This window comes from Cydia strobilella, chromosome 13 (genome assembly GCF_947568885.1).
Source record: "Cydia strobilella chromosome 13, ilCydStro3.1, whole genome shotgun sequence".
Lineage (NCBI taxonomy): Eukaryota > Metazoa > Arthropoda > Insecta > Lepidoptera > Tortricidae > Cydia > Cydia strobilella.
In genome coordinates this window covers 3813393-4101750 of record NC_086053.1, presented here as the reverse complement: position 1 = coordinate 4101750, position 288358 = coordinate 3813393, and the positions used below count along the sequence as shown (strand labels likewise).

The window sequence follows — 288358 nt, the reverse complement described above, 5'->3', positions numbered from 1 at the left end:
AAAATTGCTCATGTTAACAGTCGATCTTACTGCACTTTTTTAAACTATCGTATCTTAATTCTAAGCATCCTTACAGCCATTTTTGTCATTAGGTTTAAAATATAGACAGGGTGTTCTTACTACTTAAGCTCTAGGCTTTGACAACTTTAACACTATACAATTAAAAGTGGCAATGGCGACACAGCACTTACAAATAGTGATCCATTCGACCCCACTCTCCTCTACTTTAAATGTTACTTTTAAGTTTTAATGCCCACAATATAATATGTAAGCGACTCAAAAGCTACCTTCTATAGGATAGGAATTCACAGTTGTAAAGGTTTAAGGCAAGTCCGTCTACTATTAATACGAAATTCCAACATCACACTACGCTAATAAGGCTGATTTTAGTGTTACGCGGACCGTCCGTGCAGATCTTTCCGCACCGCCAAATTGTATGAGAAAACAGTCCGCGCGGATCACTCTAAAGGATGACTCACGTTAGACCGGGCCGTGTCCGGGCCGGAGCTTCCGGCGCTTACTTTTCTATGACATGACAGGTGATCACGTGATGCTTTCCATAGAAAACGAAGCGCCGGAAGCTCCGGCCCGGACACGGCCCGGTCTAACGTGAGTCATCCTTAAAACGCTCCCTGAACTTAATACATATTCGTCCGGTGCGGAGCAATCCGCACGGACGGTCCGCGTGATACTCTGATTTGTAATTAAATTCCAAAAAACTAACCTCACTCAGATCCTTTTTCTTTCGTAATAATGGAAAATATGTAAAGAAGTAAACTCAAAATTTCCCTTTTGCATACTCTAGCATTTAAAATAAATATAGATGTATCCTTTTGGCTTTGTTTAGTTTCTTAAAACATAAGGAAAAGAGAAAAAGTGAGGTTAGATTATTGGAATTTAATTATAAAACAGTTTTTTTTTTAATCAGCCAACGTAACAAACCATTTTATGCCAAAAATCAATCAATCAATCAATAATAATGTATTTCGAACAAAAGTCCATAACATCCTTTACATCATTTTGGAAAAGAGCTGATACTCTTCAAATTGTTGGATCGATTTTTATTAAACATAGCTAAGAACCCAATGAATAGCTAAGAAATCTAAGAATTGTGCGTATCGGCAAACGTAGCGTAGGACGCCCTCAAACTAGATGGAGCGATGACCTTCGCACGGCGGCTGGCAAGAGCTGGATCAGTTGCCACAAATCGTGCTCAATGGCGTGCAATATGAGAGGCCTATGTCCAGCAGTGGACGAGAGTAGTAGGCTGATGATGATAGCTAAGAGCCACCGCAAGGAAACTCGCTTTCACGTAAAAAAAAAAACGCATCGAAATCCGTTTGAGAGCGACGATGCAACAGACAGACACACAGTCGTCACAGACAGACATTGGTGTCAAACGTATATCTAACACCGCTCTTTTTGTGTCGGGGGTTAATAAACACATATTAATGACTGTAAAAACAATTATAGTACTTATCACAAATCCTACGTTTTTAAACCGCACTGTAGAATGTAACGTTGTGAGTAATATTAATTATGGTTGTACGTGCAATTTTTGCCGATTTAATTTTATTAAAATAAAAAACAGGCCAAGTACGAGTCGGACTCGCGCACTAAGGGTTCCATACCATTACGCAAAAAAGCTGCAAAAAATCACGTTTGTTGTATGGGCCCCACATATATTTTTTTTATTCTGTTTTTAGTATTTGTTGTTATAGCGGCATCATCCATCATCATCATAATATATCATCTGTGAAAATTTCAACTCTCTATCTATCACGGTTCATGAGATACAGCCTGGTGACAGACAAACGGACAGACGGACAGACAGACAGACAGACAGACGGACGGACAGACGGACAGTGGAGTCTTAGTAAAGGGTCCCGTGTTTACCCTTTGGGTACGGAATCCTAAAAAGTATTTAGACCTTATCTAATTTATTCGCTATTTGGTTATCGGCAAAGATAAAACGCATCGACTACCACGTATTGACTGTATAAGTGTAAGCGAGAAGGCTATAAATGTAGAGATAAAAAACACGATCATAGGCAAACAAACACGTAAGTAGTAAGTACAGACATTTAATTTTATAAGAACTCTTTATGTCGGGATGCAAAGATGGCCGATGCTAATATTTATCTTAATGCGCGGGCGCAATAAAACAACACGTTGGTTAGTGATGGGACATTCAGCGCGTGGGAATATTGCCAGGAACATTAGGTAATGTTGCTGGCAATAAAAAAAGTTTTTATTTATGTACGTTGTATTTTTATCAATTGTAGCTTTTTAATTAACGCTCATAACATGCTGTTGACGAAGCAATTGTACCGAAAGGCGACAAATAAAATTCAGTAGATACCTCTAAATTGTCAATAAAATGTCCATGCATCTTAGTGGCAAAGTATGAATAGAGCTGTGTAAAAATAGCTACTTTTATTCATTAATATAAAATATTCTAAAATAGCCTTACTACTTAACTACTATAACTTCGCCACCCCCTCAACTTCGGACAAAGGTTTTTTACTATAAAACTTATACTAAAACTTGTTCCTCAATGTTGAATTACTAAACGAGCATGATACAAGTTTATACAAGTTATGGTGTAATTATAATAATAGAGTGCTTGTTAAGCCTAAGTTATACACGGTGGCTTAAATGCATTCACGTTGCCATTGAGGTTTTGGGTTATACTGAGCAACTTTTACTCCTCCTTGCTTTTTTTTGTATTTTTTTTTATTTGACTGTTTCATACATTTTGGCTGGTCCATTTTCTATGGGAGGATTAATTTTTTTCGCGATTTCGTGTTTGGTCCCATAGTAAAAGTTGCTCAGTATAATCCCAAAACCTCCCTGGCAACGGGGATGCACTTATTTTTCAGCCACCGTATACTAGACGAATTCAGGGTACGTATTTTTCCCAACCCTTATTTTCAATGAACTGAAACATTGATAACGGGGTTTAATTATATGTAGGTATAGGTTTATTAAGCTAGAACAGAGCGCATGCAAATGTAATGAACATATTTCAAAATTTTTACCTGTAAATGCCTACCACATCTGTAATTTTTTCGTGCTCCTGTTTCTAAAGCTTTCACCGAAAAATGCGACCCTGTTTTCACCGAAAAAATGAAGAAAACTCGGAAGGTATTTTATCAATTTTTTTAAATGAATCTTTGACTTTCAATCATTTCAGCCCCTCGTACAAGATATGGTGAATTGAATTGTAATCATTTATGTACCAAATGATTCTTGTTTACTGCAAAATTGGCAACCGAAACGACACTTCTCACTGCAAATTTTGAAAAATACTCCCAGGAAAACTCATTTATTTTAGGTTTAAAAAAAGAAAATGAAAACTTTAACTATTTCAGCCGCTAGTTTAGGAAATGATTATTTAAGAACGTTAACAGTTTTTGAATAAATACTAATAGTTACGTCGTAATGTTGAATGAAAAAGGAAGCATTTTGAAAAATACGCTCGTTTGTAGGAATAAGGCCTCTTAATAATATCCTGTTACCCTAAAGTTGTCTGGAAGAGATCGCTTACAACGATAAGACTGCCAGTTGCTACCTCTAACATTGTAAAACTATTGTTGAATTTTTTTTTTTTTGTGAATAAAGTATATTTTACTTTTTACATACATTAAAAGTAAATTAATTTGTAAAGCTTATTATAGTACCAAAGACAAAATTAATGACAAAACTGTCTGGGACTAAATTTACCTCATGATATTTGAGTTTCTTTTAATTCTTGTGCTGACATTTTATTTTCCCTTGTTTGTATGTAATTTTCATATTGATTTTCTATGAATTTATTAATTGTTACCAATTGTATTATTACTTGTTTAAAATTTAATTCATTTAATGTTTATTAAGTAAATATTCTTTATTGTGCACCATTAGTTAAAAAAATACACAGAAAGCGAAATACAAGCTTAAGACTAGGTAACAACAGGCGGTCTTATCGCTAAAAAGCGATCTCTTCCAGACAACCTTTGGGTAGCAGGAAAGTTAAGTACTTACAATTATTATTAGTTATTATTTGTAAGCTATGTATGACTTGTCAAAAGTGCTTGTTTTTGGGCCTATTGGAAATAAATAATTTTTGAGTTTTGAGTTTGAGTTTCCTTTTCTTTACCACATCGGCAATATTGCCGCTGGCATTGCTGGCAATGGGTAACACAGGCGACCCAGCACTAGCGTTGCGTGAGACGATTTAATGGTATTTCGAATGGCTATCAGATGTCGGAGGCTATAGCCAATATTAAATAAATTCCGGAGCAGATAATAGCGCAGGCATCTTAGGTAAATGTGCGTTTTTGTCCAGATTTCAGTGCGTTCACTTTGTTTTTCTACTCGACTGTAATGGTTGAATTAAGATTTCGTATATCAAACTAAAATCGGCTAATTTTCATAATATGGGCTCCCAACTCAACTATAATATCCATTTCGATACGCTGTAGTCAACTTTTAATAATTTGACCAATCACGCGCCGCCGCGCTCCCATAGAAAAGACATAAACGCGCGACTATTTGTCTACTGTGATACTTTCCAATTTTCATTAATTATTTAGGTTTTAATCTTTTTCTATGAGATTTGGCTTAAAGAGCTGGCATCCAGGGCATTAAAGAAACAAAAATTTAACACAATTCTAGGGATTGACAGGGCAAGCTATGCTGGCGCCATCTGCTAATTATTTCGACCGGCCAACCCCATTGGAATGCACTGTGGCTCTCTCTCGTCTGGCAATAGGTATAAATAAGAACCAAAGCGTGTAAACTGTTCTCTGAGGCCACGCCGTACACATCAAATAGAGTTTTGCTTTGTAATTAGTGTCCGTTTCAAAACAGCTGTTCAAACTGAACCTACGCTGCGGTCACCGGTGACCCCCATGGCCTAGACAGATAGTATTAGTGCCGGCCACCGGTCACCGGTGACCAACGCGGCTCCAACGAAAGTATTCGAAATTTCATTGGCGTTTAACGTAGCTAACTTTGCGGTATCACTCACGTATTTTTAGTCACTCGCGCGACATGTTTCGGAGAGCCTAGGTCTCCATTTTCAAGCACTAACAGTGCCTGAGTGAGTAGCGGTCTCGACGGGCGGGCGGCACGTTCTGCAGCGCGCCGCGTCGCGCATGAGATAACCGCGTCTAACGTGTTAATTTTAGTTGTTAATTGCTATAATTATAACATAATTTTAGTATAAAATAGCTAGTGTCATAGACAAGTGATGACGTCACAAATAAAACTTTAAACAGAAGCAATTTTTCATAGTAATACATTGTGTGTAACTCCGGGGGTAAAAATATTGCTAACTCGATTCTTTAAGTAACTCCAACCTGCGGCTATCGTGAATATATAGACCTCGTTAGCAAAATTGAACTTTCCCCCTCTTTGCACAATGTACTATTTTATTATGCGCGATATCTCTATCTCCCGTCGCAAGTTTTGCGCGGCGCGCCGTGTCTTTTGTTTCCTTCTAATAACCGTTTTAGGGATCTGTGGTCAACTAGGGACCCTAATAGTTTAGCCATGTCCGTCTGTCTGTCTGACCGTCCGAGGCCATGCTCCGTGATCGTTAGTGCTAGAAAACTGCAATTTGGTATGGTTAGGATAAATCAATCAATCCGACAGAGGTAAAAAAAAACCGTCCAAGTGCAAGTCGTACTCGCGCACGAAGGGTTCCGTACCATTACGGAAAAAACAGCAAAAAATCACGTTTGTTGTATGGGAGCCCCATTTAAATATTTATATTATTCTGTTTTTAGTATTTGTTGTTATAGCGGCAACAGAAATACATCATCTGTGAAAATTTCAACTGTCTAGCTATCATGGTTCATCAGATACAGCCTGGTGACAGACAGACAGACAGACGGACTAACGGACAGACGGACAGACGGACAGACGGACAGACGGACAGACGGACAGACGGACAGACGGACAGACGGACAGACGGACAGACGGACAGACGGACAGACGGACAGACGGACAGACGGACAGATGGACAGACGGACAGACGGACAGACGGACAGACGGACAGACGGACAGACGTACAGACGGACAGACGGACAGCGGAGTCTTAGTAATAGGGTCCCGTTTTTACCCTTTGGGTACGGAACCCTAAAAACAAATGGGGTACCTCCTCTACACGTAATTTTTTTTTCTCTTCGACCCTTTTCTAGCTTTACACCCCTTCTTAATCTTTGTATTGTGTTTATTTTCATTCAGTAAAAAATCAACATACAAAACGTAAACTTCTGGACCCTAATCGAGTTAGAGACCCCACGCCCTAAGCGTCCCAGGCTCGTAAAACTTAATGACACGCCGATCGCTCGCGACGAGAGCGAAACGCAATTTTTGCGATCCGCGCCTTCGACGCTATATAAGTTTTAGGGGGGGTTTCCGATGGGGCGATTTTCGTGCGGCTATTTAGTCGCCAAAAATCGGTCATCTGGGTGCCGAGCCAAGATGCTAATCGTTTGCGCTATGACAAAGAAATGACAAAAAAATCTGTCACTCTATCGCAATAATATCTAAAGTGATAGAGAGACAGAAAACGTTACGTTGTCATAACGCAAACGATTCGTAGTTTGGATAGGCACCCTGGACGGCTACTATTAAATTTTAAGAAAGTCTATGGCCATCATGTGCTCTTGCTAAATCTGCCGACAGGGACGCCGATAAATAATATGTCGTTTGAAAGGGCTTACTCACAGCATTATTTTTTTGTAAGACACCAACTTCGGATAACGTGCAGGGTAACTCTCCTTTCAATATTTAAATTTCATTTCTAAGTTAGCGGGTTAAGCTAAGTAAGGGGTATATATAATCAATAATACCTACACCAAATATATTATCAAGCAGTCAAGATTATTGCAATTTGAATGCTGCAGGTACATTTTTAAGCGCGCCAGTTTTTTCTTCAGTCTTCGCCTTTTAGCGTATTTATCTTATTTGGTAAACGGCATTACCTTATTGGAAAGAATTTATTTGACATCAAATTAAAAAAATATCGTTTCATAAGAAATCGACCGATGCTTTAAAGAAAATAAACGCGGCAGCAGTTTCACTTTGCAATGTTACAAAGAGAATTTTCGTAAATAGCAAAATTCCCATGAAACGTTCACGGTATTTTTTCTGCACGTAAATGCCAAATTTTCTTAGCGCCACTTGCACCATCCCACTAACCCGGGGTTAACCGGTTAAACCGTTAACCCAGTGTCAAATTGTACTGGTAAGTTACCAGTACAAATTGAACCGTAAACCGTAACCGTCCGTAAAATTTGTACTGGTTAATGGTTAATTGCATTTACGTTTCGGCCAACACTGCTGGTAACCATGGTAACTAGTTTAACCGATTACTTCGGTTACCGCGATAGTTACTCATGAAATAAAACTATGAAAACGGATTATATCGCGTATATTGAATTTATAATACATCCCGACGTTTCGAACTCTTTACAGCGTTCGTGGTCAACGGGTGACTGAGGAAAAATTACAAAGTGCAAAAATACCCACATACTAAAATAATGAACAATCATAGATTACAAACTTTAAGGCTGGTTGTACATGCAAAATCGGTTCATAAGGCTAGTTATACACTATAATTATTTTTCAAGTAAAGATATCTATATATACGCGATAAAAACTATGCCGGCTCCAACCCTACACCACGGACCCGAGAAGATTTAATTCCCTCCTAAATTGTAGGAGGGTATTCCAATATGGGACCAGCAACAAACTCGGCGGGACACATCTTTTCAAAACATCAGAATGTCCAGCATCATCCAACACTAAGGTCTCACAGTCTATGTCTCGCTTGCTCCTTTATCAGATGGACTACAGGATCCCAAGCTGGTGGTAGAGAAAAGCCATCTTCCCTATTAAAGTTTGGATATTTCTTAATCTCAATGGCCTCGCGCAGCATTCTAACGTCGGGATGTATTATAAATTCAATATACGCGATATAATCCGTTTTCATAGTTTTATTTCACGATTACTTCGGGTTAGTGATTTTTGGTGCAAGTGGCCCTTAGTTTTGATTTCTATCACACTTGAAATAGACGACAATGAGTAACCTAAATATTAAATAAAACCGCCGTCAGCATTTAAGAGTCCCCGGCAAGCTCGGTTCTCCATACAAACGTAGTTACGCTCTCATTTTAAGACGACTATCTAGATTACAGTTTTGAATGATTCACGGTTAGTTTCACTAGACTTATATTGACCGGGATATAGACCGTGATTACCTTTTGTATTATTTGTGAGCTCCCACCCCCACTTTGACACCCACCCGCTATCTTCAGTCACCCGTGAACATGATGCATGTAACTGCGTCGAAATATCGGGAGCTCACAAATAATACAAAAGGTAATCACGGTCTATATCCCGGTCAATATAAGACTATCTAGATTGCTCTGAAACTTTGTACTTACAATAAGATAAGGTATATCTAGGTCTGTAATTATTTAGTTTATGTAGCTTCAGATACCATAGTAAAACAAATACATCGAATTCGTTTTTCATACAAAACTTATTTTTGCTCTATTTCATTTGTTTTATAAACTGGAGCTATATAAAATGATTACAGACCTATATATATACCTCATGTCATTGTATGTGCAAAGTTTCGTTACAATCCAACACGTAGTTTTAAAATAAGAACGAAGCTCCGTTTGTATGGGAAGGTGAAATTCGGCCGAACCTGCCGGGGACTCTTAAGGACATTGAGTAAACTTTCTAAGAAGTGAACTTTCTAAGTGGAAACTTGCAAGAGAATTTTCTCATGAATTTTGAGAATGTTCTTTAAGTTCTGTAACTTGAACATTGCTAGTTTCACTGAAGTCGAGGCAACGGAACCGTACGCTAACTAAATTATCCTGTAATTATTTTAAACGTTTTAACTTAATATTTAAGGCGAAACAGCGGATGTATATTTTTATCGTTATTGCAACTTGTATTATAATATAATAGACCTTAAGTTACGGAAGGTGTAAGATTTAACGGTAATATGATTATAATTAATGGACCAATTTGCTTTTCAGCTGCCTGGCTTGATTGGGTTGCCATATAATAAGCGAAAAAAGGTACTTTATAACATATTAATCAGCGTCGTTTTTATTAAAATTGGCCGTCGTCGAGTCTGGGCTTTCCTTTTTTTTATATTAAGTATACGGTTGGCTTTATTATTCAATTTTGCTCCATAGTTGATATTGTAACCGTATCTCAGTTTTCACATTTTGATACGGTCAAGGAATTGTATAGGTAGGCAAAACTTTAATATAGGATTTTAGGATTAATATAGGAATTTAATAGGGAATATAAAGCAAAACTCTGCATAGAGGGCGTCACTAGCACAATCACAGTTCGGTTTCTGCCTCTCTATAACTCTTGCATATTCGATCGATGGATCGATTCGATCATTATTTTCGCGCTTCGCGGTAGGCCACCTGTAAACAAACCGCCTTAAATGTTGCATCAATGTCATAGCAGAGCTCTGTCATAGTGAAAACTTGTCATAAAAATATTAAAGGTACAGTATGTATAAGTTACTCAATGGTTTTAGATGTGCACAAAAAAAGCACTGTTGCTGCACTCTCGCGGCAGAACATGGCAGTAATATTCCCTATTTCAGAACCATTTCGTATCTTGTCACAGTCAGTGCCTAGTATATAGTACTATGAGGTCCCTAGCGAATTTCATATTGATTGTCACTATGACAAGGTACGAAATGGTACGAAAATTACATTCTTTGTCCACCTACATTTAAAAATTGGCTCTAGTAATAGGGGATATTACTGCAATGTTCTGCCACCAGAGTGCAGCACTGGCTTTTTTAGTAAACCATAGAGTAACTTATGCAGACTATACCTCTAACAGGTTTTAGACAAGTTTTCAGAGAAAATAAAATATGACTTTGATGCTGCAAGGCGGTTTGTTTACAGAGGACCTACCGGGAAACGCGAATCCGAAATTTCGCTATCTGCCTCTTTATCGCACGCATACCCAAAAGTGACAGAGATGTTAGATAACGAAATTTTGATCTTCTTGTTTCGCTATAGACCCTCAGATTGTGGTAGTGGCGCCACCTTCGCAGTTTCGCGTAATATTCCACAGAAATAAATATACCATAGAAGACGCAAATGCATGTACTTCGTGTGTCCGAACCCCGACCAAGCGTCGAAGTTAACCGTCGCTCTTTACAGTCCACGCCGCCGGTTGTTGCAGCCGGACGTCCGTGAAAACTTAAAAAATGCTTCTTTGCATGATAATTAACTGCAACAGCCCAATAATTGCGAGCACCCAAAGGCAAGAACATATTTCCTACCACAGAAGTAATTTTAGAATTATATATTGCGTAAATTTTGTATGAAAAAGTCGGCACGCTTGGTTTCAATTTCAATATTACAAATCGTGGTATTTGCGTCATCTAGCGTATATATTAAACCTGTGTAATATTACCTATTTGAGTATGACAACCTGGTACCTAGCATGTCCAACATATCAGATTATCTAGAATAAGCTTGTCTATTTTAAATCAAAACCAGATTCATAAAGTTCGAAGTTCGAATGCAGGCGCCTTCAATTTGCTGCCTTTTGCGCGCACCGTCAGTTATTACTCACCAAATTAACCAAAACCTATTACATACAACTTTCAGCTTTATCCCTTTGACATACAGTCGACGTGGGCTGCTTTATAACTTGGCAAATTATAACGAGGTGGTTGTAAAGTTGAAATGACTACTTGTGCCGATCTACGTGTGTTTTATCGCTTAGTTGAAATTGTATGGGTGTAGAAATTAAATAGTTAAGGCCCACTTGCACCATCCCACTAACCCGGGGTTAAGCAGTTAAACCGTTAACGTGTCAAATTGTACTGGTAACTATGGTAACCCCAGGTTTAACCGGTTAACCGCTGGTTAGTGAATGGTGCAACTGGCCCTAAAAGTTTAAAAATGCTGTATACTGGATCGTGTTTTTCTTCTGCAAAATTTCCTATGCTTTATCCAGGGTAAATGCTAACATAATAATGTGACCGGTAACGAGAAACAAGAGCTCCATGGGTGTCATGGTCGCCACTTATCGGGATCAGCGGGGCTAAGATGGACGGCTGTCTATCATTTGTCACGCTCTAACAAGTTCGTAAGTGCGAAAGTGACGCGTGATATGACAAGTGACAAAAACGCGACCTGTGCAGGGCATTATAGGTCGCGTGGAATATAAGCCATAACAGACATCTTTTCCTGACAAAAAGAGTGATTAACAGAATGAAATATCGACATCGATCTGTTATCGATGTTACATTAACGTTGTACTTAAATATTTTTAACGTTGTTGAAAAAGATGGCTACCGCGAAATAAAGAACGCGTCCGATATCTTCTTTGACATATTGGTAGTTTATTATTCACAACGACGGGACTTAATCGCGTAAAATAAGTTGTCGTTGGGAATAATAATGAGTAAAATTCTAAAAAATTTAAATCAGTATATTGATAGTTTCTTATTATTTTGGCACTGTTTATTATAGTTTTAATTTTTATATTGTAATCATGTAATCTAATTATTCTAAATTTAACCTACATATATATATATATCTGTAAAAATAATATCCCGCGCACATCAGTGTGGTTCAGTAAGGGGGCGGACTGAAAATCAGCGCTGTGCGGTCAATTCCTGGTGAAGTGGCTGGTGCAGCATATGCTGAGCCCGCTCCTTTTGTCGCGCATGCCAATTTTTTATCATCATCATCATCATGTCAGCCGATAGACGTCCACTGCTGGACATAGGCCTCCCCCAAGGCTCGCCACTCCGACAGATCCTGTGCCGCTCGCATCCATCGAATTCCCGCGACCTTCACCAGGTCGTCGCTCCATCTCGTTGGAGGCCTACCGGCAGTTCGTCTTCCGGTACGCGGACGCCACTCCAAAACCTTCCGGCCCCACCGGCCATCAGTTCTGCGAGCAATGTGCCCCGCCCACTGCCACTTAAGGTTTGCAATTCTGCGAGATATGTCGGTGACCCTAGTTCTACTGCGGATATCATCATTTCTGACTCTATCACGCAGAGAAACCCCGAGCATAGCTCTCTCCATTGCCCTTTGCGTGACCAATTTTGTATATTCCTGTAATTTATCTTTTGTTGTGTGGCAATAAATGTTTTCTTATTCTTATATTCAGGTACTAAATGTATGTTAGCAAGAAGAAGTTACATCTTTTATTTAAGTTTTATTTATTAATCATTGACTGACTTATCTATAGCAAATTTATCGATGTTTCTTTTTCTCACTCGTTTTTGCCACGAAAAGTTCGGTCTGATCATAACAAAAGCGCGCATGCGCCGACGAACGATTAAAAAGGGTTCGGTCGGCGCTAATAAAATAATTTCACATATAATTTAACACTGTTTAAGACGTCAAATTTTAAATTGGATGCGTGAAATGGGTCGCTCTTAAAAATAATTGATCATTTAGTTACACAGTTAAACTTGGAGGAGTACAGTAACTACCTACAACTTAGGAAACAAGTCAAATTATTTTTACCACTCCAGCTGGTAAAGGCTCTCTTGATTGCTCAAAAACGAATAAGAAAGTTACATTTTATCCACATGTGGGACAAAGTAATCAAATGCAAATTTTGAGTTGTATATATTTGTTTTTTTTTTTAACACCACTGCTAAAACTGCCTCTGCTGCGGCTTGGTTACTTTTTCTTTAGGCAGGGTAGGGCATGTATTGTTGATAAGTTGTAATTATTGTTGGTAAGTTGGGCAATCAAAATATGTCCAAAACTAAACATACGACGCGGGAACTCAATATGGCGAAAAGTGAGGTTCTAGGGGAGAGGAACACAATCCGCCATTACCTGTTGCCACGCGGTGCAGTAAGATTTTATGTCAAGAATAAACCGTAGGTATCGGTTGCTAGCTTGTACCAATTATATTGCAATAAAACAGATAGTGATTCAAGAGGAAGGTTTATATGTATACTTTGTTAAGGTTTTGTGTAAATTAGTTGAACTACCTGTGCGAAGCCGGGGCGGGTCGCTAGTATATAATGTAATTGTTAAAAGCTTAAGTACCTGGGCCATTTTTATTTAAAGTTTACACTAGGTACTTACACTTTTTAGGGTTCCGTACCTTAAAAGGAAAAAACGGAACCCTTATAGGATCACTCGTGCGTCTGTCTGTCTGTCTGTCCGTCTGTCACAGCCTATTTTCTCCTAAACTACTGGACCAATTAAGTTGAAATTTGATATACATATATATGTTTGTGACCCAAAGACGGACATGTAACGTAAAAAAATGAATTTTAAATACGGGGGGCGTTTTTGGGGGGTAAATAAGAAAATTAAAAAATAAAGTTTTTCAAACTATATGCTGTTACATATCAAATGAAAGAGCCCATTGTGAGAATCTCAAATGTATATATTTTATAATTTTAAGATAAACAGTTTAGAAGTTATTCAAGAAAATAGGCAAAAAATGAGAATTCCCCCCCCCCCCTTTATCTCCGAAACTACTAGGTCAAAAATTTTGAAAAAAATACACAAAATAGATCTTTACCTATAGATTACAGGAAACCTACTAGAAATGTACAGTCAAGCGTGAGTCGGACTTAATTACTTAGTTTTTGATCCGACCCCTACGGGTTTTTTAAAGACATTTCACATCAAAAATACATTGTTTAAATTGTGTAAAGTACGGAACCCTTGGAATGCGAGTCCGACTCGCACTTGGCCGGTTTTTTTTTTCCAGAATTGAGAATTCTGACAGGAGAAAATAATGACCCAAGATTTTACTAGTTTTAATGGTAACAGAACGGAAACAACGAAAAATATATGGTAACTTTGGGAAACTTTTTTCTCATGATTCTGAGTAGAAATAACATAAAATTCCCAAATAAAAAAGTGTACCTACTGTACCTACTAATAACTAAAAATAAAATGGCCCAGATATGCTATGAAATGGTTATATAAATTTAAGTAATGCATATTACATAGAAGTTACAATACTGAATGCTATATTCCTGTCGTGGTTTCCTTGAAGGTGTCTTCGCGTGCCAATCGATTACTCAATTCTTAAAACTCGCATTTTACTCGTCATTCAACCATAAAAGCAACTCTATAATAAACGAAATAAGGTCTACATTCCAAAACATTAGTTAACCTGCCTGTAATAAGCGATCGAAATCGACTCCTTTTGAAAATCGCATTTCGTTCTTTCGCATTCGCATCGTTTAAATTGGAATATGAACTTAAATGTGATTATATTAAGGTTAATTTATCAATATTTATTAATATCGATATAAGAGTAATTGGTATAAGTGTAAAAGTGCCTATTGTTAAACCGTTCTGAGCTCCTTGTTTTCGGTTATAACTTAAAGGTTTGAAGTTGTTAATGAAATATGACTCTTTTGTTTTGATCTTAGGAAGTTCATTAAACGTGTTGTAATGTTTATTTAAGTTTACTGAAAATGCGTTTTTTGGTCACTAATGTCACTATTATACCTATTTCAAAAGAAGCACGACGTACCTAGTGCTTGTGTTACAACTACACAGAATGATTATGTTAGAAAATACTGACATGATTGGCCGAAAATAGTTATTTACGATACAAGTGCGGAAAAGAGGAAATTCGAAACGAGTGGCGATAAACACGACCGCAGGGAGTGTTTTAAATCGACACGAGTTGCGAATTACCTTTTCGCACGTGTATCGTACAACGTTTTACAGTACATAAACTTTCGACATATGCACGAAAAGTGCTCATCCCCGCACTAGTGCGAAAAAGTAGCACCATATGTACTGTAATAGTTATTTGTGCAACAAGAGAGGAAAGTTGGTTTTTCTTGCGAGTGTTTATTTTGAGTCCCGAGAAAGCGAAAGATTCCATAATTGAATCACGAGCGCAGCGAGTGATTCTTAGGTAGAATCTTGAGCGTAGCGAGGGACTCAAAAACACGAGATGTAAAATAACTTTGCTCTCGTGTTGCACACATAATTTTTCACCTCAGTAGTGAGAACATATTAAAGGTTAAAATGTATTTAGAATTACACAGAATAAACAGAAAAAAAAAGTATTATAATATGTACGCTACGATAAGATACGATACGATATAAGACGAGACGAGACCGGACCGGACCGGACCGGACCGGACCGGACCGTACCGTACCGTACCGTACCGTACCGTACCGTACCGTACCGTACCATACCATAAAAAAATGTAATAAAAGTATGAAGTTCATGGCCTTCACTAAATTAAAAAGCTACATTGTTTCACTCCCTGGAGTGAGGAAAGTCGCACTTTCCTCACTCCAGGGCGTGACGAAAGTAGGCTTGTTCGAGCTGCTGAGGTGAAAAAAATTTTGCGCTTTCGTTTCGGGGTGGCCCCATAATAAAACTTGTCACGGTCAGACAGACATAACAAAAATCACCTTCTTTCATTTTGAAAGTTATGTTTCCCAGCTGAACAGAACTCGAGGGACCTACTGCTTTGATAAATATAATTTAATCAAATTCATATTTAATATATCTTTATAGGAATTCGATTTAGTGATAATAAAGCAACTTTTAAACAGTGAACATATTTTTACACGTTTTTCCCTAGTCATAAATTTGCATGATTCGATGCTACCACAGTAAAAGAATAAAGCCAGTAAACTATCACCGACTTTTTTGAATATCGCGGATGCTTCTTCTTTCTTTCCGTTATTTGGGGTCGGCCCCCCTCGTTCTCAAGCGCCAGGTCGGTCGATCCTGGGTTGTCTTTTTGTACAATTGGGACCGTTTCAAATCCATTGATATTATGGTGTATGGCGGACTACGACGCTGCAGGCCGGCGGCCTCTGCCTCTCTTATTATTCGGTAGTAGAAGGGCCTTCCTCACGACATTCCTCAAGCGGGATTCTTGAATCTTATCGGTGATGTGTTCGTTACGTACTTTATCGAGTCTCGTCAACCTTAACAGCTTCAACTCATTGACATGGAGTTTTTGTTTATGCGCTTGTTTGATCGTCCAGCATTCTGCACCATACACCATAGCAGGTCTCAGCTGTTTTGTAGACCTTGCCTTTGGTCTTTATCGGCACATGGCGGTCGCAGAGCACCCCCTACATTTACCCTATGTGACGTGTGACTGCTCTTCACTACTCCAGCTCTTCCAGGGTAGTTCAAGGTTTTTCGAGGGGTACGTGATATCCAGGGGGGCAGCTGAAGCCCATGCGACGCCCATGAAGGTGCTCTAGCTCTATGCACGACTGTGGCCGTCGGACGGTTGTCGTGGGACACATTAGTTGTCTGTCAGTTGACAGCTGTCAAATATGTATTATGTTCTCGCCTGAAACACAGGGTACCCTAGTTCAGGCACATGTAAAACGTCACTATTTTGTAAGTCTTTTTTTTGTATGAATATAAGCATGCCACGTGTTTTTTTAAATAAATTATGTTTATGTTTTTATGTTTATGAAGATAACCCTCTCATTTTATTAAAAAAAAACCCTCGAAAATACACATTTTTCCAGGCCGTCCGTTTTTGTCGCTTTAATTTCCACTAGTCACTTCGGATTTAGTCAATAAGCGGTTATGTCATCTACCTGTTCGCAGGGCACTTTCTTCAGAGAAGGATGAAGAAAGGTGTATATTATGTATATGTAATAGTGATAAGATTAATGTACCTAATAACCACTATGGCTCAAGTAACACAGAAAGTGCTGCATAAAGGTTTAGTCATAACTGTTCGCCAAACGTTTAGTAAATACTGAAAAAGTCTGAGTTTATTCAGCTGTTATTTAAACAGTTTGGGGCACATTTTTAAACGTTGTATTGTAATGTGAATAATATAAATATAATGTCCTAAGTAGGTATATCGAACCTGTTGTTTTTTTATTCAGTTGTTTTTATTTGCGGCCTGTGATTGTGCATATAACTTTTTTGAAGATAAACTACTGTATATATGTACTCTGATATTACGAAGAAAAATGCACAGATTAAGGATTAGATCTATAAATCAATAATTTATTATTTTATTAACTGTCTCCTGTCTCCAATTGCCGGTATTTATATATAAGCATAATTTTCAACATTGATGCAAATTTATAGTGTAATTTTTATCCTGAAATAAATAAATCTAAATCTAAAAAAAAAACATGAACAAAGATTCGTGTAAAAAAAAAGTAAAAAGTACTTTTTTTTAAACCTACTAAATATTCAGCTCACTTCTCTTGTATTGCTTACTTTTTGTGGATTTTAAATAAGTGTGTATGTGTTCTCTCTTTCTCTCTCTATCTCATCGGTATTACTACAAGCGCCCGAGTATAAGAGCTAGATTTTTGCTCTCTACTCTCTAGAGCCACATATGGGTTGTTTTACCACACTACACGTAACAGCCGTAAAAATCATGGAAAAAACCAGTTTGAATTCGGAGTATGGCTTGCGAGAATGCAATTAGTAGAATGAAGTGGTCCGACTGGTAGATAATGCCTTGCGGCATTAAGTCCGCCTTTTGTCACTGTAATTTTTTTACTGTGCAATAAAGTTTAAATTATAGATTTATTTTATAAGACTACCTTAGAAATAAGTAGATATAATATGTTGCTACGCCCTAGTAGGGTCCATGATTGTACTCACTTTATTTTAAGAACATTTGTAAAATAAATAAATAAATAAATATTATAGGGACATTCTTACACAAATTGGCTAAGTCCCACGGTAAGCTCAAGAAGGCTTGTGTTGTGGGTACTCAGACAACGATATATATAATACCTATACAAATACTTAAATACATAGAAAACATCCATGACTCAGGAACAAATATCTGTGTTCATCACACAAATAAATGCAAATCAAAGATATAAGATCCACAGACGGTCAATTGGGAGTATTATTAGTTAGGTGGTTAATTCATTGGTATGTTGCCGATGAATTAGCAACATTGTAAGAGGCACCTCGTTGGTACAAAAAGGCGATTGATATCATGCTTAAATGGTTCCGTATGACCTAAAAATGCCTCTTTGCTAAGTATAATTTTCTGTTTTTATAAGGTATTTTTTTACAATACAGTACAATACAATACAATACAATACAATACAATACAATACGATACAATACAATACAATACGATACAATACAATAAAATACAATACAATACAATACAAAACAATACAATACAATGCAATACAATACAAATCCTCTTTATTACACACCTCAATAAAAGATATTTGGCATTTTCAAAATTACCCCGCTTTTGTGGGTAACTTACTGTAAGTAGCGTATATTTTTTTTTTATAAAATAGGAGGCAAACGAGCAGACGGATCACCTGATGGTAAGCGATTACCGCCGCCCATGGACACCCGCAACACCAGAGGGGTTGTAAGTGCGTTGCCGGCCTTTAAGATGGGAATACGCTCTTTTCTTGAAGGTTTGAAGGTCATATCGGTCCGGAAATACCGCAGGCGACAGTTCATTCCACAGTTTAACAATTGACTTTGATTGATATAATGTATACATTCCTAAAGTTTCACAAATATGTGTACGCTCTTACACCTTAGACAATAAAGTCGTGTACACATATTTTTGAGCCATATGTCTGGATCGATATTATTGCCTTCGACTGTTACCTATGAATTTATTTATCTCACATTTTACAAAAACGGTAAGCAGGTAAAATTGTACACGGAACCCTAGAGAACGAGTCACGGACGTCTTCGATTGGAACTATTAAAAAGGTATTGATGTCTTACAGCACTTTTATGACACAGTCGGCATGTATGTTGTTGTTTTTATACAGAAGGTAATTAATTTTACAGTTATACGGATGAATGTGGGATAGTACGGGCATGTGATGCGGAGGGATGAAAGTCATGTGACGAGAAAGGTATTAAGAATGGATGTGGAGGGAGGTACGAGGAGAGGAAAACCGAGGAAAAGGTGGATGAACTGTGTGAGAACGCAAATGAATGATGAGATGACGGGTGAAAGAGAGGTATCGAAGAAAAAGACATGCTGCGCCGACCCCAAGTGAATGGGACAAGGGCAACCGAATGATGATGAGTAAAGACATACTTTTAAGGTTCTGTAGGGTGATTATGGATAGCCCATGCCGATCCGTGTATCTGTCAGAAAATTAAATTTTTATTTAGTCACGTGGCATATTAAGGCATGAGGCAAATATACTCATGGACTTTATAAGAACGCAAAAAAAAGGTTTAGTTACTGGATTATAGCACCTAAAGTAGTAGTAGTAATCACTTTATTGTACACAACACAGGTTTACAAAAAAAAAGAAAAAAAAAGTAATCGCAATTTGGATGTACAGAATGTATTTTAACAACTACACACCCTCAGTTTTCATACAAAGCTTTTCTTCGGTAACTGCCCGCCGTTTGTGGGAATTGTGGCTGATTTTGCCCACCTTTGTTGTTTTACTTTTTCAGTTACTTTTGTAAGAAAACAAAACCTTAAAAATATGAACTCACAGTTTAATTATTCATTTTTTTTAAACTCCATTATGTACACGAGGTTAAGGCATATAAAAAAACTTTCTTTATCTTTATCTTATTTCTTCTTTTCTGAAATTAGACAAAGTATGGTAGCATAAAGTAGGTACCTAGCTAAAATGTTTTGAAAGTAGATTCGCCAAAAATATCAACCATGCAAATAAGCACTACTTTAAAGCACTAGTTTAATAACCAATCAGTCGGCGGGAGTGGGTTTTCTTTAATATATTTTTTTAAGATAAAGATAAGATAAAAAATGTTTTTATTGCACAGAACGAATACAATTGTAGTACATAGTAGGTACATATCACAAATTACAGAAAAGAGTTGGTGCATAACTGAATTGACATTCGGAGGTTCCAGGAGTCCCCGCACTAGGCTAGGCCTGTATCGCGGGAGACCAGATGTACATTTTTATGTCATGCGAGTTAACTAGAATAATATTTTTACAATAGAGGACAAAAATGAGATTCAGGTTTATATACCTGGATTAAGAATTTTTACAATTGAGGACAAAAATGAGATTCAGGTTTATATACCTGGAATAAGATAAATACAATTTCTGTTATTAGTTATTACATTATTGCTATTAAATTTGTTTCTAGGTACAACTTTAGTTTAGTTCAGTTATATTCGAATGATATTTAGTCTAATCTAGCTAGTTTTATATCTATTACAGTTATGTGTTACACAGTATTATAAAGTTACGGTATTTTAGTCTAATTTAGTTAGTTTTATATCTATTGCAGTTTTGTGTTAAACAATTTTATACAGTTACAATATTTTAGTCTAATTTAGTTAGTTTTATATCTATTACGGCTTTGTATTAAACAATTTTATAAAGTTACAATATTTTAGTCTAACTTAGTTAGTTTTGTATTTATTACAGTTTGTGTTAAACAATTTTCAAAAGTAATGTCTCAGTCTCATCATAATCAAGTGTTGATAACCAGCTAAAAAGTAACTTCTTAGCCACCTGCACAGTGCAACCGATTAATTCGCTCTGGCGCTTTACGGCCGTATTATAAATCGAAGAGCAGAGGACGTCGCCAAATCGTCTCCCAAAAGCCGTGTTAACCCACGGGATAGGTAACTTAAACACGCGTTTAGCAAGTAATTTCTCATAATTTTCAGACTTAACGGCTTTTTTGTGAATGGAAAGACAGACTTTATGTATGTAGAGCTGGCGGACTGTAAGTACTTCAGCATCTTGGTAAAGGCTGTTTGTCGGATATCGAAAGGGCTTTTTGAGCATTACCTTCAAGACCGAACGTTGAGCTCTTTCAGCCATTATGATAAACGTCTTGGCGGCAGTACCCCATACTGAGATGGCGTATGTGATTAGAGACTGACATATAGATATATATATATTCTTTAAAAGTTTCAAGTCTGCGGAATGTCTAAGTTTCTTAAATATATACATCGTTTTCCTAATTCTGTTGGAGAGGCACTTTATATGGGCTTTGAAATTTAAATTTTCGTCTAAAAGTAAGCCGAGATATTTTATAGAGTCGGTACGACATATTACTTCACAGGTACATGATAAGTTACTGACATTATTGCAATTATGAATTTTGATTGAGTCTCTAGCATTAGAGGGGCTGGAAGCGGCAGATTTATGAAAACACAGGAATTTAGTCTTTTTACTATTTAAGGTTAGAAGGTTATCTCGGAGCCAGCAGGCGACGTTACTCATACCCTTTTCTGCTGCAGTAAAAACACTCTCCCAAGTGTCGCCTTTAAAAAGGATCACTGTATCATCGGCATAGCAGATTGTTTCCGCTTGGGAAAGGGGAATGTTGTGAATGTCATTAATGTAGATTAAAAATAATGTGGGGCCAAGCACGCTCCCCTGCGGAACCCCAAAATCCACCCTGTCCAGCTCGCTCTTGTGGCAGTCCGCTTTAACTAGTTGCATTCTGCCAGATAGATAACTATCGAACCAGGCCAGTGACACGCCCCGTATCCCCAATTTTTCAAGCTTATGAAGGAGTATTGGTCTAGACACCGTGTCAAAGGCCTTGGCCAAGTCCAAGAAGACGCCGATGCAGTTTATGTTATTGTCCAAGTTGGCAGATATTAGATTGACCAAGAGCGAGATGGCATCCTCAGTGGACTTGCGAGACCTAAAGCCAAATTGTCTCTCAGAGAGTACTCCGCTCCTTTCTAAGAACCTGACGAGTCTTTTATTGACTAGTTTCTCTAAAATCTTCGAAAGGACACTAAGTAGGGATATAGGTCTATAGTTGCAAGGTTCATTTTTAGGTCCGTCCTTATATATGGGGGTGATAGATGCTATTTTCCACAGTTCTGGAAAGTGACCCGTACTTAAACTTAGGTTATAAATATGTGCTAGTGGTTGCAATATTAGGTGGCCAACAGACTTGATCAGGTCGCCGCTGACCCCATCCAGGCCAGGTGCACTATTCTTTTTAAGCTGTGAAATAATACTTTTGATTTCATTGACATTTGTAGGGTGCATGAAGAAGGACTCGGAAGGACTTTCTCTTATATTTACTTTGGCGGCTAAAGTCTTCTCAGCGACCCCAGTTTGAGCAAAAATTCTATCTGCAAGCTTTTTACCCGCCGACGAGAAGAAGTTATTGCACCTATTCAGAGACTGCTTGGGGTCATTGGGATCAATCAAGTCAGCGTGTTGAGTCGGTTTCTTTGGGATGTTGCATATATTTCTTATCGCACTCGCATATAACATCTATTACAGTTTAAAAAACACAAATCAAAATATTTAATGAAATGACCAACAAGTGTGAATGCGACCGTTGGTAACGTTGAAAGTGAACGCAGCCGACGCGCAAGAATGAGGGTAGACAGAGTGCTGTCTACACAACTTTGACACCCACCCGCTATCTTCAGTCACCCGTGAACATGATGCATGTAACTGCGTCGAAATATCGGGAGCTCACAAATAATACAAAAGGTAATCACGGTCTATATCCCGGTCAATATAAGTTTAATGAAATGGTTTGATTTGTTCTCAAACTTGTTAATAACCAATATTTTTTTTTTTTTTTATAACGAGTCCTTTACCTATTGCTAGAATAGTGTTACAAGTCGCTATACAACTAAATGGTCGTATAAGAGTTATCCTTGATTGAGCCAGGTGATGGACTATCCATTATCAACAGATATATTTAAAACGGAACGCGTTCCTAAAAAATCCGTTCAGTAGTTTTCACTGAAATTATTACGATTTACTTATTTCTAGTTTAATAGCCTAATTATTGAGCTTACTGTGTAATAATGTCCTATATTTATTTATTTATTTACAGTTGTGACAAAATACGGGCCTATACTTGCAACCGCTGTGTGGCGCTGTCGTCGTGCACGGTCCCAATATGTATTTAAAACCGAACGCATTCCTTTTTTAAATGTCCATAGGCTGAGGTTAATACTCACCAGCGGGTTTTAAAAAACTTGTCCTCTAACTATTTAGTGTAATAAGCCGCTATACAACTAAATGGTCCTATAAGAGCTATCCTTGATTTAGCCCGGTGACGGACTGTCCATTGTCACCGGCTATATATAAAACTGAACGCATTCCGTGCATTCTGCGCCTGCGCACAACGTTTTAACCGTCGTATTCCATCTACAAACTCAATTTTACTTGACCAAATGTCTACGAACTTTGATAATTTAATTTATGTCGAAACAAGACCAAATAAAAAAATAAGTTATAATTTTAATATCAAACTATTCTTCAAAATAAACCCGATTACTGTATACCTATACAAAAAACAAAAAAAATATTGGTCAGCTGTCAAAAACCGGTGAATACTTAGTGCCAGGTGCCAGTTGCACCATCCGCGCTTGAGAGACTGATTAACGTCACCCGGCGCGCCGCGGCGGTTTACTATGAAACTTTCCATATAATAAAATTTAGCGAACTCTTTAACGATGACAAACAGTTTGGTGCAACCGACCGTGTCTGTTTTTTTTAAACTATACGTCATACATTTTATATGCAAGAAACAAATGAGCGTTCCATATTATTTTCGATAGGCTTTATAGTTTAAACAAAACAGACGCTAAGTGTCTAAGTTGCAAAAGTTTCGTGCAAATATTTAATATTTACATTTTAGTTACAAAACAAAAAATAGGTAGGTACAATCGGGGATATTCCCGGTGAACCACCTTAAGGGCAAAAACCGTTTAAACGTTTTGCAGACGGTCAGGCGGTATCATAAATGACCAATAGCATCGCACTTAAAAATGTGGGTATTAAAAGAAACAGGTTTAGCTTAGGTAAAGTTTATTGCCGTTCATTGTCTTTGTGATGGCCGGCATTTGCAAACTAAGATAAGGAATCCAAAATGCATCCTAATTGGTTATCTTTATGGGAAGGCGAAGCTTAGCCTAAACAACAACAACTAATAAACTTTCCTTATACCTATTGTTTGTCTCATTACCTGTTTTTACCCTTTTCATTGTTAACATAAATAACCCTAAATGCATCGTAATTTGTTATTTCTATGGGAGGCGGAGTTTAGCTCGCTCGTAAGGATCGAGATTTTTTTTCTGAAGTGGTTCACCGGGAATGTGCCCGACTGTACATGTTTGCTACATTTTCTCTCTTTTGCCTACAAACAGAATGAGTTTATGCATAATGCTACTGAATATGCTACTGAAGGCACACAAGTTATATTTTTTATTATTTACACTTTTGTTTGAAATAACGCTTTAACACATGCGTGATATCTCTTTCAAAATCATAAAATAAGTTGAAGTAGGCAGGTAATAACATCCTTAACTTACCTATTTCAAATAAAACACAACATTAAACTAATAAATGGCTACATTGCTTACCATGCGAAAGCAATTAAAATTGCAATTGCAATAAAACAGCTATAAAATTCTCGAAATCGCAATAATATTATCTACTGGTAAATTAAACATCCCTACAAAAATAACATAAAAATACTGCACTGTATAATATATAAGTCTCAATAGCTCGCATCTTTAAACTAATAAGCATATTACAGTTACAGAAACAATTAAAATCGCAATCGCAAAAACGCAATAAAAATCGGCTATCAGTTTCGTGAAATCGCAATAAAGTGCAGGCGAGTTGAGCACCCCTTTGCAGTTTTTGTTTATTTGATAGTCGATGCATCGCTAGCTTAGCACGCATTGATCCAGTCGCTCGGCGCGTGCGACACGCACTCGACTGCACCGACATCGAACGGGTGTGAAATCGCCTTAACGACGAAAAGTTCCAAATTTGAAAGTGTCATAGTTTGATTCAAATGTGTAACGTTAAAAAAAATTGTGGTTTGGATTTGTGTGTTTTGGAATAGCATTAAAACAATGCAATGATTCAACGGTGTTCAATTTAAACTTTTTTTACGTTTTTGTGAGTTCAATCAAACCAAGCCTTAAAAATTGAAATTATAACGTTTTTTTAAATCGGTATATTTTTTTAGGGTTCGGGTTTGATTTGGTCAAATAATTTAAATAGTCATTGTCAAAGCTTTATAAACTTTTTAACTGGATGACGTTCGAAGACCGATTGTTTTTTTTTAAGCTGAACGGTTATATTTTTTGTTTGAAGTTGTTGAAAGTGATTTGAATAAAGATCCATCAAATGCACAATGGTTCCTAGAGGAATATAAAATGTGTTTTTCAATTTGAAAAAGGCCTTGTATCCACTTGCGGTGCATAATTTTGTTCTACACGTGTCTACTTGATTCGGTTACAAATACGGACTATTTTTCACTATCACATTGAATTTCAAATATGTCTTTATAAGCGGGGGTTATGCTGTTTTGTTGACTATTTTGAAACGAATGCCTGTGGAAGTGGTTTAGTGCTTTAAAGGAACCTGGAGCCGAAAAATGAGGTAAATTTATTAATATAGTTTGTCAAGGGACTGTCTCATTTCAAACATAGACAGAGAGAATCATACTACCTTTGTCTTACACTAGTACTAGCACCCAAAAGAAAAGGATGAGTATAGTTTTCTTTGTTCCTATTTACTGACAAGATTTGCTTGACCAACTATATTATCCTTATTTTAAAGATAACTAATAACTGTAAGATACTTTTTTTTAAATTATTAAAAAAAAGGTTTATGAAGATATCACTAGGGTTATTTTTTTGGATTCCGGACCCAAAGGGTAAAAACGGGACCCTATTACTAAGACTCCGCTGTCCGTCTGTCTGTCCGTTTGTCTTTCAGCAGGCTGTATCTCATGAACCGTGATAGCTAGACAGTTGAAATTTTCACAGATGATGTATTTCTGTTGCCGCTATAACTACAAATACTAAAAAGTACGGAACCCTCGGTGGGCAAGTCCGACTCGCCGTTAGTCGGTTTTTTTTTACCCTATTTATTGTGTATGTCCCACTGCTGGACAAAGGTCTCACCTATCCCTTTCCAATTCAGGATTAGCGGGATCTTGCTCAGCACAGGGTCAATTTATAACTAAAACAAACAGATACAAACTTTGTCACACAATATTTTACTAAAAAAAATTCTGCTAAAAATATACGCTCAAATATTGCAAGAAATCTTCATACCGTCGGCGCGTTTTACGAAAAATGTTGCTAATTTGACCAGCAAGTTCGATCCTTTATCTATAACACAATAACTTATAATCCATACTTAATATTATAAATGCGAAAGTCTGTCTGTCTGTCTTTGTGTTACCTCTTCACGCTTGAACCGATGAACCAATTTAGTTAAAATTTGGCATAGAGATATGATAGTTTTTATCGAATTTAAACTGTTGTGAGACATACTAATATTACACGCCATGCCATGCCATGCGCCATGTCGCGCGAGTGACTAAAAAAAGTGAGTCTAAACCGTAAAATGATTTAATGATAGTTTTTATGTCGGAAATCATCCCTAAAGAGAGTGAAAAGAGGGGTGAAATTGAGAGATTTAATGAATTGCCTGATAATTGATGACACGCAATTAAGCCTATGCTTAAATTGAGTGACTGCTGTTACACTTTATCCAGGCGCTAAACTTACTCTAGCTGCTGTTACTGATTCCACGCAGACGAAGTCGCGGGCAAGCTAGTAATAAATATATTAATTTTAACTTGGATCATTTTGTGTTTGTAACAGTGTTGATCTTAGGACTTTTTACTGTTAGTTCATACGATATTTACTCTACCTACTAGCTAACTATAATTTTATTATTACCAAAAACTGTAGTCTGTTGTCTATAATAAATAAACAATGTTTTTTTTGTCTTCGGTTACCGCGATAGTTACTCATGAAATAAAACTATGAAAACGGATTATATCGCGTATATTGAATTTATAATACATCCCGACGTTTCGAACTCTTTACAGCGTTCGTGGTCAACGGGTGACTGAGGAAAAATTACAAAGTGCAAAAATACCCACATACTAAAATAATGAACAATCATAGACTACAAACTTTAAGGCTGGTTGTACATGCAAAATCGGTTCATAAGGCTAGTTATACACTATAATTATTTTTCAAGTAAAGATATATATATATACGCGATAAAAACTATGCCGGCTCCAACCCTGTAAATTAGTATATTCAATAATATACACAGTGTTCCCTATTCTGTAATATATTATAAGCGCAATTTTACTTTATGCCCTACAAAATCATCCCCTAAGTTACGAAAACGTAGGTATGGTATTTCCGTAACACATACATACATTTTTTGTCACAAATTGGGATTTGGTATTTATTTGGTTCTTCAAAACGTACTAAATTTTAAACTATAGTATAATTATGTACGGCGGACTTACACATCCGCTAATAAAAACAAAATCTAATATCTTTATTTAAATAGCCTAAGATGCCATAAACAAAATTAAAAAGCAATTTTATTTACCTATATTATTAGTTTTGAAAGAGCTATCTAACGACACCCAACACCATAGGGTTGAAGCGAGACAAAGTATTTTACCACTTTGTTGGCATGATCGATTTATATATCCATGTTAACTCGCTGTATTCTAGCACTGACGGTCACGCGGAAAAGCCTGATGGAAAGGCGGACAGACAGACTGACTGACAGTCAGACAGACATACAGACGGAGATGGCGAAACTATGTGGGTTCCTAGTTGACTACGGAATCCTATATAAAAATGTATGATCCATAAGCATTTTCACCGTGTACTCAGGCATAAATGTCAATTTTTATCCTCGACTATATTGGTCCGAGCGCAGCGAGGATTGACTAGGATGTTATTATATCGCGGATTAGAAAAGCAATATATGATTCTTTTAATTTATATTTATGTCCAATTTATGTCCAACCAATTAATGCCTGACATGCACATTTTTGCACAAATATCGGACAAAATAAATATAAAAACTCGATAAGGGCGGGCAAAGTTATCAGTTATTAAGGCATAACCTGAGTATGGTGTTTTCCTGAAATTAAAATTAAAACTAATTTGTGGCGAAATAATTTATTGATATAGAATTGTAGATGTAGTGTAGGGACGCCCGGCCGGAAACAGGCGAGCTGTGCTGAATAGAGTTGAAGCTGCATGCTACTGTCTCGGCGGCATTCCCACACTATCTTCTCGAATCTTCTTATTTCCTGCAGACCAGAAGGACATCTTTAAGTTCGACGTCCTTTAGTTTGCTCTCTATTAGTATACCGCATACATAATATATTCTGCTGATAAGTGTCAGCTTGTCTCCTCCTTACCACAGTTTGGGAAGGAGGCATCTCTTCATAGTATAGGTAAATGTATTACAATTAACTTATCAAAGGGCGAACATGAAAAGCATACCATTGAAATTCTCTAAGTTCCTAATTATAATTAGTTCTAGTAACTACATCCGCTTAACTGATCATTGGTAGTTCTTATGTCGGTACAATAAGGCTTATGATTGTTTAGTTAATTGTGTCCACGGTTACTGTCAATCGTCACCGTTCTACTAGCGGGTGATGATTTACGGATTGAAGGAAGTTTATTTATTTTTAGCTACATCATCTGACATATATTTAATAAAAATATATTTAGAAACAAGCCCATCAATGTTTCGTGATTAGCAACGAAGGTTTCGTCAAGTGGACATATAAACAAATCAGTTACAGGTTTCGTTACCTCTAGGTACTGACAAATCTTAACCACTAATTTAAACTAGACTAAGGGGTCACCCCGGGCCGTAGCTGATCCAAACGTCCCTATGATATTGCCCCGTTGAGTTGTCAAGGAGATCTGTTGGACCAGAGGTATGACCCGTAGCGGGGATCGCAACTCATAGTCGCCGACCCAATTCCCATGCAAACTCCTTAGCCTGTGCACCCCACGATCCTGCATTCTTCACCGCAACTGGTGAAATCATACATTGGTGGTATATTTATTGTAGAAAATATAATTATAAATGTACAAATGGTGGTCTTAATGTCAATGGCATTAGGTATTTACTAGTCAACTATGCCGCTAAGCAATTACCAATAAATAAAGTGTGTCGGACACGCCCAACGTGTGTTCCGTACAAATTTAATTTTTAGTATTTGTTGTTATATCGGTAACAGAAAGACATCAACTGTGAAAATTTCAACTGTTTAGCTATCACGGTTCTTGAGATACAGCCTGGTGACAGACAGACAGATGGACAGTGCAGTCTTAGTAATAGGGTCCCGTTTTTCGAATTTCATGATTTTTCATTTTTTGTCTGCGAAGTTTACCAATGAAAAATCATGAATTTTTTACATAACATTAACATTATCATAAATATAACAGGAAAAATATAATCACGCCTCTACCTTTAAACACTTTTTTTTAGTTATCAAAAAACTCTTCCGAATTTAATTTTTGCCACCTTTGCGAGTGTTTATTATTATTATACTTGAAATTTCTATTAGATTTCAACTAAAACACCTTCATATAAATAAAATACAATTGTTGAAATCGGTTCACATGATAAAGAATTATCCCTGAAAAACCAAAATACATACTACCGATCTCGCAAATTAGTTAGCCCATTTGCCGATAGATGGTGCTGTACATAAAATTATGCTTAGTATACTTCTGGTCAAAAGTATTTTGTGTTTATAGGAGATAATTGAAAGTTTGCTCAGAACCCTCGGTGCGCGACCTAAACGAACTCGATTTTAATAGCACACGCGGAGCAAATGTTATTTATACTTCATAATTTCATAGAAGTTTGACGTTTAAAATAACACTTGCACTGCGTGTTCTGTCAAAATCGTTGCAGACTTGTTTATGTCTAACTCTATCAACATGTATTGACTCAGTTCGATGACTCATCCTTGTTTTGTTTACATCGACCGTTCATAAGATTCATCTTTCAGCTCATTGATTGATGTATAATCTTGTTCTGCCTTTCATTGTTTATATTCATCATCGTTACTTAATACATTGCATCATAATGTATATTATACGTGTATTAGCTGACTCGGTGCTGGATAAAACCTTACTACAAAAAACATGCCCACGAATATGTATATGTACTGACTTATTGACCGTATTCAAAAGTCTTCATGAATGGAATAGATCATTGATACACCTTAAAGGTGTTTTACTGAATTTATCCATTGAACATCACCAATCTTCCAACGTATTTTACCTTTGTACGTTGCTTCTTCGCTTATTCATTTATACTTCTCATCAGCATCATCGTCGTTTCACCCTTTTATCACCCACTTCTGAGCATTGGCCACTTTTCGAGTACGCCACTTGTCCCGGTCTTAAGCTAGAACTGAAGTGACCCCAATCCTTCGAATGTCGTCCACGCAACCAGCTAACGAATGCTAAAAGCCACCATTCCGTTTACATTTCGGTCCACCTCCCATCACTGCCTGATATTATAACACCCAAATTCTTTTTTAAGTATAATAATGACGTATTTTACATCTTTATTGCACCTTAGTGCTTCTAAACTAGGTGTTATTTCAAGTAAAACATTACTATACATATATGTACGCGATTAAGTCCCGTGCTAGTATTAAATTTATTACTATATAAATTAGTATTTATAGCATATACTCGAGAAAGTTCGAGCTATACTGCCGCGACTCCGGTGGCCGAGTGGCTGAGACATCAGACGCGAATCCGGAGGACGCTGGTTTGATATCTTGGCACTAGAGGCCGTGGTCACTTTCTCTTTCGGTTTCGGTTTAAATAATTTATTCTCATAAGAACAAAACATACATGTTCACTTAAATCAGAACTTTATAAGTAATCAAGTAACATGCAGTAGCTTTATAAAAAAAATGCTATACAAACGCAAATAGGTACAGATTATTATTATCAGATATTGAGTAAAATACTAAAATATAACCATAATGTTAGATTGTACCAATTGTCTCATATATATATTTTTTCATGTCTCATGCTCTGAAAGTGGGTCGTTGTTGTTCTAAAAAGTGCGCAGAAAGTGATACGTTTCTGCTCTAGTGCAGAAAAGTGTTGTACTCCTCTTCGTCCCCGTCCCACGAGCATCACGAGAAACAAAATTGAAAAATAGTGTCTTTATTTCCCCGCCTGGAACAATTGGAAATTGTTCTAATTTTACTAATCCCGCATTGAATCGTTTTTTATCAAAAATGATGTAAGTAAATTGTTGAAATAAATTATTCTTGATTTCTTTTATTGAATTGTATTTACTCGATATCATAAGGCGGGAACCAAAAGGAATACACCAAAAATATTTTTTTAAACCATACACTTGCGTAAATGAGCAAAGGCAGTATCTTATACAGCCACAGTTAAACGTTTGTACGATATTAAATGGGTTTTTAAAGTCTTTTATCACTATATTCGTGAAAATAAAATTAAATATAAGATAAAATTTGCTTATTTTATTCATTAAATTGTTATTTAATATTGAAATTTCATTATATACTTTTATTATGTTGGCTAAATGACTGGGATGCCATTAACTATTGGGAGTTTTACAACGAAAAAGTAAAAAATTAAAAAGTAAGAGGCAATCCCGCTGATTTTGATACTAAATTAACCAAATCATTTTAAAATTACTGCAGTTTGTTAAGATATGTGTGTTTCCGTAAATATTGCAATCTAAATATTTTTCGCTAGGGGTTATTTATCTTCACACGTGAAAAGTCTCCGATTGCAAGTAAGTCCTTAGGAAAAAAATAATGGCCGCAGGTCTATTAGGTACTTTAGTTACTGATTTTGCAAAATTGCCTTGTCTTGTTTTGTTTCCTCGCATTCGATATGAAAAGTAGAGTGTTTAACTCGAGTGAAAGGCACTATTTCCATCTCGGACTATTGGCGCTCTCACTGCGTTCGAGCGCCAAACAACCTCGACGGAAATGGGTGCCTTTCAACTCTTGGTTAACAATCTACTATTTAAGTCGTTTCTTGAACATATTCATAGAATTTGTGGTTCTAATACCTATTGACAGTTTATTTGTTATGAAGAATATAAAGGTTCACTACCATGCGCCACTTCTGTTCGAGATTTAGACATTTGTAAATAAATGTTGAAGGTATTTTTTGCTTTTGCTATATTTGTTTATTAAATTTTTGGTTTAAATGTGATTTGTGTATGTTGTACTTTTTTACGATTTTATGTATTAACAGGCAAGTTTTAAATGTATATAATTGTGAAGTTGCTGAGGTGTGAAATGGGTAATTAAACAATGTTTTGATTAGTTTGTTTTGTACTATTTGTAATCTGTAAATATTTATGAGATAGATATCATATACTCTTTCGTATATGATATCTGTTTCAGTTTATACTTCAAAGTTTTCTGAACCGCTAAGCTGTTTTAAGTTGGATCAAGCTAAAGGATGACTCACGTTAGACCGGGCCGTGTCCGGGCCGGAGCTTCCGGCGCTTACTTTTGTATGACATGACAGGTGATCACGTGATACTTTCCCTATATACGAAGGTATCACGTGACGAAAAAGAAGCGCCGGAAGCTCCGGCCCGGACACGGCCCGGTATAACGTGAGTCATCCTTAACTCTGCATGGCATTTGCAAAGTGTGCATATGTCATCATTCAAATCAAATTACTGTGTTCTGTTTCTGTTCAAATCAGTGCTAAGTAAGCTTAGACGGACTATAGGTAGGTACTTGTGTAGGTATCAGTAGGTTAGTCCCCTTTTACAAAGCGTTTTGCACTTGGCCCTCGGTAACTTGATGAGTGGAAGCCATCCGTCGCGTGTAATGTAACACGATGGAGTGAACTCGCGGGTTGATGTTACGGAACTTATATTGCAAAAAATACTTTTTTAGGGTTCCGTACCCAAAGGGTAAAAACGGGACCTTATTACTAAGACTCCACTGTCCGTCGCTCCGTCTGTCCGTTTTCACAGATTGTGTATTTCTGTTGCCGCTATAAGAACAAATACTAAAAAGTACGGAACCGTCGGTGGGCGAGTCCGACTCGCACTTGTCCGGTTTTTTAACATTGAGTGGGCTATCAACGTTAAATAACGGAACAGACATCACGTCAAAAGTATAACTACCACTCTTTATTAACTTAATAAAAAAGAGATATGTCACATACCGTGTACCGTGTACCTAATAAGTGACTTGGTACCGTATAAGTGACTTAGTTTTGTACTGTAAACTTATATGTGTGGAATAAACGACATTGAATTTGAAATAATAATATCTATGTAGACCAATAATAAAGATAGATATAACTCCGTAATAGATGGATACAGTCTAAGGAAAAAACGTGCCTCGAAAATCACGAAAATTTGATTATCGATCAGATGGCGCCACTAGTTTTGGCCTACACTCGTATAGAGGGCGTTGACTGTTTCGTTTGTTATTTATAATTTTAACGCATACCAGTGAAAGAACATGGGTCAAAATGAAATAAAAATAATTAATGCAAATAAAAAAATCATTTATCCATATTTAAATACATTTTATCGTATTTTTATAAATCTTCATTTTTAGTTTTAAAGTGTGTCGACAGATGGCAGTGAATTAACTGGGGTTACAAAATTTACTATGACAGTACCGCTCTAGTATAAGTTACTCTATGACCAATAATTAGTCAGTTACAGACACTTTTGAGATATTTGGAAAAGTTAACCAGGATGGCAAATAGTTTTGGCGCGTTGTTCCATACGCTACTACTCGTATTGATTAGAGATATTGATGCTGACTATACCATCGGATCATGATTACCTGATTCTAGAAAATATAAGCACTCAGGACGCGAACTAGACTCGCACTTGACTGATTTTATAACAATTCTCTAATAATGCCAATGTTTTACAACTTACGAAACAATACAAAACAATTCCCTCTAAATTAACTTGCTATCTAAACAATTTCAGAACTAAACTTACTATTATTGGCACGTTTACATCTAGAAAGCTTATCATACCAACACTTTTCATAGCAATATGGACTTTATTTAATACACAGTATAGTTTATTTCAAAGTATCACAGACTAACATGGGAGGCAACGTTTTGTATGGGGTTCAAGCGTACGAGTTAACATGTTTAAAGGATTAGCGGGATAACAACGTCCTGTTTACGAAGCTCGACTAATGTATGAATGTGTAATTATATCCTGAAACAATGTAACGAATGAATAATCCGAAGTTTCTGAAGAGTCCATTCAAACGGATACAGTTGTAGCACAGAATTATAGAACGGCCACGCACCGCCCCGCCCCGATTCGAATTACCTCGCCCCCGGGACAGCAGATTGACGAGCTTTTGCCGAACGCTCAGGTACTGTTTTTAAGAAACTTACTCACTCAATGACGCATGACGCGTGTACAGACGTGCCTCTCACACATAGAAACCCAAATATTTTTTGATGTATGGTGTGTCCGCCCTGTGGTTGTGGTGCATAATTATTTTCCATCATATTTTCACGAAAAGGTACGAACGTGTCTTCCTATTTCATTCGGTGTCGGCACAAAAAGTACTGAGGTTGACCGAAGTAGCATGACAAATACGAACGTTTCCGAGAATGTACGATGGAAAACAATTACGCCCTACATCTGTTGTACTTATTGTTCACAACTTTGGGAACAAATATAAATTATAAACTGAAATTGATGTCGTATATTAAAGAAAAAGTGACGAAGCCCTCCAGTAGTGAAGGCCAGATTCGAACCGGCGTCTTTAGCATTTTGGGCTATCGCGTTGAACCCCTAGGCCACCCCGCTACGGCGGAACCGGTCCCAATTTCTCGATTATATGCCATCTTACTAAGACTAGGCGTCTAGGCGTCCTTAGAGTTGGTCAGACGTGCAATTTTTAGTACGATCGCCAAGATGGTGGCGTCAATAAAAAAATAAAAACATTTATTGTCAGGCAACTCTCTATCTCTCTGTGGTCGCTCCCTAATGACTGGGGATAGTGGTCATCAGTGGATGTGGATGCTCCACACCTGATGGTTCTTGTGATCTGCCTCCATCGGTGCCTGTCCATCGTGTCTCTGACAACCGAGCAAAAGCTGGTTGAGGATGGGGGCCCCTTTTACTTGATCGCTCCATCTAGTTGGAGTGGTTGGTTTAGTAGTCAGGCAACACAGGCCCATATACTAACATATACCTGTACAATAATTATATGTAATTTAAAAACTATAAATAATTTTGGCGACATCAGTTTATTGCTGCGTCACCTGAAGCCTTACCACGACTGCTTTAGCAGTCTCAAACTGACATATATATTCGCTAACGCCTGCGTAACTTACTTTCTATATATCTCACTCGCACTAATATGCGAGTACGAGTGAGATGCATACACAGAACGTAAGTTACGCACACGCTAGTGAATATGTCAGTGTTAAGCTGTGGTGGTAGAATTGGACCAAGATAAGTCTGCAGAGATTTTGACAGCACACGCACTGCCAGTGTTATTTCTACGTCATAATTTCATAGAAGTTTGGCGTTTAAAATAACACCTGCACTGCGTGTGCTGCCAAAATCTCTGCAGACTTTTCTTGGTTTGACTCTAGCCGTATTGTCCTGCGGTGGCAGCATGGTTGCATTTATATCGCCTGTCACTATGCCAGTCACTTTCCCATGTACATACTTGTTAAAACGTGACTGGTGTGGTGACAGGCGATAAAAATGCGATCGTGCTACCGCCTCTAGTGTAGGATTCGGTAGATTCCCACGGAACCACCAAAATATCAAACAATCCTCTACAATTCCTTTAAAATCGTCTGCAGAAAATACATTTTTAAACAATAAATAAAACAAACATGTACCCAAACAGCGCTGTCAAAACATCAAACCGTACAAGTCCACAGCATGGTAACAGTTTAAGAAAACATTTCCCGAGTAAATAAATTAATAATACATGTCCCGGTGAATACAAAGGAGTTTTTAACCCAAAAGTCGTGGAACAACGGTTCGTATAAATACATACAGAAGAAGATTTTGTTTTATTTTTATCGGTTTAAAAGCCATTGTTTCGAACTCGAAAATAGTAATTTGGAAAGTTGTTCTTCATTTTTGGGAGTGTAAAACAAGGCACGCTATTGTCCCGTTATCTTTGCATTAAAAAATATTCATTAGGATTTCGTACCCAAGGGGTAAAAACGGGACCCTATTATTAAGATTCCGCTGTCTGTCTGTCCGTCTGTCACCAGGCTGTATCTCATGAACCTTGATAGCTAGACAGTTGAAATTTTCACAGATGATATATTTCTAAACCGGGTCACTCACATATTATTAAGTCGAATAGCTCGACATGTTTCGGTCCAATTTACGAGGACCGTCTTCACGGAGACACGACACGTCTTCACTGGTCGAGGGCTGGTCTGGTAAATTGGACCGAAACATGTCGAGCTATTCGACTTAATAATACGTGAGTGACCCGGTTTAAAATAATCTAATATGTTTGAGTCTCACGGGAGTTTTATAGTTAAAATTGATATATTTCTGTTGCCGCTATAACAACAAATACTAAAAACAAAATGAAATAAATATTTTGGTGGGGTTCCATACAACAAACGAGTTTTTTTTGCCGTTTTTTGTGTGATGGTACGGAAACCTTAGTGCGCTTGTCCGACTCGCACTTGGCCGGTTTTTTGTTTATAATAATAAAAATCTTTATTGCTTTAAACCTTAGATATTACATTTCACATTATAAAGTTTGTTTGGTTTTCTTGTCGATTTTCAAACTCCTATAAAATATTGCTATTTAAAACGCGAAATTGTGTCTAATGCGAATTTGTGTCTTGTCTTTAATGTGACATTTCAATATATTTGTAAGGAAACTTATTATTGCTCAAATGTGACATTTTCAACCAACATTGTCGCTTGTCAATAAGGTTGATTTCAAACTGAAGCTGTATGGAAATAGCGCCTTATTGACCTTTTGATTGAAAATGGCACAAATGTTAGTAAAAAAGATGTGAAAATAATATTATTATGAATGCAACTATAATACAGATGTAGTGCATAATTGTTTGTCATCGTATTTTCTCGGAAACCCACGAACGTGTTATGCTTTTTCTGTCAGTCTCAGTACAATAAGTACTAAGGTTGACAAATGGTATAATAATATACTCCGCCTGGTACTCTCTTCCGAGACTCGCGAACCACGTGACTGACACAAGCCATCGTGAACCTGTGAACAGCATCATGACGTATAGGCTTGTTTCAGTCACGTGGTTCGCGAGTCTCGGAAGAGAGCGAATTTGTGTCTTATCTTTAATGTGACATTTCAATATATTTGTAAGGAAACTTATTATTGCTCAAATGTGACATTTTCAACCAAAAGGTACCACATTGTCGCTTGTCAATAAGGTTGATTTCAAATTGAAGCTGTATGGAAATAGCGCCTTATTGTCTTTTTGATTGAAAATGGCACAAATGTTAGTAAAAAAGATGTGAAAATAATATTATTATGAATGCAACTATAATACAGATGTAGTGCATAATTGTTTGTCATCGTATTTTCTCGGAAACACACGAACGTGTTATGCTTTTTCAGTCAGTCTCAGTACAATAAGTACTAAGGTTGACACATGGTATATAATATACTCCGCCTGGTACTCTCTTCTGAGACTCGCGAACCACGTGACTGACACCAGCCATCGTGAACCTGTGAACAGCATCATGACGTATAGGCTTGTTTCAGTCACGTGGTTCGCGAGTCTCGGAAGAGAGCGAATTTGTGTCTTATCTTTAATGTGACATTTCAATATATTTGTATTTGTGCCGATTGCAGTGGAGACTGCGGGACCCTGGGGAATGGAGGCTAAAGCGTTCATTAAGGAACTTGGTCGTCGGCTTAGAGAGAGGGGCTGCGATCCACGCTCCGGGTCGTATCTGGTACAGGGGATTTCGTTGGCTATACAACGTGGAAACGCTGCTAGCGTGATGGGAACTTTTGGGCCCGATGCGATTCGGGGCGGTCCTTTAAAATGACTTTGTAATAATTATTATCATAAGGGATATTGACGAAGCCTGTTGCGGATAGCTTTAGTGTTTGTGTGTAATGACGACGCCTGTTGCCGATTTATGGTTGTACCCATGACGAAGCCTACGTTGCGGATGTGAATTTGTCAACCCTGTATTACTTAATTCTAATGTTGTTTTGTGGAATTAATTTAATAAAATATATAGCTGATATATTTGTAAGGAAACTTATTATTGCTCAAATGTGACATTTTCAACCAAAAGGTAGCAAATTGTCGCTTGTCAATAAGGTTGATTTCAAACTGAAGCTGTATGGAAATAGCGCCTTATTGACCTTTTGATTGAAAATGGCACAAATTTTAGTAAAAAAGATGTGAAAATAATATTATTATGAATGCAACTATAATACAGATGTAGTGCATAATTGTTTGTCATCGTATTTTCTCGGATATCGGTATTAACACACGAACGTGTTATGCTTTTTCAGTCAGTCTCAGTACAATAAGTACTAAGGTTGACACATGGTATAATAATATACTCCGCCTGGTACTCTCTTCCGAGACTCGCGAACCACGTGACTGACACAAGCCATCGTGAACCTGTGAACAGCATCATGACGTATAGGCTTGTTTCAGTCACGTGGTTCGCGAGTCTCGGAAGAGAGCGAATTTGTGTCTTATCTTTAATGTGACATTTCAATATATTTGTAAGGAAACTTATTATTGCTCAAATGTGACATTTTCAACCAAAAGGTACCACATTGTCGCTTGTCAATAAGGTTGATTTCAAATTGAAGCTGTATGGAAATAGCGCCTTATTGTCTTTTTGATTGAAAATGGCACAAATGTTAGTAAAAAAGATGTGAAAATAATATTATTATGAATGCAACTATAATACAGATGTAGTGCATAATTGTTTGTCATCGTATTTTCTCGGAAACACACGAACGTGTTATGCTTTTTCAGTCAGTCTCAGTACAATAAGTACTAAGGTTGACACATGGTATATAATATACTCCGCCTGGTACTCTCTTCCGAGACTCGCGAACCACGTGACTGACACCAGCCATCGTGAACCTGTGAACAGCATCATGACGTATAGGCTTGTTTCAGTCACGTGGTTCGCGAGTCTCGGAAGAGAGCGAATTTGTGTCTTATCTTTAATGTGACATTTCAATATATTTGTAAGGAAACTTATTATTGCTCAAATGTGACATTTTCAACCAAAAGGTAGCAAATTGTCGCTTGTCAATAAGGTTGATTTCAAATTGAAGCTGTATGGAAATAGCGCCTTATTGTCTTTTTGATTGAAAATGGCACAAATGTTTTTTTAAAATCATGTGAAAATAATATTATTATGAATGCAACTATAATACAGATGTAGTGCATAATTGTTTGTCATCGTATTTTCTCGGATATCGGTATTAACACACGAACGTGTTATGCTTTTTCAGTCAGTCTCAGTACAATAAGTACTAAGGTTGACACAACATGGTATAATAATATACTCCGCCTGGTACTCTCTTCCGAGACTCGCGAACCACGTGGCTGATACAAGCCATCGTGAAGGCTTGTATCAGCCACGTGGTTCGCGAGTCTCGGAAGAGAGTACCAGGCGGAGTATATTATTATACCATGGGTTGACAGAAGTAGCATGACAAATACGAACGTTTCCGAGAAAATACGATGGCAAACATTTATGCACTACATCTCCTACTACATCAAAACATTATAATTATTATATTTAGAGTCCACTTACCATCACCATGTTTATATACCCTAATGCATATGTACATTTCGGATTTGTCCAATCTAATGGCTAAGGACACCTGTATAGTAAATAGTAATAATGATCGTTAGATCGTTAGTTTGATGTTATGTAAAACCTTATAATTATATTACGAGTCCACTTACCATCACCATGTTTACAAAAATGTCACAAAAATTTGTGTGGCGTACTCAAAAAGAGGCCTGTGCTCAGCAGTGGGCGATAAAAGGCTGATATGACGATGATGACAATTTCTTGTATGTAGGACTGTACTGGAGATTTCTTCATTCACAAATTGCGTCGTAAATCTTTTAAAACAAAGGTGATAGACTGCCAGACATAATAATCCCCTCTAACGGACCTTGGTTTATTAATACACGAATACGCGAACATAAAGTGAAACACGTCAGACGGAAACAAAACATCCAGACAGGCTGGTAGACTTGTTTATTATTAGATTTTTGTCCCGCCTTAAAGACAGTACTCACTGTACGAATTGTACCGATTGTACGATACGCGACGCGATGCTGTCAAATGCAACACCAAAAGTGTTATTGGATTTTAAAAATATTACATTATTGTGCTGGATATTTTATTGTTATTTCAACTCAGGATCACGAGATCTTTTTTTTTCATAATGAACAAGGTTATTTCACCTTGTATGTCGGTAAAAAAAATGCTAAGCCTAGAATGCAAAAGATCAATTTGGATAAAAAAATATAGGGCTACAATACAGTTTTTAGTCTGATTAAGGTACATCGCCTTACGCAGATAAAGGGATAGGAAAGAAGTTTAGTGTGATCACTTTATTACCAGCGGGCTGAGCACGGTAGCATTTTTATCGCCTATCACCATGCCTGTCACTTTCTAACAAGTATGTAAGTGCAATAGTGACAGGCATAGTGACACGTGATAAAAATGTAACCATGCTGACACCGCAGCTCGTATTTTAACATTTCACTTGCATTAATCTCTCCCAATCATATTTTTGACACTAGATGATATTTAGTTACTGAAATTTGAACTCAGTAAAGTATACGTATTTTATTTCTGTTTATTGAATGTATTTTCTTTTGACTTGTTGATTTTTACCTGCCGTGATCGATGCTTTTCACTTGATGGTCTCATGGGAATATCAACGCTGGAAGTCACTATCAACATGCTGAGATACGGCCATTTCGTGGTTCTTTCTTCTTTGTACGTTTATGTATTTGAGTATTTGTATTAACGAATAAAAGTATTTTCACATCACCAATGGCTTTTTCTTCCCGACTAGGAGGGATCAAAAGTGGCACTTTTCTTACCTGCTAAGTGGGATCAAAGTAACACTTTTCTGTTCTAGGACACTATTTTGAAGAAAAAAAATGCACATTATTTTTTTAGCTTAAATAATATTTTTTAACATATTATCATAATTACCTACCTACCATAGGTGATGTGAAAAGCAGTATCATATGTGTCACATGTTAGCAAGATTATTTCCATCTTGGGCATAACACACTTGCTCACTATGCTCAGGATTCTACTTTAGAATCCCTCGGTACTCTCGGGATTCTATTATAGAATCCTTCGCTTCGTGTAGGATTCAATGTACGCCCTCACCGTAAATATGCCATTTTGCTCCCTTGTGACACACTCTACTATTCTATTATATTCTACATACACACCAACAATGTTATATTTTATCAAACCATAAACATGGAAATCAAAGTTTACATATGTAGTGTCAATGACTTGATCAGTTATTCGGTTAGGTATATAATCTAGTTCCTAGGTCATTATCGATGGCACCTGCTTACCATTGACGTCAGAAACTTATTTGCTCTGCTTCACTGTATATTTGTAGCTTATTGACTTGATAATAAAAGCTTTACTTTATACTATTTCTAAAAATACACACATATTTACTTGGGCATTGTTTGTTTTGGCTTATGAATAAAAATGGTAATCTTTTTAAAAAGATAAGTTACGAGAAACCTTAATTTACCTGGTTTTTCAACACAGAAGCGGGTGGGATGGGTGGAAAAAGATTTAATTATATGCAAAAAGGGTTAGGTTAGGAACCGCTTCCAAGCAGCTTTCACTGTTTAACTAACAACGTATACACTTTTTAATTTTACCCAAGCATTATTTTTTTACAATTAAAACAAACAAAAAAATATTCACAACGTCAAACGCACAATGTTTCTTGTGAAGACGTCTCTGTTTAGATGAAGTATTTTATTTTTTCCCTCACAAGCTCGGAAAGCCGTCTTTTATCCTTTAAAACAAGCGGGGAAAAACGGATTTTATCCACTAGTGGGGAAAGTAATTTGACCTTGGATGGAGCGTGTTTAAGTAGCTTAACAAATAACAAAACGTAAAACGCTCATAATAATGGTTCGCTCGATATTAATTATCATTAAATAAATGGTTTGAGAATCTAATAAAAAAGACCAAATTTAGCTTTATTTAATAATTTTAAGTCATAAACCTTAAATTTCCATAAGAAACGTTAGATTTTTTATTTATATAAATATAATTCTGAACGTACAAGTTGAGTCGATGCAATTTCAAAACGCATCGTTGACATTTCATACGTCAGAACAGAAATGTCAACATTTTTTATTTTATTTTTTATTTAAGAGCTTGTCAACAAATTTTTTACTTAAAAACACTTCTCACCGACTCACGTAAAAATCAGAATTTCCAGTGTTTTCTGTTATAATATCGTAAAAAAATTAGTGATTCCAGTAAGATGATCTAACGCCTGTGGATGTTGCACTTTCCTCACTATAGTGAGGGGAAACGTTTTGTGTTACACACGGGTGCAAATGTATTTTACTTCTCGTGTTTCAATTCCACACTCGCGGGTAAAATACAACTTTGCACCCTTGTATAACAAATAACTATTTTATAATAGGCTCGCCTATTAACTTATTCCACTGCTTGGCAAAGCACCACTTCTCGCTACTTGATCCTATTCCTATCAAATGCGCTACCGACTCTTCATAGACTACTATGGCATAATACGCAAGATAATTGCCTCGTTGCTCTGCAGACCCCATCCTGGCTACTGTTGCGGTCCGATACGACTCACCTATAATGCGGCATTTTGAGTGTGTCATAACCGCTATTAGGTGATAGTTGTAAGAATGTTATTGCTGCCTGTTTTTGTTTTGTCGCTTTCTGCTAGACAGTTGAAAGTTTCACAAATAATTTCTGTTGCCGCTATAACAACAAATACTAAAAACAGAATAAAATAAATATTTAAATGGGGCTCCCATACAAAAAAACATTATTTTTTTTGCCGTTTTTTGCGTAATGGTACGGAACCCTTAGTACGCGAGTCCGACTCGCACTTGGCCGGTTTTTTAGTTATTTCTGTGCGATGCACAAGCTAGTTCTATTATAAATGTATACCACCACGAAAATTATAATCGTCCTGCCAACCCTTTTCCCAAGATTAATCAAGTAATTAGTCAAAGGACCAAAGTCAAAGGAAACGGTAACTTCCTGGGATAGTAATTATTATTGAAGATTGTTCAATTATTCAGCCATAGAAATTCTACCTTAATTAGAAGAGCCGTAGTGACAATGTAGGGGGTAGGCGGAGGCGGGCACCTAGTTCTATTGTATCAGGCAACGCCGTTTGGTATGATTGTTTGTAATGTTCCTTGACTTAAGGCGCGGTAGGTTCAGCCAGTAGTTTTTAAAAAATCCACGCTTTTTTAGATCACTATATTACGGTTGCCAAAAAAATAATTAGCAATGAGGCCTTTCTATAGTAACTTCATCGATTCGAAACCCGATTTCTTGACTTTCGCTCGATAGACAAAAACCACGAACATAGGTCTAAAACGCACCTTAAATTTTTTGCTCAAAAGCTAAAATAATGATATTTTTGATTGAGCTTATAGATTGTTCTTTTTTTAAACACAAAAAATAATAATTCAAAACATAATACAGTTAGACCAAGAAAAGCCTGCAGAGATTTTGACAGCACACGTAGTGCCAGTTATTTAAACGTCATAATTTCATTGAAGTTTGACGTTTAAAATAGCACCTGCACTGCGTGTGCTGTCAAAATCTCTGCAGACTTTTCTTGGTTTAACTCTATCCATGATCCAGGGCACGCACAGCCAACTCGCTCACGCTTACGCTTAGTGAGAGTGAGAGAAGAACCCGAACCCACGAGGTCTTAATTTATGTAATTTTAGCTGGCACCACAGATTATAATAATTCCAAGAAAACTACGTGGCTGAAATAACTAAGAACTAAGCTGAAAATTGCAGCTTTTCTTAGTATTCAATTTGACATCTCAAATGATGAGATGTCGCCATCAGATATTCAAAAATATCTGAACACCCACTCTAACACCTTGACAATAGAGCCGTGTTTAGATATTTGTGAGCGCCTTGGCCGCTCCGATATATCTGATGGCGGCTGTACAATGAAGATGTCTAATGATTGCATAATATGCATAATTGCATAAAACAATATACCTATATATATCCTCGTACATCGTTGCTTTGATAATTAGTTTTAAGGTAAATATACGTTAATAACAACCCTTGAATTATAGAGAATCTTCTTACTTAACCATTTTCAGACTAGGAGAGCAGCAGATCAATTTACGTGTCGTATGATGACTCTCATGTAATTACGGTTTAAGATATTATTGCTTGTTATTAAGTTATTATGTCATTATCATCATCATTTTTAGACAAATATGACGTGTGATACATACCAAGGGGCACATAAAAAATAGTCAATAGTAACGAATGAGAGTACGGGTAAAAACTATGTACAGTCGCCATCAGATATATCTGAGCGGTCAAGGCTCTCACAAATATCTGAACACGCCTCTATTGTCAAGACGTTAGAGTGCGTGTTCAGATATTGTGAACACCTCGGGCGCTCCGATATATCTGATGGTGACTGTACCAATCCCACATAAAACGATTAGTGCATAATTATTTGTAAAAAGTATATAGTTTATATAAGTTTTCCGACATCATTCGCATACATCGTCATATTTAAACCAATTTACACAAAATCTTAACATGTAATACACCAGAACCTTCCTCAAGAATCATTTTATTGATTAATAAATACTGCATCAAAATCCGTTTAGTAGTTTTTGAATTTATCGCGAACATACAGACAGACGCGGCGGAGGACTTTGTTTTATAAGGTGTAGTGATTGCACAAGCACGTTATTTTTACAACGAACTACGGAAAATATGTATTTTATAACAATAGATACTGATATACGCTACACATTTTTAACATACTTATTATTACAACTACTTACTTACTTACTCCGTTGGCTCAGCGACCTAAAATGAGACTTGGCCTCCGACACAAGACAGCGCCACTTTTCTCGATCCTGTGCGACTTCTCGCCAATTATTGACTCGATATTTCTGTGGTTGACTCGACTCTTGTCGACTGTTGTCGAATTGTTTTTTTTTATATCTAACAATACATGAAATAATAGGTAGGTACCCCAGGAAAACAATATTTCAAACCACGTTACTTCACACACACAAACACGTTCGAGAGTAAAGTTATGGTAATTATGATTAATTGACAGTTCAATTTGTGTTTTATTTTTAGTATCCTTTGTTCCAGGTTCGAAGGATCAATAAGCTCGCATTATTACTAAATGACCGTATGTTTCGCATAAAGGACGTAAGTAAGGTACCTTGTTAAGGCGGTTCCCTGAGCCAGAAGGTGAAAAATCTCCTTATATGATCCTGTTTTTCTAAGAGGCGTTGATATTCGTAGACGTGGAAAAAATATATGTAGTTCTTGACTATATTATCTTTAATATCATAGCTTCCGATACACGAATTATGACACTTCGCTCGATACAATTAATTCCCAAAGTAACCTCTAACTCGGACTTTTAATCCAACTTTACTCGGTTATTTATTATGTGATACTATAAATAAAAAAAGAAGAAAAAACAATCTTAACTTAAATAATAATTTCATAGCTTTCGAATTTCGATATTGTAGGGTAACGTTTTTAAAATAAATAAAAATCGACAAAATTCGATCAAAATTGACACTTGGCGCGCATGATTTTTCCCGTTCTTTCTTGCGAAATGTGACAGAGACAGTGGCAAACCGACGGAACGGCCTTAAGGCCAAGTTTTCGATTAGGTACGTGAAATTTTTATTCACACGAACCTAGCAGCCGCGCCGCCACGCAAAAGTTATTGGTGGTTTTACGAGGGGGCAAAGTTATTGTTTAACCGCTCGTTATAATATTGATACCAGATAAAGCGAAAGATTCCAAAATTGAACCACGAATTGGTTTCTTTTTCTAGGGGACATTCTCTTGATATGAAACTTGGATGTATAGGAATTCCACCATGACCATACATTTGTACATGATCTACCAATATCAACATTTTACTCGACTGCGACTTAACCAGAAAGTAGGGTAATGGGTTTCAGTACTGATGATTCTGGACGGATACTGGACGGATTTCTTCAAATAACGATTTGAAGATTCCTTTTGACGTTAACAACCTGTTTACACTTGTTTAATTAAAGAAAAAACAATACAGCCGACTTCAGAGGATGCTGAAAGTGAAATCATATTTTTCCGTTTAGCGCCTAAACTATTGAGCAGATTTCAATAAAAAATACATCAATAGGTAACTAATTGGAACAATAGTACTAAGCAATACAAATTTAGTAAAATGGATGAGGGAGAAATTCCTATGGCTAAATAATATGACGGCAAAAACAGATTTTAGGTCTTAAATGGTGCTTAGACAATAGTGACAGTAATACAATTTGACACCTTCAATCCCTTGCATATCTTAAAATTTGAGCTTCGGGGACCCCGGGGATCAAACGCCATCTTGAAAAGTATACGATATTTTTTCCATTTTTTCTCGGAATATCTTGCTTTAGTGTCAATACTGTATATGGCGAAACGAAAGCTTATTAAATTCCACACAAAAAAGTTATACAACACTATGTCCCAAAAACGAAGCCTTCTTCTAGAAAATGTCCGAAGATTTTTATTTCCATTCCAAATACCACTTTGTATAACAGTAACGGAATAGACAGATCGAAAAATACATGGAACTGTTTGGACGCTTTTATTCTCCTATCAGGATATAAAAAGCGTTGAGATTTTGAGAGTAGAAATAACATAAAAAATCCCAAATGAAAAAAAAAAATAGTATACAATTTTAAATAAAATGGCCCTAACATAAACATAACAACATTGAATTGAATTGAAGAGGCACACGAACCTAGTTTTTCTGTCAACAAACTGCAATAAAGTTTGGCAGATAAGTAATTATAGTCTTTCGTGTAATCTTATTTGAATTAAATAATTTAAAAAAAAACTTGCCGCCGCGTGCCGCCGCCATAGGCAAGTATTGTTCTGTCGATTCAATTTTCAGCAACTTGAAAACTTTGAATAAACCTGGCCTTAAATATTGGCGTTTAGCACGAGTTAAACCTAAAGAGTGAACTCAACACGGTCTCGTGTTACCGTGCCCATAATCCCATAAATCTCGTTTTTATGCCACAATAATAATAAATTTTAAAGATTTACTCCTTAGGCCTTTCAAACGTCGGAGAGTTGTTTTCAGTAATTATATTAACAAGTTTGCGTATTTGGTGCGGTATTCAATCTTATAGTTTAATTGCTCGTTATATAAGTAATAAATAAATATTAGGAGACATCTTACACAGATCAACCTAGCCCAAAACTAAGCAAAGCTTGTACTATGGGTGGGGCGACGATATACATACTTATATACATAGGTACTTATATACATAGAAAACACCCATGACTCAGGAACAAATATTTGTGTTCACCACACAAATAAATGCCCTTACCGGGATTAGAACCCGGGACCATCGGCTTCAAAGGCAGGGTCAATACCCATTAGGCCAGACCGGTCATCAATATTGCTAATAATATTGCTGGTGATATTTATGTCGGAAATATTGCAAAGAGGATTTATCCATAAGGGCGAAATTTGCTAGTATCTTTATACAAATAACCTGTCTCAGCGTCCTTATCGTAAGCGACATAGTGGTACCTTGTACATAAAAGTTATTAAATTAAATGAAATTGTCTAAACTAACTTCATTACTTTCCTTATCAAGTCACCATGAACGTCATATCTATGAAAATATGACATTTAGTCACACAGCCACACTTTGTCACTGAAATGTCTGTACAAAGCAAAACGTAGGTGCTCTTTCTTATAAGATAAGATATATTAAGATAAGATAAGATAAGATAATATTTATTAAATAACTGTGTACAGATATGTTGGCAATAATACACAACACTATTAAATGTTTTAATAACGGGTCACTCGTATTTTAAGTCGAAAAACATTCGACGTGTTTCACACCGTACCGAGAAATGTCATCAGGAGCTTGCGTTGACGGTCTGCGCCCGTCCGTCACCGTCATCGGAATTTTGTTATTAAAATTCACACTATTTTAACGGAGTGTAAATATTTACTTATGACTATATTTTTTCTATTTGTAATGCAAATGTGTATATGATGGTTGTATATGAATACACACACGACACACACACCTACCTAAATACGTCTTCTGCTTTTATCCGTAGCTACCCATTAATTATTATTTTTTAATGTCTGAGACATACTTAAATAAAAAGCTCATTACATAGTATCATTATTTTTTACGCTTTTAGTACTTGTAAAATTAGCAATATCGTTTTATAGCTAAACATTAAGTAACCATTTATTAATACCATAAAAATACCGTCAAAGGAACTACTTACTTAAGTGTTTACAATAATCAGACCACCTTACGGGCTTAGTTATAGTCCAGGAGCTGACTAGACGCAGGACGTTATCATCAAATAATGAACGTGCTATGAAAAGGATTTCTGAATAAGGCAAGTTGTTTGGGAAATTATAATAAAAAATAACCCTTTGGAATGAAATTAAACAAAGTATATAAAAAAAGATTACGCGACAGCTTGTTCACAGTGACAAATGGTTGCTGACCAACTTCAGATTGTTATAGATCCGTCTAGAATACTCCTTAGAACTGAAAAATATCATAGAAACCTAAAAATGATTTTCGAATCCATATAAAATAATAGCCCACTCGACATGGTACTTCGATTTTATTTTTTTACTTTGTAAAAATAAATAAATAAGTGTTTTTTGTTATACGCGGACAATTAAGACAAATCGATTACCTTAAGAAACATTAATATGGTCTCTACACCATGTTTTTTGTTTTTTTATTTTATGGGTTACCTGAGCATAAATTAAGTTATTATCTCAAAGACACAGGTATGCTAAAAACTTCCCATTTGAATATAATCAATAATTACGTTTTATCTAATAAGGCATAAATGTTTCGTAAATCTACGAGTGTGAACACTTGCCTTAGATTACTCGTATAGTCTTAGAATAGATAGCGCTACAAATTTGTGGACCTATCAGTTTATTCAATTCTTCAATACATTTGAATTGAAAGTTTTAAATTATTGTTTTACTAGGCAAAATCTAGCAGCAAAAATTAATATTTTTAATGCATATTGTTAGTTAAGCATAAAGGTAAGATCATATGAAAAAGATTACCTTAAGGACCTTGCGTAAGAATTATTAGTATTAGGGAAATTGTGTTAAATAACGAACATGTAATTTACCTGCACGGCTCTCGGACTACATAAACAACGGGGGGCTATGAATATGAATGTTTTTTCTCATTAAGTTTTCATGGTTCTTAACTGTTAAAGCCGTTTTCAGCTTTAACTGTTTAATTGACATATAATTAGTGGAATAATGCTTCTTTTACTGCAGTCTTAGAGGATATAACCAAACGGAGTAGCCATGTATTAACAGGCGTTCCCCCTCAGCCGAAGATAGGCGGCCAATGGTCATATTGGTCATATTGGTCATACACAATGTGACTGACGTTTATCTGACATGGCTATTTTTACGTTACGTATACATTTGACATTCCCCTTCCCCGCAAAAATCGGGCAAATCAGCTGTTTGAATGTACATTTGTACAGAAAATTACAGACAAGGCGTCTTCGTTTAGTTGTATCCTCTGACTGCAGGCTATGAAGTTGAATAAAGGGATGTCGAAAAAAAAGATATCGGAGGTTTCAAAATAATCGATTAGAAGATTATATTATAGAGGTATCAAGTAATTGTAAAAAAGTCGATTTGATTAAGAAAGCGCAAAGAGCATAGACATAGATATACAAGTAGTTATAGACACGCCACCGAGCGACCGGGGGTAAGAGAAAGAATAATCATATTAACGTTCGGCCAACACTGTATAGTGGTATAATTTTAGTATAAAATTGCTAGGCATATAGCGGAAGGATCTGACGAGCATAATTTTAGACACAAGTATATCTTCAGAGTAATTGACATAAACGGCCGCGTTCGAATTACGCGCACTGACATCAAACCGATATATGGTATAGTATTGGAATCATAATTATCAGTTAGCTGTCATTCACTTCGCTCAGACTTGTCCGCACAAGTATTAGCGTGAGCGAGACGCCCGCGCGAATGACAGCTAACTGATATGATTCCAATATAATTCTAATATCGGGGTGATATCAGTTCACGTTAGAATTGTCCCGAAAAGGTAAAAATCCACGCGACGGCCGCCAAAACTTCCGTCGCAAGTTTCGCGCGGCGCGTCATATAGGTACTTGTACCTATCTTTTGTTTTCTTTTACGGCCCCTCTTGATTCCATTGACATTGCGATATAAATAGTTATACAAACTTCACAGACACATCTATCGTGCTAAATATAATCTGAACAAAAGAAGTATTACAGGATAAAGCGATATAAGCAGGCTAACGCTGACGAGGGTCGAATACGACGCGTGGCGAATGACGAACGTCGTACGGCATCATTTGTTGAAGGATTAAAATCGCGTGGGATCATATTATCATTTAAGAGCCAATAGGAGTGGTCATTTCTCCATACAAACGTACTCGACTGTTTCCTCCGTGGTTTTTGAAGCTAGAGGAATGATTTTTTCAACACAGATTAATATTGTCAATATCTGTGTCGGTGTGTTTTGCTTTTTTTGATATTTTTGTTTTTTAAGGCGCTAGAGCCCTTCAAACATGGCCAAAAATGGCCTCACTGACTATGCCGCAATGAGAGGCGTGGTATTCAAAACTGATATCAATTAGCCAAAAAATCAAAACAGTCCGACATAGACAATTTCATAATCATTTAGATTTCCAAATTTGGTTGCGATTGGTTAAGTTTTGGAGGAGGAAACAGTCGAGTACAAAACCTCGATTTTTGAGATTTTTACGCAGGATTTGTCGCCTAAGCTGCAGTTGTCCTTATCGCACTAATTTTAGGGGCGGGGTCAAGTTTCTAAATGTACGTATTTAGAAACTTGAGAGACAGACAGAAAAGTGATGGGAAATAGTCGACATTGAATGTCGATAATCTAGTGATGTGATAAGATCGATAAACCATAACAAAGTCGCGATTTGCCTCTTAGTAGGCGAAGTAAGTAAAGTGAGTATGCACTTAGGCCTCAGGGGATATCGTTTAACACTATTTATTATTCCTTGGTTCATACAAAGCTGAGCTAACGCACTAGCTACGAGATTAAGTCCTGGCTACTCCCCAAAAAGGGAGAGGAAAAGTCGGCTTTCTTTTTTAATTAGGTATGTCACTAATTCATACGAACCTTTGTTATACTAAGTTATAAGTAAAATACTTTGTTTAAAGTCAAGGTATAAGGGAGTTTTACTTTTCAAATACGACTATAATTTAATATTTTTGTTTATATTTAAAAATATTTAATTGGATTAATTTAACAGCCGTTATCTTGTATGTTTTTATACAACAATGTTTTCTTGTATGTCCATGTTATGTTATGTTTTTTTACTCTTCTGTATCTCGAAATGTTAATTAGATTGCAGGTTGTAGAAGGATCAGTATCCTTCTACAACCTGCAATCTAATTAAAATTTAGTTACTTAAAATCAAGGAGTTAATCACAATAACAGGGAATAAGCAAACGCTTAGTGGTGGTAGCGAGCGAACGAGTTATAATCGAAGAATAAATTTGTAAGAAAAGAGCGGAGGCCGGCGAGGAGCGCAAAATGCGTGCGCATCTGTGTGCGTGCACCACATACACTGGGATAGTCCCTCGCTACGCGGTACCGCCCTCGTCAGCGCGACGGCGATATTCAACTTGAAATCTCAAAATTGAAAACGGGCTCACCTCCTGTTGGCTCTTAACAACACGATCTTATACACTAAGGAGGAGTTTTGGCCTGCGGGGTTGCGTAATGCATCGCATCCATAATGTGATTTTAGTGTAGTGTAGTGTTTACTTACTTACTTCGCTGGCTCAGCGACCCGAAGTGGATCTTGGCCTCCGATACAAGATTACGCCATTCGTTCCTATCCTGTGCGATCCGACGCCATTCAGCCGCTTGGATGTCACATAGGTCTTTCTGAACCTCATAGATCCACCGGTACCTAGGCCTTCCGACCGGACGTCTTCCAGTTAGTCGTCCCAGATAAGCTCTCTTGGCCGCACGATCCTCTCCCATCCTCTCCACGTGGCCGAGCCAGCGAAGCCGAGCAGCCTTGCTCTCGCCGATGATGTTGGGCTCGTCCACCAGTTCTTCCACCTCCAAGTTCCTCCTCACTGTCCAAGAGCTAGTGTAGTGTTTAGTTTGAAAATATATTTTCATAATATGTATGCTAGTTTTAAGGTACTGTTTATGGGCCACTAGTTGCCTGAAATAAAGATTTTCATTTCATTATCGATAATAAGACTATGCTGCGCGACCTAGTCTTGGAGACATCCCTCTGGCTTTTCCTTAAATTGTTTGAGTCGTGAAAGCGAATGTGCGGTTGCCTAATGGAGTCCCAAGATGATTAGTACCAACATACCTACTTGGAATTGTGACAACTGAAGTTGGACCAAGTCGTAGTCTCGTTTAAAGTAAATATACCTACGTCTGTTTAAAAATCTTTTTAGGATTCCGTACCCAAAGGGTAAAACGGGACCCTATTACTAGGACTCCGCTGTCCGTCCGTCTGTCAGTCTGTCCGTCTGTCACCAGGCTGTATATCATGAACCGTGATAGTTGAAATTTTCACAGATGATGTATTTCTGTTACCGCTATAACAACAAAAATACTAAAAAAACAGAATAAAATAAATATTTAAGGGAGCCCCATACAACAAACTTGATTTTTTGCCGTTTTTATAGATAATGGTACGGAACCCTTCGTGTGCGAGTCCGACTCGCACTTAGCCGGATTTTCTTTCCATTTTCCTGATTGTTTCAATAAGTAGTTAAATAAAATAGTATGAGTTTAATTTTTGCAATAGTACCCAATGAAATAATTTGAAAAGTTTTTGTATACATTAATAATCGGGCAATTCTGTAGACTAATTCTTCAACATTGATTACAACAAAACTGGAAAGTACCTAATCAAACTTTACAGAATCATTTCACTAAAATATTTATTCAGTGTTAGAAGTTTAGCTGTAGATAATTGCGTAAGTTCACTATACATACGCTAAAGAAGATAATAAAATATTTTTTAACAAAACTACACGGACAAACAAAAATAAAAACTTAAGTAAGTAATCTAAATCGGATTAGGCTGGTCCGTAGAACCTTTTCACAGTAAGTGTCATGATAATTTTACTTTTTAATTACCTAAATCAATGTTATAAATGCCAATGATAAATGTGAAAGCTTTTACAGTGGGTCGGAGATCAAATTGTTCGACGATGTATTAAATAGGTACTGCATAAGGTAAACGCCCTAGTCTTCCATATGCTAGTGCCCAATTAATATGATCCCTGCTGGGCGTTTTCTAAGATAAATATTGAAAAGCTGATTCTTTCAAATCTGGATATTCTTGGGCTCATTCTACTCAGAATCGTCAGCATTTTCTATCCTGCCATTAAACAATTGTAGAAAATTATTGAGGTCGCCACTTCCTACGTAACTGTCACATTTTTGACGTAAAATGCAACAACATGGCAACAATTTAGTATGGATTTTTTTAGTTCCATTTTATTTAATTTACTATATATGTATATAGTGACCGCGAGACTTTGTATACATAATTGAAATTGAAAATATTTATTTCAGGCACAGAACAGAACCCAATTATAATATGCTACCTAGGCAGTTAGTACAAAAATTATAATATTCTACCTATATCTATGTTACCGTGTACAATATGTAAAACAATAAATACCTAAAACTAATTAACACTAATTATTTCGATGATGCGCTGGGCTCATGCACTTGGTTCCAACGCCTCATCAGTGGGCAGTCCACTCTGACGACAAATGCGTCAATGTTAATTAATTAATTAATTTAATTAATCTTCATAATGAGGAGTATGTAACGTAGTCCATGTTTCCATCATATTTTATTCACACATCCCAGAAAAGGCTTTCTAATTTGCAATTAAAGCCGGGACAAAAGAAAACCTTTTGTTCTGTATTTTGCAGGAAATTCGTTAGGTCCCTGTAACACGATCCGGGTCCTTTCTGCCTCACGAAAATGTGGCGAAATTAAATTTCGTTAAAAATTATTTCAATTTTGTATGTAGATTGATTTTGTGTACGGCATTTGTTTTGTTTAAAGCTGGGTACACACCAGCCTCTTCTTAACATGTTTTTCTACAGTACTATCCAGGAAGTCATGCCAAAATATATGTTTTTCACGCAATTGATTTGTTTGGCTTTCTCTTACAAATAACAACATTGTATTCTTATCATGATTAAATCAAAATATTTTTAATCGTTTCAGGAAAGTTTTCGTTGTTTATTGATTATATAATTTACGAAAATGTAGTTACAAGCTTTTACTTACAAATTTTTCATATTTTGGTACTTTCCACATACAAAATTTTTAGTATTTCTTCATAGATTTATAAAAAAAAAAAAAAAAACTTCAGCTTCGTTTATAATATACAATGTTACCTTAGATACGCTCAGTCTTTCGGTCTACTAAAATGTTAAATATTGTGTGTTAGGCATGAAGTGATTTAGTAAAGTTAGAAAAATAAGCTTACGAAGCTACACCTACAGTACATATTATACAGTGTGGAAAAAAATAATGGGCCCTGGAGGGAAAGTGCCTTAGAGTCCCCGGCAAGCTCGGTCCAATTTCACCTTCCCATACAAACGGAGTTTCGTTCTCGTGTTGAAACGTGATTTTAATGAAACTTTGCATATACAATGACATGAGGTATATCTATGTCTGTATTATTTATATAGCACCAGTGTCATTTGTTATTTAAAAAAAATCTTTGAATGCAGTTTTGATTCTTTAAAAAAATAAAAGAATGTCCCCTTGAAGTAAAATGAGCTAACTTAAGGTACTTTCCCTCCAGGGAAAATACATTTTTTCCACACTGTATAATAGCGTTTGTCTTAGATGATGCTCACGCTCAGCTTGGTGACTGCTCCCAGTACTAGTTAGCCCTAGAGAATGGAATAGAATATGTCATGCATATGGGAAAGATCCGTATCAAGCATCGGTTTTGTTAGACAGTGATAATATTTTACATAGAACCGTAATGGCATTAAGTCCGCCTGTTGTACACTTTTTATGTGCAATAAAGTTTAAAATAAATAAAATGGGGTGAGTAGGAGCAAAACTGACATTCAAACCTCGATAACATTTTATTTTTACATATGCAAACTGAATGGTGTATATAATAAGTGTACGTAAAAGGTGATTTTGGAAGATTGTTAAATCGTTTTTTTTAAATTATGAGTATTACTATAGCTCCGATTTAAATTGGAATACATTATTTTTGTAGCAGTAGCCTTAAAAACCCATCTCACCCCCCTTTCAATCCTTCTCTCCCCCTCAACCCAATAACCCAACTCTCCCTGCGAACCCTACTCACCCCATTTTACGGTACTCTAAAAGATGATTCACTAAAACAACTAATTTTTCTATGACTAAAATACCTACACAAATCTTTTATTCCACAGTTTTAGTTTTCTTCCGTACCAATCGTACTCTATTCAATGTTACGTAAAAAACGAGGCAAATCCATCTGCCACTCACATCTACATCATTCCTATCCTTTTGTATGTACTTAGCCTAACGATAACTTTTGCGACAGCAGAATTTTATTTATTATTGTCGTCATCTACCGCTTCGTTGCTTCATAAATAACGTATATAAGATATCGCACTTGTGAAATCAATATGATTGACAGGAGAAAATGTAGACGTCTGAGGGCCTACCGCGAACCATGTTCGACGTGTTGCCTCCCTGTCACACTTACGTACGAATTTACAAGTGCAACAGAGAGGCAACACGTCGAACGTGGTTCGAGGTAGGCCCTCTGGTTTCAATGGCGAAAACTAAGTTAGGAAGCTTTAAAAGCGGTCTGACTTCATTAGGTTGTTACAAGCAATTCTTAGTAGTTACGTACTACTTATTTTATGTGAGAACTTTTACATTATGAATATGAATTTATTCTTCTGAGTGAAACCAGGAATTGGTACATTGGTAGTTCTAAAATTTTAAGGTCAAAATGATGTGATTTAGTAGTAGTAGTAGTAAAACTCTTTATTGTACAAAAAGAAACATAAAACGAGAGAAAAACGCATCATTTGTACAAAGGCGAACTTATCCCTACCGTGATTTAACCAAAGGAATGATTTAATTTAAAAAAAATTGAATAGAAGAAAAATCAGGTGGGATCGTGGTCAAACGCCTTTTTCATAAAAAAAAAAAAAAAATATGCCCTGATTGTCACTATCATATCATATTTGTGACGTTTTCAATCAAAAGGTATCACTTTGTCGCTTACTATTAAGGACGTAATGTGCTTGTATCCCTTTACGAATAACCTGGCAGAGCGTCCTTGTGGCAAGCGACAATTTGGTAACTTTTGCTTAAAAACGACACATTTAGACAATTTAGTTGCACGTGTTTTCTATATTTACTTTATACAGTGTGGAAAAAAGAAATTTTATCCTGAATTATAATACTATCGATTTGTATTATAAAATAGGGAGTGTCTGTTTTTTTAATTTTACTTGGTTCTAGTCCCGGGCGAGGCAAGCGAGTTTTAGAAAATCTTTGAATGCAGTTTTGTTTCTTTAAAAAAATAAAGGAATGTCTCCTTTAAGTAAAATGAGTCAGCTTAAGGATTTAAGGTAGTTTCCCTCCAGGGCCCGACTTATCTTTCCACACTGTATACGTTTTTTATTGTAAAATCAAACGAAACAAGCGCTTCGCTTATGGTTCACTTAAGAGATTATATTTTAATAAATAAGACAAATATATTAGATTCTCATTTTTCAGCACAATCTCAGCTACCAACCGAATTAAAAATTAAATTAATTTGTTTCAGAAACTTCAGTATATTCACAGCACGGTTGGCAACCCTACTCTTATTACACGCGGGAGGTGCAGGGCTGGCATCGCCCACGGTAGTGACTCGGCTTGCAAGTGCACAGTGGCTACCCACAGATAACCAAACTGTCTATACATTACCTCCGGGAGAACTTCAAAGGTAAGAAAGAATAGGGAATATATTACGCGAAACTCTGCGCAGAAGGTGCCACTACCACAATCTGAGGATCTATCGCGAAAAAAGAAAATTGAAATTCCGTTATGTAACATCTCTGTCACTCTTGCATATTTGAGCGATAAAGTGACAGATAGCGAAATTTCGGATTCGCGTTTCCCGGTACCGGTAGATACTCTGTAAACAAACAGCCTTGATGCATCAATGTCATATTTTATTATCTCTGAAAACTTATCAAAAAACTGTTAAAGGCACAGTATGTATAAGTTACTCTATGTGCAGTAATATCCCCTATTTAGTCATTCTCGTATAATGCCCAGGCAAATCCTATTAATATTGCACACGGGAGGTGCGGGGCTGGCCTCACCAGTGACTCAGCCAGCGGGAGAATTACAAAGGTAAGAGAGAAACTGAAGCTGTTAACCATACCCGTAAAAAGTACAGAGAAATCTTACTGGTAGCATACAGAGGTGTAAGAATGGCATCACTTACGGTAGTGACTCAGCCTGCAAGTGCAGAATGGCAACTCTCAGATAACCACTGTTTATACTGTGCCTGCGAGAAAAGTCCAAATTAAAAGATAAAGATAGTTTATTATTCAAGTAGGCGTAATATGCCTACTTGAACAATAAACTAAATAATAGGCATATTACAATGCGCTTATGAACGTCAAATAAAGCTACAACTGCTCTACCCTACACCTCATATTCATATTTATTCATATTCATATTTATTTATTGCATCCATGGTACACAGGTGTTACATATATAATAGTTTCACATGGGCCCTGGTAGGGCAAGGCAATTATCTTAAATCTAAAGATTAATTTATATATGTACAATATATTTGACAGTGTCCTATTTAACTTTTAATAATTTCATAGTTGTATTATATAATATATAGTTATTTCTAAAGTCAATAACTGATTTTATTTTACCAAAATTTATAAAATTAAATATACAATAATAATATACATGCTTAAAACGATTGTAAGTTTATGTCAAAAATATCGATACCTATATAATGTCAATTTCAAGCTTAAATTAAAAATTGTAAAATGAGAATCTCCTCTGCCTCGAGAAGATTAAAATCCCCCCCCCTTAAATTAATACTATAGGGCAGGCACCGAATAAATTTTTTTGGCATCGAGACCTAAGGATAAGGCAGGCCTGTGGAGTCCGACAAGGGCGTAGCAAGCCAGTGAACAGGCAAGTTGATATCACCGGAGGCCTAGGGGCCGGGGGGGGGGGACATATACCGCAGAGGGGCATACATTATATGTAAAGTGTGAGCGCTAGGGCTGCTGCCCCCCCCCCCCCCCCCCCTACCTGTACCTACCTACGCCCATGAGGAGCATCCGAACGTGCTTTCCCCAATTAAGGAATTATCCAAAAAGACCAGACGTCACCAGCGATTGCAAAGCTGACTTATAATCCTTTGACTGAGAATAATTCATTCAAGGGTTGAGTAGAAGTTTTTATATAATTTAGCTGAATATATTTAGAAAAATTACATTTGCACCATGCATTTGCAGAGTCAGAATCATACTGAACTCCTGGTCAATAAAGCAAACAAACCATCGGAATGTCTTAAGCATTACTAATGTTTTTATAAAATTATGCGATAGTATACCTAAAGATTTAATCCCCTAGGCGAGAGCTTAGTATAAAATTAATGTGCACTATAAATTCAGAGTGGGCACAAGTCTGGACCTTTCTGGATTTAAAGGACACACCATCCCAAGTCCGATATCTGTTGTTGTTATCTGCCGACTGAGTACCTATAGTTACTAAATTTTAAATTTCGAACAAAAATTGGGTCGTTACCCAATGATTACAGGAAAACCTGTAAGGATAGTCAACCGAAAATCGTTTTAAGGAAAAAAATGTGTAGGTAATTTAGGAAGCCCTTGACTGGTATTTTTAATAACAATAATATTGTCTTCGGTTACCGCGAGTTACTCGTGAAATAAAACTATGAAAATGGATTATATCGCGTATATTGAATTTATAATACATCCCGACGTTTCGAACCCTTTACAGCATTCCTCGTGTCATCGTCACACGTTGACTACGAACGCTGTAAAGGGTTCGAAACGTCAGATCGTCACAAATCACATTCCTTTCATCAATCATTCATCATCAAATCATTATTTTTCAGGTAGGGATCTAAAGTCAATAGTATGCCTTAGGTATCTACTTACCAAACTAAATGCTCAATTTTGTAAACAAAATACGTATTTTGTTTACAAAATTGAAATTCCCCCTTTTACACGTGTAAAAGGATTTTTAAACAAGTAATAAATATGATACCAAAATGATTATAATGAAACGGTAGTAAATTAATAATTATTTTGCAAAATATGATATTATGCTTAACATTAAATTTAGCCAAATTAATTGGTGTGGCTGCTCAGCTTGAGTTGATCATATAACATTTTCTTAGGCTTAGGTTTGATGAGGCTTATAACCCTGTTCAAATGCTTAAAACTTTAGTACTAAGTCTCTTATAATAAGCTTATATGATAAAAACTTTCCTACCTTGTCATATTTAACACATAAATAAATAAAATAAAATAAATAAATAAATATTATAGGACATTCTTACACAGATTGACCAAGTCCCACGGTAAGCCCAAGGAGGCTTGTGTTATGGGTACTCAGACAACGATATATATAATATATAAATACTTAAATACATAGAAAACACCCATGACTCGGGAACAAATATCTGTGCTCATCACACAAATAAATCCCCTTACCGGGATTCGAACCCAGGACCATCGGCTTCACAGGCAGGGTAACTACCCACTAGGCCAGACCGGTCGTCAAACATAACATCTAGTACCTACCTAAAGCTTAAATTTCACGGGTAGCTTTTGAAGTTGAAGAGGTTGAGAGGTTGTTAGATATATGACCTGTCTGGCCTAGTCGATAGTGACCCTGCCTATGAAGCCGATGGTCCTGGGTTCAAATCCCTGAAAGGAATTTATTTGTGCGATGACCACGGGTATTTGTTTCTGAGTCATGGGTGTTTTCTGTATATTTAAGTAGGTTTAACTATTTATGCATTTTAACTATTAACTAGTATTGCCATTCAGCGAGGGAATGCTGCCAGCATCTTTGGCACAATGCCGCGGGGGCCTTATTTAGATGTTTTTTAATTAAGAGTAGTTTTGTTTTTTAATTTTTTTTATTTTTTTATTTATAAGTTGTTATTCTTAGTTACTTTTAGTTTTACTTTTAATTGAATAATAATAATTGTGAATCCGATAATAAATGTTTATAACACAGATATATAGATTTATGCATTATATTTATGTATCGTTGTCTAGGTACCCACAACACATGGGTGTGATGCTTAATAGTTTTGTGTAATAATGTCTTATTTATTTATACTTAGCTATGGCAATACAAAGCAGTCATATACAAATTAAATTGAAAAAAAACGTTCAATCACGAGGCGGTACGTAAAAATTGAGCCAATTTTAATGTACCGAATTATGAAAAAATACAGCTTAACTATATCATTAAAGGCTGGGTTAGTATTTAAGAAACTTTATTAAGTACTAGCTTCACTAAGTAGCATTGTCAGGAACTATATAAATCACTATATAAAAATTCCCTCTTGTTCTTAAATTATAATCTATTGCTAGAGAGACATGCAATAACACTAGACATATATTTATGGAGCTTAAAGACACAAATACAAGCGTGACAGAGTGGTCAGAAACAAGACAACGTAATTTTCGTTGACATGACATGTAAGGACCGCTCCACTGAAAACGTTTGTTAACAAAAAATTCCATTACATTTTCTATTATTTTGTATTCACATACTTTTTCTTTGAAAAAATCTGTAAAAGGTCTATTAACTTTTTCAATAATACGGAACCTGTCCTATATTGATAAAGGCCGACGTCCAAATATCCAATGAATTGAAGGAAAATCTGTTACTTTTTTTGAGAAGTGAACTGAAATGTTTACTTTAACCTTAATTATGTACATAATAAAAATTCTTCAAAATCTCTTAGCTTCAAAATCGCCCCCATAGTTGAAAAAGTCCAAGAAAAACGTTTACGCTGGTATGGAAACATCCTCAGGCTTCCCGAAGACCACATGGTGCGAGTAGCCCTAGACATACCAACGACGAAGCGTGGGCGCGGAAAGCCCTCCGCCACTTGGCTAACGACGGTCCAAAAAGACCTGAAACAAGCAGACATGAACCCAGATATCGCCCAAAATCGCCCGGAATGGAGAAAACGGACAAGGAGAGCCGACCCCAGATGATGGGAAATGGCGCAGGCAGATGATGATGTACATAATAAAAATCACCCTTCAGTCCCACTCCCAGCATTAAGTAAATTACTATGTTAGATGCCCCCCGCTTTCAAATTTAAATGCTCGCGCGGAGTATTCTGACAGTTTATAGAGTTGTAAATAGTCTGTTCAGGACTGACAGCAAATATTTATTATGTGCAAAAAAATGAACAAGAGGCCTCTAGGACTATGACGTTTAAAAAAAGCTGGGACTTAGGAGGTTAAGTGAATTGTATCTTTATTTGGGAGTAGCAGAGCTTTACCACACCTGCCTTATCAGTGTCAAACTGACATATTCGCTAACGTCTGCGTCACTTAATTTCTATACAACTCGCTCGCACTCATATGCGAGTACGAGCAAGATACATAAAAACCGGCCAAGTGCGAGTCAGACTCGCGTTCCAAGGGTTCCGTATATTACACAATTTAAACAATGTATTTTGTATGTGAAACGTGAGTGAAATATCTTTAAAAAACCCGTAGGGGTCGGATCAAAAACTAAGTACCTAATTAAGTCCGACTCACGCTTGACTGCGATTTCTAATATGTTTTCCTGTAATCTATAGGTTATTATTTTTTTCAAAATTTTAGACCCAGTAGTTTCGGAGATAAAGGGGGGGAAATGGTCATATTTTGCCTATTTTCTTGAATAACTTCTAAATTATTTATCGTAAAATTATAAAAAAAAAAATATTGGAGATTCCCACAATGAGCTCTTTCATTTGATATATAACACGATATAGTCTGAAAAACTTTATTTTTTTATTTATTTACCCCCCAAAAGTGGCCCCCGTGTTAAAAATTCATTTGTTTACGTTACATGTCCGTCTTTGGGTCACAAACTTACATATGTATACCAAATTTCAACTTAATTGGCCCATTAGTTCCGGAGAAAATAGGCTGTGACAGACGGACAGACAGACAGACAGACGCAAGAGTGATCCTATAAAGGTTCCGTTTTTTCCTTTTGAGGTACGGAACCCTAAAAACGGTCTATAATGTAATAATCCACCTCACACCTGAGGATGCCGAAGACCGCGGGCAAAGTGGAGAAAATTGAGTAGGATAACGGACCCTGGCGCTAAGCCGCTACCTACACTTGTAAAATTAGTAAAAACACCTTTACAGTACATATGGTGCTACTTTCTCGCACTAGTGCGTAAAGTGCACTTTTTGTGCATATGTCGAAAGTTTAAAGGGCCATATATGTACTATAAAACGTTGTTCGATACACGTGCGAATAGGTACTCCCTGCGGTCGTGTTTTAATTTATCGCCACTCGTATCGAAAATTTAAAAACCTCTTAAACAACATTAATCAAGTCTGAGTAGGTAGGTATAAGTAAATGCCACACATAAAAAAATAACGGACAGAAGTTAAATGTAATTATTGCAAGGATTGCTGAAAAAAAATAAACAATTACATTTATATACTGATTTAAAATTATGAATTACATTTATAAACTGAAATAAAGTACAACACACACAACATACATGAATAAGTAGTGTGTCTACTGGAAAAAACAAGTTAAAATATTTTCTTAGAAAATAATTTAATTTGTTCTTAGAGAATTACGTTATTATTATGTATTGTCTCAAGTAGTTTACTGAAGGGCCCAATAAATTTTTTCACCCAGTATTTGTTCTATTTTATTTTTAAGTTATGACCACGCATTTTTTGCGGCGATGTTCTTTTGTTCTTGTATAATGGACCGTAAAATCTTCATTTCCTGCTTTTCGCCAATACATCAATAATCCGTATAGGTTGCTTGCTATAAATAAGTTCCCATTGATTTCAAGTTCCAATTCTTATTCCTGCTGTTCCTGATTTGCTTTTGAGCTTTGACATGATTAAATTAAAATGTAGAAATCAGAGAGTAGTAGCAACTAAAATATTCCTTATACTAAATGGCTAAATAAATGTTGGTATTCAATACAAATTAGGTACTTACTATCTTAATAATAATAATTTGATTGAAAAGTAAAAATATAGTAGTATAGATAAAATTTTCTCTACTGAGCTCGTTCACTTACCTGTACTAACAATGGCATTCTGTTAAACAAAAGCCATTATTTCTTTTGTGTGAGCGCGTGGCCTTTGTGCCTGAGGCTCACACACAATGGCCACGCGCTCAGGCACAATGGCCACGCGCTCACATAAAAGAAATAATAATATCTACCTCTAATTTCAATTTACTTCCACACAAGGTTAAACAGCTTGATCGGTGTCGGTAGCGATCAGAGCGGTTTTCCAAAAGGTCGCAAAGTGAATATTATCTTTCAAAATTTATCTTATCGTTTATTTTCCTATTCTAGTTTGGAGTTGAACACCTCATCGATATCAGCCCCAGTGTACGTCACGGTGAGTCCGTGTACGACCGACGTACGCTGGGCCCTTTTTAGGGGCCACATCGGAAATATTGATGGTAAGTCTCTTTTTACAATTTGACCCTAAAACCTGACGGGACCTCTTCAGTTTGCCGTGTAGATTAGTTGTTGTTAGCCCGTAGGGAAACACTAAAATAAAAAGCAACCCGTTTACGACGTGCGTTGGATCCTATAGTCTTCATCTTCGCAAATGACTTCTTCGTCTAAGACGGCGCGTGCCACGATGCGTGCGGCGCTCACACACAATGGCCGACCGCTCCCACAAAAGAGACAATGGCTTTTGTTTAACAGATTACCATCTTAGACGAAAAAGTCATTTGAGAATATAAAGACTACTAAGACCCACAAATTGATGGCGCCTATGTAATTTATTTATGATTTTGATTTGATAGTAAACGTGACCTAAATATTAAGTACGTTTTGCAAAAATCACCAACATATAGCTTGGGTACGGTGACGGCTGTCATCTTCATAAAGTTTTACGAGATTTTGCGTTTTAAGGTTATAAATTGTATGGAGACGGGAAAAAATATAACACTGAGATTGTCCAAGCTAATTTTATTTCAAATAAAACCTAATTTTATTATTTCTAAAGTTAAAGCATGGATTTCATCAGGAAAAAGGCGAGCTCGGTCGTGTTGTTATTTTGTACAAATCAATTGTGATTATAATTGAGGTTGTTACCTACGATGAGTTTTCGGCGAATTCATGTCAGATTTTTCATAACATTTCGCTGAAATCTACGCTATCAAGTTAATCATTATTTCAAGTTAGGTAGTCATTATTTTCCAATTGTCCGGTCAATAGTTGCGCAACAACGCCCCAAAAATATCTTCCTCGACAATAGGGTATTTGACTACTAGTCAAATCAGTTTCTTTTTTCGAGGTGTCAAAATGATATTGCTACTCTTGAATTTATATGAAACACTAGCATGTGACGTCACAATCAAATTACCTACTCTTTATAGTTTTATTCTGGTTTTAAAATTGAAATTGTGTCTAAAAATAACTGCTGTCTACGTTTCTCTATTAATCTTCTGGTGCTTTATTTCATGCATGGTGTAAAATATTTTATTTTAAATACCCTATTCGAGAGTATGTGTACATAGTTCTATATATCTATAGAGACGTATCTCTTTTTGTTAAGCTGTCAGAGAATGTTGCGTAGATACTTAGTCTGATACGCTACTTTTGATGCTAATTCTACCACGTACCATGACAACAGCTTTTTTTTTAGATCAACTGACATTTGTAAGAGAATATATTGGTCGGCAGATGACGACACTATCAATAAGCGTATCGCAGAACGAGAGATACGTATTACAGGTAAGACATTATAACTTTATTTATAAATCACAATTGTAATATTTGCTCTTATACGAATTCTAATATTATCCTTCTGATAGGACTTGTTGGTTTGTGTGTAGAAACTCGTGGAGATATCGAGTTCAGTTTAATATTAAATACTTGAATCTGCAATCAATTGGAGCTATTAAAAATCAGTTTTAAATGAAATCTCGTCTAATGATATCACCGTTTTTACCGAATAAACATAGTAAGTAAGGATATCAAAACCTATAGGTAACTACTTCCTATTAACCTTGAATTATGACATTCGAAAAGAAGTAATCTTTTGTAATGTAGATACAGGGAAAAATACAAAAATCTTAAATTTTTTATTAATTTAAGAAAATATTTGTAATTGATAGGTAAATAAGCGATACAATGATATTATATATAACATTAAATACATGAAAAACATCCATGACTCACAGGAACAAATATCTGTGCTCATCGCACAAATAAATGCCCTTACCGGGATTCGTACCCAGGACCATCGGCTTCATAGTCACTGGGTCACTACCCACTTGGCCAGACGAGTCGTCAATTATAGGTACTTAAAGTAATAGTATAAAGTATGAATCCCAATGATGGAGCCGGAAAGTAGCCGTAACTTGTGAAAAAAGAAACTGACCATTGAGTTTCGGCTTGTTTGAATCAAGAAATTTACAATAACTGCAACTTGCGAACATCACTTTCGGATTTTAAAAATAGGATACAAATTTGTTTTCCAGCTCTATCACAGTTCAATAGCACCAATATATTCTGCCCCACCGCACATAAAACCCGTTATAGCCATTGGAAATGCACAAAAACCAACAGAGATGAAAGTTAGGTCGTTATATAGGCATTTCTATGTACTTCATTTCATTATATGGCCACCAAGTTGAATTCCATTGCAGAACTAAAATATTCAAGTTTACTTACTTACTTAGTACCTAAGTAATAAGGGTGACGACATTTTGACTAAAATACCAATATCTCAGTTCTGCAATGGAATCCCGCTTGGTGTCCATAGAATGAAATGAAGTACATAGAAATACCTAACTATCTAATGACCTAACTCTCATCTCTGTTGGTTTTTGGACCGGGCTCCATACAAAGTTGCCCATGGCAGCTCGATCGTCGCTTTCGCTCGGTCAATAACTAAATGAGTTTTCAAATTTCCGTGTCGGAAGAAGGACGCTCTGACATCGAAATTAAGATCGTATTTTTAATAATCTGAATCCACCTCGTGGCATCGACAAACTTGATATACGTGAAACCTTTGGAACGTTGACAAAAGGGATCGCACGAGATTTACATATTATTGTGAGTGTAGTTTCATGTTTGAATAATTTAAATGGTTTGAGGATCTAACCTCTTACATAAACGTTTAATAAAAACTGAATAGAAAATATTCACAAATGGAATGCATACATGAGTCTTAATTTTAAACCAACAGCAAAGAATTATGATTTGAATTTCATTTTGAGTAGTACAAGAACTAAGAACAATAACAAAGATCAAACTACTATCCTGCGTAGGTAGTAGGTACAACTTATGTCAAGTCCCGTTGCATGCGGTATGGTTCGGTCTTTAAATTGGCATATGGAATACTATATTATTTTTCATTTAAAACTACTTTTATAGATTATATAAATATAAAATATATAATTATCCTCTCTCTTGCGCGGTTTTCAATATTTGACTTTGACACAATGCGCGCAGTACCTACAGTTCAATCGTTCGCGGCATAATTCCCGTGGGGTCCTTTGGTGTAATTTTTGAGCTCTAGTCACACTTCTTTAGTTATTGTAATAGTTCATTGGCTTAGTTTTATGAGTGGGTAAAAAACATGACTATGTTTTCAGCTATCTTCAGAAGCCGGAGGAGCGGCGGCAGTCAGCGTGCGTGGCGAGGCTCCACGCTCCGTGCGCGTGCGACTACGCGTGCGATCCAGACGGAGACTCTCTGCTAACTGGGACCCTAGGTGTGTAGCATTTTTTTGGCTCCTCTACACGATGGCCCAGCGCTGGACCAGCGCGATGGCCATGCGATGGTTATGGCTCCTTTATACGCTGGCCCAGTGAGATGGCCATGCGATGGTTAAGAGCACGCACTATCCAATGGGTCACGTGTAGATGCATACGCATCATCGCTGGCCCACTACCTTTGATGTGCGGACTAAAAACCGAGACCGTGGCCATCCCATCGCCATCCCGCCGCGCCATAAGCCATCTGAAACCACTACCCTTTCTACACGCCGCTGGCCCATCTTAGTGTGCCAGTATGATGGCCCATAGTTTAGAGGAGCCATTTCATTATCATCATTATATCAGCGTTTTAATAGAACAAAAGTTTTTACTCCTGTAGTCAGTGAGTGAACATCTTAGTGTGCATAAATAATTATTTTATCACACAGGTAGGTAGAAAAAAAAACTTACTCATTTATACGGATAATAACTTTAGCAGATATTTAGGCTCCATAGCCCTTAACTGGATTGTCTACAAGAGATACGTAAACCTAATTTATGTGTATGGCCTATGAACATTCAAACAACTTTATGATTGAAGTACGATCTTAAATGCCAATCTCACAAACCGCGAAAGCTTTAAATCATGCGCACAGAAATCAATAAAAACCTTCACCGTTACCCATACCACCCGACAATAAATCTGGTACGTGTGTCCGATTGCCACTTACAAGACTAGGAACTAAACAGCCCTAACTCACAGATCAAGAACCATATTGACTTAACACACTTACAACCTAAGACATAAGAAATAACCTAAGATGTACCTTATCTTGTCAGCATAACGTTTATAATAGAACACTTTATTAGAGCCATAAATTTAAGAAAGACATTCTTTAATAAATTTTCCAATAGATTTTCTTTGAGGCTTATTCAATACAAGTTCTACTTCAAAATGTATTGTAAAATAGCTCATACGTCTATGAAATAAGAGTTCCGAGTTATTATTGAAGTAATTACAGTATGAGTGATGTATTAGATGAATTATTATCTAAGCCATATATGGCGCGTGCGTGATATGACCAGGTTTTCTGGAAAAAGGTTGACCGTTACTGTGAACCGTGGTTTTTAATCTTTATTGAAAAGGTTGATCGTTACTTTGGACCGTGGTTTTTAATCTTTATTGAGGTTCTAGACTTAACTGTAAATACAAGGATCAGTTCAAACGAAAAAAAGATGAAGTGTATGTTGGACTACGCACTAAGGTTTTTGTATCGAAAAGCGTGAAAACAAAATATTTAGGATATTTTCACATCACTTGAGTCCTTTCATAAAAAAGGAGGAAATCATTTGAGCCGGTTCAATACACTTTAAGGCTTAGAACGCACTGAGATTAATTTCTTGCAGTTTCTGTCTAATTTCTTGCGATTTCAGTCTTGCAAGTGCGCGCGCTTATGAAGCACGCCGTACGTTACACTTTTGCGGTTCTGAAACCGCAAAAAATTAATCGCAGTGCTTTCTAAGGCTAAATCTTTTGCCCAAGGCTTCACATTTGACCTTTTATAAGCACCAAACCAACCTTGTTTACCCACTTTAGCTGTATTTTTCTTCCGGAAAAGACCGTAGAATTGTGTGAACACTTGTGTTTTTTCAACCCTTTCCCGACCCTCGGAATGACTTAGAAAAAAATATTTTTTGTCGTTGTATCGTCAAGTGATTTTCCGAGCATTTCACGCAGCTGTAAAATTTGCCTGGGGATTCAGGGATATTAAGAATCACTGGCATTTTTGGACTTTTCAAGCTCATTATTTCTTGTAAATCTCTTTAAAACCCGGACAAGTGCGAGTCGGACTCGCCCACAGAGGGTTCCGTACTTTGTAGTATTTGTTGATATAGCGGCAACGGAAATACGTCATCTGTGAAAATTTCAACTATCTAGCTATCACGGTTCATGAGATACAGCCTGGTGACAGACAGACAGTCGGACAGAGGAGTCCCGTTTTTACCCTTCGGGCACGGAACCTTAAAAACGGTGTCAAAACGACGGCACTGAAGCAGTAATATTAGTACAGATTAATATTTATATACCTACTGTCTGTTGAACAGACAGTAACAGACTCTGTTCACGCTGCGCTGAATTGGTTTACATAGATGAAATTTGGTACGGAGATAGTTTGAGTCCCGGAAAAGGATATAGGATAGTTTTGCCTGTGGGAGCTGCGAAGGAAGAAGAGTAAAATCAACAAAAAATATCATACAAAGCTTACACGTAAATTTAAATTAAATTAAATGCAAATGGAAATGCGACGTCCAGTAAAACTGAATAGAAGGCTATTTTTGAAAGTAACTACATTTAAATTACGTTTCAGTTCAGTGCTTTCAATTTTGTGCTACACTATATTGTAGTAATAATTATACATAAGTATATGTAGAATTGTACCTACAAGTTAACAATTCTTTAAACGTGTGTCCCACCCTCTTGCTAAGTGTACGAATATTGCCGTATATTTTATCATATTTAGCGATTCCAACCCTTTGTACCACGAAATGTTTAGTTCAATTAGCAGTGATAGTGAAGAAGAATTAATTGTAATTCCACTCCAATTTTCCAATTTTGCCACATAGTATCCTTTAAGTATTTCCAATTTTTCTCCATTATACCCAAATAATCTAAATTTTGCGTTATCTCCTTCCATTTGTTTATTTTCACAGTGTGCGTCAATTTTTCACTAAATTTACCAAAAATAATGTTTTTGTTTTCATTTACTAGGTCTTAAATGGTCAGTTTAGCTTGCAAGTCCCTTGTAATGTCAGTTTTTTTTTTTTTTAATTTATTTATTCACTTTAAATATTCATACAACTTTTGCCAGCATGCCACTATTGTAAACCTCTTTGGTTTATGTAATAGTTGGCGAGTTCGCGCGGTCCCATCCGCGTTTGCTTGATACTATTAGGTATATAATTATATTATACTATTATATATATATATATAAAACTAATCTATACATATCAAATCTCTGCATCTATTTTATACATTACTCTAGACTTAGGTAGTATTTTTTTTAGTCTTGGCATACATCTGCCGTGGTTTTCAACAATGTTAGTTAGTTAAATTGGTATGTAGGTACGTAAGGTATATAATGCTCGTAGCTAGATCACTAAATAATTATAATAAATGTAATTCTAGCGTATTGCGTATAAAGTGAAACTACCTTCAACATCAAAGGAGCCAAATAAATTGTTACATATTTGTAGTTGTAACATTACAATTTTTCGCTTGTATATTCACAAATCAACAATCCTACAATTATGTAGCTGTCGTGACATACCTTTATTCTTTGACGCTTTCACAAAAGTGACATATTTGTACACTGCGAACTTGTAACGAATACATATTTGGAATTATTGTGGTACATTTTTTTGTTTACAATTTAACAATTTTGTCAAATTGTACACTTGTAAAGTATTGAGGGATAGGCCACAGATGGCTAACCTAAATTTGTAAAATATAATCTTGTCATTTGGAGTTGAAACTCTAGGTCCATGGGGTCCCAGCGCGCATAAGTTGTTTGCAGAAATCGCGAAGCGTCTGGTTGACGTAACTGGTGACCGAAGAGCTGGCGGCTTTCTCGCACAACGTATCAGCATTGCGATACAGCGGGGAAATGCCGCCAGCATCCTTGGTACAATGCCTCAAGGGCCTATTTTAGATTTAAGCTAGTTATTAATTTCGTTTACGTAGTACCACTATATCTTGTCCTAAAATTACAGATATTGTACAGGCATCATATGAAATATTAAGCTACACGTAGGTATTCTGTTTTCATAAAAGTTTTTGTTAAATCTTTGGTTACGGTTTCAAGAAAAGGTTAGAACAGAAAAATTACGAGATTTGATGAGATTTAAAACTTAACTTACACGATTGGCGTATAGTAACAGGAACATAGTATATGCTCTTTTTTCATAAAAGTTTTTGTTAAATCTTTGGTTACGGTTTCAAGAAAAGGTTAGAACAGAAAAATTACGAGATTTGATGAGATTTAAAACTTACACGATTGGCGTATAGTAACAGGAACATAGTATATGCTCTTTTTTCATAAAAGTTTTTGTTAAATCTTTGGTTGAGGTTTCAAGAAAAGGTTAGAACAGAAAAATTACGAGATTTGATGAGATTTAAAACTTAACTTACACGATTGGCCTATAGTAACAGGAACATAGTATATGCTCTTTTTTATATACCTATGGAATGAAATTCTGAAATAAAATGTATACATACATACATCATGTAAATTGATAAAGGAAAAAATGAGAGTAACATGTATACGTTAATTATGGTATTACCATAGAGTAACTTATACTAGATCGGTACTGTCATAGTAAATTTTGTAACCCCAGTAAATTCACTGACACTTTAAAACTAAAAATAAATATTTATAAAAATACGATAAAATGTATTTAAATATGGATAAATGATTTTTTTTATTTGCATTAATTATTTTTATGATTTTGACCCATGTTCTTTCACTGATATGCGTTAAAATTGTTAAATAACAAACGAAACTGTCAACGCCATCTATACGACAGTAGGCCAAAGCTAGTAGCGCCTTCTGAACGAGAATCAAATTTTCTTGATTTTCGAGGCACGTTTTTTCCTTAGACTGTATCCATCTATTACGGAGTTATATCTATCTTTGGTATTACTGAACATAAATAACAACTATTCCATTGTATTTGGCTGTGTATCCATAGATAAAATTTAAAAAAAACTGTGGATTAATTACCTTTCGATCAACACATGTTTGTACAAGTAACTAACAATAAAAGGCAAGGTTGTTCCAGCCACTTTTTTTTTGTAGACCAAGAGACGAACGTATAATGTAGTCCATGGCATAATGAACAAATATATGTAGTATCAGAGTATAAATTAATCTTTACTGAATTAAAAAAAAAAACATTAAAATAATTATAAACTATATGTTTTTAAAGTAATAAAATAAAATAGAACTTATACCCACCTATGTGCCCTACCAAGTGCCTATAAGGCTGGCTGCATTCCCATGCTGATGGGCGATGCCAAATCTTTGGCCTAGGAATGTCACCAAATTATTTAGACCGCTACAAAACTACAAAAATCACACTGCTATTTTGTCCCACTACGCATAACAGACGTAGAAGTTATTGGGAACTCATTTAATTGTGTAGGTACTGTATTGTGGTTTTCCTGTGTTTTACATAAGTAGTAAATTAAATCCAACAATTACGAGTAGCACTTACTAAACTGAAAGTTAATATTTATTTAATAAAATAATTATATGAATTAACGACGTAAAAATGATGATTCGGGTTTAATGTAGACTAAACCTACATAAAAAACATAACGAGTGCGTTATAAATCATCTGCAATCGTAAATTACGTTCGTTTTGTCAGGGTCAGTTCCGAAATTGCTACCGATATTTACTCAATTTATGACCTAATTATGCATAATGCTGGAGTACAGTCAAGGGCATAAATATTTATACATTCCCAAAGTTTCAAAAATATTTGTATGGTCTTACACCTTAGACAATAAAGTCGTGTTCACATATTTTTGAGCCATCTGTCTGGATCGATATTTTTGCCTTCGACTGTACAATATTGGTTTACGTACAAACTTTCTAGTAATATTAATTTTTGAGTAAGCATTAAAGCTTAAGCAACTGATGATTTTGTGGTCATCTCTCAGCCTACACCGCCTTTCTTGATTACGATAAAATGTATGTTTTTGTCACACAACTATGCATAAAGAATCCTTTTATGTTTACGCGTGTGTAAACGTGTTATGCTTTCTTGTAAGACTCTACGGCATGCAAGACAGTACTGTTGGTGACTTCATTATGTGCAATCATATTCAGAAGCATTTGTTTATTTAAGGCAATTTATATATTTCAATCTGTATGATCCATAACACGATTGTTAAACTTTTCCTTTGCCTAATATTTTTTTTATTTGCACTTTATTGCGATATAAAACTGAAGTACAACATATTTATTGAAAGAAGAAAGAAAGAAAATTTGATTTAACGCCACAACATATTACATATAAAAAAGGAAACATACAAGACATAAAAAAAATATTGGTCTCAAAAATGGTACCCCACTCAGCATAATGCCGCGGCAATCCGTGGCGCTGGTTTAAAAGTATGAGACTATTCCATGTATGAGACGACATATACGCCAACGACACGCAAAAAACAGACATAAATAAAAAAAAAGTAACACAAAAATCTATGCATACTAAACAACAACAAAAGAAAAGAAAAAAACATACTAGTGACGTATAAAATACACAATGAATTATTAAAAAATACATAGAATGAAAATTAATAGTTAGAAAATCGAAATAAATCAAATGAAGGGGCATAGCTGTGCAGGTATAATACATCGAATTGCTTAATAGTTATTTACGATACAAGTGCGGAAAATATGAAATTCATCCCCATACTAAAACACGACCGAAGGGAGTACACCTTCAGTCGTGTTTTAGTTTATCACCACTCCTTGCGAATTTCCTACTTTCCGCACTTGTATCGTAAATAACTATTCTTTAATTAACATTACTTCGTCCAATTACTTCGTCCCCATTCGTCTTAAGTATCAGGTTTAAAAAATCCATAATTAAATATGGATTCCGCATATTATGGCAAAAAAAAAATGTTTAGGGTAATCCCGAAAGAGAGTGCCTATTAGGGTTTAGAATTATCCTCTTCATCGTGTGAGAACTTTAATATTTTTTCTATAATTCACAATACGATACATGATTTGTATTATTTTCCTAGTAGAAAAACGTCGTTGCATCTCTGACTTTGCGTTTAGGTTATTAAACCTAAACCATTTCATAATCGCTTAAGTAATATTTTATATTTATTTTTGGGTTGGAATGCCCAACAACTTAAGGATGAGCAATTTTTTATATTCGACCCAAAAGTACCTGACTTTGTCCAACCGCGACATGTACGGTATCAACCAAACCGTATTAGAAAACAGGGGTTGGAAACTACTATTAGTAGAAATGGGACTGGTATGACCCCTCGGTGTGTGTGTACTAATGACCCTGAGCAGACGGTCGAACAGATTGTTCTGGAATGCCCTTTCATCCAAATCAAGGGACGGATTGAAGACCTCGCTAAGTGAAAGGGCCATTAAGTATTTAAAGAGCGAAAACCTCAATCTCACGATTAATATTTAATCCAGCGCCTAACTGTAATGTCACACGATAAAAATACCTCTATACCATCTCCACTGAAATGACGGCCTCAAAAGCCTATATATGGTAATATTAACGTCAAATAGCATGTAAGAAGCTTAATTAATATCTAGTAAAGTAGTGCCGCTAGCAAAAAGCGTTCTTCGGAGAATAGCATTATTATGCAGACCGTGTCCAAGTAAACAACTTTTTCACGCATCTGAGAAACTATAGGCTATGCTGTACCATACTGCTATTCAATAGGCACTAGGGTTCCATAATAATAAATCGATTTTGTACAATTTTGCAGTAAGGTTTCGAAAGGAAAGCGAGAAAAAATACCGAGTTTAATTATAAGCAGGCGTATGTTTAATATAGCTGAACTATTTCAATACAATTCCTCTCAAAAATATTTTTTGACATGGAACACGGAGTCGACAGGTCATATACAGCCCCATTACTTTTTACTGTCGGCCGGTCAGATCCATACTGCTATTCAATAGGCACTAGGGTTCCATAATAATAAATCGATTTTGTACAATTTTGCAGTAAGGTTTCGAAAGGAAAGCGAGAAAAAATACCGAGTTTAATTATAAGCAGGCGTATGTTTAATCTAGCTGAACTATTTCCATACAATTCCTCTCAAAAATATTTTTTGACATGGAAAAGGGAATCGACGGGTCATATCCAGTCCTATTACTTTTTACCCTGAGACCCTAAAAATATATATTTTTTAACATAGAAATCAGAGTCGGCCGGTCAGACCCGGTCCTATTACTACTCTTTACCCTAAAAACCTAAATTTTTTTTACGATTTTTACGATCTTATAGATTGTACGATGCACAGATGTTCGCGCAATGTAGGATATGTCCCGATCGTCACCGCCATCTACCAGGATATTGGGTAAACAACTCAAACTAGGCGATTAATTCAAAAGAAAAATCTATTGTAATAAATAACCGGGTTTTTATGATTTTGATTCTTATTTACTATAGTTTCGCCGTCTCCTTGCAATATAAGTAGATTTATTAAATCTGCATATCTTCAACATAGCTTTACTTTAATGATTCACGGATTAAACTTTCTCATTGCGACTGTAAAGCGGTAACCACTGCTACAGTCATCATCCGGACGTCAACATAAGTATTAGTATACGAACTATCAAATCGTTTAATATGTTTCCATGATAATGCGCTAACATATTAGTCCAATACCATTAAAGAAAATCTCCACACAGTCTTTAGCAACGCTCGACGGCACTTGTCCATTTCGTCTCATGAATACTTCTTACAAATAAAACTTTTCCTATCAACTTAGCCGTGAATAGAACCCTCCAATACATAAAAACGATCGTATCAACGTAAATCTAAACGTTAGCCCCCGCCAATTCATTTTCCTGTCTAATTGATACCTTATAGGTGTCGGCCATTGCTATTAACATTGCTGGCCGTAGCGTTAAATAGCTGGGTGCTGTCTTTGGCGGTGGAACTGGCTTTTTATGATTTTGATTCTTCTTTATATAAATTACTCGTATATACTGTGATAAGTTGCATTATACGTTCGAACACTAGAATTCCGTTTCAAATTATATTGTATTCACTGCGTAAGTATCGAATGTGTCTTCTTCATTATGGACATATTAAATATCTGACAGCTACTACAGGTTGGCCCAAAAATATGTTGACAAATCTATTTACTGCGGCATATTGTTGATAATTATAACAAACATTTGTGTATCAAAGCTAGAGGAGTCGAATATTTTGAAGAAATTGTAACACAATTTTAATAACAAAACTTCCGTGAGACAGACATATTAAATATATTAAACGTCACCGTCGACGCAAGCTCCTGATAACGCTCCTCGGTACGGAGTGAAACATGTCGAGCGTTTTCGACTTAAAATACGTGAGTGACCCGTTATTAATATATTTAATAAATTGTAACACAAAGCTATTTTCTCTGTATAACATTTTTTAACGACGAAAACTGGTACCAGACATAGATTATATGTTACGTAAATATTCAAGCCAAGTTCATGTACTTGATTTAAGCGTGTTTTTTTTAATGAAAGCGTAACTTCGATTGTAAGGGAGCGCATTTTTGGCTCCGGGTTCGTGTGACTTAGGGCGTCCGCTAGCTAGCGCGGGTGCACAGAGCAGGAGCACGCACGCGGGTGCCATGGTAGGATTTTACCTACAAAATCCGTCGCACGCGTCCGCCCCTGTTAGTGTTGCTCATACTTACTATTTTTCGTTCTGGCTCCGTTGTTTCAGCCCGATAGACCCCAAAACCACGAGCTACTGCATCGTGGCATCACATCGCACGAATTACACCTCGCTCTGCGCAGCGCAGTATGACTCTAAACCTAGCACGGATTGTAGATTGATGAACAAGAGAAACGGAACTGAAGAAAACAGAATTGAAGATGTCTACAATATATATGAAGGAAATTTCAAGAGCGTTTACAGACGACGAAAATTCAGTAAGTACACTTAAACACTCTTGTGCGACATCAAACATTTATTCACAGGCCACAGCCACTTTTACATGTCAATTTTTACAAGCAATAAAATTAACCAAAAATTCCAAAAAACAATTACAAATATGGAATCAATGAAATATTAGATACTTTGTTAGAGATTTATCCAGTCTCTAAATGTCGAATTACACAAATGAATAAATAATAATAAAAAATATACAAACAGACAAGTACTAAAATTGTCTCTAGGTGTCAGAGATAAAATATATATAAGGTACAGTGGGCAATTTCGACTGGTAAGTAAAATCATAAAATAATCAAGAAAACTAGACATCTAAAAGCTGCCTAGTACAACTAACACAAAATAGATTGTAGACTGATGAACAGGTAGGTACAGTATACAATACTTATAAAGGTATCTACAATATTTATAAAGGTAATTTCAAGAGTATTTGTACAAAATAATAAAGGAAAAATAGACATCTGAAAGGTACCCAGTAAGACTAAACCTATCGCGGATTGTAGATTGAACAGGAGGAATAGGACAGAAGAGAACCAAGTTGATATCTACAAAATTTATAAAGGGAATTATTAACGGAAATTTAGTAATAAAATACTGTTTATTTTACGATTTATAGTAGAAAAGTAGGTACCTATCGCTCGCTTTGTGCAGGGTGGCAATCATATGTAGGTAGTGTATGAAAATAGTCACGTGACTTTTCGTAATATCTGTCATCCCGATACATCTTTTCGTTTGGCTTTTGTCTCACGATTGCTATCTTGGCTAGGCCCCCTGCTCAGTACGACTGTACCTAAACCAAAAATCGACTGCAAACAATCAACAAAAGGAATACGAGAAAAGGTCAGAGGCATAGATATAAGAAGTATGATCTAAGGTCAGAGGACAACAAAAACGAGGGCGTCTACAGAATTTATGAAAGGAATTTTAAAAGCTTTCACAGAACAGCGACGTCATAGAAGTAAGTGATATTAAATTTAAATTTTCAGTTATTCCATAGAACATAAATAAGATTACCTAACATCTTTTGTTCTATAGAACTATTATAATAAATTTATACATTCGATTTTAAATCTTCAAATCCAACGTGCTGATGACATATATCACAAAAACTACAGTTCTCGATCATGACATAATCTCATATTATCGTGGTTTAAGGCCGTTTCATCGGTTTGCCGCTGTCTTTGTCACATTTCGCAAGAAAGGACGGGAAAGAACATACGCGCCAAGTGTCAATTTTGATCGAATTTTGTCGGTTTTTATTTATTTTAAAAACGTTACCTTACAATATCGAAATTCTAAAACTATGAAATTACTATTATGTTAAGATTGTTTTTTCTTCTTTTTTTGTTTATAGTATCACATAATAAATAACCGAGTAAAGTAGGATTAAAAGTCCGAGTTAGAGGTTACTTTGGGAATTAATTGTATCGAGCGAAGTGTCATAATTCGTGTATCGGAAGCTATGTTGTTAAAGATAATATAGTCAACAACTACATATATTTTTTCCACGTCTACGAATATCAACGCCTCTTAGAAAAACATGATCATATAAGGAGACTTTTCACCTTCTGGCTCAGGGAAACGCCTTAATTTAAAAAAAAAGCCCCGACCACAAAAATCGTCGTAATGCTCCTTTATTCATGCCTCTGTCCAGCAATAGACATTTTTCGGTTCCTATTATAACGAAACCATATAAATAAAGGCTATTAAAAGCAAAGACGCAGACACATTTCATATTTTATGACGGCAATTCAAAGCATATATAGATGCCGGAAGTAGTGGGCATTAGTTGAAATAAAATGGGTTGTAAAATATATCATCGCGGTTTTGACGCTTGCATTTTACTGCAATTTTATAGACGCACGAGACGCTCAAGTGTCAGAGCGAATTTAATGGTTTTTTCCCGTGTATCCTCCAGATGAAGAGTAATTTTTAGCATTTCTGAGGCAAATCTAACGCTCTTGAGAGTTTTGAGGGTTTGAGTTGTCTCTATATACGGTGGCTAAAAAATAAGTGCATTCCCGTTGCCAGGGAGGTTTTGGGATTATACTGAGCAACTTTTACTATAGGACCAACCCCTAAATCGCGAAAATTTTTTTGTCTGTTTCATACATTTTGGCTGGCCGATTTTGTATGGGAGGGTAAATTTTCTTTGCAAGTTTGCATGCACTTATTTTTTAGCCAACCTGTATACGTTTCTGTCATACCGTCAAATGTGTCTCTTCTTAGAAAAAGAACCGTTGTTTCGTTAGGATCGCAAAGCTAATATTCTTTCCTCTTAAGGGGCCCACCGACTATCAGTCCGCCGGACGATATCGGCCTGTCAGTTAGAACAAAAATTTGAGAGTTCCGAACAACTGACAGGCCGATATCGTCCGGCGGTCTGATAGTCAGGGGCCCCTTTGCCAATAAATTATTCTGTATCCAGGTCGCAGTACAAAGGTGTCGGATGAAGATCCATTGGTGGCCTGCGTTGGAGACAGGACGCATCATTTGATCGAGAACTTGGACCCTAGTACAGTACGTATTTTATTTGCCACATAAGTACATATCAAAGGAAAAAACGTGCCTCGAAAATCAAGAAAATTTGATTCTCGAACAGATGGCGCCACTACCTTTGGCCTACTCTCGTATAGATGGCGTCGACGGTTTCAGACGGATCAGTGAAAGAACATCTGTCAAAATCATATAAAAATAATTAATGCAAATAAAAAAAAATTATCCATGTTTAAATACATTTTATCGTATTTCTATAAATCTTCATTTTTAGTTTTAAAGTATGTCGATAGATGGCAGTGAATTTACTGTGGTTAGAAAATTTACTATGACAGTATTACCGCTCTATCTTATTATATCCTCTTTGGTACATATTAAACCAATTTTTTAACAAGCAGATACGTCTGCGAGCGATAAATGGAAAGCCGGAAGCATATTTTTTCCATTATATTCCATAATATAAAAATGTGCTCATAAGGTTACGCGATATGAAATCAACGCGAGTACGGAATTGAAGTAAAATTAGATGACCTTTTATAATTTTAGAAATTAACCTTTTTATAATTAAGTAGACTTTACATTAGGAGACGAATCTCTATTACAGTCGCCATCAGATATATAGGAGCGGACGAGGTTCTCAAAAATATCTGAACAAGCACTCTAGCGTCTTGACAATAGAGGCGTGAGTACCTTGGCCGCTCCGATGTATCTGATGGCGACTGTACCTACGCTTTCTTATTATTTACATAACATTTTCAAGGCAATTTTCTCAATTTAGTTTGGGCGCGTGGAACGAGCAATTACAGTGCGACATAAAATGGAACTAAAAAAGTTTCATAGTAAATTGTTGCCATTTTTAAGCGTTTTACGTCATAAATGTGACAGTTACGTAAAAAGTGGCGCCCTCATTTAATTTCTACTATTTAACCGCACGTATACGGACATCGGAAGATGTAAATTAAGACTATCTACAGTTTTGTGTTTTCCATGTGACCCACAACCTTAATAAACATGAAATATATTATATAGACGAAGTTTCTAGTACATTTTTGAGCGTTTCGTTTCGTTTTGTTGTAGTAGCGATGGCGATTTGATAATCGCTAATCCTTAGCTATTAGGCCGGCAGGTTTCAGTTGTTTAATCCATTGTACAATAAATAAAATGACCGGACATTATCTGCAATTTCAACGCATTTAATTATTAATTTTGCTTAACTTTTATTCAAAGTATTATATGAAAAATGTTGTGTGTATTCACATTGTAAACTTAAGTCATAAAAACCCTTTGCGGTCCGCGCAAGGTTCCCATTGGTTCTCGTTAAAACTTTTGTCCGTACCTCCCTTATTGCACTATTCTTGAGCAATGTTATTTGTATTCTTATATAATCCAAGCCAAAAACCAATATCGATTTCGTCATTCTAAGCCTTAATTAACTATTTCCCTTTTTAACTTGATAACAATACCTATAATAGATTTTCAATTGCAGACATACTTCGTGAGTGTTTTTGCCGTCGCCCGTGACCGCAGGGCTGGATCCCTGCTCGCTACGGGCAGCGTCCGACCTAGGACGTCTACAGCGAGGAGGTTACGGGAAAATACACCTTACAGAGCAGACATTAGGAGCAAAAGTGTCTTCTATTTTAAGGTTAGCAACGCCTGCGAGATTGATGATAGTTTGCAATTGTTACGACAAGTGAAATTGCTATTTTTTATTATAAGGCGTTCGAATTATAAATTTTTTTTTCGACATTGAATACCAAGATAATGGTGGCTTTGATAAGCGGATACCGGGATTATGGACGTTTTGAATTTTACTTAAGGTACTAGGCGCTAGGTATGTTATTATTATTTAAACTATACTTACTTGTGGTAGGTACGTAAAACTAAGAGCCACTTACACCATCCCCCTAACCCGAGATTAAGCGGTTAAGCCGATAACCCAGTGTCAAATTGTACTGGTAACCATGGTGACTCCAGGTTTAACCGGTTAACCCTGGGTTAGTGAATGGCGCAAGTGGCCCTTAGACAGGTACGTAGTAAAGTTACGTACAAATTACAAGAGGATAATTATAATACGGAAATCTGATATTTCTTTGACATAATTGATCTTTTATGTCTTGGTAACCTTTTGACGCCCTTTTGATACCAATTTACCGATTACCGATTCAGAGCGAGGCTCAATTTAATAATGTCAATATGAAATCAAATCAAATCAAATCTGCATCGGCACTTACTATCAGGTGAGATTGCGGTCAAATGCTTGCCTTTTTGTAAAAAAAAAATTCATGTAAATCTGAATAAAGACTTGAAATCGAGAAATATTCACATGTTACGTGGAATTTTTGAATATAAGGGTCTCCGGCAACCTCGGTTCTCCATACACACGTACTTTCGCTCTTATTTTAAAACGACTAGCTAGATTGCTCTGAAATTTTGTACTTACAATAGGATAAGGTAGGTATATCTATGTCTGTAATTAGTTTATGTAGCTTCAGATATCATAGTTAAAAAAATACAGTGAATTTAAGTTTTTCATACAGAACTTGTTTTTGCTTTATTTCGTTTGTTTTATAAACTTGAGCTATATGAACTAATTTTAGACCTAGATATACCTCATGTCATTGTATATACAAAGTTTCATTACAACCCAACACTTAGTTTTAAAATGAGAGCGGGACTGCGTTTGTACGGGAAGGTGCAATTCGGCCGAGCTTGCCGGGGACTCTTAATTAATATTTGACATTATGTTGGAAATTAAATAGTAGTTCATTAATTTCAGATAAATCAATACAAATATTTTTTTAGTTTTCGTACAGTCAACAGCAGTCAGTTAAATAAGGTATTTAGTTTAAAATACTGGGTAATTTTGGGCCGTGATCCTGACTCTTAATTCACACAAACAAAAGTAGATAAGTGCACTTATTTTTTTACCTATACCCCTGTACCTAATAGTCTGCTTGTAGCAGAGTAGCTCTGAAGCTTTTAGCCACGCTACAGCACCACCATTAGTCATGCTTTATCACTGTCACGTGTCGTACCGGTGCAAGACGGCAATTTGTCGCAGCACGGAACTTATCGGCAGCGATAAAATACAGTTTTTCCTATCCAACCAATTTAGTCTAATCGTGTACTGAATACAGTGTAAGCTACTGTCCGCGCGCCAATTCCTTGCATTCGGAGGTCGAGGAAGTGGGGGGGGGGGGAGCGATCACTCTGTCGTGACGCCAAACATTCCTAACATTCCTCAGCCGTGCACGGAATTCGCGCGCGGACAGTAACTACTGTCACATACTGCTCTCTATAACACTTTTTACATAGCTTGGGTACGATGACAGCTGTCATCTCCAAACGCAAAAATAGAAAACCATAACTCAGAAACAGATATTCATGCCCATCACAGAGATAAAGTGCCGAATTCAAACCAACGAAGCTAAAGTAGCTAATAAAATCAATCTTCATTATTTTTTATCCCCACTATCACTTATTAGTCTTATTACTTCGTGATTGGATATTGAAATATCAAGAAGAATGCTAACAGAGGCTTGTTATAATACGATGACGCTGCTGCTTTAAGGCGGTTCCCTGAGCCAGAAGGCGAAAAATCTCCTTATATGATCATGTTTTTCTAAGAGGCGTTGATATTCGTAGACGTGGAAAAAATATATGTAGTTCTTGACTATATTATCTTTAATATCATAGCTTCCGATACACGGATTATGACACTTCGCTCGATACAATTAATTCCCAAAGTAACTAGAGGTTACTTTGGGAATGGGAACTCGGACTTTTAATCCAACTTTACTCGGTTATTTATTATGTGATACTATAAACAAAAAAAGAAGAAAAAACAATCTTAACTTAAATAGTAATTTCATAGCTTTCGAATTTCGATATTGTAGGGTAACGTTTTTAAAATAAATAAAAATCGACAAAATTCGATCAAAATTGACACTTGGCGCGCATGATCTTTCCCGTTCTTTCTTGCGAAATGTGACAGAGACAGTGGCAAACCGATGGAACGGCCTTAACTTATGCTCCAACTTTTTAGATGCCTAGCTATTATTAAAGTTATAAAGACTTGCTGCGTAAGCGCTTTTTAATACTTACTAGTTTCTTTAATAGTGATAGACAAAGACGATAAAATATCTAGTGTAAAATAATGTAGCTGTAGTTTTAACAGATAATAATAGTGCTGCTTATACTGCAGCTTCTTAAAATAATAATATACTCGTAGTTATGAAAAATGAAAAATTGGATCAAATCAGTTAAGGAAGACTCACGTTAGACCGGGCCGTGTCCGGGCCAGAGCTTCCGGCGCTTCGTTTTCTATGGAAAGCATCACGTGATCACCTGTCATGTCATAGAAAAGTAAGCGCCGGACGCTCCGGCCCGGACAAGGTCATCCGTTACTCTGTATGAGACGTCTAAACGTCACAATATTTTTTAAGAGCCAACAGGAGCCGAGACCAAACTCAATTTTGAGATTTGAAAGAGAATATCGTCGTCGCGCTGACGGGGGCGGTACCGCGTACCGAGGGACTATCCCAGTGTGTGTGGTGCACGCACACCGACGCGCACGTTATTTGCGCTCCTCGCCGGCCTCACGCCGCTCGCGTTTTTAGTAACTAAATTCAATATCCTTCTACAACCTGCAATCTAATTAACATTTCGAGTTACAGAATAGTAAAAAAACATAACATAACATGGACATACAAGAAAACATTGTTGTATAAAAACATACAAGATAACGGCTGTTAAATTAATCTAATTAAATATTTTTAAATATGATAAACAAAAATATTAAATTATAGTCGTGAGTATTTTAAAAGTAAAACTCCCTTATACCTTGATTTTAAACAAAGTATTTTACTTATAACTTACTTGGTTCGTATGAATTAGTGACATACCTAATTAAAAAAGAAAGCTTTAACTCCCGCGGGAACAATATAGGCCTTTTCCCTTCAGTACACCTGCATGAAATAAGATCTTTTCGAGCAAGCGTCTTGAAAAACAAATTTGCCGCTCTCCGGCTCCGTTGAATAGAAAAAAAGAAAGCCTCAGGTTAGATAAAATTATCATAATAAAGAAACATGTGACATGTGATATTTCTTACTTTGATGTAATTATACAGTTTTATTGATGGTCCGTTTTTTTATTTATGTGTCAGATTTTGATAAAAATAGGTATAAATTGAAGAGCTCCTAATTCTGATCGGAATAAATATGAAACCCAATAAATAAATAAATAATAATAAATATTAAATCAATATTATAGGACATTCTTACACAGATTGACTAAGTCCCACGGTAAGCCCAAGGAGGCTTGTGTTATGGGTACTCAGACAACGATATACATAATATATAAATACTTAAATACAAATAGAAAACACCCATGACTCAGGAACAAATATCTGTGCTCATCATATCATATCATCGAACCCAGGACCATCGGCTTCACAGGCAGGGTCACTACCTCCTAGGCCAGACGACCGGTCGTCGCCCAATATTTTGGGACAATAGTCTAGTCTACAAAAGGTTCAAGGTGGTGAAAAAAATAGTGTAAGCTGTTCGCATAAAAAAACCGCAAATCGATGTACAGGTTAGCCGTTTGGTACACGTATATACTAGTCAAAACAAAAATTTTGACCCGCAGTTCCTAAAAAAAATTCCCTTAGGAGGGGAGTGCTGAAACCTTTTTTTGTATAAAAAAAAACTTTTTTTTTATACTTCTCATCTATCATACGAAAGGGCTTTTTGAAGCGATTCTGAAAATATACCACATCATTGCATTTTAGCCATTTTTAGGGTTCCGTAGCCAAATGGCAAAAAACGGAACCCTTATGGATTCGTCATGTCTGTCTGTCTGTCGTCCGTCCGTATGTCACTGCCACTTCTTTCCGAAACTATAAGAACTGTTGAAACTTGGTAAGTAGATGTATTCTGTGAACCGCATTAAGATTTTCACTCAAAAATAGGAAAAAAAAAATTTTAGGGGTTCCCCATACTTAGAACTGAAACCCAAAAATTTTTTTTTTCATCAAACCCATACGTGTGTGGTATCTATGGATAGGTCTTCAAAAATGATATTGAGGTTTCTCATATATTTTTTTTCTAAACTGAATAGTTTGCGCGAGACCGAGAGACACTTCCAAAGTGGTAAAATGTGTAACCCCCCCTCTAACTTCTAAAATAAGAGAATGATAAAACTGAAAAAATATATGATGTACATTACCTTGCCAACTTTTACCGAGAACTGGTTTGAACGAGATCTAGTTAGTAGTTTTTTTTAAATACGTTATAAATCGTAAACCGCAATTTACCTTTCACTCACGTTTCACATAAAAATACATTGTTTAAATTGTGTAATGTACGGAACCCTCGGCGCCCGATTCCGATTCGCACTTGGCCGGTTTTTTCTTAAATTGAAAGAAAAAGAATTTTCAAAACATACCAAGTTTGGGCTCCTCCAGATACGATATGGCTGATTTTTTTTGTACAAATGATACGTGATATCCTCATATGTAACCCCAAAAAAGCAATAAAAAATGTATTTAGTTTTTTTCAATACAAAGTGACACAGTTCTACTTAACCCTTTAACTTAACCCCAAACTAGGTGTGTTTTGAAAATTCTATTTGTTTTAATTTACAAAAAAATGGCTAAAATGTAATGATGTGGTATAATTTTAGAATCGCCTCAAAAAGCCCTTTCGTATGATACCACACACGATAGGTTTTTAGAAAAAAAATTTTTTTTTTTCATACAAAAAAAATGTTTCAGCATACCCCTCCTAAGGGATTTTTTTTAGAAACTGCGGGTCAAAAATTTTGTTTTGACCTCTTAGTAATACGTATGATACCTCATTGGATTCAGAATGATGTCTAGAAAAATGTATTCGAAGCGTTTATTCCCACATAAAAAAAGTTCAAAGCTATTAACAAAAAACGGCCAAGTGCGAGTCGGTTCCGTACCATTACGCAAAAAACGGCAAAAAATCCCGTTTGTTGTTTGGGAGCCCCACTTAAAAAAATATTTTATTCTGTTTTTAGTATTTGTTGTTATAGCGGCAACAGAAATACATCATCCGTAAATATTGCAACTTTTTAGCTATCACGGTTCAAGAGCCTGGTGACAGACGGACAGGCAGATTGACAGACAGACAGACAGATATTATTTTAAAGGTATTAAATATTCTTTTAAAAATTAGGAAATAATATGGTGTATTTAAAACATATCATGGAATATACTACGGTTATAAATTGATATTATGTAAAGTAATTTTTTCAACAAGTTAGGCAATTATTAAGTAACCACATTTTTTTCGAACTTTCGTCTTTGTTGTAAATTAAAAAAAAAAGAAAATAATTGTCGTAAAAAGTATTTCGCCTCGTGGAGCCCCTTTCATGAGATCACGTCACAAAAGTTTTAATAAAATTAATACTTTGTTTAAAATAAATTTTTGAATAATAGCGAAAATTGTAAAATATAAAGCAATATAATAATACGTACTTAGAACTGATACTTTTCTAAATAAAGAATGAATAAACTAAATTGTGTAATTAATTTTTAGTGCAAATCACCACAATTTGCTTCTAAAGAGCAAATCTGTGACCAAAAATTATATATAGTTTTAATTTTTCGTTCGTATATTCAGATTTGTGTATGAAAATGTGAAACTATTATTTCTAAAATAAATTATTCGTCCCTAATTTACACAAAATTTATACCAAATTTGATCTCATATCAAGAGATAGGTAGAAATAGAGGCAAACTGGACCGCAGAAGCCGACTTTTCCCCTCCCTTTTTGGGGGGTAGCCAGGACTTAATCTCGTGGCTAGTGCGTCAGCTCAGCTTTGTATGAACCAAGGAATAATAAATAGTGTTAAACGATATCCCCTGAGGCCAAAGTGCATACTCACTTTACTTACTTCGCCTACTAAGAGGCAAATCGCGACTTTGTTATGGTTTATCGATAACTTATCACATCACTAGATTATCGACTTTCAATGTCGACTATTGCCCATCACTTTTCTGTCCGTGTACGTATTTAGAAACTTGACCCCGCCCCTAAAATTAGTGCGATAAGGACAACTGCAGCTTAGGCAAAAAATCCTGCGTAAAAATCTCAAAAATCGAGGTTTCGTACTCGACTGTTTCCTCCTCCAAAACTTAAGCAATCGTAACCAAATTTGGAAATCTAAATGATTATGAAATTGTCTGTGTCGGACTGTTTTGATTTTTTGGCTAATTGATACCCGTTTTGAATACCACGCCTCTCATTGCGGCATAGTCAGTGAGGCCATTTTTGGCCATGTTTGAAGGGCTCTAGCGCCTTAAAAAACAAAAATATCAAAAAAAGCAAAACACACCGACACAGATATTGACAATATTAATCTGTGTTGAAAAAATCATTCCCCCAGCTTCAAAAACCAGGGAGGAAACAGTCGAGTACGTTTGTATGGAGAAATGACCACTCCTGTTGGCTCTTAAGATTTTAAAATAATTCAACGTACAAAAATTTAGTTTTCCGTCGTCTATCCGTATGTCACAGCCATTTTACTCGATAACTATAGGCTATATTTCAATGAAATTTGAAACATATTGTGTAGTTTTTAGTTTAGAAGGGTGTTTAACTGTTTACTCCATACATGTAACTAGAATAACTCCATACATGTAAAATAATATCGCCGTACAATCATCACTCAATAGTTGATTTCAACTAAGGTTTTTAAAAAGGTTTTTTGATTAAGTGAACATAAATGTAAAAAACGAGTTAAAATATATATAATACGAGTATATCATTATGTGAAGAAGCATTTTTTTACTTCTTTGACTTTTAAGAGACTTGCGTCATAAGCAAGTGGTTCTGTACTTATTTCTCTTAACTTTTAATAATTATTTAATTAATTTTATTTCACAGGCATCTGTGGGCTCTCCTCTATGGCTCTCCGTGGCAACGTGCGGCGGTACAGTGGATGTAGAGGTTCTAGTGAGGGGCAAGCAGTTATACATCGTGAGGAATATAGGTTAGTTCCTATAATTCAGTTATTAATGAGAATATCCTCGAAGAAACAGTGGGCTCTCCTCCCTGCAGCTGTTAAATCGAAAAGAATACAGAATCCCTAGTTTAATTATCATTCGATAGCATGACGCACGTACGCGTTTGCTACTGTAAGTCTCATTTTGTCTGGGATTTTAAACAGCGCGCCAAGCGGGAAGTTTTGGAAACTCAAAATCCCATACAAAATGAGACCCATACGTCACGCTATCGAATGATATTTACACTAGTTTCCATAGTTTTAAAGTGTGGCGGGCCGTGATTTCGGCGCGAGCGCGTAACGATCTCGCCGCGAATACGCAACGAATTCGCTACGTACTGAGATGAAATAGGTACTGGGAATTTTGAGATAATATAAGCAAATTAATTGAAAATTCGTTGCGTGCTAAGAGGCAGGCAGAACGGTATCTTTAGCGATCCAAAGTGGATCTTCGCATGTGCGCTTGCTTAGATATATGATATATATGTGACAGTACATTCAATCACAACGTATATAAAGGATTTGGACTAACTTTTTTTGCCCGTATATACTGCAATCATAGGGTCTCGTGGCTTAGCCTGGTTCACTTTGTAGAATTAGACGGACATTTCTAATTCTATCTGGCCAGATAGCCAAACCCGCTTCAATCAAACGCAAGTCTAGCATGTCTAGATATTCTATATATATTATCTAGTAATAATAATGAGATTAAGTTAGGTATATTCTGATTTTCAGTTACAGAGATACTTACAGGTTGGCCCAAAAATACGTTAAAATTCATTTTTACTAGCATTTTTACTTAATAATTTTAACGAATATTTGCGTTTGTGTATCAAAAGCTAAAGGAGAATTTTTGGAAGATAGTACCTTATATTTTAGTTAAGTAAATGATTGTAGTTTCAAATTTTAATGACATTTTGTAAAAGGCTGATAAATGACCACTCTCATAAGCACACGTGTGTCGGGGCACGAATACTAAAGAGATGTTTATTATTCAAGTTTATTAATGTATATTTATGCATTTACTGCCTAATGCCTAATATGAAGGATACACGGAAAGAACATGTCTAGTCACTTTGACAACATTTTAAGTTATCGCGGTTTGAAAGGAACGATGTGGGTAATTAACCATATTATTTTCGTGTATAGGTGTTTTTAAAGTGAGACAAAACGAGTTATATTTATAATTGCAGCGGTAACAGAAGTTGTAACAAATAGTTCATTAAGGGCTCTACACTTTGAGACTAAAATCTCATTTTCCAAAAAAAGTGACTAGACATGTTCTTTCCGTGTACCCTTCATATATTGTATTGTATTTGTATTTATTTATTCATGAACAATATAATTGTATTTGAATATAATTACATGCTAAGTTCCTCTAGTCTAGCCTCTATAGTAAGCCTTAATAACAAATACATATTAAATTTGTGATCGTGCCCAGAGTAAGCACACGTACGCTGATAAGACAATGAGTTATCTTTGCCACTTCGTTGCCACAGAGTTCAACCATAGTAACTTATTGCTCGATATTAAATTCGAACACGTATCTAACTAGGATTTGGCATACGTCCAACAACGTTTTGGCCGTGCAAAGCTTTATCCGTGACAAATGTCAGTTTAACTAGTATAGTTCCGCAGGGTGAGGTAATTCCAGTCGGGGTAGCGTGTCCGTTCTGTATGATGATATTGATGATACCACAGAATAAGTAATCCGAGGTGTGAATCGGGATATATAATATGTATGTACAGAGAAAAGGATCCCCCTGCATAGAAATTTGTATGCAGGGGGGGTACCTTTTCTCTGCAGCTGACTATACTAAGGTCGTCAACTTGTATTGTACCAATTGTCTACAGAAGTAAGCTTTTTCTAAAGGGGCCCACTGACTATCAGTCCGCCGGACGGTATCGGCCTGTCAGTTAGAAGGTTAAAACATCAATTTGACAGTTCCGAACAACTGACAGGCCGATATCGTTCGGCGGACTGATAGTCAGTGGGCCCCTTAGAATGTGTTTGACCCAACTGTATTTTTTTTACAGATCGTTACCTCAAGTTCTCCGCGGACGCGTCAACTTCGATTCAGGAGACCAGCGATGAAGGTTCCGTACAGTTCGAATCAAGTTCGGAAGAGGCTAATATGCGATATGTAGTCAGGGTACTTCCTAGCCGCTGGGACCAAGAGGCTGTTGGGGTTGAGGTAAACTCTTTCTCTCTCTTAATATCTCTCTACCTCTCGCTTTCTTCCTCTCTATGATAAAAATTAATCAATCATAATCATATTAAATATATTAAACCGGGTAACTCACGTTTATAAAGTCGATGATTGCTCGACATGATTGTTTCGCTCCATAATGAGGAGCATTTTCAAAGAGCGCTCGCGTTGGTGGCCCGACGCAGACTGCGGGCTGCTGCTCTCCGCGACCGATTACTCGGTGCGGGCGACGGCGGCGGCAGGGGAGATGAAAAACTACCCTCGTTTTCCGCATTATTGTTAAATGATGGGTTGCACGCAGCACTCACTACGTCACTCGCTAAAGGAACGTCCACACTGACCAACGGCGTAGTACGTAACATAGTTTTCCAATCATAATCATAATATATTTTTTGTGTTTATTTATGTTTGCTTTTGCTGACACATGGTGTTATTAATCATTACTCATCTGGTAAAGTTTAGGATACCATTATTACACATTATAACTGTAAAGTCCCTCGCTAAAGAAAGCCAACTCAACAAAAATGTGAGCAGTTAAAATGTTTAAATTATCTATTTTGTATTTCTTGTAGCTGACAGCATCAACATCCCGGTGGGGCATCATTGAGCCGGAATTGCCGGACGAAAGTGCGACAGTGCGAGAGCTGAGGCCGAAGCGCACCTGCTCATCCATCGATATCGCCTTCTTGCCAGCAACGCACTACGCCAATGGCGTCATCAGGTATTTATAAACACATGTCCGAAACAAGTTACCTCTTCACGCTGAAACCCCTGAATAGGGAATATTACGCGAAACTCCGCGTAGGGGGCGCCAGGGCGCCACTACCACAGTCTGAGGGTCTATCGCGAAACAATAGAAATTTCGCTATCTCTGTCACTCTTGCATATTCGAGCGATAAAGAGGCAGATAGCGAATTTTCGGATTCGCGCTTCCCGGTAGGTCCTCTGTAAACAAACCGCCTTGATGCATCAATGTCATATTTTATTATCTCTGAAAACTTGTCAAAACCTGTTAAGGGCACAGTATTTATAAGTTACTCTATGGTTTACTAAAAAGGCTAGTCCTGCACTCTGGTGGCAGAACATTGCAGTAATATCCCCTATTGATTTAGTTTCATCTAAATTTGGCATGGTGATAGTATGAGGCTTGGGGTAGGACATAGAGTTTTTATTAATCGTCATCATCGTCATTACACTCAGACGAAGTTTATTTTATATTATTAAAAATGCCAAAGTAAGTGCCTGTTACCTTTTCACGCTTTAATCATAATCACTGAACGATTTAGATGAAATCTAGTACGGACATAGTTTGAGTTCCGTGGATTAACATAGGATAGTTTGATCCTGTAAATTAATCCTCAAGGGGGTAAAAAGGGAGGCGAAGTAGTATTTGGAAAAACTTATTCTGCGCAGACAGTCGCGCGCAGAAGCTAGTGTAATAATATTGCATCAGCCGTCAGGAAATATAAACTCAAGTATCTGTTTATAGTTCGGCGTGGCACGCGCTCAGGCACAATGGCCACGCGCTCAAACACAATGGCCACGCGCTCGCAAAAAAACAAGGGCTTTTGCTTAACAGATTAGGGACTGGCGTAAAGATTATTTGAGAAGATTCAAAATATACACTGTTTACAGGTACTGCATAGTTGCTCGAGAGACAAGCATTGGAGACCTGTACTCTTGCGCATCAAAGCGAGCTTCGAAAACTTGTATCAACCGCGTGCAACGGCCGCCGTAAGTTTTTTTTACGGCGAATATTCGCTTGGCATAAACCGAAATAAGTGTCGTGTATGTATGTATGTTAACACTTTACTGTACATAAGACAGATTAAAAACACAATAGAAACTAAATATATACAATGTACAAAGGCAAACTTACATATTATTATATTTATTTTATTGTATGTAGCAAATTATTAATAAGTGACGATTTCAACCAAAAGGTACCACATTGTCGCTCGTCGATAAGGTTGATTTCGAATTGAAGCTATATGGAAATAGCCGAGCGCCTTATTGACAACCGACAATAAGTACCCTTTTGGTTGAAAATGGTACAATTTATCAAAAAAAAATATCAGGTCAATAAAACAATTCTTCTAATTACACATAACATGAGATCACTAATAAATGTATTAAAATAAATAAATTATTGTACAATATTCATATCATACAATTATTAATATTATATTTTTATGGCTCCTCTACACGATCGGCCATCATACTGGCCCACTAAGATGGGCCAGCGTGTAGAGAGGGTAGTGGTATGGGATGGCTTATGGCGCGGCGGGATGGCGATGGGATGGCCACGGTGTCAATTTTTCATCCGCACATCAAAGGTAGTGGGCCAGCGATGGTGCGTACGCATCTACAAGTGGCCCATTCCATAGTGCGTGCTCTCAACCATCGCATGGCCATCTCGCTGGTCCAGCGCTGGGCCAGCGTGTAGAGGAGGCATAACCATCGCATGGCCATCTCCCTGGTCCAGCGCTGGGCCAGCGTGTAGAGGAGGCATAACCATCGCATGGCCATCTCGCTGGTCGAGCGCTGGGCCATCGTGTAGAGGAGGCATAACCATCGCATGGCCATCTCGCTGGTCCAGCGCTGGGCCAGCGTGTAGAGGAGGCATAACCATCGCATGGCCATCTCGCTGGTCGAGCGCTGGGCCATCGTGTAGAGGAGGCATAACCATCGCATGGCCATCTCGCTGGTTGAGCGCTGAGCCATCGTGTAGAGGAGCCATTAAAGTCTAAGCGGGCGGGGTAAGGTGGCCTTAAACACGGAAATATATTTGGAAAAAACAGACTAAACATAATGATCTTATCATGCTTTATTTCAGATCGCGAGTGATAAAGCAGAAAGTGACCGGACTGAAAACTGGAAGAAAATACGCCATACAAGTGTCAGCGTCAAGCAAAGGAATATCTGTGCCATACAAAACTTTATACATCGACTTCGCTTGCGAATAATAAATTACGCAGTATATAAACTTGAAATTGAACTTAATTTACAAACCCACTCAGTTTTTGAACGCGTTTCGTCATAAATAAAAACGCCAAGTGTGGCTAAGACCAAGAAAACCGTTATTTGAAAGTATGAAGTATGGAAGGTAGAGGTAAGGAAATTAATCTTCATGTATCAAAAAGTGACCGTAAAAAATAGTAAATAGGCGGCGCCACCATACACTGAAGTACCTAGACCATACACCTAGTATTTTATATAAATGTGCACCCGTGCGACCGTGATGGACAGAACATACGCAATGCGACAAAATTAAAAACACATTTTATCATTCCTGACAACATACCAGAAACAACCTACGTAATTTGGTCGGGTTATTTGCTGCCCCTCCCCCATTTCATCTCTACATTATTATACCTCTATGGTTCATGTCATAGAGTCTCCTTTAAATTACAATACTCTTTGGTCTCAGACTAGAGCCTACCAGGGCAACTAGTTACGACTTAGGCGTTCTTGACGTTCAAAAGTTTAAATGTATCGTAGAAGATACAAAAATTTTAAGTTAACGCTGCCACAAACCCGCCAGGCGGGCGCTCGGTCCGCAGTCGCTTTTCGCTACATACGGTTCTTCCTATGTTATCAGCTACGCTCGTAGCTCATAGCACGCGCTGGCGTTGTATGTGTTATAGTTATTTGTGCAACAAGAGAGGAAAGTGGTTTTTCTTGCGAGAGTTGATTTTGAGTCCCGAGAAAGCGAAAGATTCTAAGTTAGAATCTTGAGCGTAATGAGGAACGCAAAACAACGAAATGTAAAATAACTTTGCTCTCGTGTGACACATATAATTTTTCACCTCTGTTAAGTAGTGAGAACATATTAAAGGTTCAAAAAAATTGCTTATTATATTTCTTGCTCTGTTAGAAACAAACGAGGCTTTGACTTTGATAAGAAGTTTTTTTATTTTATTTGGCTGTTACTGAACATCCGTTTATTAATGAAGTACAAACCGATTTTTTATTCTTTAAAATTTAATTAATTTTCCTACCTTAAAGATCAAACCATATACCTATGTTATGTTTATGTATAATATGATTATATGATTTTTATAAAGCATGTAAGAACATACATTTTGATGTAAGTATTTTGTGATTAATTATTAGGTATTGTAAATAATTTCGTCTCTATATTTATTATTGTATAGATCAAAACCATAATAGAACTACAACCCATACATTTTAAGAAAAACTGTGGCATTTATTTCTGTAGGTAATTTAATTTAGATAATAGAATCTAAATAAGTTCCTATTTTTTTTGTAAATAGATTGTAAAAGACCATTTAAAATATATCCGATATTAATAATACATGATTATCTTTCTCTTATTTACCTTTTCTTTTCTTCTATAATTTTGGCTTCACTGAAATGGCTCTATATAATGAATATCACGTAAAAATGTAGAGATGTAAAAGGTCTCCAATGTTAGGGTTATACTAATACTAATAAAATTTGGCGATGTAAAATGTCTCCAATGTCATTTCAGGTTAAAAGGTTAATTCATTGATTCGCGTCAGAAGTGTCAGTAGAACACCTCGTGGTTATATTTTGCGCGTTAAATGATGATTGTACTAATGTGATTTGGAATTTTTTGTTATTTAATTTATTTTTATTTTTATAAATACGTTTACATGACATTACAGCAAATCAATACGTCATAAAACTAACACTACACATAATAACATAAAACAATTAGGTACTTACATTACATTTCACACACGAATAACAAACGTTACGTGACACGAGGGCCTAGCATCCATCACCTCACAGAACCTCAAGCATTCGTTTCTCACAGCCACCCATCGCCATGCAATCAGATCGCATTCCGGTCCTGAGGGCCTACCGCGAAGTTCAACGTGTTGCCTCCTGTCACACTTACGTACAAATTTACAAGTGCAACAGAGAGGCAACCGAACGTGTTTCGCGGTAGGCCCTCTGACGCCAAGAGAGCATTAACTAAAGAGAGAGCGCGAGGCAGTGGCGAGTTCATTCGCAAAACAGTTCACGCAGCCGGCACAGCTAAAAGAACGCGTCTCCGAGGCCTGAGATCTATTCTGGAGACACCTGGAGCAAATGACACCATCCGGTTCCGGACAATCCGACTATCCGCCGAGTGTTCGACCCGCAGTAGCTATATAGTAGGGCTCCCGGTATCCGTGTTACACGCCGAAACGAATACCCGTGTTCTTAAGCCACGTGCTAAGAACACGGTTTGCACGGAAACGCCGGGATCCGGATACGTATCCAAGAACCGTTTCCAAGAATTCCTCAGATACGTATGAGCTGAGCTGGCTGAAAGTACAGTACAGACAACATTTGGCAGAGTTGAAAAGAAGTTAACAAATTTCTTTTCAACTTAGTAGTTTATCATGTATTTGTAAAATCGAAGTGTTAATGTCGACTGAAATAGATATTATACACTAAAGAAAAAGTGACCAAGTCCACCGGTGGCCGAAGCGGGATCGAATCAAACCCTATAAAACGGCCACGAAACCGGCCGGGTGGTCAGGACGTTAGCCGCGTAAGGTGAAGACGCGGGTTCGATTTGATCCCGCCTCGGCCACTTGGTCACTTTTTCTTTAGTGTATGATATCTATTTCAGTTTATAATTTATACACTTAAAAAACAAATAATAAAAAATTGATTTGTTCCCTAGTTGTTAGTGTCAAGTTTTAGTTTCCAAACAACTGTCACGCGAAAATGGCATAGTACCTAGTCATGTCACGTTAACAATAACAATATGAAAGTAACGGTTTATTGCATCACCGTGCGAGACATCATTCATCAGACATGACGTCGCCACCACTCTTATATGTTAGGTGATAGGTGCCCATCAATTGATTAATTGTCAAACCTAATACTTACTATACTATCTGTGAGCTATTATAGACCTGGCAATAAGCTAAAAAAAATTAAAAATAAATAGGTATTTACTTTGTCGAGTCATTATCACAGCGAGCTCACAATGGTCTTAAGCGCCCTCTAGTACTGGCGCAAACGGAGACCTTCTCTAACGTTCGGTCAATTAATAAGTATATTTACAAGTGGACGTAGCTAGGCGGTTGAGTTAGTCAAAATGATCTAAAGTCTATTCGGGTAATTCCGACTACATCAAAATGTCGACTAATTCCGAAAATCACCCATAATTCCATTATACTAAAGCTAATTTTTCGGAATAACCCGACCCGAATACACCTTGCACACGTTCAACTCAATGAACTATAAAGTTCCGTTTCGATTATTTCGAACACATCACCTGCTTAGCACTTTTTTGCTACACGCAACCTTAAAAGAAAGCGCGACGCGCGATCCGACGTCACCCGACATAACAACACGACTTATCGACCGACCTTGTAGCACAACACGGCAACGTCGCAGTCGCGACTCGTTGCCGCCGCAACGTCGCGTCGCTAGTCGCGCCTCGCCTGTCGCTCGTATCAGTCATGACGATGGAAGCAAAAAGTGTCGTCGATTCGCTTATTCTGGAAGTCAAAAATCGGCCAATCCTGTGGGATAAAAAGCATGAGTTGCACAAAAATCGAGCAGTGATCGACAGAGTTTGGGAGGAAGTGTCTGCAGCTATTGGCAAAAACAGTAAGTACGCTTATATTTACATTGTATTAACTGTAATCTTAAGTGCAATGCGGTAAGGTTGAATTTCAAGTGTCTTCGTAAGTCATGTTAACATCGTTTGTTTTTACGTTTACTATTCTGTAAACGTATTGTTTGTTAGTTTATAGAAATGTAGTATGCTGACGGTTAATTTTGATGCGTGTCATCAATGTCATCATCATCATTAGTATCATAACGTAAGAGCTTTGTTCTTGTCGGTGGAGTAATTGCCATGTGTAACGAGTTATTATAATAATTATCATTTGAAGAAATGAAATGAATCAACGTATCAGCGGTTTGATAGCGCCAACGCAAAGTGTGATGAAGCATTCCTTGATTCGGACTTCGGACGTATTGCTAATTTATTTAAGTAGGCGCATTGATGTTTGTTTTGCTTCGCCGAAGTCGTGTTTTTGTTTTGATTTTGTCTTAATTCAGCCTATTTTCTTACGCCAAAAATATTTTAATGATATAGAATGTCTATTATTGATATCAAGGCTGTGTTTACATTTACAAATTTTACTTTCGAGATAGGAAACGTTCTCACTATAGAAGAAACTTGATTTGTATTCATAGACACACTCGCCTATCCATACTGTTATAGTCTCCTAAACAAAGTGTCGACACTTTACGTAATAAAAACAAATGTTAAATAGTTTGTTTTACAGTGGGGCAAAATTGTTGTTTAACTTCTCGTGCTGATATTGATACCCGAGCCAGCGAAAGATTCCAAAATTGAATCGAAAAATAGAATATTGAGCGCTGCGAGGGCTTCGAGGTACGAGGGTTAAACAAATTTTGCTACCTGGTGAAACACATGATTTTTCACCACACCAACACAAGGAAAATACTAACTGTAAAATATCATACAAACACAAAACAAATCGATTCAAAAGAATGTTATTAAGTATTGATAATTCAAAATCATCATTTAAAAGTCAGTTCTACCAACAAACATATGAAAACAAATTAATTTTGAGCGGTTGCTTTTGTAACTATTGTTAGGTAGTGCCATGTTTTTATCCGTGGTTTTATTTCCTATATCTACAAATCCACTAATCCGGCAGTTCCAAAAATCCGGCAAAGGAGAAAAAATCGGGTGCCGGATTACCGAGCGCCTACTGTGCACTGTATTATTTTCTTCAGCCATTTATGCAACTTATTAATTTAACCATAGAGAATAGATGGTATAGAGGGTTATTGTCATAGTAAATGTAGTCACAGTTTTACTGTCATTTATCGACACACGATTAAAACTAAAAATTTAAATTGATAAAAATATCTAAAAATAAATGTTTTTATTTTCATTTTTTTAGAACGCCATATGACTGATTCGTGTTCTTTCACTGATATGTGTTAAAATTGTTAAATATCAAACGGTGTCGTCAGCGCCATCTAGCCGAGTATAGGCCAAAGGTGTGACGCCATCCAATTAATGCGACCACGCGCGACTACATAAACTAATTTTACTTAATTAGAACATTTTTTTTAACTTATAACAGTTATAATAACCATTTCTTATTGTTTCAGAGGACCAAATAAAGATGAAATGGCGAAATCTACGAGACCAATTCTCAAGAGAAGTAAAAAAGAATGCGGTAGGGGAAGACGGAAGCCCAGCAATAGAAAAATACAACGGGAAATGGGGTTACTATGAATTACTTACATTCCTCAAAGATAATGTTTATTGGAATCCTTGCGATGATATCAAACTTGAAGACAGCCAGGACGGATATGTTAATGATTATAAAAGAGAACAAGAAGCTGATATCAGCGTCAATATCAAAAGAGAACCTGATATAGATGAAGATATTGAGAGAGACATTGAAGGGGATCGCTTCTTAGATCCTTTAGAAGCCTTAGAAGTTCAAGAAGACACGTCTGATCCTTTAGTGACGACAGAAACAAATGAAGTTCCAAGGAAAAGATTATGCCAAAGGGAAGTAAGGTCATATTACAAGAGGCAGTTGCCAAGTGAAGGATCACAAGCTGCAAGATCAAGTAGAGAAATAGACGATGACTTGCATTTTGCGTTATCCTTAGTACCATATTTGCGAAGCTTAGATCCATTAAGGAAGTTGATAATTAGGAATGAAATGCAGAATTTGTTGATAGGAGAATTGATGGAAACGACCGCTGGACCGTATACCCCTAAAGGTAATAAATAAGTTTGTGTAAAGTGAGAAAAGTTTGATCTACCTATATTTCAGAATCAGAATCAGAATAGCCATTTATTAAATTGACACATGCTTATCTTATGTACATTGTTTCATTGTTTCTACCTATATTTAGCTGGTGACAAAAAAGCTTTCCAAACAAATCATAAACCCGTGTTTGATGAAAAAACAAGTATTGATTAGCTTTTTATTAGGTATTATTTTGGGTAGTTCTTCATCAATTTAAGTATTTTTGTTTAGTATATTACTAAAATTACTTTCCAAAAGCCAGGTGCAAAAATATGTACCTACCTAGGTTAAAATAATGACTACATAAAACAAAAGAAATTACTTTGCCAGCCGGAAATGTCTTATAGGTTTTTTTTATACATTTTGCTTGTATTACTTAAACACATCTTGTTAAAGATATTGAAAAGGGTTAATTCTAAATGTCTGTTCAAATACATGCCTATTATTATGATGAATATCTTTTATTTGCCTTTGTTCTATCTATTTAAATATATCTTGCTTGACAGTAATTTTAGTCGATATAGTTAAATCAAATTCTAAGCGTTCCTAATTACATGAATAAGAAACTTGACGTTTTTAACACCGTGTAGATACGAGAATAATTTGGTTATTATATACCTACCTTCTTAAACATTCTCATTGATACTTCGTGCGAGCAATTGAATATCAATACCAAAACCTTAACAATTTTTTAAATCAGAGAGCCGCTGCTTGTTAATTAAGGCACGTCTTCCTTCCATCTCCATTAATTAGAATTCTGGATGTTTGTCCAACTGTAATTAAAGCGCTTTGTTAAAAATGGTTCAGAGAACCCTTTTATTTCAGAGAACCCCTTCATGTTTACTAGCTGACGAACATTAAAGGCACTTTGAAAACCTGTAATATGTAATGTAACAGTTTTGAATGATTCACGTTTAATTTCACTAGACTTAAATCTTATCTTATATCGACCGGGAAATGCATATAACTGCGTCGAAATATCGGGAGCTCGAAACAGTACAAAAGGCAATCACGGTAATTAAATACCGCCAATTAAAAAGGGAATTAATTCTGAAAAAGTGACAAAACAGGATTTTCCGGACCAAATCTTGCCTACATCAATCATCCGGTATTAAACGTCCGCATAAAAACAGGCTTTTGGTGTGATTTTTTTAATTTAAAAGAGTTACGGTAGATTGATGAAAAACAGGCTTCTTTTTCGTGGGCGGGCTTAATTAAACTTGATTTATATGGAATACATTCAATACATTGTGCTATTATCAGAATTTTAATCTAGAAATCTCCATTGTTTGATTTCGTCCCTAGAGTTGTAATAGTCTAGTCCGACGTTTCAGTTGACGTGCAGTCGACGTGCAGTTGCCATACAAATTGCAGTCGGGTTGCAGTCCGTCTGTATCGTCCCTATAAGTGAACTTCGTAGACTATTGCAACTAGCGACGTTACACACACAAATAATAGTTATTTGTTATACAAGGGTGTAAAGTTGTATTTTACCCGCGAGTGTTTCAACACACTAGAAGTAAAATACATTTGCACCCGTGTATAACACAAAACTTTTCCCCTCACTATAGCGAGGAAAGTTCAACATCCACAGGCGTTAGATCATCTTCATCACTGGAATCACTAATTTTTTTACGATAATACGATATTATAACAGAAAACTTTGGAAGTTGTGTATTTTTACGTGTCGGAGTCGGTGAGAAAATTTTTGTTGACATTTCTGACCATGCGTTTTGAAATTGCATCGACTCAACTTGTGCGTTCAGAATTACATTCAACATCATTTAAAAAAAAAACAAATGTTTCTTATGGAGTTTAAGGTTTGTGACTTAAAATCATTAAATAAAGCTAAATTTGGTATTTTTTATTAAATTCTCAAACCATTTATTTATGATAATTAATATCGAACGAACCATTATTATGAGCGTTTTACGTTTTGTTATCTGTCAAAAGCTACTTAAACACGCTCCATCCAAGGTCAAATTACTTTCCCCACTAGTGGATAACATGCGTTTTTCCCCGCTTGTTTTTAAAGTATAAAAGACAGCTTTCCAAGCAAGTGAGGGGAAAATGATATTACTTAGATTCAAATCCAGGAATTTCAGCTCCGTAAATAGGTTTAGGCCTTCGGGCTAACTTACGGGTGAATTGAGCCTTTTAAATAGACTAGTTTTTATTCGTATTAGCCTTAAAATAAGGTAACAAAATAAATTCGCGTTAGACCCGATTGAAAATATGATTTAAAATGTATCAATATGTATGCCCTAATATATTTAAAGGCCACATGTACCACTCAATCCCAAAATTGCCTTGAAAATAGATAAATTGCCTACGCAATATAAGGATGATCATCTCGCTAAAAGGCGCAACTGTATGAATAAATAACATGCAAGAATTAGCATTGAAATTGGCTTTTTAGACAGCACATTTCGTATTCTTGGTTACGTTTCATACTGTCTCAGCGGGTTTTTATGTAATTTTTCACGATTTACCTAATTTACCTTCTTGCAGAAGTGTCTTTATTTTTGTGCTGTACTGCGTAGGAACGTTAAGTACATTATATCTGCGAATATTTCATATTTTGAAGGAACATAAACATAAATACACATTTGGGGAACAGCTATCTAAATTATTCCCGATACAATGTGGCTGTGATATAATCCGATAATACATTTAAACACATATTCAGTTAGTAATTTTTTGGTACGGTGCCGCAGTAGGTAGTTATCATTTTTGATAGCTGAATGGGATATATCGATTCATGATGATGACTTGATGAGTATCCCTAGAGATTTTATTACTGTTTCATCTTGGCTTTAATCGATTGTACTCGTAAATAAACCATACTAAAATAATGCTCAACAACTCCCCAAGCCGTTGATTACATTAGATAGGTAGATACTCGTAGATCATTTATTGATTAAAAAACATGTTTTTTTTTTGCTAATTCATTATTCTTTAGGTACTATATTACAACATTGGTAAAGGTTGTGTCCCTCCTGTCTTTTAATAATGGTTTTATCATTAGTAGATTCCTCAATTCTATCTCTAAGTCCATCCTTCTAGTATAACGAAACTGGGTCCTGTAACACAGGGTTTCCTAGCTCAGGACACAGGGCCGTGATTTATTGTATACTCAAATTTGCACAATAAACTTTTTTTTTCATCCTTATCACTCATATTATATTATTCAAGTTACAAAGACGCAGATACACAATTTTCGAATTTGTTATTTTCGGTATGTTTTCGGTATTCTTCAGAGTTCATAACTGTCATTCCCGTGAGTTGCCAACCCTATTCCGTCATCACCAAAAACTTTATATGTTACTCGAAAATATAATTGTGCTCTACAGTAACCTATTCAAATAACGAAACAGAAAGGTAAGCCTGGGGCAAAAAAGTTTTATTTAACTTGACAACTACGCGGGCCAAAACTTTTTAATTTTTTTCATATTCTCAAGCCGCGTTCGGTAAAATGTCAGTTGAACTCGACATTTCTCGAATAAATCACCACGTGCGGTTATTAAGGGTCCCCGGCAAACTCGGTTCTCCATACAAACGTAGTTACGCTCTCATTTTAAAACGAGTAGCTAGCTTGCTCTGAAACTTTGTACTTACAATAGGATAAGGTATATCTATGCCTGTAATTAGTTTATGTAGCTTCAGATACCGTAGTTTAAAAAATACAGCGAGTTTAAGTTTTTCATACAAAACTTGTTTTTGCTCTATTTCGTTTGTTTTATAAACTGGAGCTATACTATATAAACTAAGAACAGACCTAGGCGTACCTCATGTCATTGTATGTGCAAAGTTTCATTACAATCCAACACGTAGTTTTAAAATGAGAACGAAACTCCGTTTGTATGGGAAGGTGAAATTCGGCCGAGTTTGCCGGGGACTCTTAAATTTGCATATTTCAAGTTTTCTTTTGGGTAAATTGGGTTTCTTGGCGCGTACCTTTCTTTGTTTGAGGTTAATTTGTTAGTTGCTTTCAACCATTATTTTAGGGACGTGATGTGAATTTGGCCCTATAATGATTCAAATAGGGTATAAAACTAGTTTTTGTTACCTAGGGGAAATTGTGATTCTGCGGCCATATATTTGGGAAGGCATTTGTAATGGGTTGTATTTACTATGCTCGTCAAAAAAAAAACATTTGTTATGTGGTACCTATTGATACACTACCTGTTTAAAGGTTAAAAAGATAAGTTTGACGTTATAAAGTTTTTAGTTTCGTTAAAACTATTTTTTCACCTCAGCAGCTCGAACAAGCCTACTTTCGTCACTCCCTGGAGTGAGGAAAGTGCGACTTTCCTCACTCCAGGGAGTGAAACAATGTAGCTTTTTAATTTAGTGAAGGCCATGAACTTCATACTTTTATTACATTTTTTTATGGTACGGTACGGTACGGTACGGTCCGGTCCGGTCCGGTCCGGTCCGGACTCGTCTCGTCTCCGGTCCGGTCCGGTCCGGTCCGGTCTCGTCTCGTCTCGTATCGTATCGTATCGTATCGTATCTTATTATCTTTAATATGTTCTCACTACTGAGGTGCAACACGAGAGCAAAGTTATTTTACATCTCGTGTTTTTGAGTCCCTCGCTACGCTCAAGATTCTACCATAGAATCTTTCGCTTTCTCGAGACTCAAAATAAACACTCGCAAGAAAAACCAACTTTCCTCTCTTGTTGCACAAATAACTATTTCGAGATACTTATTATTTTCTCTGATTTTTGTTCCACTCATACGTTAAACTTAGATATGATTAATGATTATTTTGTTATCATAATATTTCCCAAAACAAATTTTTATGTCGAATAAATTGAAGTGCCTCTTTGAAGCCTTTTTACTCTCAACGTAAAAAGGCTTCAAAGAGGCACTGTATACGCGATAAGCTTTATGCGCCTCAAGAATCTATTTTATTTGAAATAAAGCTTAAGTCAACCTTCTTATGGCACGTGTATGTCGTTTGGCATTGAATCAAACATGTTTACTTACAACTAAAAGAAATATAATTTCAGTGAACCTTATTATAGTTCTACCACTGAGACCATTCGCAAAGAAGTTGTAATAAGTAATTATATATCATATTAATACTAATATTGAACTCATCACCTGACGTTTTCTTTGAAACGAAATAGATAATATTGTATTATGTACTTACAGAGCTCTCACTGCCTGACAAAACCGATGTTTTTATCGAAACTATTGCCCGTAAAATGAACTCAAACTCAGTCCATCGACTCAATTTTTCGCAAGTATTCTATTGGTACCTTACACAATCCTTACAAGTGAAAAGGCGCCTCTGTTCCTCCCTAAAATAAGAAATAAGCGGGTTTGACTTATTTACAGTGTTATTGGTTGTAGTTTCTATCTACATCAAGCAAGACCGAAGTGATCCCATAAGTGCTCCGTGAACAAGTTTTTGTACGAAGCACTAATAACAGGAAATAACAATTAGAATATTCATCATATAAATATTTCCTACTATACATATAATAGTACCCACAATAAAACAACTTCAGTATGCACTCCACGTTTTTGAAATGTGTAAAGCACATCATAGACGGAGCGATAATATATCTGCAGATGCCGTAAGATACGGCATCTGCCGATATCCATTACGGACTATTTGACAGAGTCCACACACGCAGCTGTAATATTTATATATGGTTGTATCTTACGATATCTTATCGCAAGGCATCTGCAGATGCCAGATGCCTTGCCATATATCGCTCGATATATTTCTTCTCTCTCACAATATAGGTACTAGACAGAGCGATATATATTTTGGTATCGATAGCGTGTGTGGTACCTATATTATAGGCTGTTGATAGTGTTCATGATATTATTACTATGACGCACTTGACGCTCTGAAATTAATATTTATTGTTATTAAATGCAAAAGTCAATACCTGTGTCATCTAGCTAGAAACAACCAAGGTCCATTTTTAACTATTAATTATTACAATAATTCCCCAACGTTTTACCTACTATAGTATTCTGGCTGCATAAATAAGCTGTACCTACTTGGAATAGAGGAAAAATTCGGGCTGAATGAGCAAATTCCTAGCTCCTAGGGAATTCTTCGGTTGCTCGGTCAAGCCACGAGACATTGCTTCGAAATTGCTTCGTTGTGTGATCTTGCATTATTTTGCATATTATTTGAGTTACTTAACATACGGTACGTCAATGATAAACGCAGAATGGAAGTTCCGGGGCAAACAGCCAAATCCGACACAAGAGCAGCCGTTTCAACGGAGCCACGCCGTTTTGTCGCATAAATGTGGTATTTTCTATAAAAAGGGACCTTATTGTCGATGGCGCTTACGCCATTATAAACGATGCTCCGATATAAATACAATGCCGCGCGACGCTGTGCGGCGCAAGCGCCATCGACAATAAGGTCCCTTTTCATAGAAAATGCCCCAAATAGTGTTCCTTTCTGGTTTTAAGTTTATAAAATACATATGACTGTATGTTAGTATGTATTTGCAATATGAGCCTTGTTGCCTGATTTAAATAAATAAAGAAATAAAACAAATGATGCAATCTTGCAAAGGCCTATTCACACTTGGGAAACAAAACCAAATCAATTTAGATTTAGATCAGCCGTCATGACCCATATACCTAGTAATTTTGCCCATCTTTAAAGGAAGACTTTTTAAATGACGACAATCGGAGCTCTTATTGCTGAACAAATTTTTCACGTACCTACGTGCGAGTCGAAAGGCAAACCTGATTTTAATTAAGAAATTACAAAGAAAATTAATTGATTCGATTGAATTAAGATTGTTAATGCGATTTAAATTGATGAAATAAGGCTGCAAGGGTTTCAGTTGTAAAGTGGATAGGGCTAAGATTGGGTTTTTTGATAAACATGCATTTCGGAAAATTAAATATTTTGGTAAGTAACAGAAATACTAAGTGTTTTATCAGTTTTATTTGTCTGGGAGTCAAGTTTGGTCTGGGAGTATGTGAATTGAAAATAAATTTTCGTCTCAGTTGAGTAGCACAAATTTTTAGTTTTACATTCAAGTGGGTTAGAAGTAAACCACAAACTAAGCATAATCAGTCCCGTTCCCAAGGTTAAACAGGCTAATTCTGGTTTAATATTTGTAGAAGTAGTAGAAGGTTAAAGAGTTGGGTGCTAGAAGTTGCTAGCATCATGCTGAGATGAGACCATTTCGTGGCACTTTTTCCTTCTTACTTTTCTTTTTTACGAACTTTTATTCAACTTGCCCTGTTAGTTAATGTGGGTCAAATCTTGAAAGATAAATTTGACTCACTTTCTGATTTCTGATTAAGCTTAAATTTTATAAAATTTTGTCTTATATTTGTGATTAAATAATTTATTTATATTTCTGTTTTCTTAATACGGTGCTGAGTCAAACACTAATTTAATAAACTTATTTCAGCTACTAGTTCTGGTCTTCCCATTAAACTTTGTAAGGAGTGACGAAGACTATGACTCTGCAATCGATGATGACGCCGATGAAGGAGTCAATGATGACGCAGGGGTCGCAGACGATGCTGACGGAGATTTAGCCGCTGTCAATGATGCTGCGGTAGCAGATGACGACGCAGTAAATGATGATGCGATGACAAATGACGCAGTAAATGCAGATTTAATTGAAGCTGAAGGCATACATTTATATGAAGGTAATAACTGCTAATGGGGTGAATAACGATGGTAATGATAAAGTGAGTAAGGAGAACAAAATTGCCTCTTGAACGGCCTACGGGCTAATTTAAATTCACGTTTTTATACAATAAATCCATTAGTGTTTTATTCAACACAAGAAACAAGAATATAATGGTAACAACATTTTCAATAACAATGTCATTGTCAATACGCTGGCTAAGATTATATACATGACAATTTTTTATGTATTGGCACAGTTATACCTCACAACAGATTTTTAGGGCTTTCAATCTTTCGAGGGGTTTTGAGGAAAAATGTCTTAAAATTCAAGGTAGGTATGTATAATAAGTTAATTTCTCCTTATTAGAACATGATAACGAAAACCCACATTACAAAAGCAATCAATAAATGAATTATGAACGTAATGGAAAAGGTAACACGACAGTAGTTTTTATTATAGTAAGCAAGTAAATAAGTAGGATTAGATCGTGATTTTGAGTATGTAGATTTAACATTGCTTTTAACAAATAGGTAATATATATTATATAAATAAATATTTAAAAAATGGTGGTACCTCTTTAACGAATTCACTGCCAGGGGGCGTGGCCTAGGAACAAACTTGTATGACGGTGAACGCACATGTGCGTTGGGGGCATTAAATGTTAATCCCCCAAAGTGGATCAAATGACTTAATTAAATTGTGCGCTGCCAGGTTCACGATTGGCGCAAACATGTGTAAGTGGAACATATGTCAAGATCGACTGCAACTATTGCTTTTGCTACAAATCAAATATACAAGGCTGTACCCTAGCTCTTTGCGATAAATCACAAAATCGTATGGAGAGATTGTCAAGCAATCCGGCCAAAAGACTAGCATTCAAGAAGTTACGCGGTACGTACCGTTATTTATTATGTCGTAAAAAGTAATTTAAGTGAAAAGCGTTTTCCTAGAAGTGAAAAAAATCGACCCCATTTTAGCCATTAGAACCTCTTAGTCTTCGGAGAGACGTTGGCTCTCTTTGCATGTTCTACCGTCTGTACAATGGGGAATGTTCCGAAGAACTTTTTGATCTGGTGCCATCGTCTCGTTTCTATCACCGCACCTCCCGCCAAAGGAGCAAAGCTCATCCTCACTTCTTAGACACATGGCATACCATGAATAAGCGGGCATCCCGCTCGTTTCTTCCCAGAACGTGCAGAATGTGGAATGAGTTGCCTCCTGAGGTATTTCCTTTGTGCTACGACATGGGATTCTTCAAGAAGCGGGTATTTAGGGTTCTCAAGGGTCGGCAATGCTTAAGTGGCTCCTGTGATGTTGCTTACGTCCATGGGCGACGATGACTGCTTCCCATCAGGCGGCTCGTCTGCTCGTTTGCTGAATATCACATACAAAAAAAAAGCCATTTTAGGCATTTTGTATAGGTAAAAAAATACCCTCAGTTTGAACGAAAACTATTTTTAATACGGGAAAACGCTTTTTCAACAAGGCGTTTTCCCTACATACATACATGTATATGGTACATGATTCCATGGTTAATAGGTCTCGTTCAACGCAGCTTATTATAACAAATAGGTAACTACGGAACCCGATGCCTAACCCTATAAAATACCTACTGTTTTATGTATTTTATAATGTTTACTTCACTACATAGTATAAAACAAAGTCGCTTTCCGCTGTCTTTATGTCCCCAGGTAGCAAAATGACGTCAGCGACGTCATAATGACGGCATTATTACGTCATAATGACGTCGCTGACGTCATAATGACGTATAAATGCTACTGGGGTCTATCCTTATGTATGCTTAGATCTTTAAAACTACGCAACGGATTTTGATGCGGTTTTTTTAATAGATAGTGATTCAAGAGGAAGGTTTATATGTATGACTTGTAAAGGTTTTGTGTAAATTAGTTAAACTACCCATGCGAAGCGGGGACGGGTCGCTAGTACACAAATAAAGTATAGTAAAATGAAAAGAGCTAATATTTTTTAAGTAGCGTTTTTGAGTTTGTTAAGCTGTACTTCATTTTACAGAGCATGCAACTGGTTGCATTCCTGGAGAGACGATAAAACAAGATAATTGTGAGTGCAGTTGCACCATACCCAGCGTGCTGACGTGCCCTAAAAATTGCCTTCGATAGAACTTGAGGATTATACAGCGTGTATTTTTGATACGACCGCAAAAAAAAAGTTTATTTCAGATCATTGATCCATAACGTTGTTAGTATGAAAATCTTAAAGACCATGGTAAATAAAGAAAATAATAAAAAAACAACAAAAAACTAAGAGCTTGGTATTTAAAAACAGTTGGCGTATAGATTAAGTCAGGTCCTCACAGAAAACCAGCGCCACGGTTTGTCGCGGTTGTGGTCGCGGCATTATGCTAAGTGGGGAACCTTTTTAGCGTCCAAATGTTTTTTGTCTGCATGCCTTTTCTTTTTTATGTACTATGTTGTGGCGTCAAATAAATGTATTTTCTTTCTTCTTCTTCTTTCTAAAAACTCAGCGCAGGCAGGTTCGCTCTCCCAATGGCCACCTTCTATCAAAACTTAGTAACCGAGCAGTAGAGGCGCTCGGCCAACACCCTGAGAAGACTGTAGCCGCTGCCGTGCACCCGTCTCAGCATGGAAGCGATTCTTTTCCGCCTGATGGCAAAAAAATTTTAGGGTACTTCGTTTATTCCTTAATGAACACTACTTCGTAGGATTTATAAAAAAAATATTTGTCTTGTTTTTCATTGAAAAAAAAAAATCAGCATACTTTATTTTAACTCAAAATGTCGCATTTACTGACGCGACATTACAACTGACTGTCAAAAGTGATTACAATGTGCAATATACCCAATACTTTGCCACTCGAAAAAAAAACTTACCCATCGGTAGTTAACAGTAATAAATCAAAATCTTTTCATAGCATTTATAGCATACATTTTAGAATCTACGTTTCTTTTAAGTTTGTGGTTATATAAAAAACATACATTGTAAACTCAAGGTCAAACTGTCAATCCACATTTATTGCACATTATTTATGAATAAAATCATTTATTGCACATTATTCATCCGACTTATCATAATCAATTTAAGAGTTTGTTTTTCGAAAAATCTTCCAGCTTTCATTTACATGCGTACTCCTTGAAGTTTTGATACGTGTAGTGATGGGAAATTGCCACAAATATTTCCTAGTGAGAGAATATTCTCGGTAATGTTACGGAAACGTTCCCAAAACTAGATTTTTTCTAATGATGAAATATTTTAGAAATACAAGATTCCTTATCCTTACGTCAAAACCAGGATCATTTCACTTGAAATTTCATGAATTTTCTTGTAAATTTCCATTAGTAATACAAATAAGTAGTATATATTATACTAAATAACATGTTTTGCTATACCCTTCCAGGGTCCATTATGTACCTATGGAACATACTGGTATGCAAATAAAGATCTCTATCTCTCTATCTCTATCTCTCTAAATTACCGTAAAAATCTCATAAATTGCAGGGAAATTTCAGGGAAAAAAAAAGAGATTTTTTTTTATAACTAATATTTAAAAAAAAATATATTAAAAAAAAAAACAGACCATATTTCCATATTTTATTATGGAAATATGGTCTAAAATAACATTTATGTATGTTGTTTCTCGCAAAACCATGCTTAAATGAAATTGAAGTCGGTTAAAAATGCATTTTTGTGATAAGCATATATTTAAGTGCTAGTTTTGTTAAATCTAATTATAACTGCATGTGAACGCATCAAATCACTACAGAGTGGCACAAAAATACATTGACAATTTTTTTCAATGGTTTTCTCACTAAAACATAATTTATAATATTTCATTACAAATTAAAGCTACAATCATTTAACTACCTAAAAACTTCATTGACTTGATATTATTTCCAATACGTCTCGCTTGCAAAAATGCATGAATTAATTTCATCTAAAATGTGTCTAATATCCATGTAATTTTGCAGTTCGCTGTGCCTAGTAGTAACAAAATGAAAGTTATACTAAAAAAAAAAGATCCAACATGAGAGTAATATTTAAAAAAATGCGCTCTTAGACCAATTGCGCAAGTTTTGAGTAGCACTTGGCATTTGGGTAATCGTAATTTTACTATTTTTACCTTACAATAATTGTACAGGCTTGCCCAGAAATACCTACCGACGGTACCGACTTAGTCGGCTACCGTTACAAAGTTTTTTTACCGCGGCATAATGTTGATAATTTTAACAAACGCTTGTGTATCAAAGCTAAAGGATATTACACATCTTCGGTTTTGATTGGTTTAACTTAATCTCCACTCAACCCTCCAACTATCAACTTATCAACCCATTTGAAGATTGAAAATAATAATTTTGTTTTAAAATCAGCATTCGCCACCCATACCCAGAAATTTTGTCCTTCATTACTTATATAAAGACTTTTCAAATGACGATAATCGGAACTACATGCGAGTCGAAAGGCAACCTGATTTTAATTAAGAAACTTAATTGATTCGATTGATTTAAGATTGCTCTTGCGTTTAAAATTGACGAAATAAGGTTGCTAGTGTTTCATTTGTAAAGTTAATCGGGCTTTGATTGAGGTTTCTGGTAAACATGTATTTCGGAAGATTTTATATTTTGGTAAGTAACAGAACTAAATTGTTTAATCATTTTATTTAACCCCTACCTACCTACCTAGAACACCCTAAACCGGCGATGTATGTTATGAATGTGAAGGAAGCGAAAGAGGTATGTCAGGATCGTAGCAAGTGGAAATCCGTGGTCCCTGCCTACCCCTCCGGGAAATAGGCGTGATTATATGTATGTATGTATTTTATTTTATTGTGTATTTATAACGCATAATCAACAAAAATAAATGTTAAGTCACGTCTTTAGAAAGACTTTTGGTAATTAAATGTTTGTTATGCTTTAGCAAACAAAAGTTTGGTCTGGGAGTTTGTGATTTAAAGTTCGTCTCAGTTTGGTAGCAGAACGTTTAGTTTTACCAAAGGTTTTACTTTCAGGTGGGTTACAAGTAAACCAAAAACTAAGCTTAATCATTCCTGTTCCCAAAGTTGAAGTTCTGATTTATGTTTGTATAATATACGACAGAAATGTTAAAATAGTTTGGCGCTAGGCCCCAGCTCCATACTGAGATGACACCATTTCATGGCACTTTCTTCATTCTATGTTTTTATTATTTGTATTATTTTCTTATGCGTTTGTGTTTAAATAATTTATTTCTATCAGTCGCCATGTCAAAAACGAATTTAGTAAACTTATTTCAGCTACTATTTCTGGTCTTCTCATTAGACTTTGTAAGGAGTGAAGAAGACTATGACGCTGCAATCGATGATGACGCTGATGAAGGAGTCGATGATGACGCAGGGGTCGCAGACGATGCTGACGGAGATTTAGCCACTGAAAATGATGATGCGGTGGCAGATGACGACGCAGTAAATGATGATGCCATGACAAATGTTCCCGTAAATGGGGATATAATAGAAGCTGAAAGTGTAGATCCTTATGAAGGTAATGATGCTGCTGATGGGATGAATGACGGTGGTAATGATAAAGTGATTAAGGAGACAAAAACTGCATTTTAAAGCCCTTTTTCTTTGGGCCCAAAATATAACATGGGCTAATTTAAATTTACATTTTTGACAAAATAGATATTTTATTTATTGTTTTGTTTAACACAAGAGACATGGTAACAACATTTTCAATAACAATGTCATGTCAATACGCTAACTAGGTTTTTTACATTAGACATAGATTTATGTATAACAGTTGCCATAATTAAACCTCCAACAAAATGTTTACTTATAATCTGTACCCAGATTTTTAGGGCTTTCGATCTATAGGGGGGGTTTGAGAAAACATGTTTCAAAATTCAATACGTATGTCATAAGTACCTATGTATTATAAGTCATATACGGAAGATGATGACGCAGTGGAAAAAGGCAACTTGAGAAAATCTTTTTTATCTAGAAGTAAACAAGTCAAATACGGTTTCGAGTAGATCTAACACTAAATACCCCAAATAAAAAAAACCGGACAAGTGCGAGTCGGACTCGCTCAACGAGTGTTCCGTACTTTTTAGTAAATGTTGTTATAGCGGCAACAGAAATACATCATCTGTGAAAACGTCAACTCTAGACAGTTGTATCACAGTTCATGAGATACAAGCTTGGTGACAGTCAGACAGTGGAGTCTTGATTGTCACGTTTTTACCCTATGGGTACGGAACCCTATAAATGGGAGTACCGTTAGAAAAAATCTTATAAGTAAGTAAATAAGTAAGAGTTATATAAAGATTTTGAGTAGAAATAACATTAAGTATACCAAGTAAAAAGTGAGAGTATGTCTTTAATCCTTTGTTTGCCTCCAGATCCAAATCCAGCGCACCCATGTGTACCTGGAACACATTTCAAGATCGAATGCAATTATTGCTATTGCCACAAACCAAATGTACAAAGCTGTACCTTTATATACTGCAAAGGATACGATAAAACGAAGAAACTGTCAAGCAATCCGGCCAAAAGACTAGCATTCAAGAGGTTACGCGGTACGTGTACAATTATCGTCGGCCTGATTCAACTTTAAGATACGTCGAAAATCTGCAAAAGATTCGAAATGGATCGGATATGTCAGTATCAAAAGTGACGTATTTGTTTGAAGACATCCATGTCGTATCCTTAGCAAATTTTTGACGTATCTTAAAGTTCGAATCTGGCCGCAAGTCTATCGGAAAAACTTCCCTAGTGAAAACAAGTATTTGACACGGCTAGGTGAAAAGGAACAGTGCCTTCTATAAAAATTTGATCTTTCTCCACGGTGTTTACAACATGGTTACTAACTTCGTAACACATATGACGAAAAATATCGTAATATTATTCAAAGTATGGAGAGAGCTATGCTCGGGGTTTCTCTGCGTGATAGAGTCAGAAATGATGATATCCGCAGTAGAACTAGGGTCACCGACATATCTCGCAGAATTGAAAACCTTAAGTGGCAGTGGGCGGGGCACATTGCTCGCAGAACTGATGGCCGGTGGGGCCGGAAGGTTCTGGAGTGGCGTCCGCGTACCGGAAGACGAACTGCCGGTAGGCCTCCAACGAGATGGAGCGACGATCTGGTGAAGGTCGTGGGAATTCGGTGGATGCGAGCGGCACAGGATCATTCGGAGTGGCGAGCCTTGGGGGAGGCCTATGTCCAGCAGTGGACGTCTATCGGCTGACATGATGATGATGATGATTCAAAGTATAAGGTTTTTCACGCCAAGCCGCCAAAAAAGCAGTTGCACGTTTCTTTCCACTGACCGGCGAACCGTAACTGTATTTGGTATTAATGGCACTGCCGTAGGTCAATTGTCGTGCAACTCACGCACTTCAGCAAATTTCGCCGTGCTGCCCCAAACTTCATCTTGCCCCAGTCTTCCTTTAAATTAAGGAGGATGCTAAGTTGAATGTTTAGTTAGGTATATCAACTAATACTACTGTTAAATTTTGTCTATTTCTAAGAAACCTAAACCACTAATGCCAAAAAGAATACAGAATATTACGGCCTAAATAATCTGGAATTTTCTGGACTCAACGGGCATTAGTAATGCACTTTAAAGGGCCGTCACAATAGATCACTGATTGGTCAAAGTGACTCAAAGGCTATAATAATAATAAGGAAACCTAAATGTCAAAATGACGGATAGGGGCAAATGATAGTCATCGGTTATTGGATTTGAAAGAAGTTTATGTACTGTTTTTTTACAGACCATGCAACTGGTTGCGTTCCTGGAGAGACGATAAAACACGAAAATTGTGAGTGCAGTTGCACCATACCTAGTATCCTGACATGCCCCGAAAACTGCCTACGATAGAACTTGAGGATAATTTCAAGCTCAAACTGCAAATCCACATGAATATTTACGGACCTCGCACATTATTTAAGAATAAAATTATCCGAACCACGTTCTCCTTAGTTGTTTTAGTACCTACCTTATCTTCTAAATTTCTTTTACATATGTTTACACAGTGTGGTGGCAGTCCAATACGGGCAATAAATTAAACCAGATATAGAATTTATCCGTGTTATTAATTAAGAAGTTTTTGTTAAGTTACGCTAGTTATGATCCCGTAATTCTTTTTTGTAAATTTACCGAGCAGCACCTCACTGCAAACATTACGAGACTTAATATGACACGAGCATTTAATATTAATTGCCAATAAATGTTGACAGTTACTTTGAAAAGCTCGTATCTCGCAACTTGTGTGTTGCTTTACATTGCGGGCCGGCCAAAATAACTTGTTTTTCAACACACTTGCTCAAAACGACGTTTTTATTCCACCGATTTTTGGCTCATAATCCTAGATATTAAACACGCGTGCTCTTTCAGTGTATTATTCCACTCGTTGTTTTTCATTATATTATCCGACTGAGTTAAGAAGCTAACTGATTGCTAATAATATGCATGGAAAGGGAGCCTTCTTTAATTGGTCGGACTGGCGGGCACGGGCGCGCCCGACCGCCTGCGCGGCGCGCGGCCCGGCCGGCAGTACTTACGAGTATGACAGATGAAACACACAATACTAACTGTTTTAACTATTAAAATTTGATTAATATGAGTCTTTATTTTTCTCGCAAGTGTGTTGAAAAACGTCGTATGAAACGCGTGTGCATTGGTCATTACACACATCGGCTTTCTTATTGCGCGCTCGCTTACAGCTCGCGCGCACAATATCGCCTCGTGTGTAATGGCCAACTTAGCACACTTGTATCATAATTTACTAAAGATTATCAACAATATACTGCAGTAAAAATCTTTGTCAACGTATTTTTGGGCCAGCCTGTACTTGTATTTACCATTATTTTCTAACATTGTGTCAGGTAAGAAACTACGAAAACTCGCATACATTTTGTGCGTATAAATCATTGTCTAGTCAGAATTTCGTCGAGTGAATGCTAGTGGAAAATTAGACCTCCAGCTGAGCGCGTCTCATCAATAATTCCTACCCTCGAAATCACGTATTTACTGCCCAGTATTTACAGTGGAATACTCCGCTTATACTGAGCAATGGCAAATGTCGGATAAGATGACTTCGCTTATAGTGACAAATCGCTTACTATGACCTATAAATCCTATTTTCGTGAAATTCTGGCCAGTTATACTGACACATTCGCTGGTACCGCGTCTTTCCCTGCAAGGACGTTTGGTGCCGTCGTGGCGTGTAAGTTATAACTTTTAGTTCTCAGTGACAAGTTGATAATTGTTACAAGTTTAATAAAACTCATATCTCACAAAGGAAATATGGAAAACTTAACAAAAATAAGAAATTGTACAACTTTGCCTTATATGACATCCGCTTAGTATGACGTGTTTGTCATTTCCCTTTGATGTCATTATAAGCGGATTCTACTGCGGAGCGGAGCCTGATTTAGATTCAACAAGTTGTTATGGTTTTGAACTGGTTTTGATTCGTATCAAAGTCTTCATCAAGGTCGTCCTTGACGAACGTGGGTGATTCGGGCATCTCACGCACAACTTTCAATTTGCATTTTCCGCACAGTTGAAATTGCCCTGGCTGTTTACATTTATTTCGATTTAAATTAATGATTTTTAGTAGGCACATCACAGCGGATGTTATTCCATATCCAAAGCAGACCCCCAACTGGGGAAGGACCTCCATCTTACAGAATACCGCAGACCGCAGCCAAATAACACTAGACCCTACTCATAGTGTTGTGTTCCTGCCGGTGAGTAAGGTTGCCAGAGCTAAACGAGGGTGCGGGGTGTTAGGGTGGGCAACGCACATGTAACACCTCTGGAGTTGCAGGCGTCCATAGGCTAATACGATAGGTAAAAAAAGGAAGGTTTCCGATTACGAATAAGAATCAGGAAAAGTAGGTAGGTAGGTATAAAAAGTCACACGTTCAAATTCTGCCCAGTATCCTTTATTTAGTTCATGATTAGTATTAAATATTTACATTAGTATCTATAAAACACATGGAACTTTAATATAGATCAGAATTAGCTATTTTATCTTAATAAGATATGTCTATACATACTATTACATACACACTTATCAAGAGTGTCACTCTGTGCTCATATACCAGGTAACATTTATACGTCATTATGACGTCGCTGACGTCACGTTGCTACCTGGGTTAAATATTTTCTTTAGTCCTTAATATAACAGCATATTAGTATTGACAACGCTAATATAGGTATACAATTTTTATGTTGTTAGACGATATCTTGAGTATTCTTTATCCATTTTTTTTAATTTGGCTTGAAAAGGCGATTTCACGCAGCCACGAAGTCCTCTTAACGCGCTGGCCACGACATTGCGCGACTAGCAGAGCTTAGGCTAAGGCGACAACCATAGGTGGGAACGAAAGGTCCGATCGCTGTGTCTCGCTCCAACCTATGGTTTGCGCCTTAGCCTAAGCTAATAGTCGCGCAATGTCGTGGCCAGCGCGTAACGCTCGTGAAATTTTGTGACTAGGTTCGCCAGTTAAATAGATTTTTCTGTCGTTTCGTTTTTAGGAAAAAGTACAAAAAGGCGAAAATTGGCATAAAGGGCTTAAGCGTCAGTGGATTTTATGGCACTTAAGACCATTGTGACTTCGCTGTGATATTAAATATTGTAAAATTTTTAAGCTTATCGCGAGATCTCTTACAAAGTCACTAGTTAAACTAACGTATTAATTATATTATGTTCCGGGTTACAAGCACGGTGTAAACCTATATTTACACAATCTTATCATGCAGATGCTAAACATATTACAGAACACAACCGTTAGATAGATATATAAAATATACAACATAACATTATTTATTTTCAATATCACATTTGCATTATGATGGAAGTATAAATATTTTTCTATATACATTATAAACCGGATATTACAGCGTTGATTAACGTACTTAACATTAAATAAGTCATACGTATTTACAAAGTTAAACCATCAAAAATATATACTTACACAATACTTACTTTACCTATAGGTAAATTTTAGTAGGTACATTTTTTAACTTTATATTAAGTTGTAATATTAAATGTTACATTGTTTAAGATACCGGAATAGTACATTATGATACAAGTGTGCTACGTTGGTCACTACACACGAGGCGTTATTGTGGGCGCGAGTTGTAACTGTTGTAAGCGAGCGCGCAATAAGAAAGCCGATGTGTGTAATGACCAATGCACACGCGTTTCATACGACGTTTTTCAACACACACACACTGCACACACTTGCGAGAAAAAAAAGAACTTTCATATTAATCAAAATTTAATTGTTAAAACAGTTAGTATGCAGTCTTGCATCTGTAATACTGCCTGCCGCGCCTCGACCCTGCCGCTGGCGGGCCGGCCGGGCCCCGGCAGGCGGTCGCCAGTGCGCCGCGCCCGCCAGTTTTCAAATTGTCGAGTAGTAAAATCTACTCGACAAATTTAAGAACGCTCCTTTTCCATACATATTATTAGCAATCAGTTACATTCTTGTCAGTCGGATTATCATTCATTACCTAACAAGTTCTATAATATAATGAAAAAGTCGGACTCGCCCACCAAGGGTTCCGTACTTTTTAGTATTTGTTGTTGTAGCGGCAACAGAAATACATCATCTGTGAAAATTTCAACTGTCTAGTCAACTATCACGGTTCATGAGATACAGCCTGGTGACAGACAGACGGACAGACGGACAGCGTAGTCTTAGTAATAGGGTCCCGTTTTTACCCTTCGGGTACGGAACCCTAAAAAAGCACGCGTGTTTAATATCTAGGATTAGGCTGAGCCTAAAAGCGGTTCAATAACTTGCATGTTACGAGCAAGTGTGTGTGTGTGTGTTGCGTGTTAGCAGCCCTAAGGCACTACACTGGAGGCCTTGGTCACTTTTATTTCGTATATGACATTTATTTCAGTTTAAAATAAGCCCAGGTTAAGTTGTGTTATTTTCAATTCGAGTGGCATAAAAAAAGGAAATCACTTATGTAATTAAAACAGACAGCCACAATAAAAGCGCGACCATCATACACTTAATCGTGAATATTTTTATGATATATTTATGATAGGATAGGATCTTAGCTGCCAAAATGATTCCGTTGAGTATGTGGGATTTTGTACAGCATTAATGTACAAAAAGTTATATAAGTAGGTATTTTAAAAGTTGTCATGTTTACAACAGTTTACATTCAGCACTTACAAATAGTTATATACATTAATGTTACATTTCTAGAAATTATAAATTAATAATAACACTGCAACTTAACAACTGCAACAAACAATAAACTTGTGTATAAAAAAAAACATTATATTCACAAATCTAAATAACAGAACTGGCTAACTCTTAAGTAACAGTGACACTTACCGTAACCGTTTTCTTGAGTAACGTACGTACGTGGATTAGATTGCCGAGCCGACCATTGGACTCCTCTAGTGACCCAGTTATCCTGTTTCTTGTAAAATAAGACCAAAATAAAATATAATAAGTTATAATTTCGAAAGATACATCCATATAATGTTCCAGATACTTGCTTAAAACCCTACTACGGTAACTTGTTTACGGTCAAACATGGTTTCAAGTTTCAATATGCCAGAATCTGTTCATACTAGCTATGTAGTGTTGTTCATACCAATACTATTGTGTGTGTGTGATTGTGGTGGAGTATTATTCATAGTAGTGGTTGTATTGTTGTGTATACCTTATTAGGGTACTTAAAAATAAAATAAAAGTATAATAAAAAATCCCGGGCTCTACATATAAAGAGTATGTACAGTGTTCCTGGGTTTTTAGAAAAAGGCTTCTTAGTGCTAACATATTTATCTGGACCTCCTAAAATCAGCAGGCATATAAAAGCTCTCGGTACTGCTTTTCGCATCCACATTAGTCTCCATATGCGTTCCGTTCTCGTTCTCGCAACATTTAGGGAATGGCGCGAGACTGTCGCTCTTGAAGTAATTTTTGAAGTCGTTCCTGACATTGTTGTTGGCCGGGGGTCGGCCGGTCCTTCCTCAGAGCTTTGAGGAGCCGTTGCTTATGAGACGGAAGCTGCTGTCACGGTTGACGCTGGTCCTGGGATAAAAGCTTTACATTACTAAAAATATAGGATTTAAAAGGCCTCCTAGCTTAGTTCCCGGGTCCCGAGATCCCGGGTATTTATTTGTATTTTTATCATGTATTCCTGAGATATGGATGTTATCTACGTATCTAAGTATCACTACACCATGAAACAAAGTCACCTGCCGCCTCTGTCTGTTTGTATGTTCCTGATAAACTCAAAAATTAATACTGAACGGATTTTCATGCGGTTTTCACCTGCCAATAGAGTGATTCTTGGGGAAGGTTTAGGTGTATAAATTGTTGAGGTTTTGTGTAACCCGTGCGAAGCCGGGGCGGGTCGCTAGTTTATTTATCTATTTAAGTATGTACCTATATCGCCTACTACCCATAGTCACAGAATATATAATAGTACTAGGTACAGAAGATTCACTCTCTAACAAAACGCGTCTACTACGCGTAAGGCGGCGCAAGCGCGTTCATGCGTCCCTTCCGTAGCGGTGCGCGGTAATTAACTACAATGGCAAAACCCCAAATTTGGGGCGGCCGCAGGTACTTGTAGCGACGCGAAGAAATCGCGGAGTGATACACGCCTGCCGCTGCTTGTACTATTACAAGCTTTGCTCAGTTTGGGGCTAAGTAGGTTGATCTGTGTAAGATATTTTATAAAGCTAAAAAGTAAGGTAATGAGGTAATGCGAAAGGTAGAGGGTTTACAGTTTTAAGTTAAAACTGCAGCACAAATTTAGAAATCAGACAAACGTTAAAACTTTTAACGCTTGTCCGATTTCTAAATTTGTGAGCCGCTTACAATGCCATGTATTTAACGAATCTATTATCGTAGTCAAATGTGTACTACCTAGACACAGTAATAATGACATTACGTTTATGTAATGTCATAACCAATTTAAATTATTAAATTGAAATCTGTCATATGTATCCTACATCCAGTTCAGTCTTTCTTGATATTTCAGACAGATAACATGTTAGGAAAAAAAACGGCAGTAAATATAATTAGTTTGACATAAAATGTTTAATTATGTTGTAATTTGTAAATAGGTTTTAAGCAAATACCTATATCAACATTAACAGATCTTTGTACGAAAACAACCTCTCTTGCATTTAATGGCTGCCGAAATTCATTAAATAAACATCTCACATTCCATTCATCGTAATCCAGAAGATCCAGATTCATTTCCATTCCCATTCAATGCCACAACACTGCAAAATTGAGTCAATGAATAGAATAAAATGCAATTCAATGCAGGGCAGTGCAACGTTTCCAATTTAGTCTTCAGTTATTTTCCACTGCGTTAACGGTCCATATGTGGTGGAGCCCATTTGAATGCATTGCCTTAGCTCCTACTTCTACTGTAAAATAATGTAAATTGAAGAAGACAATGAGTATTGCGAGCCTTGCGATCTTGCCTTTGAGAATTGTCTGAAATTTACTTTTTAATAAAGTAAAATAAAACTAGAGGCCATAAACTTTATTACCCTTTGGGTACGGAACCCTAGAAAGGAACGATAAATGTTATTCATACATGAATAACATACTAGTATCTGCCTCGCAATTAGTAATGTATGCATTCTTGGCATATCTTAATAAATATCGGTAGGTAGTTAGGTACCTAGAGTTGACATTTCGATACCAACAGAAGCTACACTACTCATCACTACTGTTGCGGCGATGATACCGCCGCTGTATATTTGTCAATTTCCTTCAAAGAAGTAATTAAATGACGTTCGCCGCCCAGATTATGTCATTCAATCCGTCACTCATTTTGTCAAGGAAATTGACAGAAACAGCGCCCACGTTACGCCGCTGTAGTAATGGCGCAGTTGTCCAAATGTTTGACCAAATGGCAACTGGGTTGGATTTTTATAGAAACATGCTACGTTTGATGTCTACAAAAATGTACCCACGAAAGAGATAAACATCCAATTATAGACCAAAAGCTCCCAATTATGATCAAAAATTAACTCGAATGTCTTCGTTTAGGTGTAACTATTATTTGAATGACGCAGTTCTATGGCAAAATATATTTCTAAATGGAAGAAAAAACCCAGACTAAACCAAACAGAACATTATTAGTAATTAGTGGAGCATAGTTGTAGTACTGGACTGAGGTGTAACAAAAATAGTGCATGGGGATCCGTTTAAGGGTAGGTACCTATATTCGGTATGGTGTTCTGATTAGGAAAAAGCAGAACAAAACATTTTTTTACGCAAAAAATTTTTGGTCTTTGTATGGAGGGATGACAGACTTGCATGACCTGCCCCATAAAAAAAACCGGCCAAGTGCGAGTCGGACTCGCGTTCCAAGGGTTCCGTACATTACACAATTTAAACAATGTATTTTTTATGTGAAACATGAGTGAAATGTCTTTAAAAAACCCGATTTGATCCGACCCCTAAGTTATTAAGTCCGACTCACGCTTGATTGCACATTTCTAATAGGTTTTCCTGTGATCTATTGGTAAAGATCTATTTTGAGAATTTTTTTCAGAATTTTTCAGAATAGACCCAGTAGATTCAGAGATAAAGGGGGGAATGGTCATTTATTGCCTTTTTTCTTGAATAACTTCTAAATTGTTTATCCTAGAAATATAAAAAAAATATTTGAGATTCTCACAATAAGCTCTTTCATTTGATATGTAACACGATATAGTTTAAAAAACTTTATTTTTTAATTTTCTCATCTACCCCCAAAAGTGGCCCCCGTGTTTAAAATTCATTTGTTTACGTTACATGTCCGTCTTTGGGTCAAAAACTTACGTATGTATACCAAATTTCAACTTAATTGGTCCAGTAGTTTCGGAGAAAATAGGCTGTGACAGACGGACAGACAGACAGACAGACAGACGCACGAATGATCCTATAAGGGTTCCGTTTTTTCCGTCAAAAATGTTTTCTTGTACTTTTTCCTAATAAGAATACGATAACGTATATGTACTTAAACGGATCCCGACTACTTTTATTACACTACCTTTCTACATGAGTAATGGTTAAGTTAGTTTGATACTTACGTCCTTGGCACCATGCTGATATTGGTCTTCCTGCTGGACGTCAGTCTCCGGGAAGTGGAGAGAGACATGGAACCCCGAGTGCCTCGGGCGGAGCCGCCGCGGCACAACAAATATCTAGAACAAATAATACTTAACGTAATATATCTTCAAGGGATCCCAATTTAAAAGTAATTATTAAAGGTATTGGCTCTGTGCGAAATGCTTGGTGGGGGAATTATAACGAACGACAACGCACAGAATGGTAAGAAAGATAAATTTTGTGGGACAAGGGACAACAGTCCAATAGCTAAAGTGTCCCGCGTCCGCCAGGGCGGCGCCACAGTCATACACGGGTAATAAAAGTGACGTGTTTTATTTAAGCTACTGTAGAATTTAAGTAAACTTAAGTTTACCTGGCTGTATCTAGTACCCAAGCCTTTTGGGTAAAGCCCGAAAATTCAATGAACTTTAATTTGTATTCGGCGTTTATCTGTACACGTCTAGGTCTACCAAACACTGGCTGGGTAATGTTAGGTGTTGCATCACCACTTCTGACATTACCCTCCCAGTGTTGGGTCCCAGATTAATGTTGTTTAAATTAAACCTTTCATTTATGTCAATTACTAGTTAAAATATAAGTTATTTATTAATATTTCAATGAAAAAAACCTTTTAGGTTATATGTCAAATGCTAACAAAATCTGTCATATTTGTTTACATTATTTTCAATTTCTAGTGAACCTTACTTTAAGTAAAAGCATCTTATAAACGAAAACACAAATATTACTTGTAATTTTAGAATCGAAACTGAGATCGCCCATAAACAAATTGAAACGTCAAAAATAGTATCTGGCACAAACAGTATTTTCAAGATATTATATTCTTTTTTTTAAGGAATATTAGTGGCCTAAAGCTCTGAGATACCAATCATAATATAATAGAGAAAATCGTATCAAGTCTTGATTCATTTTTGGCATGACACTTTATTTTTCTGTAACACTTAACTAACGGCCGTAACTGCCGTCAGGACTATCTTGAAGTGGGTCGAAAGAAAATAGTTATTTGTGCAACAAGAGAGGAAAGTTGGTTTTTCTTGCGAGTGTTTATTTTGAGTCCCGAGAAAGCGAAAGATCCTATAATTGAATCACGAGCGAAGCGAGTGATTCTAAGGTAGAATCTTGAGCGTAGCGAGGGACTCAAAAACACGAGATGTAAAATAACTTTGCTCTCGTGTTGCACACATAATTTTTCACCTCAGTAGTGAGAACATATTAAAGGTTAAAATGTATTTCGAATTACACAGAATAAACAGAAAAAAAAAGTATTATAATATGTACGATACGATAAGATACGATACGATACGATACGATAAGATACGAGACTAGACCGGACCGGACCGTACCGTACCGGACCGTACCGTACCGGACCGTACCGTACCGTACCGGACCGTACCGTACCGTACCGTACCGTACCGTACCGTACCGTAGTATGAAGTTCATGGCCTTCACTAAATTAAAAAGCTACATTGTCTCACTCCCTGGAGTGAGGAAAGTCGCACTTTCCTCACTCCAGGGAGTGACGAAAGTAGGACAGTTCGAGCTGCTGAGGTGAAAATATAATAAGTGGGCAGATACCCCGGTTGTGGGCCACTGGCACTGTTTTGCCAATATATTTTATTATTGTCTAAACTAAATATAAAATAAATGTATTCCGTATATATCATTACAAACTCAATTCGTTACCATACAACGCTTTGAAAACTAAAAAAAGATTATTTGAATATTATACTTTTCTATTTATTTAAATTTCAACTGGCTAGAAAGGGTACTAAGGTGGCCAAATCCGGGGCTTCTGCCCTATTTCATGACATCTCCTTCGACAAGTAACATATTATCGCAGGTGACTGTACAAATAATTGCTTAATTAGTACATATTTGTACCTTAACAAAGGCTAAATAGAGTAGCAAGTTTCTTAAGCAAATTGACCATAACACGAATATCACGAGGTCGTTAGTAGGTACAACATTATACTCGACACGACACCTCCACACCACCGTGACATCTCTAACATATTACCTAGGTAAAAGTAGCCATTTTGATACATGGCTAAGCGTCCATATATTATGTCCTTGGACAGGAACGCAAAAAACGTTGTTTACGTCATCTGATACAGACAAAGTTTTGCTTCCAAGAGTAATGGACACTTTGCCACGTACGATATTCCCAACGCGCGTGTCATCAACCAACCCGAAACTACAACGGAAAAAGCACTCTAACATTTCCATCTTTAAGGCTAAGTTACCATGAAACACGTCTAACATTATCAATCAGATTTGCAAAGTGCATGATTTGCAGATTCCATCGAAGTACTTGTGGAAAAGTAGACCTAATATGAACGACATACGTGGCATAATGGTTTGAGCTGTCATGCTGGAAAAATGATGGGCTTATAAATTGTCCAGACATTTTACTCTCATGGGTGTTTCAGGACAAATTAGGCAATAAGAAACCTCTTACTTCCATTATTAGATGTCGTTAATTGCTACGGCAATGCGAGTATTACTACGTTTACAAACACATTTAAGGAAAGATTAGAAATTAGTAGTAAGTACTGTAAAGGTTTGTAACCTTTACAGCCTTTTTATTAGTAACTGGCAACAGCCACGTTTTGAATTTAGAATCGTATCGCCCTGTCAAATGGAACGAGGGCGCATGTTCGCCATTCCTTGGGAGAGTTGGGAGGCAGTCATCTAGGCTAGTCATACGGAGTTATAATTTAGCGAATCTATAAAAAAGAATAAAAGAAGATATCCATAACAGCAGTGCTTACAGTCTTTCCATTACGTATCCTCCCAATAGGCGTAACCCCCTTTACAGTACATACATTAGGTACATAAATAATCATTTATTCAGTGCTTAAGTAGGCTTAACTAACCTTCATAAGTTATTAATTATGTAGCTTCGAGAAAATTTGCGTCTAAGTGTCTTGAATCGAAACGTGGCGTTTGTTTTCATTATCGGGAAAACTGTCTCGTATAGTTAAAAGACAATTTACTCGTTCTGTTTGTAATCTACTTTGTAGGCTTTAATATTCCTAGACATTATTTATGCAAAGTACTTAAATATTATTTATTACTGATTTATTGGGATATTGTTTATGCTACAGATAGTACAGATGCAGAGCCCATGGCTTATAACACAGTCATATTGATACGCAACGCGAGCCTTTTTACAGGGAGACTTAAACATACCTATACGTAAATGATTCTGTGGCCCTAGTGACTGGCGCCCAACGTGGGGCTTAGGAGTAAAAGGACATGTGTTACGTGGAACTTACGCCATTTTACAACTGCGCTGCCCGAGATGATGCAGCTGTTTAAGATCAACCGGTGGCAAATACTTTTCTAGTAATTGTAGACCTCGCGGAATGCAAGGCAATTGATAGACAAGTAAATAACAAGAATGATGGTGACGTACCTATTGAAGTGCTTCCTGAAAATGCCACTGGTGCAGTAAAGGGCGATGGGGTTGACGCAGCTGTTGAGGAATGAGAAGCAGAAGCCGATGATACGCAGAGCATGCCACCACCCGTTGTAGTCCTCCTGGGCTGTCGGGCTGTGGATGAAAAATTTATTAATACACCAGATACAACAAATTAACTCTTCTCACTTGTTAACGGACAAGAACTATTAACGATTAAGTCCCGTCGTTGTGAATAATAATGGACAAGAACTATGATGCAAAATAAGACTTTTAAGTACAATCTCAAATTTCTTTAGACACTTTCTGCCTTGCACAGCTTAACTGTGGAATAAACTGTCGCCCGTGGTATTTCCGGATCGATACGACTTTCCAACCTTCAGGAAAAGAGCGTACTCCCATCTTAAAGTCCGGCAACACACTTGCAACCCCTCTGGTGCTGCAGATGTCCATGAGCGCTGATGATTGCCTACCATCAGGCGTTTCGTCTGCTTGTTATAGGCGGCAAACAAGGAAGCCCCAAGGATGATATTATCATAAAAACAGCGAACATTGTCACTGACACTCAGTGAAATTTTCTTTCTGGCTCGCATGTGAAGAATAACGCCTATTTTGGGTAAACTTACCAGTAATAAAACCACATCATGAAGACGTGTGAGGGTAGGAAACAGGCGGCGAACACCAGCACGAAAGCGAGGACTGTCAGTGCCACTTTCCTCCGGGCTCGCATCTGAAAACACAACAATTTTTTCAGAAAATGCTAAACTATTGTCGATTTTATCCATAAACAGAGATTGCTTTTGGTTCCAACAGATGAAACATACGGATTTTTCCGCGTTGACCTTACAAAGTGACACATTTTTATTGCTCTCAAGTGTACAATACTCACAACGTAAGCCCAGCCTAGCAATACGTAACACATTAGCAAAATGGGAAAAGATAGATAAGTTCGAGTCGGCCATTCGCTTTATTGTATAAGTTTTCTGTTAGTTTCGGGTTCGGCTTCGAATGTCAGTTTTAATGGTTTTGTATCACTGAGTATATTCAAATAGAGTTTTACGTAATACTTAACTTTTCAGTAAAAACCACTCATTTTTATGCCAATGTCCATCAAAATGTTTGCAAGATTAGTCAACAAAAAAAAAGGGATTTTATAAGAATCACTGCACTTGAGATTGTAGCTCACCAACGCAACTAATTTTTCTGGACTTACTTTATACTATTGGAAATGCTAAGTATGCATGTGTTTTGCTGAGTCAAACTTTCTAGCATTTTCTGAAAAAATACGACCGCAGCGTTCGTAGGCGACATTTTCAACGACTAATTATTGTTAAGATCAATGTGGTGAAGACCGCCATATAAAATGTATTTATGAGAAGACGTAATAGAGGGTAAAATCTCAAACTCTCGTATTTGTATACGGACGTTTCTCAGACACAGTCAGAAAGGAAGAGCCTCATTCCTTCTTCTGTACCGACACCGACCTTCTGTAAGTGGAGTATGTGTAAAGCAAGTTAAAAGCAGTGAAAGAGCTAGAAGACGGTCTTTGCTTATGCGTACGTACATCTAACGTACGTGTAAAATGAGGTATACCTTGTATAAAGTAAAGTTGACCATTTAGAAAAAACCGGCCAAGTGCGAGTCGGACTCGCGTTCCAAGGGTACATTACACAATAGGGTATTTGACAACATTAAAAATATAAAACGAATTGCTGTCATCCTGAAAGATAATAAACTAATAAAGTATATTTCACTATATTTGAATGTAAATTATGTTTATTTTTTGGAAAATAAACGAAAGAAAATTTAATATTTTTTGAAATTTCATCAGGGACGTAAACGCTCTGTGATTGGTCAACGCTCGGATGACGTCACACGCGGGTAAAACTTCTTGATTGCCTTGAGTGTTTTAACTGTTTTATTTGTATTTAGTTAATTTTAGTTATTGTTCCACAGTTTCTGATATATTCCGATTTATCCGTATATCTAGTAGCACAATATTCATAAGAATCTCAAAATGGAGCCGAAATATGTGAAAGCTGATAGCGGCAACCTACCAGGACATAGACGCATTAATGGTTGCACTTTTCTTTAAAGATAATCCGGATTACTATGCTGCGGAACTTAGAAATGTAAAAACAGCTGTGTGGGTATACGTAGAAATTGTTTATTTACGAACATTTCGATTTCGATGATACGAATACGACGACAATATATATATATAGAATACGATGACGAGAATAGTATCTCCATACTGCACTTTAGTTTGAAAGAAAAAGTATGCTACTAACTACCTACTAATGCTGAAAGAGCTATGTTATGAGGTTATGTAGTAATACATTAAATACCTAGATCTTGTTTCGTTAAATAACAAAATCCGCTGCTTTAATATACCATTTTACAGTGAAATAATGAATTCAATGCACATAAACCATAAGATTAACTAAGGTCATTGAATGAGTTTACTTGCGCGTGACGTCATACGTGTCACGTGATAAGTCCCTTTGCAAAAACAGCGTTTAAGGCGCGTTCAAAATAAATAAACTTTAACATTGTTTTTTTATATTTAATACAGGAAATTTCACGGAAATATCAATGTAGTGTAATTATTAAGTCATAAACAATAAATTAAAACCATTTTCAAAAATTAGTCAAATAGCCTATTTAAACAATGTATTTTTTATGTGAAATGTCTTTAAAAAACCCGTAGGGGTCGGATAAAAAACTAAGTAATTAAGTCCGACTCGCTTAACTGCACATTTTTAATAGGTTTTCCGGTGATCTGTAGGTAAAGATCTATTTTGTGTATTTTTTTCAAAATTTTAGACCCAGTAGTTTCGGAGATAAAGGGGGAATGGTCATTTTTGCCTATTTTCTTGAATAACTCCTTAACTGTTTATCGTAAAATTATAAGAAAAATTTATTTGAGATTCTCACAATGAGCTCTTTCATTTGATATTAACACTATATAGTTTGACAAACTTTGTTTTTTAATTTTCTCATTTACCCCCCAAAAGTGGACCCAGTGTTTAAAATTAATTTGTTTACAATACATGTCCATCTTTGGGTCATAAACTTACATATGTGTACCAAATTTCAACTTAATTGGTCAAGTAGTTTCGGAGAAAATAGGCTGTGACAGACGGACAGACAGACAGACAGACAGACGCACGAGTGATCCTATAAGGGTTCCGTTTTTTCCTTTTGAGGTACGGAACCCTAAAAATCAATTCAATTTGCAGTCGAAACTATGAGATCGTGGTGCCTAAGCGCTCACAAACGAATTCTGCAGCTCTCCAAATAAATCATCGGCATCACCGGGGACCGTAGGGCTGGCTCGTTCCTCGCCCAACGGATCGGGATAGCCATCCAAAGGGGGAACGCAGCCAGCCTTATGGGAACCCTTTCGCAGGAATCGGATCTGGGAGATCCAGCCCATATATTAGTTTTTTTTTTAGGTATTAGTTTTAGTTTTGTAGATAGCTTTAATTTTAGGTTACTTTTTATTTTATTTTGTTATTAATTATGTTTTTGGTTTTAATAAATTAATATTCAATGTAGTTTTATCTACAGATTTGTTTTGTTGAGTTCGTATTCATACGAAAACAGACGTACTGCTCATTTCAGATAATTTGTATTATCAATAGCTCCTTAGAAATGCCAATTCCCTATTCATCAGTTATATATTTATTTTGCAAATAAATATGTACCTACCTGATTAATAGGGAATAGATGTCCGGTGCCTTTCACAACAAGATATTAGGCTCATTTACGCAATAAATTGTATTCAGAACATCATCTATTCAAGCTTTAATTTGCACAACAAACATTATCCAACTCCTATTTAGAATACAAATAAAAACGCGTAAAACTCAGTCAGACTACATTTAAAAAAAGTTGTTTGAAAACTGTATATCACAAAACTCAAACAGTGTATAATGGGATTAATGGATCCTAAAAATACAATTTTATATCGAGCAAAGAATATTCTGCGGCCGATTTATTAGATAAGATTTTATATTTTATTTTGATATGACATTGGACGACGAATGTCACATGAACCTGGCCAATACACTGACGTTACGCTTTTATTTTAAAACGACACACTGAAACAACATAAAATTTGACATGAACATTCAAGTAAGATAATTGGAGTATAGGACGGGTGCTAGTTAATGATAATGTTACAGACACCTTCTAAGTAATTTACTCGTATTAAAACAATGATATACTTATTAAATTACATACATACACACATACTTACCTAAATTTATACTTAACAAAAAAATTATGTTATAATATGAATATTGTACAATAATTTATTTATTTTAATACAATTATTAATGATCTCATGTGTATTTAGAATAATTGTTTTATGACCTGATATTTTTTTAGATAAATTAATAATTTACTACATACAATACAATAAATATAATAATAGGTTATGAGTAAGCTATTGATATGCTGTGCCCTTACAGGGTCCATGTGAGACATTGTATATTATAATTTACATCTATACTGTACCATGGTTGCAATAAAGAATTATGAAGTATGAGTTTGGGATGCTACGTGTGTAGACACACTGGCCCCGTCACATCTCCACCGAACCTCCGTGAGGGCAGCGGCCGCGGCAGCGGCGGCAGAGAACACCAATGTAGGGAAATACAGCGGTCTTGGCGCCGAGTACAATTTTATTCCATTCGGCGTTGAGACCCTTGGTCCGTGGGGCCCTGGCGTCTCTTTAAAGATCTGTCGAAGAGACTCAGAGACGCCACAGGAGACCGAAGAGCTGGCAGCTTCCTCGTTCAGCGTATTGGTTTAAGAATCCAGCGAGGAAATGCTGGCAGCGTTTTTGGTACTATGCCACAGGGGCCTTCCTTAGATTTAATATAGTTTTATTTTAGATTTATTTAGTCTTATTTTAATTTTTAGTTTAGTTTTTCATCATAGTTTTATTCGTGATATACCTTTACTTTTCCAATAAATATTATTATTAAAAAAAGATAATAAAAGAAGTAACATAATTATGTATATGTCAGGTACTATTTTAGTTATTAGAAATTGTAATATGTACTTCTACAAATAGGTACTACTATTCGCTCTTTTTTCTTTGAAAAACAGTTTTTGTACTAGACACAACGCGAGACTATAATAGTACATTACGATACAAGTGCGAAAAATAGGAAATTCGCACATGTATCGTCCAACGTTTTACAGTATATTTTATATTTTCGACATAGTTACGTAATGTTATAATTATCGCACTAGTGCGGTAAAGTAGCACCACATGTACTGCAAAATATGTTAAATAAATGTTCATGCCAAGTTTCGTGGACTCTAAGCTCGTTGTTTTAAAATGAGAGCGTAACTTCGATTATATCGAAGCTGCTTTTTGGCGACGGGTTTGTTTGGCTTAAGTCGTGTCATCTGACATCACCAATAAGTGCGAGCGAGATGCCTCATGAGACGGCTTCAGTCGTATTCATGAGAACCAATCAGCTTTAGCGGCTTACGCTGATTGGTGCAGTGTGACGCACGCTGACTCACGGTCGTTTCAAAATTAGACGAAACCCATATCAAATTGTTAACTCAGAATTTGCCTCTGTGTTCTGACCAACTTTCAGAACACAGAGGTCACTGAACAAATGTTGGTCAGTGAGGAGTGTAACCTACAGTTTAATTTATTGCTCTTGTTACAGGCCACACTCGGTATACTTTGTCATGTTCACGCTTCACGCTTTTCTTTCTACACTATATCTTGGCTGCTATGTCATCAATGAGAAACTATGTATACAGGGAAGCCTTGATAAGTGGGACCCGGATATTTGAGATCATTATTTGCTTAGGATATATTTTGTCCCATCAATTTTGTGCCACAGAGTGCCATCCATGCCGGTTGGGGCATATTTCGGGAGCAAATATTTTAACTCTCTTTGGCAAAAAAATCAATGCAGACTATACCTTCAAATGGGCTCAAGGTTTAAAAAAATCTCTAATTAAAAAATTAAATTTCTGTAAACATTCCTTAGACTAGTTTTTTTGCTGCATTCAGTTTACAATCTTGATTTTACTAATTTTAAGTAAAACAACTTTAATGGAATTTTCAATAATTCTTTGCAAAATAATTTACGATTAAAATATTTGCTCTCTTAAAAGGACACCTTGTATGTAAGTATTTTCTTCTCATTTACGTGAAGTATATCTTGTTGACTTTGAATTTAAAGTGATTTTCTCTCCATATTATCACTACATAGTATAAAACCGAGTCGCTTTCCGCTGTCTGTCTGCCCCTATGTATGCTTAGATCTTTAAAACTACGCTACGGATTTTGATGCGTTTTTCACCTATCAAAAGAGTAATTCTTGAGGAAGGTTTTAGTGTATAATTTGTAAAGGTTTTTTGTAACCCGTGCGAACCCGGGGCGGGTCGCTAGTACATTATAATGGTCATCTACGGACTGGTTATGTTAAGTAAAAAGGTAAAAAAAATGTAATGTAATGTATGGATGTATCCCAAAACTCAGAGTAGCTAGTTGGCAGCTGAATCCTTGTTATTTGCGTTTCAAACGCAGTGCATTTGAACGTACCGTCAGCACCGACATCTTACTGACAGATTGCGTAGCACTTATCTGCACTGTATGTAGCCAAAGAGAATAGAGTGTATAGAGAGTTATTGCCATAGTAAATTTTGTAGTCACAGTAAATTTACTGCCTCTTTCGACACAGGATAATAACTTAAAATGAAAATGAATAAAAATATTTAAAAAAAAATATATATTTATAATGGATATTTTTTAGATCGCCATATGACTGACCCATGTTCTTTGACTGATATGTGTTAAAATTGTTAAATAAATGTGCCATTTTCAACCAAAAGGGTACTTATTGTCGCTTGTCAGTAAGGCGCTATTTCCATATAGCTTCAATTAGAAATCAACCTTATCGACAAGCGACAATGTGGTACCTTTTGGTTGAAAAACTTGAAAACGTCACAAATATCATGAGTGGCCAACGATCTACACGAGTTCAGGCCATTTTCTTGACTTCCGAGGTACATATGTTTTTTTATTAGGGTTCCGTACAAAAAGGGTAAAAATGGGACCCTATTACTAAGACTCCGCTGTCCGTCCGTCTGTCTGTCCGTCTGTCACCAGGCTGTATCTCATATGTTTACCGTATAGTAATCAGTTGAAATTTTCACAGATGATGTATTTCTGTTGCCGCTGTAACAACAAATACTAAAAACAGAATAAAATAAATATTTAAATGTTGTTACAATGCATGTGCTCGAAAAGTGCGTTTCCTACGGAGCCATATCATGCCGAAAGTACTACTTTTCCGCACTAGTGCTTTTTGTTTTCAAAATTCAACTCGTTGGAAATCATACACTTTCCGCACTTGTTGCATAAATAGCTATTTTCATTCAATCATTCAGTTTATTTGAATGATGTTATTTAGTTATCGTGCATCTCGCCCGCGCCAATACAAATGTCACTTTTTCATGTCCACATCATTAAACATTTGGGGACCTTTAATTAATATACATACCAATTTTCAGGACTGTTCTAGAGATTTCGAGGTTTGTCTTATTGTGCTATAATTTAAGTGCCTTAACTAACAGACAGTGCTGTTAAGCGATAACGTGACTCTTTTAACGATTACCCCATTTTCATTAGTATTACAAAGGTCTTTCTTGAAAAAAATAACAGTAGTAGTAGTACTTAAATCACTTTATTGTAAGTACAAAAAAAATTGTTAACATGAAATTTATATAAATTTAGGTACAAAGGCGAGCTTATCCCTCTATAAGGGATCTCTTTCAGCTAACCTTAGAGTTAATGAGTGGAAAATTCTTATTAGATAGATAGACAAACTTACAGAACGTACAATAATATTTAAAAAGGAAAACTACAGTATTATATATACGAATAACTAAAATACATCAATAGCATTATACAATAAAATAAATATACATAAATATATAGTACTAAATAAATATTAAATATCAAGTACAAAAAAACGATAATAAAAAGATTAGTACTCAACCAAATCACACTTCGTGGGAAAGCCAAAGCTTTTTAGGATTATATTGATAACAGAACCTTTCCATTAAAATTAAGTCCTTAAGAACTCAAATACAAGTGGTAGGCGCCGGTAAAACACCTTGAATTGTGTTTGGGTTGAGTGGGTTCCAAAAGTTTGTTGAAAAAGTACCTAAAAGTTTTTACTGACCATTAAGAATCGGTTTTTTTAAGCAATGGTTTCGAATCTGAATATTTTGTAGGTAATCCTTTAATATATTAGGTCCTTACCAGGCATCGTAAACTGCGAGCGAAATCCATTGAAATGACGTACTTTGACTTGACAACAACCCTAGTACTTCGGTTTCGCTCGCAGTTTACGATGCCTGGTCCTTACCTATGAAATTGGCGTTTTGTATGGATAATTTTATGAAAACTGTGATTTTCATACATTTAATTGTGCTGATTATTCAGCAATGACAAATTCAAACCAAACAAAATTTTGTTAGGAATATTGTTAACTTTTAAGCTACGTTACACATCGTTATTACTTAATAATTTTTAAGAAAAAAAAAACCGACTTCAATGGGGGCCGCTGAAAGTTCACTTATTGTTGATGGTGCACTCTTAGATTCCAGACAATGAAATGAAAAAGACAGCATCTTTTGCCTAATTATGTAGAAAAGGAGGTAAAACCACCCACTTTTCTAGTAGCATTTCGTTTTTGTAAGGGTCGCAGTTCTAACCTAACCTAACCTACTTTTCTGATAGTATTTCGTTTCTGTAAGGGTCACAGCTCTAACCTAACCTACTTTTCTGATAGCAGTTCTGTTCTGTGAGAATCGGAGTTCAAAACCCAACCACCCACCTAACCCACTTTTCTAGTAGCATTTTCGGGTCCGGGTCTTGGTCCGGATCAGAGTCCGGGTCCGTGTCCGGATCAGAGTCCGGGTCCGTGTCCGGTTGTCCGGGTCCAAGTTTGGGTCAGAGTTCGGTCCGGGTCCGGGTCCGAGTTGGGGTCCATGTTCAGACCCGGGTCCGGGTCCGAGTCCGGGTCCAAGTTTAGGTCTGGGTCCATAAGGAAGAGAACAAATCGCCAAAGGCCAAATGTGTCATCGAAGAGTTCCATTCTGATCATTATCAGCAGTTCCACTTCATCAAATGTCACTTTTTAAAATGGAAGTGCTGGATTTGTTTATAAAAATACAAAAATCACTATATGTATGCCTTTCACATTTGAGGAGTTCCCTCGATTCCTCATGGATCCCATCATCAGAACTCGAGCTTGACAAAAATGTTTCTTGAAAACCTAACTTGCTTAACAAACATAACGAAGAGGACAAATCGCCAAACGTGAACTATGCGTCATTGAAGAGTTCCGTTCTGATCATCATCAGCAGTTCCACTTCATCAAATGTCACTTTTTAAAATGGAAGTGCTGGATTTGTTTATAAAAATACAAAAATCACTATATGTATGCCTTTCATATTTGAGGAGTTCCCTCGATTCCTCATGGATCCCATCATCAGAACTCGAGCTTGACAAAAATGTTTCTTGAAAACCTAACTTGCTTAACAAACATAACGAAGAGGACAAATCGCCAAACGTGAACTATGCGTCATTGAAGAGTTCCGTTCTGATCATCATCAGCAGTTCCACTTCATCAAATGTCACTTTTTTAATGTAATTGCTTGATTTGTTGATAAAAATACTAAAATCACTATATGTATGCCTTTAACATTTGAGGGTTCCCTCGATTCCTCATGGATCCCATCATCAGAACTGCTTTTTGACAAAAACGGGACCAATCTGTATGTATATACTTACAATCAAAAAAAGAATTTTCAAAATCGGTCCAGAAATGACGGAGTCATGGAGTAACAAACATTTAAAAAAAATCCTTTGAAATCTTGAAGTCGGTTAAAAATAGTTAGCATCATTAAACTATACGCCATTGAAACACTTAAACCGGCAGCACATGAAAAGGGTGGTTTTCAAGCTTTAATTGGAAACACTAAATAACAAATAAAAACCTATTATTTGTATTTAAATACATAGTCTACTATTGAAATTAAAAAATAATTTCGAAGTTGCAATTAAAATGAATAAATTACGTACAAAATAATATCAGTGAAAAAAAACCGCCCATTTCATAGGGAAGGACCTAATACTTATTAGGTACTTTACTTTCATTTAGGGAATGTAGAATAAACCGTAGAGAAATAATTAAACTTAGTGTGCTCACTTCACACATAAATAAAACCCATTTATAATGAGTTTTAAGCGAGCTTTACGAAAACTTAATTAATATTTGTAATAAGATTTAACCTAAATAAGTGTTAGCTATTAAGCGAGTAGCGAGTTTTAAATTTATAATAATACGTTTTACCTTAAGTCCCATACAACTTATTAAGTAAGGGAACTATATGGAGTAAGAACTCTAAGCTTCCTTATTTATCTATGGTAAAACTAAGTACACAATCAATCTTCCCATTTCTTTTCATTCTTTTAACTGGTTAAATTAAAAATAAATCATTTATTATTTCAAGCATCTCCCTATGGCTACACATTTCCGAGTATCTACTGTCTAAAATTTGGGTGATCGTTATCGAATAAAATTATATGAGCTGCAATTTGGTAGGTATTTTTTTTATAAAAACATGTACAGTCAGCAATACTATTCGCTTAGCACCTTCGCATACAAACTTCTATGCAGGGGGGTACTAATGTCTATATAACAAAACACTACCTATACATACAAAGCGTTTCAGTCGAAAACTAAAATTACTATAACATTAGCTCTGTCCGGGGTCCCAGCCTAAGCTGGTTGGGCTGTCAGGGGCGTCATGGTAGAATGTTCGCGATCCCATGACGTCAATGCGGGTAAAGCCGATGTGGGTTTAGTGGGTAGGGGTCACATCAAATTGAGAAGTAGTCCTTGAGATATTTTAAACATCAGGGTGCGTAGCCAACATGCTAATTGTTTACGCTCCGTAGCTAACAAAACACAACTGTCATTGTCGCACAAATATGGAAGAGTGATAGAGAGAGGTGACAACGCTACGGAGCGTTAAAGACTCCGCTGTCCGTCTGTCCGTCTGTCTGTCACCAGGCTGTATCTCATGAACCGTGATAGCTAGACAGTTGAAATTTTCACAGAGTCTGACTCGAACTTGGCGCGAGTCTGACTCGAACTTGGCCGGTTTTTTAGCATTAAAAAAAAGGTATGGGATCTTGACGTGTCTTTTTATTAATAATCACTTTTAAAAATAAGTCACTTCAAAGCAAATAAAATCAAAGACGATCTTTTTCATTCTTTTGCTTTCATAAGTAATATATACAAATTTTTTAAAAGCCTTTCTCAATATTTTTCAATAAACGTCAAGATTGTTTAATTATTTATAATGCAAAAAAAACTATATAACAACATGAGTGACATTAAGTATGTACCTACATCAAAGAAATGTAAGTTAACGTGTTAAAAATATTTTAAAGAATATGTAAAAGTTGTTACAAGTAAATACTTTCTTTTTATAATATTATTTAAATTGACGTATTTGGAGGCCGATCCTGATTTAAAATTTTGGTATAAATATGAATAGATAAATAAAATTATCAGATACCCTTACACAAATTGACGCACCACAGCACAGTAAGCGCAAGAAAGCTTGTGTTGTGGATACTGGATGGAAAAAAATTATGAACCCTGGAGTAAAAGTACCTTAAAACCATAAGTTAGCTCATTTTACTTAAAGGAAACATTCTTTTATTTTTTTAAGTACTTAAACAAAACTGTATTCATGCCATCTTAGTAAGACTAGGCGTCTTTGACCAGCTCTAAGGGCAAGCAGTGCGCGCTTGCACCTCCTAAACGAATTCCTTACGAATTTACCTTTCTTATTTTTATCCGGCCTTCACCACTGGAGGGCTTCGTCACTTTTTCTTTTATTCTTTTGTTCAAAACTGTATTCAGTTTTTCTTTTCAATTTTATCTTATCTTATCTTATAGTTGACAACTATGCACTGAATAACTAAAGGATTTCACAAGCGAATTTAACAACAGGGGGCCTAGCTAAGATGACAAACGTTCATACAAAACGCAATTAACTTACATAATGTATGGAAATAGTCTCTCGACCTTTCGTAGCATCTGTAACCGCGATTTTTTCTTTTCGTTCGGCATTTGTCGATGTACGATTGTCTTGCTCTTTACTAATTATTTGAGATGATCACGGTTTACGGGCTATTCTAACACTATAACATGAGAAGAAGAGGATGAGAGGCAGCTCATTTTGTACGATCAGATTCTAGGTATTTCTAATCCCGTACGTGCAATACCTTTCTATAAATGAATATCTACAATACAACGTATCCATATTCAATGGAGACTTAAATTAGAGCAGCTGTCAGTCATTGAAGTGACAAGTGACATTTGACATTTCGAACTATGGAAAAGACCACCATCTACACTAGCGCCCCTAGCGGCGAATTCATACGCGTAAGCCCTGATTGTTACCTAAGAGTAGAAAGTTCTACTTTTCACCTAAGATATATTAGCGCTCGAACGAAGTAAGTTAGGTAAATGTGTAACTCCGTTTAAATAAGTTAGGACAATTTGCGTCAAAAGCGTAGATGTCTGACTTGCAAATGAACCGTTTGGACGCAATGTTAACAGTTTTACGTATTATTTCTTGCCTGCAGAATCTTATAAGCGCGCCGAGTTTCATACTTTCTTTCGGTGTAATTGGTATGATGACAGTAATAAAGAATCATGGAAATAATGGTTTCAAAGAATGTTATATGATTCTAAAAAAATGCCCCAATTTCAGTCACGCCCCACCGGGCGTCCCAAGTATGCCCTTTTAACGCCGCAATCCTCCTTCATTCTCAAAATATGGCCAAACCAGCGGGGTCGGTGAGCTTTTGTCTCGCCTATAAATATTGGGTGCAGCCACGAGATCAATCTCGACGTATTTGCGGAGTGTAAAACTGCCATCTTCTCTTCTCACCGGGCCCAGGATCTTTCTAAGTATTCTCCTTTCTGTAACCAGGAGCTTGTTTTCTTCTTTAAGTGTTAGTGCCCAAGTCTCGCATCCGTATCGGCCGTATGAGCGTCTTATATAATTATACGTAGTATTGTGTTTTTACTCAGGAGTTTTGGACACTAACACTTTATGTATGTGTTCTGAATCTGGATGTCAATGTCCTCCTCCCGAGTATTGGTGTCGGTGACAGTGCAGCCTAAGTATGTATCTAAATTTTGCCACCCCTTCATCGTATCGTATCTCCAACATGAAGGTCTTCTCTTTTGACGCGCGTGTTTTTATAGCGTTGCATGTGAAGATACTCTGACTTTTTATGGCTGATACTTAGGCCCGCCTTTTTGGCTTTTTCCAGCACTGTAATGGACTCGGCAATAACTTTTTTTGTTTCTCCAAGCACCTCTTAGTCTTACTAAAGAAAGACTGAGAGGCCAATTCTATGTTATCTATCTGATAAGGTTTTCATTTTGTTTTGACATGACCTTGAGTCGTCTCACGAGGCATCTCATGCGCACCAATTACTGCTAGCGAGATGCCAGTAGGTGAGGTTTAAATGCAGTCACAGTCGTCTCAAGAGGCATTGTCGCACTTATTAATGCTCAGTAACAGAATGTTAAACTATTTTTTATCAAGCAGAAACACCGTCTGCATGTGATACAATTTTTTTTTATTTAATGGAAAAATTGAAAAATTCAACTACTAACTACCGTACAGGTGAATTCTCAATATAACATTCTTACGGTAGGTGTCGCTATGCGCCTCCCTAAGGCGTGTAAAAAAATACAGGAATGGAACAATTTGCACGTTTTTGGTAAGCTTGGGTAGCCTTGGTTAAAAGCCATCGGACCGGTGTTCCGAAAGATCGAAATTTTGAGTCTTGCCGGAAGCGGTGATTTTTTTTGTTTGATATAAAAACGACCGTAGACCGCTGCATCATCATCAGGTGGGATCGTGGTCAAACGCCTGCCTATTCATCATAAAAAAATATTACAGATTGTTTAATTAGAATCGGCCTCAAGGGCTCGCGAATAGTCTTATATAGCCCAAACAAACCCCGAACGATAACCGTTTTATTGAAATCGATTGGTTTTTAGTAAAATTAGCTTTGGAACACTTATTCCACATAATCGTTTGGCTCGGCTCCAGCGCTCTTATAGACCATATGTGCCTATATCAGATATTGCATATAGCTTGGTTGCGAATGTTGCGATTTAGTAGACGGTTAAAAAGAAAATAACGTTTATCGGTTTATCCGGCAAGGAAACGGTTATTATTTTAATAGTTTATGTATGTGTTAGTATGTTGGTATCCTTATTAGGTGTGTTCTACCATACAAACAACTGATTATCTGGCAATCAGTTTTTGTTTTCTATACTTCACGACGACTTTTACATGATCGTGACGCCATGATCAGGTACCGTTTAGTACTGGGGTTTCGCGCGTAATGTATGATTGTCAGGCTATGACTGTCATCTTTGATCTTGGTATTGCTTTAATGCAATAAATCCCAGATATAAACATCTAGTCTATGAAATAAAACTATAAAAACGGATTATATCGCGTATATTGATTTTATAATACATCCCGACGTTTCGAACCCTTTACAGCGTTCGTGGTCAACGGGTGACTGAGGAAAAATTACAAAGTGCAAAAATACCCACATACTAAAATAATGAACAATCATAGACTATAAACTTTAAGGCTGGTTGTACATGCAACCAGCCTTAAAGTATTCTTTTATTTCATGAGTAACTATCGCGGTAACCGAAGACAATATTATCTAGTCTATGCTTAGATATTATTTTTATGAAAGTAGGTGTATTATGTGCTTCACATACTTACGTGTCAAGTGGGAGGTATATCGTCGGGGGTTGTCCTTTACGTCATAATTTACACATACGAGTACGCCATTGGGTTTCCTTGTGTAAATTGAACTTCATATGCTAATTTTGGTTGGCTGTTATAAAAATATCAGTAAGTAACGGATCGGAAAGGTCGTGTTACGTTCACCTTTGAAACATTTAATGAGGTACTTAGTAGGCAATATACTTTTAATTTCTCATGCTCTGAAAGAGGGTCATTGTTTTTCTAAAAAGTATGCAAAAAGTGGTACGTTTCTGTACTAGAGCATTTTACTTTCTCAGTACGGTTTTTTTTTATTTATTTAAGATAACCAATTAAAATTTGGTTTTAAATGACTTTGATATACAATTTCCATTCTGATATTTTACTCCTTATTCCATAAATAACGATACTTTTACCTAAATTGTTAATTGATTGAAAATATTATACTTAGTCATGTTTTTAAAAAGCCGGCGAAGTGCGAGTCGGATTCGCGCACGAAGGGTTTCGTACCATTACGCAAAAAATGGCAGAAAAATCACGTTTGTTGTATGGGAGCCCCACTTAAATAATTATTTCATTCTGTTTTTAGTATTTGTTGTTATAGCGGCAACAGAAATACATCATCTGTGAAAATTTCAACTGTCTAGCTATCACGGTTCATGAGATACAGCCTGGTGACAGACAGACGGACAGCGGAGTCTTAGTAATAGGGTCCCATTTTTACCCTTTGGGTACGGAACCCTAAAAAACATGTACATTTGACTTTCCTCGAATTCTAAATGAAAAGTAGAGTGTTTAACTCGGTTAAAGGCATCATTTCCTGAGTCATGGGTGTTTTCTATGTATTTAAGTATTTATATATTATATATATCGTTGTCTGAGTACCCATAACACAAGCCTCCTTGGGCTTACCGTGGGACTTAGTCAATCTGTGTAAGAATGTCCCATAATATTTATTTATTTATTTATTTATTTCATCCCTTGAATTCCCTTGGTTAACAATCTACTATACATTGAGTCTTCTAGAGCTTTGTTCGTGTGGACACTGGCTAGTCTAAACCTATAATCTTACTTAGGATTTATGTTTTGTTGTCTATTTATGGTGTTATTCATAAACGCGTTACTGGCCTGAATTAGCTAATATGAATCGTTTGTCTTTATCTGGCATTTCGACTTATGTATTTGTAAGAAAGAGATAAAACATAATTTAACTAAATCAGGCCCGTAAAGTTTTATGAATAAGGGAGTTAGTAAATTTAACGTAGTTAAACGGTCGGTTATGGTTCTAATTGCTGAATGAAAAGGTAAACTGGGTATGTTTGTGTCAATATCTAATTGTTCATAATTATGTATCACGCATCACGTCCATTTTTCCCCACGCTTACTAACAATAGTTATTACTTGCACAAGGGGGCAAAGTTGTTTTTGTTTAAACCCTTAGTGTTAAATAAAATCTTGAGCGTTGTGAGGGTTTCAAGGCACGAGGGTTAAACAAATTTCGCCACCGAGTAAAACACAAATTTTCTTACATTAGGTAATTCCGCCATTTGTCCAATTTTATATCGTGCAATAAACTTTAAATAAATACGTGGAAAATACTGTAAAACATCAAACTAAATCGAAACCAAACAAGTTAATTTGTACGCGAAGAAAAATTTGAAATAAGTCAGATTACTATCTACTTACGAGTACCTAGTGTTTCTAAATGTAATTTCGTATAATAACATCTATGCATAACAGCAATCATTTTAGAAGAATAATACCTCCTACACCTAAATAATTTAAGGAACGTATGTGATGCTTTTCTTCTTTTAATTTCTACCTTCTGAACAATTTACGGTTAAGGGCGGTACCAATCAGGCGCGATTGAAATTTTGTTCTTACGAACGGGGAAATTGGGGAACGATATTTTCAGGAAGCGCTGGAGCTTTCAAAGATGAAAATAATACGAATAACAAATGAGCATTGCGTTCGCTTTATATTCATGGTTAGCAATTTACAATTTGGGCAAATCAGCATTTTTGAAGTGAAACTTCTGATGCGACTTCCAACAAGGTTGCGTTAAACGTTTAACGCTACCATGGAGGGGGTATGAAAGCACTCTATTATTAACTCACTAAAGTTAACTTTCGGTCGACCAGCACGGTGTCTCTTATCTCTCTCTCTCTGTCTGTCTCTCTCTCTCTCTCTCTCTATCTCTCTCTCTGTGTGTGTATACTTGTTTGAATATACATACATGTACCAGGCGAACATAACTATGAAGGAGGTTCACGCTCAATTTTTTATAAATTATCAAACTTCGAAACAAGAATCTGACCAGTAAATTGAATAGGGTAATTTCCAGAAAGTAGGGTAATTGATGCTAGTTTCACTTATCTCGCGCGGAGGGACTCCACGCACTATTTTTCGTTACTGTCTCTCCTCATTTCCAAAATTGGCTTGAGGCTGCATAGCCGGTCGATTGTAACCATCTCCTCCCATCCCAGAGCGTGTCATTCCTCACAAATTGTGTCCTGGGGTGGTGAAGACCGTCTATCAGGTAAGATCCGACCGTTAACAAGCTCTTTCGTCGCTTCTAACTCTTGCGTTTGTGCACATCAAGCGAAGTATGTATATTAAATACGAGAGTTCTTGACCGTTATAACGGTCTTCCCAAAAAAAAATATGGCGGTCATCTACACATTGACCTTACATTACCTAAATTCACATCATTATCATCATTCAATTTAAGAGCTGTAGGCTCTTGTCGGTGCAGCGTGATGAAGTTGTCTCCACCTTGGTCGATCCGGCCCTTTCCCACTACTCCTCCTTGCCTTTCTCGACCTAAATTCACACTCGTTCAAAAATACTTGTTTACCGTCCTTAATACACAATGTACTATTTCACCTACACTCGCCAATTTCAGCAACAAAATCGATTTACCTAACAGTTATCTATTCAACAATCAATCTCAGTGTATAGTGCATATTCATGTCGTTACCATGATAAATTGCCCGACGAGGGCCCCATTCGACTTCGCACCTTAATGGTATGTCCCGAAATGTCATATAAACAGTATAAACAGTAAGTGATTGATTATAATAGTTACTATTCTAATCAATCACTTAGAAAATGGCACCTGCGAAATCGCTGCCTGCTGCCTGCTGCCTGTGAACAGCTGGGGCTTCATTCAGAAAAAAATAATCGAATATAATATACTAATAAGTACAGAAAATGGTACTTTTGGCGCATACTTTATGCGTATGTTGAATATACTTTTGCGCATATTCTGATACGCTACTTGATATTTACATACTCTGATATGCTGAAAATAGCTGCGCTACATACTATAATAGCTTTGAAAGAATGTGTTTTTTCGATATCGGACGAAGACAGTGCATTTTACATTCATAGACAACTTATGTATCTGCAGTAACAACTCTGTAGGGTTGCCTAGAGTATCTAGGCGTAGGAGTATTCTATGTATTTAAGTATTTATATATTATAAATATATCGTTGTCTAAGTACCCACAACACAAGCTTTATTGAGCTTACCGTGGGACTTGGTCAATTTGTGTAATAATGTCCTATAATATTTATTTATTTATTTATTATCTATTGTTTTTAGTATTTGTTATTATAGCGGCAACTGAAATACATCATCTGTGAAAATTCCAACAGTTTAGCTATCACGGTTCATGAGATAAAGCATGGTGACAGACAGACGGATATTGGAGTTCTTAGTAATAGGGTACCGTTTTTACCCTTTGGGTACGGAACCCTAAAACACAAGATGCACTGGACCGGTGTTAGATTTAACAATTCTTTAATAAAATTGTACATCAGCTATTTTTGATTTGATTCGTTGTCAATCAACTGTAGCTAATGGAATGTTGGTGATGGGCTGATGGGAAGCGAATAAAAATGTAGCGATTTATTTTTCATTTATTATTGGATCAGTTTCTACATTTGTCTTGTATCAAACATACCGCATGACCGTATTAATTTCTTGCATCGACTTATAGGCCAAGCAATAAGAAGGTATACAGGGAACGAAAAACATGACTTAATAAAAATTGTGACAAATTAAATCACTATATGTGGCCATATCGCTTAGACGCATAGTTTCCGTGATATAATCGAAAAACCGAAAAATGGAACCTTCAAACCCCCCCTTTTTCCTTTTTGCGGCACCAGGGTTACGGCCGGGGAGTTTTAATATGTTCACCACCTAACTAGTAATGTGTGCCAAGCATTTCCCTCTATATATAACGTTTTTTGAGCATTCATTTCCTGGCCTATTAGAAGTTTTATTTTTTCATAGCTGCAGTAGCTGATAGAAAAAACTGATTGACTCACTTAAAAACCTATATACGCAGTTTGAGAAGAAGCGTCTACTTAGACAGGCAGATGAAGATATAAAATAAAACAATTTAATCCCGACTTTTCGAACCCTTTACATGAGCAACTATCGCGGTTATCGAAGGCAAAGTTATATGATCCTATATTTTTTATCATTTAGGTACGGAACGCTAATGATTAGTAATTATACTAATGATGGCTTTGGACAATTACTATCATTAGTAACAGTCCATTTGGTTAATGATTTATCTAAAAAACCGGCCAAGTGCGAGTCGGACTCGCGCACGAAGGGTTCCGTACTTTTACGGAAAAAACAGCAAAAAAATCACGTTTGTTGTATGGGAGCCCCATTTAAATATTTACCTATATATTATTCTGTTTTTAGTATTTGTTGTTATAGCGGCAACAGAAATACATACATCATCTGTGAAAATTTCAACTGTCTAGCTAACACGGTTCATGAGATACAGCCTGGTGACAGACAGACAGACGGACAGACAGACAGACGGACGGACAGACGGAGAGCGGAGTCTTAGTAATAGGGTCCCGTTATTACCCTTTGGGTACGGAACCCTAATAAAAAACATCTTGGTTTAACGGAAGCATTAACACTAGAAACACCTACGCACCCTAAAATAGAGGAAATCGTTTTTTAACGACCCTAAAAGTCACCCACTTTAAGTACCTACTCAAATTTTGTCTAAAAATGAGACGTCAACGTACTCGTACAAATGATCGTTAGATAATAACTTCAGCCGAAAAAGGAATTATACTGGCAGTGCGCCAACACTGTAGGCCGAGTTACATCTTTACAAGCCGTTCCAAAATAGTATTTTGTACAATCGTGATATAATAGAGAGCTTTTCGGTGGAGTACCTTGTTTAGGCAACGAAGCTTGCTGAGTTGCCTAAGTGAGGAACGAGATTGAAGAGCTTACAATACTTTTTCTACGAGTCAACTATAATAATATTTTTTTCACTATAAAACCTAAATAATTAATGAAAATTGATACTACAAAAATGTAGTACAAAAGACATCAACGCGCGACTATTGTTGTCTTTTCCGTTTAGTCTTTTCTATGAGAGCGCAGCGGCACGTAAATTGTTTTTATAGTTGAACACCAGCGTATCGAAATTAATATTATAGTTGAGTTGGAAGCCCATACATAAAAAGAACGCAATTATAGTTTGGTTTACGAAATCTTAATTCAACCATTACTGTCGACGAGTAGAAAAATATATTTTCACGACCTTATTGTAGTGTCTTAGAGGTGTGTAAATATAGTTTTGGAATGTTGGCTTGTAAAGATATTTTTGTGAACTCGACTGCACTATTGTGTAACTTTTATAGCAGTGGGCTGTGGTCACGTATAAGTTGCTAAGCATCTGTTAATGTTAAATATCCTTGTTCCTATGTAATTGTGTAGATTTGTTGGTGATGCCTAACCAAATAAAATATAAATAAATAAAATAGAATATACGACACGTATTGTCCTCTGTTCCCTAATAGAGTAACAGGGTGCGTAACCAACGTGCAATCGTTAACGATCCGTGGCGAACGAAACGCAACTGTCACTGTCGCACTAGTGGGGAAGTGATAGAGAGAGATTACTACGATACGCTACGGAGCGTTAACGATTGGGACGTTGACTACGCGCCCTCTTGGTTTCCGTAACAAAATGCGACCTTTTATGTGATCGTTGAAAATGTACAGATGAACTTGCCAAGTAACGCCTTGTTATAAATAGTTGGAGTGTTGGCAAGAGACATGCCAAGTTTGTACAAAGGTCAGACTATCTATTGAATGTTTGAGAGCTTCCTCGATAATAAATAACCTTTTCTGGAAAGTAGTTTTATTGAAAATACATAATATATGACAGGCAATTGTATCATCAGTAAAGCTCGTAGGTATTTATTTACTTAATGGTAATATTTCCGACACCTGTGTTCTTTTCAACAACTTGTCCGGATTGACACGACTGAAGCCAAAATTACGATTTGTATTATACAGTGTGCAGTGTGGACAAAATGTATGGGCCGTGGAGGGAAAGTGCCTTAAAACCTTAAGTTAGGTCATTTTACTTAAAGTAAACATTATTTTATTTTTAAAAATAAACAAAACTGTATTACAAGTTTTTATTTAATTGGCTTGTCTCGCCCGGGAATCGAACCGACTAAAAATTCCAAAAAATAAACACGATATTTTATTCTACTAGTCGATACAGTTAATGTTAAAGATAACATTTCTCGACGAAACATTAGGAATGGACAACAGGAATATTTAGTACTTTTTTAGACAAGCGAAATAGAAAAAAAATCTTTGATTGCAGTTTTGTTTCTTTATAAAAAGAAAAGTATGTTTCCTTTAAGTAAAATGAGCTAAGGTTTTGAGGCACTTTCGCTCCAGGGCCCATAATTTTTTTTCCACCTGTATATAAGGGCCTTTCCATAATTGCACATGAAACATTAGGACCCTTATCTGATGGAAAGGTACAAATTACAAATTGACAAAATCCTCCCACCTGTCTCTGCGTGCCCTGCATCTCCCCCGGCATGTTCTGCGTGCTCAGCACCAGATGGCGCGCCATCAGGATGTAGAACAGCGCAATGACGGCCAGCGGCAGCGAGTAGTACACGAGGAAACGAAGCAGCACCATCATGGAGGGGTACGTCTCGCCCCAGTCCGGGGGGTACGGGTAGCATACCAGGAACTGTAAAAAAATATACTTTAAATGTGAAAATATGGAAAAATCGAATTTAAACTGTTAAAACTGAACATTAAATAATTTCACGGTTTAGACTCACTTGTTTTAGCAATACACGTTCGTCGTGAACGCTGCTCGCACTATTAGTGCTTGAGAAAGAAGACCTAGGCTCTCCGAAACATGTCGCGTGAGTGACTAAAACAAGTGAGTCTAAACCGTGAAATTATTTAATATGGAAAAAAATGGTGTGATGGGATAAACGCTGTCTTTAAGAGATTCTAAAATTGAATTAGGAGCGTAGTTGGAAAAGTGGGCTCTTGAGCGTTGCGAGTGTTTCGAGGAAAATTAATACTGACTGTAATACAATACAAATCAAATCTAAATATAAACTCAAATAAATCAAATCTAAATATATATTAAGTCCGCCATTTGCATTTTGTGCAATAAAGTTTAAATATGTAAACAAACGTTATTCAATATGTATCATGAAAAAATATCACTTAGAAGTTAACTTTATTAGCCAGCATAAGGAAACATCTCAAAATTTGCATTACATATCTTTGCCACTTGTAGATAAAATGCGGTCGTGCGGTAAAGTAGCACCATATGTAGGTAATGTAATAGTACATTACGATACAAGTGCGAAAAATAGGAAACACGCAACGAGTGCCTGTAAAAGTATAAGGAACTCTTCAATTAAACGACAAGATCGAGCAATGACTGAATGTTTATTTTAGACGCAGGTAGACCTTACAAAAAGCCAATGCGCTGCATACCCACATACATAATATGACATCTTCCCTTTTTCAAAAACAAAAAAAAGAGAAAAAAATTATTCTAGTCTCATGCACATGCATTTTTTTTTTGCATTTTAGATTTCGTATCAATATATTAACGACTTCTGAAATAAATTTAATTATTTTACAGTGTCTGTCAATAATAATAATATTAGTAATTGTACAATTTTAGTATTATTTAAAATATATAATCAGAATAAGGGCATGTTAGGTTACAAACTTATCTTTTATTTTATTCTTTCAAATGGAAAGACAGACACCTATTTTGCGACACAATACAATAAATCTTAATCAATTTCCTCATCATTCATTCATGTCTGCATTAATGACACAAAAAATATGTCACTATTTAGTATTCAAAATATACAATAATGAACTACTCTCTATAATTATTTTATGTTATCATTATCTACAGAAAAACTATGTTGCAAATTTAACATTATTAAGGATTCGTTTTTGTTTTTACGTAACAGGTCATTTGAAACTCGACTAAATTGGTAATCAAAAAGGTTTACATTGCTGTGACATCCATATTGACATGTGTACTTACTAAATCATCAATAGGTATATACATATAGAATAGAATTGCAGTTTTTGTTTACTACATGGTAATTAAGCTTTAGCTATAGACTAATTTCATGTTACGACCAATAAGTCATTCACATTCATGCATAATTTGTTTTGTGTAATAATAACATAGTATATTATATTTTGATTATTTTTGTACATAGAAGTTGTTTGGGATGCGTTTCCCGTCCTCCGTGGAGCATTGACATGTGTTGTTAGATCCAGTTACCCCATCTATCTGGAGCCCTCACTATCCTGCCGGAACGAGTAACAATATTATTACCATTGGTTGATACCGTGTTGTTTGCAGAGCGCGGGGTGGTGTCTACAGCGCTTGATAACGGGGCCGGCATTACGTCATCTAAATCAAAGAATAAGTCCATATCAGGCGAGTCATTTCTGTGCGGCGAGTCGCTTATAATATGCCTACGATTTCTTATTATTTCGTTACCGTTTACTAACTTAATTTTATAACTGCGTGGGCCTAAAACTTTAGATATGGTTCCAGATGACCAACCTTTTTTATTTGGATCCAATAAAACTTTAACTTTATCCGCTACTGATAAAATAGGTAAGTTTTTCGCGTTACGATCGTAATAATTTTTCTGTATGTGCTTTTTATAAAGTAACTTATCTTTTACGTGATATTGAATTTTTGGTTTTAAGAGCTTTGTACACATGGGAATTATACTTCTCATTTTTCTACTTTGGAGTAGTTGAGCTGGCGATGCTAAGTCATTGGATAAAGGCGTATTTAAATATTCTAGAAGGCCTAGCCTGTAATCAGTGCGATGTTCACTTGTTTTAATTATAATATTTTTTACAGTTTGAACTGTCCGTTCTATCTGGCCGTTAGACTGTGCATATCTCGGAGACGACATTTTATGAGTGAATTGCCATTCATCAGCAAACTTTTTGAAACTCAAGGACGTGAACTGTGGTCCTCCATCTGACATCACTACGCTAGGTATCCCTTGGCGACAAAAAATATCCTTAAGGGATGATATAACATAATCAGACGTTGTTGACAACAACTTAGTAATTTCTATAAACTTGCTGTGATAGTCGACTAACAATAAATAGTCAACCCCTTGTATCTGAAACAAGTCCACGCCTATTTTCACCCACGGTTCATCTGGAATTTCATGTGGAATCAATTCTTCCTTTTGATTATGTCTTCTATGCGACAAACAAATATTACAATTATTAATTAAATTATCTATCTCATTAGTGATGCATGGCCAAAACATGATTTCTCTCGCTCGTAATTTACATTTTTCCTTGCCCATGTGCCCTATATGTAGTTTTGTTAACATATCCTTTCTTAGGGACCTGGGTATAACTATCCTATCCCCTTTCCAAACTAACCCTTGTGCCACAGTTAACTCATCCCTATACGTCCAATAAGGCCTTAGTACGTCTACTAAATCTTTTCTATCATCCGGCCACCCTTTTAAAATACATTTTCTTAACTGCACAAGTTCGTCGTCAGTGTCAGTTTGTTTTTGTAACGCGACAAACTGGTGGTCGGTGAAGTGGCGGTCGGCGACCACGGCCAGCGCTCGCTCCACAGCGCACACCTCGTCGTGCAGCGCCTCGCGGCCGGCATGCTCAACGCTCGCGCTCAGCTCGTATGCGCGCGACAGCGTGTCTGCTATATACAGATGTTTACCCGGCTTATATACCAATTTGAATGTATAACGCTGCAACCTTAATAACATTCTTTGTAGGCGAGATGGCGAGTCTACTATAGGCTTTTTAATTATACTAATTAATGGTTTGTGATCGGTTTCGATCGTAATATCCGATCTTCCATATATGTACGGATAAAATCGCTCACATGCAAACAAACAAGCATACAACTCCTTTTCAATTTGAGCGTATCGTTGCTCCGTTTTGGTTAACGATTTGGAAGCATAGCATACGGGTAGGTTATGTTGCATGAGACAACAGCCAGGACCGCTTTTACTCGCATCTACTGAAATAGTTATTGGCTGATTCATGCTATAATACTGTAACACTGGTCTTTTCATCAAGCATTCTTTAAGATCATTAAAGCATTTACTCTGAGAGTCATCCCAATGCCATTCAACTTCCTTTTTCAATAACTCTCTTAATGGTTGAGTCTTATCTGATAAGTTGGGTATAAACGTCCCTACGTACGTAATAAGCCCTAAAAATCTTTCAATATCTTTCCTATTTACGGGTGTAGGCATATTTTTTATTGCTGTTATGTGCGAGTCATCCGGACTCAGACCGTCCTTTGTTATGCGATGTCCTAAGTACTTTATCTCTTCCAAGCCAAACCGACATTTATTTCTATTAAGCTTAAGGTTCACTTTCACGCACCTCTCCAACACATTTTTCAACCGCTGGTCATGCTCCTCCTTAGTGCGGCCGTACACCAATAAATCATCTATGTACATACATACCCCTTCAATATCATCAAAATTTTCATATATCTTTTTGTGAAACACTTCGGACGCAGAACAGATTCCATATGGCATTCTTAAAAATTTGTATCTTCCAAACGGCGTATTAAATGTACAATACCTACTAGTATCATCTAGCCGCACCTGCCAGAAACCTGAGCTCGCGTCAAGGGTACTAAAGTACCGTGCCCCTGACAAATTGGACACAATTTCATCGATGGTTGGAAGCCGAAAGTGTTCCCGTTTTATGGCATTATTTAGCTCCTTAGGATCCAAACAAATTCGCAAATCTCCGTTTGATTTTTTAACTACCGTTATACTACTAACCCAGTCCGAAGGTCCCTCAACTTTAGCAATTATATCCTGAGCCTCCATCTCTAACAACTTATTTTTGACCGCATCCTTTATCGCAAATGGTAATTTTCTCGGTGCATGAATTACCGGTACCGCATCTGATTTTAATTGAATTTTATACTCGCCAGGAAGACAACCTATCCCATTAAAAACATCACTGAATTCCTTTATAAAATCTGGAACATTATCATTGGACTGCTCCACAGACATAACTCGCCTAACCAAATTTAACTCTTTACACGCATACCGTCCTAGTATCGGCGCGGAATCTAAATCAACAATTTTAAACTCTAATACATATAAATCATTTTTGTATCTGACCCGTAAGAAAATCTTTCCTATGACGTTAATACCAGCACCCGAGTATTCAGTAAGTCTTGTATTTGTTTTTAACAAATCCTTACTCGAAATACCTGATTTTATCAAATAACTTTTGGGGAGTATGTTAACCTCTGCCCCCGTATCTAATTTAAAACTCACAGGTACATTATTTATTTTTAATTCCGTGTTCCACTCCTCACAACAGTCACAACATTTATTTTTAATATTATTTACCTGGTCCTCAGACTCTTCCACCACGTACACCCTGCACATCCTGGCAAAGTGATTCGGTCTGGAACATTTCATGCAGCTCCTGCCATACGCCGGACAGTCGTATTTTTTGTGAACGCCGCCGCACTGGCCGCACCGTCCTCCGCGATGCGCGTACGGCGCGCGGTGCTGAGCGCCGGCCGGGCCCGCAGCGCCCGACGCGCCAGCGCGCCCCGCGCCAGGCACCCATCCGCGCCCGCGCCATCCTCGTCCGGAACTCATACTACGACTCGATTTTGCCTCGACTTTCGCACCTGACCGATTCAACTCGAACACTTCTTTGTTAGCTACCGCACACACTTCGCTACCTTTTAACTCGCTAGTGCACTCTCGTTTAATGTCCTCCGAATACATTTTCGACACGATAGCAGCCCGACATATTTCTAATGCTTTGTTTAGCGTTAGGTCGTCCTCGCGTAGCAACCGCTCCCTAATCGCTGCACTCACGATTCCGCATACGAGTCTATCTTTTATTAATCCGTCGTTTAAGTCACCAAACTCGCATGATTGAGCCAATTTTCTCAATTCAAAGACGTACTGGTCTATGGACTCATGTTCACCTTGTTGACGAGTGAAAAACCGATGACGCTCGACCGTTACATTTTTTTTCGCTTTAAAATGATTGTCGACTTGACCTATTAAGGCCGCTAATGTTGTACTTTTCGTCTTACTTTGTTCTATTATCTCACGGCATTGTTCCCCTACGACGTGTAAAAATATGTTCATTTGTATTTCTTCCGTTTTCTTATTAAGTTCGCATGCCTTAACGTATATTTGAAAACCATTCTTCCACTTCTCCCAAGATTCACACAAACTGCCAAACGCCATATTGGTTACATTTTCCTCAAACTTAAACGGCAACGGGGGAGTGAGAACCGATTCCATCTTGGGTTATTTTTCCGAATTTTCTTACTATCTTAACTTCTTTGTCTTCCGCCTTCTATATAATGCACTTTTTAACACTTTTTTATCCCTTTAACCGGCTGCGCCATGTAAAAGTATAAGGAACTCTTCAATTAAACGACAAGATCGAGCAATGACTGAATGTTTATTTTAGACGCAGGTAGACCTTACAAAAAGCCAATGCGCTGCATACCCACATACATAATATGATAAATTAAAACACGACCGAAGGGAGTGTTTTAAGTCGACACAAGTTGCAAATTGACGCATGAAATCGTTTGAGGAAAACCGCCTCAATATCTTAGATGTCGTATGCCAACAACGTAAAGAGAGACCGAAGCTCTCTGACGCGTATACGTATAACGCGTCTGGCCAAATCTATTGTAACACCTGCAGTAGAGTCTTTAAGACCAAGTTCGGCCTGGGAAGCCACATTCGGGCCCATAAAAGGCGTAATCCATAAATTGCTGAGGTCGCCGTCATCGAAATCGACGAGGAGGACTGTATATATATATATATGTATAGTATACAGGGTGACCTTAGACCTTAACCATTGGACAAACCCTGAAATCCCACGTAGAGTTACTTCTTAGGAATGCTCTAACGTTAATAATTTTAATTAGAACAAAAGATAAAAAAATAAATTTTCAAACAATTAATTAAAATGATCGACAACAAAAAGAAACATACTGTATTAATCATTGGCAGTGTTTTTGACATTTTGTTCGAAAATGAGCGGCAATGATGACATTTGTCAAAAGTCAGAATCTTATTAATGTCATATTAAATAAAAAAGATAATCAATCTAAATACCCTAATGCATATGTCCATTTCGGCTTTGTCCAATGGCTAAGGACATATTGTGGTGAGATTTCAACGTAATAGGATAGGTTGGAATCTCGCATCATCTGTGTTTAATGTACCTCGTTTTTCTAGTCATACACCTAAATAACCAATGAAAACATACCATTTGACCTTTAACCAGAATCCAATCGGCAATAAAACTTTTATGAGCCCAAATGTTTGCAAATACGAGTTCTGCCCGAACCTTATTATCGTGGTCGTTAAATTAACACCTACTGCCATGTTAAAACAGTTAAAACTCCCAGATTGTGTTTTCTCAAGCGGTGTTTACTTGGCAGTCCAGATTTTCATTGGATAGACTTTTGGATAGATTAGAAGTGGAATGCACATGGAATGTTAACATTGTTTTAAAATAATAAACGAGTACAATTATGACCGTGACTGTTTCTTAAATACAATTTGTTTACTCCAAAATCAAGCAAAGTTACTATCCGGTATCCGGCCAGATAGTAGGTCACTATCCGGTATACGGCCGGATATTAAAATAAGGGCTAGATAAGTCAGGTACCGGATAGTAACCGAATATCCGGTGCATCCTAATATTTAGTGCCTAACTTTTGACAACATAAAATTTATACTTCGTTGGCTTATTTGTGCCATTTTCAACCAAAAGGGCACTTATTGTCGGTTGTCAATAAGGCGCTATTTACATATAGCTTCAATTCGAAATCAACCTTATCGACAAGCGACAATGTGGTACCGTTTGGTTGAAAACGTCACATTTGTTGACTCATTCCAGGATCACTGAATCTAGTCAGGTGTTAAATATTGCTCTGGACCCCAAGGGAAATTCTAGTCTGATAAATATGGAACATATATTACGAGCATAAATATTATTCTAGTCCGTCTAAGGTCCTAGCGCGAGCTATTTTTTTGGTACAACATCCTGTTTTATTATGAAAAGCTAGGTTATGTAATTTTTCTCTTGAAAACACGTGTATCATTATGGAAGAAAATTGGGTTAGCGTCGGGAAATAGATCATAATTACTTACTTTGTACAGAAGCCTCACTGTCTCTGTCTAACAAAATCTATCTTGACAGCTGTCGATAATCATGCGAGAGCTGTGAAGCATCGGTCGCTTTACACGTGTTCTTTCTTTTTTCTTACCGAGTTATTATTATAGTAAGTCAAACCAAATTGGCAGTAAATAAGAACAAAAAAAAAACTATACTTATCCTTTTCTTTCGGGTGCTAGTACTAGTGTAAGATAAAGATATTATGATATCTCTGTCTACGTTTGAAATGAGACAGTCCTTTGACACACTATATTTCATATAGACGTCACAGACAATATGCTGTATTAATATGTATCTTGCTCCATGCGTTGATGCTGGGCGGCAGCAAATCGTTTTGACAGATTTTTGTCATTCGCCGACGCTCTTAGCATTCGCCTGTGTGTCAACAAAACGCGATAAGTAGGTAAACAAAATATTAACTGAAAACAACTAAAACTATTTTATATTTTATTTTCTTTTGCGTGCGGATTTTTTGTTTGAAAATCATAGATTATGAAATGTGACCCATACACGGACACGTAGGTACCTAATTTTGTTATGAAACTAAGTTTGTTTCAAGGTAGGTAAATAAAGTTTAATGTCAAATACTTAATGTTTTTAATATTTTTTTGTTTACTTATTTAGAGTCAGACCTAGCTAACTCTGCAGCGATTTTCATAGCACAGAATAGATAGTGCGAGTATTTTAAACGTCATAATTTCATAGAAGTTTGACGTATAACATAACACTATTTACACTTTACGAAGTTGACAAAAAAAAAGAAACTTGGCATGGACGTAGAAGTAACATAATTATATCTATGTTTGATATTATTTTTCATAGCTAGGAATTATAATACAAATAAAATATATTTTATTTGTATTTATTATATCATGAACTGCCGGGCTAGCACATGATTGGCGCGACAGCATCTCGCCGCGAGATAGACTACCCGTCCCCCTTTAATTCATACAGTTAGTAAAAGACGGGTAGTCTATCTCGCGGCGAGATACTGTCGCGCCAATCATGTGCTAGGCCTACGGCCAATCATCCGATATAAAAAAATTAATTTGATTTTAAATGCATGCAAGTATCCTTTTTAGGGTTCCGTACCTCAAAAGGAAAAAACGGAACCCTTATAGGATCACTCGTGTGTCTGTCTGTCTGTCTGTCCGTCTGTCACAGCCTATTTTCTCCGACACTACTGGACCGATTAAGTTGAAACTTGGTACACGTATGTAAGGTTGTGACCCAAAGACGGACATGTAACGTAAACAAATTAATTTTATACATAGGGGCCACTTTTGGGGGGTAAATGAACAAATTAAAAAAAAATAGTTTTTCAAACTATATCGTGTTACATATCAAATGAAAGAGCTCATTGTGAGGATCTCATATATATTTTTTAGATAATTTTAGGATAAACAGCTTAGAAGTTATTCAAGAAAATAGGCAAAAAATAACCATTCCCCCCTTTATCTCCGAAACTGCTGTCTAAAATTTTGAAAAAAATACACTAAATAGATCTTTACCTATAGATTACAGGAAAACCTATTAGAAATGTGCAGTCAAGCGTGAGTCGGACTTAATTACTTAGTTTTTGATCCGACCCCTACGGGTTTTTTAAAGACATTTCACTCACGTTTCACATAAAAAATACATTGTTTAAATTGTGTAATGTACGGAACCCTTGGAACGCGAGTCCGACTCGCACTTGGCCGGTTTTTTATTTTATTTTATTCGAGTGACTATGTATTAATAATATTATGAAATAGAATATGCATTCAATTAAATAAATGAGGTTTGTAGGTAAAATATGCTATACCTTCTACGTCGTCAAATCTATGTAGGGATACTAGGGATTATCATCGCGACCAAAACGTCTTAAGCGCCGGCGTTTAATGGCGCTTACGACGTTACGAAAGAGGTGCGTTAAATCTCGGGGCCTAAACGTGTAAGCGCTGTGAAATTTTACGGCGCTTACGACGTTTTGGTCGCGTGGTTCACCCCCGCCCTAGGCTACAGGTTGCGTTGCGACACTTTCATTGACATGACGTCTCTATGTACTTATATGAAAAAATAATAATAACAAGCGTTTTTTCTAGGGTTGTCAATGTTGCTCGCTACCCATGTCACCTGGTGCCACTTTATTTCGTCTTTATAAAAGAATTCAGATTGAATAATTATATCGTAGATTTTTTATGGTAAGCATTTCATTTGTTCGAGTCATCTTTTGTGTTACCTCGTGTTAAAAGAGACCTAAGGGTTATTTTTTAAAAGTTTTAAAACTTATATTCAATTGCACCGCAACATGACGATATCGCTAATCGCCCTAAGGTACCAAGGTCCAGGGATGTGCGAAGAGCGTGTATCTCTTGGCTCATCGCGCGCATCTCCTCGCGGAAGAGCCGGAGCTCGGTGACCAGCAGCTGCGTGTCGGTGACGTGGGTCGAGTCCATCCCGTTATCGCGCGGGGTTGTGTTATGGGAGTTGCCGTAGGACACCTCCATGACCGAACTGTCACCCTCGGGCTCCACGGGGCTCATGACGACCTGACTCCGCGCACCCCTGCACATATTCACATTAGCGTGTCCGTGTGTCGAATTACCGCGTACGGGCGTGTTTGTGTTGTCCGTCCTGGGCTCCGCACTTCTGCACTCCACACACTTCCAGGAGTGTCTCTGGTCCGTTCCCATGCCGTCAAAAAAGTCCTCCGAAACATTCGCACAAATAAGCTCGTACAGTTTTTGGCAGTTGCAGCACTTCAAACATCTCCGGTCAGTTATTTTTGTAAAACATCCTGCGCAGCTTGCCATTGTAAGTTCGACCTGCACGCCCTTGGAATAAAGTTCAATTTCCAGTAAGTATCACTGACACACCTACAATGCGACGGCGCAGATACTAACAGCTGATTCGCTGTCAGCGGTCAGTTGACCCGCACAAATGATGTTAAAAAGTTAAAGTTGGTTCACTTAACACCGATTTTAAAACTGTGATTTCTTGCTGTTACAACATTTGCACACCATACAATTGTTTATTTTAGTAAGCACTGACACTAGGGCTAGTGTTTATATTGAATTGAGTTTAAAAAAACTACTTATTATTTGGTTTTTCAATAAATATCACGGAGCGAACGAAAAGTGCGTATGACAGTTGTGACGTACGTCACGTGACCCCAATAATATATATAATATATATAATACCCATAATACAATCATTCTTGTATATAGCTATTGGAGCTTTTGGCGCTGCAAATAGCACGGACATTAATGGATTCATTCATAAATCTGCCAGGCAATTTTGCGACTTAGTGTACATAAAATTGGATGCTGATAAGCAATAATGTGTCAACCCACAAAAACTCAAAAATGAGATATTAATACCATATTGTAGCTGGTCCGCTCGACTTCATTTTGCAAAAATGACCTTAGTGATTTGAAATTTATTAATATACCAAAAGAAGGAAAAAAGGTTTACACAAATCCGTTATCACGTGTTGTTTGTTTTGCATTAATGCGTTTAGTACCTCAACTTATTACAGTAATGGGGAGGACACATACTAAAATTTCAATAATGTCTTAAGAGAGGTTAACTCATTATTGCGGAAATCACATTCCATTAGTTCTGTTTTACCGGAAGCGCTTTGAAGGTAAATGTTGCTAAAAACTGTGTTTATAATATGCAATTTTACGAATTTTGTGCACAAATCTGTAAATTTTTGCAGTCTTCAAGTAGTAAATACTAATGCTGATCGAAATAAAGTATTTATAAAGCGTAATCACACTAGTTTTTACGGGTTTTTTTAATAAGGAAAGTTTGCCGAAAAAAAATTAAACAAAACCGCAAATTGCTGTAGTTTTTCTTAGCAATTCATTTTAAATGCCAAGTTCAGTAAAATAATGTTATTATTGTAATTATAATGATTTTAAATAACTAGTTAGACTTGAATCATTCTTGCAAATCGAAAAAAATCTCATATCAATGCATTATGAGGCTTGATTGATTATTGGAAAACAAAATATATATTACCTATATGTTAGCATTAAACAACAACACTTTATATGCTATAACATGTTGATTATAAGTTCAAAGGCACATTTACACAATTAGCAAAACTGTGACTGTGTGTGTGTGTGAATTAACATGTTCTTGAGAAAGTTTCACGTCATTATTCAATTCGCAATAAACAAAAAGGGGATTATTGCGACAAATTTAAATTGATTTCGAATATTATATTTATAAATCACTAGTATTCATTGTATTTAAACTGTCAAATACAAAAGTTTAAACAAAATCTTATATTTTTAGAAGAAACACTCAAAAACCACGAAAAAAATTTTAGACGCCATTTTCTCAAAATGGTGCTTATGTGGGTTAACACATTATTGCTTATCAGCATCCAAATATAAGATGATATTACCTGTGTAGTAGGATTGACGACAAAGGTCCTCACATACGAGCCCACATAAGCCGGTGTTGCGAGCAGCGCTGCCAGCAACCAGATACCGATCGCTGTGGCCACCGTCAGTCTGGTAGCACGTTTACTACCACCTGTAACAAATAAAAGAAACAATGAAATAAAACGATTTTTTAAGTAAAACTTCTTTAGGCGCGACTAGAGGGTCTCAGATTTTTTTCTGACGGAGGCAACGCTTAGTAGTGACACACGCACAATAGGACACACGTTAAAGTGCCAACATAGCGATAAACGTTATCATCAAAGAAGTTTTACTTCAATCGCGCGTAAAGATTACACGCACACACGTGGCCTAAATCAGCGTTGTTTTGAGAAACGATCGGCTGAGCCCGTTACAATTGACAGGCGTTTGTGTTGTGGTATCAAATGAAATGAAAAATCTTAATTTCAGGCAACTAGTGGCCAATAAATAAATACCTTAAAACTGGCAAACTTAATATTAAAAAAAAATGTTAAAACTCGAGATCATAAAACAATGCAATGCATTAATCACGCAACACTGCAATGTTATGGAGCCGAACCGCCGGGACATGGAGACTATATAAAGGAGCCAAATCTCTATGTATGAAAAGTGTCCATCAAAAAACAGTAATTAGGCGGCGCCACCATACACCGAAATACTACTAAAAACAACCTACGTAATTTGGTCGGGTTATTTGTTGCCTTATATGGTTCATGTTATACTCATGTCCCAGAGCCTAACTAGCGCCACCGGAGAGATTAGGAACTATTATTTAAAGCTGAAAGCGGTCACTTTTGCAACAATTCTGCCATAATAGATTGGCATCCTTTCTATACCATCCATACGCCGGGACTTGAAATCCTTCAGCCAAAACTCCTCCTCGGTGAAGGTCGCTATAGACGTTCAGTCGGAACCAGAACGCTTACCACAAAATCCGGATCCCGGGGATTCCTCGTTTTAATATTTCATTCATTAGCTATCGTCAATTACATACATTTCAATGAAGCGTTGGCCTAGCGGTAAACAGCCTGCGACTTTCAATCCGGAGTTCGCGGCTCGGACCCCGTTTGAACCCCGGCTCGTATAATGAGTTTTTCGGAACTTATGTACGAAATATCATTTTGATATTTACTAGCGCCTTTTCGGTGAAGCAAAATATCGCGAGGAAACCGGACTAATCCCAAAAGTCTAGTTTATTGGGATTAGTCCTTCAACGAAAAGCAACTGGTACCTAAATACGGAATTATATTTTACAGAAGTCTCGAGAATCATTGGAACGAGACGGGATATTTCGATATTGCAGGGAATCTACAGCGAAGCTCCTACATTTTTTTTAGTATTTTTTTTAAGTACTTAATAGTTGCAGCTGTATTTATATAGTATACAAACAGTGTTTTCAAAGTGCATGTATTACATGATCAATTTGTCAGATATGCATTATTTTATTGGAATTAGAAATTACAGCACATTCGCAATTTTGCATCTCCATATATTTACAATAGCAAATAATAATACTGTGGCGAAGAAGATTTTTCAACACAGTAAACTCACGAAAGTACCACTTTTGCAAATTAAAAATCCTTTTAATATATTTGAACCGAGGTAAAGTTACGGAAATGAAAGTTTCGTGTGTTTACTGTGGTGTATGTGAATGCCTTCCTGTTCATTTGTTTGTATTCAGAAATTGAGTTGCGAATCTGTATTTATTTTTGATTTCAACAAGAATATTTTGTATAATATTATATCGATTCATCGCGAAATACTTACATCCAGCATATTTCTCCATCCCAGCCCATCACCTTGATCATCTTGTTTCTTATGGAGACGCAGATATCCTGCCCGGCGGACATTGCATACCTATTATTCCCCGGCTATACACTTGAACACAATTCATGAGACACGCCGGTGTATGTCCGGCAGGATGTCTGCTGTCGCCGCCTTGATGCCCATGAAGACAGGGACCAGTCAGTTCTGTGATGCGCGTGGACTACAGCAGCCACACTCACGTCTTCGCGTGCCTGTTTAAGGCTCATAGCGAAAACACAGAGACGACCTGGCTCGTAGAGCACCTACAATTGATGGCTGACAAACTTCTTGAGCAGTACCGTTCCGCGGAGCTGGTGATTTTGGGGGATTTGAATGCGAATTGAGTGGCTTGGTTCCCGGTCCGCCGGCCGACCACGCAGGAAGGTCTGCTCACGAATTTTCTCTGGCCTATGGACTCTCGCAACTGGTGGCCCAGACGGCATACCAGCAGTTGTGCTCAGCAGTGTGCTCCTGAGTTGTGTCCCGTGTCAGCGCGTCTTTTAAAAGATAGAAGTCTAAAAATTGGTCACATTGTGCATTGTCAAATTTGGTACAGATTTGCATCAAAAACTCAATTTTGTCAAAGCGTGGGGGCGACGATACGACCGACGGTTTTCGCACTATAAAATCCTCTCTCCAAAATAAAACCACCCTAAACGTTTTAAAACTTATAGAGGAGTTAGCTAACCAGATTTCCGATATAAAAGTTTTCGTCCGTGCCAAAGCATAATAGATTCCATATTCGTAGTTTGCTACCTGGATTCGACACCTGATGCGCGATCAATATAACAGAATTTTAATATTAAGGCATTTGGTCCAGTGAATTTCTGAATCGGTTCGTTAGGCCGTGACAAAACGGCGGAGAAAAAATACAATTTCCGCAGTCAACAAAATAAAATGAATGTTAAGATATATATTGGACTGCCTTTTTATGGTAACGGAATGAGGTTTCAGTGTTTTTTTCCAGTTTTATCGACCGTTCGCCATTCTTTAGTAAAACCCGGCAATAAATTTCATCGTGGCTGTTTGTAAAGCTCATCTATCACTTTAAATACTAAAACTAAAAGCAACTAGGTACCGAAAAACGTCATGCTCTACGCTACGAGCACACTTTTGACATTGGCGTAATCATCATGGAAGCCATAAAAAAAAACCGGCCAAGTGCGAGTCGGACTCGCGTTTTAAGGATTCCGTACATCACACAACAACACCACATTTCACATAAACCATTGTTGCGCTGTGACTCACGCTTGACAGTATATTTCTAATAGGTTTTCCTGACATCTTTAGGTAAAGGTTTCATCAAAATTGTACACCAGTAGTTTCGGAGATGAAGGGGGAATGGTCATTTTATGCCTATTTTCTTGAATAACTTCTAAACTGCTTATCCTAAAATTATAAAAAAATACATATTAGAGATTCTCACAATAAGCTCTTTCATTTGATATGTAACACAATATAGTTTGGAAAACTATATTGTGGCATTGTGTGGCATTTATCTGACTGCCGTATAGAAATATTTTCTATTATGTCAATACCTACTCAGGATGGAAAAGCGTTCGTCGATTATCGTCTTAAGTAAGTGAATAATTCTTGTAGCAAATGGCAACACAATTTTCTCATTTATCCTCATTTGTTTGCACCTATCGCATTAATTACGGTTGCCCTCTAGCCGTCCATTGAACCTCGTACAATTCTTATTTGTGCTACTAATAGACAAACAGCGCTGAATTAGCGACCAATTCCGGTAATTTTATAGGGATTTCTTAGCTTTTACATCGTTCAAGACTAACAAGGAGATCATAATTTATTCGTATTTATTGCTCCGTAGCTCTGTTTAGACAAATATAAACTACTGGGTTGATATTTCCTTCACTTCCATAATATATCGCCTCACCATTGTTTCAATCAGCCTTATAATAACCGCGTGTTGCCTGCTTTACATCGTATAGAGGTACATTTATGTCTGCCTAATAACCCTGAGAAACTTGTGACAGTAGAGTTGCCTTGTCGCATTGCACAGTCAGCAAAACTATTAGTTTAGCACCCTTGCATACAAATATGTATATGCAGGGTTGCTAAACTGATAGTCTGATTGACTGTACTTGTACTGATAGCAGGGATATGTATGCATGGTTAGACCCTCCCCCAGTTAGGTCCTACAATTCCTTATCCTCAATTGCTTAAGGTTTTTGCCTTTGTCAATATTTTCTTCTTGATAATTTCTTAAACTAAAGTTAGTTTTCGTACCTGCATACGTGAATATTAATATATTAATATTTCGTGAGTTAACCCATCAGCTTCAAAGCCTTCAAAGCATCAACCTCCACAGCCACATAGCCCATACAAGTTATTCCGCTAATACGCAAGATCTGCCAAGAACCGCGGGCGCGGAACTTATTTAGATGAATTTAAAAGTGGAATAATTACTAACCAATTAACACATCAGCTTCAAAGCCTTCAAAGCATCAACCTCCACAGCCACATAGCCCATACAAGTTATTCCGCTAATACTGAGAAACGCAAGATCTGCCTAGAACCGCGGGCGCGGAACTTATTGAGATGAAATTTGGTAAGTATGGATAGTTTGAGGCTCGGGAAAAGATATGTCTACAACTAATACGTCCTCCCAGTAATAACCTACGCATGCGAGACACGGACGTTGACTGTCGGAAGGGTCCGCCAGCTAAAAGTGGCACAGAGCTATGGAGCGCGCGATGCTCGGGATCTCCCTCTGCGAGACAGAATTCGGAATGAGGACATTCGCCAACGCAAGAAAGTTACCGACATCGCCAAAAGAATTGCGCAACTGAAGTGGGAATGGGCCGACCATATCTGTCGCAGGGATGACGACCGATGGGGCCAGCGAGTACTGTTCTGGAGACCTCGACTGTGGGAAGCCGAAGTGACGGTAAACCACGAGCCAGATGGTCAAACGACATTAGAAAGACGGCAGGGCCGACCTGGCATAGAACCGCCGCATTCAGAACAACATGGAAATCCATGAACGAGGTATATGCTCAGCAGTGGACGCCAATATACTGAGAAGAAGAAGGAGAATTACAGAGATACAATTTCAATGAGCTTCCTAAATTTAGGGATGTTATTATTCACAACGACGGGACTTAATAGCGTAAAATAAGTTTTAAATTTACCCCCGACGTTTCAATCAAAAAACAATCGGCAATCGTTTCAATCGGCGTTTGATCGAATATAGTGAGTGTTGTGTGACATCCCGGTGACATCCCTAGTGCGCAAAACGTTCAAGTTAATAAACAAGACCAAGTGCGGGTAGTTTGAAAAACTCGCGCGCCTAGAAGATGTTGATGTCAACTTGGGCCAGTCTTCTCCGAGACCACGGGGACAACGCCGTCCTCGAAACGTCGGGGGTAAATTTAAAACTTATTTTACGCGATTAAGTCCCGTCGTTGTGAATAATAATGAGTAAAAATCGTGAAAGATTAAATCAGTGTTTAGGGATGTTGTTTCCAGAGTTAAATATCACAGAGTATATTATTGCCTCAGGTAGGTCTAAGCTTATTAAAACACTAATGAGCTTTTGTCCCAAAAACCTAATCTCACCTAAGCAAACTAAACTCCATCTAAAAATACATTTTGCTCATTACAGTCGACGGTAACAAACAACGAAACAACACAACGAAACAAACCGAAACAAAACACAAAACAAGCCGTTTTCCATTGACGACGACAGAAGGACACCAGGCTTAATTAATTATGGTAATGGTATCTCGTACAAAGGTGTACTCTAATCATGTTGTGATGTTTTGAGTGGTGAGGCCGGATTTGATTTTGATAGAAGGATTAGCTTATAAGACACAATCTTTATGGGCCTGCTACACAATTCCTAATTATGTACAGTTACATACAATTGAGACTAAACTTATAAAATATAAAATAACCTTTAAAAAAAACTGACTTCATAAATCAGTGTCATATTTTTTTTATCCTGTTTAAAATCGGTTTTTTTTTCTCAAATTGTGGAATAAATGTGAGAGTACAAAAGGCTTAATTAATTATGGCAATGATATCTCCTACAGTCACCTGCAAAAATGTGTGACGCGCATTTATTGCGCTACAAATAAGAGCGTGTCAGATATTTTTGCGGCCTTCGTTGTGTAACATATTAATTCAAGTTAACTATACAAAGATGTGCCTCTAACCATGTTGTGATGTTTCGAATGGTGAGGTGGTTTTGATCGAAGAATTGACTTACATAGTTAAGAATTAGCTTTAAGTTTTTTGGTTGGGGACCGAAAATCAGCGGTCTCGCTGAGTCTGATCCATTTTACTGCACGAATATTTTTAAATTCTACCCGATTTTTATTGTACTTGCAATTAATTGTTTTTGTGTTGGTAAATAAATATCTTGTTATTTTATTTTTTATTATACATATTACAACCAAAAATATCAATATATACCAGATATATTCTAGAGGCCGTGAGTTCAAGTCTATATTTTTTGTTTATGTTAATGAGTTACCTCACATTATTACTTAGGTACTTGTTTGCTGTATTGGCGGAACTCCCCTGCCCCGTCGAATTGGATGTGTTGACGTTGACACACATGTCAATGCCCACTGTTTGCTGATTGGATGGCCCATTTAATTTCGTTTCATCCAAAATTAGTTGTTACTAGGCTTTATTATTTCAAGGGACCAAGAGTAATACGAGCATGTGCCTAAAGTGATCACAGTACAGTATGAACTAGCGACCCGCCCTGGCTTCGCAAGGGTAACCTTAACAAATAATACACTTAAACCTTCCTCAAGAATCACTCTATGGTGAGGTGAGGTGAAAATGAAAACCGCACGAAAATCCGTTCAGTAGTTTTTGAGATTATCGCGCACGCCTTCAAAAACTATATGTTATCACCCGGATGGTTATTAATTTGCTTATTATAAGGTTTTAATTACTTTTTGGCAGAAATTCGCTTTACGACGAGATAGGGACTGGACAAGGATACGGGTGGGGTACGTTAAAAATATTTTGGGCTTTTCAATGGGTTGTTTTTTTTGGACGCGGTTCCTTTTTAAAAAAAAAAAGAAATGAAATTCTTTTTATTTTTTTATTTTTTTTGGGTTTTTCAGTGGGTTGGTTTTTTGACGGCGTTTCCCTTTTTTTTTTCAAGAAAGAAATTAAGTTTTTTTTTGTTTTGTTTTTTTTTTTGGGTTTTTCAGTGGGTTGGTTTTTTGACGGCGTTTCCCTTTTTTTTAAAGAAATGAAATTAAGTTTTTTTTTTGGTTTAGTTATTTGTTTTGTCTTTCCTTCGTTTGATGGCCTAAAGACAGTTACGCAGTTGTTGCGATCTGAAAATACCTTGTATATTGAAAGTGGAAGCCATGTAAAGGCAACAGATCGATGTACGACAAAAGTGTACTCTATTTTTGCATCGGTAAAATGAAGTGTAGGTAAACATTCCCTGTATATTGAAATTGTGAGGCAGCATAGATAAAACGTTCTAGTTTCGCAATGTGACGACAGGAGCACTTCAAAGTAATGCACAGAGTACATTTAAGTGTTGGATGTCGTTGCTTATCATTGTGACGTTTAGATTGCGGTCTTATCTATACGGGATGTTAAATTAAAATTATAGCTAAATTTTTTCTTAGGTACTACGAGACCTGCTTCGGAGATAAGAGTTACCTATTTAACAAGTGTATGCTTTATAAAGGCAATGTAATCGACTGTATTTAAAAAAGTTAGTTCATGTTCAGGTTTTCAGTAGTTAAAAAGCGGACAAGTGCCAGTCGGACTCGCCCACCGAGGGTTCCGTACTTTTTAGTATTTGTTATTATAGCGGCAACAGAAGTACATCATCTGTGAAAATTTCAACTGTATAGCTATCACGGTTCATGAGATACAGCCTGGTGACAGACAGACAAACAGACAGCCAGACAAACAGACAGACGGACAGACAGACAGACGGACAGACGGACAGTGGAGTCGTAGTAATAGGGTCCCGTTTTTACCCTTTGGGTAAGGAACCCCAAAAATGACACATTTTTGTTATACTCATAAACATTGGCGTGTGATTTTGCAAACAATTATGACCATTCACAAATTGTCAGCAATTATTATGGCGACATAACACATACGTACGTCAGTAGATAAGAGTAAAAAAGATAACTGATAACCAAATTTAAAATACCGGTACTGAATTACTGATGAGAGATGCGCTGCAAGATTAGATAATATCAAACTGATATCAAAAACACTCTAAAACCTTTCGTTAGAAAAATACTAGCTGCGCAGCAATGTAGGTATCTAGGGTCCCCTAGACCCATATAGTGGGAAGATTTGCTGACTATGGATGAGGTCTTGGTGGCTCAGTTGGCAGAGCGCTGGAGTATCTATCCAGAGGCCGTGAGTTCAAGTCTCACCTAAGGCAGTAATTTTTCCACTTTTAAATTTATTCTAAGCTTAATAGCATCGATCGCAGACGTTTCTGCTTGTTAATAATTAATTTAGAATGGGTAGCACATCGTAACTGGTGAATTTCCAATATGACTTGGAACTCCGGTGGCCGTTTAAGAAGTGTAACACTCTTACGGTAGATGTCGCTAGGGTCCCCTAGACCCATATAGTGGGAAGATTTGCTGACTATGGATGAGGTCTTGGTGGCTCAGTTGGCAGAGCGCTGGAGTATCTATCCAGAGGCCGTGAGTTCAAGTCTCACCTAAGGCAGTAATTTTTCCACTTTTAAATTTATTCTAAGCATAATAGCATCGATCGCAGACGTTTCTGCTTGTTAATAATTAATGTAGGTATGCTGCAGAAAACTGGCGAAATATTTTAAATCAAATATTAAAACTCTTCAAGTAGTTCAGATACTGTTAAATAATATGCACGAACGAAAGTTTATCCAATATTACTTTAACTTTTCTGCCAAAGTTATAAATCTTGATAAATTAGGTTTTGACTACAATGTCAGTAAGAATCTAGTTAACAAAGTCTACGCCATTTCAGTTAATTTTTGAACATAACATATTAGAGGTTTGTACAGTTTGTGCCTATTCAAAAGCTAATCTAGTGGAGGTCGCGCTCGAACTCAAATACTCGTAATGTACCCCCTCCTTGCGTCGTATTCCTCAGTATTGAGGGTCGTGACCTCCCTTTTGTATCACTTTCTCTCTTACGATCTAAATATTCGTAATATAGGTTTTGTAAATCCGCAAACGGCGATGTCACTATCCTCTGTTTGAGAAAATGAGTACGTTCCAATGGCGATAGGGGCATAGTTTTAACTAACATAAAGCGAACTTTTTTCACTCCGCCAGCCCAAACCGAAAAGTTCTTTTAGGTATAATATCTACATATTACTTATAGTTCATATCCAAATCCAAGACAGTAAAAATTATTTACAAACAGTACACGGAATCCCCGAATACCCAGACAGAGCGTATTGTGTAAGAGGGACAGCGTGATTTTTTATTATTATAATGTGACGTTTCTAATCAAAAGGCACCACATTGTCGCGTACCACAAAAACGAAAATTGCTTGTATCTTTATACGAAAAACCTGTCGGAGCGTCCTTATGGCAAGCGACAATGTGGTACCTTTTACTGTTAGAAGTATTAGAACAAATTAAATTATTTACAGAAAATACTTTAATTTGTTTTTATTTTTAAGTAGAAACACTACTATATAAATTATAAACTGAAATAAATGTCATATACTAAGAAAAAATGACCAAGGCCTCCAGTGCCCCAGGCAGGAATCGAACCAGCGTCCTCTGCCATTCGGCCACTGGGCCACAGCGGCATAGGTCGAAATTTTCCAAGTATATGCACTTGTTACTGAAGGTTACGATTCCAGCCTGGGGCACTGGAGGCCTTGGTAATTTTTTCTTAGTATATGACATTTATTTCAGTGGTACCTTTTGCTTGAAAACGACTCGTATATCTCCTAATGTGTAACAAGAATGGCACGATTCCGTGTACTGCTGCTTGTAAATTGTCTTTATTGTGGATTTAGATACCTACTAAACCTACTCGTAAAATTCTAATCAAACATCACTAGTAAGATCGTTTCTTTATTAATTATATCCAGGAAATTGACAGTGATCTTGTTCGTTTCGCGCAGCATTCAGCACGCAGCAATGCTGCGCAGAAATGCTGTTACAACCTTAGAAGTGGAATGTATGTATGTTTGTATGTATGTATGTATGTATGTATGTATGTAAACACTTTATTGTACCTATAAAGACAGATTACAAACACAATAAAAACAAAATATATGTACACAATGTAACCTGAATGCTGCTCCAGATGCTATGCAATGTTTGATTTGAAAATGTCAAAGTTGTAATTTAATCAGCAGCTGCCAATATTCGCAATTCAAATGTGCACTGCAGAATGCGACTGGGACTGCATATGTGGCGCGTTTTCATCGAATATTGGCCCGAAATAATCTGGCCGATGTTTCGAATGGATCAATTAGTGACGTTTTAATGATGGTTTACGTTTCGAGCGTAGAATGTATGAATCAAAGTATGCAAAAGGGAAGTAATAAGCCATCACGTAAATGAACATTTCATGAGTGCGAAAGAGGCAGACTAATACAAATGAAAACTAAGACATTGCCACACTTTGTTATTGCAAATGCTATGCGGAGTAAGCTTGGTTAGAATCCAGAAAGCGACCTTGCCGACAAAATGTAAGATGCGAGACGGTCACGTCAAGATGAGGCCACCCGAATATAGGTAGTCAGGAATAAGTCTCCTAATTGCCAATCACGTGAGTTGCCCGAGTCACGCATTAATTAGGTTAGGTATTAAATCGATACACTTTTCAGCGACACATAGATAAAATATCTCCTTCATAATTATAATTAATTAATAATAATTATAATTACAAAGGCTTTATAATAACGTAATTTTCCTCCTAGTTCCCATTGGGGCACCGTATTTTCCGCCACTGGGATCGGAAAATATATAGTGATAAAAGTAACGACGGCACATTTTATTTCTGACCTAGACCTGATATGTTTTCGATACCCATTAAAACAATTCGATTACCTACTTTTTACAAGCTTTTATTTAACATGCTCTGTTACTATAGTTGGTCAAGCAAATCTTGTCAGTAGAAAAAGGCGCGAAATTCAAATTTTCTATGGGACGAAATCCCTTCGCGCCTACATTTTTTAAATTTGCCGCATCTTTCTACTGACCAGTTTTGCTTGACCAACTATATCTATATATGTATGTTAATTAGTTAGTGTGGGTCAAATCATGATTTCCAAATGAGCTGAAATTTTGCATACATTTGTAAATCGGATGGCAATGCAATATTATGATGAAATGGAGCTGATCTGATGATAGAAACAGGAGGTGGCCATGGGAACTGTATGATATAACAACGCATAATTGTGTTTGCGATAAAAGCTTTTTTTATGTCAAGTGGCAGTTCAACATTAATTATATCATTTTTTTTATCATCGTTACTCAAGGCTATCACTTAGGATTAGGTGTCATAACCTGTCTCGGTACCTACCTTCCTAAAGTTAATTTAATTACTTTGTTATTATTATGAGTCCGTAAGTCATTATTTTTCTATGTATGGAGGGATATTATGTTGCCGAAGAAAAGTTACCTACTTAAGACTTACTTCATAATTACTGTACCTCTTTTCCTAAAAATTGCCAGGAATTTTATCCAAAAACTAAGTGAAGTCAGCAAGCATATTGACAGCCTAACTAAATATGTCAATACTGGAGTTGGAGAAAAAGCATTTTAATATTTTTGTTAACCTGTTGTTTTCTGTAACCTATGTCACACATTGTTCATTTCATTATACAGGATATCCCTAGCCATTGGACAAAGCCGAAATGTACATATGTATTGTATTTGGGTATTTAGAACCAGTATACAAAGTATCATAACAACCGGCGCGGTGTAGCGGTTACGAAGAAATTAACAAATTACGATTTTTTACTTTGGAGCAACCTGTATGTGTTAGTAGCTCATCATCATCATGTCAGCTGATAGACGTCCACTGCTGGACATAGGCCTCCCCCAAGGCTCGCCACTCCGACCGATCCTGTGCCGCTCGCAACCACCGAATTCCCGCGACCTTCACCTTTACATTGCTCGCAGAACTGATGGCCGGTGGGGCCGGAAGGTTCTGGAGTGGCGTCCGCGTACCGGAAGACGAACTGCCGGTAGGCCTCCAACGAGATGGAGCGACGACCTGGTGAAGGTCGCGGGAATTCGGTGGTTAGTAGCTCCTGAGGTAATAAATAGTATGAAACCCTCTTCAACCTTTTTGATTATCTTTTTTATTTATTAATGTCACTAATAAGATTCTGGCTTTTGACAAATGTCATCATTGCCGCACATTTTCCACCAAATTGTCAAACACACTGCCAATGATTAATACAGTATGTTTCTTTTTGTTATCGATTATTGGAAATAACTTTTGTTTAAAAATTTATTTTTTTGTCTTTTGTTTTAATTAAAAAAATATTAACATTAGAGCATTCCTGAGAAGTAACCCTACGTGGGATTTCAGGGTTTGTCCAATGGCTAAGGTCACCCTGTAGGTAAAGTGAGAGAAATTTTACTTTAAAACTATACGTAATGTGTAGCCCTCAGGCACATTGTGCCTGTCTAGTGGATGATGTTTTAGAGCAATTTCATATTTCTGTCTGCTACGCTAACATTGCGCATTACATTTCATTCTGCAAAGTTATTAATATAAAGGTGACGTTCAAATTCAGACTGCACCAGCACTACTGCTGCCGTATTGCAGTGCAACAATACTGTCGACTGCATTTAATGTCAAAAATCCGAGCAGCAACATCGATTTTGACATTAGCGGCAATACTGCAGTTGGCAGTAATGTCGCACTGCATTACTGCTGCAGTCGACTGCATTACTGCCTTATAAAATGGCAATTTATACCTATTTGATGTTTCCTGCAGTAATGTCGCGCTAAAATACTGCTGCAGTCGACTGCCGCTAATCTCAAAATCGATGTTGCTATTGTTGCTGCCCGTAATTTTGACATTAGCGGCAGCAATGCAGTCGGCAGTAATGTCGCGCTGCAATACTGCAGCAGTAATCTAAAACCGAACGTCACCTTAAGTTAGACGCCAGAGGCTACCAAGCAGCAATTTATTTTCTGTGCTCCATTCTAAGGGATCATAATTTCCTCAGTCTAATGGATGAAAGTCAAATGTTACTAACGAAATTAGGTTAGGGGCATTTCTGTAACTAAGAGCTGCGGATACAATTCCCTTCGTTTTACACGCCATTACACTCCTAATTAACAATAGATTATGACCTAAAATGGCGTAAATATTAGTCAGGGGTCAGCCTGACTTTTAAGAGTCCCCAGAAAGCAATACAATGACGTGAGGTAAATCTGGTATTAGTTTATATTATAGGTCCAGTTTATAAAATAAACGAAATAGAGCAAAAACAAGTTTTGTATGAAAAACTTAAATTAGCTTTATGTTTTAACTGTAGTATCTGAAGCTAAATAAACTAATTACAGGATTAGATATTATTATACCTTATCCTATTGTAAGTACAATGTTTCAGAGCAATCTAGCTAGTCGATTTAAAATGAGAGCGTAACTACGTTTGTATGGAGAACCGAGCTTGCTGGGGACTAAAGCTCAGAGGACCTACCGCGAACACCGAAGTTCGCAAATTGTGGGCATCTTTCTCTGTCAATCTAATTGCGCCTTCATTGGAGTATAAGAGAATGATGCCCGCTATTTGCGAACTTTGGTGTTCGCGGTAAGCCATCAGCACCGTATATGATATGACATTCTCCCAAAATAAGTTCCTTGCTCTAATCTACTTATATTTTCGTGTCCTAAGTTCTAACATATATCAAGTGTAAAAATATGGGTGCACTCATCATACTCAAAAATATGTCCCAAAGCTCTTGTCAGCGAATTACGAACTATGGGACATATTTTTGAGTAAGTTGTCTGCACCCATATTTTTACACTTGACTGTACATGAAAAAATATTTATTTTTTATTTATTACTTTAGGTAAAGAATATTATTAAGAAGGATTTGTTTCATTACTTGTATATAGGTTATCATTACGTTTTCTTAGAAATCTCTTAATTCAAAGTTCAAACAATTATCTCAGTTATGATTGGTTTCTGATTAGCAAATTAATTGAATGCGAATAGCATTATATCTATTACCAAAGATAAAATTAGCAGATTTGAAACTGTCTGGTATGACAGAGCAATTTTATTATGCGTAGTGAATAGATCATTCATTATAATTATCAGCGTAAAATTGAGTTTGGATAAAAGTAGGAGTAATACTAACGAAATACCTAAATAAGTGCGATATAGAAGATAAAAATCTGATTCATAATACCTAGAGTACAACATTGATCTGTTTAAAAATACTGACATCTAAATATTTCGCTATTTCACAAATTAAGTGATGGTTATTTATTTGTAAGATATTATAGGTGACAGGGTTTATCAAAAATAGTGGGGATCCGTTAATTCCGGGCATATTCGGTATTGTGTTCTGATTAGAAAAAGTTGAAAGAAAAATTTTTTGGCGTGATAAATTTTGGGCCGTAGTTTGGAGGGTTGTCCGACTTCGACGCCCTGCCACATAGAAAAAAAATATTTTCTTGCCAAACATTGTTCTTCTAGTTTTTCCTACTTAGAACACGATACCGAATTATGGGATTCTTAAACGGATTATGCGTATTTTTGTGTTTGAGTTCTTCTTGGGGACTCGACGTGATATGAGCCATCACATCAGCTCCAGAATTTTTGAGATTTTTCGCTATTTGTGGCGGTTCGTTATATTCATTTCCGTATCATTTTGCGGCGAGAGGGCACCCCCTCTACACATGAAATGCATGTATAATACGCATGTAACAATACTAGTAAAAGGGTTATTTAGATATTTCTGGGCGTCGGATACTTTTAGCTATCAGCAGGATAAATAAGAGCGACAGGGAAATAACATACCTATACCTTTCTCTGTCTCTAAGGGCCACTTGCAACATCCACTAACACCTCATGTTAAACCTAACATATCATAGTTACCAGTACAATTTGACACTGGGTTAACGGTTTAACCGGTAAACCCCGGGTTAGTGGGATGGTGCAAGTGGCGCTAATCAGATGACCTAATGATTGGATAGATCTAATGACCCCTTAACTTATTACCGCTGACTAATCAACACGCAAAAGGTTTCTCCATTTACTTATTGTATTCATTCAGGTAAGTATTGGAATTTTTTTATTTATTTTTTAAGCCAAAAATTGTGTCGACGAGATCAATAAAGCAGGATCGCTCCATTTTTTCCACAGTCCACGAGCGTTCTAAACTCAATAACGATTTTTGTTTGAGTTACAATTTAATTTCAAATGGCGAGTGGGTCGGGACATCCAGTCCTAGTAATTCTGTGACTGAAACATCGTCATGGAAATAGCAAGTTTTAATTTTATTTCTACAACTTCATTTCAATATGGGGCAATGCGTTCTTTTTTACAGAGATTTAGTATTCCAGATTAGTAATTCAGAGCTCGGCTAATGTGCATGTACGAGTAGATAGATAATCTTCCAAACGGGTATTTCTAATTGGGTATTGCGGCGACAGTGTGTAAACATTAAGATAAGTTTTAATCTGAAACAAAGAGGTGGCCTAATCATATATACTTTTAAAAACTATATTTCCATAGACAATGTTTGGCGGGAAAACATTTACTTTCTTTTTAAACTTCCTTATTAAAAAATAGATTTAAAACTGAAAATGTCGGCGTGGGAGTAGTTGACATACGAATATTTTGTACGATATTTTCATTTCATACAAACAAAGATAGATATAACTCCGTAATAGATGGAAGGAAAAAACGTGCCTCGAAAATCACGAAAATTTGATTCTCGATCAGATGGCGCCACCAGTTTTGGCCTACTTTCGTATAGAGGGCGTTGACGGTTTCGTTTGTTATTTATAATTTTAACGCATATCAGTGAAAGAACATGGGTCAAAATCATATAAAAATAATTAATGCAAATAAAAAAAACATTTATCCATATTTAAATATATTTTAACGTATTTTTATAAATCTTCATTTTTAGTTTTAAAGTATGTCGATAGATGGCAGTGAATTTACAGTGGTTACAAAATTTACTATGACAGTACCGCTCTATCTTATTATATCCTCTTTGATACAAAGCTTAAATCTATTTTTTATAAGTAGATTTAAAAAGAAAGTAAATGTTTCACGCCAAACATTGTCCATGGAAATATAGGTTAAAAAAAGTATATGTGATAGGCCTCCTCGTTGTTTCATATTTGTCTATTGCAAAACTTATCTAGTGCCCTATGTGATTGCATGTCAAAAATACGCAAGAAATACTGCAAACGACACTGCGGAATAGCAAAGACAGATTCTTTATTTTCTTGGCTAATTCAGGCACTACCTATATCTAAATTAAAGTGTCGACAAATACAATTAGCAAAATAGAGCAATATAGCAGTATTCCACGTACATACTCCACGAACGTACCAAACTCAACGCAACGATTTCTGTTTGAGTTGGAATTTAGGTCCAAATGACGAGTGGGACGGGAGCGTGTTGACTCGCCAAACATACCTAGTTCTGTGATTGAGACATCGACATGGAAATGGGAATTTTTAGTTTCATTCCTAAAACTTCATTTCAATGTAGCGCAATAAGTACCTACACTTGTTTTACATCTTTCTGCAATCTCGTCCCTTTGTGCCTTTTTCCCCCTACGAACTCAGCAAATTCGCATGTGGTAACATTTTTTTTTCAATGTGACAGTTTTTATAGGAGGCAAACGAGCAGACGAATCGCAACACCATGCAGAAGGGTTGTAAAATTTCAAGGTTTTATAAGTCCGGAAATACTGCGGGCGATAGTTCATTGTACAGTTTATCTTGTTTTACCATACAAAAGTCAGATAACGTCGGAAATATTTATAAGAATAACTCCATTCAGTTACCTCTAGATAAAAACTTCACTTCGACAATTACCATAATGGCCGCCTGAACGCGCCTCCGCGTTGAATTCATTTAAATTAAAGATATCAGCTGTTTCTGCCTTAAGCATTCCATATTTTCATAAGTGGACAGTGACAGCCATAAACTGAGAGAAAGAAAAGAAGAACACAAAAGAAGAAAGAAGAAAGCGGGCCCGCCCACGAGGGATTACCAGGTTATTTTCTCTCACGACAAGGTACTGTCTCTTAAAACCCTTATTTTCGAGCCCATTTTACATTCTGTTCCCAACATAATATTTGCTTAATTTTACGACTTGATGGTCTAGTTGATCTTTTGGAAGTTAATTAAAATTGCTTTGTTTCATCCTTTAAACTGAGATTGTATTTATTTAATCGCAAGCTTTGAATAATAATTAAGGGTTGTACCTATTGTGTAAATTCGTTATGCGAATTCGTTTTTCATTGTATATAAATTAACCGGAATTGTAAACATTCGCTTTCCATAAATACTGACAGGCTAAATTATATGAAAATGATATATAACTTGCCCTAGTTGCTATGAGCAGGAAGAAATATAGCATATAGATTGGACCTGGGGATACGCCTCTTTCCCCTCCCTTTTTGGGAGATAGGCACGGTACGATCTCGTGGCTACCGGACCAAATCAGCTTTGTTTGACCTTATGAACAATCTTAACAGGCGGCATCGCCTGAAACAAAAGTGCATACTCACTGCACTCACCCTTACCCTTACCCTTACCCTTAGCCTACGAATTCAATTTAAAAAAATTATAAATTTTGAAAGGCTTTATCTCGGAAACTATTAGATCTACAGAGACAATTCTAGTCTTGTATTGTAGCAAATTTAGTCTACTTTAAAAAGGTGTTGAGAAGGTACTATCAAAAACTAGTACTTTAGGGTTATAATCGACCAAATCTAAAAAAAAAACTGAAATTTTCGCGGTTTTTTTCTATTTTTGACAAAGTTGCGTTCGGGGAAGTCACAAACTGGGATTATTTACTGAGCCAACATCATAAACAAGGCTACTAAATATCAGAACTACCGGATTTGACGCAAACGAACCCCCTTTCGAAAGGCGACAAAGTTACTGGATTAAAAGAAATTCGTAAAAAAAATGTTGTCTGTAAAGTCGGTTTACGGACGATAATTTTGCGTGATAACGTCATAAGAAAACATTAATGAAAGGTCCGTAACGTTACCATGGAGATTTGTCCACAACTTTACCATGGAGATCTGTCCACAACGTTACCATGGAGATCTGTCCAGAACGTGACACTTTTTCGTGCATGGTACCGGTGTTCATCGATTTATAAGACGTTATCACGTCAAAAAAATTGTCATCGTCACTTTGGGCCACCTATATTTAAACCCTGTACCGGAAGCACACCCTACTCAATAGGATATATCGACATATCTCAAGTATCATAATATAGCGATGCATAGGGCACAATATTTGCTTACGTGAGAGGAAGCCCGGCTAGCACCTTTAGCAATTCAATTACGTGGCAATATAATACCCAAATATTCCTATGAAATAGGTACACGTTTTAGGAGTGTACTTTGTGTATCCAAGTGTTTAGTAGGTATTAAGAAGATCCAATTTGATTTTTCTAGTGCCATAATTTGATCCCGATGTTATGACGATGTGACCAACTGCTGGGGTATACTCCCTTAAAACAAAAGATTTATCCAAATTAGCCATGGAAATTGGGGTATATAAAAAAGTTTCTGTCAAACTTTTTATTTTTTCAAACAAGTTTAGTTCAAAAACTTCAACTAGAAGATGGGTATAAACATAATGAAGCCAAATTTCGATGGTTTCTCTGAGTTCTAAAACTATTCATTTTCGCTGAACATACATAGAGGTCAAATTGTTAGTCTTTAGGTCCTGTATCATTTGCGTTTTATCCGGACTGAATGCGACACCCTGCATTATTTTATATATTTTAGGTAAATCTATCATCGCCCAGTATTCAGTAATAAACAATTTCCTCCAACGTCTCCGACAATTTTGACTCTGCCGCTCTGAAAACTTACCTAATTGTTTTTTAAAGGAATTATAGCACATTTTTAGTGAATTTTGCCGCACCAGGTATAACCAAGTAACATTAGAAAACTCGTTCAATTCTAGACCTTTATCCCTCGCAATAAAGTACACATTAATATGCGCGACCAAGTATTTACTCACTAAAATCACTTCCACACATTAAGATCACAACCAGAGCTATTCCAATAATTTTCCAAATCCCAACGAGTCCATAAATTGTGTAACACTCACGCGGAATGTATGTTCGTTTGTAATGTTTGTATGTATCTATGAATCTATTCCCGTGCTGAGGTTGAGCATGCGCGGTGCATGAACATTAAATGGGCTATCAATTTACTATAGCTTATTTATGTTACCGTTTTATGTGTTGTATTGTAGCAACTGATTCAATTTATGATTTTTAAAAGGTCCGATTGGAATTTTACTGCGTACGAACCAAAGACCTAGAGAGAGACCATTGATTTCCAGTCTAACCCCCTGATTCATAAAACTTTACAAGCCACAACTTTTAGTTCCCTCTAATTTTTAGTTTTTAGTACTAGACCGGCCTGGCTTAGATGAGCACAGATATTTGTTCCTGAGTCATGGGTGTTTTGTTTTCTATGTATTTAAGTATTTATATATATCGTTGTCTGAGTACCCATAACACAAGCCTCCTTGGGCTTACCGTGGGACTTAGTCTGTGTAAGAATGTCCTATAATATTTATTTATTTAGTTAATTTATGTTTTATCCGTTTCTTACAAATACGTAAGTCAAGATGACAGAGGTTTGTAGCTCGTTTATTGATAACACCATAAACCATTTTGTCGGGGCCTTACAAACAAACATACATACAATAACATAGTTGTAGTAGTGTAGGGTAGGGTAGGAAACAATGGCTCGGAAAAAAATGGCCGGATACAGTGGCTCACTCAACCTAATTTCGTGGTTGGTCCCATAGTAAAAGTTGCTCAGTATAATCCAAAAACCTCCCTGGCAATGAGAAAGCACTTATTTTTTAGCCATCCTGTATAACATTCTATAACAGCCAATGTGGGAGCACCATTATATGTGTTCTGTCTCGGTAGTCAGCTACAAATATTTATAATTTACTTGTGTAGTTTATCGCAAACAAATTTTATATACACTGATGCGCTTGGGAATTTCACCACTCAGCTCGTTGAAGATGAAGAATAGTTTCGAAACTTTGTAGATGTTGCTAGTTTCAAGGAAAGCATTGCTTTGAATGTTCTTTTGAGTTTACTATCTCAACTTGATGTTGATGTACAAATGTTAAATAAATATAGATTCGCTTTATTCTTTAAAAACGAGATGAAAATTGCATTTTATCCACAAGAGTGGCAAAGTAATATGATGCAAATTAGAGTTATTTCTTCATGTTGGCTAGTGGAATAGACTTTTAAGCTATGTTTTTTAATGATAAATATATTATTTAATAGCGTATATATGTCGATTTGATTTGTACCTAGTCAGGCGTGTCTCACTCCGCGATTTCGTCGCGTCGCTACAAGTAGCTGCGGCCGCCTCAATTTTGAGGTTTTTCCATAGTAATTGCCACACACCGCTATAGAACGGACGCCTGCACACGCTTGCGCCGCCTTGCGCGTAGTAGTCACGTTTTGTTCGGGAGTGAATCTTCTGTACCTAGTACTATTATATATTCTGTGACCTAGTGTTTTAGTTAGTATTTTGCTTGTGTTAGTGTGGTGAAAAAGGTTATATGTGTTTCACCCGGTAGCAAAGTTTGTTTAACCTTCGTCCCTTGAAACACTCGCAACGTCAAGATTTCACTCTTTATTCTCTTTAGCCACTCGCTACTCTCTTGGTTCAATTTTGGACGCTTTTACTTGCTCTGCTATTTTTTTTAATATATAATCGGTTCAGGCATCTTCGAGTAGTCGGTTAATTATGAATGTTTTCTTGTTTCCTGTAAAATTTATTCCTAAAATTTCCAAAACCTTTTCAAACTTTTTGGATAGGTACTTTTCACAACTTGTACATCTGTAAAAATATTTCCGCGTTATAATAACGTATCCCGGTATACAAATTTGCGTATCTATAACATGCTATTAATGTGACACCCTCCCACCGCAAAAAAATACGCAAAACAATATAAAGCAACAATATAGTGGGGATATAAATTGTAAAGATTTTTAATTGTAATGCATTTGTTATTAAAATTGTAATTTTATTTTATTTTAATGTATTTTATTAACAAATTATTTCCTGTGTACTAACATAGTTGTTCTAAGTATTACCTATTGTTACTAACATATTTAGTTTTAGTTATTTTATTTTAAATGTAAATGTAATTGTATATGGAATTTTTATTCTGAAATAAATTATTTGAATTTGAATTTGAATATAACAAACTACCTACCACCAAAAATACAAAATTCGACAAGTTTCGCCTCTCTGCGAGGCATCCTCAGCTCAGAGATATCAGGTCATATTGGATTACGTATATTAGGCTTTTTTAACATTAATTAGGAATTTGTCGATAACACATGTTATACCTATACCCTGACAATTACCTGACCTGGCTGACCTTATTTGGTCTTCGCCATGGTGCGGATTTTCAGTGCACAGTGGTAGGTACTAATTTCTTTTACTGATAAGGAGGATCTTTGACAACAGACGTTGAAAGTCACCGAATTGACACCGATGTAAACAACAAGAAAACTTTTCAAATATAAACGACTTTACCACAAAAAATGCCAAAAACGATTGTCAAAGAGGCAAGATTGATTGGACGAAGGATTGCGTAGCATTCCAATTAACAATGTTTTGGAATTAATCATTGAAATGACCGGTGCTAACATGACGTAACAAGCACAATGACATTATTACCATAATGTTAGCTGCTTGTGGCGAACTAGCGACACTATCTCAGGGCCAAATATAATCTTGTCAGGCGCAGGCAAGTGTAATTTTTCGACAGATTCCGCGAATTTTTATCGATCACCAGCAACGTATCGATATCGATATAAATCGGTTTATCAGTAAGCCTGCGGCGTGAGCTCGATAATTGACAAATTCGATCACTCCCGGAATTTCAACGCGTGCGAACTGTTTCACTATTCTACTTTTTTACGCAGCTGTTACAAACAAGCGTATGGACTTATAAGCGGACACCGTAGCATATAGACGATTGTAAATTAACGCCACATGCATATTGCCGACACTTTTAATTTAAGACCTAATATTTTTATAATATTAACTCCAGGGTGTCACTTGCGCATTACAACCCCTTAAGAGCTTGTACAGTGGATGTAAATAGGGTTTTACGTACCCAATAACTAAAGGAACTCGTTGCTAACTTTTAGTATTATTTGTGTTTTTGGGGCCCTTTTATTGAGTGTATTCAAATTAAAAGAAAGCTACAAAAATTAAGAAAAAGGGGGTTAACACGTCACAATTTTAATACAATGCCTGTAAATACACAACTGATCCTCAAAGCAAATCTAGCTAGCAAAACAATCTAACGATGCCAAATCTCGGTTTCTGACAGCCCTATCAACAATCCTTCAATGTTTATCCAAAATGCCACATCTTCATATTATTTCCACAGTCATAAGTCCTTTTGACTTCAGACCGTAGAAGCTAATCATGTTAACACTAAACCAACGTAATTTCAATCTTAGCTTCATAAACTTAAAGCCTTTTATATCTTGTTGTATCGCAGCATAAACAAAGCCTGACCAGAGAAAACGGATGCTGTTTATCGACATTTTTATTCGTTTTTCCGATCAAAGTGTTATCGAGACGATGTTTATGGGAACGGACATCTGGCGTAGATTCCCTTTGCCTGGTCAAGGCAAAAGCTTAGAGTAATATAGGTATCACCTTCTAAACTTTTGCGGAAAATAATCTATCATATTTTCTTTATCGTATCTTTTGCTTATGTAATAGGGCAACATATTAAATTGAAATAAAAAAAATACCACCAACAACTGCTAAAAATCTGATTTAAGAATTTTAGAAGAAGACAAATTTAAGGACACCGAGGGCCTACACACAATTAGACGTTACGACGACGTGCCGTGGCACGTTGCGGCGTCGTGACGTGCAAATCTACGGCGTGTAACGTAAAAAATCACGTCACGACGTCGTGCCGTGGCACGTTGCCGCAACGTGCGACGTCACGACGTCGTGTCGCAGGCCGTCGATACGTTGCCGTAGAAATTTGAAAAATATGCCGCAGTTGATCAAGAGCCATGGACCGCACCAGACTTGTCTTCATCCTGCTGCTATTAAGAAGTCGCCTAAAGAAGAGGCAGAAACACAGAAAATACTGAGTCCATCCATTTCTTTCTATCATGAATTATGGAAATCACTTTAAGAGAAAGTATAGTGCGGCGCAGGATTATAACGTTAGTTTTAACGTCACGACGTCGTGACGTCGCACGTTGCGGCAACGTGCCACGGCACGACGCCGTGACGTGATTTTTTACGTTACACGCCGTAGATTTGCACGTCACGACGTCGCAACGTTACACGACGCCGCAACGTGGCACGGCACGTCGTCGTAACGTCTAATTGTGTGTAGGCCCTCACACAATAGAAAAAAAAATCTTAAGCAGTCTGATTTTCAGGGCGTAGGTAGCAGGCAATCAAACACACATTAACATTCGGAAACCATACAGTTCGTATTTAACAACTATTAATATAATTGATATTTATATACAGTGGTACTACTAAACTAAATTAATAACTAGCTTAAATCTAAAATAGGCCCTTGAGGCCAAGGATGCTGGCGGCATTTCCTCGCTGTATCGCAATGCTGATACGTAGTGCGAGGAAGCCGCCAGCTGTTCGGTCACCAGTTACGTCGACGAGACGCTTCGCGATTTCTGTAAACAACTTGTGCGCGCTGGGATCCCATGGACCTAGAGTTTCAACTTAGGTACGTTTCATCGTTCTCAAAAACGGCTCTTCTCTACTCTTCTCTAAGTTTCTAAGAAATTCGCAAGGGCTCAAATGCGAGAAATGAAGGAAACTACATGTCTGTAGCGGGAAAATATTTTTTCCAAATTTTCACGCACAAAAAAAGTAAGCCAAGGTCTAGTCCTAAAAATAAATCCAATTATTTACTTCCAAGTCCCTAATTGAATCACATTTCAGCTCCTAAGTCACGTATTAAATCTTGAGCTAAATAAAGCTTGTTTATTAAGTCTAATTCCTAATTAGTCTACTTAAGATTAAATTAGCTCAAGCGAGCTTCCACAGAATCCGTTAAAGAAAAGCTTTTAAACTGCAAATCTGATAGTCTTGAAAAGTGGTTCAGCTTTCTGGAAACCCTAGAGTACAAAGTATACACAGTATTTCTTGAAATTGAATAATAGGAGCTTAAGCTAACTTTGCAGTATGTTCAACTCATGTATTTTTAGTCACTCGCGCGCGCGACATGTTTCGGGGAATGAATAGAATTAGGCGTTACTGTGCGGAAATCCATATTAATTAACACAAAAATATTACTTTGCTAATTATTTATATTATATTATTTGTATTAACATTAAGGACTGGGCATTTACAAAAGACGCAGCCACCCTCAAGGGATTAGCAAAGACAGAAAGCCGAATGCCGTGCTGACCGCCGACGCCCATTAGATGGGCATGGCACCAAAAGAAGAAGAAGATTAATGTTTCGGAGAGCCTAAAAAAGCGTGAGTTAAACCATAAACTTAGCTTAAAGTTAGTATAACTCAACAGCTTAAATTCCAATGGAGCTTTAGACAGAAGTCGTGTTTACAAGCGGTTAATTAAAACGCGGCTAGAAGAATGATGAGAAAGTTTAATAAACAACGTGCAGACATTGAGGGACTTAAAAATTCTGTCGGAAAAAGTAGTCTATTTATTTAATTCTAACACCTGTTCCTACTTAAAGGAAACTTGCGAGCCAAGTATTATACTTCTGAATCTGTATTTGAAGCCAAGAAGTGCCGTAAAATGGGGGTACATTAGGAAATTTTAGGGATACTTTGATAGTTTTAAAACGGCCACTTAATTGGCATTATTCATTATTTTCACGAATTGTTCGTGTAACAAGTTAGAGTATTATTTCTTGTTTACCTACAACCAACCGCATAAGATTATACTATGGCTCTAAAAACTGAAAAATCAAAGTCGCCCCTGCATTATAAAGACACCCCAGTTTAACAGTATTGTGTAATACAATATTGTTTGTTGGTTGGCCAGATAAAGCACTAAACAGAGACGATTGAAAAAATGGGGGGGGCTTTTTCCCAGAAGTGGGCTCTGAATAATGAATAATAATATTGTTGTTGGTTATTTTTTTGTTATAAATGCCAATTAAATTAACTAGTTGAACACATCACTATTAAAACATCCTCCCGACATCTTAAAGTATTGTGATGATTTACCTATCTACTAAGTTTAATCGCAACGTATTAATCACATTAAGACCTTTAGGCTGATTGGGTAACGAAGTTTGAAAATGAGTTTAGTCCCTCGCGACGTTATTAAAAATGGTTCAACATAGATGGTTGGTAAACAAGTTTAACTCTGCGGTTGTGACAAAATACGGCATCTAAATAAAGCCATTTAGAAACAGCAATTTTGCGAACTTGGCCATATAATCTTTTTGTATCCTAAATTGGTAAAAATAAGATTACTACGTCGACATTAAATTGCTTACTTTAATTCATGAAACTACTCGTAACTATCATGAAAATAAAGTTTTGTACACGCAACGCCAAATATATCCAGCTTGAACAACTAGGGAACAAATCTAATCTAAATATTTTGCTATTTGTTTGTGTTATACTCCATGTATGTATCTGGCCATACTCATATTGCTCATATTTATTTTATACTTGGAAATATCGACCCATGCCACCGAGCCCGGGTGGCCGAGCGGTTGAGGCATCTGTCGCGTAAACGGAGAACGCTGGTTCGATTCCAGCCCCGGGCACTGGAGGCCTAGGTCATTTTTTTTCCTTTGTATACCATATTTATTTGGTTTGTAATTAAGTATATTTATTTATTGCCTTATATTTATTTATTTATGAAATGGCTGCGGGCCTCAGAGGGTCGCGCTGTTATTCTCTGTCATCATCATCGTTACTTTTTAGGATTCCGTACCCAAAGGGTAAAAACGAGACCCTATTACTAAGATTCCACTGTCCGTCTGTCTGTCTGTCTGTCACCAGGCTGTATATCATGAACCGTGATAGTACTTGTTGTTTTATCGGCAACAGAAATACATAATCTGTGAAAATTTCAACTGTCTAGATGTATTTTTGTTGCCGATAAAACAACAAGTACAAAAAAAAAGTTAAATTTGTACGGAACCCTCGGTGGGCGAGTCCGATTCGCAATTGGCCAGTTTTTATTAACAGGTTATGTCAATGCGACACGATATCCTGACACGATAATCGACAAATGTAACCATCATAAGTAGATTCGAAGGGATAAAAGATCAGGATCAAACTGAATTAATTAATGGTTTCCAAGCGGCTTTCATCTTCGTTGCTCGTGTCAAGTCTTGTCTACCTTACCTATCTTAAAGTAACGAGGCTTTGTGGTTTTGAACGAATACATGCTGCATTTATTTCGTGTTTGAGGAATTATGAACACGTAATTACGAGTATATTCAAGTGTTCAAAATTTAACTAAAAGCTCAATCTTTAGCATTTTGTCTACCTTACCTATCTTAAAGTAACGAGGCTTTGTGGTTTTGAACGAATACATGCTGCATTTATTTCGTGTTTGAGGAATTATGAACACGTAATTACGAGTATATTCAAGTGTTCAAAATTTAACTAAAAGCTCAATCTTTAGCATTTGTCATAACTGGACATACAAAGTAAATATATAAAGTAGAGTCAGACCAAGACAAGTCTGCAACGATTTTGATAGCACACGCAGTGCAAGTGTTATTTTAAACGTCAAACTTCTATGAAATTACGACGTATAAATAACACTTTCAGTGCGTGTGCTATCAAAATCGTTGCAGACTTATGTTGGTCTAACTCTATATGACGACCGACTCTATATGTCTGACGATCACAATGTAGATTCTTATAAATTGACATTAATGTAATTTGTAGGTACTGTAATCATATGTTGTGAAATAAAGATATCCAATCTAATCTATGCCTAAGTGAAAATATTTATCAGTACGGTTTTTACTCACTATTATTTTTAGTCGCTTTTGGCGACATGTTTCGGATTCTTTGGGAATCCATCCTCAGGCACGAGTGTCCGCGGCGGTTGTACGTCGTGCACTGCCCGCGCCGCCCGCCTCGTCGCTCGTTGCGCACGCGCTGATGGGGCGGGGGCGGAGGGCGCGGGGCAGTCCGCAGATGGAGTCGTCAAGTGAAGGTCTGGTAGGGCGGCTGTATCGAACGAAGTCAAGCACACTGCACTCACTATGTCCCCGCGATCGTCACAACACACTTGCCGCTTGACCCCAGGTATTATAGGCTTCCAACAACAACATCAACAACAACATCCAGCCCCCGTCCCGATTGAAATTAGGGCGATGTCTCACGATAGTTTAAGTGCGATTATGCCTAAGTGGAGGGTATTCCGTACAGATTCAATTTCGTCAGGGTCGAACCAAATGGGTTAAAGCACAGAGTCGTACTCGGTACAGAAGATTCACTCCCTAACAAAACGTGACTACTACGCGCAAGTCGGCGCAAGCGCGTGCAGGCGTCCGTTCCATAGCGGCGTGCGGCAATTACTATGGCAAAACCTCAAAATTGAGGCGGCCGCAGGTACTTGTACCGACGCGACGAAATCGCGCGTGGTTAAAGTCAAAGTATCACAGATAACTAATAGTAGTAGTAGTAGTAGTAAACACTTTATTGCACAAAACAAGTACATAACACAGAGAGGATACAGTAAATGTGTACAAAGGCGAACTTATCCCCTTAAGGGACCTCTTCCAGCTAACCTTTAAGTAACTGAGAGATACAAACGAAATGGTAGTCATACTAAGATACATGAAGGCAAAACTTTAAAGAGAGACAAGACTAATGTGATTGATTTAAATTACGAGATGTTGGTGATGCTCTAGACAGTAATAAATTTGGTGGCCCACTTTAGCTTTTTGCATAAAAATCAGATTGCGTTCATGACATTGCGAAATGGATACTCTGCCAGTGAAGATAACTTATGGGGTGGGTGTACATAAATACAGACATGCCCCTCGCTTTACAAGATATACTATCTACTATTGTGAGATTTGGAAGTAAGTATGATTTAAAAAAAACATTCCGAATGTGAGTTGGACTCGCGGCGTAAGTGTTTCATACATCACACAATAATTTTATTAACCCTCAATAGGGTCACTTGTTCAAACTCAGTTTATTGATATTATAGGCCACTTTTGGTTATTTTTACACATTTGAAAAAATACTATACAACCATTTTCATTGCCTTTAAATATAATAAGTCTATCTATAAACTCACGTGAGGCATAAAGCTTCCTAAGCGGATCCACGATTGCGAAATATCGGTCCGCCAACAACGCCGTCAGCGTGAACACCGACACGCCGATGCTGACATCTATCGCCGCCTCCGACACATGGCACACCGTCACACCCTACCCCAACACTACTCCATCGTTTATAGATGACTCGTCAATGTGATTGCAGTAGGCCGAGCACATGATTGACGCGACAGTATCTCGCCGCGAGATAGACTACCCGTCTTTTACTAACTGTATGAATTAAAGGAGGACGGGTAGTCTATGTCGCGGCGAGATACTCTCGCGCCAATCATGTGCTAACCCGGCTGGATATGGTTATATGTAGTATCTTTGGATAGCGAAGTTTAACCTTTCGTATGCTTAGGATCAGATCTGCTCCATATATATTCTACTCATGTTTAAGTTGAATATATATGGAGCACGAGCACGAAGTTGTCACTTTTGCTATTTATATGGCAATTTTTTGACATGCGCATACGAAAGGTTAAGGCTATTTTCTAAGTTTTCTATACGGCCACGTACCGATCAAATATCACAACATTGTACGAAATTTTATGTTTTTTTTTTTTTTTTTTTTGTTTTTATTGTCTTAGAGTGTAATTTGTTTATTTATTGCACTTTTGTTTGTACTAATTGTAAAAACGTTACTCACCCGTGGCATGCAGCTTCCTAAGCGGATCCACGATCGCGAAATACCGGTCCGCCGACAACGCCGTCAGCGTGAACACCGAAACGCCGATGCTGACATCTTTCGCCGCCTCCGACACGCGGCACACCGTCACGCCCCACGGCCAGGATTCCACCGTGTACACAATTGATGTGAAGGGCACGCAGGTTATGATCACGAGAAGGTCGGCGAGCGCAAGCGAGAGGATGTATCTGTAGAGGAAATTTAGTTTTAAAATTAGTCAGTCTTAATCATACTACCATAAAAAATCGGTCTTTTAAATAATATAACACGCATTATGAACCATCCGAGAAAGTTATATATGAACAGTGTTTACTATTTTTAAGTATTTTGATAAGTAACATAACTTAGATACGATTTTCTCTGTACAAATGCATACTATTTTAGTGTGTCGTTTTATAACACTGTGTACAGGGAATCCTAAATCAGTGCCTATAAGCGTATGTGATGATGATAATGAATGATGATGATGGTAGATTTAGATTTAGATTTATTTATTTCATAATATTAAATTACATTATAAATTATTTTAACCTAATCTATACGAATTTATATCATGATCGTCACTTATTATATACAAATGTCAATACAGATAAAGAATCATCACAAAGTGAAATAAATATTGGGAAATAAATATACAATGTCAATAATAGCATGGTTACGAAAAAGATGTCAATATGGCTAGTTATACCTAAATAATAAAAGTAGTGAGTCATTGCGCGCACTACCAGGGTGTACAACTGTACAACAAACTTCCTGGTGAGTGGAAGAACATTACTAGCCCGAATATTTTTTAAAACAGATTAAGAGCCCTGTTGTTGCGGGAGTGCTTTTATTCCATTAAAGAGTTCATTAAATATTTTACCGACAATTGGCAACGTTAATTAGTTCAATAAATATTAATAATTATTTTGTAATTAATTTTGTGATCCTATTTTGTATTGAACTGTGATATTTTGTTATGACATTTTGTAAATTCTTTTCTTATTTATTTACCGTAGTTAAATTAACGCATGTTAGATTAAGTATTAGATATAGTCAATATTCAGACACAATTGTAATATTGTTAATGAATAAATAAATAATAATAATAATAATCTTAAAGTCCTTAACAGTCTTTTGTCAGGAGGCAATAAAGTGCGCGCCTTCAACGCCTGGGTAATGCCCATACTCATATACTCCTTTGGCATACTAAGGTGGACTCAGACCGAGCTGGACGCCCTGGATCGGAGGGTCCGTCTACTACCACCACACACCGTATGCTACACCCACGCTCGTCAGTTATGAGATTGTACATCTCACGGAAGTGTGGAGGTCGAGGCTTCCTTAACGCCAAAGATCTCCACAACCGCGAGGTGTGCAATCTCAGGAATTATTTCCTTAACAACGAGTGTGGGATGCATCGTGATGTGGTGGCAGTGGACAGGAACTTCACGCCGCTCTCCTTGGCAAACGAGAACTGGCACAAACCTGTGGTACAAAGTGCTGTGGGCCGCAAGGCGGTATGGGAGAGTAAGGTGCTACATGGGCGGTTCTACAAGGCCCTCACGGGACCCGATGTAGACCTGCTCGCGTCGGTGAACTGGTTACGATTCGGGGACCTCTTCGGAGAAACCGAGGGTTTTGCCTGTGCAATTGCGGACGAAGTTATGATGACGAACAACTATCGGAGGTATATCCTGAAGGACGGTACGGTCGACATTTGTCGGGCATGCCGCCGTCCCGGAGAGTCACTCAGGCATATCATTTCCGGTTGTTCTCATCTTGCTTACGGCGAGTACTTGCACAGACATAATCTCGTAGCCAGGATTATTCACCAGCAGCTTGCTCTTCTATACGGCCTTGTGGACTGCGAAGTACCGTACTACAAGTATTTACCTGTGCCAGTTCTCGAGAATGGTCGTGCCACGCTCTATTGGGATCGATCTATCATCACTGACAGGACTATTGTAGCCAATAAGCCTGACATTGTGATAATAGATCGATCGCAGCGCCGGGCCGTGCTCGTCGACATCACCATCCCCCATGATGAGAATCTCGTGAAAGCCGAGAAGGACAAGTCCAGTAAGTACCTAGACTTGGCTCACGAGATAACCGCCATGTGGGATGTTGATTCGACGATCATTGTCCCGATAGTCGTTTCAGCGAACGGTCTCATAGCGAAGAGTCTCGACCAACACCTTGAGAGACTCTCGCTAGGTGGTTGGATCAAGGGTCAGATGCAGAAGGCGGTGATCTTGGACACGGCGCGGATAGTCCGCCGGTTCCTCTCTCTGCGGCCCTGACCACCGGCAGCTTGGGCCCTGCCCCGCTGCTGGCGGCACCCTAGGTTAGGTTTTTTATAATTTGTTTATATGTATTTTGTATTGTTTTGTAAGTGTTTTTATATTTTACTTTTATATGCATATTATAAAAAACCTAGCATAAGAAAAAGAATAAATAAAGAGAATAATAATCTCTCCCCTATCCTATCCATATTTATATTCATATTCATATTCATATTCATATTCATATTCATATTTATTTATTGCATCCATGGTACACAGGTGTTACATATATAATAGTTTCACATGGGCCCTGGTAGGGCAAGGCAATTATCTTAAATCTAAAGATTAATTTATCCTGTTATCCCTTATCAGGGACTTAGGGCTCTCAGAAGGGATTTCCATTTTACGCGGTCCAGCAGAGGCCTCCTTTTCCACTGTGTGTGTGTGTGGTGTGTGTTATAAGCGTATATGTATCATGTAATTTATATGCTAATAAAATATTTATACATTTACTAAGTTACAGGTGTTCAAAATATCGGGCAGTAGCCAGCAGTGCCTCCTATGCTTGTGAGGCGTTATTATAAGCATCGGAGGGAACGAGTTCAAAAAGTGGCGGCGGCGTAGTAGGAAATATAGATGCGTGCCTCCTAAGAATATATAGGATTGCAGGGCCATTGACAAATATACAACTATCATCCGAAAGAAGGGAACATGTTCTACACGATGGCATCTAAAATAAATGTCCGGCGCAGAGTACCTAAACGAGATTTTCGGGATAAATGAAAGCTGTTAAGCCTAAGACTTACTGCTGCTGCCAACTCTGTTAAATAAAGTACTCTGTATGTATGTTTTTTTTTTTCATATGTAATAATATACTGACACGCTAGAAAGACCTAAAAGCAAAAGAAAACAGAACAAATTCAGATCAGACATAAGAATTAAATAGATTTTTAAGAGTAAATTAATACCTACGTAAGTTAATTAGAAGCCGAATCAGGCTGCCGTCTGAGTGCCGTCAGCGAGACAGAAACGGCCGAAACGAGAAGGTCGGCACCTTTGCCATGCCCTGTAACTAATTAACAGTGTTCTAACGATGCGCGTACAAAAATAATGTTTTCAATTTTTTCAATAATGTATTTTTAAAAAACTCCGCGGCGCGCCGCAGTACGTGTCGCCCACCCGTCGTGACCGCTACTCACTCAGGCATTGTTAATACCTACTTGAAAATGGAGACCTAGGCTCTCCGAAACATGTCGCGCGAGTGATTAAAATACGTGAGTGAAGCCGCTAAGTTAGTTAAGTTAAAAAAACTGCCTTAAAATTGACTTAGCTACTCTCAATTTTCAGACATTATGAAATGCCATTTGTATTTTTTGCCTAGTTGTCTACTAGCCTACTATTTTTCTAAATTAAACATTCTGAAGAGTTCACGTTTTGATGGATGGTGAACATAAGATTTTCTAAAATCTATCTAAAATGCAAATTACAATTTTACTTTCGTAATATATACGTACCTAGATCAGTACGGTTTCACTCACTATTATTTTTAGTCGCTTTTGGCGGCATGTTTCGGATTCTTTGGGAATCCTTCCTCAGGCACAAGTGTCCGCGGCGGTTGTACGTCGTGCAACCTGATCTAAATATTTTGAAATATGTCTCACGATAGTTTAACTAGTTTAAGTTCGATATACGTACCTACCTATCCCTAATAATTAACTTAAATTGATCTATTTTATTACGTATTACTTAATTATATAAAAGAAATATAGATTAGTGCCGCTTTCACAGGCAAATAACAGGCAGGCAAGATGTCAAACGCAAACGGATATTACTTCGGTCAATTGAGGTTTAATTATTATGGGTGGGTACCGTAAAACCTCCCAAACTATAGCCGAATACTGTAACTATGGTCCAAAGTTCAAAGGGAAATTAAGTGTCAATACCAATCCATGTGCCTTTTGATTTACTCCGAGTTTTTTCTTCCATTTTTTTTTTTTTAATGAATTTATTCATATAATACAGTTACACAGTTACACATATACTATAAATGCGCCAAACTGGAGTAACCAGTTTGTTGGCGCGCCGCGCTCAATTCTTACTTAATTAAATGTTTACATTTGTGACTTATTCTATTGTTAGTAGAAGAGAAGGAAAAGAAAGCATGCATTTATTTATGTTAGAATAATTTTACATTTTATGTACGTTTGTTGTTAATATATTTTAATACGCACATGTTAGGTTTGTACACTGATCTTATACATTTTTAGGTAAGTATGTTTCCAACATCTCGATTTTTAATTTTCTTTTAAACGCTGCTTTGGTAATATTTTCATTTACAGACAGAAATCGTATGTTGTTATAGATTCTAGGAGTTATATAATGTAGTGTTCTTTCCCCATAGTAATTACAACTTTGTGGTTCGAGATATTGTGGTCTTCTGTCCTCTCTTAATGACCTATTGTTTAGCTGTCTAGGTATTTTATGGTCGTTGCACCCATATTGGTCCACGGCCATAAGATACCTAAACTTTTCTTGAACAGGGAGGACCCCACACTTCCCATATAGCTGATCGTAGTCGCCTTTACACTTATTCTTTTCTTTTTTACATACAAGCATTTTTAAAAATCTTATTTGTAACGATTTAATCTTGCTAAGATAGGTAGGAAAAGTCCTCCCATACACACTTAGACCGTAGGTTATTAATGATTCGACTAGCGCATGGTAAACAACAAATAGTGTTTTTTTGCTGACTACGTTTTGAAGGTGGTAAAACTTCCCTATCAGTATTCTAAGTTTATTACATAGGTAGTAAATATGGTTTTTCCAGCTAAAGTTGATATCCACAGTTAGCCCAAGATATTTATACTCATTTACGGATTCTAGTTGCGTACAAGTACATGCAGTTTGTTCATTATGGAGGCAACTGTAGGTATGACCAATAATTGATATTTGTACGAGTAAACCTTTTTTTTGGATGTACGGTGAGCATACGTGCATTATTTTCGTTTTGTTTATGTTTAAGATAATTCCGTTGTCATGTGACCACATTAGAATATTATCAAAATCGATTTGCATTTTTCTTTGGACTTCACGTAGATCCTTGTGTGCGTATATCAGACATGTATCATCAGCATACATGTATGTTTGGCAGTACTGTATGACATTACTTAGGCTGTTGACGTGCATGATGTATCCAACCGGACCATAAACTGACCCAGTCGGCACACCAGACGTCAAGCGCGCATGCTCACCGGACACTCCATTTACAAGAGTCTGCAGCATTCTGTCACTTAGGTAATTTTTAAAGAAAGTATTTACTGGACCTTGAATTCCGCATTCCGACATCGACTGTAATAAGAGATTATGGTCCAAAGTGTCGAATGCCTTTTTGAAGTCAATAAATAACATACCAACATGCATTCTCTCATTAAGATATCCATTAACAGTTTAGGTTTAACATAACAGGGTTTAGGCCAGGCCGAAGTACAATAACGGCATTGTCCCGATTTGCAGACATCGCGACAATGCCGTTATTGTACTTCGGCCTGGCCTAAACCCATGCTGTGCATCTGCAATAATGCCGTTTGTTTCTAAAAAAGTACTGATCTGTTCAACTAAAACTTTCTCGACAATTTTATTGATTATGGACAGAATGGCTATAGGCCGGTAGTTAGTATAATCGAGGTGGCTACCTTGTTTGTAAATCGGCCTTATTATGGCAGTTTTTAGCTGAGGTGGATACTCACCTGATTTATAAACATATCTTGGCTTAGAACTACAAAAAATACAGTAAAAGTCGGTGTGACTTTTTTTTCTTTTTAAGTAAACTTTGAAACCAATTTTAACATAAAATACTTAACGTATACGAGTGAAACTAAGCAAAAAAGACATGTCTACTCCTACATTTTATTGTGATTTTATTATAAGAAAGAAAAAATTATAATTTTGAAGTATTTTACAAAAACGTTCATATCTCCGTAACTACTGTAACTAGAAATGAGCATAAGGACCCTTCTTTCATGGATACGCACATGTGTAAAAAATAAATAATATAAAATTTAAAATATTTAGATCACTACGGTTTCAGTCGCTTTACTAGTACTAGTGTGAGTGAAACCGTAGTGATTTAAATATTTTGAAATATGTCTCACGATAGTTTAATTTCGAATTTTCGAATTTTCGAAACACAAAACAACGAAAAATACAGTTTAATTTTGACCATAGTTGGGAGCTTTGGACTACAGTTGAGTACGGTAATTAAAATTTGTATAGGTATACGTATGTCTAAATTAGTTTAAAGTGTTGTTATTTTAATAGCGTGTAGGTAGGTAAACACGCAAATAATTTCTCGAAAAATATGCAAAGTGAAACCACACAAAGTTGGAGAGAGAAAATAATTATGTTGTTGAGTCGGGGACTAATTTAGACGTTGTATGATAAATTAATTAGTCAGAAGTGCACTCATTGCATAGGATTTATCCTCGTCCGCCCCGGGCGGGTGTCCTATGCCGCCTATGCGAAAACGTAGAAAAAAACTTTGCTGCGGCGAACATGTTACAAATGCGTCGGTTTGAGAAAGACTTGCTACAGAGCACCGAATGGGGTGACTGACATGCTAGAGCAGTGTTGGCGAAATTTCTTTATGGGGGTCCAGAAAGTTTAAGAAATTTCAGCGGAGGGCCAGAATTGCAGCAAAAATGATTTTATATTATTTCACGGGCAATTAATATGTAGTTATTTCGCAGGACCTTCGACGGATGAAATTCTTTCGAGGGCCAGAGTGCTGCTGAAGATAAGACGCTTTGTTTTAGTTAAAAGATTGTAATTTTAATTTTCAATGACGTTTTGTAAAAGATGTGGAAGTAAGACAAATAGGTACTTATGCCAAATTTTTTTTAACACTATTTTTCACCCAGTATAGAGCAAAAATGTTAGCATTACTCAAAATATTAGACTGATGCTAGGTTTTGGTTTACAACAGCCGTTGTTTTGTTTAAGATTTCTGTGGGATTTCTGCGAGAACTCCCCTTTATTGGGACTAATTACAGTAATTGTGCGACATGCCCTTGCCCGTAATCAAATTAGAATCCGGTGACATTACCGTAGCGTTTGGGTGGCTTTGCATAAACGATAATAATTGAATTAAATAATTAATTGAATTATTATTAAATTAAATTATCATTTATTTCAGGCTGTACCCATATGTGTTAGTAACTTACATAGCTAATAAAAATAATGTTAGTGCAATTAAAAAACAAATTAACATGCAAATTAACTAATGACTAGGAGCTAACTTAGGGCTAGGACAAACCGGATGAGCCTTATAATTTAACATAACACAACAAATTATCATCATTTTTGACTAGAAAATGCAACAAATAATTAAAACTCAACACAATACAATTCAAATTAAATATTAAAATTAAAAATTCAATAAATAAAATTCAATAATAATTATTACTAGGTATAGAGCCAGCACAGAGGATCAGTATTTTGCGCCATTAATTGTTGTTATTTTGACAACAAACTATAGAAGCGAAGCGTGAATCTCGCGACTTAAACGCGTAAGCGCCATGAATTTTACGCTGCTTATGACGTTTTAGTCGCATGGTACAGGTTGCGATTGAGAATTGAAGACGTGAGTGGATGCTATGTCACATTTTTCAGATTTTGATTTCATGCAATAAATATGGATTTGAAGCTATTATTCATAGTTTCATACTTTCAGATATCATGTTCTTAGTCCATAGCAGCCTTAAACCCAATTGATGAACGTGTTACGTACACAAAAAACCGGCCAAGTGCGAGTCGGACTCGCGCACGAAGGATTCCGTACCATTACGGAAAAAACAGCAAAAAAATTACGTTTGTTGTATGGGAGCCCCATTTAAATATTTATATTATTATGTTTTTAGTATTTGATTATAATGGCAACAGAAATACATCATCTGTGAAAATTTCAACTGTCTAACTATCACGGTTCATGAGATACAGCCTGGTGACAGACAGACAGACAGACGGACAGACGGACAGACAGACAGCGGAGTCTTAGTAATAGGGTCCCGTTTTTACCCTTTGGGTACGGAACCCTAAAAACGTTAAAGTCTCCGTAGATGAAGGTGCACAGGTGGTGCAAAAGTGAGCAATTTAGCATGTTCTTCCAATTTTATTCCGTTGACATGGAAGAACATGTATTTTTAAAAACAACTAGAATAGAATAGAATAGAAAACGTTTATTCACTAGCTTATTCACATGTCAAAATAAAATTATAATTACAGTTAAAATAAAAATTGAGATCAAAAATATAAATAAAATTAAAATCAAGATCTAAATTAAAATTACAATTTAAATTGAAAACAAAAGCCAATTTACATGTCAATAAAATTAGAATTACAGTTAAAATTTAAATTGAGATCAAAAATTCAAATCAAGATCGAAATTTAAATAAAAATAAAATATGGTACAATTTTAAGATACTTACCTATATTATGATTCCATATAACATAATATTACGATATTAAAATTACTAAACAGAAATTTCGTTTTTAATTTAAATTATTACCACTGGTTATTACGTAAAAAAAAACTAAGCAATTACTCCTAAGTTAGTTTTCCATATTTTATGTGTCAGAAGTCACTATTAAAAAGCTTAGCAGACACTTCGTAAAATTTCGTAAAGATCTGTATATCTGTAATTGGCTGTTCATCTTTATTTTTATTTGCTCTAGAACACACTATATATATATATGCTAGTCAGTTGTCAGTCCCATGACTGTCAACTATTGTTAGGCAATAGTATAAAGTCTGTGCGGACTGCCGGTTCGAGCGCCATGTAATTAATTCCTTTGTTTTTTGCTTATTAATATTGTTTAAAATGTAATATCAATAGCTTATTATATTGTACAAGTAAACTAATGTGATAGTGTGCAGTGAATGGAGAACTAATTGATACTGGCGAAATAGTCCCACTGGACTGAAGCCGGTTCCGTACCCAAAGGGTAAAAACGGGACCATATTACTAAGACCCCGCTGTCTGTCAGTCTGTCCGTCTGTCACCAGGCTGTATCTCATGAACCGTGATAGCTAGACAGTTGAAATTTTCACAGATGATATATTTCTGTTGCCGCTATAACAACAAATACTAAAAACAGAATAAAATAAATATTTAACGGGGGCTCCCATACAACTAACGTGATTTTTTGGTGTTTTTTTGCGTAATGGTACGGAACCCTTCGTGCGCGAGTCCGACTCGCACTTGGCCGGTTTTTTAAAGAATGAATTAATGAATAAATTATGTGCTTCGGCGTTGTTGTATAACGGACACTACAGATACTAGCGTTAAAAATTTTAATTTCTGCATCCACAACGCCCTCCACAACTTTTTTAATTTAGCTTAGTTATGAATGAAAAGATTGGATCCCATTCTCAGTACTGGCAGGGACCCAACTCTTAATTAAATCTGGTGCAGTTCTAGTGATACGAAAAAAGGGTCTGAAATTTTGCCCTTTTTATAAAAGGTCTTAAACTGTGTTTTACAAACGCTTTTTAAAGGTAAGTGTGGCTACCACCAGTTTGGCACTGACATAAACGCTACCGAGAACGTAACTTACTTTTTATGCATCTCGCTCGTACTCGCATATTAGTGCGAGCGAGATGTATAGAAAGTAAATTACGTAGACGTTAGCGTATAATTATATGTTTTGACACTGTCAGTGACTCATGGTACGAGTACTGGACGGTAGTATACGGTTTTACATAAATCTGACCATTGGTCATTGACTATTGTACCTAATGAGGGCTATCGTGTTTTTGCTCACCAGTTGGCGCCTCTGTTGATGGTGGTCCAAAAGACTAAAGAACAGCTGTCAGGCATTGAAGTGACAAGTGACATTTGACATTTCGAACTATGGAAAAGACCACCATCTACACTAGCGCCCCTAGCGCCGAATTCATACGCGTTAGCCCTCATTGTGTTCTTAAAATTTATTTCAAAGTTGTTTTTGGCTGCTTGTGTAAATTATTTATATTTGGGGACACCATTTAGTTAGAAGACAACTTTTAATATTAGATTGAATAAAGGTGATAATCTAATGACGCTAGCAGCAGCAACAACCTACAACTTTACTGCTGCGATTTTGAAACGTCAGCTTTTACTGTCTAATTACTTAAAAAACCGGCCAAGTGCGAGTCGGACTCGCGTTCCAAGGGTTCCGTACATTACACAATTTAAACAATGTATTTTTTATGTGAAATGTCTTTAAAAGACCCGTAGGGGTCGGATCAAAAACTAAGTAATTAAGTCCGACTCACGCTTGACTGCACATTTCTAATAGGTTTTCCGGTAATCTATAGGTAAAGATCTATTTTGTGTATTTTTTTCAATTTTTTTGACCTAGTAGTTTCGGAGATAAAGGGGGGGAAATGGTCATTTTTTGCCTATTTTCTTGAATAACTTCTAAAACTATTTATCTCAAAAAAATAAATATTTGAGTTTCTCACAATGAGCTCTTTCATTTGATATGTAACACGATATAGTTTGACAAACTATTGTTTAATTTTCTCATTTACCCCCCAAAAGTGGCCCCCGTGTTTAAAATTAATTTGTTTACGTTACATGTCCATCTTTGAGTCACAAGCTTACTGTACCAAATTTCAACTTAATTGGTCCAGACGCACGAGTAATTCAATTCAAAAGGTTCCGTTTTCTCCTTTTGAGGTACGGAACCCTAAAAAATTACGTTCGTAATTCGTAATCGCATTACTGACGAGATTACAACGCTTAATCCTTCACTCGGCGGCGAACGTCACTCATTTTATCAAGGAAATTGACAGATACATCTACAATAACGACTTCGCAACAGTAATGCAGTTGCAGTTGACATCCGAACGTCACCTTTATGGTGACATTCGATGTTAAATGCAGCTGCATTACTGTTGCGAAGTCGTTGTTGTCGCCGCCGTCAATGTAGATAAAATGAGTGAGTGATTATCGTTTGAATCGTAACAGTAATTCGGCGGAGAACGTTACTTTATTTTATCAAGAAAATTAAGTTACAACGGCCGTCTCCACGCCTCAGCAGTTGCCAAAATTCACCAGAACGTCACCTTAATGCTGGAACCGTAAACGTATTTATTAATTTCATGAGTGCCTTTTAGTTGCTTGTAGCCATCAAGAAGAAAAATATATATTTGGAGACTGGAGACATAAGTACTTTGGGGGCAAGTGGGCAACTTTTAACACAACGAGTTATCAAACTTAACAACGAACGAACGAACGAGTGTACTCTCTGTAAAACTATCTTCAAGTTCTATTTAAGCAAGCACCAATTAAAATGCAATGGGTTTTAATATTGAAACTTTGACGAGAATTTAAATAGGGCTCGGACTAGTCAAAGCACAATGACGTCGCTAACGAGCGTAATTCTGCTGTAATAACACAAATGATACGATTTCATCCCGCCACATCTCAAAACTTTTGCTTTTGAGGGTCACAGAATAAGTAATAGTATTATCATACAGAAGGGCCACGCCCCGCCCCGCCCCGACTCGAATTACCTCGCCCCGCGACAGCAGATTTGACGGCCGTTCGCCGGGCGCTCAGTAACTACTCGTGTTTTTAAGCAAATTACTCACACGCATGACGCGTGTACAGACGTGCCGTTCACACATAGAAACGCGAGTGATTTTTGATGTATAGCGTGTCCGCCCTGTGGTAGGGTTTAAGGATGACTCACGTTAGACCGGGCCGGGTACGGGCCGGAGCTTCCGGCACTTACTTTTCTATGACAGATGACCGGTGATTACGTGATGATTTCCATAGAAAACGAAGCGCCGGGAGCTCCGGCCCGGACCCGGCCCGGTCTAACGTGAGTCATCATTTATGGGTCTTCATCTTGACATCTTTTGTGAAATAACCGAACTTGCCAAATATGTTTCAAATAAAAATATGAATTTGTCCGCAACTATTATGTTTCAAGTTTGAGAAAGCTTAGTACTAAAATAGATTTGGTAATGGGTTTTAATAATAATAAGACGGTATCGCAAAATAATAGATCTATTGAAACAAGGAGGTCTGAAGGTCAACTTTCTGTACTGGGGTGTACTTTCAAATTTTTCAATAATAGTTTCAATCAGAGAAATAAATATACCATTAGAAGACGCAAATGCATCTACTTATGTCGCCAGTGCCCGGAAAGCCATTGGCATTCCAATAACACCCACGCACATTTAAATCATGATTCTTTCATTTACACTATTGGTAGTGCATTCACTACCAATAATAGTGTAAATGAAAGAATCATGATTAAAATGTGCGTGGGAGTTCGTTCCCGCGCGTGTACCAATAGCGGAGGTCAAAGTAATGTAAAGCTTTTAAACCGTATTACAATTGCAACATTGTAGAAATTTACTAACGATTTATTTTCTAATATATTGCGATGACGTCAAAGGTTTTGATTGCATTTAATGCAATTTCTTAATAAATATGTCGGGTACGACATGAATATTTACTTCTTAGCCAAGAGAATAATGCGATTCCTAGATTTGTATAGGCAGTGTTGTTTATACTTAGAAAGACGCGGACGATTATGGATTGTAATAAAAAAATAAGTATCACACGTATTTTTTTTTTAACAGCTCATCAAAAAGTTTGGCAATTTTGTAGAATAACGCCCTTATTCGTTAAACTTAGCAACCGTTTATAAACCTCTGGTAAATTTTGTCTGTTTCTAACAAATAAAAATGTCAGTGCCGGACAGAGACAAGCAATTACCAACGGTTTGCTAGGTACTACATTAAGGTACTGGTAAACCGGGGTGGCTTTGATATGCAGGGGCGACTTTAGAATTTCAAATTTTAAGCCATAATTTTTGTAGTAGGTAAACATGAATTCATAATAAGTAATCTAAATCTAAATTGTTACACGACCAGTTTCAGAAAATAATGAATAATGCTAATTTGATGGCAGTTTTAAAAACTACTTACCGATTTTATATAAAAGTAATGGTTTCAAAAAAATAATCACATGTTTTACCTACAAATGAAAATAAGTATAATAGTTTCTGCGAGCATTATAAATAACTAAAATTTAAACGAGATAAATGTACTTGTTACGTCTATAAATGCGCAAAAGTTAAAAAATGGACAGAATACTCTTTATTAGCACACCTCAGTAAAAGATACAGCTAAAAGAAAAAGAAATGATTAATGACAGAGGCAGACAACAGGCGGTCCGAAGCGATTTTTGCCACCGGTTTCTCCTGAATATATAGATATAGAAACCCGAACTAGCTTTATCCGCAAGGGGCAAAGGTAAACCCATTAATCTTAAATCATTATTATATTAGCTGAAAGATGTCCACTGCTGGACAAAGGCCTACTGGAAATATATATAATATTTAAGACGACCGTTTTCCTGCTAAGTTGTTGGTACTTCTCGTTGTTGGTGGGTTCGGCTCATATTCATTCACGAATACTTATGTATTAAATCGTTTCTCATAGCTATTTAGACATCAAATTATAAGAAGTAAAGTTCCTGCAATATCGATGCTTTTTCCATTTATTTTTAATTTTTTTCCTTTTAAAAATATAACTGTTAGAAGTATGATAACTAAACCAAATAATAAAAAAAACATAATTTTCTTCTGTTTTATTTTAAAAGGACTTGAAACTTTTTCTTCAAGTGTGTCTGTTATATTAACATCCCGTTTTGGTATTAATTTTTTGCTACGCTATTATATTATATAAAAATATACAACAACTTTTACAGTACATGCTACGTTACCGTACTAGTGCGATAATTGGCACATTACGTAACTATGTCGAAAACTGAAAGCGCCATATGTACTGTAAAACGTTGTACGATACATGTGCGAACAGGATATTCGCAACTCGTGTCGATTTAAAACACTCCCTTCGGTCGTGTTTTAATTTATCGCCACTCGTTTCGAATTTCCTATATTTCGCACTTGTATCGTAATGTACGCAATAATGTATTAAATACAACTATGTCGAAAATTTAAAGGGCCATAATTAAGTAGGTACTGTTAAACATTGTATGATACAATAATGTGCAAATATTGTTCCCAGTTATAAAATGGCATACTTATTTAAAAAAATGTGAACAAAAAAAATGTAGACCTACTTTTGACCACAAGCTCATTGAACAGGATACAACGATGTTAGCTAGGCTAAGTGATTTACGGCGTTTGATGATGATAAGATCCCTTTTTATATAGTGAGTCCTTAATAGAACCCTTAGATCATTTTAGTAAAGATTTTTGCTATTGTGGGGATGAAAGGGTGGGGGTGATTTGTCCCATACAATCATACATTTATGAACGCAGTGCTCTGCAATAAGTTTGGTGACATTTTGTGTAAATCGCGCAGGTAGAAGATGTATGTAGTAATGTCAACTCTAGCCAGTCTTTCTTCGAGATCACCGGGACAATGCCATCCTCGAAACGTTGGAGGTAATTTTAAAACTTAATTAATTTTCGCAAATCATAATTGTGTAAACAGACAGGCTCACAGCTCTTGCAACCCGAAAAACCGCCTCTTACGGCAACCCAGGGCATGAGCAGGAGCATTAGGGACGAGTTTACAGTATGTCCCTGCTAATTACCCTGCCATCAAGGCCTATTGTCAACGAGGTATTACAGATAAAACTTACATACTAAGAACATTCCTAGCCTTATGAATCACAAACACAGCAACCAGCGTCCCATTAACAACGACACCGACCACGAAGATTAGCGCGAATATAATCGGCACTACATAAGTAAGCTATAGCTATAGCAAGTCTGGTATCAATTCCGTGGGTAGGTTACAGTCATACTTATTTTATAATTAATGTTACTACTTACGCGTTAGGCACATTCCTCATAGCCTTATGCCTCACGAACACAGCAACGAGTGTTCCATTGCCAATGACACCGATCACGAAGAAATGGCACTACGTAGGTAAGTTATAGACCGCCATAGCAAGTCTGGTATCAATTCCGTGGGTAGGTTACAGTCATACTTATTTTATAATTAATGTTATTACTTACGTGTTAGGCACATTTCTCATAGCCTTATGCCTCACGAACACAGCAACGAGCGTTCCATTGCCAACGACACCGATCACGAAGATTAGCGCGAATATGATCGGCACTATGCAGTGATGAGGTACCTATGTAGGTATTATAGCAAGTATGGTATCAATTCCGTGGTTAGGTTACAGTCATACTTATTTTATAATTAATGTTATTACTTACGTATTAGGCACATTCCTCATAGCCTTATGCCTCACGAACACAGCAACGAGCGTTCCATTGCCAACGACACCGATCACGAAGATGAGCGCGAATATGATCGGAACTATGTAGGTCTCAGGCCGTTGGTAGTATGGCTGGTATGGCTCCGAGCCGTTCATGAGCTCTTCCATAGATATGTTGTAGTCTTCCATGGTGCATGTTATCTGGAAAAAGATGAATTCTAAATTAATTTTATAGGTGTAAAAATATTTATATATTGTTTTTCATATTTGGCTGCAGCCTATTAGGTACTCTATGGATGCGTAGCTACCGATAAAGTCACATATGAAGGGTACACGGAAAGAACATGTCTAGTCACTTTAGTAACATTTTGAGTAAACGCGGTTTTAAAATTTGGATCCATGTCAAAATGTATGGTAATTCCGTGACCAGGTCTTTTTTAACTAAAAAAAAAGTTGTGTTACATATATTATACAGTGGTAGCAAAAGATATAACTAATAGTTCATTAAGAGCTCTACATTTTGAAATGAAAATCTTATTTTCCGAAAAAAGTGACTGGACATGTTCTTTCCGTATACCCCTCAATATGTCATGTCATGTGAGGAAAAATGAAGTGATGCTGGTGGTAAAAGAAAACCATTTTTTAAATAGATTTATTAAATACTGATTTACAGGTCAATTCCAACCACCTTAAAGGATGACTCACGCTAGACCGGTCCGGGCCCGGGCCGAGGTGTCCGACATGTCATTTTCTATGACGGCTGAGCGGTGATCACGTGGTGCTTTCCATAGAAACCGAAGCGTCGGAAGCTCCGGCCCGGCCCCGGCCCGGTCTAGCGTGGGTCATCCTTTAAACTGCTTAAACGAACCAATTTAGCATTCCCTCGGCGCTACAACTTTTATCAAGTGTTTGGCCAATTACTGTGTATTTTAGCGTTCAAATTTAAATGTTTATTGGTAGTATTATTTTACGACAAGCCATGGGTGAGATAAAATGAGAGGCCGGTTCTAAAAAAATATATATTTGAGGACAATATTATTAGATAACATATAGAGTTATGGAACTCAGGGAGAAATATCAGTGAAGAACACACAAATAAATTGCCCTTACCGAGATTGGAACCCGGACTTCCTGCTTCGTAGGCAGGGCCACTACCGACTAAGCTAGGGGGTCGTTCAATTTCGTGGGGCTTTAACAATTTGATATAGTTATCATGTTGTTTTGACACGACCTTAACCGTGAGCACCAATCAGCGTTAGGCGCTCACGCTGATTGGTGCTGACGAAATGCAATCAGGCCTCGTCTCAAAAGGCATGTCGCAGCGCTTAGTACTTACGTCTTTTTACTAAGTAGGCTCTACTATAGGAGTATATAGGTACTTTTACTAGGTATTTAAGTTTCGAATAACTAAGTTAAGTATTTATTAAGCCGTTACCTTCACGATTTTTTCCGAATTTTCTAGATTGTTCCAAAAGTTAGAGGACATGTGTTTTCTTTCAGAACTATTATTTCCGAACAAATTAACTACATAAATAAAAATGATTATTGAAGACCTTCGTATTTATTATAAATAAACATAGTAAAAATACTATTTAAGTACAAAAAACCTGCAGATAAAAAATCTCAACGGGCAAGGTGCCCAGACCGCTGGCCGTATTTCCCCGCTGTATGACGACACTAATACGCTGTGCGAAATAGTAAATGACGGCCCTCTGGTCACCAGATACCTCTATTAGGCGCGCAGACAAGTTTTTGTACAGCCGACGCGTACTTGGCCTCCATGGCCCCAAAGTTGACCTCTATTGGCTTAATAAGTTTCCAACGACAGCCCACACCATGGGGTTAAAGCGGAAAAAAAATCGTCCCCATTTAATGTGTTACGTGACGTACGGGAAGTATCAAAATTTTTATTCAGAATCGGCCTTGTACGATAAAACGGGTTTCGTGTTCTCGTACATTTTACGGTTTCCTAGATGTAGTCGTAAAATGGGCCGACTTTTAAAAATGGTTACTGTGTTTTTGTAGGGATTTATTGAACCGATATTTTTTCAGGCACGGGCTGATTTCTCTACTTTAAACTAATATTTTGAAACTAGTAGTCTTCTTTAGCCACGAACGCCGGGTGCAAAACGTCAAGATATATTTTACATTCATACGCGATATAATCCGGGATGAATAAAAAAACATTTTCAACGTAGAAAACACAGTTAATCAAATGTACTAAAGCCAAAGAAAGGGTACACAAAAGCAAACCACGTGAAGGGTGTGATGTGTGATAAGGACCGTATCATTGACTTACATCCCCGAGGGCTTATCTTCGGGACTCAGAGGTATATCGCATACGTGTGTAGACTACAGATTACATATTAGATGGAGCATAGATGTAGCGTATGCTCTGGTTGGGACACAGGGTGGAGAAATAAGACAACAGTACTTTTACTTAGTACCACTGTATATATCTTGTATGTAAATAAAGAGTTTTAACTAGACAACAGTTGTTACTTATGTGCCTAAAAAAAACTGACCAAACCCTCTAACTTTTGTAGAAAGTTTTGTTCAAGCAAATTGCTAATTAATTAACTAATAATATGTTGTAGAATCGAAGGTGAGTGATGTATTCGCCATTTATAGGTACATTGATGCCTCGTCCTTTCCAGTCCAGAACCTTGAAGACATCCTTCAATGCAGCGGTGAACAGCTTTGGGGACATTGCATCTCCTTGTCTGACTCCCCGCTGCAATGGAATTGGCTTCGTGCTCTGGCCCTGTAGTCGGACGGACATGGTGGCGTTTTCGTACAAACACTTCAGCACTTCGATATACCGGTGTACTTCGCAGAATTGCGAATCTCAAGTGGCAGTGGGCGGGGCACATTGCTCGCAGAACTGATGGCCGGTGGGGCCAAGGTTCTGGAGTGGCGTCCGCGTACCGGAAGACGAACTGCCGGTAGGCCTCCAACGAGATGGAGCTACGACCTGGTGAAGGTCGCGGGAATTCGGTGGATGCGAGCGGCACAGGTTCGGTTGGAGTGGCGAGCCTTGGGGGAGGCCTATGTCCAGCACTGGACGTCTATCGGCTGATATGATGATGATGATGATGATGATGATGATGATGATGGAGAACATGAAAAAGTAATGTACAAGTCTTTTGTTATTTCGGCTTAAACTCATATTTTACAAAAAAAACACATAGTTCATAGTTTCATACTCTCATCGTTTTTGCATTGTAATAGCTTACTAACTTCTATATTTAAGAAAAAAAATACTGACTCGGGAACGTAAGTATATAAAAAAAAGTGTGACATGATGATATTTTGAAAGAAAAAGGAATCTACGTACATAGTTATTACGTATTTAAGATACTCTCTAAGAGAAGGGAGTCTATGCTAAGAATAGAAATCCTTTGTATTATTATTATGGACGAGAAACTTATTTGGTTGTAAGAAAAGGTTTTCTGTGGAAATCTTTCATCCGGTGACTCGCCTCAGGGCACTTTTGTCAATTCTGTTTTTGCACGATTGTGCTACCGAATGCTTAGGTTTATTACACTTCAATAGTTTGTATCTACAAAAAACCCGGAAAATTCGCACATATTTTCACAATGTATTTTTTCTTAATTTCGACACGCTTGACTGCAGACTTCTTATAGGCGTTCCTATAATCAACAGGTTAGGTAAAAAAAACTATTTTGTGTATTATTTCCAAAATTGAAGAGCCAGCAGTTTCGGAGATAAAGGAGGAGATGGTAATTTTTATCTATTTTTTCAAATAACTTCAAACCAATTTTTCTTCATCACGATAGATATTATAGTTTGCAAAACTTTTTTTAACGCTGATATCACCTTTCGAATGTCACCTTTACTTCCACGTGCAGTCTTTCTCAAAGTCAGTGAGGGATGACCTTGCTTATAGCAACTTTAGTAAGCTTTTAGCATAAGTATATTAAAATATTTTTATGAACAGAACTATACTTAATAGGCTACAATATTCTGTGAAATCTGTTAGAAAATTGCAATCAGTTGTGATTGAATGAATACTTTGCTTTGAACTGTGCGCTATCACACGCAGATGGAGTTATTACAGGTGAAAATGAACAAAAACACTTATAACAGCGCCATCTGGGGAGTTAAAATCCATCAAGAACAAGGTGGTGTATCGCAAATTCGTTCTAGCTAGTTAGATTTATGTGTTTTGCAGATAAATGGTATCATTTAATGACTCTCTGAACATCCATTCAAATATTGTACATGCGAAGGTAGAATGGCAGAGAGCCCCTGGGCATTCAAAAACAAAGTAATAACCTACAGGTTCCCCTTTCTAGACCCACGGTCTAATATCACAAGGTCCCTTTGTGGTCGGGTTTTACTTTCAGGTCGTTGTTGCTTTGCAGCGCGACGAAGCTTAAAACTAAATACGAAAATGAATTTTAGTTTTACTTTAGAACACGGATACGGATCCGTAATACGGACGGCATTTTAATTCACTGATGAATACGGATACGACGCGGCTTGAATTTTAATTACGAACAGCTTACACTGAGGGTTTATTTTATGACAGTATAAACGTTATAAAGGATAACTTACGTTAGACCGGCACGTGTCCGGGCCGGAGCTTCCGGCACTTCGTTTTCTATGCAAAGCACCACGTGATCACCTGTCATATTATAGAAAAGTAAACGCCGGAAGCTCCGGCCCGGACACAGCCCGGTCTAAAGTGAGTCATCCTTAATAAGAACAATTATTATTATTTCTTTTGCGGTTATGTTTTTTGCAAACGGATGTTTTTCTGCGACAATTTTATTTATACGTTTTATTAAAAAAGGGGTTTCGAAATTAATTTATTATAATTTTAAATACAACGATTTCATAACGACATTTTATCACAACGGGTCCTACAATCTACAACTAGACGATCACAAATATTAATGGCCAATATTTTATTAAATTATTTCTTTGAAGCATAAGGGTTAGTGCTTCTACAATGCGCAAACAGGCGTCCGTTCCGTAGCAGTGCGCGGCAATTACCAATATTACCATGGCTAGACCCCAGAACTGGAGGCGGCCGCATGTACTTGTAGCGGCGCGACGAAATCGCGGAGTGAGTCACGTCTGGTAAGGTGTTGGTACTAACATGCAGCAACACACTTACCCGACCAGTCATTGGGCCTTATCTCATAGCAACAAGGTTCAAAACTGGTCAGAGAAATGTGACGCCGATGGAATATTTGTTTCAATTCAAGTAACATACTTAAAATAAAATCTTATATCTAGTACTATGCTGTATTACGTATTGTAAGGAAATAACATATAGCCAATAGGAACTAGTATCAGGTACAGGCCTTATACAACCAGTATCTTATTATCCAGGGCTTAATGTCGATGTTTAAATGGATTATCTTAAAAACGAAAAACATAACACCGTGCTAATCTGATTTTGTGTACCTGTCTAATAAAAACATTTTTAGTTTATTTTTAAAAGACCTTCCAACCTGAAGAGAAAATTAGGCCGTATTGGGATTAGTCCGATTACCTCACGATGTTTTCCTTCTCCCAAAAATCGACTGGTAAATATCAAATGATACATATTCAAGAATAATTATTCTCAAGAAGATATAACAAAACTTTACTTAAATGAAAAAATTGTCATAAAATTATTAATAAATGCATGCACACATATATTGTAACTATAGTATGCGTGGTTAAAATCTTTCGAGTTCCTCGTATATCATACATAAGTTCCGAAACATTGGTACGAGCCGTAAGACCAATCATTATTTTTAATCGTCTCTGGTTTTTACTAAGAACAAAGGGATTCCAATTGAGAACTTGTCTGTGGGTGTAATCCCATCTAATTGCAATTTTCCGGTGTTCACTTCTTGTTTATTTCTTACAAATAGCTTACGGCGAAAATATCTATTATTGGCATCCTTGGGAAAAGAGATGTTTATTATTGTTGATTTGTGATTTTTTTCCAGTTGTAAATTGAATTCCGGGATGGCTGAGGTTAAACAGTAAATTTTTGTATTGTATTGTCTGTGCTGCCTTGTGGTGGAGGTGAACTAAAGTGAACCGCGATAAAGTTGTATTTTTTTTAAATTGTGGATCAAGTTAACTGTCAATGACAAAAATTGCTTTACCAAAATTTTAATTGGTAGGTTATTGCTATTTATTGTAACGACACCAAAATCGTCATTCTACCCTGTCCAAAGCCATTTCATTTTCTACCATAACAAAACTTACGCTTAGCTACTTCAGTGACCAGTGACAGCTAGATACTGTTGCTCGCGATCGTACAATGATGAACTGAGATATAAATATCAAATTAGTATAATATTTTAAAAACCTGAATGCATCAGATAACTGCAGTTGTCGTACATACCAACAACTTCAATGACTGGACTAAGGCTCCATTCTGATCACGTCTCTCCCGATATAATCAGGGCAGCGTAATAATACTGAATTTGCCAGTTTGAAATACACTGCTTATCAACGGAGGACGGTTTTATTGTGAATCGATAGATAATACTTAACTACTTACAAAGATCGGGAAATAGGATTGCCGGACGAATATGGTAAACAGACGAGCGAGCGAAGCGAGGCTATCAATTCCCGTTTTGAGCAGGGTATACTCTTATTATCAAACACACACTGTACGTACTTTTTTCCTAATATTTTTTTTTATAATATAGTAGGCAAACGTAATTATCTTATACCTAATATTATATACAGAATGATGTGTTATGTTATGTTATGTAACTTAGATATAAATAGTTGTAAATATGGAATACTGTGTTTAACATGTTAAACTATGTTTTATAAAGGAATAGCACAATACACCGGCATTTTGAACGTTCCGTCATCGCGTCGCTAACCGAACAGAGAGTACGCCAGAAGTCCACCAGATTTCTGTCGCTGGGCGAGGTAATTCGAGTTGAGGCGGGCGGTGTGTGCCCGTTCTGAATGATAATATTTGATTTTATTTTTCCTTTTAAAATAATTCAGCACGCAATGTATCATTACTTACACAGGTATTTTCTTACTTAAAAAGAGGCACCAACACTTACCTGTATAAGTAATTCTTAAACGAAATAAACAATTTTTCATTTTCATTTTCATTTGTTTTTATTTAAATGGCACACTCACTGTTGCGGCAAAACTGTCACAAGTGATGACTATCCATAAAAAAAATATTGCATAGTTATTGGTAAATTAAAAAAAAAACTTTTAAAATCGTTTTATGGCACCTACGCCTCGATTTAATTTGCAGTTGTATTGAAAATACTTGTTCTATATTATAGGTAATACACATGAGGTCAGCTTAAAAGTGTATCGCTGGATTCGAACACGTGTACCTAAGCCTCTTACCATACCTACTTTAATAAAACCACCGTAATTACATGCAGTGGGCGGTCTCAATGCAATAGGATGTCTGCTAGGCATCCGATACGAGTTCTCATTACATTCAGATCACGCGGCGTGTGTGGGATGTACAAGGCACTCGGCATTTATAGTGTGAAAAAAAAATACACGTAGGTCTATACCCGTACGTATGTATGTACGTACGTAGGTCCATTTATAGGTAGATGGGTAAAAAAAGATTTATTTACCAACAGAAAACAATGAGTTGCAAGTACAATCAAAAATCAGATAGAATTCACAAATATTTGTGCAGTAAAATGGACGAGATTCAGCGAGACCGCCGCTTTTATCAGAAAAAGCCAAATACTTGTTTTAAATCTATAAAGAGCAAATCAAAATATTTGTACGGACTTTTGCTTAAATGTATGATGTGAAGGTTGCTTTCTATGAATATCATTATTCATTATAACTTACTACTTTTTATTTTCAAATCTTAATTTAACCTTTATCCATTTTATCTTAAACTACGATTTTTTTGTTACGAATAATGCACTACGTTCATTTGAAAATATCAAGAATATTCAATATTAGTAGTAGTATTCTATCAGTTACTTTAATCAAAACATTGAATCATTCAGCCCAAATATAAATACATTTTCAATTTGTCCAAATAAAAGGCTTTGAAATTAAAATACCTTTGCCCGTGAAGCTCGCAATTAAAATTAAAATTGAAATGACTACATATATTCCCGAGATCATTAACAACGAATGAGATCATTTAGCAAGATCAATCCAATTATATGTAAATATCTAATTGATGGCGCCAACAAGTTACGGTACAGTAATAGGGTCCCGTTTTTACCCTTTGTATCCAAAGGGTAAAAAAAGCTTTTCAGGAAAAGCGCTACGATTTTACAAAAACTGCTGGCTCCTACTACACCTTAATAATGCGTGAGTAACCCTTTAACATAATTAGGGTTCCGTACCTCAAAAGGAAAAAACGGAACCCTTATAGGATCACACGTGCGTCTGTCTGTCTGTCTGTCCGTCTGTCACAGCCTATTTTATACGAAACTACTGGACCAATTAAGTTGAAATTTGGTATACATATGTAAGTTTGTGACCCAAAGATGGACATGTAACGTAAACAAATGTAAATGAGAAAATTAAAAAATAACGTTTTCAAACTATATCGTGTTATATATCAAATGAATGAGCACATTGTGAGAACCTCAAATATATTTTTTATAATTTTAGGATAAACAATTTAGAAGATATTCAAGAAAATAGGCAAAAAATGACAATTCCCCCCCTTTATCTCCGAAACTACTGGGTCTAAAATTTTGAAATAAATACACAAAATAGATCTTTACCTATAGATAACAAGAAAACCTATTAAAAATTGCAGTCAAGCGTGAGTCGGACTTAATTACTTAGTTTTTGATCTGACCCCTACGGGTTTTTTTAAAGACATTTTACTCACGTTTCACATAAAAAACACATTGTTTAAATTGTGTAATGTACGCCCTTGGAACGCTTGGAACGCGAGTCCGACTCGCACTTGGCCGGTTTTTTTAATATCTCACCGATATGATTGCATCGGATAATAATATTTTACACGTTTAATTTTACATAATAGTGTGATTACGGGCCGTCGAACCGCGAATTAAATCTGTACAAAACGCAGCTTTTAATAGATATTAACAGCGTCGGAATTAAATTAATAGAGGGCGAATAATTTGTGTGATCAAAAGTGTTTCTCGCTAGTACTGTGTACAGGGCTTTTCATCCAAATGCGCTAGTTTCAGATTTTTCCTCACTATCCATTTAACTGATAGTGAGGAAAAATCTGAAACTACCCTAATGTTTATTATTTGGTGTGATTTAATGGTACATTATATTCTGTCAAACGAAGTTAAGAAAAATAAACCATATACATGACACGAGTTCAAAGTAGTCTTAAAACAAAAATGGTTCTTTAATTTTTCTAACAAATTCAAATGTAGAAGCGATTCTAAAGAACATCAGGTTTTATCCAGTGATTAATGGGTCTACATTTTTGTAATACCTTCTTCTTCTTCTTCTTCAAGTGCCTTCTCCGTCCCAGAGGTTGGCGACCTTATGCCTATATGCCGTTCTATCCGTAGTCATGCGAATTAGTTTTTCTGTACTGTCCACGTCTAACCAGTCCCTTATGTTCCTTGTCCATGATATTCTCCTTCTGCCACGTCCTCGTTTCCCTTCAATCTTCCCTTCAATTATTAGTTTTAACAAGTCGTATTTTGCGTTTCTATATATATGTCCGAAATATGAAGCTTTCCTTTCTTTAATAGTTGTTACGACTTCCACCTTTTTCTTCATTAATAACATGACTCTTTCGTTACTAACTCTGTCGGTCCATTTTATTTTAAGCATTCTACGATAGATCCACATACCTATAGTCAAAAACAAAAGAAATGACATTTCTTGAGAATAACGAAGAATTTGCCCTAATTTAATTTTATATCTCTTGCACAAGTTTATCTAGGACTTAAGAAAGTTGATTGTAGTATGCTGGGATTACGGGTAAGTTCGCCATTTGACCCCTTTAACACTTTTAGTGCCACGTATCCCATTTTCAATACAAAATGAACCCACCTAGCGGGTTCTTTGCAGAGAGAGTAACTTCCAAAAATATTTCGGGCTCATTATGAAATTCAATGTCCTTTACAGGAATTCAAATCCACAACTAATCTGGTAATAAATTAATCTAGCATTACGTATTACCCTCTCGGATTTTCGATGCGTGTCGTGAAACTAATGAGCCAATCAAAATGCGAGGATTAAGCAGAAAACCGGCTTATCTGCGATCTTTGATTAATTACTAACAACGAGTCATCTATTTCGGTGAGTGATGGAGTGACTGGCACCTCCGAGTGCGTGTTTGTATTTAGGTATGTAAAGAAAGATAACAATAAAGGCAAGGCAAGGCAGTGAGCAAGAAGATCTTTTTTTTTTATACTACGTCGATGGCAAACAAGCATACGGCCCGCCTGATGTTAAGCAGTCTCCGTAGCCTATGTACGCCTGCAACTCCAGAGGAGTATGCGCGTATGCGCGTTGCCGACCCTAACACTCCTCTCCCTCGTTGAGCTCTGGCATTAACCTTACTCACCGGCAGGAACACAACACTATGAGTAGGGTGTAGTGTTATTTGGCTGCGGTTTTCTGTAAGGTGGAGGTACTTCCCCAGTTGGGCTCTGCTCTAGATCTGGAATGAAATCCGCTGTCCTGTGCCCTACCACACAAAGCGAGATGTCATTCACAGTGCCCATACCTCTCTTTTGGACGTAGTTTAAGGACATACCCGGGTCCGGTCTGATCTGGATCTGGATCCATTTGAATATTTTAGTATATATACTTTATTTTATATATTATTTAATCAGTTGAAAACCTAGTAACAAAACTTAGTGACCGATTTAAGTGATCGTCAAAATTAAAACCTAACTCAGTTTTATTATATAATTTTTAAAGTGTGATATATGATACTGGGTAACTTTTCTAAAGAATATCATTGCTATTTGACCCAAAAAAAATACACATACGACTTTCCAAAATAATAATGATTTTGATGATTGACTCAATATATTTTGTTTACATATACATATAATTGTCTCAATTAGTAGTTATGGCATCTCCTCTGTCACAGGTATATTTCCGTTCACTGTCTGTCACTGCCAACGTCGTGCCACAAGATCTAATAGATGGCGTTAGTAGAGCTATTTATATACATACAAAGAAGCGCCATAATATCTCCTATATTGCGCTAACGGAGTTCCGAATGCCTATTATAATAAAGACAATTCCTCTATCGGAATTCGGTCTAGGCATAACACCCGCCTGGAGAGAGTACTCTCTACTTCTCTCTAACTTTCTACATAGTAATTAAATAAGGTGTGGTAGACTTCTGTCCATTTGTGCAGCACGAAGCCGCAGTGCACAATGTACAGGTTAAACACAGGCTAGTTTATCGAGTCTATTACTGTTGTTTGGCAAACAACTCGCAAGCGACAGCAGATGCCGTAAACAAAGATATTTACAGTCTAATCTAATAGTTCGGTCTTCAAATGGAGCCGGTAAGGCATGTTAATTGTTGGAAAAATAGTGTGGACACCATTTGACCAGTTTTTTTGACGAATTTTTATCGTATTTGGATAATTATGACTTATATTCTTTAAATTTTGATTTGTATATTGTTTATTTGAATCTAATCTAATTTGAATCTTAAATTTGTAATGACTAATGATTCTATAAATGTAAGTATTTTAATAGTATTTGAATGTTTATTCTATGGTTTTTTGATTTTATTTTTTATTTTGCTTATGTATTTTTAATCAGTAAATCAAATCAAATCAAATTAAAATTTGGCTTCTCATTTTAGTCGGAATAAATATGAAATCACGTTTTCCCAAAAAAAATGCCGTTGAGTTACAAAAATGCCATACCTACTTTTTCAAAACTAGGTGGGAGATTTTTTAGGACATACGGTGGAATTGCGCTTATATTGTACCGTCAGTATCAATAGTAGCGGATGAAACAACGCGCCAAAAGTATCTGCCATCCGAGATAACTTTTCCAAATACAGATACATTTCTAAAATTCACGTTCGAAGTATAATAATATACCTTTGACAGTCTTACTTGTCCTATATATAAAGACATCTATAGAACTTGAAGCCGTACGGTGCGGCGTCAATCTGAAAACCAAGGGTTAGATTTGTAGGTAGCAGCCGGGCTAGCACATGATTGGCGCGAGAGTATCTCGCCGCGACATAGACTACCCGTCCCCCTTTAATTCATACAGTTAGTAAAAGACGGGTCGTCTATCTCGCGGCGAGATACTGTCGCGCCAATCATATGCTCGGCCTATAGATGCGATGCGTCCATAAAATTCGATGGCTTGGCTAATTTAAGATATCAAAGCATCTCATCTCGTATGTACAGTCGCCATCAGATATATCGGAGCGGCCGAGACGTTCACAAATATCTGAACACGCCCTTATTGTTAGGGCGTTACAGTGCGTGTTCAGATATTGTGAACACCTTGGCCGCTCCGATATATCTGATGGCGACTGTACATGTACCATCAGCCGTAAAAGTGCATGGCGAATTTATCAATGAATTTATTCATAATTTCTCCATGCATTTTCGCAGCTCACTGTACAGCTTTAAACAAAAACAGGTCAAATTACCCCAGTTTGCCTAATGAGTATATGTAACGACCGCCATTGTCTTACGGAAGGTTAATGATACATTAAATACTAAGCGCCACTTCCAATATAATACCTACCGGAAAGTCAAGCGAGATAATATATACTGTGAGAGTTTGAGTGATATCAAAACTAAATCAATTAGTAAAATCCGAATAGTCCTCCCTCACTCCCGCCATTACTCCCGACCCCGAGTATTTACTCAGTCTGTCACGTATCAAATCTAACTCGGAGGGATGCCGGCACGAAGTGCAATAACTTATAACTCCCGGGATCGGTTTATTTGTTTGTTACGTCACATTGGGTTACCCACGGACCTGTGTAGATTCCGGACTGAGTACTTCAACAAAAAGTGTGAACGAAAGAGAAGTCAAACTAGAGAATAGCATCTCGTTTTGATTAAGGGAGCAATGACGTCATTAGACAATAATGTCAACATTACAATAAGTCAATATGCCAATTTATGATAATTCTTCAACTATTGAGAGCGAGACACGGTGCTTTAATTTGATCGATCCTTGCTTTCAGAACGGAACTCTACTCTAGTCTCCTATGGATCAGTACTATCTCGTTCTATGTACAACCGTGTGGTTACCAAGAGCCAGGGGGCCTAGCCAAAAGATCACAATAGTACATCGCAAACGTCAAATGAAAAGTAAAAATTTATTGGGATGACAGATGCTACGTAAAATCACTATTTCCATACATTATTTATTTCGATTGCAGTTTTCGATATTTCGATTGATCCCTATTTGCAACAAGGTTTTATGGTTATCAGAACAGTGTCGGAGATGGTAATTTAAGGTTCAAGCACTACTGAGTTGGTAGGAAACGGAATTTTTGCTCTCAATTTTTTGAACGTTAAACACAACCCGTGTTTGATCCTGCCATCGTTACAAAGGAAGGAACATCGAAATCAAACAAATCAATTATTTTTAATTCAATATTGTAGGAAGTTCGTATTGTAAACAAAATATTGTTTGTGTGTAGAGCAAAGAGGAAGAAGGAGAGACCAAGGAGAGCGGACATGGATCTAATAAAGGAAAAATCAACGTCGTGTCGTATCAGGCTGTCAAATAGAAGGGAGAGGACCGACACATATGGAATACGCTCCACCGACATGAGTAACTCTTAATTTTGTATATGATTATCATCATCATCATCATCACTTAAGAGCTTTGCTCTTGTCGGTGGAGTAATTGCCAGTCCTTTCTTTCCTGAGCCAGTCTTTTGATTTGCTCGTACGATGCATTCTCTTTTACTTGGCTCAGGTATGTGATTCTAGGCTTTCTACTGCCTCTCGTCTTTTCAATTTTTCCTTCCAGGATGTTAAGGAAAAAGTTGTCGTTTCGTATTAGGTGTCCTAACATATGATGAACCACCGAATATTCTTTATTTAAAATAAACAGAAATTTGATATATTTTCAATGGGAAGTATTTCACCCGTTCTTAAAACTGATTTGTAAAAAAAATATAGCCATTAAATCATTTGGACAACATACCTGGCTTCTTTTTCTTTTCAACTTGATTTTAACATATACATAATATAGCACACATTTCCTGTAACATTTAGAGTACCTAATTTATATAGTATGTTTGTTTATTATCCTTAATTAAAAAGCAGCCACCCAACGGAATTTCGTCATCATCACTGGGAAAGTGGTCTCAACTGAATGTTTTGTGAATATCCAGTAAGCAATAAAATATGGCATCCCAGTCACGTGGTCGAAACTTGGAATACATAGTTGGAATAGAACCTGATAGTCACAGACTTAGTGTGAAAGACACCGCAGCTGTACAAGAAGTTGATTGACATTTATCTGTCTCTCTTCATCAGCAGACAAACCTGATGGTAATACATATCGCTGCTTATCTAAAAGAACGCTCTATCGTGAAATAGTTCATTTTGCAACTAAGCATACAGCTGGACGCGCAATACGCCAAAGTTTATCGTGAATAAAACTCCCGTGGAGTTACGTTAAAAAATGACCAGATGGCAGCTTTGTGCCGTTATGACATTGGTCTGATTGTGACGCCATCTTATGAGCGAGACCGGCCTCTGACCAGTTGTGCCACGACTGTCCGCATCGTTACTGCGTTTGTTTGGTGAATAACGGCTCAACACGAAATAATACACGAGTCGTTAATGAGTTTTTTGTGCAACAGTGTAGTATTCACAAATCGTTTGGCGGAATAGTAAAGAAAATTTGTGAAACAGTGTATCATTAGTGGATAGGACACTATTCAAGAAAAAGTAAGTACAAATATTTTGTAGTAAAAACAAATGTACTTGTATTTACTAAAATCATAGATATAGACACGGTCGCTATAGCAAAATAATCCCCTTTACTTGATAAAAATAATTAAGTATTGTTAGTTAATATGAAATAGTTCACTGTTATTCACAAAATCACATTCAGTTGCCTGATGTAAGACATATTCAAGAAAGTGATAACTAGCATTTACATGAATAATACTACTTTTAACTTAGCTGTGGGGCTTGTTTATTATCTACACATAGCTGAAGGTTGACGGAAACATAAATATCTCTATAGTTTATGTATTTTTGCATTAAATGGAAGCTCTGATAACATAATTTTGTATTCATGCCTGTGTATTCTTCTTTGTACGTTGCATGTCAGTATTTTTATCTAGTCTCGCACGTTTGTAACTTCTATTTTTTTCTTGTTCGTGCCTATTTGTGGGCGTAACCACTGTAACCGGGAGGGTTTGTGTTCCAATGATGTCACTCGACCACAAGATGTATTCTCTGAGCATGCGCGCTTAAAAACGCTGACGCCGATCGCCACATACTTACCTACCTATTGGCTATAAAATGTGTAAGACCGCGCGCCGCTTGCATCCGTCCGCGGCCTAAATGTATGACGGGCGGGATCAGCTCTGAACGTATTGTAGGTACACGTATGGAGCATTACGTGTAGGTACAATACGTTATTTCAGTGTACAAAACATTAAAGTCGTTTGTTTTTCAGACATGAACACGCAAACAGGCAAGATGTTTCAGAATCTTTACATCAACCTGAATATTTGTTATAAAAGACGCTGTAAAGAAACGTCTACAACAAACGTCGTAGATGCCCGCCATGTACTAGCTTTCCTCGGTGTCATGCTTCAAAACTTGTATCACCGAATTAGGCTTGTCACCAAATAATGCGAGTTTACACTGTGTCTCGTTTTATATGGGCACTTAGTAGAAGTAACTGATTAGTAGGGCTCATAAGAACACAGTGGTACTATAATAATTATGTTCATGTTCTCGGTAGACCTGGAGTCGTAGCACGGTACGCTTATCACCATGCCTGTCACGTTCTAACAAGTATGTGAGTGCGAAAGTGACGGACTTAGTGATAGGGGAAACCATGCTGCGCGGGCTGAACATGATTGTTAGTACTCCGCTAGGAGCCCATAACTCGGTATTCCAAGCTGAGTGCAATGGGCAACATAAATGCGGCGGCTGCCATTACTGTAAGTAAGGTAGTAGGATCCTCGATCCGCATACTCTCCGACAGCAGAGCACTCTTAAAGGCTCTAAAAAGCCATATAGTTACATCCAAACTTATACACGAATGCCCCGTACGACTAACGGAGGTATGTCATAATAACAAGATCACCCTACAATGTATCAAGGAACACAGTAGATCTCAGGGTAACGATGCTGCGCACGAGCTTGCCAGGCAAGGGTCGAGTCACGAGTGCGGGGGCGACTGGACGTTTAGCAAGGTACGCTCAATGCTGCTAGCACGTACAGACAGGAAAACTACACACAGAGCACTGGCTAAACCAGACTGGATGCAGACAGGCCAAACAATAAGCCATGCCTGGCATCAACGAAAAACTCACAAGGGCGCTCCTTCAACTAGGTAAGGTCCGACTGAGTATATGGTAACCAATAACCAGTGTCATAACAGGTCATGGACTATTTAACAAACATTTTTTTATAACAGGTGCCATAACTATGCCGAGAATGCATGGAGACAGAAGAGACAGCCTCTCACGTGGTGTTTGAATGCAGCGTAGTGGCCCATACAGGGTAAAACATCTCGTATCCCCGAGAGACCACCCCGAGGTCCTACTCTACATCAAGGGTTGAATAAGATTCCTCGACGAGCTGGGCTGGCAGGACTAGCCCACCACCCCTGTCACGCAAAATAGGCGCCAGTCAGACGACTGGCGCGGGAAATCGCCCGATTACTATACAATACAATTAAGACAACACATGTAAAACCACTACCACACACTAACCCAATGCCGCTACCACGGTTTCACTTTAAATAACTAGATTATATTTCGGTCACCTTACTTTACGATCAAATTTGTTCACAGTTTGCAATCTAATAACAGAATGGCGCTTGGACTTGGTATCGGTTACCGGTAAAAAACATCCCTCCTACTTCGTTTTAATAAAAGAGCGCGAACGGAAACCGCTAACCAATTCCAAGTCAACTACAGTACTTTATTATAATTGGAGGAATTAAATCATTTTATTCGTTCATAGAATATGTCTAAATTGATCTAATTATATTTATGATAATGTAGATTTGCTATTTAACAAACATAACTTTTAACCATTGGACAACACTTTAGTACCATATTTGCACACTAGGGGATTTCACTCGAGTTTACTTAGTCAAAATATGACTATTAATTATAAATAAGCTTACACACAATACAATAGAATTATGTTTAAGTAAATAATACTGTTGTTTTTTTCATTTCACAAGTTTAATAAGATTGTTTTTCAATTTTGTTTACTGTTTGAGATTTTTTTTTTTTTTGCATTAATTTATAGATATATAACACCAACATACAACCAGAACAAGATGGAAGGATGTAGTGCTAAAGGACATGAGTGAGTGCAGGTTATCCGAGGACGATGTCGTAGACAGGGCGAAGTGGAGAAGGTTCAGCAGGAAAGCTGACCCCACCAGCATGTGGGATAGATAGCTATGAAGAGAGATCGAGAGAGTTAACACAAACAATATTACAGTTATGTTTGTAATAATGTTTAGAAAACAAAATATTGCTTTAAATACTATTTAGATTCGTGATAAAGGAGATTCATTCTTACTTCTTACGACGCAAGCATTGAAAAGTCATTATAGTAATACTACGGTATTACTGATAAACTGATAGTTACTTTTATTGGTAAAGACGAATGTGCCGATATTCGACATAAAAATAAACCATTTTAGTGAACTATTTTGTGTTGGGTCCATATTGCTCAAAAAAACTCGACCATATCTTAAAAATTGCACGTCACAATGCTAAGTATGTTCAAATATTTTTGATTTTGAACTATAGTTTTTGTTATTCATAACATTTTTATTGATTTACCTTGTACTTTATTAAAAAACAAGAAGGAAACAGAAATAATTATTGATTTTAGTTTATTACAATAAAAGTTATGGCTTGATACATTTTGTTTATTTTTCAAACCGCTCTCCTGAAAAAATACGATTTTTGAAATACTACGTTATTTTAGATAAGCAGCGATATATCCCACCAAAAACATTACATGTAAAAAGATGAAAGTCTCGCAACGACTACTACTACAAAAAAGTTTTGAGATGTAATGTGATACCAAGTCGGTTATTTTAGTCAGTGCCAGGGGGTGTTAAAACCGTATAGATATTTTAGATATCTTTAATTTTTACATATAATGACTTGGCCGTATATGTAAATTCAGGGTTCTAGCTTTAGCCAGCACAAAATTACAGGACGTTGAAAATGGCCCGAATGGCTTCGAGAAAAGGATGGTACGGATGTGCCTCTTTGTTTTGCTCGACTCGGCGAGGGCACTTCCTTCCCCCAGATAAGACTTTTCTTCGAAAGCATGTAGGTTTCAATTTCGGAAAATTTGTAACATTTAACTTACAAGGTTAGATTTACTTGCACCGGAACCGGTGAAACCAAATGTCTGCTTGTGAAATAGGATGAAAACGTGACATTAAATCCAAAACATGTGTAAAGATTTTAATAACAAAACTTCCGTGAGACACAGACATATTAAATATATTAATAACGGGTCACTCACGTATTTTAAGTCGAAAACGCTCGACATGTTTCACAATACGTGAGTGACCCGTTATTAATATATTTAATTATGTGTAAAGATTACATTAAATCCAAAAAATGCGTAAAGACATCTTTGATTAAAGAAAACGATTCTATTATTATACATACTACTATGTTCTCTGCCACTCGTACTTATAGGTCACACTACTATCGTTGTCCTGGCATTTTTGCCACTGTTCACTTAGGGATCTGTCCTCTTAGTAACTTAGTCCCGAGAAACGGTACCAGTAGGCCGAGCATATGATTGGCGCGACAGTATCTCGCCGCGAGATAGACTACCCGTCTTTTACTAACTGTATGAATTAAAGAGGGACGGGTAGTCTATGTCGCGGCGAGATACTCTCGCGCCAATCATGTGCTAGCCCGGCAGGTTATACCAAAGCGACTGCCATCTGACTTTTCAACCCAGACTAACCTTTTTTTTTGGTTCATTTTCCTCCCGATGTTTCTTCACTGGAAAGCGGCTGGATAACGTAACATCAATGTTTTACAAATAAAAATATATCTCTGCAGTTCGCGTTCAAAACTATCTGGTACATTCTAATTGATTTACATATAGCTATTGAGATAGGGTAAGACCTCCAGTGAATGAACACTTAAGCAATTTTCCAAGTTTGAAAAATCATTTCTCAGCATTCATTAATAATTTAAATAATTAATTGCAATTTAATCAATCCTCATTTAATAATTAAGAAAGTAATTTCTGCGATTTTTAATTACTTTCATAGTTTTTGAGTTATAACATAATTTATCAAAAAGCTCCCAAAAACCTAATGAATGAACACGAAAACTAGTGAATGAACACCGCAAAACCCAGTGAATGAACATAATTTAATTAGCATTAAAAAGACATTTATAACACAAAACCCGTTTCCAGCTCTATTCTAGTAGGTATAGCGAAAGCGTTCATATCTTTTTATCCCCTCCATTTGATATTAAATATATTAGATTGTAATAAAATGATGGTTATTCACCAATAACACAGAAATCTGTTACATATTAATAATAAAAAGAGAATCAATATTTAAAACAAGAAACAACGTGCCTATTTTGATGAAAAAAGGCCAGACTCAGCAAATAATGCTTAAAATAACAGACTTTTCATTCCGTTGTTCGTGGTTACATTGTTCATACATATTATTAGTAGAAACCCAATGAATGAACAAGCCAAATTTTGTACTGTTCATACATAGGCATGTAAAATCTAGTAAATGGACTATAGAAATTTGGTTTGTTCCAATACTGGCTTAATGAATCAGAATCGTTTTCTATAAAGAATCACAAAAAACAAACTCAATACCATTTCGTTTACATATAAATTTAGAAAAAAAATGAAATCTAGACGACACCAGTGAATGAACACACCGTTCATTTACTGGTGTCAGAACATTTGATAAGCCATGGAACATCCATAATGGAACTCTAAAAAATAAAGACTTAATGGCATAATACGCCAACAAAGTGTGCATTTATAGAAGGTTTAACTCTTAATCTATCCAAATAACTAAACTTTGTACAGGTAAACATTAAATAAGCACTTCATATGTTGCTCCAAACGTACACTGTTCTTATCTGGGATCTAATTTTTCCATACAAAACTTCAAAACCAGAAACACGTAAACTTCATAAACGCCAGTCACATTCAAACTGGTTGAAATTAGATTTATCACGAGTTGCCATTGCATAGGAAATAAAGCTGTTTATAAGAAAAAAAATACGACAAGTGGTAGAAATTGCTATATTTCTTATTATAGACAAAAAACGTGAATTTGTTCATTCACTGGGGGTGTTCATTCACTGGAGGGTTTACCCTACTCATATGTACTTTTGACGCGTAGACTTATCCGCTACTTTTGGCGCTGACTGTCCTAAAGTGTCCACTTTTACGGTGTCTGAATGTTAAGTCTGTGTAGTTAAGAGATTCCAAACAGGGAAACTCCAGCGGGTCTCAAGGGCCACTTTGAGTAGTCTTCGTATTTAGATTACCAGGGTGCTTAGTTTGATAGCTTTCTGTCATGAAGATGTTTGTCGGTTTCAGTCAGTTCTTGATAAAGGATTAAGTTGCTCACGTCCGCAGGAATTGCCACTATTAGTGTAAGGCCTGAGTGGACGCACAAAGCGGAGCATCAGCGGCGGGCGGCGGCGGGGCGTGCAGCGTCGCGTCGGGCTCACAAGTTATTTAAGCAGCGTGCACTAAGGCGGCTCCTGTACGTTTGAATTTGTTTAACATGCACGCTGTACGCCCTGGATGGATGTCGTTCGATACCTCCCCGAGGGGAGGTATGAGAGGCCGTGTCCGCCTTCTGGCTGCGACGGCAGTTGCCGCTCCCCACCGATGTGGGGAGGTCAATCTTCGTCATTTGGGGGACGAATTGGCTGCTGTTGTGGGCTAGCTACTTGCTACCGATCGTTACCCAACCCCACGACCCCTAGCCCGGTGATACCGTTTGAGCGGGACCAGGTGTCGGGGCCGCGGTGAAGGCGACCGGTAGCTTTAGCTAGCGTGAGTGGCGTGTCGTGTCCGAATGTGTGTTGTGCTTGCTGGGGCTCTGCTACTGGAGTTATGTGGCGCGATGTTCTTGAGGTTCGTGCCCGGCGTTGTCTGCGCGGTCGAACATAGACCGCGCGAGGCGCTCGATGAACTTCTCCACGCCCCGCCCCGCTGCACGCTCAACTCGAGGGTCCACTCAGGCCTTACACTTACCCTGGACGCGTCCTCCTGGTGCAGGATGGCGCTAAACGAGCAACAGCCTGTCGGCGGCTGTACCTGTTACTGAGAGAACCTCACAGCCCTGATCCCGAGTCGCTTCTATATTGAGTCTGTTCTTGATAGACGGATAGTGTCGGACCAATATAACTCTGCATGACATTTGCAATGACAAAGTATGGCAATGTCATCATGGCAATATTGATACAGGAACTCCCTAGCTGTCATTAAATATTACTCCCAACATTCCGATGTCTAACTATGTCGACTTTGACAGGGACTCAGATCAAGTGGATCCGTCTGATCGTATTACCAAACCTAACCAAGTTTTTCTGATATTGTTTTAACCTTGTTAAGCATTTATACGTTAGGTCCCCAGCAAGCTCGGTTCTCCATACAAACGTAGTCTCGCTCTCATTTTTAAACGAGTAGCTAGTTTGCTCTGAAACTTTGTACTTAAAATAGGATAAGGTATAGTATATCTAGTCCTGTAATTAACTTATGTAGCTTCAGATACCACAGTAAAAAAATACATCGAATTTATGTTTTTCATACAAAACTTGTTTTTGCTCTATTTAGTTTGTTTTATAAACTGGAGCTATATAAACTAACTAGCTTTTGCCCGCGACTTCGTCTGCGTGGAATTAGTAAATTGGTCCACACTATACATTTCCACCCTATTTTTTACACCCTTAAGGGATGATTTCGGGGATAAAATTATTCTATATCCTTTCCCATAACTCAAACTATCCCCATACCAAGTTTCATCTAAATCGGTTCAGCGGTTATTGATTCCCCATACAAATTTCCACCCCCCTTTTCACCCCATCTGAGTGAGTTCTGGGATAAAAAGTATCCTATGTCCTTCCCCGGGACTCAAACTATCTGTATACCAAATTTCAACAAAACCGGTTCAGCGGTTTAAGCGTGAAGAGGTAACACACAGACAGACAGACTTTCGCATTTATAATATTAGTATGGATTACAGGAGCGGTATTCGACATGCGTTAAGTGACGTTACGTGTTGAACTTCAGTTGAATGGAAGAAATCGTGTGTTGTCGAATAGGTAAATTTGACATTAGCAATCCACAGTTAGGTGACAACGAAACCAAACCGAACCACGACGAGTTCAGAGCCATTTTAAACCGTATAGTAGTAAGAAAACAAAGTTGATTTTTGTTGAATAATTTTTTCAATGAATGAGTTTTGGTTGTACCAAATGATACTTTCCACGGTTGATGAACAAATGATTCATTCCACTGTTGAACTGATGTTGAAGACGAAACTGACAGTTGTGCATCTCGAATAGGGCCCCAGGACTAGATAATACATCATATCATTGTACGTGTAAAGTTTCATTACAATCCAACACGTAGTTTAAAAATGAGAACGAAACTCCGTGTGTATGTAATGGTGAAATTCGGCTGAGCTTGCTGGGGACTTTTAATGAAATTTTGTTCGAAAATACCGCATAGTTGAAGTCCAAAGTGGATAGTTCATGTACAATGCAAGCATCGCACATTTCTCGCGTCAGCATTTAATATAATGAATGATTGCTGTTTATGCGATTACGCTTTAATTCGATTTATATTTCAGTTTACGTACATACGTGCTCCTAGCTAGTACTCATTATATACCTTGGTTATAAATAAATAAATATACATAAATCAGTGTTTCCATCAAGATATCAATCAACCATCAAGATCAAGATCAAGAATCATATCAGCTCAGATGTACAACCCGTACAGTTCACTTCAGAGGATTTATTACCCTGGCATGTTGGGCCAACGTTTGCGGCGATTTTAACTTTAGATGCTTCATTTGCATTTAACATTGTCTTATTGTGGATGGCTGAACTAGCTGAGATTACTGATGCAAGATGTTGCAGCTTTTGATATCTATAGGTCACAGATATATAATAGCTTACGATTAAGCTTAAAAAAAGAAATAGTAAGTGCGGAAAAGAGAAGCCATCACTTGTATCAACATTTAATGAGTGCGAAAAAGACTACAAATGAAAAGACGCGATGCCGGATGTACACAGTGAGAATGAGTGTGTAAAGCGTATGCTGAGGAGACGCAGGCGACGCACGAACTCGACCTATACCGCCGTGACCCCGGTGGCCGAATGGCTCAAGGCACCTGCCGCGATAGCAGAGGACGCTGGTTCGATTCCAGCCTGAGGCACTGGAGGGCTTGATCACTTTTTCGTAGTATTTTAAGTTAGTAGTATAGTCAAATATCTAATAGTATCAAATATCTGAACACGCCGCTATTGTCAAGGCATTAGAGTGCGTGTTCAGATATTTATGAGCACCTCGGCCGCTCCGATATAACTGATGGCGACTGCACCTTAAGAGCCACACAGAGATACATAACCGAACCGTGAAATTGCTCGTCTGCCAGTTAAAATATCTTAATGGCATCTCCAATAAGGCCAGGTACCTTAAGAACCATACAGAGATACATAACCGAACCGTGAAATTGCTCGTCTGCCAGTTAAAATATCTTAATGGCATCTCCAATAAGGCCAGGTACCTTAAGAACCATACAGAGATACATAACCGAACCGTGAAATTGCTCGTCTGCCAGTTAAAATATCTTAATGGCATCTCCAATAAGGCCAGGCACCTTAAGAGCCATACAGAGATACATAACCGAACCGTGAAATTGCTCGTGTGCCAGTTAAAATATCTTAATGGCATGTCCAATAAGGCCAGGTACCTTAAGAGCCATACAGAGATACATAACCGAACCGTGAAATTGCTCGTCTGCCAGTTAAAATATCTTAATGGCATCTGCAATAAGGCCAGTTTTCCGTCAAGTACATTAATTACAATTAAATTTTAATGTACGACAGTGAATGAGCCTTATGGGTCGTTATAAACAGCCGTCGTTAAATCATTATGGCCAATATTTGCCGCTTTTACGGTTTCGTTGAAACTGAAAAAATGCTAAACACAAAATAACGTCTGGGTCATACCGAGTGTGGCCTGTAACACGAGCAATTAAAACATAATATTGGAGCCTCAAACGATAAATCTTTTGTTTAACAACTTTTAAAAACTATGAATCTTTTACTTTATTTTTCATACAAAATAAAATACTGTATTTAATGTACGCTAACACCTTGTTATTGACGTTGCTTGTCACGCTTGGAACATAACAAAATTCGCAATACATTGCGTCTTAGAATAAACTTTAAAGTGTACTAAAAATTAAAACATAGTAGTAATTTTAAAAAGTTTCTGAACAAATGTTCGTCAGTTTGAGATTGTACAGTATGTTATTGATGTTATTATTCATCTCACGCGAACCAAGAAGTGCGAGCGGGATACCTAATGACACGATTCTGATTGCATTTTGCGCACAACAACGTATGAGTCGTATCAAAACAATATCAAAACCTTAACAAATTATTAAATCAGAATTTGGTCTCCTTTGCACTGAATAATTGAATTATTTTATCTGTCGCAGAACGGACGCCGTGTTTCATATAAATTAGCTGATCTTATTAGGATTTATATGGAAAGCTTTTAATATTATCATCAGGCTTATAATTTCATTATATAAAATCCCCAAGAGAAAAGCTTCGCAATAATTTTTGCTACAAAGCGAGTAAAAATTATAAAGAGCTACGCTACGCCGTAGCACGGGTGGGTACTTAACATTGGTCGACAATTATGTGTAAATGATGTAATTGTGCTCATTTTTTTGTAGATTGTACGCGTTTTATTACTTTTAATATTACAATAATTTTGATACAAGTGCTTTATTCCGCAATATTAATGACAATATGCAACATAATGCAGGGTAATATTGTATGTATGGTATATGACTTCATTAAAAAAACTTGTATCAGAGACACAAAAGTAAGTTTTCATTTTACCAAATAGGTTTTTGGACGGTGAATTTAGTTTAAAAAAACCGGCCAAGTGCGAGTCGGACTCACGTTCTAAGGGTTCCGTACATTACACAATTTAAACAATGTATTTTCAATGTGAAACGTGAGAGAAATGTCTTTACAAAAACCCGTGGGAGTTGGATCAAAAACTAAGTAATTAAGTCCGACTCACGCTTGACTGCACATTTCTAATAGGTTTTCCTGTGATTTATAGGTAAAGATCTATTTTGTGTATTTTTTTCAAAATTTTAGACCCAGTAGTAAGGGGGGAATGGTAATTTTTTGTCTATTTTCTTGAATAACTTCTAAACTGGTTATCCTAGAATTATAAAAAATATATATTTGAGATTTTCACAATGAGCTCTTTCATTTGATATGTAACACGATATAGTTTGAAAAACTATTTTTTTAAATTTTCTCATTCCCCTAAAAGTGGCCCCCATGTTTAAAATTAATTTGTTTACGTTACATGTCCGTCTTTGGGTCACAAACTTACATATGTGTACCAAATTTCAACTTAATTGGTCCAGTAGTTTCGAAGAAAATAGGCTGTGACAGACGGACAGACAGGCAGACGCACGAGTGATCCTATAAGGGTTCCGTTTTTTTTGAGGTACGGAACCCTAAAAGTTCTAAAGTTCGCGGTTTTCTAAAAATTAAGGTAGTAACAAGTGTAACAACCACTTTATTGCACAAAATAAGCAAATAAGTAGGTTAGTACATAACAGTGGTTACCTATAAGTCCAAAAGCGCATTTTAATCCTTGCGTCGCATTTGTATATAATCTTTAAAGGGTTGGTAAATTTATATTTCTTTGTTTTGAATACACGTTGAATGTTGCTTTGACACGGGTTTAACGCGAATTAATTTATTTACCTTTAAAGCGTTTTCACATTGTACGATCCGATGATGATGTAGGATCCTACATCCCGGTAGCCCGTATTCAGGCCGCGGAGGCGCGCCCGGGCGCCGTCTGTAGCGGTCACACACACTACAATAAACATTATGCCTACACATACGCACATAAACAAAAATTATCGTCCGACAGCGGACGGGGACTCCGACATGGCTAAAATTATCGGAAGCGCCTTTCCGATATCGGATGTCGGATCGGAAGGTGGCAATGACAAAAACAGTTGCAGGAGAGTGCCATTGACATTGTCTGATTTATTTTTGCGAATAATATATCGTTTTTTAAGTAATAATGATTTATTAAATGCGTAAATAAATACAGAGAAACACATGTATCTTACATTTAACTTCCTTCCGACATCCTATATCGGATCGGGCAATGTGAAAACGCTCTTAATGTGAAAACGGGAATATTCCGAGTTATGGTCATGGATAACTTGATAAAGGTTAATAAATTAACTCGCAATACCCGCGTCAAAAGACCATTCAGTAAGATTATTAACTCGATTTTACTACCTAAAAAAATTACCATGGAATTGCAATTCCAATGAAAAATGTGTTTTATTAAATCAGAATTAAACTTTTTTTTGTGGATTATACCGAGGCAAATCGGATTAAGAGGATTAGGGGACGATCGATTCTCCATACAAACGTATTCCTCATTTTCCGCCCTGTATATTGATATTATGGAAAATATGTTTATGCAATTTGATGTATTTTAATTATAGCTAAGCTAAAGCTAAGCTAGCTAAAGTTAAAAAAAAACAAACGGTCGGGCCGTTTGTTTTTTTTTAACTTTATTATTAGAGTTAGAAGCTTTTAAAAATTTGTATGAAACCTGTTTTTCGCTTCTAACTCTTATAATAATTAAATAATCGAAAAAATGGGTATAGCTATGATTGAAATAAGTACATTGTGTAAATTGTGTAAAAATATTTTCAATAATGTCAATATCCAGAGAGGAAAATGGGGAATACGTTTGTATGGAAAACCGGTTTCGAGGCGGTCGTCCCCTTTCGTCTTATCCGTTAGTATTTTAAATATTTGTATATCCATTTGTACATACTGTTTGTTAAAAAAAAATATTGCATTGTTATGTGTAAGCACAGTTATAGGGCAATATTTTAATATCCACAGATTTTTTAGTTTGATCTAATTCGCATCGATCGGTCTACTAACAGTTTTGGTAATGACGTAAAGGTGTAGTCTGAAAATCTAAAATAGTTACTAAAAATACAAATACAAATGACATTCGTTGATAGAAAACGCCAATTAAAATTAAAATCATAAAAGAAAATAGTCGAGTGACTTTTTGTAGCTTTTGTCCTGATATATTTTTTTCATAGCATCTTCTGTCCTGATTTTTTTTTTTCGTAGCATCTGCCTGATATTTTTTTTTTGTAGCATCTGTCCTGATATTTTTTCTTTTTGTTAGGAGTTTATCGATGTACGATTGTCACCTTGGATAGGCTCTCTGATACCTAAGTACTTATAGCACTTTGCACCCGGGTGTGTCCTTAAACTATGTCCAAAAGAGATGTATGGGCACAGCGGATGTCATTCCAGATCTAGAGCAGAGCCCAACAACTGGGTAAGTGTGTACCTCCACCTTACAGAAAACCGCAGCCAAATAACATTAGACCCTACTCATGGTGTTGTGTTCCTGCCGGTGAGTAAGGTTGCCAGGGCTCAACGAGGCTGCGGAGTGCTAGGGTCGGCAACGCGCATGTAACTCCTCTGGAGTTGCATGCGTACATAGGATATGGAGACTGCTTACTATAAGGCGGGTCGTATGCTTGTTTGCCACCGACGTAGTATAAAAAAAGCAACCGAACTACAGAACCGCAATTTTCGTTACCATTTACATACCGTTTTTATGTCAACAAATTTATATTGTACATCAACAGGAACAAAGAAGGCGTGAATTATACTAATGGAGGCGTTAATCTTCGTTCGTAACATTACCATAATAAAATTGCTTGTCTACTATTAGTCATTATTTGTGTAACACTCTGTGGCATTAATTTAGAGCATTGAGGCTTAGAAAGCGTGGGAGTTGTAATATATTTCGGTTTTTGGATCAGCCAATAAATATAACTAATAGCTAGAATAGAAATTCAAACAGTAATTCGTGGCAAAAATATACACATAAAAAAGAGGGAGAAAAAACAAACTTACACATAACATAACATAACATTACATTACATTACATGATTATTAAAAAAACCTACTCGTAAAAGAAGCTGCGAGGTCCGCTTTTTTGGCAACCGAATCTTATGACTACACAAGAATCCGCGAGTACTAGGTTTTACTTTAAATCAGACATAATGTGACACAAGAGACTTAAAAGCCACTTTATTGAGAAAAACCCACATAGGTACTCGACTTCACGCGATCACAAAGAGTAACTGCGAAAAATCTCATTTACACACTGTTTTCGCATAAACCCTAAAACTGTCTCTTTATGACGTAATCATCATTTTACCGTGACGTCACTAGTCCATAAAGGCGCGATAAAAGTTCTCCTTATGAACGAAATTATTATGAAGTATATTTCGGTATGAGGGCTTTTCATTTCAGGGCAGATTTTTCATTTAAACTGCTGCTTTCATATGAGGGGGAATGTGAAATATGATAAATATTACGGTTTGTTAAGTAAAATTATAGGTAATGCAGATTTGAATACTGTGTTTACTAATAAATATAAAAATGTGCTGGAGGGCAGCCTTTAGGCCGGGCGGCTGCGGTCGTAGATGCAGGATGGAGCCTTCGGGCCGGGCGCCTTCAGGCGCGTGAGGGCACAAGAATGCCGCTGACCTGTATAAAACTGTGGCCCCCGTAACTGTCTAGGCAGAGGGCCTATGATGACGGTCGGGGGGGTTGCCACTGCTGGCCGGCGCCGGCGTGGTGGCCACGATGATGACCACCTGTATAAAAATCGCTAAGGCAACCTGAGGGGGTGGAACCTGGGGTTGTCCCATCCCCTCCCGGCGTGGAGGTTGTCATGAGGAACCAGTGTGTGGTGTCGCCCTGCATACTACCTTCGAAAGGGGGAGCTTCGGCTCCAGGGCCTTCGGGTCCCAGGAGGGGACCCGGTCCGTATTACCCCGGCCACATACTAGACGAGTGGCATCGGAAGTAGAGTATGTGGCCGGGGTATATCACCGCCAGCATTGCTGCGAGACGGGCATACCGTAGAGGGTTTAGTCGGTATTTCCGTCGGTATCGTCCTAGTCCCCCGGCTAAGCGGAATTTTTAAATAGTTTTTAAATAATATTTGAGTTGGAATAGTGGGAACTTCTTTAAGTTTACTTATTAGTACAGAACTAGGAAATCCTGGATCCTTAATTGGCGATGATCAAATTTACAATACTATTGTAACTGCTCATGCTTTTATTATATATTTTTTTATAGTAGGTAATACCTATTATAATTGGTGTTTTCGGTAATTGATTAGTACCACTAATATTAGGTGCCCCAGATATAGCTTTTCCCCGAGAATGCATTACTTCCCGCAAAAAAAAGGCTTCATTTTTGAAGTAAGTCAACCTAATAAACTAAGTTACGGAAAATATAATAATACAAAAGTGCAAAAGTTTCAGTCTTCGTGACAAAATGCTATTTCGTATTTTATATCAGTTGTAAGTATTCTTACAACTAATATAAAAGTTGTAAATGATCGAATAAAAGTTACGAAATATCCTTAATAACATAATTATGTACATGCAAGATGTTATAAAGATAGTTGTTTTTCCTTTATTTGTAAAATCAGAACTGCGCCACTTTATCAGAAATAAGTTTACATTATTAATTTACATATTTAGTTTGTATACATAAGTTTAGTTTTAAATTATTTACTTTGACCCTGCCGGTGAAGCCGATGGTCCTGGGTTCGAATCCCGGTAAGGGCGTTTATTTGACGAACACAAATATATGTTCCTGAGCAGGGGTGTTTTCTATGAATATAAGTATGTATTTATCTATATAAGTATGTATATCGTCGCCTAGCTTGCACGCTTTGCTTAGTTTGGGGATAGATAGATAGTTTATTGCCACAACAACGGTTTTACATAACAATTATTTTTACACACTTATGCTATTATACTTAACCTAGACAATATATGTATGTATAAATAAGCTCAGATTACAATCTACGTGACAATAGGACAGTCTCAGCAAGCTTCGTGGCCTTTACACAGTACTACTAAAAAGCTCTCTATTATTATTCTCCGAAGAATATCTTCTCCCTGCATCCTTATATTTACAATACAGTAGTAAAGGCCTGCAACATATCTAAAAAGTCTCCTCTTGAAGCAAAATTCGTAATTAAGAACTGGTTGAAAGGTCTTAACTATAGTCAAACTGAAATGCTGCTGAAGGTCGTCACCTAATCACTTACGTATGCTAACAATCTCTGTAGCCTTAATACATGCGCAACCCAACACACACTCACACACATACACACACACTTACACACACACACACACAGACAAAGTTTTTCTTTAATTTTCTTTCTTTAAATTACTTAATTTCTTTAATTATTACTTCTATTAATGTCACCTAGTTTTTTACTTAACCTTTGGTTGTTTAATGCGAACCCGGCTACCACGTGACAGGCATTGCCTAGTGTGGGGCCACTGGATATTGTCGAATATTATTAAGGTTTTTTCTTTTAAATAAATATATTCTTATTCTTATTCTTATTCTTATTCTTATATCACGATCGTATATAATAGTATTGTGAGACATAAATTTCTGTCCTTTTTATTAAATAAGCGCTGTGTTGGAAAGAATATCATCATTTTAATAATTAAGGTAGGGTAACTAAAAAAAAAAACAGAGAATATATTGTAATTTTAAATTTCAAGTAGCAACGTACAGTTAAATTATAACAGGTTTTCGTTTTTACGTAGACAATGTAAATTCAGTAAAGCTTTTTTACGTATGTTTATATTTTTAATAAATTATACACTTAATAAGTGAGTATAAATATATGCATTATTAAGTTGGTAGTTGGTACTAGTAAGTCTTTGGTAGTTTATGAAGCAGATTTTTCATAATTGTGAAAACCGGCCAAGAGCATGTCAGGCCATGCTCAGTGTAGGCTTCCGATAGTTACCCGTCCGTCACAATAGAGTGCCTTGAATCGGTACAATTAGTATATAAGTACGAGTATCATGTACATAAGAAGCAAAAGGGAGTAGGTTTGTACGTCTTTTACTATGAAGGGAAGACTTTTGCGATAACTCGAAAACGGCTTAACTGATCATGTTTGCTGTTTTCATTGAATGTATTTATTGAGCTCTATTTTCACGATTTTTTTCATATTTATTGGACCCATTGTTCAAAAGCTAAAGGTGGGCGACACATTTTTTTATTTCGGAGCGATTATTTTCGAAAATATTTACTGAATGAAAAAATGTTTCTTGAAGACCTCTATTCGTTTTGACAGACCTATCCAACGACACCCCACACTATAGGGTTGAAGCGCAAAAAAAACATCCTTAACGTGTAGGGGAGGGACCCTAGAAAAATCGGCCATTCTCACAATGAGGCCTCTTATTTGATATATAACACGATATATTTTGCACAACTTTGTTTTTTAATTTTCTCTTTTACACCCCAAAAGTGGCCCCTATGATTGAAATTCATTTGTTGACGTTGCATATCTGTCTGGGTCACTGACATAATATTATGTTTACCAAATTTCAACTTAATTGGTCTAGTAGTTTCGGAGCAAATAGGCTCTGACAGGTAGATGGACAGACGGACGGACGGACAGACAGACGCACGAATGATCCTATAAGGGTTCCTTTTTTTCCTTTTGAGGTACGAAACCCTAAAAATGATGACATGTTTCTACTTCTAATTTTCGGTATATAATTTACATGCATGCCAAGTTTTATGTTTTCATACATTCATCATACTTTTTTAAATACATAGTTACTATTAGTTAGTAGAAGCGTCACTATATTTTGGGTTATCTATTGGAGAAATCTCGGCCTACTTGTTTGAAAATGGAAACTTTCGTCCCAAACCAAAAGGAGTAAGATCAGCGTCTATAATGCTGATCTGATTTTGATCACTTTTCCCGCAGAGTTGCGCAGGTAATCAAACTTTTTAGGACTGTTCCACTCCAAACTTTTTACATTCAAACAGTATTACTAACTCCAACTCCAGCTCAGATAGTTATCGCAATTCAACTGTCAAACTTCGGGATGTGATTAGATTTTAGATGTAGGTGCAGTGAGTTCAGGTCCTTCTCCGCACGCAGCTCACTGAGCACTGAGCGGACGGCCGTGCGTGCCGGGGATCTCAGATATCATTGTTATGAAATTGTTATGTTTAGGCCTGAATGACACTTATAAGTTTTACTTACGTAGGTAGGGACACAGCTATACTACAGAGTGAGATATGAATATCGTTATCTCATTCTAGCAAATAGCTTTGTCCCTACTAACGTAAGTAAAACTTACAAGTGTAATTCAGTCCTTATACTTCTTCTTCTTTTAAAATTATGGCTTCAGCCCAGTGGGACTATTTTGCCAGTATCAAGGTATTAAGAGGTTTAAAAACGACAAAAATTGTACAGTTGTACAAGACAGTGTACGGTGATTTGATAGCTCTTGTAAATCGATAGCTAGACTTTACAAGAAGCACGTGGACTACCGGCCGTTGACTCCAAGATGGTGGTTAAACGCGCTTCAAAATGAATTCTCCATTTACTGCACACTACCATATTAGTTTACTGTATAATAAGCTATCGATATTACACTTTAAACAATATTAATGAGCAAAAAACAAAGTAATTAATCACGATGCTAACTATCAAGATGGCGCTCGAACCGGAAGTCCGTCCTTATACTGGAAACTGGAATTCAAGACCAAAAAAAACTACGACAGATACGTCACTGTCAAAACTGTCAATGTCACTTATGTCATTGTCAAGTAAACATTTTTTTTCAGGCCTTATACTGGAAACTGGAATTCAAGACCAAAAAAAACTACGACAGATACGTCACTGTCAAAACTGTCAATGTCACTTATGTCATTGTCAAGTAAACATTTTTATTGATAACAAAGGGTTTTGTCATAAAAATACAACTTTTGTCACCGACTGCACTTTGTTTTCAACAGTCAACTTATTTCGAGCCAATTCTAACGAACCTAAATAAAATAAGGTTGCATTGTTCTACCAAAGAGTATTCCTACACAAGACTAGTCCTTTAAGTCTCACTCAAGCAAAACTGAACAAAAAACAAAAACTCGACAAGGCAGAAATCACAACCCTGATGTCGAGTGAGATTGAGAAACCATGGAGTCACGGCCGGTAGCCAATAAAAATGGCGGCGATAACAATCATAAGGAGAGCTAGACACTATTATTCTGCGATTTTGTCAATTAGCCAGATGTGCGTAATATAATAAATTACATCTGAGTTTGTTCCTAAGTTTATAAGGTTATATGTCTGTGTCTTCTGTATGTTTTATTTAAGATACGCAAGATCAGCGCTGGAAGTCGCCAGCAACATGGTGAGATGAGACCATTTCGTGGTACTTTCTCCTTTTTGTTTTTCTGTTTTATTGGTATAATTTTCTCTTGTGTTGGTGCGTAGGTACGAAAACAAAATCTATTTCTATTTACTTCGCAATATTATGGAATAATTGTAGAACCTTGTGTAATCTTTGTTTGGCCTATAGAAAGTCTATGAGATCCAAAATAACACAAAACATGATAAATAAAAATAAAAGTTTTTGTTATCACCTTAATTTTGTATGTTTGCTTAAATAGTGGCCTCAGGCATGTGATAAAATCAAAGCAATGTGTATGTGTATTGTGTAATATACAGAAGTAATACCTACACGTATAAACTAATCTCAGTTTTAGGGTTTCGAACAACTAACTTCCACTAAACAAAATTGCCAGTTCAACATGTTATTACAATTATTGCACTAGCCCCAAACCCTCAACTTTCATCACCAGATAAAACAGACACATATTAAAAAGTTTTTGCATTATAAGGTTATCTGGGCTACATGCTTATTCAGATTCTGGAAATGCAATAATAATATTTAAAAAACGGACAAGTGCGAGTGCACGAAGGGTTCCGTACCATTACGCGAAAAATTGCAAAAAAATCACGTTTGTTGTATGGGAGCCCCACTTAAATATTCATTTTAATTCTGTTTTTAGTATTTGTTGTAATAGCAGGAACAGAAATACATCATCTGTGAAAATTTCAACTGTCTAGCTATCACGGTTCATGAGATACAGCCTGGTGACAGACAGACAGACCACTGCCTTTCGTCTATCTTTATGACTCGGAAATATAGCCAAATCTTACTGTCCGGGGTAACTACTCGTAATCTGATAATCATTCAATAGACCGTCACTCATTTATCTGCAGCTATCTGCACCATGTAGGCATGTAGGCGCCTGCGCTCACAAAACTGAGAGAATAACTCGCAAGTATCCCGAAGAATAGATTCTGATAAGAGGTTATAATGTATTGGACAGTTATTGTGCCAGTTCTTGGATAATTTCTTAGAAAACATCTTTGACGCATTTCCTAAAGGAGTTATAAATTAAGTTGGTACATATTTATACAATCTTATGGAATCGGATCGTCGATGCGGTCCGCGTGATAATGTAAGTGGTCTATAAAGGTTGAGTGATTGTGGCATTTGTGGCTATCTCCTATAGTTGGGTAAAAATACTGTTTTAGTACTTTCTCTTAGTTATGTTTTACGAGGCAGTTATAGTTAGGATGAAAGAGCGAAATTCACTTAAATTATTGTCGAAGCAGATGGAAAATCAAACTTACAGTCCATGCACGAACTTTGAGGAATAGGCTACTAGACTCATATCAAATTTGGCACAATAAGTGATTATTTTCTGTAGTGTTTGACTTGAGAAACCAATATTTATAGATTTCGGGTAGTAAAATTCTATGATAGCTACATAAAATCAGCTGAAAATGCTGAGCAAATGTTGTTCCAATAAAATATCAAATGTCTTCAATTACTTCAAAATAGCATCAGAATAATTTATTCAGTTAAATGGAAATCAATCAAAGCTTGATAAACAAAGAGAAATTAGACACCATCCATCGAAGCCCTCTAAGTGCTTTATGTTGTCGTTCAAGCTGTATTTTGTTGTTTTTTACAGTTGCAAATTTATTATTCGATCTAAGTCACCTACTTAGTGTAAGTAATATATATTTTGAAACGCAGGGAATTTCAATAAGCAGTAGGTATTAATTTTGTCTTCGGTTACAGAACTGCAACAGATGTTGATGAAAAAAAAAACAATTTAATTGGGTCATCTCGGACTTTTCCTGTCTTTTCCAGCACTCGTGCGTGTTGCTAGCTTAACCCAACCTGTATGGGTTAGACATAAAAATAATAATTTGATTAGATTGATTTATTTCAAGTGTAAAATCACGTTGTTATATTATTTTGTTTAATTACATTTTTAGGTAAAAGTACCTTACACAACCACAACCTTTATTAAATTTTTATTCCACAAACAACTTACAAGCACTAAGTAAAAAAAAGATAAATTTCCGGTCACAGTTCCAAACCAAAAAGTAGTAAGTAGTAATTCCATACAATTTTGCATATTTTGCATTTAAAATAATTAACTATCCTAGATTCTAGAGTATGTAAGTGTGACAAATAGTGGTACTAAATCTTCGGGCCTTAGTTTTCGGCTAATTGTTTTCCTATTTATTAAGGCCAATTAATAATGAGTATTTGTCGGTGTAAATTTGTAATTACTGGCGATAAAAACGGCTGTTGTTTTCGTAGTTGAACTGAAAGTTAATGTAAATTTAAGTTTAGAATTACGAGGGACTTATTAGAATCTTATACAAATAGAAAGGTTTAAAATTTTTAGTCTAAAATAACTATCTAAATATATTTATATAAGCTTTCTTTTTCATTTAGAAAACCAAACGAAAAAAGACTTGATGGCGTATCATTTGGACCCGGGTATGTCCTTAAACTACGTCCAAAAGAGAGATATGGGCACTGTGAATGACATCTCGCTTTGTGTGGTAGGGCACAGGACAGCGGATGTCATTCCAGATCTAGAGCAGAGCCCAACTGGGGAGGTACCTCCACCTTACAGAAAACTGCAGCCAAATAACACTAGACCCTACTAATAGTGTTGTGTTCCTGCCGGTGAGTAAGGTTGCCAGAGCTCGAGGGAGAGGAGTGTTAGGGTCGGCAACGCGCATGTAACTCCTCTGGAGTTGCAGGCATACATAGGCTACGGAGACTGCTTAACATCAGGCGGGCCGTATGCTTGTTTGCCACAGACGTAGTATAAAAAAAATTAGTTTTGAAATTATATATGACGTTTCGAGGACGGCATTGTTCCAGTGGTTTTGAAGAAAGATCTTTCTTCAAGAAATCGTGAAACCAAACTAATTCCAATAAGGTCTAATTTACCCTGCTTTGTAGAAACCTGCAAATATACTAATGAACCCTATAACCCTAAAATATACCCTAATGAACGCCGCCAAGGTAACTGCTAAAGCAACATACTCAAGTTTCAGCAATTAGGATGAAAACGGAAGACCCGCGCGAAATCGCCTTTTCATACTAACGTAGTCCTCATTTTCCTCCTTGGATTTTAACATTATTGAAAATATTTTGACATAGTCTGTTGTATAATAACCACAGATATCGTATTATTATTTATTATATAAGAGTTAGGAACATTTATTTTTTTATTATATCTGTTTTTCGCGCCTAATTTTTACAATAATCAAAAAATCTAAAAAAGTCAAACGTAGGGGTATATCTGTGGTTAATATATTATACATCAAATTATGTGAAAATGTTTTCCATAAAGGCAATATCCAGAGAGGAAAATCGGGACTACGTTTGTATGGAAACGCGGCCGTCCCCTTTCCTCTTAGTCAAGCTTTACCTTTCACAGGCTCTCCTTGATCTTTTACCTCAATTACGATGTGCACAAGTATGACAATGTGATATACTTAATTAAGTATGTATTTAGGGCGACATTCGGAGTAGTGATGTGACTTCAGTCATGTTTCCAAATGGAAATGTTTCTTTAAAAATTGTTTTGTTACAATGTTAAGTAGGTACCCTCCTCTAATTACATTATAAAGAAACAAATGCTTAAAATGAGAGAATAATTTATTCCCTATCTTGTAATAAAATAATTATTAAAAAAAAAGATTGAAATAGTATTGTACCTATATAATTAATTCTATAGACCTAGACTCCTTAACTCAAACAATCTTTTTAATTTAAGATTAGTAGTTAAGTTTTGTAAATATGCTAGTTTTTATACAAAATAAACAGATTAAATTTTAAATTTGTTTTTAATAAATATCCAATAATCAATTTGATTATTCCCCGTGGAAAATGTTAATAATTTTAAAAAAAGAGAAAGACGTAGTTTTAACAAAGTTTAAACAAGTTTGATCTGTTTTCAATTATTATTATATTTGCTTTGTGTATGTTTTGTGGAAAATATTTGACATTTATCTATTTTATTTTTTATTTTTATTTTATTCATTTTAGGGATAACAAACAACTATACAATATAATGTTACATTTAGTAGTACAGTTAAAAATTGACATATGCATTGCCAACGACATTATCCACAAATTACAATAAAATTATGCAATGGTTGGCACAAAGAGTAGTTAATTATTCGAAGTAGGTATACTTAGGTATTTAAACAGGGAGAAATTATATGCTAAGTTAATTACGTCATGCCTTATATAATAAATAGGTAATAAAGAGAAATGGAATATTTGCTTAGATAAGTATGTGCAAAAAACGTGGAAACTCGTGGAAAATTATTGTCAATTTCAGATGCGAATACAAAGCTTTAACTTAAACTAATAAATTAAATTAACTAAATCTTAATTTCAATTAAGGGGTTTTAAAGGAATCTAAGATAGCATATCTAAAATTATGACATTATATGGATAACAGACGTTTGTCTCTGTGGCTTTCCCACTAAAACGAGATGAACTAAGCGCCTGTTAACATAGCATATTGAAGCATTCGACGAGAATGTCGCTTACGTAACGCCTTTGCCTTGTATGGCAGCTACCTTAGTAAAATTCATAACGTCAGCTGCCAATTTGTTAGCCATAAAAAAATTAGCAGACCTAATATCGCTTTCACAGAAGCATTAGAAGAATTACGTTATTACGTAAGCAACACTATCGTGAAACCCTTTATATAATTCTGATACTTAAGGTTTCTTCCCTGTTATCGTATTAATATTCCCTTGTTTGCATTACCGGTAATAATAATAATAAATAATAATAAAATCTTTATTTCGAACCATTAATGTCCATAGAGTATTGTTAGTAATTATCTTAACTAAATACAAAGATAGGATTAGTAAACTATATAACTAAACTATTACTAAAGGTACTAATTTTAAAAAACAATTCCTACTTTATACAACGATATAGATCGAAATAGGTAACTGAATTTACCTATTTCGACCTAAAACGAGCAATGGCCATAGTTTGCCCAACCCAGTGCATTTAAATTAATAATATGTATGTATGTGTGTGTTTTATTAATTAATATGTGAATGTTTCTATATTTTCGTGTTATGCGTTGCACTAGTAAGCATTAATGGCGGGTGTTAACATGGGTTATTGAGGGGAAATGACGGTACAATGGCTTTTTTCGTGAACAATGTCGCGAGGAAGGTTTGGCAGAAGTAATGGGCGTCCGGTTTGCATGAAAAATTGGTCTGTAAATATATTTTTATGATGTTTTGTTTCATATTTAAATGCGGGAACAACAATGATACCACGCAATATTCTTGCCAGGTTTCTGTGAAAAAATAACATTGTGCATGATTGTGCTTTAGTAGTAGTTTAGTATAGTATAACAGATTTTTTTATTCTATAGATTACAATTTATAACACACAAGTCATACAAAATAAAACATTACAAAAATCTTAACCTAAACTAGAACCTAACAAACACAAAAACTGTTCACAAAATGCTCCCCGCGCCCCTCCAGATGCAAAGGAGCCCATCACGCTCGCCGCGTTGCCACGTTGAACAGCGATGGACAACCTTTGCAAAAGGAACGACCCGGAGCGAGGGTCATGACCACTCTCCCGCAACCGTCTGCCCACTTCCCCAACACAAACATCTCACATAACAGATTATTATAATGTTTGTGACGTCTAAATACACCTGGACTAATTACTCACCTTTGTTTTACTTAGCTATAACAAAACGTGTAGTGCTTTCATGTTCTGTGTGGGTGTTGGTATATGTTTGTGCTGTCCTCTGTCCTAAGATACTTACTTACTTACTTACTGCTGTGGCGCGACGACCCGATGTGGATCTTGGCGACCGCCATGCTACTCTGTCCAAAGCCGTTTCTGTCCAGTCGACGGCGCCGAGTTCGCTGAGGTCTTTCTGGACTTCGTCTCTCCAGCGGTACCTCTCTCGGTAGCGGTAGCGGTCCTCAGATGCAGACATCAAAATACTTGACATTGGCAAATTCGTGCCAACTTGGTAGGCCAGACCGCCAATAAATAAAAGAAGAAGAAGAAGTAGAAATCGACAATTGAAACGTCACTCGAGCAATGACCAATGACACCCGTACAAAAATCATTTTCGAACTATTTAAATTAAATGTCAATGTAAATGCATTTTTAATCATATCGGACAATGTTGCAATTTAAATAATTAATTTAATTTCAAGTGAAACATTTATATTCTTAAGTAAATTATTACAAAAAAATATCGTAAAGGCTAACATTTTTTACATTTCTAACGTTTTTTAGTGAAATTTAAATCATACGTACGAAGGCGTCTTTAGCTAGAAGATACTTACCTGTAACAGACAAACATAATGGTTTAATCACTCTCACACGGGCTGTACATACTCGTCGAGAGACCCCGAGACTGGCCGAGAACAAGTGTGTACATGTTGCTCCCTTCTCGTCTCGCACTTCTCCGATTGGATCGGAGCGGTGCCGAGAATCTCGGCGAGAGCCTCTGGACGAGTGTGTACAGCCGACAGTGTACGATTCAAAATTATATTAGTCATTTATTCAGGTACCGTTCAGATTCAGACATGCAGTAATGCGGTGCGACATTGTAACCGGCCGGTTACATTGGCGCCCAACGTGGGGCAAATGGCTTAGTTTTTTTTTTACAACCGGCCAGTGCGTACGGTGGCTGTACTATGCAGGTTTGCCATGTTACTACAGCATTGCTGCCGCAAATGTCAAAAATCTTACTAATAGTGATGTTACGCCAGTCATGTTTCTGAGTGTAACGCAGCGTACTACGTAGGCGAACAATACGCGAACGCGAAGAGAAGCGATGCGGCGCGGGGTGAATCAATCCTTTGATACCTATTGAAGTGTCCTACGTGGGCGATCTCGTTGCGAACTCGAACGCCGTGGGCCCTCCGCGCCGCGCCGCGCCGCTTCGCTTCGCGTTTGCGAGTTGTTCGCTTATAATATGTAAAACGCAACGTGAATGTTTTTAAGCTCGCTTTGCAAGAATATTTAGTAGGTGATACGTTTGGCATGTTGTTATTTACGCTACTAAATATTGATGGTTTTGCTACTTCGAGGCCGTTGAGGTGAAAAAGATTGTGAACAACATAACGCTATTATATTACACACATCACTACATGATAACCAAGCTCGATTGGCTCTTCCAAGTCTACGGCCCATAACAGCCATAACTCCTATGTTAGGTTACGGCTGTTTTACGCCCAAACGACTGTTGTCGTAAAAAAATAATTACCTACTCACATAATATTTTATGTTTTATTCGTGTGGGTAGACGAAGCTTTGAGGATGTATTGTTCATTAAGAGAAAGCCTACATAAATAATGATTTTCATTTAATTTTCATTTTCATTATCCCTTTCTTAAAAATACACGACTCAAAATGACAGATTAAATCAAACGACTATTAGCTAATTGAGGATTGTAGTTATAGTTAGTAATAATTATTTCTTCAAATATAAATGTCATCCCTGAAAATTTAATTCTCAAGATTTCCTGTAGGCCAATTCGAACGTAATTAGTTATTTTTCATTTCTCATGCTCTGAAAGAGGGTCATTGTTGTTTTAAAAGGTGCGCAGAAAATGATACGTGTCTGCACTAGAGCATTTTGCGTTCGAAGTACGATATTTTTATTTTTTTTACGATAAGCAATTGAAATTTGAGTTTAAATGGATTTGTTATACAATTTCCATTGTGATACTTGACTCTCCATTCCATAAATAACGATACTTTTGCCTGAATTTTTAATTGAAAGTTCCCTCAATAAATACTATAAAAATGTATTATTCGTCATGTTTTTGAAAAAACACATGCATTTTACTTTCCTCGTATTCGAAATGAAAAGTAGAGTGTTTAACTCGGGTGAAAGGCATCATTTCTGCCTCGGACTATTGGCGCTCTCACTGCGTTCGAGCGCCAAGACACCTCGGCAGAAATGAGTGCCTTTCATCCCTTGGTTAACAATCTACTATTGCTTCTTGCCAGCGCCAATACATACAAGGACAGTTACGAGCGAAATGCATCAGTTAGATGTCAGTCTGATATCAGTGTACCTACATTCGAATTGGCCTGCTTGACGAACGAAAATAATTTAGTTTAAACACATACACAAAAAACAAAAGGTTTGTCTTAATCTGCCAAAACTGCTCCCAGAAATAGTTTTGCCCTGTAGCTAAATTGTGGGCATTTGTTTCAGAAACTTTGAAACAAAAAAAGACAAATTAGGGCCTAAATCTGTGTATGAACTATTTCCGATATAGCCTCGTTATGTTTTACGGGCCATGAAAGGGTCTCCTTTATTTTACTGCTCCCATTTTATCGCTGTTTTATAACAATTGGATACAATTTTGCTTTTAAGTTGTTCCTGTATACATTGGGCACGCAAAATATAATATTCACGTAGTGGCACCAGTGACTGACAGGAACCTACAACACCACTGTGCAAGGCAACACTGTGCAGTAGCTGCACAATGTTGCCATTATTAAGACATCGGCTTCCCAATTTTATTTTCTTGGATAAAAATTAAAAGTGCAGGCCAAGACAATCGTCAAGGTCGTATCAAACCCAGTTCAAAATTATAACACGTAATAATTTTTTGGTTTAAAAAGAAACTACGGCTGTCGCGTCGAACGCGATCCTCAACAAAATAGCAGGTAAGTGTATGCCTTAAACAGTTTTAATTGTTTATACTGGCAGCACTGACAGAATATTAAAAGCATGGAGACTATATAAAGGAGCCAAATCTCTATGTATGAAAAGTGTCCATAAAAAAACAGTAATTAGGCGGCGCCACCATACACCGAAATACTACCAAAAACAACCTACGTAATTTGGTCGGGTTATTTGTTGCCTTATATGATTCATGTTATACTCATGTCCCAGAGCCTAACTAGCGCCACCGGAGAGATTAGGAACTATTATTTAAAGCTGAAAGCGGTAACTTTTGCAACAATTCTGCCATAAGAGATTGGCATCCTTTCTATATCATCCATAATTAAAAGGTTTAACAAATCTTTGACAGTAAGAGGTAGAAGACGTTTTTTCCCAACGGAACAATGTTCGCGTGGGCGGGGAGTAAATTGTGTAGAAAGAAAGAAGACCTGCGAGTTTTAATTGGTGAGTGTTAGAAATATAGTTTCATCATTATTTGTACTAGAGAGATGAAGGGATATCCAAGAATGAAGAATGAGCATTAGAGCAGAAACAGCCAAGAATAAGCCAAATGGTTGTGAGTGGACAGGGTCAGGCTATAAGGGGAGTTGTGGAGGCCCGCGGCGGAGAAAGAATCTCCACCAAACAATGTAAATTGTATTAGAATCTAGATCAGAATATAAATCTAGAAATTACTTCATCTCTCGCTCTTTAGTATTATGTGGTATATTTTCAGATGTATCTTGTCGTTATGTCTTGTTAGAACTCGGGCATGGTTTGATATTAGGGTAATAAAGAATATTACTCTTGTTGCCAGCCTTGCATAGATATAGACGTCACGACAACGGCCGAAGCATGTTTTTTTTGGCCAAAACTGGCCGAAACCGAATCTTCGGTCGAACATTACTTAGAAGCCGTTTCGATGGAAAACAATGAAATTGCGATTTTGTCGGTGAAATATTGGGTGTATGTATCGCAATAAAATCGGTATTGTTGCTATACAATATTATTTTATAAAATGTAAAAAATTGGATGGTACCATAAGTTTCTTCCTATTTGGTAGTTAAAAAAAAAACTGTCTTGTATTATTTTTTCCATATATTCTTTGTTTCCAATTTAATGTGATAAATTGCTCATTTTCTATCTATTTAACTAGATTTAGATATAAAATCCAACATGTATCAACAACCCTGTAAAGGGCCCCCCTGACTATCAGTCCGCCGGACGATATCGGTGTGCCAGTTGTTCGGAACTGACAAATTTTTGTTCTGACAGGCCGATATCGTTCGGCGGACTGATTAGTCAGTCCCCTTTGCCTCCGACTTCAACTTTCGAGGATAGCATTGTCACCGTGGTCTCGGAAAAAGACTCCGAATCCGAGTCTTTTTACGATACCGTTTTACAGCTTTAATATACGCGATTAAGTCCTCTTAGGATGGTTTCAGACTATACTCGCTGCACTATCAACTGGCGACGGAGATCATAATGGGAGATATCATTTACCTTTGTTAAGACCAACCAAGAGTAAAAGAGATGGCATTACGAGTATAACCTGACTAGCCACTTAGTTTTACGGCAAGTATAGCGTATTTTTCTGCGCGTATACCTACAGTCGTTTCTCCGTTACGAGCTTACACACGCATTACATTTCCCTAAGTTTGTATTTTACGAGCTAACACGCGCGTACGCTCGTATAAAACGTAAAACGCTAGTCTGAAAGTTAATCGTGAAAGTTTAAATCAGTATTTTAAAAACAGAGATATTGATAAAAGGAACGTCTGCATCAAATGTTCAACAACCAGGGTGTTTTATTTGGCTTCATACAAAATATAATCGAAAACCTTTTGTCAGGTTTCATTAGCAAAAAAGAGTATTGTACAGTCGCCATCAAATATATCGGAGCGGGCAAGTTGCTCACAAATATCTGAACACGCCTCTATTGTCAACGCGGTAGAGTGCGTGTTCAGATATTTTTTGTACATTATTTACTAAATTTAGTATAATTTTTGCTATTGCTGCGCCTAGAAATGACATTGGAAAACAATGTCGATTGTTTAATATTCTTTAGTGAATCAGGAGGCCAAATTGTTTGTAATTTTATTGTAAATTTTACTTTGCAAATTGCTATGCTAGAAAACATTTGAAATATTATTCGCGCATAAAATGTACCTATTGATAAAATCCCTGTTTCTCAATAGCAATCATTTTACTCTACAAAATAATATAAACACAGTATATCTATGTCTTATCGATTTCTGGCATTAAAGAGTAAAATTTACGAGTTTACAGTAAGCAGATACAAAAATAATCTCAATGGTTGATTGTACTGAATTACATTTATTTCCGTTGCTTACTCTTTTTATTTACGAATCAAAAATGATATGGTTCGTATGTTGCTTCACATGATACTAACGGCGCGATTCGGGAAATGAATTAGAGATTCACTAGATATGAAATAGTAAAGATATGTGACATCCCACGGGTAAAGGTAGTAAAGGTACCTTATGGCGGTTGGCGCTCAGGCGCTCAGGCTTATACTCGGTAAAAGTGAGAGAACCACTTGATCCTACGGAGCCTTGATTGAATAAGTAACCCGTTTAAAATAATTCTAAGTATTCTAACATAACATGACAATTCTCCTCAATATTATTCATAATCAAGCGGTCTAAACCACAAATTAGATTGTCAGTATGTTGTCACAACCGCATTTGTGTCTCATATGTAGGTGAAAATTTAATTATAAAGCAATTTCGGTGAACCAGTTTTCATTCTGACACAATTTACGCTAACAATTAGCATATATTTTAACAAATTAATGCATTTTATTTACTAGGTATTCGCAGGATGATTTAGGTTCACACTGATTATAATTATCTGGGTTTACGTGTGTCTGTCTGTTACTTCTTCACACTTATACTGCTGAATCGATTTAGATGAATGATGGAAATAGTTAGTTTCGGGAAAAGGCAATATTTTTAACCGACATCAAGATTTCAAAAGGAGGAAGTTCTCAATTCGGTTGTGTTATATATAAAGAAACACCAAATCGGGAGTCGTGGAAATCAAGGGGAGAGGCCTTTGCCCTGCGGGCTTAGCACGGTAGCATTTTTATCGCCTGTCACCATGCCTGCCACGTTCTAACATGTAGGTAAGTGCGAAAGTGACAGGCATAGTGGCAGATGATAAAAATGCAACCATGCTGACACCGCAACAGTGGGACACTCAAATAGGCTAATATCCTTTGCCTTTGGCTAGGCCTTTTGTACGTAAATCTTATTATGCGTTATTTTTTTGCTGTTTCTTATCTTTTTTGTTTTTCCTGTGACAATAAATGACTTTTTTTTGTTAATTAAAAAATAAGTTTATAAGTATGTACAAAGTTTCAGAGCAATCTAGCTAATCGTTTTAAAATGAGAGCTTTACTCCAATCGAAGAGGATTATTTTTTATTTTAATAATTCAGCATAACTTTTATCATTGTTGAGCTGCACAGGATTTAAAACGTAGTGGCGTAAGCATAACAAAAGTTTTGCTTACGTAAAATTCGCAAATCACACTATCTCGTCAAAGTTATACTTACTTCACTAGTTCAGTGACCCAAAAAGGGTCTTGGACTTCGACACAAGAGAGCGCCACTCTGCCCTTTCCTGCGCCACTTCACGCCAGTTAGGTAATCCGAGGGCGAACAGGTCTTTTTGGGCTTCGTCGCTCCAGCAGTATCAAAGTATTAAGTCAAAGTTATACCTAAAATAAACTATCCAAGTCCTTAATATCAGGTATGACATACTAAATAATAAATGGCAATGATTTCGGTGTTATTTTATTTTCACTAACTAATTTCTTACGCACACGAGTCGAGCTGTTAACTTTTGTTTTAAAACCTGTAGGTATCTTAGGTATTACCCATTTGTCTTCTTCTTCTTCTTTCTCGCGTTATCCCGGCATGTTGCCACGGCTCATGCGAGCCTGGGTTCCGCTTGACAACTAATCCAAAGAATTGACGTAGGCACTTAGTTTTTACGAAAGCGACTGCCATCTGACCTTCCAACCCAGAGGGGAACTAGGCCTTATTGGGATTAGTCCGGTTTCCTCACGATGTTTTCATTCACCGAAAAGCAACTGGTAAATATCAAATAATATTTCGTACATAAGTTCCGAAAAACTGCTTGGTACGAGCCGGGGGGCTTGACCCCGCGACCTCCGGATTGAAAGTCGCACGCTCTTACCGCTAGGCCACCAGCGCTTTTTTTGTATATCACCCATTTGTAATACAGTTTATTAAAGTAGGTACACCAAAATCGGGCACCGGTGTACCGTACACTAATACAGTAGGTAGACTAAAATTGGACTTTAGCACGCAGCCACACCTACTTTTTTTTAAATAATGTGTGGAATTCTTGCAAGCAAAATCGAATCATTTTACACCAATAATACAATTAGCGCCACTTGCACCATTCTACTAACCCGGGGTTAACCGGTTGAACCTGGAGTTACCATGGTTACCAGTACAATTTGACTGGGTTAACGGTTTAACCGGTTAACCCCGAGTTAGTGGGATGGTGCAAGTGGCTAGTAGTGTAATAAATGTGGGTCAGAATACACTCATCGCCTAGACTAGGACTTGCAAGACCTATCAGGGCGAAGATATTAATCCGGATAAGCCATTTTTATTAAAACTCCTTTCCCAAGCCTTTCCTGATGATATTAAAAAAATATGATGCCGTTTAGCCACTGTTCCCGAGGAAATTGGAATTTAAGTGGTTTGTGGTAACTGTCCATGTCATAATATATGGTTTTTCGTTACTTCGCGTTAGTAAGAAACGTTGCTATACTCATATGTTACGCAATTATACTCCATTCCAGACAGAATAAGACAGAAGGAAATATCGTTCTTTATAGTCCAAATTTTAGGATGAACTCAAAGAAACAGGAGATCCAGTATTGCGGAAAACTGATATGATTACGCCCGCAGTCAGCGAGAAATATCTGATTTGCATATTTTGGAATTCAACGTGAAAATAAAATGAAAATTGGCATTAATTGTGTACTTTCGCATAAAATGGAACGTATAAAATAGGGACAATCTTATTTTTAAGCTTAAAAACTAAGAACATCACAGCCTATTGACCTAGTTCCATAAAACCAACCAGGTCGCTTTCTCAATATTTAAGTGACAGTAAAAAATAAAAATGTCCTATTCAAAATTAAAGCAAAATATGACTAGCTGTTTCTCATTCGCTATAAGAATAATCGAGTAAAAGAGTGATACTACAATATCCGCATTTCCCATGGTAAGATTGGACTATCAAATAGTCATTTAAAATCTGTGAAATAAAGGCAAATATCAGTGGGAGTTGGCAACAGTATGGTTGGTTGGTTGGTTGGTATTATTGGGTCTCTATTGTTTGACATAATTATTGAAAGTCATAATGTAATAATTGTCATATTATCATTAGTCATAATTTGGGGTTTCTCAGAAACGCGCAACTTTTCAGGATTGCCATAAAACAAACCTAACCTAACCTATCTATAGGATAACCCGAGGAAAATTCTGAAAAGTCGGTTTCCGAATTATGACTAATGATAATATGACAATCATTACATTATGACTTTCAATAATTATGTCAAACAAAGGGAACCCATAATTATTATTTACGTATGTACCTCAGATAGCTATGGAAATGATGACATGTATTGGAACAGCCACGAGCACTACCTTTTAATTACTACGTACAAGTTACGTATAAGTTATTTATATGCTTTCCTGGGGTTCACCTTATATAAAATCAAATAAAAAATACCACAAATACCTTATTCGGGTAACGTAAAAAATGGAAGCGAAGGATAAGTCAATTTATATCTATTTATTGACACATCTCGACAATTTGGTTGACGTATCACGCGAGCCGAATGATTTGAACGCACTTTGGAAAATTGACATATATTTGATTTAGTGGGGGTTGATTTAGATTTAATGGGTGTCTTTTAGTAGTCTATTCGTGGTCTTGACTTTTAGTTATTTCAAGTTAACTCAGAATACGTAATAAGCCGGGCCATTCCGCGATTATCTAACAAGTGACCATGATTTATAAAATGATATTCGAGGACTAAGTTAATTCGGTCAGACCAGAATTAAGGGCATTGGTAACTATAACCAGTACATTAATTGTTTAGGTTGCACATTTAGCATCGCCGGCTGCCCACCTATAATGAATATTAACATATATTTTTTGCATTACTAAAACAAATAGGTTTTCTTAAAAAACTGCTTAAGTAATATTAATTTCAAGGACATTGGCTATGAGGCTGACATGTTCACCTAGAGTGTCCAAAGCCTCTATAAAAACTAGACAAAAAAAAAGGACATTGGCTGTTGATTAATCGATGCTGCCAATTATGTTGCGTTAATTTATAGTTTTTTTGTATAATTCTACATTCAGAGACATAAGTTATTATCTAATATTTCATCAAATTTTAATCATATTGTAATTATTGTATAATTTAAATGATACCTATATTTATTTGTATATCTTGTAAAACAACTTGATGTGTAAGTGTCCCCGTGGCCTATTTGATTAATAAATTTTTAATGTTTGATCCATTTCTATGAATAATATCGTATATTTAATTTTTCAGGTTTTGTTTTTTTTAGTTCAGTTTAAAAGGCAGACTATTGCCACTTTATTGCACAATATTTTATTTTACATGTACCTAATACAGCACCAAAGTTACTTAAGCGCTATGCCGTTGTAATGCACGAAGCCTATTCGTGCTACATTTCATGCATGATAAGGTCAATTAGATGCTAGATGGTGTTCAAGCTATTTCAGTCATTAAGGTTGTGATAAAGACCTAGGTAGTTTCCGGAGAACCTTGGAAAAGGAAATTAATCACGTAGGTCCGTAAAATGGTCCTACTTTGCTCCACTTTAAGAAAAACAAAATTAAACTTCATTATTAAATATTTAGACGAATTGAATATTAAGAACATAATGTTGCTTTGTATAAAACGAAGCGAGCACAAGATTCCCATTGTTTGGGGTATTTTTGCTCCTACCTGTAGGTAGTTTTACTTAGGGCTTTTGGGCTGAATGAACGCGACACGTGATCGACAGCCCGCCTGCCTCCGGCCGGGCGTCCCTACACTACATCTACTTAGGGGTGCAAAGTTACCCCATTGTGCGCCAGATTAATAGGCCCCGCCAAAAAAGGGAGAATAGTTTTATGACTAATGTAGCAATTCAAAATATATATACAATTTCGTTTATCTGAGTACGGGCAAGGAACGCATGAGCGTACGATTAGGGGGTACGTACGCCGTACGTACGCCGTACGTACCCCCTATAGTTGATTAGAATATCAAAAAAGCCTCTCCTTGTCGAGTTTGACTCCCCAATACTTGTGAAGCCCTATTATAATACCTATAATTTAGATTTTAATCTACTTACATAATCATCTTTAGTAAATCTCGCTTTGTTAGGTATTCAGCTAGTCTTAACATAAACCTGGTAGAACGAAGATATACGAGCTACACTACTAACATGTAACAGCGATATGCCGCAGACAAGGGTAAAAACACGTATAAATGCAAAACTTATGTTAATTTAAACGGGTAACAAGAGTGCTCTATTCTTGGTTAACTGTCTGAGGCGTTTTAGGTGAAGAAAGTTAAACTATTGATGTAAATGTCCCAGTGCTTGACATGCTAATGTCCTGTAGGGTGGTCCAAAATTGCGTTGACAAAATTTCACTGCGCCATATTGTTCTTTTTTGCCTATCTGAGTGTCCCACTGCTGGGCAAAGGCCTCTCCCCTTGATTTCCACGACTCCCAATTTGGTGTTTCCTCCGGCCAGTTGTTCAGGAAGCTGTCCAGGTCATCCCGCCATCTACAATGTACATTATATTGTTTGTAAACAGATAATGAAGATATTTTTCATTTTTTTCATTTTTTTTTTCATCTCCGTTTGGGCCTCCCCGTCCTCGTCCCTCTACCGGCATCCACTTGGTATAGCTAAGCTAGCCCACCCATCCGGATGCATGCTGTAGACGTGAGCAGCCCAGTCCTATTTGCGCCTAGCGGTTTTCTCGTCTACGTATTTGTGTTTGCTATAGGAAAATATTTTAAAGATAAATCTTTTCTATTTAAGTTAAGTAATTGTACTTTTAATTCTTAATGACGTTTTGTAAAAGGGGCGTAAGTAATTTGTTAAGGTTATTTTTATCTTCAAATACAAATAAAAATTAATTATAAAGTCAAATTTATAATTATTACCGACTTAAAGTTTAGGTAAACTGCGGGGAACTCATGCGTACATGATTGCAGTCTGCTAGATACTGCATTTTCCTCCATGGACGCACTTATTCCGTTTCATTTAACTCTTGTCAAATATGTTAAGTCTTATAATAAGCAAGTAAACTATAAACTGTTGCTTCTACTCCATATCAGTTACGCTTGAGCGGGTCCTGTGTTTGGTATAAAGTGTAAGCGGCATTGCATAAAAGGCACAGTAACTGAAGTGATATAAATACCTACTTGACAATCATAGCGAACATATAATAAGCTGGAACTACACAGTACTTATAGGACAATTTTATTAGGAGTATTAGAACAATTATTTTTTAGGAAATATTTTAATTTGTTTAATTTCAAGTAGAAACACTACTATATAAATTAAGGGGGCGCCATAAGCCTTCAGTAAGATACGCATATACTTGGGAAAATTCGACCTATGCCGCCGTGACCCAGGTGGCCGAATGACTCAGGCACCCTGCCGCGATAGCAGAGGACGCTAGTTTGATTCCAGCCTTGGGCACTGGAGCCCTTGGTCACTTTTTATTAGTATAATTATGACATTTATTTCAGTTTAGACCAATCTTACAAAAATCAACCTATTCTCACAATACCTTCTGATTGAAAACGTCACAAGTATATCATAGAAAACATCCATAACTCAAGAACATCTGGGATAAAATACACAAATAAATGCCCATACCAGGATTCGAACCCGGAAGCTCCTCCTTCGTAGGCAGGGTCACTGCCGAAGTACCGAATAATAGGCTAGCCGCTAGGTACCGGATTATTGTATTGTCATCTGTAGGTATTACATATATGCCTACTTGCAAAATTTCAAAAATATACGGCTATTAGAAGTAGATTGAAATCAAATAGCAATATTTTATTCCGTTGTTTGTGAGAACTGGCAAGTGAAAATTTATAAGTTTGTTAAAAAAAAGTTTATTATCGTTTATGTCATAAATCACGTCAGTCAGTTTTAAGATTTATTAGGTATTTAATTTTGTTCGTTATTTTAATAGTTCTAATAAATGAGTTTAATCAATCATGTCCTGGTGATTAGGTACCGGTATTCTCGAGTCAGTAACAAATTCAAAAATCAAACTGGTTTTTAAAGTTTTAATATCACTTACGCTGTTATGCGACATAAGGCAGAAACCTCGTAGTTCCTTAAAAAATGTTTTCTTACATAACTTCTTATATTTTTCCATCTTAGTTTTTTTTTTTTTTTTTACTATTGTCAAATACGAATACGTGTAGCTGGCCTTCACATTGGGGCCAGTTTACACATTGATTAGTGTTTATTGCAAGTTTTTTTTTGCTAAGGTAAGTGAGGCATATAACCACCTTAATTTAAACTGATATATTTTTTAAACATCCGTATATTACATAAAACTCACTCAATATATGTTTCTCATTTGTTTAAGTTTCTCATATACCAAATATTAAAAATATTACGGCATAGAGAAATAAGCAAGCGAGCTCACTCCATACATAGATAAAAACTCATCTATAATAAGTTCTAAGCGAGTTTTGTGAAAAAATATTTGTAATAAAATGTACACTTAGTAATACAACCCATACAAATTATATTTATTAAATAAGGAAACTGGGTGCGTAGCCAACGTGCCAATCGTTTACGCTCCGTAGCGAACGAAACGCAACTGTCACTGTCGCACTAATATTAAAGAGTGATAGAGAGACAAAGCGCAAGCGATTGTCACCTTGACTAGGCACCCTGTACAGCTCTGCTATGGTCTGCATCATCTCAAATGACTTTTTCGTCTAAGACGGTAATCTGTTAAACAAAAGCCATTGTCTCTTTTGTGTGAGCTGTCGGCCTTTGTTGTGCCGTTGTGTGTTGGCGCGTGCTACGTCGCGTGCGGCGCTCACAAGTCACACACAATGGCACAAAATGGCCAACCACTCACACAAAAGAGAGAATGGCTTTTGTTTAACAGATTACCGTCTTAGACGAAAAAGTCATTTCAGACGGTGAAGACCACTAGTTCGGCGCTGACATAAACGCTAGCGAGAACATAACTTACTTTCTATGCATCTCGCTCGTACTGGCATTAGTGCGAGCGAGATTAGTAAGTAAATTACGTAGACATTAGCGCGTGTCAGTATTGACACTGTCAGTTCGTGGTACGGAAGTATGTACGGAGTGAGCACTAAACTCACTATACGTCATTTGTGCTATTTTCAACCAAAAGGGTACTTATGGTCGCTTGTCAGTAAGGCGCTATTTCCATATAGCTTCAATTAGAAATCAACAAGCGACAATGTGGTACCTTTTGGTTGAAAACGTCACATTCCTTTATCACTGGGGTGACATTGGACATTGGAATCATTAGAGCTCCATGCTCCATCTATCCAAGTAATCTGTGATGACATTACGTCACTCAAATCAACGTGTTGGTGTTAATTGGATAAATTGATAAAGCATTTATTGCCGCTATGTGTCGCCGACATGTCTTGTATCTATTAATAACGCATTATCGCACATCTTGTTGAGACATGTTTGCTAATGTGATTTCCAACTAACCAAACATATACGGTAAACTCTTATAGCTTATTCGTTCGATAAAGTTTGCTCGAAAAACCCGGACAAGTACGAGTCGGACTCGCCGACCGAGGGTTCCGTGTTCCACAGAAATTTAACTTGTTTTTTAATATATTTTATTTTTTACAAATTTATAGTTTTTAGATTTTTTCCTGTTCTTGTAGTGTAAGATGATATTACTTGCCAAATTTCATAGTTCTAGGTAATCTAGGTCAACGGGAAGTACCCTAAAAATTTTGATTCCCTTTAAGAGTGCCGAAATATACGTTATTTGCGGCATAAACGACCGTATCTTTTTTTACGTTAAGTAACTTGGAAGTTTGATTTTTTTTACAGCAAGGGACGTAGACCTGAGTATATGGTTTAAATTAATTTCAACTCGATACCTTGTGATTTTTTCTTTTCGACGGAGCCGAAAAGCGGCCACTTCGTTTAGCACAGCGTGCAGAAAGTTGACGATTTCTGCACTGCGGTCCTTTTAAGTTTAAAGTCCAGCGGTCTCAGCGTGAAGAGGTAACAGACAGAGAGACAGACAGCCAGAGTTATTTTCGTATTTATTATAGAATGTACAGAAAGAGAAGTCAAAAGGGATACATTATATGACTCTTCTCTTTCCGCACAAACTTTATTAGTGGGTAAAAAAATACAATAAACAATTTAAACTTCTGATAGCCACGTACATCTAACGTCGGCTGAAAATATCCATTTTTGACCAAAATAGATTTTTAATGATTTCTAAAATACCAAAAAATAGTCTAGAATTGACACTAATCGGTTTTTGAAAAAACTCTTTCACAAATGTTGTGCAATATCCGCATTTTAAGGATAATTACACTGTTAACAAAAAAATATCACAAAAGTGTGACATATCCAAAACTTTTGTGTCATGTACGTTGTACGTTTTACATTTACTCATCAAAACAGATATGGCAAAAATAAAAATGCAGTTTTATTACCACTATATTAACAATATTTATATGGTACTATAAATAGTAAACATACATATGTCTAAATGATAAACAAGTTCAATATTTTCTAAATGTAAAACTTTGCGGAAAAAAAATTTTTTTGCTTCTTTTCGTTCTCCTTCAAACCAATGTAAGTGGCGTATGTCACAAATGTATTCTCATCCGACGCTAAATGTAAACAGTTTGTGGGTTTATCCATGTGATCATATCGTAATTAACAAACAGGTGTCAATAATTCGTCTTAATAGGAACTCAATTGTCTGTGTTTTTGTCTGATGCCATTTATAACTTCATTTTTTTTTTTTTATCAATATTAAGATAAGCTTGACAATGTCATTTCATTAAACTCTAAATTTTAAGAGTTTTGAATGATTCACGGTTAGTTTCACTAGACTTATATTCATAATCATAATCATAATCATTTATTTATTTCTTGAATGCGGTACAATAAAGATGTATTAATAAAACAATTTTTGATAAGCACATCCTGCCTGAATAGGCATAGAAATAACAAGTATACTACTTAAGTGTATGACTTCTTGGATTATTTTAGACTAAAATTTAGAGTTATATGGACCGGGATATAGACCGTAATCACAATCTATATCTATATCCCGGTCCATATACCTCTAAATTTTAGTCTAAAATAACCCAAGAAGTCATGTTCTGTCAAGTTAACTTAAGTTTAAGTTAAAGCAGAATATTTTTTGTTCCTGAGTTATGGATGTTTTCTATATATTTAAGTATTGGCGTATACATATGGTGCTAGTTTACCGCACTAGTGCGATCATTAGTTGTTTAGTAGTAGCCCGTGGAGTATGGTGGGTCTGATCGCGTCTTATATAGTTTGCCTTACAATACATGATGTGACGTTTTCAACCAAAAGGTACCACATTGTCGCTTGTCGATAAGGTTGATTTCGAATTGAAGCTATATGGAAACAGCGCCCTATTGACAACCGACAATAAGTACCCTTTTGGTTGAAAATGGCACAAATAGAGCACAAAGAATGCAAGTTCGCAACTCAAAGGAAAGAATCTCCAAGTTCTAAGAAAAATATAAAGCTAATAAGAAACTACAACTATCTATTGAAGCAGAGTTTGTAGAAACTATGGGCATCTTTAATACCTATTAGATTATTTTAAACCGGGTCACTCACGTATTATTAAGTCGAATAGCTCGACATGTTTCGGTCCAATTTACGAGGACCGTCTTCACGGAGACACGACACGTCTTCACTGGTCGAGGGCGCGGCGTGTACTGCGGGCCAAAGCCCGACTCGCCCTGCCGCTCACGACAGACGGCGTCGGCGGTGCCGGCGACGTCACCGTTGCTAGGATAGCTCTACCCTCCGTATTGCGTTTGTCAAATGTCGGATCGCACACAACACTCACTGAGTCACTTGCTAAAGGCCGGACCACGCTGACCACCGACGCAGTACCCAAAACCGGTGCCGCCTAGTTGGAAAACGGTTTTGGGTACTGCGTCGGTGGTCAGCGTGGTCCGGCCTTTAGCAAGTGACTCAGTGAGTGTTGTGTGCGATCCGACATTTGACAAACGCAATACGGAGGGTAGAGCTATCCTAGCAACGGTGACGTCGCCGGCACCGCCGACGCCGTCTGTCGTGAGCGGCAGGGCGAGTCGGGCTTTGGCCCGCAGTACACGCCGCGCCCTCGACCAGTGAAGACGTGTCGTGTCTCCGTGAAGACGGTCCTCGTAAATTGGACCGAAACATGTCGAGCTATTCGACTTAATAATACGTGAGTGACCCGGTTTAAAATAATCTAATATGTTTGAGTCTCACGGGAGTTTTATAGTTAAAATCTTTAATACCAATCGCGAAATGACAAGTAAAACGTTTTATTACTAAGTGCATTTTAAAACTGTTATCGACTATGGATTTTTGAACAAAAAGTATCTTCTCATGCTCTGAAAGAGGGTCATTATAGAAAAGTCTGCAGATATTTTAATAGCACACGCAGTGCAAGTGTTATTTATACGTCATAATTTCATAGAAGACTGACGTTTAAAATAACACCTGCACTGCGTGTGCTGTCAAAACCTCTGCAGACTTTTCTTGGTTTGACTCTAACAATTTTATACCAGGGTAGTGTGACAAACAAACGTACCGCTCGCCTTATTAAAAATGGCCCGCGGGTAAGAACTACATTGGCCTTTTGGGAAAGGCCTGATGAAATTCGCTTTCACAGATATCGAAATTGTTGCCGAGGAAATCCTAGACTAATTCGAACTTACAAATTGATGTTATTTAAACTAATTTTGATATCATTCGCCCATCTTGTATTGCTAAGAGCAAGATACGCTGCGCCTGAACTCTTTTAGGATCTATAGTGTTTTTCAAACGCGAAGGGTAGGGTGACATTTATTTGATTTTTTTTAATTCGATGGCATTAATGTTTAGACCATTCCTTTTTTAACAAAAATAACTTGAATCCTAATAGGACAAAATATATATATATCTTAGTAGCTTAGAATATTATAATAGACACAAATATATAATAATACTAGCTTTTGCCCGCGACTTCGTCTGCGCGGACTTAGTAACAGCAGCTAAAGTATAGCGGATGAAAAATTCTCATAGCAATCTAAAGTTGAGCATATTATGCACACAAATTAGCAGGCACTTCGTTAATTATCTCAATTCCACCCCGCTTTTTACTTTCTTAAGGGATAATTTTCGGGATAAAAACTATCCTATGTCCTTCTCAGGGACTCAACCTATCTATGCCAAATTTCATCTAAATCGGTTCAGCGGTTTAAGCGTGAAGAGGAAACACACAGGCTGACAGACAGACAGACAGACAGACAGACTTTCGCATTTATAATATTAGTATGGATATGGATAGTATGGATGTTATAAAAATAAAAAAATAAATTTTAATATCTTTGAGTTTCATTATGTAAAACGAAACTTAATTCCAATAGAGTTTGACTCTACTTATCGCGTCCAATTAATATTTTTTATTCGGATGTTTGTTACCGTTATAATACATCACGTTACAAAATTGTCTCATTCTTACCTTCCCGTTTGAAAAAGACAATAAGAGCTAGTTCCCACTATGTTGGATGTCGGTCCGATTTTTAATCGGGTGTCGTAGCGGCAGAACATTTTATATGAAGCTGTTCACACACGAACGACAACGATTTTGTGTCGGATCCGACATAAATTATCGTGCGTTTTGTCAGCCCTCCGTCCGGAAAAAAATCGTGTCGGCGGCGCTGTTCACATGATATCGGATGTCGGACCGACCCCGCCCGCGCCGCACCCCCTGTGCCTCCCGCGCATCAAATGAGAACCTCAAATGGCACCAGCTGCGGTCGTGGCCGACAGCCGACTAGTGTGAACAGAGGCACCGACACCCGATTAAAAATCGTCCCGACAGCCGACTAGTGTGAACAGAGGCGCCGACACCCGATTAAAAGTCGGCGCCGACATCCGACATAGTGGGAACGAGCTCTAAGTAAATAATTGAAAAATGTTCTTATGCCATAACAAAAACATTGAAAAAAAGTATAAATAATAGCCAGTATCGCTTCATTCTTGTGATTTCAACTGAAACGTTTTTCCAATTATCGCCAAAGGCAATGTCGTCGTTTGATTTGCAACCAGCAATCATCGTTTCTCCCCCTTTTTGCGGAAGGCGAGAAAAATTGGAAAATTCCAGTCCGTAAGCTCCGTGAGAAATTACAAATATTTCCTTCGCAATTTTTTTTTAGGCAAACTTGGGCCATCGATACTACTTACGCGTCTTACGTAAGCGAACAACTCGCGAACGCGATGCGAAGCGGCGCGGCGAGCCTACGGCGTTCGCGTTGACGACGAGATCGCCCACTTAGGACACTACTATAGGTATCAAAGGATTGATTCACCCCGCGCCGCATCGCTTTGCTTCGCGTTCGCGTGCTGTTCCTCTACATAGTACACTGCGTCACCACTGCGAGGCGTGATCACTGCGAGGCCGGCCATACGTTTGCATTCAGTTCAGTTCAAATATACTTTATTCGTGTAGGCCTAACAACAAGCACTTATGAATGGTAAATATTATGAACATACATATTATCTTAAGCTAATTATCAGAGCAATTTATTAATGTTAATTAAATATTATTCCATTATAATATTGAATTATTATGCAGATCAAATTTAATACTAAGAATTTCACAAAAAGATCGTCAAACATAAAAAAATTGTATAAAAAATACTAATCTAGAATGTTACTAGAATAAAATCTAAATGTCAAAAAAAAACAACAAAATAAGTACTTACTATTTCCTTGTTGCATTTCTTTTTATTAATTAATTGACGTATGTGTTTGAGTTTAATTAGTTTTAATTGTGTGTAGTAGTAGTAGTAGAAGTAGTAGTAAAACTCTTTATTGTACAAAAACAAACATAAAACAAGAGAAAAACGCATCATTTGTACAAAGGCGAACTTATCCCTATCAGGGATCTCTTCCAGTTAACCTCTGAGTAATTGAGGGAGATTTGGAGAACGGTAGACATCAAAGCTGTACTAAACGGCATAACAGAAAATATTTAGTTTCCTAAAAGACGGGTAAACCTATAACCTACAGTATATAGCATGGGCATGGGGGTGTGTTTTTGTTTTTATTTTGTATGTTTTTGACATGTACGTTTATACCGCATTAAATGATTTGAATTTGAATTAAATTGAATATTGAATTGAATGTCAAACATTTGCTACTGATTACAGTCCAAATTGTCGCTCTCATTTTAAAACTACGTATTGGATTGTAATGAAACTTTGCACGTATAATGACATGATATATATCTAGGTCTGTAATTAGTTTATATAGCTCCAGTTTATAAAACAAACGAAATAGAGATAAAAACAAGTTTTGTACGAAAAAACTTAAATTCGCTGTATTTTTTTAACTATGGTATCTGAAACTAATTACAGACCTAGATATACCTTACCCTATTGTAAGTACAAAGTTTCAGAGCAATTTAGCTAGTCGTTCTAAAATGAGAGCGGAACTACGTTTGTATGGAGAACCGCGCTTGCCGGGGACCCTTAAGTTGTCATTTTGACTTATGTATTTGTAAGAAAGGGATAAAGCATAAATTGGCTACATAAACTGAGGCATGTAAAGTTTTATGAACAAGGGGGCTAATACACTACACTACACTACACTACACCGTTTGATGTACTAAGGTGAATTAGTAGGTACATTACGCAGTACGAAGATTGGTGTTGCGTGTTCCTTCTTTGATGTAATTTCACATGGAATCTCCAAGCATGCTCGCTTCATTACCCGCTTTGAATCGTACTTTGAACCATCTTATAAATTCCACAAGGTTTGAGAGACACAATTTTTAACCCTGTAACGCGGAGTCTTAAAATACTTAGGTACGCATTATCGGGTTGAGCACGTCGAGGTCACAGTTCGTCCAACAGTTGTATTATGCATTTCCTAGTTATTGCAATGAGTTAATTTTAGTTATCGGACTGCGCGCTAGATGTCGCTATATTTCATGTCAAATAGTTTCATATCGTCACAGTCCATTTTTGATCAATTTATACTTATAACTTACTATGTATTGTCAAGCTTTTATATATGTTGTTGTACCTCCGTTGATATATACTCGTAACATTATAATATATAGTGCTCCTACACTGGTACTTATATAACATCGTGTGACAGGGACCACTTAATTAACACTCTCACGTTGTCCCTGTCACTCGATAACTGCGGCGTAGGAGCACCATAAGAGTATTATTAAGGAGATCGAGCTACGTGCTACGAGCGTAGCCGATAACATGGCTTCCCCGTTCGTAGCATCTACGAACAGAGAACCCTCCTAACGCGTCGCTGGCAGTGAATGTGTTAAACATGTAAGTTCTGAGCGATCGACTCCCTTTCGCGAGCGAATTCTGAGGAATGTAATAAGGAAACGGCCTGGTAACGCCCTGATTTCGTTTACATACGTTGATAATTCACGCCTTTATCTACTCCTTTTGTATGATTTCTTTTGTCGACACTTTGTAGGTTTTCCAAATGCCACCCTTTTTTATCTTCGTCAAGAATAGCGAGCCAATATATCAACTAGATATATGAAACAGAAACGATAACAAGATATTTAAGAAAGTCATGTCAAATTTGACATTGCCGCAATTCCGAATGTCGTCTTGAATGATCTCTTTAAGATTTACTTAAGAAATTACTTAGACATCCAATGGATATCCCAAAACGTCACAATAATTGTAGCCTGAAATGACAATTGGTTTCTCGAATCGAACTGCAATAAATAACTAGTTGAGAACTAAACTATAACGTATCTATTTATTAGATCTCGTATTGTTCTCATATCTAGTAATTATCACGTTGTCCGGTCAATTCGTGACCGGTAAGTTTTTCGACCCTTGAGACCTAAGTATTGCACGCTGGTTCAGATGTTTGTTTAGTTAGGGACTTGTAGTTTCGATTTACTCAAGTAATAGCTGCCTATTCTTATATTTGCGTAAGGTTTAGGTGATTTGATTCATCACCATTTTCGCCTCCAGTCGCCCACTGCTAAGCACTTCTCTTCGTAGTCTTATCCAAAAGACTAATGTGCGGACGGAAAGTTTTTAAAGTGCGAAACTCTCCACTTGGAAATATCTCTGGCAGATGATGAAGAATGATAAGATGATGAAGGGCACTTTCCCAAATGCCAACTTCCTTTAATTCCGGTGGAATATAGAAGCTTCAGAGAACTTATCAAACTTTTTGCAAACTTCCTGCAACTTACATATTTGCGGTAACTTCGAGTTGTCAAGACAAATTTACTGTTTTTTTTAAAATAAATAATCTCTTATCGTAAAGGATGGCCCCTTATGAAAAGGGTGCATGTGCATAACTACCTACCACAAAGATATTCGAAAATAGGTATGATTTAACTGGTCCGCAAAATTGATATTTTTGTCAGAAGAAAACGTCAGCAAAAGTTTAACCTAACTTAACCTAACCCTTCATGACCATTTGATTTATCTGCTGACTTGATATATTCTTTTGGCTGACCATTTAATTACTTGCATTTGAAAGTAAGACGAAACGGGTCGAACAAAAGTAGACAGTTCCATTTTACTAGATAAATGGGTTTAGGTAAAGTGATAATTCTTGTCGATTTACTTTTACCTAGGTACAGTCATCATTAGACAGAGTTTAAAGGTCTGTTCTTGACCGCATTTAGAGACTAAAATGTCATACAAAGTTTTCTGAAATCGATCTTGTTTTAGAGATAGTGACAATTTTTGTGAAAATTTGCTTCTGTAATAACTTGGTGAAAAACGCCTTATTGGCTTGGTTTAGATATACTTACGGACAGACATTAAACTTTTAAAGAAAACTCTCAATTTTTTGTATAAATAAAATTTGCGTCAAGGTTTGACTGTCAGTACATAAACCATTACCATATGATACATGTACTGACAGGCAAGCCAATATACTGTATGTAGAAATAGATGGCTGTTTATTTCCTGTGTATTGTATATACTAACCTTAGTTGTAAGGCTAATAATTTATTTCATATTGCCACTAACAAATGTAATTTATTATATAATTTAATATATATGTTAGCTAATGTTATAACTCAAATATATATGGACCTGCTCTGAAATAAGGAATATCCATTCATTCATTAAAAAAAATTACTTATTTGTTGTAATTTTTTTTGCCAAGATGTAAAAAGAAATAAAGTGTCGTGTGCAGAAAACGCAAAAAAATGTTTTTTTGACCAAAACTCATATAACATGTTTCGCTCCTTATGACCTCACGAATGCGTGGTTAAAATCTGTCGGGTCTTACCAGCCCAAGGTGTATATTTACATTAACCTTTAGAGAACGGTAAATACTTTTGACGGGTCTCTATTGTTTGACATAATTATTGAAAGTCATAATGTAATGATTATCATTAGTCGTAATTTGTTTTTTCTCAGAAACGGGTAACTTTTCAGGATTGCCATAAAACAAACCTAACATATCTATAGGATAACCCGAGGAAAATCCTGAAAAGTTAACGGTTTCAGAATTATGACTAATGATAATATGACAATCATTACATTATGACTTAATAATTATGTCAAACAAAGGGACCCCACTTTTGACGCGTATTCTGATTCGCCACTTTTGATGCTGACTGAATACATTCATACATTGAATATTGAGTAGGTATTCAATTGAAAAAGTGAACGACGAAGTCCAACACTTTATCAATCAGAGCTACCATAGAACTGCATCGCAATAAACGCATTCAGCCATTGTACAATCAATTGCACGTCTTCAATTGACCTTTTGAATTTGAATTGAAAGAGTTTTGCCGGCCGGTGCTAAGGACGGTTGTTATGTTGGATTAGTGGGATTAGTGAACAAAACTATATTAATGCTGGTCTGCAAAATTAATGTCAACAAATAAGTTTCTACCTATTTTAAAACATACTTAAATATTGCCGACCATACTTAAATACTTGCAAAATTTAAATACTTTCTATGCCTGAGATCATGATACTGGGACCAGATAAATGTATATTTACTTAAAAGAAAATTAATATAGTTATTTGTTTTACAAGGGGGCAAAGTTGTTGTTTAACCGCTAGCTAGATTTACCCAAAACAATTAGGTATTGTGTACCAATGTGCCTTTGAGACATATATCGTTACGCCTTGGTAAATTATGAAAATTTCAGAAATTACGGATCATAACGACGAAAGTTGAAGTAATAATCGGCATATTACCACAAATGCGGCAAATTAAGCATAAATTGTTGAGTATCATAACGATTAAGGAACTTAAATAATTACGTACCGTTAGAATTCACACTTCACCATCATTACTGAAGCAGTATTGCAGCGCGACATTAAAGTCGACTGCATTACCGTCGCAAATGTCAAAGATCCGGTCAGCAACATCGATTTTGACATTTACGGCAGCAATGCAGTCGGCAGTAATGTCGCACTGCTATACTGCAGCAGTAATGCAGTCGCTGCATTGCTGCAGGAAACGACAAATGGCTCATTTTATTGAGATATTTATATTATATTTGACATTTGCGGCAGTAATGCAGCAGGTATCCGAACAGAACCTTTATATATAGGTAGTCAAGTGGCAGGCCGCCGGCTCGTGGTCGATTAAGTTATAAAAATTAAAAATTTGATTGATTGAGATAAAATCAAAATTCCAACTACTAAAAAATGACGTTGCCGATGACGTCAGATATGTTTATATTTTTCGCCTTGTTAAAAAGGTGCAAAAGTGTAAACATATCTTTGACGTCGATTGTAACATTTATAGACAATGCTTAAATACCCCTGAAATCGAACGAATAAAATAAGATAAGTTGAAACAGTTCAAAGGCTGGTGTACAAAAGAAAACAAAAAACATTAGAAATCGAAAAGATTCCTAGCTCCAAATCAAACTGTTCCACGTCGATTGTTAAATCGAACAATTAAAAATAATGATATCAAAAATGCCCGTAGCTGGATTTGATTTCAATTTATTAATATAATTATTTTTGAGTTATGGATACTGTCTACGAATTTAAGTATTTTTTATTTTTACTTATTTTTTTATTATTATGAAACAAGAAACAAACGGTCATTTACATCGGTGCGTGGTAATTATACATTGCATTTGAAAGTTAGACCTACAGTTTCCTTAATTAAATATAAAGGTGCTACATTTTATAAATTTTTAAACAATTTTTTTTTATTACTTTTCCTACAGAACATCTGAGTTTAGTATTTATATAATTATTAAACTATTATCAACATATTCTTAACTTATTTACCTGCAAAGTTAAGTACTACACTTATATATGCCATACACAGTGTATACTATATATATCTAGGTATATATTTTATACATCATATAGAATATATCACTAGCTATTTTTTTCACAAACAAATGCTTTCTTTAAGGATACTTAATATAGAATTTGTAGCTTGTTATAAGTAAGATTTGTACTCAAAATAATATATAATATGTTCGTAATATTTTATTTTAAAAGCAAAGCTGCTTGTATATCCATTCACTTAAAAATAAATTTAATTATTCCTGAGTGCCAAAGTGCCATCTTAATTCATCAAAGCTTCAAACTTAATATTTTCTACGTCGAAGACTATACGGAAACCATTATACTGTCCATTAATTATAGAATTCACAAAGTATTTTACAGAAAAGGCTGCCCTTGCTCGATGGCATTGAGCAAGGCAAAATATTTGCCATTTGTTATGTATGATTCATTATAATTATTGTTTACCTACGCAGAAAATCTTTATCAGCTTACATGTACAGGTAAACAAACATTTCAAAATATTATCAAATTATAAAACGGGACTTAATCGCGTATATTTATTTACATACATACATACATACAGTACCGGCCAATAATATATCACCTTTGAGTGTTTTTGTAAGAGCTTGTATAGAGTAAACAATATAGGTTAGTTTGTAGATTTCATATTTTACTAGTCATTTTATACAAATATATGATGAATTTTGCAATGAAATACTGTGAATTACAATAGGATACTCGGCATATTACTATAGAACCTCTAGTAAAAAAATGAAGTTAACAATACATTAAAAAAAACCTCAATGAAAAAACCATTACATGAGACCAATTTTTCTCATCGCCCGTACAAAGAAATACTACTAGACTACCTGAAGCAGTGAGGTGGAAGTCACTCACAAATATTAAAAAAAAGTTATACCGTAAAAACATGGAGGTAATATATTATTAGCCGGTACGTACATAATATATAATCACGCCTATTTCCCGGAGGGGTCTTCAGGCTAATGAAAGTTGAGACTGAGATTTATTTAAAACTTTTTAAATGGTAACAACAGTTTAAATGTCAATTACGTCAAACGTCACTTTACTGTCGTGTCAGTTGGGAAACTGAACCACGCCTAATATTCATGGAGACTATATAAAGGAGCCAAATCTCTATGTGTGAAAAGTGTCCATCAAAAAACAGTAACTAGGCGGCGCCACCATACACCGAAATACTACCAAAAACAACCTACGTAATTTGGTCGGTTTATTTGTTGCCTTATATGGTTCATGTTATACTCATGTCCCAGAGCCTAACTAGCGCCACCGGAGAGATTAGGAACTATTATTTAAAGCTGAAAGCGGTCACTTTTGCAACAATTCTGCCATAAGAGATTGGCATCCTTTCTATACCATCCATACTAATATTAGTAACACGAAATTGGCTTTTACCGGCTTATATGGGCTTGGATGTGTACGGGCCATTGAATGGTCTCCGCCCTCGGCCGGTGCCCGCCCAAATGACGCCCGGTGCTTGTTAGTTTAAGGCGTTATTGAAATTTGGCATGTATTTAACGCGGCGACAAATTAATCTGATTTAGAGATTTATAAAAAATTAAAGGGGGTAGCAAAAATAATAAGTTGGCGACTAATTGCGGAGACTAGTATAAAGTAAAAAGTAATCAATTTTCGGATTTGTTTCAATATAAACTAGAATCGAGTTATTGTTTTGGCGACTGAATTAACTAATTAAGCGGAAACATGACAGCGGATAAAAAGATGAAAATGGCCTACTCTAATTGTTCAATGGAGATTGCATATAAAATAAATCAAGGTCATAAAAAAAATACTTTGTGCGACACTTTAAGAGCTTTAATTAAAGCTAAAAATTGCATGTATAAATAATAATTTTGGTCTATAGTTTTGTTTAGTGGCCAGCTAACTAGACGGAGCCCCGCTTCGCGGGGCTCCTATTTCTGGGCGGTTTGCCCTTCGGGCATTTAAAGCTACCTAACGAACCTAACCTACCTACTGATTTAGTGTAATTTTAGATTCCCATTTTACGCGACCCGCACTCCACTTCAAACGAACGCGCTTGTCGCCGTTTTCATTACATTATGGTTTCGAAAACTAAAAAAATAACTCCCCATTACTTTTATATAGCACCCATTTTAATATTTAAGCTGCCAGCAAATCAAAGCCCAAAATGCTTTTTTAGATGGAGACCTGTAGTTGCCACTAATATAAAGTTTGTTATCCTTCTGCTAATATTAGTCGCCAAGTCATTATTTATAGTACCTCGCCTATGATTTCAGTAATCTTGTTTATTATTTCTGCTACCTTAAAGTAGCTGCCATTATTTGAATTTTAAAATATCCTTAGTTTAAAGCTCATTTAATATAAATGATTGCCAAAATATTTAATCGCTGACAAGTTATTATTTTAGTTGCAAATAGTTTGCTGCTCTTTAATTTGCTGTCGCCGCGAAAATAATAAGCCTTGAAATTTTATGATGGTTTGAAGAATTTGCCGATCGGCAAAAAGTTAGTTAGCAAAACTGAAACGATTATAATTAATTACTGGTTTGTAAAACGAATAACGTTTGCTATATCAATATTTTTTTAAATGAACATTAAAACAATGAACACACTGCGATGAAATTGGATTTAAATACAAAGAAAAACGAGACGAGACGAGCGGGAAGAGATTTCGGATACAAAAGCAGCGTACTTACGTACGATATCGGATTTCTTAGGTTAGTATGTCATGGTAATTTTCGATACTTTATTTACAACATATTAAAGTAATTGTTTCCTAAATACTTATGTATTGGTATTGGTTTTTCTTTTAGCGGCTAATATGGAGTTTGTAGAAGGCGTGGAGGAAATACAGAATGCCGTTGAAAGCTTGAAAGACCTGGAGCAAGAGTCGCGTATAAGAAATCAAAATCAATACCTTGCAGAATTGTCGTCTCTTACCGGTAAATATTTCCATAAACGAATAAATAATACCTAAATGTTTGGGATCAATCTTGGAATATTCGGCTTTATCTCAATCTAAGCAATGCATTTACTGTGGCTATTAAACAAAGTTATACACAAGTGCATATTTAATTACATAGAAAACATTTAACACTTAGGAACAAATGCTTGTGCTCATCGCATAAATAAATGCCCTTATGGGGATTTAAACCTGGAACTCCCAGCTTTTTATAGCGAGGGGTACAACCTGTTAGTCTAAACAAGTCATCTAATATCTATAAAATGAGACCATGTAACCACATACTTTTATTTTGTTTTGCAGAAGTTAGTGTCTCTACCCTCAAAAGAATAAAATATGAAGGTAAAATCAACAATAATGTGTGGAATACTCCAGGCAAAAAGCGGCCTGATAAGCCTACGGTGTCAAATTTAGATAGCTTTGATATAGATGCTATTAGAAATAAGATTACAGAATTTTATACCGTCAAAAAGGAAGTACCAACACTGCGGAGCCTCCTGGCGGAGTTGTGGACTAGCATAAATTTCCTTGGCTGCAAAGAAACACTAAGGCGGATTTTAATAGCCAATGGGTATGAGTTTCAAAAAAATCTGAATGAACGGTATGTTCTAATGGAACGCTATGAAATTGCTGCATGGAGGCATAAATTTCTTCGGGAGATTGCAGAGAAACGTGCAGCAGGAAAACAAATTGTGTATTTGGTGAAACCTATGTGCACAAAAACTACAAACCCAAAAAATCATGGCGAGGCCCGGGAACAAGTGGTGCAGTTGAAAGCATTTCGTCTAGGAAAAGACACATTGTTGTGCACGCTGGGCATGAAAATGGTTTTGTCCCAAATGCTCTTCTAGTTTACAGCACGAAATCTAAACTGGCTGATTACCACCATGATATGAACGCCAGCAACTTCAATAAATGGTTAGAAGAAAAACTCATACTAAATTTAGACAAACCTAGTGTGGTAGTTATGGATAATGCCAGTTACCACAGTGTTGTAAAGAATAAAGCCCCAACAACTCAAACAAATAAGCCCCAAATCAAAGAGTGGCTTACAGCTAATAATATTCACTATGAAGAATATCTTTAAAAAAATATGAATTGTTAGTACTTGTAGTGGCTTGTAAAATACAAGCCAGAGCCAGTGTATGAAGCCGATTACATACTTCAGCAACATGGCCATGAAGTTTTACGCCTGCCTTCATACCACTGCTATTTGAATCCTATCGAGTTAATATGGAGTCAAGCGGAAAGGAAAATTGCCAAGAAGAACATAGGGTTATCTGCACAAGACAAAAGAAAAACTGATCCATGATTCTTTTGCAAGCATAACAGCAAAAATTCCCAATCACGTCATTAACGTTGAAAACCAATATAAAGACAGGGACAACATCAAAGAAGACATGATAGATAAATTTATTATTAGTGTGGGAAGTAGCAGCTCAACCACTTCGGAGGATTCGATGGAATTTGTTTTTTTTTTATATATATAAATAAATATTATAGGACATTCTTACACAGATTGACTAAGTCCCACAGTAAGCTCAAGAAGGCTTGTGTTGTGGGTACTTAGACAACGATATATATAATATACAAATACATAAATACATAGAAAACACCCAAGACTCAGGAACAAATATCTGTGCTCATCACACAAATAAATGCCCTTACCGGGATTCGAACCCAGGACCATCGGCTTCACAGGCAGGGTCACTACCCACTAGGCCAGACCGGTCGTCATTTTAGAGAGTGATTTTAATTATTCTTCTTAAATATACAATAAAACGAAGTTAAAGAGTTTTATTGCATATAACCTGTACTTTTTCCGCTTTAACCTCACAAAAATGCGCAAATGGCTTCACATAAAGCGAAATCCATGTGCAAAGATCCATGAAGTTAGTCTCATATTCTGAAGAAAAAAAACGCCTTTCCTATAATTATTAGATGAGAATGTAATTAATCTATAATTTGTCTAAAGGTGTTTTTTTTACTGTCAGATGGTTGCCACAACTTGTATGGGATCAAGTTTTTAGGTCTTACATTATACTGGGATATTATCTTGCCAACAATTTGGGTAATTTTGAAATTTACAGCGATAAATCTGTATATATGTGCCTATACTAGTAAGCAAAATTATATTTTTTGGTCAAGTATCATTATCGTTTATTCGTACTATACACGGTGTTGCAACACGTCGATTTTTTAAATTTGCCGCTACTTTCTAGTCTCAACTTTCATTAGCCAGACTCTAGGCTCTCTGCCTAATATTATGTACGTTATATGTATCAGTTTTATTAGGACTATATAGATTTGACTTTTTTGAAAACATATACTATTATAAACAGGCATTAATTATATCCACCATCTTTACTCGAGTAATTAAATACTTAATCATTGTTTTGCTTCTTCTTAGTCGGGTAAGCAATTACATTATTTTTAATCACTTCATAATCAGATTTTTAACAATTCTCTCTTGTTGTGATAATTAAATAAAACGCACGAAAAGGCAATTTTGTACCGTTCTTAACAAGCAAGCTTAAAAAGTAATTACAAAATTAATTTATTTAATTTATTGTCATTTAAACCATAATCCCTTGTGGTTAAAGTTCGGATTTGCTTAAGCTGGCAATGATTTTGGCGTTCTTTCTTTTTATACATGATTGCTCTAAAATTCAAGCGGTAGTCAGGAAATTAGATTTATGTATACAAGAAACAATTTGTTATACTTATTTGCATATTTCATTTTGCGGCGGGAGAATATGAATATTAATCGCATAGAAAAAAATACTAAGTATAATTGTTATCCTAAAATAAATAATTTTAATAAAGCTACATGAACTAGGTAATTACAGGACTAGATTATATAGACCAAGACTCGACCTGCTGGCTTTGAGGAGCCCCGACGCGTCTGGTGCTGGTGCGAGTTGGGAACTGTGCTTACTTAAGGCACAAATGGAACTGGTGCGAGTCACCAGTATTGGAGCACCCGAGCAGACCGTACACCACACGGTATTTGATTGTCCTCTAACCAGATAGACCAGGTGGAGGATTTCACCACCTTAACCAAGGAAGCGGTACAATATCTAAAAACTGTAAATCTCTGAAGTAGAGTAACACAAAAAGCCATACGAAAAAAAAAACAGGACTAGATACCATATATAAAAGTACCTTATCTTATTGTAAGTACAAAGTTTCAGAGCAATCTAGCTAGTCGTTTTAAAATGAGAGCGTAACTACATTTGTATGGAGAACCAAGCGTGCTGGAGACTTAAGCGTGGCATATAAGTTATAATTTAATGTATCTGTATATATTCAATGTCAATTATATTTAATTGTTCCCTACAATTCTCGACTCAAAAAGTGTACTGTAAGAATCTATTTTAAACAAAATAATTATCATATGATGATTATGGCGGCGCGGCGGCTAGGTTTGTGGGACTTAAAAGTCCTAACTATAAGAACAAATTAAATTACTTTCTTATGAAAATATTTTAATTTGTGTTTTTACAAATAAACTTTAAACTATAAACGAAATAAATATCATATACAAATGAAGAAAAAAACCGGCCAACTGCGAGTCGGACTCGCGCACCGAGGGTTCCGTACTTTTTAGTATTTGTTGTTATAGCGGCAACAGCAATACAATCTGTGAAAATTTCAACTGTCTAGCTATTACGGTTCATAAGATACATACTGGTGACAGACAGACGGACAGACGGACAGCGGAGTCTTAGTAATAGGGTCCCGTTTTTACCCTTTGGGTACGGAACCCTAAAAAATGACCAAGGCCTCCAGTGCCCGGGGCTGGAATCGAACCAACGTCCTCCGTTTACGCGACAGATGCCTCAACCGCTAAACGGAGGACGCTGGTTCGATTCCAGCCCCGGGCACTGGAGGCCTTGGTCAATTTTTCCTTTGTGTATGATATTTATTTCGTTCCACATAACTCTTGTTCAGATCAACCTCACTAGGTAAATACTACTAGAAGGGCAACAAGATCCAACATCTGGTTTCGATGTAAACATTTACACCTGAGCGAAATGTAAACACGAACATTTGTGTTAGGTCATACGCTATACGGAGGTTAGGATTAAGGGTACATAAATCTTCTACAATCTTGGTAGTTGCCAAATAATTGAAATGTTTTAGTACTGCCACAGATTACTTACTACAAGACGGAGCATGTTAAATAACCCGCGCACACTATGCATTGGCACTCATAAAATTGAATACTAAAATCATTTCCCCTTTTTTGCCGTAGTCGAATAAAGGTAAGCGTCCACAGATGCGCATCTCACGCATCGGATGCATCGCACGCAACGGATTTTAGAATTCTTTGTATGGAAAGTCACACAAAAAGTGCGTCCACTGATCCGTTGCGTGCGATGCGTCCGATGCGTATGATGCGGATCGACGCTCTTAGCTATCCTTAGAATATAAAGGTGACAGTTTTGTATGTAGAAATAACTTTATCAGTACTTAAGCAAATTACACTTCAAATCAACTATCAGAAATTTTTATATTTATGTAAGTTTAATTCTTCGACAGTTTGCGGATAAAAGATGACTCCATGTTTCCTCTTTTAAGTCTTCCAATTTTGATTGACCACAAGATGTACGCTTTGTGAGAAGTAGACCTCGCGTTAAGCTTAGAAAATGTAAAAGTGAAAAATACTTAGTTCGTTGAGTCGTTATCACAGTAAATTCACAATGGTCTTAAGCGCCATAGACGCTATTGGCGCTTAAGTAATTTATGCCAATTTCCGCATTTTGAAACAGTTCCAAAAACTGGATCGACTATAATTATTTATTTAATCATAGAATCTGGTCACAAAATTTCACGAAAATCGGTTGAGAATTGCGACCTGTAGAGGAGAACATCCGGACATGCGAAAGCAAAATGCCCGAATCAAAACATAGACCTCCGGCTACGCTTCGGTCAATTATTTACTTGATCATTCGGTTAAAAAACGGTTAACCCTCCTACTTGTGACTGCGTTTTAACTTCGTCACCACGTACTCAGTACCATCTTAATTTTAGCAAACTTTGATTAAGCTTCCAAACTTTTCACCTTTTCACTTTTCACCTTGTAATAGTTTCAACTCAACGTCTGACCCTTCAGTAACAACTAATAACAAGCTAGTGTGGCAGGGACAAAAGTTTTATATCGTATAAATAACCGCGATCATGCCACCGATGTGGAGAACACCCGCTGAGCTAGCTGTAAAAATGTAGATGCACTTTTGTTATTACTAACCGCGAAGTCCGACAAACTTACAGAGGTAGGTGGCTAAAACTAGAACTACTATTTTCCTAAACAGAATTCACATTGCAGGAAGATTATACTGACAATGACAGCTGCAGTTGCAAGTTTGTAATTTCAAGTCAAGCAACCAACTTACTCAAGAGGTGGCTAAAACCAGAACTACAATTTTCTTAAACAAAAGTCACGTCGCAGGAAGATTATAGTGACCCTGACAGCTGAACGAGTAAGTTTGTAAATTCAAGTGCGAAGTCACAAGCTGGTATCTTTGAGGATTATGAAACTGAGTCGTGCTGTTTTTAAGGCGCTAAACTGTGCGCGTGTGTAGATTATATTGTGATAACTTTTCAAAAGCAGACCGTTTAGATTCCATGTCATTGTTAAAAAAAACCGGCCATCAAGTGCAAGTCGGACTCGCGCACCGAGGGTTCCGTACTTTTTAGTATTTGTTGTTATAGCGGCAACAGAAATACATCATCTGTGAAAATTTCAACTGTCTATCTAACTATCACGGTTCATGAGATACAGTCTGGTGACAGACAGACGGACAGACGGACAGACGGACAGACGGACAGACGGACAGACGGACAGACGGCCAGACGGCCAGACGGACAGACGGACAGCGGAGTCTTAGTAATAGGGTCCCCTTTTTACCCTTTGGGTACGGAACCCTAAAAATGATAAAAAAAACTAAAAATTGTTAAAGCTATTACAAAACTATTATAAAACTATTTACGGAACACTTATGGGATCACTACGGTCCTGCGAATCGGTTAAATGCGTTTTTCTCAGAGACCGTTGAACGTTTATAGCTAAAATATGGAACAGTTATAGCAACTGACACTGTAAATAAGTCAAAACGTTTTTTTTTCTTATGTAGGGGAAATTTTGGGAGTAGAGAGGGGAAAGCTGAATATATTTTTCATTTATAAGAATAGTGTAGGGTACCTTTGAAAACTTGCAAAAAAAAGTCTATGGACTGTGTTTGAGTTAATTTTCTAACTTTCAGTTGTTAAGATAAATTAGAATAAAGGTAAATTAAATATAATCAGAAATTAAAGTTATTTTTTCCCTGAACCACTATGGCAACCAGTGACACTAAAAACTTGACTCACTCATAAAAACTGTTTATTTGTGATATTTTCAACTAAAAGGTACCACATTGTCGGTTGTAGCTAAGGTTAATTGCAAATGGAAGCTTTATAGAAACAGTGCCTTATTGACAACCGACATTAGGTTAGCAAATCGCTATCCATCAAGGTCCATGATGCCTTAGAAGTCGAGATCGAAATGCCTGGAAATCTGCTATCCGGAATCATGTGCTCCACGTAGGAGGTCACGACCCTCAGCACTGAGGAGAACGAAGCAAGGAGGAGGATTGACAACCGACATTAAGTACAAGACGGCACATTGATATTGTTATGCCATTATCTTAGCCATTGTCCTTCAAATCTATTTGGCTATGAAGAGTTTTCCTATTACCCTTTAGTATATTCTATTTTAGAACACATTTATATAATAATGAAGGATATTATTCGAACTCTTGCTTGGCAAATGCTTACGTAACATCCCTCATTTTATCCTTCTAAATTGGAACTTTCCTACCACCAACTGCAGATCTTATCCATTTATCTAATTGGATAAGACGCTTCTCGACTTAAGTTATACATCAACTTAATAGAATCACAGGACACTGGAAAAGTGTTCTATTAATCAAACACTTTAAGAGAAAGCTGCAGAATTAAACACGGGGCAAAGATTAATGAAGGAGTCATTACATTTTTTCATAATAGACTTAAAAGTCAGCAAGCTCCGAATTTCACCTTCCTATACAAACGGAGTTTCGTTCTCATTTTAAAACAACGTGTTGGATTGTAATGAAACTTTGCACATACAATGATATGAGGTATATCTAGGTCCTCGATTAGTTTATATAGCTCCAGTTTATAAAACAAACGAAATAGAGCAAAAATAAGTTTTGTATGAAAAACTTAAATTCGCTGTATTTTCTTAACTTGGGTATCTGAAGCTACATAAACTAATTACAGACATAGATATACCTTGTCCTATTGTAAATACAAAGTTTCAGAGCAATCTAAAAAGTCGTTTTAAAATGAGAGCGTAACTACGTTTGTATGGAGAACCGAGCTTGCCGGGGACTTAAGAGTCACCCGAACCTCTAGGTGGTCCCATACCCGAAGTTACGCTCTTATTAACGGCATTCTGAAATAACATGAAACTTTACATGACCATACTAGTATTACAGAATAAGTAATAGTATTAGCATACAGAACGGCCACGCACCGCCCCGCCCCGACTCGGAATTACCTCGCCCCGCGAAACCAGATTGACGGCCGTTTGCAGGCAGCTCAGTACTATTTTCAAGCAACTTACACTATGACGCATGAAAAGATTATATATTATAAATATAAACGTTACATACGCCTTTTACTTACTGTGAACGAGGCGTAATAACGAAGTTTGCTCCACTTATCTCTTGCGGCGCAAGTTTAGTATAACTTTCCACGTAACTATCTAAGTATTTAGTACTGCATGCACGCCAGTATCGGTCTAGGAAGTTATTACTTAACTACATAATGCGAAGTAATTAGGAAACTTTATTAAATATCGAATACTATCTATGTTTAATGTTGTTAACATTTTTCGCCTTATAATGGTGCCTTTCCACTGAAGCGGAGATGAGAGACGTCAATCAATCAATCAAACAGGAATCAACTAGTAGCATTACTTATAATCCAGCGGAGCGGAGAAGGTAATTAATGCAGCCTTAAAGGGGCCCACTGACTATCAGTCCGCCGGACGATATCGGCCTGTTAGTTAGAACAAAAATTTGACAGTTCCGAACAACTGACAGGCCGATATAGTCCGGCGGACTGATAGTCAGTGGACCCCTTAAGAAGGGGTAAGGTACGAAAGCAGATTGTTAAACCAAGGGATGAAAGCCACCCATTTCTGTCGAGGTAGTTTGGCGATCGAACGCAGTGAGAGCGCCAATAGTCTGAAAGTGCAATGGTGCCTTTCACCCAAGTTAAACACTACTCTTTATTTCGAATACGAGGAAAGTAAAATACATGTGCATTTAAAACAACACGGCTAAGAATAAACTTCAGTAGTATTTCTTGAGGGTGTCAATTAACAATTTAGGTAATAATGTCGTTATTATCGGTAAAATATATAGTTATACAAATATTTTTACGCATAAAAACATCCATAACCCAAGAACAAATATTTGTGACGATTACACAAATAAACGCCCTCACCGGGATTCGAACCCGGGACCTCCAGCTTCGTAGGCAGGGTCACTACCGACTAGGCCGTTACTACGGAGCCTTATTGTATATTATAAAAACCATCGCAACAATATATTTTTCTTAAAAAAATACCTGTAGGTAAATGTTGGACAATGGAGCTGACTCATATTAGTCAAAGCTTCCCACGGGACAAAAACACTGAAATGGGAAAATGTTATTTTGTCAAACACAAGGTAAAGGATCAAACGGCTACAGTTACATATTGCCCTGTCAATAGCTCCAGGTGGCTCCGGAAAAGGGTGATATTAAGGGTAAATACTTACGTGACCCGGTAAAGTGATATCTCAGGAAATACAACAGAGTAAACACGTAAAATAATGAAGACAGATAGGTAAAGATAAAAAATGAGGTTCTTCAAAAACAGGACAGTAATTTAAATGTAAGCGTCAAAAATATCCAGTCACAAATCATCAGATATCGTGGTGTTGTGTACAGTACCGGTTAAGAGTTTAAGTTCACCCCTTGTTTACAGTACAAATGAGTACTTTATTGCTATATTTTCTCCTGTTCGGATGTCGAAATTTGTTTCCAACTGATCCGTTACTATTTCTAGAGATGTTTTTGATTAGTCAGACACAATTTACGTACCTACATTACTAAACAGCTCATTCCCTAAAATTTTATAAGCATTAAAGCAATTTTTGTTGTGCATTTTTATAGTTAGCAGCAAGTTTCTAGGCAGGCGAGGTGCTTAAAATAATCTGACCATTCTAAACTAAGCTGCTGGCTCTATGAAACGGTTATGAGCATGATCTTTAACCAGAAATATCAAATATCACACAATTGACACCTGACATATCATATATAGTTGGTCAAACCAAATTGTCAGTAAATAAGAACAAAAAAAAATTATACTCGTCCTTTTCTTTTGGGTGCTAGTACTAGTGTAAGACAAAGATAGTATGTACCTACATAACCGTTTCTTAACAAGAAATTAGTTACTGAATAGACCACTTCGCCACATTTTCACATCTATTAAAAAAATAGAAATGATTTATTCAGAATCTAACTTTTCGTAACAAAATATAGGTTGGTCTTAAGTATAAAAATATTATTATTTACCTAACTTTCATGGGGTCAATACGACCCTGTACTGGAGCTTACATGTTAATTAGGCTCAAAGTCAGTTTTAGTAATGTATTATGGAAACTAGACGAGCGAAGAGACCATTCGATAAAATAACATAATACGATTAGCATAACATGGGTTCTGTTTTAATTTCGGTGTCTGTTTCTTTAGGACTACGTACATAGGTGTCTGTCACAGCCTGTTTGTTACATTTAACTATCGTTGTTTGAAGAAGTTATATTCATATTCACATTCAAGAGCAATACTGCTGTCCTAGTGTAAAAAGCAGTTATTCGACAAAAGCTAGTTTCGAGAATTCGAGATAATTGCAAAAAACCTTCTTTTTTGAAAATCTACGAAACGGAAAATGTTTTTCAATTATTTATTTTTGTATGTGGTAGCTATAGGTATGTACTCATTTTAGGCATTTTTAGTATGTTTCTAACAGATTGGTTTATTTTTAATTTTATAAAAACCCTTTTAGCTTAATGTTAAGCTTAAAAAGGTGTAGGTTGTACTATATAATCAAAAAGGCGGTAAACATGCTTTATACGGCGTTCTAACTTAGGATATTTTCGATACGAAGTAGAAACTAGGTAATAACGCAGTATAGAATAGAATAGAATAGAAATGATTTATTCGTGATCATGATCACAAACAAAAATTATACAAAACAGAGAAACATGAAAAAGAGAAAGTGCCACGAAATGGTCTCACCTCACTCAGCATGTTGCTTGTTCACTTACATCAAAATGTTTCCCAGAGGGTTATGCACTCACAGTAAAATGCATTTGAAAAACTTGGAATTGGTGGTATTATCGATAAATATAGTTTTATGGATCGATGGAGCATCAGAAGTTATGTACTGTAATTATATTTTTGTAAAAATCCGAAATCCCAAAAAAATAACTTACAGTGTTATGCCTATCAGGTACGGTACTTAGTTTATAGGGCGTGTTTAAACATCAATAAATATGGTTTTTTATAAACTAGGGTGACGGCACCAGTAATGGACATGGAACCAGTTATGGACATTTTTTCTGTTTACCAAAATATTAAGTTAATGTCACTTTATTTTTGAACTTGCAACACTAAACCATAATCAATAGACCTTAAAGCTGTCATAGTGACAAACGACACACATATCGGCCATTTTGTTCTAAGATAGCCGCTAAGTGAAATGTTTCCGTCCGGCGTGCCAACAAAAAAACAAGTTTTAATGTGAAAATCGTTAAGGAGGTGAGTACATATGTGTGCAGTTTGTTTTCTTGAATTGTGATATAGTGGGATGTGATTTGATTTTGACATACTTACTAAAAATGTTTGCCTATGTAAGACTTACATACTTATTTATATTTATTCATATTCATTTATTTTTATTTAATAATATAAAATAATGTCTACTCCGCAACCAGCCACCATGAAAACGTTTACAAAAAAAGGTTTTTATCTATAGCTTCAGAATTTTACACTTCGTGGCTTTGGCTGTTTAATGGTAGGTAAAATAATAAAATCGCTAGGGACACGTCTCTTGTAAAATATTTGCCCATTTTTTCGCCGGCGTGTGATAATGCCGACTAAACTGGCGGTACGATATAATTTATGCGTTCTTTCTTCGTGGATAACTAACTTTTAACGTTTTTTAGGGTTCCGTACCTCAAAAGGAAAAAACGGAACCCTTATAGGATCACTCGTGCGTCTGTCTGTCTCTCTCAGTCTGTCCGTCTGTCACAGCCCATTTTCTCCAAACCTACTGGACCAATTAAGTTGAAATTTGTGACCCAAAGACGGACATGCAATATAAACAAATGAATTTTAAACATGGAGGCCACTTTTGGGTAAAGGAGAAAATTTATAAATAAAGTTTTTCAAACTATATCGTGTTACATGTCAAATGAAAGAGCTTATTTTGAGAATCTCAAATACATTTTTTTTGTAATTTTAAAATAAATATACATAAAAATACCATCCCCCTCCGAATTTACCTCCGAAACTACTGAATCTAAAATTTAAAAAAAAATACCCAAAATAGTTCTTTACCTATGGATGACAGGAAAACCTATTAGAAATGAGCAGTCAAGCGTGAGTCAGACTTAATTACTTATATAGTTTTTGATCCGACCCCTATGGGTTTCTTAAAGACATTTCACTCACGTTTCACATAGAAAAACATTGTTAAAAATTGTATGTATGTCTACACATTGCTACCGGAGTTTGAAACCACGACCTTTGCTTTGGAAGCCGTGCGCCACTCGGTATCGATATTGACCTATATCCGTTGCTGAATTATATGGCATCATATAAGCGCACTGTTATACTCGTATTTACACAAACTTTATACATACACGACGATATATTCCACCCTCAATAGTAAGTCGAAATCCTTGTTTACTCGTCGGGATTGGACATATCTGTCCAAATATGAGATGTCTTATTCTGATTTCAATATCGTATGTACATGTTTACGTTGCGTTCAACCAAAGATAGATATAACTCCGTAATAGATGCATACAGTCTAAGGAAAAAACGTGCCTCGAAAATCAAGAAAATTTGATTCTCGTTCAGAGGGCGCTACTAGCTTTGGCCTACTGTCGTATAGATGGCGTTGATGGTTTCGTTTGTTATTTAACAATTTTAACGCATATCAGTGAAAGAACATGGGTCAAAATCGTAAAAATAATTAATGCAAATAAAAAAAACATTTATCCATATTTAAATACATTTTTCGTATTTTTATAAATCTTCATTTTTAATTTTAAAGTGTGTCGACAGATGGCAGTGAATTTACTGGGGTTACAAAATTTACTATGACAGTACCGCTCTAGTATAAGTTACTCTATGGTTCAACTAAGTATATAGCGTAAGCCCTATCTGGTGCATACGTCATGTGACATTAAGAAAATGGAAAATAGATTAATTAATGCACAATAGAATATCAAGCATACCCTTGATCTAAGAAAATTATAATTATATTTACTGGTAATATTGTTAAACGTCATCTAAATGCCATGCACGTAGACAGCCAGTATATAAACCCTGGTTTTCCTCAATAAATCGTTCAGTACCTATATAAGTAAATTGCACATGCATCATATTGTTCATTTACCCAGATCAGCATTTAGTTTATGTAGAGGTCTCGCAATGACTCAATTCATTCATTCACAATTTTATTCACGTTCGCTATTCTATAAGTGTTAAATAAATAAATAAATAAATAAATAAATAAATATTATATGACATTCCCACACAGATTGAGTAAGCCCAAGGAGGCTTGTGCTATGGGCACTCAGACAACGATATATATAATATATAAATACTTAAATACATAGAAAACACCCATGACTCAGGAACAAACATCTGTGCTCATCACACAAATAAATGCCCCTACCGGGACTCGAACCCAGGACCATCGGCTTCACAGGCAGGGTCACTACCCACTAGGCCAGACCGGTCGTCATAATAAATCAAGTGTATCTCAAGAAATCGTCTCAAGAGTTACCAAGTACCCTAACATTAATTTAGTCCTTCAAACCAGATTAGGGTACTTGCTAACTCTAATCCAAGCGTCAGTGTATTATTTCTACCTCCGCCACCAACGCTACCAGCCACATCAAGCAAGTGTAAGGGACCAACGGCCCCTACAATCAGGATATTGAGTAATATTCCTGCCTCGCACAGCTAAACTGTCGCCTGCGGTATTTCCGGACCGATATGACCTTCAAACCTTCAAGAAAAGAGCGTACTCTCATCTTAAAGGCCGGCAACGCACTTACAACCCCTCTGGTGTTGCGGGTGTCCATGGGCGGCGGTAATCGCTTACCATCAGGTGATCCGTCTGTTCGTTTGCCTCCTATATCATAAAAAAAAATCTGATGCCCTAGTGAAAAAGGACGTACTCTCGCAGCTTAGGTGTAAAAGAGCATAAGTGTTACGTGAAACTTACATCCTTTTACACCTGCGCTGCCCGAGACGTGTACCCTTACTAGGGCCACAGATTTGTGCGTCAAGGACCAGGAATAGGTAAAATGCGATAAAATTCGTGTAGAAATTGATAAGGGAGCTAGAGTTGACAGAGGCTCTAGCGGCTCCAGCGTCGGTTGAGCCAGTCAGTTTGTTTTCAAATGCACCCCAGAAGCGGTCACTTATTTACATTATCCACCAATCGAAACAGTCAGTAATTTTTAACCAGTAACTCTCACTAATTAATATAAATCTAAACTGTTTTAACAATACGGCGCCAATTATAACAGACAGGAAATCGCAGGGTGGCGTTTTTTTTAAATTATGGGTCAGGTAAAAGACATTCTATGTTAGAAGGATTACACATCTGGTTGCCGTTAAACAATTGTGCGACAAGTAAGAACACTTGGAAACTTTTTTTTACAAGCCATAATGTGTTCCAGAATTACTTATGTGAAAAGGTTTCTGACTGCAGCTATGTAGTTGCCCGGAGTATTAATACTCATACGCTCCAGAACGGATGGGTTGTCCATATGATATTTATGTAACTTCAAATACCATAGTTAAAAAAATACAGCTAATTTCATACAAAACTTGTTTTTGCTCTATTTCGTTTGTATTATAAACTGGAGTTATATAAACTAATTACAGACCTAGATATACCTCATGTCCTTGTATGTGCAAAGTTTCATTACAATCCAACACGTAGTTTTAAAATGAGAACGAAACTCCGTTTGTATGGGAAGGTGAAATTCACCCGAGCTTGCAGGGAACTTTAAAAATAGGTACTACTACTAATACCTGCTATTTAGAAAGTTTGTTTATTCATGTAATGAAAACTTTTTCGTCGTTTTTATTTTTATGCCACTTAAATAGCTGCAAAATATTATTATTAATTATAAAAATTGTTAAATAGTCTTATCACTAAAGAAAATAAAAAGCACTATCCACACTTAACATTAACCTTAAAACCTAAATAAAAAAAAGTTTCAAAAACTTACGCCTAACTGCTTTCTTCAAAATAACTTCCCACTACACATTAAAGTTAACAACACGCACACATTTACACTTTTCGTTACAATACTTTGTCGATACGAAACTTCATTCACTAGAATTCGAATTTCGAACTTGCAAAGACGTAACCGAAAACGCGCCGCCCGGCCGCTCCGTTCTGAAGCCGGCTTTCGACTGCGCGTCTGATAGATGGGAACTTTTGTTCCCGTAACTCGTAAGTGCATGAGGTGCAAAGCTATATCAGTGTGCTTTGCCATTAAATTGTAGAAAATTTTACGAGTTGGGGAGTTTTCGTGTACTTAGGTACGTAGTGGTAGGTAAGAATTTTGGTAATTCCGAACATGAACTTTAAATTATACTTAAGTATACAGGTGGGCCAAAAATACGTTGACATGTTTTCAATGTAGGTACTTAATGTTGATAATTTTAACAAAGCTTTGCATTTGTGTATCAAAGCCGAAGGATGTCTTTGAAGTAAAACTTTAGGCGCGACTAGAGCGTAACTCAGTTTTTTTTTCTGACGGAAAGGACACACTTCAAAGTGCCAACATAGCGATAAACGTCATTGTCAAAGAAGTTTTACTTTAATCACGCGTAAAGATTACACGCACACACTTTTTTTTCAGTTATATGATTGCAGTTTTATTTTTCATGACATTTTGTAAAGGAAGAGTAAATGAGAAAATTCTTTCAAAAAAAAATTGTCAACGTATTTTTGGGGTACCTTAATGTAGTAAGTACTTACCATCAAGTGGAATAGCTGGAGACACGAGTTAACATTATACAAAAAGTACAACACAGCAGTCAAAACAGCAGTGTACTTTTTACAATCTTTGAATCAGGATTTACCAGTCTTAGCGTCAATTTTTCAACTAGCTACTCGTAGTCCGATTTCCTCCCAACGTTTTCCTTCACCAAAAAGCAACTTCGTAATTACCAAATGATATTTCGTACATAAGTTCCGAAAAGTCATTGGTACGAGTCGGGGTTTGAGCCCGCGACCTCCGCGTTGAAAGTCGCACGTCCTTATCGCTAGGCCACCAGCGCGTATATTTATTACTTTTTAGTCTTTTAACTTATAACGTTATCAAAATTTGAAGCCAGATTATGGGGTCAGAGGGTAATTTCCTGATTCCCACCTTGTATCTGAATAATAATGGCGGTATTCATAAACGTCTGTCAAATCTAACAAACCGTTAATAACCGTTTGACTCTATCCATTTGACATTTACTGTTTGTCAAGGGACCCACTGACTATCTGTCCGCCGGACGATATCGGCCTGTCAGTTGTTCGGAACTGTCAAATTTATAATACATCCCGACGTTATTTCATGACCAGATTTCCTAATTTTTACAATAATCAAATAATTTAAGAAAGTCAAACGTCCCCTACGTCATAGCTATGGTTAATATACGTCAAAAATTTGTAAAAATATTTTCCATAATGTCAATATCCGGAGAGGAAAATGGGGACTACTTTGTATGCAGAAGCGGCCATCCCCTTTCCTCTTAACTTACAGTAGTTGGTGTTTTGGAGCTTCAAGTCTGATAAAAGAGCAGTAGGTAGAGAGAGGTAAATAATGTAAATATATAAATAAATAAAAATTATAGGACATATTTACACAAATTACAGCAAAATGTCATCCCACTCAAATCTCG

The 288358-nt window shown here is 36.7% G+C and overlaps 4 protein-coding genes across 4 annotated transcripts; 3 read left to right on the top strand and 1 right to left on the bottom strand.

Annotated features, from left to right (window-relative positions):
* The first annotated feature begins 24356 nt into the window (after window positions 1-24356).
* Window positions 24357-94748, top strand: LOC134746478 (protein NDNF-like). The gene is made up of 13 exons (XM_063680880.1): window positions 24357-25354; window positions 56967-57128; window positions 63777-63886; window positions 65086-65174; window positions 67043-67161; window positions 76641-76849; window positions 79297-79388; window positions 80851-81009; window positions 88284-88389; window positions 90439-90596; window positions 91184-91332; window positions 92247-92345; window positions 93448-94748. The coding sequence occupies exons 1-13, from the start codon at window positions 25350-25352 to the stop codon at window positions 93575-93577; spliced, it is 1587 nt and encodes a 528-aa protein (XP_063536950.1). The 5' UTR covers window positions 24357-25349; the 3' UTR covers window positions 93578-94748.
* A 2235-nt stretch (window positions 94749-96983) lies between these two features.
* On the top strand, window positions 96984-99490 carry LOC134746959 (uncharacterized). The gene is made up of 2 exons (XM_063681531.1): window positions 96984-97214; window positions 98763-99490. Exons 1-2 carry the CDS (start codon window positions 97064-97066, stop codon window positions 99398-99400), a joined length of 789 nt encoding a protein of 262 aa, XP_063537601.1. The 5' UTR covers window positions 96984-97063; the 3' UTR covers window positions 99401-99490.
* Window positions 99491-119733: 20243 nt separating this feature from the next.
* Window positions 119734-286827, bottom strand: LOC134746490 (neuropeptide CCHamide-1 receptor-like). The gene is made up of 9 exons (XM_063680896.1): window positions 286687-286827; window positions 205013-205215; window positions 189453-189679; window positions 160459-160589; window positions 148351-148539; window positions 127208-127311; window positions 126579-126716; window positions 123124-123237; window positions 119734-120109 (listed from the first exon to the last, which is right to left on the bottom strand). The coding sequence occupies exons 2-9, from the start codon at window positions 205201-205203 to the stop codon at window positions 120049-120051; spliced, it is 1155 nt and encodes a 384-aa protein (XP_063536966.1). The 5' UTR covers window positions 205204-205215; window positions 286687-286827; the 3' UTR covers window positions 119734-120048.
* LOC134746889 (uncharacterized) lies at window positions 272633-273377 on the top strand. The gene is made up of 3 exons (XM_063681461.1): window positions 272633-272636; window positions 272725-273119; window positions 273234-273377. Exons 1-3 carry the CDS (start codon window positions 272633-272635, stop codon window positions 273375-273377), a joined length of 543 nt encoding a protein of 180 aa, XP_063537531.1.
* Window positions 286828-288358: the final 1531 nt, after the last annotated feature.

Bases quoted from the DNA above. Each gene is read 5' to 3' on its own strand.
- LOC134746478 (XM_063680880.1), top strand. The intron at 63,887-65,085 runs GTAAGTCTCTTT...CTTTTTTTTTAG, and splicing joins CCACATCGGAAATATTGATG to ATCAACTGACATTTGTAAGA. The intron at 76,850-79,296 runs GTAAGTACACTT...TTCTGTATCCAG, and splicing joins TTACAGACGACGAAAATTCA to GTCGCAGTACAAAGGTGTCG.
- LOC134746959 (XM_063681531.1), top strand. From the start codon at position 97,064: ATGACGATGGAAGCAAAAAGTGTCGTCGATTCGCTTATTCTGGAAGTC. The intron at 97,215-98,762 runs GTAAGTACGCTT...TTATTGTTTCAG, and splicing joins TGCAGCTATTGGCAAAAACA to AGGACCAAATAAAGATGAAA.
- LOC134746490 (XM_063680896.1), bottom strand. From the start codon at position 205,203: ATGGAAGACTACAACATATCTATGGAAGAGCTCATGAACGGCTCGGAG. The intron at 189,680-205,012 runs GTAAGTAATAAC...TTTCCTCTACAG, and splicing joins ATGAGGAATGTGCCTAATAC to ATACATCCTCTCGCTTGCGC. The intron at 126,717-127,207 runs GTAAGTTTACCC...TTTCATCCACAG, and splicing joins ATGATGTGGTTTTATTACTG to CCCGACAGCCCAGGAGGACT.
- LOC134746889 (XM_063681461.1), top strand. The intron at 273,120-273,233 runs GCTAATAATATT...TACATACTTCAG, and splicing joins AAATCAAAGAGTGGCTTACA to CAACATGGCCATGAAGTTTT.